We start from the raw sequence: 220,947 nt of genomic DNA, 5'->3' as shown, positions 1-220,947 counted from the left end.
CCCGTCCGGCTGCCATCATGGGTCTGGGCAGGTGTGGCCCCATGTTATGGAGCCAATCTTCTCCAAGCTCCCACGCAGGTGCTGTAATTCGGGGGACCTGGCTCCCAGTCACATCTTGGGCGGGGGGAGTCTTTCTTTATCTCTTTGGCCCAGAGCATGGCCACAGCTATTCAGCATATCTAAGTGACCAGCTGAAGGCTATAGGTATGTCAAATGACTATGCCATGGATTAGCTGTAAAGCTGTTGCTGTACAAAACAGCCCTGCATGTTCTCGCTCTGTGTGTCCCTCCCCCAACTCACACCTGTGGGGGAAGGGGTGAAGACATCTTAAAATTTCCTAGATGCGTTGATTTCTGGACCCTGTTTCAAATGCCCATTTGGGGTCCCCCTTCTTGGCTGCACCCTGTAACAATCCCTCCTTTCAGATATACACCCACTTTAAAATCTTTTAAAGGACAATGGACAAAGATCTCATCTTGTAACTGCTTCCAGCTGGAAATGGATGTCGCTCTACCTACCCAGGGGTCAGGGGTGCCCTGAAAAGGGGGGGCTGCAGCATGGAGGGAGCCCTTCCTGTAAGGGGAAGGACCTTACAGAATCCTGGTCAGTTGGCTGTCACCAGAAAGTCGCAGGCTTGGTGTTCAAAGACTGGCATTACTGGACCGTTGGCATCCTGGTCATATTCTGGAGATGACAGATTTGGAGAAAGTTGGAAGACACAATTAAATCATAACCACTAAATGACAAAGGCAGGAACTTAAGTGAAGAATGGCTTATCTGGAGGAAGGTGTACAAGCCATGCTACACCTATCCAAAACTCTTGTGGCCCATTATACTTTACTCAGGCTGAGGGGAATATATTAGGATTTCCCTCCTTCCAGATATCTGAACGCTTCCTGTCCAAGCCATCAAGACAGAAAAGGCAAAATCAGTTCTAAAGTGAAGCCCACAGATCGCCCAAACTGCTCACCAACCCAACCACTCAGTTCAGCCAAACCATTGAGTTTCAGGGGGCGATGATGAAGAATGGGCTCCTTAAGTGAGGCCTACATTGCAACCAATCACTCAGGTAATGAAGTCATAGGCATATGTCCTATGAAAACAGAAGAACACACATGTTAATTCACACAATAGTCCCCAAACCAGTCTCTGTGCCTGTGAGACTGTCTTTTGGGAAGACATTCAGTTGTGAGGTCTTTCCTGCAATGACATTCAGCAATGGCAATTTGACAGGTCCCCCATACCTGTAAATTGCACATCTTTGATGATATTACAAAACCAGTTTCAACTTTCAAACAAAAAGGCGCTTTTAAGACAGTTAGCTGCGTCATTCTGTTATCTAATACTGAGCACTATGATTTTCCTTGAACCACAATTTTTCTCCTTAAGATCAACCTCACTGTTATTAAAGGGACTACTTTGAGTTCTGCTTTTCATTTTGACTGTTTGTTTGCATAAACACACCAAGAGCAGCCTGGATCACTTAGGATCTTTAAGTCTGCTTTGCTGGAACTCACACAGGGAACCTTTAGATTGACTTCGCAGTCCACCCCTCGGGGCACAGAAGCAGAGCCACATACCCACCATCAGGCTTCACCTGTACCAGTTGTTTCACTCAACTCCTTGAGGCTTCCATTGTGCCCACAGGTTCCTTTTTGGCTATCTTTCCCAGGGAAAGCAACCTTCGTTCCTTCCCTGGAAAGACTGCCATGAACTGCACAACCAACCAAAGTACCAGACTTTTCTTGTAGGCTTACACTAGCTTCACAAGTCAATCCCAGTTCCTCAGGGCTTTCTGGTGATGACCAGAACCAATACATGCCTCCTTCAGTTGTGACATTCCAGTTAAAGTCTTGGTTAACAAAACCACTATTAACTACTGGTCTTGTTGGTTTTCTGCAAAGAAACCTTATGTCTTCACTCACTCCTTCAGAATGCCAAATTCTGGAGGGATCAGGTAGGGAGAAAAATACAAAGCATGAAGGAAAATCTTTTTCCTTCTGATATCCATCAGGCTTTTTAAAACTTTTACTTCCACAGACTTTCTGCAACATTCACAAACCCTGTATTCTTTCTGTCAATCAGCTTCTGATATCCAGCAAGATTGCATCTCCATGCCTTATACCTTCTATTATTAACTAACACCACGTAATTCCTTCCTAAAACTTTTACTTTCCCATTTATTTTTGCAGTTTCCCACAAACCTTCTTCATGTGTGTGTGTGTGTGTGTGTGTGTGTGTGTGTGTATGTTATTTTTTAAAATTTACTTACCTACAGAGTGTGAAGTTTTAACCTTCCCTGGAATCTTTGATTTCCTTTTTAGAGCAGATACAGAGCAAAATCCAAAACACAGAGTTCCAGAACAATACACAGGTAGGGGCATTCTCTTGCACCAATGTGTCCATTGGTGCCTTGCAGAGACATGCTCCTTCAGGCCTGGTCTTTTGGCAGAGACATGCTGCTTTGCCTCTGGCTGAAGCACTCATCAGCCCCAAATGACCCTTCCTGGGTCCCGAGTGGCAAAGGCATTCTCCCCAACCAGTTACAGGCAACCTTTCTTAGGTCTTACAGGTGACCTTAAACAGGTCTTTAAGTACAGAGGGTTTCTGATCAGAAACAACACCAATGTTAGAAATTTGCTCTTTTCCCACAAAACCAGAAAACAAATAGTTGAGGTTTCCTTTACTCCAGGTTTAAAACTTTACACTCTTTATACATAATTTTACCCATTTAGATTTAACCATCATTCTCTTTTAATCCTGGTTCCTTTCCCACACTGGAAAGGACTATACTTAAACTCAGCATGTGGCAGCCAAAAGTCCCTGGCACTGCAGGTACCTTCCACTAAAATTCCCTAGATTTGCAGGGACATCCTGCAGTTTTCTGAAGCTCAGACCCTGCAAACACCCTATAGGTCAGATGCCCACCCTTCGACCTCAGTTCATGTCCTTCAGAACCAGAGCCATTCTTATCAGAACCAGTTACACAGAGAACCAGACTGATGCAGTGCCCACACAGCAGCAACATACAGCCTATAATCTGAAGAGAGCCCTTAGCCTGGCACCTTGCCCAGTTCCAAGATGGAGGGGCTCTCATGTGACCCATCATCCAAGATGACAACAACCATGCATGCTCCACCTTCCATGGTGGAGCACTCACGTGGCTCGTCCTCCATCTTACCCAAAATGGTGGCGCACCCATATGGCTTGCTGTCCAATCTCCAACATACATGCAATATAGTACTGTGGCAGGACCCGCCCCCCCACGATGAATTCTCCCGATCGGAACAGACAAACAAAGGAAAAGGGGATCTTTCGCACACCTGCCTGGCCTGTCCCAATCAGACTCTGTAAGCCTAATTCGGCTCGTGGAGTCACAGATACATTCACACACACAGTCACACAGAGTTTACAACTTTTCCTCCCCCAAGTAGGAGTCCGATGGTCTGAGCCTTGGCTCAGACTCCTGAATTTTTCTGGTTGAGAGGTGATCAGCCTCTCTCTGGTCTTGGGTCTGGTCCCCGGGGCACTTACCAATTCCGATTGGCACCTCCGACAGTTTGTGGTTTGTCTCTCCCCCTCCGCCTAGGTTTTAGAGCAGTCGGGGACACGGCACAGGAGTCTCCACCCTGGGAAGCCCGAATCAATCAGGGCACGTGCTCCTTCCCTTGTGGCAGGGCTCCCCCGCCGACCCCCCACCCCCCCCACCAGTCACCTTCACCGGAGGCAAAATGCCTGCTTGCGCAAGTCGCTTCCCAGTCAGGGAACCAAAATGTTGTGGAAAAATAACTCACACGTGGGAGAGATGGTGGAGCATAATCCTTTATTACACGTGTGTGCTCAGAGGGGAATCCCAAATTCTGAGCAATGAGCTCAAGCTGGAGTTTCCTTTATATGCTTGTTACACAGGCAGAAGGAGAAGGGAAGGAGTGCAGCTTCTAAAACGTGGATTAGTGTAAGATCTTGAGATAACTGCTTATCTGGGAAATGGCTGCTGGCTGGGAACGGCTGCTGGTTAGCTCCTACCTAAGAATAGCTACTGCTCAGCTATGTCCTGTCACAGTGTGAGAGCATAAAAGTTGGCATTTGTCTTGCTTGTCACCACCCAACCCAGAAAGTAGAGGCAGGTATTGACTCTCTGTGGATGCTTTATTAGATAGCTGGCGATGTGTGGAGACAGAGGGTTAAATACCCTAAAAGACCATCTTACATTTCATTTCAAGCCAGCCTTTTTTATAAGGAAGGAAAAAGTGTAGTTAAAGGATTTAGAATTCAGGGGGGAAAAATTGTAGGTTGGGGTTTGGAATTAAAGGAAAAGATTAGTCAGATAAAAGTTGCAGTCCCACAATCTCTCTTGCATCTGCTCATCTCTTGACAGGTGGTTCTTTATCTATGATCTGGGGGCAGAATGTACCTCCTTGGAGCACAGAGGCTCAGATACCATCTTGATTGCTTGGAGTCCTTCTTCAAAACAAATGTCAAATTGCTTGTGGTCCCCTGGAGTCAGGACAAGTCATGTCTTCAGTTACTGAATCAATACCTTTTTATGTGCATTAATTACTAAGCTTATTAAATACGACTTAAAACTAAAATTTTGCAACTCCAGTTCCCCCATAATTTTCCCACTCTTAGTCCAAACTACCTTATTTCTATGAGATCAGTTTCAAATAGAAGGTAATAATTTTTGCTGTTGAGAATGTATCTTAGCATTAGACAAATCTGGCAGGGAGTTTAAGAATACACTTCATTGCAGATCCACATAAGAGGGAGCAAACTGTGTACAACAGCTTATAAAACTGTTAACAACAGCTTATAAAAGATGAAAAGAATAAAAGCAACAAATGCCTCTCAAACACCAGTATTTCTAGGCAACCAGGAAGTTAGTTTAGATAAATCAATACAAAAGAATCCCTCTCTTTATTATATCTTCGATACTTCTTCATTTACCTGCTTTACTTTATGCTCTATGAGCTGTGAATTACCAGTCAGTTTGTAACAGGAGAGTCCTTTAAGTTCTTCATATCCATGATTATGTCTTAAAAGAAGGTAACCCATAGTCATGTGATTTTTTATAGACTTTATTTATTTATTTTTTTAGAGAGAGGGTAAGGGAGTTTAAAAGAGAGGGAGAGAAACATTATGTGGCTGCCACTCACACACTCCCAACTGGAAATCTGGCACACAACCCAGGCATGTGTCTTGAGGCAGAATCGAATCTGCAACCCTTCATGTCCTAGTCTGTCACTCAACACACTGAGCCACAGTAGCCAGGGTCATAGTTGTCCAATTTTCCAATATCAATTCTCTAACTTGTCCTAGTTCTTGACTGATGATACCTATAGCTTGAGAGATGGCATTCAAAGCTCTTACCATAGCACAGGTTAATCTTATTTCTATATTAAAAAAGATTACCGTGGCTGGCATTAGAAATATAGTCAGCCCTGGCTAGTGTGGCTCAGTGAAGTGAATTGAGCGCTGGCCTGTGAATCAAAGGGTCACCAGTTCAATTCACAGTCAGGGTACGTGCCTAATTTTAATAAAAGGGAAATATAGTCAAAGATATATATATTCAGTGGAGATAAAAAGGTACAAATCACTACTACAATCAGGTGAAAGGGAAAGTTCCCATTGAGCCTGAGTGTTGTGGGGCTTCTGAGGCATAAATAATACGCTGTCAGTCTTGCTAGAAAGCATGGTCCCCAGGAAGTATATACTGGAACATAAGAATAAACAGTCCTTCTACATATTATTGATACCAACAATCCTGCAGGCAACTTGACTTGGCCAATGGCATAAGATATATTAATGGTGGTGTTGCAATTCATTTCCATCTGCTAAAAGCATAAAACTCTTTTTAGCACATTTGACAAAAGTTGTACACTTTCCCAGTGGGACTACGTAAGTGATTTTTAAGGAAAACATTTCCCTGTCCTTTAGAGTTACCACAGTTCCCAACCTTAAATATCAGAGGTTATTGTCCTATTGATATGCTGAAACAAAATAAAAATTTGAAGGCTTTCCAGGGAAATACAAACACCTACAAGACATGAAGTGAAAGTTTGTTTGATATAGGTTCCTCCTGCAAGACAAAAGTAAGAGATGTTTAGAACCTCTTGTGCTAAATATACCCAATTACTTTCATCCCACTTGATGGGGGCTCCAATGTTGTAAAAAATTTAGTTTCAGGTAACAGCTAAGAAGCTTAGTAATCAATGTATGTAAAAAGCTATTTCAGGAACTGAAGGTATGACCTACTCTGACTCCAGGAGACCATAAGCAGTTCCACCTTTGTGCTTCAGGAGGACTGCAAGCAATCAGGATGGTACCTGAGCCATTGTACTCCAGGGTGACACTGATAAAGAGCACCATCCAGGACAGAGATAAAGACCACTGCCCTGGACACAGAGGAAAGAATACCGCAGCTTTTTATCTGATTAACTTTTTCCCTGAATTCCAAACCCCTTACCTACACTTTCCTTCTCCTAATAAAAAAGGTCAGTTTCAAATGGAATTTACGATGGTCTGTTAGGGTACAAATGTGCCCTCTTCTCAGATGGCCATCCATCTGAATAAAGTGCCCATAAAGATTCAATCCTTCTGTCTGCTTATTGGGTCTGGTATGTGACAGGCAGCAGGGACACAGCCCTTTCCGGTTTCAATTTGAAAAGAAAAAGTCCTCCATAAAATGGAGTTAAACAAAAAGTAATGAAAAAGAATATAAGTTACTATTTTTGAAAGATGATTTTCAGGTCTTCTTGTGGTTTGGTGGTCCATTGTTCTTTCGGTGCTTTCCCTAGTCTGGCGTTTTATTCATTTTAACTTCACTGAGGTTGGGCTGGTGAGGAGTATGTCCGAAGGTCCAGTTCACTTTTCTTCTAGGAAGCTGTCTGGGATCCTGTCTTCCAAGGGTTAAGTAGAACCTTATCTCCAGGCTGAAAGGAATGTAGCAACCCTGTGGGCAGAGGTGTGTAATACAAACTAGGTCATTAATTACAGCTAAGTTCTGACTAAAATGTTGCACTTATCTTTACCTTCACTTCTTGATCTATATGCATATCTTCCATAGGCTCTAATCATAGCCTGAAATGGTCCTCTGTACAGAATTTTATAAAGAATCAAGTGAATCCCACTTCAAGGAGCTACCCTTATCCTGAGCAGGGCAATAAGTAAAATCTTGATCTCCATGGAGATGAGTTTCTTGACTCTGTTTGGCTACATTTTGCTTCAAGGTGTGATACATCTTCTCTATCTTCCCAGAAGCCTGGGTTCTCCATGTTGTGTGGAATTGTAACAGGGTGCAGCCAGAGGTCCCCCCAAAGAGGGATTTTAATCAGGTCCACAACTCAGGGTGTCTAGGAAATATTAAAAATATAGGATGTCTTCATCCCCACAAGTCTGAACCGGGGCATGGGACACATGGAGCAGGGCCATCGAGAGTTGTTTTGCACAGCAAGTTTTGCAAATAACCTCAGCAATGGTCATTTAATGTATCTATAACTTTTAACTGGTTTCATGGATATATTAAATAGCTGTGGCCATGCTTTGAGCCAGGGGGATGGGAATGACTTCCACACAGGATGTATGTAACTGGGAAGCAAAACCCCCTGGTTACAAAGTCTGTATAAGAGCTTGTAGAGGATTGGCTCCACACCACTGGGTCGAGCATGCCTGGTCTTATTATGGCAGCCCAGAAAAGCTGGAAAAATACGAGAATGCTGGCAGGTGTAGCCAATTGTGGGAGGAGTCAGAAATGGGGATACAGAGGAAGGTTGGCATTGGGATTTTAAAACCCAGGCGTGGCTGCTTTGCGATAGGGAAAACACAGGGCTTTGGTGAGGGAGGACCACACAGCTTTGGCAAAGTTTGGAAACACATGGCTTTGGAGCTCCCTTTGCTATGCAGCTTAGGAAGCCAGAAAGCAATATGTAGCAGCGATGCAGAGAGCTCTCTTAGCAATTTAGAAGAATGCAGGAGAGATGCTGCAGGAAGGAAAGGGGTGAAAGGACTCTTGCTGTTTGGCCAAGAGAAGGTGCCACACGGGTTTGAATTAAGAACTGGAGATCCTGGCAACACAGCTGATGGTGCTGGGAACTGCAGGAGGCATGCCAGCAGAGCCTGGATTTCTGGGAAGAACCAGGGACTACCTGAGTAATGGACTTCTATTTGTTTTCCTGAGATAAGGTATCCCAGACTGGGTAAAGTGGGGAAGGAAGGACTGTGTGTGTTTGTGGGTGTTTTAAGGGACTTTGGGATTTTAATGAAGACATCAAGTCATTACTCTTAAGTCTGTACAACAAAAGAATAAATAATTCTTTTCCTTTCTACCAATCTCTGGCATTGAGAGCTATAATTCCCTGGCAGCAGGGAAGGTGAACCTGGTACAGGAGGGCCCTGGGGAGAATTGAGGGCATCCATTCAATAACAGTATTTTGTCCCTGCCTCAGATCTGTTCTGTAACAACATCTCCACTTGATTCCTAAAAATTTACCAAACTTCTGTGTAACTTCTGAAACAAAAGCAGTTCCATTATTGCTCTGGATACTGCTGGGTAGGCTAAAGCGAGGAATTATTCCCTTCAGTAAGGCTTTCACTACCTCTGAAGGTATCTCAGTTCTAGTAGGATAGGCCTCTACCTATCCTGAAAAGGTATCAACAAAGACTACCAAATGTTTCCACCCTTGGACCCCTGGCAACTGGGTGTATTCTATTTGCCAATCCCCAAATGGGCCTTATACTTGTTATTGTTTCCCTTTCTTTTTATAAAGATTTTATTTACTTATTTCTTCAGACATGAGAAGAGAGGAAGAGAGAGAGAGAGAGAAATGTTGATGTGTGAGGGGAACATGGATCTGTGGCCTCTCACATACCCCAACCAGGAACCTGGCCTGCAACCCAGGCACGTGCCCTGACTGGGAAGCGGTGAGGCTTTGGTTTGCGAGATGATGCCCAACCCACTGAGCCACATCACTCAAGCCTTTATTTTGATGGAGATCTGTTTTGGGGCTGTTCTTCTGGCACACAACCCATCTAGCAACTACTTTTCTTATGGCTTTAGGAATTCCAGGACCTGTGAGCTGTAATTTAATATAAGCAGTTCAAGAGCCCCTTCCATAGTGAGTCGCCTCCTGCAAATGCTTCATGACTGGCTCTTCCAATTGTTCAGGAAGCAGTATGGCTCTTTTCTTATTCTTTATCTACTATCAGGACCTCCTTTATCAAAACCCTAGTTATTAGCTTTATCTCTGTCTGAAGTCAAATATTCAACGTCAAATTGTGACAAATCTAGAACAGGTAACAAAGGTATTATAAGAGTTCATTTAGCAGCCTCTTTCACTGCTCCATCAGCCAGACTGTTTCCTCTAGACACTTCAGTGTCCTCTTTCTGATGCACCAGACAGTGCATGACTCCCACCTATAAAGGTACCTGAACAGCTTGTAATAATTTCAAATTTTCTGCTCTATGCTTTATCTCCTTTTTTATTGGAGGTTAACAGTGTTCTTTCTTTCCAGATGGAACCTTGTGTGTGCCAAATCAGGAAAACCAACCTCGAGTAGGTATACGCATTCACTCTCCTTTCGTGTGACAATTTCAGTGCCCTTGTCAATGCAATCAATTCAGCTTTCTGAGCAGAGGTTCTAGGCGGCAAGGCCTTGGCCTCCACTGCCCCTTCAAGACTCACTATGGCATAACCAGCCTTTCTGTTTTCTTTGCCCCCACAACTGCTTCCATCTGCATGTAGAGTCCAGGCTGCCTCTCCTAGAGGATGGTCTGGTAAATCAATTCTGCTAGAATAAAACTCCATCAGTGATCTCAGCACAGATGGGTCAGGTATGATCTTGATTTCTTGCAGTCCTCCTGGGGTATAAAAGTGGAATTGCCTGTGATCTCTGGAGTGAGGGTGGGTCACATATTCAGTTCCTGAAATAATAGTTTTGTTACATGCATTGACTACTAAGCTTATAAACTATTATCTAAAACTAAAATTTTCCAACTCTTGAGGTCCCTCATCAACATAAAAGCAGAAAGAAAGCTTATTGTTCCTGACTCTGTGACAAAGATAAGGGAGAGTGGCACTTCCAGTATTTCCACATCCTTCTGCTGGTGAGTGTGGTGGGATTAGAGAAAAGGGCTGTGCTGAGGCCTTTGAAGACACATCCTCAAAATTCAGGCTTGACTACTGAGCATGTCATTGCCCGAGAAAACAACCCAGAGCTGGAGGAACAGGACCAGGACAACATGGCTGCTTCTCAGGGAAAGGATGTGTCCTGGGTCAAAGGCTATGATTGCTTTTCCACCTAACATGAGTAGATTTAGAACTTGCAACTGTTACTTCTCTACTTCTGATATTCTTGTCTAGCAAGATTTTCCTCTAGTTATTTCTTTTCTTTTCTTTTTATGATTATTAAGGTCAGCAGTTTATATACATTTCTCCTTTGTCCCAGAGCCTTCTCTGCATTATCTTTATCAAAGCTGCCCAAGGTGAAGAATTCTGCCTTTAATTAAAGACCTTCAACTACTGTCCTGGCTGGTGTGGCTCAGTGGATTGAGTGCTACCCTGCAAACCAAAGGGTTGCTGGTTTGATTCTCAGTTCAGGACACTGAGAGTCTGGATTGTGAACCAGTTGGGTGCACTCCAGAGACAATCACACATTGATGTTTCTCCTTCCCTTTCTCACTCCTGTCCCCTCTCTCTAAAATCAATATATAAAATCTTTTAAAAAAGAAAAAAGAACCATTTGTCAACAGATGAAAGGATTTAAAGAGATTGCTGGACTGTAGTTTTTACCTCATTAACCTTTTCCATTAAACCCAAACATTTCATCTATATTCCCCACCCTCCTGCCTCCAATTTCAAACCCCTTATCTATGCTTTTTTTTCTCCTTATAAAAAGCTGGTTTAAAATGAAATATAAGAAGGTGTGTTAGGGTACATAACCCACCATCTTCTCAGATCTCAGACCATCTGCATAAAACCTCCATAAAATTTCAATCCCTACCTCTACATCTTGTTACTGTTGGTAGCAGGCAGAATGAATACCAACTTTTCAGGTTTCAATGGCAGCATTTTTAAATCTGAACACGATACTTTGAAAGCAGAGCTCCTGGAAATTCAGGCCACTCCCCAGGAGATCCACACAGGGCACTCATTCACTCCCTAATTGTAACTGCACATGCCTGACCATTTGTCAGGCCTAGCCTCCTGTCCCTAGCACTGTGTTCAGTTTCGGTCCCCAGAACCTGCCCTTTTCCCTCCCAGGGCCATTTTATTGACAGACTTAAGATGGTGACACTCCCCGGGAAAGGTTGCAAGTGGTGGCAAAGATCTTAGGCAAAATGTAATCTTTGGGGGGTCACCAAAATAGTAATTTTGAAAAGAAATGTTACAAATTCTAGCAACAATTATGTGGATAAAGGAAAAGCAATGAACGAGGAAAGCTACAATCAAGCTGGGCTAGCTGGAATGGAGCCCAGGCCACGCCACTGCGATTGCCCTTTCCCTGTACTTTTCATCTCTGCTCCGGACTAGTCCTTTTCAAACCTCCCCCATCCCACCCTCCAGCCCCCCTCCCATCGCCCTCACTGAGGAGGCAGTGAGCACAAACTCGGACTCCGCCCATCTGCTGACCTAAGGAGCATGCGCAGTATCTTCCTGACGCGAAAGCGGCTGGGAATAGAAATGTTCACTTGGTCCTTCCAAGTTTTGGTTTTTCAGGTTGAAATTTGACTTTTCAGTCCTCCTTCCTAGGCCCGTGAAGCCTGAAAGTTACTATAGACCTTGAATCCCTGCTCCCGAGCTTCCTACAGAGGTGAGTCTGGTGACCCTGTGAGACGCTCGGCGCTCGTTTCTGGGAAACTTGGGGCCTTCCTGCCGGCGGTCTTTCAGCCTTCGGGTCGCTGGACACCACCTGCCTTGTGGTTTTCCTGCTGAAAGCGCTTCCCTGGACATCATTCCCACCCCACACCCTTTAAAGTCTGGAGATACAGTCAAAGCCTGTGCACCCCTCCCCCCGCCTAGCCACTCTCGGTCCCTGGAGCCCGGATTTCGCCCGGCCGCGGGATCTGCAGACCGCACTCCCAATTTAATAAGAGACCTGAATCCAAGAAGAGCACCCTTTCTATGGGGTGGAACTTAGGAGGGGAGAACACGGTGTCCCCAGGAGACTTGACCTGCCCACGCGGGGAGGGGATTTGTGGAAGCGGTGAGAGCGAAGGGGCGGCTGGGGAAGTGGTGGGACGAGGCTGTGACGGGATCCAGAGCCGGATGAGAGAGATGGACAAGTGAGGGGGCGGGGAAGGTCAGGGAGGGGCTGTACTAGACAGTAACTCAGGGGATGTGGGAGGGTCGGGGCTTCAACGTAGGAATGAAAGGATAAGTGGGGAAAGTAGATGGAGGAGGAAGATGCGAGAAATGCTGAGGAGACAGAGGAGCCCTGCAGAGACGAGAGGAGCTGACAGGAAGAGGGGCCTGTGAGCAGACGTGGGGCCAGCAAAGGATGAGGCCCTTCAGACTGAGGGAGTGGTTCTCAGGAGAAGAGTCAAGAGGGAGAGAGAAAGGAAAGAAAGGTGGTTTGGGGAGATGGATCAGAGTGAGAAACAGCACTGAGAGTTTGACGGCGAGGGCGACAGAAAAGACTAAAAGGGGCCGCAGAGATGACACAGGCTTGGGCGGTTACACGGAAGTGTATGGCGATGGGAGCAATAACGTATCAGGGAGGAAGAGCAAGTGAAGGTGAAATAGGCTTGAAGGAGCAACTGTTTGAGAACAGGTGTAGGTAGAGGATTACAGAAGAGGGGAGAAAGAGCAGGGGAGGGGCTAGAGGAAACCCAGGAAAGGACAACAGTGCAGAGAAACACAGAAGAGACAGAAACAGATCCATACACAGAAGTACAGAGTAGCAGAAGGGGAACCCGGATATGGATGAATGGTGAGTTGAGGGGATGTGGAGGATTATGTCATGATTTATGGGTTGTGGCTTTATAATGTATTTAGTTTAACATTTGCTGAGTTGTTTCAGTTACACAGATTTGAATGAGGATTACAAATTTCCAGTTTATAAGGTTTGTGAATTTTAGAATTGCTTGGTTCCAGTTGCAACCTTCATTCACTTAGAGGTCAAAGACCTGTCTTTCTGAGCAGTGGATTTACTCTTTTCATTTTACATCTCATGTTGAATTTCTTTTTTGAGAATACATTGAGATAAACCATAGTCTGTTGAATATCTGCTTTTGTGTAGGTAGTCATTCACTTCTGAAACAAGCATTGGTGATATCTCTTAACTAGCACTTAACATTCTTTTCTAAATATGAGGTAGTCTCAGCATTTTTTAAACTTTGACCATAGAAGTCATTTAAAGAAAATTCCACAATAATTTCTCTTTTAAATATATTGTGCCTAGTTTAAAATCTGAGCCCTGCATTCTTTGTGCTGCTTGTAATATGTTGGGACATACATTGGTACTTAGTCAATAATATCAGGCTATTTCAGTGTGCACTTGGTAAGGATGTCTATAATATTAACAGTCAGAACCTATTTTTATGAGTTCACCTAATGTTCAGCAGCTTTTTCTTGCATTTGTTACTTGTTGAATTAGTGACTGTGAGCCACAAAGGAGCTGTTTCCCTGAAGTCCCTCTTGTCCATTCACTGAAAATATTGAAGGAAGGACTGAATTGACCTGAAACATGGTTCCTAGAAATCCTCTCTATTAGTTGTGAAATTTGATGGACATGTTTTCATAGCTAATATTTTTTAAAAGTTTCAGTATCAAAACTTGCATTTTGGGATGGGGAGAAAATACAGACAACTATAATTGAACAACAACAAAATAATTAAAAAAATATCTGTCCCCCCCCAAAAAAAACATTATTGCCGACGATATGATCAGTAGATTTTCAGATAATGTCACCTATAGATTCTAATAAATCTGCCCAAAGTTTTAAAAAACTTGCATTTATAATTTTATGCTTTTAATATAATTATTTTTTTCCTGGATAATAAAAAAAAAAGCTTTTGCTTTGGAGCCTGTCATTTTAGAAGTTGCTGCCTAAATTCCTCACAGTACACAGAGGTCTGAGGTGTGATGACTCTGATATGCCTGGCCCAGTATACAGAAAACAGCTCTGGTGGAGCAACCCAGGTACCAGGAGGGAACTAGATAAAGACACCACTTTTGGGGCTGCACTGCCTTATAATATAACTTTGAGTGGAGCCTCATTCCCTTTGGGCCTGCATTCTTTTTAAAGCTATACTGCTTCCCTTTAGAGTCCTGTTAAGTCACCTGAGAAGTTCTGACAAATGCCATGGGGTATGTCACCCTCCACAGAGTTGGACAGCTTCTCTGGATGGAGCATCATTGTTCAATGAAGTGCTTCAGGAGATGCTAAGGTGTGTTCAGGGATTAACAGGAATGCTTTAGGGTGCGTTTAAAAAAAATCCCCCTCCAAGGATATGCTTATTGATGAGAGAGAGAGAAACATTGATGTGAAAGAGAAACATCAATGGGTCCTTGTACATGCTCCAGAACTAGGGGTTGAAGCTGTAGCCTAGGTAAGTACTCTGATCTAGAATCAACCCACAACCTTTTCTGTGTACAAGAAGATGCTACAACCAACTTAGTCACAAGGACATGACATACATTTTATTTTTCATAAAAATTTTTTTACTTAGTCACACATAGAGGAAGTGGGGTCAGGGAATCAGACATGGAGTCATAAGAAGGACCCTTGGAGTTTAGGAGAAAGAAAGGTAAAGGTTTTCTACAGGGTGTGAGGGGAAGAAAAGGGGAAGGAAAAGGCATGCATAGATGCATATGTAAGCAGGAACAACAATCTTTAGTCAGGGGAGGTAACAGGATGCTCTGCTGGGTTTGGGGTTCAGGAGAGCAACATATGTTGTCTTTACTGTAGAAGGTTTTGGATATTTGTGGGAGGAGAGAGCACTTGAAAAGAAGGAAAAACTCACAGTGTGGTCTCCATGTAGGAGGAGGAGGTCTTTGTTCCTGACTCTCTTGTGACATTTCCAGGTTCTTCTGCCTCTGACTGTGGTAGAAGAAGAATAAGGGGCTGTGCTGAGGCCTTTGAAGGTACATCCTCAAAATGCAGATGTGACTCCTGAGCATATCATCCCAGGATAAAAGAGCCCACAGCAGGAGCAGGACCAGGAGGACATGGCTGCTTCTCAAGTAAACAATGTGTCCTGGGTCAGTGGCAATGTTTGCTTTTCCTCCTGTCAGTGGATTAAGAGGAGGCAACTTTTATTTCTTTCCTTCTAATGTCCTTGCCCAGTGAGGTTGTTTTTATCTACTTATTTTTTCTTTTTCTTATGATTGTCAAGGTCAGCCATTTATATATTTCTGTCCATTGCATTATAGGCTTTTCTGCATTCTCTTTGTCCAGTTTCCCCAAAGACATGAGGAATTCCCATCCCAAATTAATGACCTTCAACTACTGAACAAATCCCCTCTGTGACAGATCAACCTGGAAAGGCACCCATGTCTATTTATTTGTTTATTTATCTTTAGAGAGAGGAGAAGGGAGGGAGAAAGAGAGGGAGAGAAACATCAATGTTTGAGAAATACATGAATCAGTTGCCTTCTCACACGCCCCCAACTGGGGACCTGGCCCTGAACCAAGGCATGTGCCCTGACTAGGAAGTGAACCAGTGACCTTTCAGTTTGCAGGCTCGTGCTCAGTCCACTGAGCCACACCAGCCAGGGCTCTTGTCTTTAAATGCAGTACTGTATTTGTATAGAAAACATGGAGGGTACATGTGTATTGACATTTGCAAAAATTAGTGTTTATTTATGATAATTTTCACATAATGATTTATGTATTTATTTCTGCCAATAACGTCACAGCAGTGATGACGTGTCCTTCCATGTACCTCAGTGACCTATTCTTTATTCACTATGTAGTTAAGAGCTTCCCTTCATCATTAACTAGAGTCCAGCAGGGAATTATCAAGAAATGTGCCCAAAGCATCATATTTCATCTGGAAACTCCCCTCTTCTTAATTTCTCTTTCCTTTGGAAAATGAAGGCCTTCTGTTCATTTCCTAGAGATTACTGGCTTTAGAGATGGAGGATTTAATTAATCAGATCTCCTTCTGTAAATGTTCATTATATTCCACATGTCACAGACTAACTCTACATTATCACTTTTTATATTTTCAAGAGTTTACAAGAATCATTAATGTACATTCAATTCAATTAAATTTCTAAGATATAGCTCTCTACTGTTGATACCCAGAAATATTTTTTAAAAAAGCTAACACTGGCTTTAACTTCTTTTTTATCATTATGTGTGTTCCTGTATCTATTGTGTTTATAAAACACAAAGGGTATCATCCACAAGTGGTAGTAGAGTTACAATATTTACAAAATCGCAAAATAATTTTAATTTCATTGACATGAAAATTCCATTTTCTATCATTTGTTTTGTACCTCGTTTATGTATGTATGTATGTCTGCATAAAATGTTAACATTTGAGTTATTTGGTCATACTCAAGGTGTTTTCATTCTTCTCACTTAAAGAAACTGCAGTAAACATTAATGAGGTCTTTAGTGCATTTGCCTGTGTTTTTTTGGAAAGTTGAAGATTTTATTTATTTATTTTTAGAGAGAGGGGAAGGGAGGGAGAAAGAGAGTGGGAGAAACGTCACTGTGTGGTTGCCTCTCACATGGCCCCCACTGGGGACCTGGTCTACAACCCAGTCATGTGCCCTGGCAGAAAATCGAACCGGCAACTCTTTGGTTTGCAGGCCAGCGCTTAATCTACTGAGCCACACCAGCCAGGGTGGGTTAATATGATTTTATGAGATAATTCAGGATACTGTCCTAGGTCAAAACCACTTTTCCTAACACTGCTTTCATGTTGGATGACAGTATGAAGTTGGCTTATGGCTCCGATGTAAATGTGTCATTTTTATCAGGGATCGTTGACCTTCAGAGATGTGGCCGTAGACTTCTCTCAGGAAGAGTTGGAGTTCCTGGACCCAGCTCAGTGGAAATTGTACACAGATGTGATGTTGGAGAACTACAGGAACCTAGTCTCCCTGGGTGAGGATGACTTCCTTTCAGAGTTCCTACCTACTACACCCATAGGATTTCATTTTCTGTATTAGTTTAACATATTTTGGGCACTTCTGTTTTGTAAGGTAACTCTTAGGTTCTTGGTCTCAAGGGAGGAATTGGAGGTAATCTGGTTTAGAGACCATGGCCCAGGTAACTACCTTTTTTTTCCCTATGAGGTAGACTTCATGAGATTACTCACCTAAGTAGAATTGTATAATGTCCTGTCTTTTTGTGACTTGTGTGCTTCACTTAAAAAAAAATGTCCTCGGTGTTTGTCCCTGTGGTATCACATGATGAGATTTTTTTCTATGTCCTGCAGAGCCTTTTTTCATTATAGGTATATGTTATATTTTTCATCTATTCACAGACATGGGTTTGCTTTCACCTATATAGGCTTTTGTGAATACTACTGCAATTGACACAGGTGTGTACATGTCTCTTGCAGACCCTTTTTTGAATTCTCTTTGATAAATACCAGAAGTGAAGGGCTAACAATTCTACTTTTAATTCTTTGACAGAACACTTTTTGTTATTCATTCAGTTTGTACCAATTTATCTTTCATTCAACTATGTGTAGGGTCTACTTTCTCCTCATTTTTCGAAGCTCTTGATATTGTTTTTTTGATACCAGTCATCCTAATTATTGTGACGTCATATATTGTATTATGTGTGTATTTCAATGGAGGATGCAAACATTTGTTTCTTGGATGTACATAAAGACCGTAGAAAAGGTGCATAGACGTGAATACAGATACTTCAGAGAAGACTGAAAGACCTCTTCAAAGGGAAGTTTTAGGTTCACAGCAAAATTGTGTAGGAGTCAGAATTCCCACACTTTCCCTGCTTCTACATGCATACCCTACTCCTTCTCTATGTCCCCCACCAGAGTGGTACATTTGTGTTGTGTATGAACCTACATAGGTCCATCATTATCACCCAAAGTTTTAGTTGACATTAGGGTTTGCTGCTGAATTATATGTTCTATGGGTTTGGGAAATTTATGACACATATCCACCATTATAATGTCATACAGACTTGTTTATCAACCCTAAGTATTTATTCTCTGTGTTCTGCCTGTTTATCCCTGTTTATCCCTATGTCCACTGTACTCTCGCAGCCATTGATGGCTTTACTCTTTCCTTTTGTTTTTTCTAGAATATCATGTAGTTGTTATCCTATAATTTGTAGCCTTTTCCAATTGGGTTCTTGTATTTTTTATTTTATTTATTGAGTTTTTAGAGACAGGAAGAGAGAGAGACACTGATTTATTGTTTCATATATTTATGCATTCATTGGTGGAATCTTGTATGTGCCCTGCTATGGATGGAATCCACAACCTTGGTGTATCTGGACAGTGGACTAACCAACTGAGCACCTGGTCAGGCAGATTAAATTCTTTCTCTTCATGCTATCTAGGTTTCTATCACTTCTTCCTATGGCTTGATATATTTGTATAGTGCTGAATAATATTTCATTGTGTGTATTTCAGTTTACTTATCTGTTTATCTATGGACAGATATCTTCACTGCTTCCAATTTTTGGATATTGTAAATGAAGTTTCTATAAATAGTCCCTTTTAGGCTTTTGTGTGTAGGCTTTTTAGCTCTTTGGTCAAATATTAAAGCTGACAATTATTGAATTATAAGTATGTTTAGGTTTTTCAAAAAAGTATTTTATTTATACTATTACACTCATCCGTTTTTTTTCCCTTTGCCCCCTTCCACCCAGCCCACCCCCTTATTTTTAGTTTTGTGAGGACCCTCAAACTCCTTCTGAAGGGGCTGTAACATTTTACATTTTCATCAGCAGTGAATTAGAGTTCCCAGTGCTTCCCATCCGCAGCAGCATTTGCTGTTCTCAGTGTTCTGTATTCTGACCTTTCCCATAGGGGTTAAGTGTTGCTTGAAGAATGTTCTGTTCATATAATTTTCATTGTTTTAATCTGCAATTCCTGAGTGATGTAAGGTGCGGAGGTTCTTTTTAGAAACTAATTTTTTATCTACATCTTTTTTAGTGCGCGTTCTGTTAAGGTGTTTGGTCCTTTTTAGTCTGGTTTGTTTTTTGTCATTGTTGAGTTTGAAGACATCTTTGTATGTTTTGCATAATAGTTCTGTATATGTTGTCTTTTACAAATATTTTCTCATCTTATGGCTTCTGTTTTGTTTTTGTCATGATGATGATCACCTTTTGTTTTTGTATTTTGGCGTTAATGCTTGATTTGAGACAGGAATTTAAATCTTAATACACAGATTAAAAAATAAAGATGGTTAAGAATTTGACCTGAAAAAGTGTGAAGTGTATAAAATTAAGTTTGTTTTATATTCAATAACATGGGTGTAATATTTGTAGTTTTTTAAATCTTTGGAGTAAACACGTAGTGATTCAATGCCTGAAGGAGACATGTTGAAATAAATATTTTTTGATGTTATATGTCAACTAAAATTATATCTCTAAATTTATTCCCAATTATATGGTACCATTGTAAAAAAGGTAATTTTTTAAATTCTGTTCTACAGCTTCACTATTGGAGGTAATGGTGCAGTAGATATAAGGGTGCATATACCATTTTGAACCTGGATAACTTCACAGAAATGGATTTGCTGTGTTATGTGGTACTTCTTTGTAAATTTTTGAGGAACCTCCCTCTTGCTTTCTGTAGTGGCTGCACCAATTTATTTATAATCTTACTGACAGTGCATGAGGGTTGTCATTTCCCGACATCATTGCCAGTATTTGTTGTTTGTTGATGTGTTGATAATTACCATCTTGATAGGCATGTCCTGGTATTTCATTGAGGTCTCAATTTGCATTTCTCTGATGATGAATGATGTTAAATATGTTTTCATATTTCTGTTGGCCATTTTTAATGTCCTGTTTAGAGAAGTATCTGTCAGCTCCTCTGCCCATTTTTCAGTTGGATTGTTTTTTGGGGGGAGAGGGCTGTGTAAGTTCCTTATATTTTTTTGATATTTAGCATCATTGGTAGATAACGTCTGCTATTCAGTAGATTGTTTTTTCTGTATTTTTTAAAAGATCTTATGTATTTTCTTTTAAAAGTATATTTCATTGATTATGTTATTGTAGTTGTCCCATTTTTTCCTCCCCTTTATTCTCCTCTGCCCTGCACCCCGTTCCCAACAGCATTAACATCCACCCCCTACCTGCCATCACTTAATTCATGTCCATGGGTTGTACATATAAGTTCTTCGGCTTCTCCATTTCCCATACTATTCTTAACCTCCCCCTGTCTATTTTGTACTTGCCATTTATGCTTCTTATTCTCTGTACTTTTTTCCCCATTCTCCCTCCCTCCCCCTCCCTAATGGTAACCCTCTATGTGATCTCCATTTCTGTGATTCTGTTCCTGTTCTAGTTGTTTGTTTAGTTTGTTTTTGTTTTAGGTTCAGTTGTTGATAGTTTTAAGTTTGTTGTCATTTTATTGTTCATATTTCCTATATAATCTTCTTTTTCTTAGATTAGTCCCTTTAACATTTCATGTAATAAGGGCTTGTTGATGATGAACTCTTTTAACTTGACCTTGTCTGGGAAGCCCTCTATCTGCCCTTTGATTCCAAATGATAGCTTTGCCTAACAGAATAATCTTGGGTGTAGGTCCTTGCCTTTCATGATTTGGAATACTTCTTTCCAGCTCCTTCTTATCTGTAAGATTTCTTTTGAGAAATCAGCTGATAGTCTTTTCAGAACTCCTTTGTATGTAACTGTTTTCTCTTGCTTCTTTTAAGGTTCTTCCCTTATATTTAATCTGTATAATTTAATTATGATGTGCTTTGGTGTGTTCCTCCTTGGGTCCAACTTTTTTGGGACTCTCCGAGCTTCCTGGACTTCCTTTGTGAGTGCTATTGCCTCATCTGGGTTAAAGATGTTAATGACTATGTGTTTCTGGTGAAGTAGTCTATTGGTCATCAACATCCCGCTCCATATACTTACTGTGTTGTTCATGATGGTGGTTGATTTTCAAGCAGCCTGAGAGTTTTTCATTTATTGATTTTATAAAATTGCAACCAGCAATATTTACCTTTTTTTAAGATTCTATTTATTTATTTTTAGAGAGGGGGATAGAGGGAGAAAGAGAGGGAGAGAAACATCAATGTGTAGTTGCCTTTCACATGCCCCCTATTGGAGACCTAGGCTGCAGCCCAGGCATGTGCCCTGATGGGAGTGTCAAACCAGTGACCTTTTGGTTTCCAGGCTAGCACTAAATCCACTGAGTCACACCAGCCAGGGCAGAAGTTCCTAAATTTTTCGTTATGCTTTATACCATTGATTTTGTAATTACATTGTTAAGGTGTTTTGTGTGTGTGTCTCTGTGTGTGTGTTAATTTGTTACTATATAAAAACAACTAACTTCATGAATTGGTTTTATATTTTGCATTTTGAAAATTTTGTTTTGTTTCTGTCATTTTTTTAAACATGGATTTAATGTGATTTTGCAGTACACAGTTTTGTCATGTGTTAACTGGGATCATTTTATTTTTTTCTTGTTACCATGGTGGGTGTACTAAAAACATTTTAAAGCTGTAAGAATAAATTTTAAACTGATAGCATCAGTTGCATATAACTAACTCTACTACTTGCCATTTCTACTCTTTATCTACTTATATTATTGGTGTCACATTCTATTTTTTATGTTGTACATCTGATAACATAGATGTAAGATTTTATGGTTTGTATTTTTGAAAGTTATTTAGGAAATATCAAAGTGATTTATGTTTGATATTAGACCATTTCTGATTTTTGGATTTGTGTATATATTTACATGTACAAAAATTTTATGTGTTTATAGCTTTAGTGTAGTTTACAATTTTACTTATTACGTTAGAAAATTTTTCTTACTCAATTTTATAGGGCTGGTTTAAAGATGAAAAAATCTGCCCTGGCCGTTGTGGCTCAGTGGATTGAATGCTGGCCTGTGAACCGAAGGGTTGCCAATTCGATTCTCAGGGCACATTCCTGGGTTACAGGCCAAGACCCAGTGCGGGGTGCACAAGAGGCAACTACACGTTGATATTTCTCTCCTTCTTTTTCTCCCTCCCTTCCCCTCTGACTACAGATAAATAAGTACAATCTTAAAAAAAAATCTTCCATGTTTTTGAGCAGTATTGTTGGCAAATGTAAGCAACTGTTTCCTCCTTTTTGATGTATCTTTAAATTTTTTTATTTATTTATTGATATTTAGAGAGGAGGAAGGAAGGGAGAAAGAGAGGGAGAGAAACATCCATCCGATGACACTTGCACGCACTCAACTGGTGACCTGGACTGCAACCCAGGCACGTGCCCTGACTGAGAATCAAATTGGTGACCTTTCGGTTCACAGGTGGGCACTCAATCCACTGAGTTACACCAGGCAGGACTAATGTAACCTTTTCTCATTGTACCTTTCTTGGTCTTGCTTTGAACATTTAACAGTTTTTGAATTACTCAAAAGTGTAATTTGTTCAATAATTGTTTATAATTACAATGTAAATTTATTTACCTGAGTGTCATACCTATGATTCTTTATTTTAGATCTGTCAGCTTTGTCATCTGAAGACTATCAGGCCTTGTTGCAAAAGCCAGGAATAGAAGATTTAATCTCTGAAGTAATACTGGTAAGATATGAAATGTGTGCCTTTAATACTGTAATGAAAGCCTGGTAAGAAAGGGTGTTACATGAAGAAAGGATGTTAAAACGCACAGAACTTAGCTAGGATAATTATTCATAATAAAATCCTTGTTACCCAAAGAGGTGAAAAATAGAATATGTTTGGGAGAACTCCCCATTGTCAGTTCATTTGCAGATTGATGTGTTTCACAATGTGAAGACTGAAAACAATTTTCTAAGTGTATATCAATTTGGCAATTCCTTTATTAAGGAATTACCACATTTTGCCATGCATTATGCACTCCCTTGTGTAATGTGCACCCACCTTTTGGGCCCAAATTATCAGGAAAAGATACCTTTTCTTCTAATTTTTTTATTCCAATTATTTATATGTAGATACTTGTTTTTGTATTATAAAGAAATTTTGTATTTATTTTTGAACCTATTATGGTACAAGACATTTTATGTAACAAATAATGAAAAAACACAAGACCAGATACTGGGTATTTCAGGTACTATCCATGTAAACGTATATCCTTATTTTTCGCTAAAAAATTGGGGCTAAAAAGTGCACATTATACATGGCAAAAATGGTACTATACTTCATTGAGAAATAATGTTTTATTTTCTTCCAGTACAAAATTTTCATGAACTTGGGAGTGATTTTTCATATCACCAACATGGTTTAATATAGGGATCACAGAATAGTTAATTTTGGAATAAGTGCACATGATTAATGAAATTATAGGTGTCACTAAAGGCCTCTTTATCTTCAATGATTACCAGAGTCCGTATAATGAAGACAGAAGTTATCAATGCCATGAAGATTGGAAAATTTTTAACCACAAGTCAAATCTTAAACATCAGAATACTCATCTTCATACAGAGAACCATAATGAAGATGGTAAACATCAGAGTACTCATCTACCAGAGAACCATTATGAAGATGGAAACATCTTTGACCAAATGTCAAATCACATTATACATCAGGTTATTCCTATTGTGGAGAAGACAAATAAACAAAATAAATGTGTCAAATTACAAAAGGAATCTTCAAATAGTACTGAACAAAAGAATATTGCTATTGGGGATGTTTACAAATGCTTGCTATGTGAGAAAGTCTTCAGTAAAATCTTTAATTTAAATAGAGTTAAGAAAATCTGTTCTGGTGAAAAACATAAATGGAAAGAATATGGTAAAACGTATACTTGGCCTTCAGGTCTTATACTACGTCAAAAAATATGTACTGGAGAGAAGCCTTATAAATGTAGAGAATGTGGTAAAGCCTTTAGCCGCTCCTCAAACCTTATTGAACATCAAAACCTTCATACTGGAGAGAAACCTTACAAATGTAGAGAATGTGGTAAAGCCTTTTGCCACTCTTCAAACCTTAGTCAGCATCATAAAATTCATACTGGACAAAAGCCTTATAAATGTAGAGAATGTGGCAAAGCCTTTAGGCACTCTTCATCCCTTACTCAACATCGGAATATTCATACTGGAGAGAAGCCTTATAAATGTAGAGAATGTGGTAAAGCCTTTAGCCGCTCCTCAAGCCTTATTCAACATCGAAACCTTCATACTGGAGAGAAGCCTTATAAATGTAGAGAATGTGGTAAAGCTTTTTGCCACTCTTCAAACCTTACTCAACATCAGAAAATTCATACTGGAGAGAAGCCTTATAAATGCACAGAATGTGGTAAAGCCTTCATCCAATCCTCAAATCTTACTCTGCATCTGAAAGTTCATACTGGAGAGAAGCCTTATGAATGCAGAGAATGTGGTAAAGCCTTTAGCCAGTCCTCCACCCTTACTAATCATCAGAAAATTCATACTGGAGAGAAGCCTTATAAATGTATAGAATGTGGCAAAGCCTTTAGGTGTTCTTCATCCCTTACTCGACATCAGCCAATTCATACTGGAGAGAAGCCTTTTAAATGTACAGAATGTGGCAAAGCCTTTAACCAGTTTTCAAATTTTAATCAACATCTGAAAATTCATTCTGGAGAACAGCCTTATATATGTAGAGAATGTGGTAAAGCCTTTTGTCAGTCCTCAAAGCTTACTTATCATCAGAAAATTCATACTGGAGAGAAGACTTATAAGTGCACAGAATGTGGTAAAGCCTTTAGGGAATCCTCAAACCTTACTCAGCATCAGAGAATTCATACTGGCGAAAAGCCATATGCATGTAGAGACTGTGGTAAAGCCTTTAGGTATTCCTCATCCTTCAGTAAACATCAGAAAATTCATGCTAGAGAGAAGCTTTATAAAATGTAGAGAATGTGGTAAAACCTTTATTCAGTCCTCAGCTCTTAGTCAACTCATAGAATTCATACTGGTAGAAGATCCTTATATATGTAGAGAATGTGGTAAAGCCTTCATCTACTCCTCTACCCTTATTAAACCTCAAGAGAATTCATAGTGGAGACAAGTCATGTGAATATGGCAAAGCTGTTAAGCAGTCACCATCCCTTTCTGATCATCAGAGTAATACTTGAGAGAGGTCATATAAATGTTGCAAAGCTTTTAGTTTTTTAAAATAGATTTTATTTGTTTATTTTTAGAGAGAGGGATAGGGAAGGAGGAAGAGAAGGAGAGAAACATCAGTGTGTGGTTGCTTCTCATGTGTCCCCTACAGGGGACCTGGCCTCCCAACCCAGACATATGCCCTGATTGGGAATCGAGCATTGAGCCTGTGACCCCATTGCTTCACAGACTGGTGTTCAATCCACTGAGCCACACCAGCCAGGGCACAAAGCTTTTAATCACTACTCAACACTTATTCTACATCATGTTTTTCATATTGTAGATAAACAATATAATATAGTGTATGTGCCAAATCTTTTAGTCATCAGTGCCATCTTGCTCAACATGACAGAATTCAATTTAGAAAAAACCATACAAATGCAGAGAATGTGGATAGTTTTATTTATTTATTTTTTTTGAGAATGTGGTACAGATTTTATTCTGCGCTCAAAACTTAATATTGGAGAATTCATGCTGGAGGAGAACCAAAAAATTGGAAGAACTGAACAAGAACTTAACCATTTTCAAACCTCATTGAACACCACAGAACATATATTGGAAGAGAAGCCTCAAAAATGTAATGAATTTGGTAAAGTTTTTAATCTGAATTCATACTGCTCTCAATATTGGGTAATTTATACTGGATAGAACCTAGCAAATACAAAAAATGTGGCAATACTATACCCATTTGCAAAACTTACTCAACCTGAGACTTCATTCCAAAGAGACAATATTAATGAAGAGAATGTTGAAAGCTGATTTTTCAGTATTCACTGATTGTTTTACATGTGAGAATTCTTACTAGCAAGAAACCTTAAGAAAGAAGACCCTAGGAAATAGTATATATGGACCTACAACCATATTGTTTGTCAGGGAATGTACAAGTGGGGTTGAATTCTACGTTCATAGTAAAGAGTAATAGACTTTTGTCCAAAATGTACAGTTCACAAAGCCCAAAGACTTATGCCTGAAAGTGTCTTTGAAATGTAAAAAATTTAAGAAAGTATGTAATTGAAACAATTTCAAAATAACAGTGAGTTTGCAGTAAAAGTTAGTAATAGTGTTCAGGTATTGCTGTAAATTAGAATACTTTAGATCATCCAAAATTTAAAAACACAGATCATTACTTAAATGTGCTTGAAAATCTCAAGGGGATGGATTTCTGGATATGTATAATTACTTAGAATGTAAACTATTGTACATTGTTTGAAATATTTTGAGAAGGAATATATATGAACATAATTCCACTCTCATATTGATGCTGCTATGTTTTTATTCCTGGTGTGTGTGTGAAATCAGGGTTGATTGTTGGTGTCTTAAAGATCAGTGAACTGTTGTATATAAGATGGGCTGAACTCATATTTACCTTTCAGCGGAAGACTGAGGACATCATAAGCACATGTACAAAGAAATTCTAAATGAAATTGCTGTTTTTGATTGACTTAATACAGTGTTGTATGTTACCATGGATGGCATCTTATTTTGTGAATGACAGTCTGCCTTGGCCCCTGGCTGGCTCTGGGGGAAGAGACCTATCTACCAACCTCACACTCTAGTCACATTTAGCCTAGCAGATCGTGATCTATTCTAGTCGGTTTGTCTTCACTCCATTGCCTGCTCTGGGGGAAAAGGCCTACTTCATAAACCTCACAATTCATTGCAGTCTACTATACTCTAGGAAGCGAGGGCAGAGGGAAATGTACATCAGAGCAAAGAGATATCAGGGGAGAGAGAAAGATCAGATAGATCTCAGCCCGGATTGCCCCACTGTTGTCCTACTGCCTACTTGCGCTTTCCATGAGGGTGAAAAACTCAATGTAAACCTTATGTCCAGAACTGAATTCTTCTTTCATCCAATTTGACTATTCTAGAATTTCATCTCATTTAAGGGTAGCTTCGTCATTCTATCTTCAGACTCAAAATTTAGGAGTCTGTCTCTTACACCACACACCCAATCTCCCAGCATATTGTTTAAAATATAACCAGAATCTAGCACCTACCAGTACCTCCACCACCACCCTCTGGGTCAAACCAGCACCACCTCACACTGGTTGTTTCCAGCTTTGCTCACCTATAGTCAACTTTTTTTAAAGTATATTTTGCTGATTATGCTATTACAGTTTTCCAAATTTTCCCCCCCCATTCCCCCTCCATCCTGCACCCCCCAGCCCTCCAGCATTTCCCAACCCCCAGTTCATGTCCATGGATTGTACATCTAAGTTCTTTGAGTTATGTTTCCTATACTATTTTTGACCTCTCCCTGTCTAGCTTATGCCTGCCAATTATGCTGCTTCTTCCTTTTACCTTTTCCCCTCCTCACTGAAAACCCTCCATGTGATGTTCATTTCTCTGATTCTGTCCCTGTTCTAGTTTGCTTAGTTTTTGCTTTCACCATTTTTTTTAGGTTCAGCTGTTGATAGTTGTGAGTTTGTTGTCATTTTACTGTTCAAGCTTTTTATCTTTTTTTTTAGATAAGTCCCTTTAGTGTTTCATATAGTAATGGCTTGGTGATGATGAACTCCTTTAACCTGACCTTATCTGGGAAGCACTTTACCTGCCCTTCCATTCTAAATGATAGCTTTGCTGGATAGAGCAATGTTGGATGTAGGTCCTTGCCTTTCATGACTTCTTTCCAGTCCCTTCTTGCCTTCAAGGTTTCTTTTGAGAAATTAGCTGATAGTCTTATGGGCACTCCTTTGTGGTAACTCCTTTCCTCCTGTTGCTTTTAAGATTCTCTCTTTATCTTTAATCTTAGGTAACTTAATGATGTGCATGGAGCAAGGGTTGTTCTTTGGGTCCAACTTCTTTGGGACTGTGAGCTTCCTGGATTACCTGGAAGTCTGTTTCCTTTGCCAGACTGGGGGAATTTTCCTTCATTATTTGTTCAAAGAAGTTTTCAATTTCTTGCTATTGTTCTCCTTCTGGCACCCCTATAATTCGGATACTGGAACATTTTAAGTTGTCCCAGAGGTTCCTAAGTCTCTCTTCATTTTTTTGAATTCTTGTTTCTTCATTCTGTTCCAGTTGGATGTTTATTTCTTCCTTTTGTTCCAAATCATTGATTTGAGTCCTGGTTTCCTTCTTGTCACTGTTGGTTCCCTGAATATTTTGCTTTATTTCATTTTGGGTATCTTTCATTTGTTCTTTCATTTTTCAACCAAGCTCAATCAGCTCTGTGAGCATTTTGATTACCAGGGCTTTAAATGCTCCATCAGATAGGTTGGCTATCTCCTCATCACTTAGCGCTCTTTCTGAAGTTTTGCTCTGTTCTTTCATTTGGGCCATATTTCTTTGTCTTAGGTCACCTGTTAAGTTGTAAGGTGGCAGGGCAACCCTCCTTGCTGTACTGTGGGGCTGCCTGTGGGGGAGGGGCCAGGGAGGGAACAATGCAGCTCCCCTGCCCATCTCTAGCTCCACTTTCCAATGATCTCGTATGAGACTGGTAGTCTCTCCCACTGCGGCAACCTCCGTAGTCCACAGTCAGCCCTGAGTCTCAGTTTCCCATTCAGTCAGCCCTGCCCTTGTGGTCCGCTACCTTACTGCGAGTTCTCTCCATCCACTGCTTTACAGATGTGGTTGTTCTGGTTGACTGTTTCTTTAATTGGTTGTCAGAGCTCCACGCAGTTTGATTTTCTGGCACTTCTGGTTGTTTATTGATTTTAGATTGGTTGTTATCCTCCTTTTGGTTGTGTGAGGAAGCAAAGGGTTTCTACCTATGCCTCCATCTTGGCTGGAGCTCTGTAGTCAGCTTCTAACAGAGCAAGAGGGAAATCTTTTCAAAATATGTGAATTGAATTCTAACTCAGCTGTATATCCATGAATGCTTTTCTATTTTGCAAAAAGTAAAGCAAAAATCTTTACAATGACCCACTAAGCTGCACAAGATCTAAACCCTTATTATTTCTCTGACCTCCTTCCTTCAACTCCTCATTCCCTCAGATCCAGCCACCTCAGGGCTTCTGTACCTGCTGTTCTTGCTCTGGGGACCCTCTTCCCCAGTGTCAGACTTCTCCTTTGAGAGATGAATTTAAGTTATATTTTCCAATGGAAGTGCTTATAAAATAGAACAAACTCAGTGCCTAGCTACTGATTTATTTTCTGTTAAGAAGGGCAAGTACCATGAGAGCAGATATCTCCCAAATTTCAAACCAATCCTGGCCATCCAGCACCAGGCCCACACCAGAAACCAGAGGTGGAAATAAGCTGAGATCAGTCAAGTGTCTTCTACCCCCATTGAAAAAGGCTCAGGAAGGAGACCACATGGCCTGAAAAATCCCCTGTGGTATTTTTGCATGAAAAGATACCCTTAGCCCAGTAACTTTAAATGTAAGATCCAGTTTTCTTATAGGTGAGACCGCAACAAAGCATGTACAACAACATAGCAGCAGAAATTTGTACTATAGAAATATAGATCAATATATAAGGATCATGTTATGGTCAAGACCTCAGAGAATTAAAGTCATCCTGTATATAACATTCAAGGGAAAAATTTCCACCTTCAAGTAAAACATTCTATTACACTACAATATACAAAGCACTGTAGTAATCACCATTGATCCTATAACACGGCTTTGTACCTTCAGAAGTTTATAAATCAGTGCAGGGACATACAAGTTGTAAATATAACTAATAGCATGGAAAGTGCTATAATTAGGCTAAAAAAACTTTAGGCAAGCCCTGCTTGGTGTGGCTCAGTGGATTGAGCACTGGTCTGCAAACCAAAAAACTTTAGGCAGAAAAAAACCATGGGGCAAATTTACTTTAAATAATATGATTTGGAGAAGTTTCATGAGGAGGCACATTTTTATGTGGACTCTGAAGGGCAAAAAATGTCAAGCAGTAGGAATGGAGAAGAGACAGGAGACTGGATGCATGTAGTCACTCATGATAATAAGTATTTACTAAGAACCTTCTGTGTGTCATGAAATGTGTTAGATGCAGAAAGGATGTTTCTCCTTCAGAAGGGAGAGATACTACAGAGGTGAGGATGCAGGCAGAATATCAGGAACAGAGATTGGCTGGGGAATTCATCAGACCACAGGAAAAAGAGGTTAGCTGATAACATAAGAATTGTAGAGTGTGACTGAAGGGAATGGTATCTTGTTTCTAGAAAGTATAATTTTGTTGTAAATATCTCTACAAAAATTATCCGTTTTTATTATTATAATCAGTAGTCCTGAAGGGTGTGCTTAAACATTTAGAATTCATGCAATAGCAAGGTTTTGGGGGCAGGGAAGTAACATTCACAATACTCTTCACAGAAGAAACAAAAAGGCTGCTATGTCCCCCAGTAGCATTGAGATAAGGGGCTTTCTGAAACACCATTCCCACAAATGTTTTCATAGCATTGTTCACTCCTGGTTTGCTTCAGGGCTGTCTTAACCCAGACAGAAAGCAAAAGAGAAGCACAAGACACTAAATTCCATTATGAAGACACCTGCTATGCTTTAAAGGGATTTTCTTTAAATAAAGTATTTAAAGTTGTCTATTGTCTCGAACATAATTGCCTTTGGACTTCACTTAAGGTGTTACAAAGTATTTATTTTGCGCTGACTGAAAAAGAGATGGTCCTTGGTCAGTTCTCTGTAAAAGCTCTGTGGTTGCCAACATACCACCTGACAAGTCTCCCATGGCTGGCACCATGTGCCTCACACTGTCAGTCAACACAGTAAACCACTGTGACTCAATACACCTCAGACTCTCTACTCTGCCTTGTTCTATAAACATTCACTATCAGTGCTTGTGTATTTAAATACATATATTCAATTTATGTGGACTTCAGTAAGATCACATAACATAATCCCACCTGTCCTGAGAATGTTCTGTGCCCACTGCCTGTCTCCTTTAAACCTGACTGGGGGTGACCACACCCCTGCCAGGACTGGAAAAGTAGACACTGCCCAGCCTGGATACATGGACAGCACCAAAGCCAGATGACTTCGAATGGGAGCCCTGGTCCGTGAGGCCTCCTCAGTCCTCACAAAACTGCATCAGTAACTACCTGACCATAAGCAGACACTTCACAATATATCACACACGGAACAACAGTACAAACAGGGCAGCTTTCCTAGAAGTTAAAAACGGGCACCTGACTACTGTCGCATTCCTGCAGTAATGCATCCCACTCAGGGTTTCCTGCCCAGCTCTGGGATACACACACACACAGTAAACAGGACAAACACTGCCAGGGCCCCCAAAGAAGGGAAAGGCCAGGCGACTGCTCCTAGCACAAACACAACAGAGCCTCTGGGAACCTACAGAGATGAAGGCTGACTTCTCAGTGAAACACCATAGTGATGTTCAGGAGCAGGGTGCAGGGCATGAGAGGACAAGGAGTTAATAACTTAGACAAAAAGCCAAGGTTACCTCTTCTCTGCTTAACCTGTGGACTGGGGAATCATGAGGGAGCTCAGGAGTCCTGGTCTCTGAGGTGGCTAGACCCACAGCAGAGCCGCTGCTTGGCCAGCACAACCACAGAGGGTCTCAGAACAGATGGAAGTGGAGAATGCGCCCCACAACCCTGGGGCTCAATCTTTAGCTTCCTTCTCCCTACCCACCCTGCTGACTCCCAAATGTGTATTTTTCAGATCCAACCTCTCCTGTACACTGGTGGATTGGTTTATTCAACTCCTAACTCCAGATAGCTATATTACAGACTTCTAAAACCAAACATCTACAAACTGGAACTCTTAAGCTCCTTCCTAAATCCACTCCTCCCAAAGACTTCTTCACCTAATTAACCAGGTACACCCTTCACCCAGTCACTTAGTCCAAAAGTCTAGGACTTTCCTTGATTCCTCTTTTCTCTGATATCTCTTCTATTATCCATTTAACAAGTCTAGTCACTGCCATGTTAGAATTATAAACTTGATCAATTCTTACCAGATCTATGACTAAAGCAGGAAGCCAACCCCAATCATTTCTCCCCTCGATCACCACCAAGGCCTCTGTTGGAGACACCTGCTTCTGGGCTTGCCACACACTGTCCTGTGCCCTCTACAGGGGTTTCTCCCTGCAGAGCAGCCCGAGGGATCCTTTCTAGCAGCTAAACCAGATCATGTCAGTCTTCCCACTCCAACTTCCCACCAGGTTCTGAAAAAAACTGAAAATCTTTAGCAGGGCCTACAAGGTCAAGTGTGGTCTGTCCCCACTTGTTGCTTAGATGTCATTTTTGCACACCTCCCTGTCACTCAATGTGGTCAGCTCTCTCTTGCCGCCAGGATTTTACGCTGGCTGTTACCTCTTTCCAAAATGTGTTTCTCTGGGAGACTGGAAAGGTGGATATGTCACACCATGTGGGTTGTGGTTCAAGAACAACCTCCTAGATCATCTCACCTAAAATAGCCTTCACCCCCTCCCTCTAAACATGGTCCAACTACATCTTTTCCTTCCTAGTGCTGACACCACCTGAAATTATGTTTGTTCGCTTGTTCAATACTTCTAGCTTTCAAAAGAAATAATTTCCATATTTTGTTTCATTCACCATTGTTTCTTAAAACTGCAGACCTGTGTCTGGTACATAATAGGTGCTGAGTCCATATCTGTTCAAGCAACACAGTCTTGGGGCAGATCAAACTAGTGCCAACCTGCTTTCACAGTGAGTGATGAGTTATGAAAACCACTCAGGATTAGTTTCAAGGGACTGATTCCACAGATGAAAGGGAAATTTCTACTCTAGAGAAAAATTATGGAGTAAATGGTTATTAGACAGAGGAATCCCAGGAATCTTTTAACCCCTGGAAAGCTGGATACCAGGAGTGGGGGGAAATGAAATGAGTAGGATCCTGGCTTTTCTTTTCCTAGATGCACATGATTTTTTTTTAAAAAAGTATTTTATTTATTTTTAGAGAGAGGGGAAGGGAAGGAGAAAGAGGGAGGAAAACATCAATGTGTGGTTGCCTCTCGCATGCCCCCCACTGGAGACCTGGCCCACAACCCAGGAATGTGTCCTGACTGGGAATTAAACCAGCAACCCTTTGGTTTGCAGTCTGCACTCAATCCACTGAGCTACATCAGCCACGTAGATGCAAATGACTTTAAGTGAGCTACTAACTCTTGCTCAGCCTCAATTTTTCATTGGTTCCAAAGATCAAATGAGATTATAACATAAAGAGCCCTCAAAGATTAGATGCTGACCTACAGTGATTCCTTTCATGCCTACTTCTTTCCTGAGACACACAATGAAATCTTGCATCTAAAATGGTACATGTTCCTGGCTGGCATGGCTCAGAGGATTCAGTGAAGGACTGTGAACCAAAAGGTTGCCAGTTTCATTACTGGTCAGGTCACATGCGTGGGTCACAGACCAAGTCCCCAGTTGGGTGGGTCCAAGATGCAATGTATTGATGTTTTCCTCTGTTTCTCCCTCCCTTCCCCTCTCTGAAAATAAATAAACAAAATCTTAAAAAAAAATGAAATAAAATGGCACATAAATAATGGCATCCAGCAGTCAGAACCATGGGACCTCCGAGCCAAGAAACCTCTTTGAAAAATAGTTGGCACTTTCATTTGACAGAGGAGCATTATGCTTTATCAATAAATGCTTATCTAATTGAGAACTTAACACTAAAATATACAAAGATAAATACAATGTCTGTAAACCCTCATGAATAATCGCCCTAGTGCCAATGGAAGGCTGAGCATATATCAGGCACTGGGCTAAGTGCTGAACACGTGGCCACTAAATGAACAGTCACAACAATGTGGTAAGAGTTCACATTAGTCAATCTGAGGTTCCAAGTACCTTGTTTAAGGCCACACAGCTACCAAGTGGCAGCTGAGATTCCACTGACCAGTCTGTTTAGTTCTGTAGCCTGGGCTGCAAACCCAGGGCCACTGGGAGGTTTTGGCAGCCTGGGTGCAGCACCAAGGAACACAAGGAAGGGGCATTGTGGTGCTGAATTCCAGCCCCCAATGATGAACCCTGGCACTGGGTCCCTATGCAGAGGAAGACACAGTTTTGCCATTTCCTAGAAACACAGCACTGAAGGCATTCTGAAGAAATAAAAGGTGTCCAAATTGGAAAGAAGTGAAACTCACTATTTGCAGATGACATGATGCTGTACATAGAGAACTCTAAAGAGTCCATCAAAAAAACTACTAGAACTCATAAATGAATTCAGCAAAGTAGTAGGATACAAAAATAAATATTTAGAACCAGTTGCATTTTTATACACCACTAATGAACTATCAAGGGAACTAAGAAAACAATGGCATGTACAATTGCATAAAAAATAGCTAGTAATAAATTTAACCAAGGAGGTAAAAGTCCTGGACTCAGAAAGTAAACTGAAGAAAGAAAATGGAAGAAGATACAAACAGAAGCATATGCCCTGTTTGTTGATGGGAGAATTAACACCACTAAAATGTCCACACTACCCAAATCAATCTATAGAGTCAATGCATTTCCTATCAAAGTAAAATGGCATTTTTCACAGAACTGGAATAACTCAAAAATGTATATGGAACCACAAAAGACCCCAAAGAGCCATAGCAATCTTGAGAAAGAAGAACAGAATTAGATGTATTCTACTATCTAATATTAAACTACATTACAAGGCTATAGTAATTAAAGCAGCATGGTACTCACAAAAAAAATTAATGGAACAGAATAGAAAGCCCAGATGTATATGGTCAATTAATTTATGACAAAGGCAGCAAGAACATATAATGGGGTACAGAAAGTCTCTTCAATAAATATTGTTGGGAAAATGGACAGATACATGCAAGAAAATAAAACTAAACCACCTTATCACACCATATACAAGAATAAACTCAAAATGAATTAAAGACAATGTAAGATGTAAAACCATAAAATGCTTAGAATATAGGCAATAAAAAAGTACTCATTACATTTGTTTTACAACGAACAAGTCTAACCACATCACTTCTGTTGAAAACCCTTCCTTGCCCCTTACTTCCCATTTCTCTTCCCAGCCTACCTTGCTACATCCTTGGAGTGCTTGTTTCTCATCCTTCATGGTACCCACCTCTCTGAATCCAGACCTTTGTACATCCTCCTGCATACCATGGAACCTATTCTCTGGTCTCTTCACCTCCTGACTCCTGTTCATCTCTCAGACCCAGCCTACATGCTCCTCCTCAGGGAAGCCCTTCCTATCCTCCCAGCAGAGTTAGGCAGCCCTACAATGTATTCTGGGACACCAGACCTCATGTTAGAGCACTGGCCTTGTGCCTGGTGCAGAGCTCGTGTCCAGCAGGCACTGAGTGAGTTTCTTGAGAAAATGAGTACATGCAATGGGTGTTACAACAAGGGGTTTGCTTTCCCCTACAATTCTTGGCCTTTAATTTTCTACTTTGCCCAGTCTTTCTTCTGGGTTCCCTGATCCCTAAATCCATACATCCCTCTGACCTTTCTGGTCCAAGACTCATCTGAAACCATGCTGGCAGGGCCTTAGATCTCACACAGAGGTAGCCAGAATCAAGACCCAGGGGCTTAGGCCTCTAGCTGGTGGCTGTGCTCAAGACTCTCTCTCCAGATATGAATGGATGTGACAAACCTATCATTTTTCTGCACTACATTACTCTACAATTTTTGTTGGCTCCCCATTACCTGCAGGGCAAACCCAACCTCCTCACCTTGGCACTCAAGGATCTCTGGTGTTGTCTAGGTCCCAGCTGTGTATTTTTTAGACTTGTGACTCTGTGTTGATACAAGCACTTTGCCCCAGTGAGTCTGGTGGCTAATTCCTGCTCATGCTCCAGGCACATGGCTGACTCTCTTCTGTACCTGTTAGCTTGCACTACTCTACTGGACCTGCCCAGCCTTCAGCAAATGTAATGGGAGAAATTGGTATCAGTTGCCTGAAGCACACATTGATGACTACATCATCTATCCTGTGTGTTAACATGGGGGACTAACTCAGCTATTAATCTAATCAAGAGAAACCAAATATTTTATGCAAATTTACAGTGCAATGAGCCCACATGTTTTGTAATCTGTAGTTTATTTGAAATTTTTAAATTTCACTTTGGTGGGGGGGCGTGAGAGAGAAATTTGTTGTTTACTTAGTTTTGCATTCATTAGTTAACTCTTGCATGTTTCCTAAGGATCAAACCCACAACCTTGGTGTATGGGAACAATGCTCTAACCAACTGAACTACCAGCGAAGGCAGCTTTAGCTTATTTTAAATACTAAGTATGTTTTTAGCATTCTAGGCAGCAAGGCTTTTTTTTTTTTTTTTAGAACGCTGAAGTTTGAGGGGGCCACAATTCATCTTGTTTATTCATGCTTTTTCTTTTCTTTTTTTTTAGGATTTTATTTTATTTTTAGAGAGGGAAGGGAGGGAGAAAGAGAGAGAGAGAGAAACATCAATGTGCGGTTGCTGGGGACCATGGCCTGCAACCCAGGCATGTGCCCTGACTGGGAATCGAACCTGCGACACTTTGGTTCGCAGCCCGTGTTCAATCCACTGAGCTATGCCAGCCAGGCTTTATTCATGCTTTTTCTTAATCCTGGTCTACAGTGCAGCAGATTGAGCATCCAGATGGGCCCAAACATGAAATGTTCTATTTACAGATATGCCAGTATCAAACCCCACCCCAAATTGGCACCTCAGATATCAACACAGTCTTAGGTTCATCTGTCACGAAGGTAACACTTTCAATAGTTGCAAGTCATTAGACATGGTGAAAATTGTTCACACCACATAGGAAGTCAGGATGGATAGGACAGAGAGAAGCTCTGTGGCACAGGAAAGATGTATTCTAAAGAGCTACCTTTGAGTGCAAGCGTAAATCCACACATACTTCTCATGTTTAGGAATTCTAATAGCACCTTTAAATAGCAAGTCTTTCTGACCAATGCACTAAGCAAGTCTCTTCTATCTACTCTTCTTTGTCAGAACTTCCTGAGCTATCCTGACCAGTAAAACATGCATTTTCTTACCCTAGTCTACAGAGCTGATGCTGCAGCCACAAGAATTTAAAACTTACACTTCCCTCCTTCACCAATTCCCGAGCCTCTGAGCCCATCCCAACAGGGATGCTGGACATGGGTGCCTTCCCAAGTTGATCTGTCACAGAGGGGATGTGTTCAGTCGTTGAAGGCCATTAGTTCCAGATGGGAATTCTTTCCGCTCTCAGGGGGGCCTGGATTGAGAGAATGTAGACAAGGCTCTGGGGCAAAGGAGACAAGTATTCTTAGGAGCTGACCTTGACAATCATAAGAAGCATGGAAAACAATAATCAACTGAAAACAACCTCAACAGAAGCAGAGAAAGGTTGCAGGTTCTAAACCCAGGGATGTTAAAAGAAAAAGCAGACACAGCCTGGGACTGGGAATACAATGTTTACCTAAAAAGCAGCCATGTTGTCCTGGTCCTGCTTGTGCTCTGGGTTGCTTCCTCAGGCAACATTACATGGAGGAATCATGTCCGCATGTTGAGGATGTGCCTTCACAGGCATCAACAGAAGCCCTTTAACTGCTCCCACCACCCTCACAGGCATAAGGACCTTGAAACGCTAAGAAGTACACCCTTTCCTCTTCTTTGTCACAGGAGAGTCAGGAGCAATGAGCTCCTGCATGGAGACCACACTGTGAGTTTTATCTTTCCTCTTTGCATGTGCTCTCACCTCTCAGACGTGCATGGATTCCCACAGCAATGAGAACATGTCTCCTGAACTCCCAAACCCAACAGAACATGCCGCTACCTCCTTGAACAAAACCTGCTCCCCACTCTCACAAAGACATCCAGGAGCCCTCCTGCTAATCCCTGGGCTCACCTGAGCATCACCTGGTGCACCTCATTAAATAGTGATGCCCCATCCAGAGCATTTGCCCAACTCTGTCAGGTAGGACACAGCTGATGTCATTTCTCAAACCCTTCCCATGATCTAATAGAAACAAGGCTGTAAACCACTTAGAGTAAATGAGCATGCGTCTTTTTCTCCCCCTCCCCTCCCCATGCCTGTGTCCCCTGTGCTGCCCATTAGTCTTCCCTGTCACCCACTCCTTCGTTAGCTGGCTCTCAGTGCTGCTTCTCTCTGCTCCCTCACCCCCAAACCCCCTCTCTGTTTCTGCTCTCGCTCCCCCAACTTTCTCCGCCGAACCACTCCATCCGTTTGAGTGTCTCGTCCTTTTCTGCCCCAACGTCTGCCCAGAACCCCAGGCAGGCGTGCAATCCGTGCTCCTGGGACCGCGAGGGGCCAGGAGTTGAGAGAGGCGCAGAAGGTTCGACCCCACCTCCAGAACGTGTCTTCCGGGACTTTAAGATTCCTGCGGTAGGACTGCCCGGAAAGGATTTTAGCAGATTAAACATGCCGCAGGCGGAGTCCAACGGGCCGAAAGCGGAGACCACTGGCGGGACGTTTCAGGGTTTTCTGGGAAACGAAAGCGGATCCTCCACGACACAGCGACGCAGTCATTTTTGGGGGGGACAGGGGTCTCACCTGTGCCTCGAACTCACTGCTGTAGCAGGCGCAGGTCTACACGTGCAGCGACCCTCAGGTTTCCCGCGTGTAGGCGTGTAGGGATGTCGACTGAGAAGGTCAGGTTAAACCAAAAACCCGAAATCTCGGACTACCTGGACTTCGCTACTGGTCAGGGGCTTTGGGGTCAGGGAGACACTGCGCATGCGTTGTGTCGCCCCAGACAAGCAATGTGAAGCTGGAGGGTGCCCTCCAGCAACGGGTGGGATTTGTACAGGGAAGAATAGGGGCTCGCAGGGAGAAAAGAACAGAGGTGTGGTGGGGACACCACTAAACCCTCCATCTCATTGGTTATAGCCTTTCCTTGTCCATTGCGTTTTTCTTACCTAAACTTTTTGTAAGACTTCAAGTCATTACCCTAAAATGTCTACGATTTCCTTTAAAATTATTCTTATGATTAACCCTTCCCTCCTCACCCAAGGATTGAATTTTGTAAAACATCTTTGGCACACACATTATATTTTGAAAATTGCACTTAGATGTTTTAGTTATGTTTTGAGGTCTAAATACAATAACTGCCCAATTCATTATATCTTAAGATCTCCCCTAGTATGAATTTCTGATGCTTAGTGAAGATTCATCCTGACTACACTCCTTCCAAATTCATTATATTTGCAGTTTTTCTGTAAGAAGTATAACTATATATATATATTTCATCAATGAAGAATGGATCAAAACATCCCCATCTTTACTGAAAAGGTTAGTTGTGGTTTTTTTTAAAGACTTTATTTCTTTTTAGAGAGAGGGGAAGGGAGGGAGAAAGAGAGGGAGAGAAACATCAATGTGAGAGAGATACATCAATTGGTTGCCTCTTGCACACCCCAAACTGGGCCCACAACTCAGGCATGTATCCTCACTGGGAATCCAACTAGTGACATCACTGTTCACAGGCTGGCACTCAATCCACTGAGCCACACCAGTCAGGGCTGCAAAGGTTAGTTTTGAAACTAGTAAAGATTCTGGCCCTGGCTGCCTACCTGTGAATTGAAGGGCTGTCAGTTCGATTCCCAGTCAGGACACATCCCTGGGTTGTGGATGAGGTTCCTGGTTGGGGGTGTTCGAGAGACAATTGATTGATGTTTCTCTGCCTCCCTTCCCCTCTCTCTACAAATGAATAAATAAAATCTTTTAAAATATATTTTATTGATTATGCTATTACAGTTGTCCCATATCCTCTCTTCACTCCCCTCCACCCTGCACACTCCCTCCTACCCGTGTTCACCCCCTTTATTTCATGTCCATGGGTCATACATATAAGTTCTTTGGCTTCTACATTTCCTATACTATTCTTACCCTCTCCCTATTTTCTACCTACCATCTATGCTACTTATTCTCTGTACCTCTCCCACTCTCTCCCCATCCCACTCCCGTTGATAACCCTCCATGTGATCTCCATTTCTGTGGTTCTGTTCCTGTTCTAGTTGTTTGCTTAGTTGGCTTTTGTTTTTGTTTTAGGTGTGGTTGTTAATAATTGTGAGTTTGCTGTTCTTCTGCTGTTCATATTTTTTATATTCTTTTTCTTAGATAAGTCCCTTTAACATTTCATGTAATAAGGGCTTGGTGATGATGAACTCCCTTAACTTGACCTTATCTGGGAAGCACTTTATCTGGCCTTCCATTCTAAATGAAAGCTTTGCTAAACAGAACAATCTTGGGTATAGGTCCTTGCCTTTCATGACTTGGAATACTTCTTTCCATCCCCTTCTTGCCTGTAAGGTCTCTTTTGAGAAATCAGCTGACAGTCTGATGGGAACTCCTTTGTAGGTAACTGTCTCCTTATCTCTTGCTGCTTCTAGGATTCTCTCCTTAATTGTAATCTTGGGCAACGTAATTAAGATGTGCCTTGGTGTGTTCCTCCTTGGGTCCAACTTCCTTGGGACTCTCTGGGCCTCCTGGTCTTCCTGGAAGTCTATTTCCTTTGCCAGAATGGGGAAGTTCTCCTTTATTATTTGTTCAAATAACTTTTCCACTTGTTGCTCTTCCTCTTCCCCTTCTGGTACCCCTATAATTCAGATGTTGGAACATTTAAAGATGTCCTGGAGGTTCCTAAGCCTCTCCTCATTGTTTTGAATTCTTGTTTCTTCATTCTTTTCTGGTTGGATGTTTCTTTTTTCCTTCTGGTCCACACCATTGAGTCGCAGTTTTCTTCCCATCACTATTGGTTCTCTGTACATTTTCCTTTATTTCACTTAGCATTGCCTTCATTTTTTCATCTAATTTGTAACCAAATTCAACCAATTCTGTAAGCATCCTGATTACCAGTGTTTTGAACTGTGCATCTGATATGTCGGCTATCTCTTCGTCACTTGGTTGTATTTTTTCTGGAGCTTTGATCTGTTCTTTCGTTTGGGCCATTTTTTTTGTCTTGACATGCCTGTTACATAGTGAGGGGTGGAGCCTAAAGTGTTCACTCAGGAGGAGTAACCCACATCACTGGGTTGTGACACTGTATGTGGGGAAGGGGTCTGAGAGGGAACAATGGTGCTTGCTCTGCTCTCTGCCAGATTTGTCACTTCCCCTGCTTCCCACCAGCAAATTAGGCCCTTCTGGTGCTGATTCCGATGTGGACGGGTTTGTGTACATTCTAGGAGCCTTGGGTCTCTCCAACGAACTTTTCTGTGAGGCTAGGATTTTCTTCTGCTGCCTCCTCAACTTCCACAGGTGTTTTCAATAGTTGATTTGAGGCTTTATTTCCCCGTGCTGAGGCCCTGGGTTGCACAGACCATCCCACTCCCCAGTTGTTTTTCCTGGTTTATCTGCATGTGAATGTGGGACTGCCCACTCCACCAGCCACTGCCTTGCTGGGTCTGCCAGCTGAGGCCTTGCTGCGAGTCCTCTCTTCCTGGTTGCCCATCTCTGCCCCTTCTACTGGCCTGGATGAGTGTGTCTTCTTTGACTCCTTGGTTGTTGGACTTCCTTACAGTTCAATTTTCTGTTAGTTCTGGTTGTTATCTTGTTTTTAAATTGTTGGTTGTCCTTTTAGTTGTGTGACGAGGCACAGTGTGTCTACCTACGCCTCCATCTTGGCTGGAAGCCCCCTGAATAAATAAAATCTTTTAAAAATATTAAAGATTCTGTCGAGCAGTGAAAACAAACCATTCTGATAGATTTTTAAATTAGATTATACTTATGATATGCATACTAGTTTTAATCTCTATGGTTGACCCTGATGTGACTGAAAGCTAAATCCAATTCTTTTGTCAAATCATTCATTCCATGCTTTTGTTTCTTGAACATGTTTCTTAAAAATACAATGTTGGGGCTCTTCTGGAAAGCAGCCAGAGGTGACCTCTAAAAATGGTCACTGTTCATTTGACCCAGAGAACCCTACAAAGTCATGTAAATCAAGAGGTTCAAATCTTCATTTTCACTTTAAGAACACTCCTGAAACTTCCTAGGCCATCAAGGGTATGCATATTCAAAAAGCCACCAAGAATCTGAAGGATGTTATTTTGCAGAAGCAGTGTGTGATATTTACTTTTAGTTGTTACAATGGTGAACTTGGTAGGTGTGCCCAAATCAAACAGTGGGGCTTGACTCAGGACTGGTGGCCCAAAAAGCACTGAATTTTTGCTACACATGATTAAAACTGCAGAGAGTGATGCTGAAGTAAGGGTTTACATGTGGAGTCTCTGGTGTTGGACACATCCAAGATAACTAAGCTCCTAAAATACAGCATAGAATTTACAAAGCCTATGGACATATTAACCCACACATCTCTCCCTGCCACAGAGATGATCCTTCCTAAAAAAGAGCAAATTATTACTAAACTAGAAGAGGTAATTGCAGAGAAGAAAAAGATATCCCAGAAGAAACTAAAGAAACAAAAACTTATGGCCTGGGAGTAAATTCAGCATAAAATAAATACTAATAAAAGTGAAAACAGGAAAAAAAAATATTGGGAATCGATGTGGAATCTTTGAAAAGTAGACAATGGAGATCATTGGTCAACCCAATAAACAGTATTAAATATATGAAAGTGGAGCTTCCCTCAGATATCTGTCCTGCTTTTGTTCACATAAAACATTTACTCTTTTTTCAATACAATTATACTTAATTTACTCCATACTCTACTTTAGGAAGGTTCATATTAGGAACACAGGCAAATTGCCCTGGCTGATGTAGTTCAGTGGATTGAATGCTGTCCTGTGAACTTAAAGGTCACTGGTTCAATTCCCAGTCAGGGCACATGCCTGGGTGCAAGCCAGGTCCCCAGCTGGGGGTGTGTGAGAGGCAACTGACCCGATATATCTCTCACACATCACTGTTTCTCTCTCCCTGTCTTTCTCCTTCCTTTCCCCTCTCCCTAAAATTAAATAAATAAAATAATGACATTAGAATCACAGGTAAATTATCAGCTGCCTAATCTACATAATTAATGAAAAAGAACTTTTTCAAAATATTGAAAATCCAAAACCTGAACATCTTTACACGGGTTTTCTTCCCACGCTGTGTGCCCAGTATATGGATGACAGCTTCCCCAGTGTAGGACTCCAAGGAACAATTCATTCCAAACACTCTTCCAACAAGAGAGAGGATGAAGTACTGAGCCGGGCCTTAGACAATGCCATATCTGGCATTGAGAACCTTCTTTTTGTCTGTTTTAGAGAAATGTAACCTTGTCACATATCCAGTAAAGGTGAAGCGTCTTCAACCAACATCAAAGGCAGAGGCCAGTTTTCTCAAGCCATCCCTGCATCCCTGCATCCCTCCGAGCAGCACATGCTTCAGTCAAGGGGAAAAACATTTACTTCTCACCCCAAAAGAAATTTTTAAAAGTCCTAGGCTTCAATCACAAATGTATATAAGCATTTAATGAGACTCCTCTGATTCAAAGCCACATATAGGGTCTTCCTCATGTACCATACTATGGTGGAACACAATACCACCTCAATAAAACTTCCCATTTAGAAAAGAAAAAGAAAGGACGTACTCTGAGGCCTCTGGTCCACACCAAATGGGCAGCTTTGCTGGGCAGAATGTACTTTAGGGACCTATTTCTGGGGGCTGGAGTGAGGAATCATCCTTTTTTTGACTCCAGTTCTGAGAATAGTTATCCTGCCCTTTTATTTACTTGTTTCTGACTTCACCTAGTCAAATGTAATAGAGTACTAGAAATTATGCCTTCCTAGTGAAATAAGCAGCTTTCCCCAGCTACTTCTGATAAATATTTAGTTTCAAAATTATTGTAAGTTTATCAGGTCACAGTGATTTATGGTAGAAGTTTGTAGAACTGTAAATAATACAACAGTGTGTTTTTTTTTAAAGTAGTACTTTATGTGGAACAAAAGAATGCCATTTTTTATTACCTATACCCACCATTTTTGGCACCATGTGTCTGTCATCTTAGTTTTATTCCAGGGTCCTAGTGCTTCTTAGGTAAATAAAAATAAATAAAATCATTTAAAAAATAACTGTTAAAAGGCAATGCCAGAACTTTGATGCGAACCATACACATGCAAATACTATTCCAGTTTTTTTTAACTAAATCTTTTTTACATTTTCTTTCTTTATATATAGAGAGAGGGGGAAGGGAGGGAGAGAGAAGATAAACATCAGTGTGTGAGTGAAACATTCATCAGTTATCTCTCAGCTGTTTTTTTTTCTTTTTTAAAAAAAGATTTTATCCATTTATTTTTAGAGAGGGAAGGGAGGGAGATAGAGAGAGAGAAACATCAATGTGAGGTTGCTGGGGGCCGTGGCCTGCAACCCAGGTATGTGGCCTGACTGGGAATCGAACCTGCGACACTTTGGTTCACAGCCCGAGCTCAATCCACTGAGCTATGCCAGCCAGGGCTTCAGCTGTTTTTCATACACTGCCAACTGGGGACCTGGCCCCTAACCTAGGCATGTGCCATGAATGGGAATTGAACTGGTGACTTTTCAGTTCAGAGGATGGCACTCATTCCACTGAGTCACACTAGCCAGGGCTCCAGTTCTTTCTATTCAAACTTTCCAAAAACAGCTTCTCTTTACAATTTCCAAGTTTAAGACCCATTTTTCAACAATCTTTAATAAACCCATTATTGTCATTCACAGAAGAAAATCACCATTTCTTCTGCATTGTATCTACCCCATAATCTTTTAATAAACTTATCACTCTCTTCCCATGAAAAGCCCAGTACTGCTTTTCATGGTCTGTTGGTAGGGCATTTTTTTCTGTAAACTTAACATGCTCTTTCTAGAGATGGGCACCCTGAACCTAGTAAATATGGAGACTTACAGTTTTATGTAATTCCCTGCCTTCCCTGATGCTAATGTATACAGTCAGGAATTTCATATTGAGCATCCTTGTTTTCCAGGAGCAATGGATACCAAAGAACCATACCTAATGAAGTTAAACCCTTTTATCATATTGATTGCTTCCCAGACACCATCGCAAAAGGCCTTTAAATATTTCTTGACATAAACAGATATCGATCTTTTAAGTAAAATTAATAAATATTAATACTTTTTAAAAATCAGATAGCTAAACACTAAAGATAATGTGCTATGTGTACACATTCTTGTCCCTGTGATACACATTAGCTGAATTTTAACAGTTTGACTAGTAATTTTTTTGCAGTATGTAAGGTCCTCCTGGGTTAAACTCAGAAAACTAAAACCTTAATTATACCTAGTATGGATTCTTAAATATGTGGTCTTTCAGCAGAATGGGTTAGAAAATTGACTACATTCATTACATTTGTAAGCATTCTCATTATGAAAATTTTGGAACATCCAGAAGGCATACAATCCCTTAGACATAGTTCCATCTTCCATATATTAGCGTAGTTCAGTTCTGCATAAATTTCATCACTACTCAAAAGGCATAGACCAGGAGAGTCAAACTCATTTTCACGGGGGGGCCACATCAGCCTTGTGGCTGCCTTCAAAGGGCAGAAATAATTTTAGGACTGTATAAATGTGACTACTCCTTAACTGTTAAGGAGTTGAAATTACATTTGGCCTTTTGAAGGCAACTGCAAGGCTGATGTGGGACCTGGTGAAAATGAGTTTGACACCCCTGGCATAGACATTTAATGAAAAGCCTAATGACATTCACATTTGTTAAACTGTTCTCTGATATGATATCCAGTTTTGATGTTCAGGTCAAAGCATTAACATGGACATGATTTACACATGGTTTCTCTCAAAGATATACATTCTGATGTCTAGGGAATTGTGAGGGGTGGAAAAAGGCTATGCTACAGACATTTACATAATTTCTCTTCACTATGGCTTTTCCAGTGTTGTATAACACTGAACTCAAAAGCAACTTCTTTACCAAACTCATTGCATTTGGAACAGTATTGCTTCCATGTTTCCCAACCACTGACCTTTGAGTAAACACTTTGCCACTTGTTAATTTTTGAGATATGTCTTCAGGATGTACATTCTGCTGTCTAGTAAAGAATAAACCTTAATGCAGGATGACTGCTATGTGGGGCAGTTAGTGGATGGAGGGATCAAGCAAAAAGGAAAAAGGACTCATGCACATGGACAACAGTGTGGTGACTGTGGTGGGGGGTAGGTATAATGGGGCTAAATGATAATAAAAAATACAATAAATTTTAAATCAAGTAGGCAAAAAATAATACCTTAATAAAAATGGGCAAATGACATAAAAATGTTGCCCTATCCACAGGAAGTATGAAATCTTTGGTGAACCCTGAGTTTCAGGAAATACTCAAGAGCCTGTCCATGCCCAGTACATATTTAAGGCTTCTCTTCAATATAAATTCTCTGATGTTGAATGAGGCTTGAGCAATGGTGAAAGGTATTCTTAAAATTTTCATTTTTATTGTTTTTCTCCAGCATGAATTCTCCAATATTGTGTATGTTTTGAACACAGGTTTAAAGCTTTCCCACATTACCTACGTTTGTATGATTTGTCTCCATAAGAATTCTCTGGTGTTAGGTAAGATACTACTAATGATTAAAAGATTTTGCACCTATGCTACATTTATAAGGTTTCACTCCAGTATGAATGACATGTTTCGAGTAAGTTTTAAAGAGCGATTAAAGGCTTTCATATACATATTTTTCCCACATATATAAAGCTTTCCTCCAGTATGAATTCTCTGATGGTCAGTCAGGGGTGAGGACTGGACAAAAACATTGCCACATTCTCTACATTTATAAGGCTTCTTTTCCAGTATAAATTCTGTGATTCTAAGTGTTCATTAATCATAAAAGGATATACTACATTCTATTTGTAAGATTTCTCCTGAGTGTGAGATCCTCTCTCATGTGGAGTAAAACATGAATGCTTATTAAAGGCTTTGACACATGCTTTACATTTGTAAGTTTTCTCTCCATTATAATTTGTCTCATGTTGTGTAAAACACCAATAGAAATAAAAAGTTTTCCCACATTTTCCACATTTATAAGGTTTCTCTCAACAATGTTTTTTTTTAAATATTATTTATTTATTTTTAGAGAGAGGGGAAGGAAAAGAGAGGGAGAGAAACATCAATGTGTGGTTGCCTCTCATGCACCCATTACTGGGATCCTGACCTGGCCCACAACCCAGGCATGTGCCCTGAGTAAGAATGGAACTGGTAACCCTCTGGTTTTCAGGCCAGTGGTCAATCCACTAAGCCACACCAGCCAGGGCTCACCAATGTTTTATTTCATGTTTAGTAAGGTACAGCTGAAAATAAAAAATGCTTTGCCACACTTTTTACATCTGTAAGGTTTGTCTCCACAAAGAATGATCTGATGAGAAGCTTTGAAAAGTGTTAAAGGCTCTGTCATATTCTCTATATTTGTAAAAATTGTACCACACTTGTTACATCTATAAAATTTCTGTCCAGTATGGACTTTCTGATATCCAATAACATTTGAACACCAGTAAAAGGTTTTGCCACATTTTCTACACATTAATGTTTCTCTCGTGTGAATTTTCTGATTTTTAGTAAGGTTTGAGCACTAGCTAAAGGATTTAACATATACTCTACATATAGAGCACTTTATACAGGATAATTTCTCCTATGATTGGTAACAGCTTAAGACCAACAGCTTTGCAATATTCTCTATATTCATAAGACTTCTATCCAATATGAATTTTCTGATGTCGATTAAGCTTTGAGGACTTGCTAAAGGCTTTACCACATTCTCTACATTTGTAAGGCTTTTCTCCACTATGAATCTTCTGATGTTCAGTAAGGTATGAATACCGGATAAAGGCTTTACCACATTCTTTACATTTATAAGACTTCTCTCCAGTGTGGATTATCTGATGATAAGTAAGGTGTGAGAACTGCCTAAAGGCTTTGCCACATTCTGTACATTTATAAGGCTTCTCCCCAGTATGAATTTTCTGGTGTTTAGTAAGGTATGAGGACTGGCTAAAAGCTTTACCACATTCTCTACATTGATAAGGCTTCTCTCCAGTATGAATTTTCTGATGTTGAGTAAGGTATGAAGACCGGCTAAAGGCTTTACCACATTCTGTACATTGATAAGGCTTCTCTCCAGTATGAATTTTCTGATGTTCAGTAAGGTGAATGGACTGCCTAAAGGCTTTGCCACATTCTCTACATTGATAAGGCTTCTCTCCAGTATGAATTTTCTGATGTTTAGTAAGGTCTGAGGAATGACTGAAGACTTTACCACAATCTCTACATTTATAAGGCTTCTCACTAGTATGAATTCTCTGATGATAAGTAAGCTTTGAGGACTTGCTAAAGGCTTTACCACATTCTCTACATTTATATGACTTCTCTCCAGTATGAATCATCTGATGATAAGTAAGGTGTGAGAACTGCCTATAGGCTTTGCCACATTCTCTACATTGATAAGGCTTCCCTCCAATATGAATCTTCTGGTGTTTGGTAAGGTAAGAGGACTGGCTAAAAGCTTTACCACATTCTCTACATTGATAAGGCTTCCCTCCAGTATGAATCTTCTGATGTTTAGTAAGGAATGAGGACTGGCTAAAGTCTTCACCACATTCTCTGCATTTGTAAGGTTTCTCACCAGTATGAATTCTTCTTTCATGTTCAATAAGACATGAATTCCATTTAAAGGATTTGCCACATGTTTTACATTCATAGAACTTCTCTCCTATATGAATTATCTGATGTGCACTAAGAGCTGAGGGGCAATTAAATGTTTTACCACATATTTTACATTTATAACGTTTTTCTCCTGTACGGATTACCTTAAGTCTACTTCCACTGAATATCTGACTGAAGATTTTGTCACACGGTACACATTTGTAACCATCCTCCCTTGTATGAATATTTCCTTTTTTATCTTGAGTTGAAGATTGTTTAAAAGATTGGACACATTCACTTTGTTTGTCTGTCTTCTCCACAATAGGAATAACCTGATGTGTATTGCGATTTGACATCTGGACAAAGACTTTTTCACCTTGGTTTTGGGTCTCTGGAAGCTCAGTATTCTGATGTGTATTAAGATTTGACTTGTGGTCAAAATTTTTCCAATGTTCATCACACTGATAACTTCTGTCTTCGTTATATGTACCCTGGTAATCATTGAAGATAAAAAGACCTTTAGTGAAAGCTCTAAGTTCTGCAAACATATATACTTATTCCCAAATGACTATACCTATTAAACCATGTTGGTGGTATAAAAAATCATTGCTGCCCTAACTGGTGTTGCTCAGTGGGTTGGGCTTCATCCCACAGACAAATGTCACTGGCTCGATTCCCGGTTAATGTACATGCTTGAGTTGCAAGCCAGGTCCCTGGTTGGGGCTCATGCGAGAGACACCTGATAGATGTTTCTCTCTCACATCAATGTTTCTGTCCCTCTCTCTCACCCTCTCTGACCCTCTCTCTATAAATCGGTAATATCTTTTAAAAAAAAATTGTTCCCAAGTTAACAAAAAATTATGCATATTGAAATAAAAACCTTATTTTTCTTTTTTAGATTTAATTTATTTTTAGACAGACAGGAAGGAAGGGAGAGAGGGAGAGAAACATCAATATGTGGTTGCCTCTTGTGCTCCCCTCACTGGGGAATCCAGCCAGCAACCCAGGCATATGCCCCAACTGGGAGTCCAACCTGTGACCTTTTGCTTCTCAGGCCAGCGTTCAATCCACTGAGTTATACCAGCCGGGGCAAAACCCTTATTTTTCAATTAAGTACATTATTTTAATTTGATATGTGCATTATAAAACACTGAATTTTAAATTATTGACTGAAAGTTTAATCTTACTCTACATTTTAAACAATTCAAATCATTGCTCACACAATGGATTATGTGAGTTCCTAGATTTTCCAGATTGCCTTTAGAATATATACCCTTAGAATGTTTCCAGTCTTTGCATTTATTAACACATTTTACTGAAACTATAACTGACTTAAACAGGGGGTGGGTTCCCCAAATGTATTCTATTTTTTTTAATATTTTTTATTGATTATGCTATTATAGTTTTCCCAGTTTACCCGCTCTAATCCCTCTCTGCTCTGTCCCCCCAACCCTGCAGCAAATGTGTACTATTTTAAACCTCATTAGGTAACAAGGATTTTTTTAAAATAAATAATTGTCCCAAGTTACATTATTAAACCACACCTTCTATATCTTACCAGCATTATTTTAGAGAATAAATCTTCCATCCCTGGGTTTCTCAACAAGGCCTGGTTGTCTTCAGATGACAAAGCTGAAAAATACAAAATAAAGTTTCACCATTTTGACAGTGTGGTGAGTGTACATTGAACTTACCAGCAAGTATTGACCAAATTACATTTTTGAGTACTCCAAAAGAAAGTTAAATGTTAAAAGCAAGACAAAGAAAGGTACGTGAGGTAAAGTCACATCAAAAAAAAAGTTGTACTTAAAAGAAAAAAATCAATTAATGAAAAAAATCAGTTTTCCTCCCGGGTGCTTGAAGATCAGCTGCCATCATGAACTACACAGTAACTATCCGGATCAGGAAGTTCACGACCAATAGACTACTTCACCAAAGCAGATGGTCATTAATGTTCTTCACTCTGGGGAGGCAACAGCTTGCAAGAAAGAAATGCAAGAAGAACTGGCCAAAATGTATAAGACCGCACCAAATGGTAACTTTGTTCTAGGATGCAGAACCCATTTTGGTGCTGGCAAAACAACAGCCTTTGCCATGATTTATGATTTTATGGATTACACACATAAAAAAATTACCCAAACACAGACTTGCAAGATATGGCCTACACGAGAAGACAACGTCATCAAGATAACAGCTAGGAACACAAGAAAACAATGAAGAAAGTCAGGTGGACTGCAAAGGACAATCTTGGTGCTAGCAAAAAGAAGATTCTTTACTGACTTAATCAGTGGACATTATGCAGATTTTTCATGACAGAAGTAAAAACTAAGAAATTTTTAAAAAATGTATTTATGATCCTAAACTGGATTGCTGGTAGTATAAGACCTCACTAGTACCCCAGGTGACTGAAACATTCAAAGAGTTCACTATCAAAATAACAATGACACTTTTGGCAAAAATAGCATATTTATTCTAAAACTAAGCATATACTTATTATATGATCCAGTAATTGTGCTCCTTAGTATTTAACCAAAGAGCTAAAAACTTTTGTCTACACAAAAGCCTACAAAGGACTATTTATCAAAGCTTCAATCATAACATTAAAAATTGGAAGCGATGAAGATATGTCAACAGGTGAATAAATGAATAAACTAAAATACATACAGTAAACTATTATTAAGTGCTATAAAGAAATAACACATCAAGTCATGAAAAGACATGAAGGAAACCTAGATACATAAGACTAAGGGAAGTAATTTAATCTGCCTGACCAGGTGCTCAGTTGCTTAGAGCATCATTCCGATATGCTAAGGTTGCAGGTTCAATCTCCAATCAGGGCACATACAAGATTCAACTAATAAATGTATAAATAAGCAGAACAACAAATCAATGTTTCTATCTACCCCTCTTTTGCTAAAAAACATGAATAAATGAAATAATAAAAACAAGAATGCAATTTGAAAAGGCTATATAGGATAACAACAACATGACCTTCTAGAAAAAACAAAGTGAGAGAAACAGTAAAAAGATAAAAGGTGCAGAAGTTTCAGAGACATAGGGAAAAACAGGCAGAGCACAAAGAGTATTAGGGCTGAGCAATTAGTTGGTATGACACTGTAATCATGAGTATGTGTCATCATAAATTTTCAAAACCCAAAGAACATACAACCCAGAAGTGAACCTGACAGCAACTAAAACTTTGGGTAAGAATGATGCGCCAATGTATGTTCACACACATCACAAATGTACCACTCTGATGGGGGTACTGAGCATGGGAGGAGATTATGCATGTGATAATTCTTACTAACTTGTACACAACTTTGCTGTGAACCTAAAACTGCTCTTTGAAGTCATTAATAGACCATCTCCTTTAAAGTGTCAGTATTCAGATCTAAGAGTCTTTCTTATGGTTCTTTATGCACATCCAAGAAACAAATGTTTGCATCCTCCATTAAAATCATACGCGCAAATGTATCACTTCACAATAATTATGATGACCAGTATCAATGAAACAAACAATATCAAGTGTTTCCAAAAGTGTGGAGAAACTGGAAACTACACACAGTTGAATGACAGATAAATTGGTGCAAACTGGATAATGAGGGGGTTTCTCAAGAAAATTAAAAATAGAATTGTTTTTAAATTCCACTTTTTATTTCTGGGTATTTATAAAAAAAGAATTCAAAGGAGAATCTGCAAGAGACATGTGCACACCTGTGTCAATTGTAGCATTACTCACAAAAGCCTGTATAGAGGTAAACAATCCCTGTATCTATGGATAAATAACTAGATTTAAAAATGTAGTACATGCATACAATGGGATAATCTTGTGCCAGAAAATAGAAAAAAATCTGAGTGCACAACAACAAACATTGAGGACACTTTTTAAGTGAAGCACACAAGTCACAAACAGACATTATAGGATTCCACTTAGTTGAGTGATCTAATAAGGTCAATATCATAGGAATAAAAAGGTAGTTATCTGGACCTTGGTTTTAAGGTAAATGAGGAAGTACGTGTTTAATGATATGGAGACATTTCTGCAGGATGGAAGTTTCTAGACATCAGATAAAACAACAAAGAGAGTACACTTAATACAACTGTACTATACAATTACAGATGGATAAGATGCTAGATTTTATTCACATGGTTTATTAAAATTTAAAATAAAAATAATACCTAAGAGATAGTTATGAAACTTTTCAAAATTTACATTCGATTTAGAAAATTTTTTTCAAATGTATTTTATTGATTATGCTATCAGTTGTCCCATGTGTCCCCTCCTCTTTATTTCCCTCCTCCTTAGTTCATATCCATGGGTTGTACATGTCCTTCAGCTTCTCCATTTCCTGTACTATTCTTAATCTCCCCCTATTTTGTATCTACCACTTATGCTTCTTATTCCCTGTACGTTTATCTCACATGAACAAAATATAAATTCATCCATGAATAGGTAGATATAAAATTAAAGCTATTTCCATAACTACACTGGGCAAAACAACCTTTGACTGTTAACCAAGCACAGAAAGAAACAAGGTAAGTCATGAACAAAGCAGGGTAAAAACCAGACAAATGTGCACATAAATTTAGTAGCAATTGACATGTGGCTGGTTCATATTTCAATTAAGTTCCACAATGTTTTCAGTGTACTGAGTTGAAAACTATCACACACTTTCCTAATATATAAACAAAAACCAAAATGTCAATCAACTAAATTTGAGGAACCTATCATAGAAAAAGAAACATGCTAGACTACCAGTGGGAATTGTGGCTGAGTGAGACTGAGGTATGCTCGAGTCCCAGTCTTTCTCTTAAAGGGCTGGCAAAGACTTACTGGGATTCGCTTACTGTGACCTCAAGCCTTGGGACAGCAGCTTGAAAGGTAGTAGGGGCTTGCAAGCCAAAACTGAATTGGCTGGCATCAGAGAAAAAGCTGGAGAGGCAGCTTTCTCCTACACGGAATTGCTGGCAGAGCCCTCCCCAATACAAACCTAGCAGGCAGGTGCCATATCTGAGTCACCATCTACCTGGCTTACACTGTAGCTCTGTCCTAAAGATTTCCTGAGATGTTGCCCCACTTAACTTGAGAGCCCACCCATGCCATGTCCAGTGGCTGTTCTGTACAAGTGGCCTCTCGTCTCATACTTCAGACAATCCTTAATCTTAGAAACAAACTGTATTTGGCCTCTGCATGTCCCTTACATCTCATCCAGTGGCCACATGTCTGGCACTAGCCACAGCTGGCCTTGGGTTACAATATCATGTCCCTGGGTACCTCCAAAACCAGCACAAGTAGGATCCATCTGCATATCACTCTGTAACTATGTCAAGGCACCCGGGCAATTCATAGGTTGTGGCTAACATGGCACCTCCAGGGAGGACCCAGAGCCTGTGCACCCAGTAGACAGGTTAAGACCATGTCAGATTATAGCCCTATCACTTCTACAATGACACACTAACGGAGCAGACTCTTTGAGCACCATGGCCCACTGAACATTCTTTTTTTTAAAGATTTTATTTATTTATTTTTAGAGAAGAGAAGGAAGGAACAAGAAGAAGAAGAGAATATCAATGTGTGGTTGCTTCTCACATACCCCCAACTAGGGACCTGGCCTGCAACCCAGGCATGTGTCCTGACTAGGAATTGAACCTGTGACCCTTTGGTTCAAAGGCCAGCACTCAATCCACTGAGCCACACCAGTCAGGGCGTTGAACATTCTTTTTAATATGAACTGCCAAATAATTCTGTAACTCACTTCTTACCAAAGGAACACATTCGAACATATTCTATCAGCACTTCTGAATCTAAAAGCAAATGTGACGAAGGTCTAATTAGAAAGTGAAAATGCATAGGACACAGTCCTAGGTAGCTGTGGACAGAACAAGAGAGAATGATAAAGTCATAGTGATAAAGAAATCAGATAAAAATAAATACTTTTTTACCTGGTTGGCAGGTCACCTATAACAGTAACTTATTGAAGAACTCAATGAGGTGAATAGATACAGTAAACTAATATGAAGGAATTAAAAAATACAGACTAGAAATAATCTTATTTAGTTCATACAAAGCAAAAAAAGTTCTTAAATGAAACCCAAAATGAGATTTTCATGGTCTGGGGAGGTGCATTATGCTGTGATAAAAATCACTGACTCTGAACTTCGTAGATCTTGTTTGAAGACTCCATAGAATTAGAAATTATATACCAGAATATGTGACATCTGACTCTAGGGTTACTGGGATTTCTGCAACAAATTCTAGGATCTTAACCCCTTCCTCTATAAACACCTTTCATGAGACAAGAACAAAACTTTAAAAAACAGGCCTAACACACAATTTGTCAACGAAGTGCACAGATTTTCCCAGGTACCCAAAGCAAATGAAGAGGAGCCAGATGATGGTGGCCCTCACAGTCCAAGGAGAGGACTTTGGCCCCAACTGCTATTGGATGAAAGAGGTCACTGGAGTAGAAACAGAGGCATGAGAGAATGTAGGAGCATGGGACACTATTGGAAACCAGCTGGCCCTCAATGACAGCAATAGAAATAAACCTGGGCTTTTCAAAATCCTTTCCACTGAAGCACAGCATCCGGAATCACACCTTAAAGTCTGCCTTTCTCCGTGACCTTTTTGCCTTTCACCTTTGTCATCGGCTTCCCTATTTCCACCTACCTGGGTGAGCAGAAATTAACTTTTTTCTCTGCATATCCCAGCACTCCTTCATTTGCTCCAAAAAGGTGACCAGGTATGGCTTAGAGACAACAAGACCTGTTTATAAAAGAAAGAAACATTAGTTCTGATAGAGATGTTCCCATTTCCAATCTACTTTGTGAGCAGGTAAGAAGACTGCTAGAAAGTTAGAATATTCTAGAAAGTGACTTTCCAAAATACTGTTTTCTGATAGCATGCTAATTATTCTGGACAACATGTAAAATTTCAGACACTGAGTTCCTAATTCTTACAGTTCAAGAAGTCTTTTCTTACAAAAGCAGATAACCTCCAATTTCTCTCTTGAGAGCAAGATTCTAAACTGTGCAAAGCATGAGCCACAAAAAGTATTAAACCAATAAAGAAAAATAAAAACCATGCAGGTTGAGCAAGAGCTCTGAAAGGAAGTCATCCGCACCCAGAGAGACTAAGTTCCTGTAGTTCTCCAGTATCACATCCATGTACAGTTTCCGCTGAGCTGGGCCCAGGCATTCCCACTCCTCCTGAGAAAAATCTACTGACACATCCTTGAAGGTCAACAATCCCTGAAAAAAAAAAAAGACACATTTACCAAGGAGACACCAGAAGAGTCCAACATAAAAATAGAATTAGCAAAAGTGGTTCCGACCTAAGAGAGTATCCTGATTTATATAGTAAGATCATGTTGACCCATAATATTCTCTAATGTTATTTTCAAATACTGAGAAATGAGGATGGCATAGATATACAAATCCACTGTAGAGACTTTACTTTTCAGGAAAATAAACTTTAAAATGAAGGCATTGACACATGCATATGTTGTAATTGAATCACTCATAATCAATTGTGTGTATTTCGCAGCTGGAAAAGACATGGTGAGTTGGAAGTATAAGTACTTCTTCATGTTTAATTCAGACAACAAAGTACTGCAGTTTTGTAAGAATGCAGATTTGGATTCAGGAGTTTTGGGCTGGGACCTGTATTTCCACATCTTTAACAAGCTCCCTTTTTACTAATGACACGAATGACTCTGATCCACATGCCACACAAAAAGGAAAACAGAATATAACTCATATATGACATTGAGCTTAAGGAGTTTTATACAATTTACAGTTCTTAAGAAATAAGAAACATTAGCAGCCACAATTTTATTTGAAAACTTAGCATAAGTAATCTTAGAGCAAGGTTATTCTTCCTATGTTATGAGAATATTTTGGTTTTCTTTTTTAAAAAATTTTATTTATTTACTTTTAGAGAGAGAGGAAGAGAGGGAGAGAGAGAGGGAGAGAAAAATCAATCTGTGGTTGCCTCTCGCTCGTCCCCTACTGGGGACATGGCCTGCCACCCAGGCATGTGTCCGGACCAGGAATCAAACCCTTTGGTTCACAGGCTGGTGCTCAATCCACAGAGCCACACCATCCAGGGCTACGAGAATATTGTCTAAAACATACAGCAAAAGGTAGACCTTGAAAGTGACTTCAAACTTGATCTACAATTCCCTCCCCCCAAAAGATCCCCCAAATACTCAAATATGTACACAGAGACGTTCATTGTGGAAGTACATTGCAATTTCTGTAACTAACAAAAACTACTTAAGAAAGTTAGAAGACAAAGTAGCTCAAATAAAGTAGCATTTATGCACACAGACATATATATATATGTGGAAACTAAGTACAATTGAAAAGTGATAGAAAACAGAATTTTCTTGTCAGTGAGGGTAAGATTATATTAGGATTCTATAAATCTCATAAGTCTATGTGTGGATGATACCCTTTGTCTTTTATAAACATAATGAGAAGAATATATAATAAAAAAGAAGTTAGTTATTGTTTATTAATCTTTAATTTTAAAAAATGTTTGTATACCATTAGTAAAGAGCTATATCTTAGAAATTTAACTGAATTGAACATACATTAATATGACTCACAAATTTTTTTAAAATACAAAAAGTGTTAATGTCAAGTATGTCTATGACACGAGTGTGGAATATAACAAAAATCTACAAAAACAAAGCCTGATTAATCAAGTGCTCCATGTCAAAGCTAATGACCTCTAAGAAAAAAAGTAAGGCCTTCATTTTCCAAAGCAAACAGAAACTAAGAGGGGAGTTTCCAAATGAAATGAAATGTAGTGGTTTTTTTTACATCTCTCAATAATTCCCTGCTTGACCTTGTTCATTATAAAAAGAAACTATTAACTGTATAGTAAAAAGACCACCCTAGCCACAGGAATATCAGGTGGACTGAAACAACAGATACCAGGTGACTGAGGTACATGTACTCACTGCTGTGACATTACTGGCAAAAATACAGAAATAAAGAAATCATTACATGAAAATGATCACAAATAAACATTATTTTTTGCAAATGCAAATGTACATGTACCTCTCCCATGTATCAAACACAAATATTGTAGTACACTTAAATAGTAAGATTTTTGTACAAATCTAGTGAGCAAGTCTCTTCTATTTATTCTTTGTCAGAACTTTCTGAATTAGCCTGGCCAGTAAAATGGGTATTTTCTTACTTCTGGTCTACATAGCTGATGATGCTCTAGGCACATGAACCTAAAGTCTACCTGTCCCTTCTTCACTAAAACTTGAGCCTCTGAACCCATCCCAACTGGGATTATGGACACAGGTGACTTCTCAGGTTGATCTGTCACAGAGGGGATATGTTCAGTAGTTGAATCATTAATTCAGGGCAGGAATTCTTCATGTCATTGGAGAGCCTGGATAAAGAAAATGCAGAAAAGGCTCTGGGACAAAGGAGAGAAGTATATAAACTGCTAACCTTGACAATCATAAGAAGAAAGGAAAAAAATAAGTAGATAAAAACAACCTCCCTAGCCAAAAAACTGAGAAGCAGAGAAATAAAGGTTGCAGTTTCTAAATCCACTGATGTCAGGAAGAAAAGTAATCAGCCTCCAATCAGGACACATCATTTACCTGAGCAACAGCCATGGCGTCTTCATCCTGCTTGGGGTTCTTTTCTCTGGTGACAATATGCTGTGGGGTCATATATGCATTTTGAGGATGTACCTTCAAAAGCATCTGTACAGCCCCTTCATCCATGTCCAGCACACTCATGGCAGAAGGATGAGGAAATACTGAAAATGTCACTCTCTTGTCCTTTGTCCCAGGAGAGTCGGGAACAATGAGCTCCTACATGGACATCACACTGTGAGGTTTTCTTTTTTTTTTTTTAATATGTTCTCTCTTCCCACTGATTTCCACAAACACGGCAATGAGAACGTGCACTGCCCTCCTGAGCTCCAAACCCAGCAGAGCACCTTGTAACCTTCCCTAATCAAAGCCTGCTTCTCACTCTTACAAAGGTGTGCGGGCATGCCTTTTCCTTCCCATTCTCCTTCCCTTTTACCCTGCAGATAACCTTTGCCTTTTCTTTCTGCCAAGCTCCAAGGGCCCTTCTTTTGACTGTGTCTCTTATTTCCTGAGTCCACTTCAACCTATGTGACTTTCTATCAATAAATATAATTTTTCTTAAAAAAAAAATGTATGCCCTTGCTGGGTGGCTTAGGTGGCTGTAGCACCGTCCCATACATCAAAGTGTTGCAGGTTTGATTCCTGATCAGGGTACTTACCTAGGTTGTGGGTAAGATCCCCAGTCGAGATGGATGCGGGAGTCAGCCTACTGAAATTTCTCTTTCACATCAATGTTCCTTTCTCATTTTCCCCCTCTCTCTAAAATCAATAAACATATCCTTGGGTGAGAAATTTTAATCAATGCATCCAAAGCATTCCTGCTAATCCCTGGGCTCACCTTAGCATCACCTGGACCACCTCATTAAGCAATGATGCCCCACCCAGAGCAGTTGTCCAACTTTGAGCAGGATGACACAGTTGATATGATTTCTCAAATCTCCTCAGGTGATTTAATAGGAGTCTGAAGGGAAACAGTTTAGCTCTAATAAGCATGCAGACCCCTAGGGAATGAGGGTTCAACTCTATGTTATAATTCTGCAAGTCAGCAATGCAGCCTTTGAAATGGCATCTTTTTCTAGTTCCCTCCTGGTGCATGTGTTGCTCCCTAAAAGCTCTTATCTGTAGCACTGGGCCAGACATATCACACTCAGCACACCTTTGACTCCTGAGTACTGTGAGGACTTCAGGCAAAAACTCCTAAAATGACAGACTCCCTAGGGAAATTTTTTTCTTCTTTTCCAAGAAATTACAAAGAATTATTTTCAAAACACAAAATGATAAATGCAAGTTTTGATGTTGAAAAACTTAAAAAAAAAGGTTAGCATTGAAGGTACGTTTATCAAATTACACAATGAATAGATACGCTCTGTGGGAACCACATTTCAGATAATCCAGTCCATCCTTCAATATTTTCAGAGTATGGACAATAGGGACTAAAGTGGAAGAGCTCCTTTTTGGTTCATAGTCACTAATTCAACAAATCATGTCAATGCAAGAAAATAGCTGCTGAACATTAGACAAACTCATGAAACTAGATTCTGAATCTTAAGATCACTGACATCCTTATCAAGTGCACACTGTAAGAGCCAGATATTAATTACTAAGTATCAATGGATGCTGCAACTTACAGAATAAACACTAGAAAGGATGTAGGGCTCAGAATTTAAACTAGATGCAATATATTGAAAAGGAAAATTATCTGGAACTTTTTGAATGTAATGACTTCTATAGTCAATATTTTTAAAAAGATGAGACTACTTCATATTTAGAAAACAATGTTAAGTGCTGGTTCAGAGATATCACCAATGCTTATTTCAAATTAGTGACTACAGAAAAGCAGATATTCAATGGAGTCAGATTTATCTCAATACGTTTTTTAAAAAATACATTCAAAGTAAGATAAAAAAAAAATCCAATGGAGAGAGAAAAAAGACCTAATGGTTTTAATATTCCTTGAAGAAGCACCATGTAGTGAGAGACTCAGTCACATCTTGTCCCAGGTCACCTTCCTCTTGCCATCCCAGGAAATGAGAAAGGACCCATGACTGGAAGACAAGTTTCTGCCCTCTGAGTAAATAATGGTTCCAGTTTGAAGCTAAGAATGATAAAATTCACAAGCCTTATAAACTGGAGATTTGCAACTGTCATTCAAATCTATTTAAGTGAAAAAAATCCAGCAAATGTTAAATATATATAAAGTCAGAAGCCAATATCTTACAAATTAATCATCCACATCCTTCTTCCTGCCACTCTGTATTTCTGTGTATGGATCTGTTTCTCTCCCCTGTTTCTCTGCACTGTTGTCCTTTCCTGTGTTTCCCCTCCCACCTTCCCTGCTCCTTCTCCCCTTTTCTCTATTCCTGTACCTACTCCTGTTCCCTCAAACAACTGAAACCTATTTCACCGTCACTTGCTCTTTCTCTCTGATATATTTGATTGCTCCCGTCTTCATACACTTCTGCATTCCCCGCCCATGCCTGTGTCCCCTCTGCTGCCCCTATTAGGCTTTCCTGTCACCTCCCACACGCTGGCTGACTCTCAGCGCTCTTTGTCCCTCTGATCCGTCATCCCCAAACCCCCTTCCCGTCCCACCGCTCGCTCCCCTAACTCTTCTCCTCAGAACCACTCCCTCTGACAGACGTCTCGCCCTTTGCTGCCCCCTCTGCTCCCAGCAAGCTCCTCTTGTCTCTGTGGGGCTCCCCCGGCTCCTCAGCATTTCATCCCTGCCTTCCTACTCTGGCTACTTTCCCCACCTATCCTTTCATTCCTAAGTCGCGGCCCCCCCCCCGCCCCCATCCCCTGCGTTGCCGACTCCTACGGCCCCTCACCGATCTCTTCTCCCCCTCACGCGTCAGCGTCGTGCCTCTCATTCCTTTTCCGGATTCCCTCACAGCCTTGTTCCGCGGCTTTCCCGCCCACTCGCCCCACCCCACTTCGCCCTCACCGCTTCCACAAATCCTTCCCTGCGTGGGCAGGTCACCTCTTCTGGGGACACCCTGTTCTCCTCTCCTAAGTCCCATCCCATAGAAAGTGTGTTCTTATCGGGTCGGGTCTGTTATTAAATTGGGGGTGGGGTCTGCAGAGCCCGCGGCCCGGGCGAAATCCCGGCTCCAGGGATCGAGTAGCGAGTCAGAGGGGTGGGATGCACAGGATTTGACTGCGTCTCCCGAGACTTTAAAGGGAGTAGAGTGGGAGTGCTGCCCAGGGAAGCGCTTTCAGCAGGAAAATTTCCCTGCAAGCTGTGCCCATTGCCTGAAGGCTGAGTTTTCCTGAAACTATCGCAGAGCGTCTCAGGGAGACACCGGACTCACCGCCAAGGGAGGGTAGGAGCGGCGATTTCATCGACTGTAGTGACCCTCCGTCTTCACGTGCGTAGGAAGGAGGACTGAGAAAATTAGGTTTCAACGGGAAAAAAAAGAAACCTGGAAGAACAACGCAGACCTTGCTACTCCACAGCTGCTTTTGCGTCTGTAAGGAACTGCGCATGCTCTACACGTCAAAATAGGGGCAGGGTCAGAGCCCGAGGCTAGCGTCTGTGCTTTGGAAGATGGGTCTGTGGCGAGGCAGCCCTTTACAGAGATAGAGGAAAGCAGAAGGTGGATGGGCCCAGCGGCCTGTCCTGGGCTCCGCTCCGCCTCGTTGTCATTGGTTATGGTCTTTCCTTGCTCACTGTGTTTGGTTTACCCACATCATTACTTCTACAATTTGTACCAGTGAAAGGGGAGGGAAACGGAATCTGGGTGACGGAGGAACTTGAGTTGGAAAAGTTTTAGTTTTAGGTAACCGTTAATAAACTTAGTAGTTAATGTAAGTAAAAAGCTATTGTTGCCAGACTGAAGGTACAGTCCATCATGACTCCAGGGGACCACAAGAAAGTCAACCTCTGTGCCCCAGAAGAGACTATAAGCAATCAAGATGCTGTCTGAGCCATGTGTTCCAGGGAGAGACATCCCACCGTCCAGGGCACAGATAAAGAAAATTACCCAGTGTATCAGGGTGCAGCCAGGCCCCCACACCCAAATAGGGATTTGTAATGTGGTTCAGAACTCGGGGTGTCCAGGAAATATTAAAAATATAAGATGTCCTCACCCATACAAGTCTGAACTGGGGGATGGGACATGTGGAACAGGGCCTTTGAGAGTTATTTTGCATATCAACAGTTTTGCAAATAAGAACAGTCATTCAATGTAGCTGTAACTCTTTTTTAAATCCTTTCCACTTGCTTTCTGTTATAACTTTTTTTTAAAGATTTTATTTATTTTGGAGAGAGGGGGAGGGAGAAAGAGGGAGAGAAACATCAATGTGTGGTTGCCTCTCACCTGGCCCCCAGGCCCACAACTCAGGCATGTGCCCTGACTGGGAATCAAACTGGTGACCCTTTGGTTCACAGCCCACGCTCAATCCACTGAGCTACACCAGTCAGGGCTCATATCTGTAACTTCTGACAAGTTTCATAGATATGTTAAGTAATCATGCCCATGCTTTGAGCCAGTGAAATGGGAGTGACTTCCACCCAGGACATAACTGGGAAGCAACTCCCCCTGGTTACAGCACCTGTATGAGAGCTTGAAGATGGTTGGCTTCATGTTAGGGGGCCATGCCTTCCTGCACTTACTATGGCAGCCCAGAAAAGCTGGAGAAATATGGGAATGCTGGAAGGTGTAGCTGATTGTGGGAGGAGTCAGAAATGGGGACGCAGAGGAAGATTCGTGCCAGGATTTAAATTCAGGTGCCTCAGCCCTGTGGGATGGGACCACACTGTCTTGAGGTTGGAGGAAACACATGTTTTTTGACAAAGTGTGTAACTATGCAGTTTTGGGGTTCCCTTTGCCACGCAGCTTAGGAAGCTCGAAAGCAAGATGTAGAAGTGATATAGAAGTGATACAGAGCTCTCTCGACAGTTTGGAAGAATGCAGTAGAGACATTGCAGGAAGGAAAGGGGTGAAAGGACTCTTGCTGTTGGCCATGAGAAGGTGCCATGCGGGTTTGGATTAAGAACTGGAGATCCTGGTGACACAGCTGATGGTGCTGGGAACCTCAGAAGGCCTGCCAGCCAAGCACGGATTACTGGGAAGAACCAGGGGCGACCTGAGCCACGGACTTCTATTTCTTTGCCTGAGGTATGGTGCCCCAGACTGGGCAAAGGGGGGAAGGAAAGACTGTGTGTTTGTGGGTGTTTTAAGGGACTTTGGGATTTTAACGAAGACATTAAGTCATTACTCTAAGTCTGTATAACTTTCAAAAAAGTCATTCCTTTCCTTTTCATCAAACTCTGGCACTGAGAGCCATAATTCCTTGGTGGTTGGCAAGGTGAACCTAGTACAGGAGGACTCCAGTAGAAGAGGGGGATCCATTCAGTAACAGTATTTTGCCCCATTCCACCATGGGTCCATTCTGTAACACCAGGATACAGGACACAGGACCCAGATTTAAAAAATCACCAGTGGATGAAAGGATGTTAGGGAAATTGCCGGACTACATTTTTTCATCTGATTAACCTCCTTCCTGAATTCCAAACCCCTTACCCTACACTTTTCTCCTTATAAAAAGGGTAGGATTGAAATGGAATTTAAGGTAGTTGGTTAGGGTACATAACCTGCTGTCTTCTCAGATCTCCAGATATCTGGATAAAGTGCCCATAAAGATTCAATCCCTGTCTCTGCTTATTGGTCCTGGTAGTGACAGGCAACACAAACACCAACTTTTCTGGTTTCACTGGGATCACGCTGCTTGTCACTGCTCGGCCAAAAAAGAGAGACAGGGATTGGATTATAATGGTGCTTTTTATTAATATCAGAAGTCAGCAATCAGAGAAATTGGCAGGTAAAAACCCTAAGATCCACCTTCCCCTTGAGTTTTCAAAAATTTATGTTGGAGAAACATGAGAATCTGGGAGGGAGGGATTCCCAGGGGGAGCATGGCCTTGAGCTTTCCCTTGGGTGTAAGGGGACAGGGATCTGCAAAGGCAGTTGAGCAGCTTCAGCCCAAGCCCCCTCCCTTCCTTCTGGTGTTCTCTCTCCATTATGGGGCATAGATAGTAAACCAAGGCAGGAAGGAGACAAGTCTCATCCACAAACTCAGCAGTCCTGAGCTTTGCCCAACAGGATTGCCAGGTGTTCCAAACATCACAAGAAACTCCATGACAGTGTAGGAGGGAGCTCTTGAAATTCTGCAACATTTCCACTATCGGGGAGAAAGCCTGTGAAACTGTGTATTCATCCTACAGTTTAGAAGGGGAAAGACAGTGCCCAAAGAAAATGCCCTTAAAACAACTTTTGCTAATTGCCTGTCTATGTTCACTATCTGTTTTACAAGACAGTCCCAGTGCTTACAAAAGGAGCCCATAAATAACTTTGGCTAACTGCCTCAACTTTAGTTAAATGCATCCTGTCAGGTGTCTGTTTTACAAGATGAACAAATGTGGAATTGAGTAAGGTAAGAATTTTGGTTAACAACCCTCCACACATACCTACTTTTGGATAGTCAAGTCCCCCTGAGGGAAGCTGGCACACCTTTACCCACCAATGAATATGTAATTATGTCACCTCCATCCTTCAAACTATATAAGCTCTCAGAACAAAGGATGTTTGCTTTTGTCACCCTTGCTTTTTGTGACCCAAGCCTATGCCTTTCACCACCAACTTGGCTAGGCCAGTTCTCTTCCATGAGAACTTCTCACTCATAAACTTTGCTGGCATGCTAACAAACAATGCTGATCTGTATTCTTTACTGTACTAGCAAGAAGTGAGGTTTTCCCGTACCACCCCTTTGCCTTAGTTTTCCTTCCTTCCCTGGACACCAGTGTTTTATGGCCTGTGCCAGTGCCAACCTGTCTCATAGCTGCAAGAAGAGTTGAAAAAAGTTCCGTTGCAGTCTCTCCAGTCTCTGATAAACAAATGTCCTTATTAGTGGTTCCTGGAACATGACAGTCATCCTCTGCATTCCTGGTGGCTGGATGCTTGCTCCAGGGTCGAGCCTGGGTTAAATGTCTCTTTGTTCTCCTTTAGTTGACTATTACTGTAGATCTCAGGCAGAACATAAGGTCATGTATTCACTTAATTGGTTATATATTCTGGTAATAATTATCTAAAAAGTATTCTGTCTCTATTTTCCTTATCCCTAAAAAGGATTTTATCTCTATTTTCCTTATGAATATTTGTTTCCAAAATTAGTATTTTGGTGACCCCAATAATTAAATTCTGAATAAGGTTTTGCCACACATATTCAATATATTTAAGATTTCTATTAGATGTATATTGACTGATGTTTAGTAATCTTTGACTCTTGGTTAAATACATTGCCCAATTCATTATGTTTTAACATCTTCCACATTATGGATTCCTGATGCTCAGTGAATATTCATTCTGCCTCAATTCCTTCCAAATTCATTATATTTGTACTTTTTCTCTAGTGAGTATAACTCTCATATTCATTTATCAGTGAAGAATAGCTCAAAACTCTATTTTTTATTGCAAAATTTGCTTTTCAAACTAGGAAAAAGTCCTTCCAGTTGTGGACACTAAGGAACCATTTTTAAAAATTTCTTAATTTGATTACATTTATATTATGTTTTAAGGTCTATGGTTGACCCTGATGTAACAGAAGGCTTAATCTGATCATTTTATTAACTCTTTCCATGTACTTGTTTCCTGAAGATGGTTTTTGTTTTTTCTTTATATACAATGTTGACAATAGTTTTGGAGATATTTGGAAGGTAGATTATGAGGATTATACATTGTTATAAAAATTACAACCAGTTATGTTGGGATAAATATTTCAATGTGGATCCCCATGTTCACAAGCAAATAAATGGTTGGTAGAAATTTTTATCAAACTAAAAACAGTTGGAGAAGGGCCAATTATCAGTGAAAGTCAAGAATTCAAGAGTTCATTTTGTTTATGGAAAGCTTTGTTGCTCGTAAAATTTACAAGTGAGTGAAATGAATATATTCACAATAAGAAAAAGGCTATTTCCTCAATCAGTGGAAAGTTCCATCATATATCTCCCTGTAATATTAAAATAGATGTAAATTACTAATTTATTAAACAAGTCAAAATCATGATAGAATTCAAAAATCTGAAAAACACAGGCACTTGTGTAACCTGGTCAATTAACCTCTGTTTCACAAAAGACTTTTCATTTTTTTAATAAACATTTATTTTACTTATTTTTAAAGAGAAGTGAAGTGGAGGGGGGGAGAGAAACATGGATCTGTGTCTGGGTACCTGGACCACACCCAGGCATGTGCCCTGACTGGGAATTGAAACAGTGACCTTTTGGTTCACAGACCTGTGCTCAATCCACGGACCCAAATCAGCTAGGGCAAGGCTATTTTTTTTAACACATATGGAACACATAATATTTACCACTGTTGAATTTTTTAAATATGGACTCAAAGAAGGAGAGATTTTGTATAAAAATCATTACTTGAAACAATACTCTTGAGTACAAGATCTACAATGATCTCAAAGGTCAGAGATGGGCATGTCAACAATGCTAGAAAAAAACTATAATGAATAAAGGTAATGGTTGCCAAAAGTGATGGATTTAAAAAATTAAAATTAAAAAATTAAAGAAAATTATTTTTAAAAACACAGGAAATGAAAACATTACATGCAATAAGATAATTGTTGCTGCAGATCATTGGAGTAAAGTATTCAAGGTCATCATAGTAGTTGGGATGTAAAAATACTAAAGTATAATCACTTACAAGACAACATATACTTAATGATACTTAAAAATGTACACAGTATAAAACAAAAAAATAGCAAAGTATTAACCAAAAATTAGGAGAACCAGGACAAAAATTAAAAGTGTGGGAAAAATATAAACCACATGTATACTATTCAAAACAGAATAGACCTTATTAAGATCAAATTAAGTTAGAAAACAAGTAATATGACCAGGGACAATGAAATGTGTTTCATGATCATACTGCAATAATTCATCACAAGGACGCGACAATAACAAAATTATGAACCAAGCAGAACTGGGAACTCTCTGAAAGGCACAGACAGGGTTGCAATGAGAAAAAAATACAGCTACGCACTTCACTTCAGAGGTTCCCAGCCCCCATCCCCTCTGTAATAACTAGAACAAGCAGACAGAAAATAAGTACCTAGAAGTTTGGAACAATACTGTCAGCCACAGATTCGACTGGCATCTGTGCTGTAGGTGGAAGGGGCAGCTTGTGGGGCTGAGCCCTTCACCTGGGGGATCTGATGCCAACTCCTGGGCCATAGTGTCAGAATTGCTGTAAGTTCTCTGACACCTAGCTGGTGTCCCAGAGAACTGCTTAAAGGGAGAAAAACCCACACGTTAGATAACCAGCAGTGTCAGCAGTGTACTGTTTTGTGTAAGTGTGGTAGTACAGTGTGAGTAAAGGGGACACCAAGGAAAGAAGCACACAGTAGGAAAGAAGCACACAGTAGGTAAGGACTGAATTTTTCCCTACACAGACTAAGAAAACAGATTTTTTTCCATGAGAACATTCCACCTATCAATAGAATCATACACAATTTTTAAAGATGCCATAATATTCCACAAAGACTTAAGCATATATACCATGAAATGCCTTAATTTTAAAAAAATTTCAAGTCATACAAAATATGTTTATGACCACAGTGAATTTAAAATGAAAATCAATAGAAAAATCTCTGGGAAATGCTGAAATTTGGAAAATAACACTGGAGAAAGAAGAAACTGAAGTGGAAATTAAAGTATAATCTAAATTCAATGAAACTAAAAAAAGAACAGAATACATCAACATTTACAATTTGCCCCTAGGGCATGAAATAATCAAAACACACTCTAAAAAACCTATAGAAATTAACAAAACACCTATAAGCCCAATGATTCTTTTGTTTTCATTCTCTTTGCTTTGGTTTTCTGTACATTGTTTTGAAGGGCCCTGAGTTGGAAACAGCTCACCCAGGTTGGAGGATTCCTGAGGTGCAGGCAGCCTGATGAACGAGGCCTAGGTGCTTGAAGTTATTTACAAATACTTCATCATGATAAACCAGTTGAAAATGCTGTAAATGACAACATGTAGTCCACTGAGGAAGGTAGAAAATGAGACAGTGTATTTCTAGATGAATTAAAAATAAAGGGCTATTTTAATGGAAATAGAAAATATGAAATAGAAGAAATGAGGGTAATAATGTAGGAAAGGTATTCTTGAAATCAAGATTTCAAAGGTGGTACAATTACGAGACATAAAGTGCTCCCATCTGTAACCTTGCCTTTGTGGGGTTTAGGTAGTAAAGAAAAAAAGAAACTGTCATTGAAAAGCAGAACCAAAGTAAGCAATTAAAAAAAAAAAAAAACCCTCACTGAAATTATGTCAGTCACCTTTCTCAATTCTCTTTGGCTTACCACAACAAACCTCTATTTTTTTTAAGTTGACCTTTTAAAAGATTTTATATATTTATTTTTAGAGAGAGGGGGGAAAAGGGAGAGAGGGAGAAAAATATCAATGCATAAGAGATAAATCTATCAGTTGCATCTCACACATTATCAACCAAGGACCTGGCCTGAGACCCAGGCATGTGCACTGACCAAGAATTGAACTGGCAGCTTTTCAATTTGAAGGCCCATGCTAAATCCACTAAGCGATACCAACCAGGACACAAACCTCTATTTCTTCCTCATTTTATTTTTATATATCTCATGACTATACCTAAGGCAAGGCAAGCTTAATATCAATAGGCAGAGATATGTAACTTCCCGAGAGTGATAACTAGACATATCACAATATATGACAGTGCAGCTTCCACCCGAAATGAATTGTTCCTTCTTTATTCACAGAAAATACTACTGTCCTTCCTAATGAATTTAAAAAAGTCAAATCTACACATGCTTTCAGTCACAAACCAGTATGTTATAAGCATCTCATGAGTTTTTTCTGATTCACTGCCTATGTGCAGTCCTCACTTGACACATTATGGTAGACAGAGCTAACACCTTAATAAACCCTCCCATCCTTTTCTTAATTCCAGTTCTCTTGAGAATAAACATCCAGCCCTCTGTTTCCTTGTTTCTGACTTCACCTAGTCACAGCTAATACAATACTGGAAACAATGCCTTCTCATGAAATTAGCACTTTTCCTCATTTAGTTTCTTCTTATAAATACTTACACTCCCAAAGATTATTGTAAGTCTACCAGGACACACTGATTATTATATGGTACAAGTTTGTAGATCTCTCAACAGTATAGCAGTGTATTAAAAGAATAGCAATTTATGAGATACCAAATAGCCCCACCCACAATTATTAGCAACACATTTTTAGCTCTATAAATTCACTGAAAGGTCCTTATGCTCCTCAGGCCAAATGTGTTTATTCTGTTTTATAAGTCTCTTTTTGGAGATTCTGTTTTCTCCAAAAGGAAGAAGTTCCCAGGACCCATTTAATTCAACTGACAGCTTACTTCAAAGTACATTGGGGCCACATCCTTCATCTGGACTTTGCCATGGTTTTGAGTTTTAACATGCTGTTGATCGTAACAATATTTTTTCCTTTTTTTTCAAAGAGATGAAGGGAGAGAAAAAAGTCAATGTGTGATGGAAACACTGATCGGCTGCCTCTGGTACACACCCAGACAGGGGATCTAACTTGCAACCCGGGTATGTGCCTGGACCACGAATCAAACCTGCAACCCTTTAGCTATGGGACAACATTCCAATCAACTAAGCCACACCACCCAAAGCTTGAAAATACATTTCTGTAAAGATTATATTTATTTACTTTACAAAGAGGGGAAAAGAGGTAAAAAGGGAGAAAAGCAAGTAAGTATGTGTGGGAGAAACATTGACCACAGCCTCTTGCTCATCCCCAACTGGGGACCTGGCCTGCAACCCAGGCATGTGCCCTGACCTGGAATCAAACTGATGACCTTTTCGTTCCCTGTCTGATGCTCAACCCACTGAGCAACACCAGCCAGGGCAATAACTGAAAGTTTTGAATATGTCCTATGTGCTACGCATTACTTAAACAGTTTATGTTTAACTTCTTATCAACATAATAGCTCACTAGAAACAGAGCGGTTCCCATCCTACAGGGAAAAAAACGTGTCACAGACATGGTAAAATACTCGCCTAAGGTCTAAAGCTATGAGTTAACTTGCCAAACACCATGGCCTTTAGAATTGAACCTAAAGAATAAAATAGTCATGTAAGTGACATAACCTTAAAAGTGCAAGGACAAAGCATTCTCTGAAAAATTTAAAATGTTGTAGTTTAACATAGAATCACACAGTTATTAAATTTGTGCTCACTAATGTATACACATAATATGTTACTACCCTTCTAATTACAACTATGGAGTATATTCAAGATACCATTTCCTTTTTTAAAAGTTTTATTTATTTTTAGAGGGGAAGAGAAGGAAAAAGGGAGGGAAACAGCAATGTGTGGTTGCCTCTCATGTGCCCTCTACTGAGGGGGACCTGGCCTACAACCCAACCATGTGCCCTGACTGGGAATTGAACCAGTGACCCTTTGGCTCACAGGTCGGCACTCAGTCCACTGACCCACACCAACCAGAGCTCAGGATATGATTTCAATTATTAAATTAAAAAACTTATGAAATAATGATAACATTTACAAAAACCATTGACTTGCACATTTATACATTCATGCACACAAATATAAACCAATTCAATCCACTGAGCACACCAGCCAGAGCTACATAAATTTTATTCCAACAAAAGTTATTACAAAACAATTCTTAGTATTTCTCTTTTCAAAAAATTATTGATTTCACAGAGAGGAAGGGATAGAGAAAGAAACGTCCATTTGTTATTCCACTTATTTGTGCATTCATTGATGGTTCTTGTATGTGCTCTGACCAGGGGTCAAACCTGCAATCTTGCTGAATTGGTACAATGGTTTAATAAACTGAGCTATCTGGCTAGGGCTTACTGTTTCTCTTTCTTATGCAAAAAATATGCCCTTGTGATGACATTCAACAAAGTTTGGAGTCAACCACACAGTATCTCCATTTAGATTTTGTTCATATATTGTGGATTAGTATGTCCTCAGTCTTCTATGGCAAAGTAGATGACTGAAACCCACCTAATTTGTAAGTTCACAGACCTTTAAGATTTTCATCTCATATGAATTCTCATGTGTCAAATAAGCTATTAATGTGCAAAAAAAGTTTTAAACATTCTTTTCATTCATGTTTTCTCTTTAGAATAAATTCTTATGTTGAGTAAGGTCAGAGTACTTGTTAAAGCTTTTCCACATTTTTTATCTTTGGGAAGAAAAGGGGTGAAATGGGTCATGAGAAGGTGCCACATAGTTTTGGATTAACTGGAGATCCTGGCAACACAGCTGATGGTTCTGAGAACCACACAAGGCCTGCCAGCTGAGTACAGATTACTGAGAAGAATCAGGGGCTACCAGAGCCATTGATGTCTATTTCTTTTCCTGAGATATGGTACCCCAGACTGGGTAAAGGGGGAAGGGAGGATTCTGTGTGTTTGTGGGTGTTTTAAGGGACTTTGGGATTTTAACAAAGACATTAAGTCATTACTCTAAGTCTGTACAACTTTTGAATAAATAATTCTTTTCGTTTTCACCAATCTCTGACATTGAGAGCCATAACTTCCTGGCAGCGAACAAGGTGAACGTAAAACAGGGGGACCCTGTGAGAAGAAAGGGGGTCCATTTGGTAATAGTATTTTGTCTCCTCACCATGGGTCTGTTTGGTAATACAAGCTGTCTCCATAATAATCTGATGAGTATGTTTTGAGAAGCAAATAAAAGCTTTGCCATATTATTCACATTTCTAACATTTACCTCTTTTGTAAATTCTGATATTTAGTAATTAATCAGTGGCAGAAAATGGCTTTCCACATTTTCACATTTGTAAAACATGAGAATGAATTATACAAAATCTACCAAGAATCCACTGCAAAGAAAAGGCTTTATCACATTCCTCGTATCTGTAGGTCTCTTTTTGTGTTTCCCATATTCTACATATTCCTAAGCCTTCTCTTCAGTCTCATAAATTCTGTGCTGCTGAGTGAGTTTTGAGTATTCTTAAAAACTTTGCAATGGTTACATCTGGAGAATTTTTGTCCAGTATAAACTTTCTGATATCCAATCGGGTTTAACCCCTGGTTAAAGGCCTTGCCACATTTCCTACAGATATAAGGCTGCTTTACACCAGTATGAATTTTCTAATCTTGAGTAAGATTTGAGGGCTAGCAAAATGATTTACAAATTCTCTATATTAATAAGGGTTTTCTACATTATGACTTCTTTATTCTAACAGTGGGGGACTGCCTAAAGGATTTGCCACATCCTCTTCATTTATAAGACTAATATGAGGTATGAATTTTCTGATGTTGAATGAGGGTAGAGGACACCCTAAAAGCTTTACCACATTCTCTACATTCATGAGGCTTCTCTCCAGTATGAATTCTTTGATGTTTAGATAGGGTTGAGGACACTCTAAAAGCTTTACCACATTCTTTACATTTGTGAGGCTTCTCTCCAGTGTGAATTCTTTGATGCTTGGTAAGAGTTGAGGACACCCTAAAAGTTTTACCACATTCTCCACATTCATGAGGCTTCTCTCCAGTATGAATTCTCTGATGATTAGTAAGGGTTGAGGACTCTGTAAAGGCTTTACCACATTCTCTACATTTATAAGGCTTCTCCCCAGTATGAATTCTCTGATGTTTAGTAAGGATTGAGGACTCTGTAAAGGCTTTACCACATTCTCTACATTTATAAGGCTTCTCTCCAGTATGAACTTTCTGATGGTGAATAAAGGCTGAGGACTGGCGAAACGATTTATCGCATTCTTTACATTTATATGGCTTTTCTCCAGTATGAATTCTGTGATGGCATTTAAGTTTTGAGGACTGATTAAAAGCTTTACCACACACTCTACATTGATAAAGCTTCTCACCAGTATGAACTCTCTCATGTCGTGTAAGGTTTGACAACCACATAAAGGCTTTATCACATTCTCTACATTTGTAAGGCCTTTCTCCTGTATGAATTTTCTCATGCCGTGTAAGGTATGACAACTTGCTAAAGACTTTACCACATTCTCTACATTTATAAGGCTTTTCCCCAGTATGAATTTTCTGATGTTGAATAAGCCCTGAGGACTGGCTAAAGGCTTTACCACATTCTCTACATTGATAAGGCCTTTCTCCTGTATGAATTCTCTCATGCCGCTTAAGGTATGACAACTTGCTAAAGGCTTTACCACATTCTCTGCACTGGTAATGTTTCTCCCCAGTATGAATTCTTTTCTCATGTGCACTAAAACATGAATGCCTTTTAAAGGCTTTGCCACACAATTTACATTTTTGGAACTTCTTTCCAGCATGAATTTTCTGATGTACAGTAAGACCTAAAGGCTGACTGAATGTTTTCCCACATTCTATATATTCATAATGGTTTTCTACAGTCTGGCATTTCTTAAGTCTATTTCGATTGAGTTTATGACTGAAGACTTTGCTACACGGTACACATTGGTAAGTGACTTCACTGGTACCAGTATTCCCTTGTTTAATATGATTGGAGGACTGCTTCAAAGACTGGACATATCTTCCTGGTTTGTTTGTTTCCTCCACAATAGGAATAACCTGATGTGTACTGTAATTTGACATTTTGTCAAAGAGTTTTTGGTCTTCATAATGGTTGTCTGGAAGCTGAAGATTCTGATGTCTGTAAGGATTAAAGCCATGGTCAAAAGTTTTCCAATGTTCATTACCTTGATAACTTCTGTCTTCACTATATGTACTCTGGTAATTAATGAAGACAGAAAGGCCATTAGTAACAGCTTTAATTTCATTACACATGTACACTTGTTCCCAAATAACTATTCTGTGACATCTACTAAACAATGTTGGTTGTATGTATTTAAAAAATGCGCCCAGCCATGGAGGGTGTGACTGGTTAGTTGAGCACTGTTTCACAAAGTGAAGGCTTTCCAGTTCTAGTTCCAATCAGGGAGCTAGACTAGATCATAGGTTCCATCTATTGTAAGGGTGTGTGCAAATGGGGACCATTTGAGGTTTCTCTCACAAAACAATGTTTGGCTTTCTCTTTCTCCCTCCCCTCCCCTCCCTCTAAAAAAATGAATCAAATTTTTTTAAAACTCACTCCCAAGTATACATGATACATATTTAAATATGAAAACAACCCTTATTTCTCAACAAAGGATAATCAGTCTTTAATTTAAAAAATGATCATATTTAAATTGTCTATGTGCATTATATATCACTAAATTTTAGAAAGCACTGATGGAAAATTTAACTAAATCTACAATTTAATCAATTCAAATGATTATTCACACCATGGATTATGTGAATTCCTAAATGTCCTGACTGACTTTGCAAAAATATATACACATAGGATATTGTTTCTAGTCCTCACATTTAGAAACACATTTATCTGCATTGTCACTAACTTAAAGTAGGATATTTCCCTAATGTGTACCATTTTTGACCTGTAGAGGTAACAAGGATTTTTTCAAGGAATAACTGTCCTAAGTTAGTTAAGTTCCTTTTAACATGCTTTTTCCTTATCACACACTTTCTTATCAGGCCTTCATTACATTATCAAAGGCACACCTTCAGTATCTTACCAGTATTACTTTAGAGAAAAAATCTTCTATCCCTGGCTTTCTCGACAAGGCCTCGTTGTCTTCAGATGACACAGCTGCAAGATACAAAATAGTTTCACAGCTTTGACACTCTGGGGAGCATACACTGACCCTACCAGCAGGTTTTGACCACATTCCATTTTTGAGTACTCCTAAAGAGAGTTAAATGTTCAAAGCAAGAAAAGGTATAAGAAAAAGTCACATCAAAAAGTTTATATTAAAGAAAAAAAAAATTCAGTTTTCTTCCTTGGTTTCTTGAAGATTGGTTACCATCATAAATGACACAGTAATTTATGTGCGAATACAAAAATGTACAGTATTTAAATTAATGAAGCAAATACCTTTACTTTTATTAAGGGACTGGTCTTTGTACTGTGAATTGTGCCTGCTGATCACAATGTGGCCTAGATCCCTGTGATTACAGAGAAAGGCATGCAAAAAAGAGTAAGAATTGTCCGTTTCATTAAGGACGTAGCATGTATTGATTAATTTCCTTTCCTTCCAGAAATATGAAACTGTTGATGAATTACTTCTTAGCTGAAATGTTTAGAGTTAGAGCTGTGGTCTCCATTCTTTTCACTGATTTCTTGGCCACTCTGTCTCGGGGTAATGGCACTTGTGGTTTATGTTGCCTTTCAGCATAATATATTTGATTGAAACGGAATTGTGACTCTTGACAGATTGCACCAGGAAACCAAGAAACCACAACCAACCACAACCAGTGCTAGAGGTAACATATTCCATTATGAAAGGTCATAGTTACATGGTCAATTTTGGGAAATAGTACTTGCTCATGCCATACTTGTTCCTTTTCAAGCAATTAAAAAAAAATAGTCAAAAGATATAGGACCAGCCCAGATTTCAGTTTTGTGTTGGGATTCAGAACCCATTTTGGAGGTGGCAAGACAACTGGCTTTGTCTTGATTTATGATCCAATAAATTACACACACAAAAAAATCCCAAACATACACTTGTACAAAACGGCCAGTATGAGAAGATGAAAACAGAGATAGGTACACAAGAACACAATGAACAAAGTCAGGGGGACTGCAAAGGCCAATATTGGTGCTAACAAAAAAAATAAGTCAAGATTCCTCAGTAACTTTATCAGTGAGAACTCTGCAGGTTTTTCACAAGAGGGTTAATAAACTAAACTTCAAAAAAATTTATCCCATGATCATACATTGGAATGATTAGTGTACGCCATCAGTAGTACCCCAGGTGATCTAAACATTTAAAGCAATACCTATCAAAATCCAACGATATTTTTCACAAAAATAGAATAGTTCATTCAAAATTAAGATGGGGATTGACTGGTATAACTCAGTGGGTTGAGTATCATTTCCCACAAAAGGCGGTTGATTCAATTCCAAGATGCCTGGGTTGCAGGTTATCTCCCCTTTGAAAGCAGCACAGATGGAACCAAGTGATGTTGCTCTTGCATATGGATGTTTCTCTCCCTTTTCTCCTCCTTCAATCCCCTCTCCATAAAACTATATAAATAAAATATTCTTTTTTATATAATAAAATATAATTTTTTTAAATTTTATTTAAATTGTTGTTGCAGTACAATTTTCTATCTTTTACTCCCATCCCAACTCACCACCTAGCCCTCCCCTCCCTCTCATTTCCATCCGCCCCTAGCTTTTATCCATGTGTCCTTTATACTCATTCCTGTAAACCCTTCCCCTTTTCCCCTGAAATTCCCCTGAAATTCCTTCTCCTCTCCCCTCTGAACTCTGTCAGTCTGTTCTTTATTTCAGTGTCTCTGGTTATATTTTGCTTGTTCCTTTGTTTTGTTGTTTAGGTTCCTGTTAAAGGTGAGATCATATGGTATTTGTCTTTCAATGCCTGGCTTATTTTGCTTAGCATAATACTTTCCAGTTGCATCCATGCTATTGCAAAGAGTAGCAGATCCATCTTTCTTTTTCAAATAAAATATTTTTAAAAACATATTTCAAAGCTTCTCTTATTGATAAAGGATATAAAACCATTAAGACAGACATATATAATTAAACACAGAGAATGAAAGAGCCTACATACAACTTCTCCTGTATAAGGTCAAAGGACCTTCCACAAGGATGCTGAATACAGCCAAGTAAGAAAAGGATATTCACATCATCAAAGATAGCTGAAAAAACTGGTTGTCCATGTCTAAAATAATGAGTAAAGTTGGACTCTTTATGAAATAATATACAAATAGAGAATAAGAATGGAGGAAAAATTTAACATAAAACCAATAACTGTTAATCTACTAAATGAAAAGGTATAAAAAAGATTTTGACATATTTTTTTCACTATAACACCAAAAGAAAAAGTAAACAAAGTAAATAGAGACAAATACGATTATACCTAATAGAAAAACTTCTGCACATCATCAGTGGGTGAAAAACACAACCTGTGGAAAGGAAGAAAATTAGTGCAAAGCATATATTTTCTAAAAATTTAGCATTCTGAATATATAAAGTTATCTTTAAGAAAACACTATGATAAAGGAAGTAACACAATTTTAGAAATGACCAAAGACATATGGTTAACTAATCTATAAGAAAAAAGTTAGGGACACACAATGAGAATAGACAGATTCTTTCTTAAGTTGTGCGAGAGAGGCTGGTCTGATGGTAGTGGGTTATCAAAACTCAACTAAAGTTAGTGTCAATAAGCTGTACAAAAGAAACTGAACTAATACACAGAAAATAACATAACTAGACCACTTTCTTATGCCATGTACCAAAATACACTCACAATGGATTAAAAACCAGAATGTAAGACCTGGAACTATGAAAACACTGAAATAAAGGATAGATAGTCAATGATATCTGCTGTAGATGTTACAAATATGTGTATATATGTAAGTAGATATAGCAATCAAGAAAAAATAAACAAATGAGACTACAACAATATAAGTTTTTGCACAGCAAAGGAAACCATCAACAAAACAAAGAACAAATAACCAATCTACCAAATAGGGAAAGTTATCCACCAATGATGCTAAATATCCAAAATATATAAAGAACTTACACATCGAAAAAAATCAAACAATCTCATTAAAAAATGGTAGATATCCTGAATAGATATTTCTTGAAACAGGACAGAAAAATGGCCAATAGACATATGAAAACATGTTCAACATCATTCATCATCAGAGAAATGCAACTTGGACCCACAATGAAATACCATCACACATGTTACAGGATGACAATTCAAATAAATCAACAAACGAGCACCAGCAATGATAAAGAGAAATGACAACGCTCATGCAGCCACTACACAAAAGAAGATGAAGGTTCCTCAGAAATTCACAAACAAGTACTCCAGGACACAGAAATTCCATTTCTGGGGAATTACCTAAAGAATATGAGAATACAAATTCAAAGCAGTGTATGCACACCCATATCAACTGCAGCATTCTTTACACTACTGAACATATAGAACTGAAAAAATCACCACTGCTCTATTAGTACTGTACAATTTGGAAGAAACTAAAAATGTTATTTTAATTGACATGTAATGTCAGAAAGTGATTATCTCATCACGTTCCCCTTCATGATGTGACTCTATATGTTTATATTCTATATTCTAAAAATACAACTGCAAACATAATCTCCAAAGTATTGAATATGAAGCAATCTTCAGAGTATACACATCACATTTTTTTCCTTTTTTTTTTAAAAGCATATTTATTTATTTTCAGACAGAGGAGAAGGGAAGGAGAAAGGGGATAGAGGGAGAGAAACATTAAGGTGTGGCTGCCTCCCAAACACCCCCTACTGGGGGCCCAGCCCTCAACCCAGGCATGTGCCCTGACTGGTAATCAAACCAGTGACCCTTTGGTTCACAGGCCGGTGCTCAATCTACTGAGCCACACCAGTCAGGGCCACATCACACTGTTTCAAGATACATTCTTAACCATCTTTCTTTTTCATTCTGTATTATTAAGATTTAAACTCCCATGTCTTAACTAAAACATTAAGGAAAAAAATATATATAATACTCATCATGAGACAAAAAAGGAGAATCCACAAGCTAAGAAAAAATATTTGCTAAAGATGACATATACAGGATTACATACGAAGGTAACACACGAAGGTATTTTTAAACTCAACAGTGACAAGAAAACAAACCTGCCTAAAAAGGCTCAAACACCTTAAAAGAAAGCACACTAAAAAAGATACATAGATAGAAAATCAGTATCTGAAAAGAACCTCCACATCTTAAGTCAGTAAGGAAATACATAGGAAAACTAAACGAGCAGTGCTGACAACAGCAAATGCTGCTGTGGATGTGGAGCAACTGGAACTCTCATTCATTGCTGGTGAAAATGTAACATTGTACAGTCCCTAGGGAACAGAGTTTGAAAATTCTAACAAAACTAAACATACACTTATTATATGATCCAGTAATTGTGCCCCTTAGTATTTCACCAAAGAACATTAACTTTGGTTCATAAGGATGGACCAATTTAACTTCATAAATATCATGAATGTACTCTTCAGGTGGGAGCACTGAGAAAGGGTGGGGGTTATGTATGTGTGAGTTCTTATTAACTTCTACACAATTTGGCTGCAAAACCAAAACTGCTCTTTGAAAAAGTCATTCACAGACCTTCTTCTCTGATGTATGTTTACTCAAGTCTCTGTGTCTTTCCTATGGTTCTTTACTAACGTCCAAGAATCATGTGTTTGCATTCTCTACTAACACACACACACACTGTGTGTGTGTGTATGTGTATAAATTCACAATTAAGATGACCAGTATCAAAAACAAACAAATAACCAGAAACAATATTAAGTGATTTTCAAAATTGTGGAGAAAATGGACCCTGTACATGACTGAATGAAAGATAAATTAGTACACACAGAATCAGTAACAAGTGGGATATAAAACAATTAAAACTAGAATTGTTTTCTAATTGCATGCTTCCACTTCTGGGTATTTGTCCAAAAGAATTCAAAGCAGGACTTGAGAGAGACATTAGCACACCTGTGTTGACTATAGTACAATTCACAAAAGCATATAATAGGTGGAAGCAACCCCAATGTCTATGGATAAATAAAGAAATAAAAATAATGTAGTATATACATACAAAGGAATTATATTCTGTCAGGAAATTGAAAGAGATCTTAACAACACATACCACAATAACAAAATTCTGGATGTTTTTTAAGAGAAGCACACAAGTCACAAAGACAATATAGGGTGCATTTAGGTAAGTAATCTAATGGAGTCCACCTCACAAGGAAAAAACAAAGATAATTACCTGAGCCTAGGTTTTAAGACAAATGATGAAATGGTTGTTTAATGTACACTGAGATATTTCTGCCAGATGAAAGTTGCAAGAGGTCACATGGACAACAAAGGGAATATACTTAACATAAATGGACTATACAGTTATAGATGGTTAGGATGCCAAATTTGGGGGGGCTTCTGGCAAAAATGGAGGCATAGGTAAACAGCCTTCCTGCCTCACACAAGCCAAAGAAATAACAACCAACATAAAAAAAAAAAAAAACTGAAACAGCAAGAAAATCAAACTGTATGGAAACCTAACAAACAATGAGTTAAAAAAGAAGCATTAATCTGGACTGCTAGAAGGGATGGAGATGGATAGTCAGGGATAAGAGGACTTGTGGTAGGTTGGCGGCAGGCAGACAGGGGGGTGAGGTGGGGGCCGACCCACATTCAAGTGCACATACACCAGGAGGAACAACTGGGGAGAAAAACAGACCGTGTAATCTACGATTGTAGCACAGAAAAACAAAGTTTCAAAACCTCTGGCTCTCAAAACCTAAGGGGGCTTGCAGAGGCGGGAAAAACTGTCAGTCTTACAGGAGATTCTGTTGGAGGGGCCAATGGGGTCCTAGAATGTACACAAGCCCACACACCCACCACCAGAAGGGCACATTCGCTTTGTAGATAGTGGGGGAAGTGACTGAAAACAGGGAGACTGGACCAAACAACATTGTTCCCTCCCTGACACCTCCACTGCACACAGTGCCACAATGCAATGAAGTGGGTTCCCCACACTACCCAATACCTCAGGCTCTACCCCTTAAGTATGACAGGTGCACAGACACCAAGAAATATGACCAAATGAAGGAAGAGATCAAAAATCTACAAAAAGAACTAAGCAACAAACAGACAGCCAAGTTATCACAGGCAGACTTCCAAACACTGGTAATCAGGATTCCCACAGAGATGAATGAGTATGGGTGCAAAATAAAGGAAGAAGTGAAGGCTATACAAAGTGAAATAAAAATATACAGGGAACCAACAGTAAAGGGAAGAAAAACGGGACTCAATTCAACAATTTTGAACAAAAGGAAAACATAAATATTCAACCAGAACAGAAGGAAGGAACAAGAATTCAAAAAAATAAGAAGAGGCTTTGGAACCTCTGGGACAAGTTTAACCATTCCAACATCTGAATCATACAGGTGCCAGAAAGAGAAGAGCAAGAGCAAGAAATTGAAAACTTATCTGAAAAATAATGAAAGAAAACTTTTCCAATTTGGAGAAGGAAATATAAGTCCAGGAAACTCAGAGAGTCTCAACAACTTGGATCCAAACAGGAACACACCAAGACACATCAAAATTAAATTACCCAAGATTAACGATAAGGATAGCACCTTAAAGGCAGCAAGAGAAAAGGAGACAGTTGCATACAAAGGAGTTCCCATAAGCCTATTATAGGCTAACTTCTCAAAAGAAACCTTACAGGCAAGAAGGGGCTGGACAGAAGTATTCAAATTTATGAAAAGCAAGCATCTATACCCAAGATTAGTTGGTCCAGCAAAGCTGTCATTTAGAATGGAAGTGCAGATAAAGGGCTTCTCAGATAAGGTCAAGTTCAAGGGCTTATCATCACCAAGCCCTCATTCTATGAAATGTTAAAGGGATTTATCTAAGAAAAAGAAGATGATCAAAAATATGAACAGTAAAATGACAACAAACTCACAACTATCAAGAACTGAGCCTAAAGAAAAACAAGAAGAAAAACAAACTAAGCAAACAACTAGAACAGGAACACGATCACAGAAATGGAGTTCACAGGGAGGGTTATCAGTGGGGAGGGGCGGGGAAACAATGGGGGGGAAAAAGGTACAGGGAATAAGAAGCATAAATGGTGGGTACAAAACAGACAGCAGAAGGTTAATAATATAGGAAATGGAGAAGACAAAGAACTTACATGTATGACTCATGGACATGAACTAAGGGGAGGAATGATGGAGGGAAGCCGGGTTCAGGGTGGCAGGGGATAAAGGGGAGAGAAAAATGGTACAAGTGTAACAGCATAATCAATAAAATATACTGAAAAAAAAAGATGCTACATTTGTGCTCACATGATTTTTTAACAAATTTTAAAACACAATGTTTCTAAAAGAGATACTTCTAAAACTTTCCAAAAATTATATTCAATTTAGGGATATTTTCATCTCACTGAAACAGAATACAAATTCACCCACAAACCGATATAAAAATTAACCCTATTACAGTAACTACACTGGACAAAACAAACGTCAACCATTAACGAATCACAGAAAGAAACAAGATACCATATTTTCCCATGTATACTGTGCCCCGTTTTGCCTAAATTTTTGAGGGAACACTAAAGATGTACTAAAGATGAACATTATATATGGGTAGCACCTGAAATAACGGATTTTTCAGATTCTTGTACTTTGTAATTATTTGTTACATAAAATTTCCTATACCATAATATGGTTAAGAAAATGCTAAAATTCCTCTGTAACACTAAAGAACAAATAACTAAATATAAATAAATACAGACCTGAATTAAAAATTTAAAATAAAACATACTCTTTTCCTGAAACCTTGGGCAGAGTATGTGGGGGTGCATTACACACAGGAGCTAGTTACACATGGCAGAATATGGTAAGTCATAAAAAACATAAGGTTAAAAAACAGACAAATGTGCATATAATTTTAATGGCAAATGACATATGGCTGATTCATATTTTCATTAAGTCCCACAGTACATTAAGTGTACTGAGTTGAAAACTATCATTCACTTTTCTAATATATGAATAAAAACAAAAACATAACTCAACTAAACTTGGGGAATCTATCATTGAAAAGGAAACACGATGGAAAACCAGTGAAGATTATAGCTCAGTGAGACTGAGGGATGCTGACATCCAAGTCTTCCTCCTACAGGGCTTGACACAGACTTATTGGGACTCACAAGCTCTGCTCTCTAGCCTTGGGACAACAGATTGAAAGGTGCTAGGGACATTCAGGGAGGGACTCAACTGTCTGGCTTCAGGGCTGAGGCAGGAGGAGCAGCTTTCACCCACACAGAAGTCCTGTCTGAGGCCATTATTCCCTTGCTGAGCCCTCTCTACCATAGAGATAGTAGGAAGGTACCATATCTGAATCTCCACGTACCTGGCTAGTGCTATAGCCCTGTCCTAGTGATTCCCTGAGACCTTGCCCCATTCAACTTGAGAACCCATCCAAGCCATGTCCAGTGGCTTCTCCACACAAACGGCCCCTCTTGCGTCATGGTTCAGACTCTCCCAAACCTTTCAATCAAGCTGGATCTGGTATATACATATCCTCTACCGCTCACTCAATGGACACATGCCAGCACTACCCACAGTTGGCCTTGGATCACATCTTGCCCTCTCTGGGGACCCTACAAACCCAGCTGAATTAGGAGCCATCTGCACATCACTCTGTAATGTGTTCCAGGTGATCCTGGGCAATTCAGAGGTGGTGGCTGACCTTGCACCTCCAGGGAGGACCCACAGCCAGTGGACAGCTTAAGTCCATGTTAGACTGCCACCCTACCACTTCTACAAGCAACACACTCAAGGGGCAGAATCAGTGAGCACCAAAGCACCACCAAACAATTTAAAATATATGAAGTGCCTAATAATTCTGTAACTCACTTCTTACCAAAGGATAGTGAGGAAGAAATCAGGTAACAATAGAGACTTTCCTACATGGTGGGCAGTGTTGTCAAGTCAGCTATGGCAGTAACTTACTGAAGAACTTTATGAGGTAAATAAACACAGTAAACTACTCTCACGTGAAGGAGTTAAAACATACACTATAAACATCTTATGCTGTTTGATACTAAGCAGAAAGACATTTTGAAGTGAAACAAAAATCAGATTGTCTCATTTTGGGTGGTGCATCTCGCTGTGATGAAATCACTGAGTCAGTCTAAATTTCATAGGGTCTTATTTGAAGCCTCCATAGTATTAGATTTTATAAACCAGAAAACATGACACCTGTTTCCAGAGTTCTTGGCACTTCTGTACCAAATTCCAGTATCTCAACCTTTTTCTTCATAATCACTTTCCATGAGAAAAAAGGAAAAGTTAAAAAGAAAAAAGCTTAACATACATTTCCCAGCAACATAAACAGATGTTCCCGGGTTCCCAAAGCAATGCAAGACAAGCCAGAGCACGGCAGCTCTCTCAAGTGAAGGAAAAGACTTTGGCTCCAGTGCTAACAGTATGAGAGAGGTCACCGGACATGTTCCAGACAAACTGGCCATCTATGACAGCAGCAGAACTAGACCCGGGCTTCTCAAAATCCCATCCACTGAAGCACAGCTTCCCAAACCACACCTGAAGGTCAGGCTTCCTCCATGACCTTTGGGCCTCTCATCTGTGTCATGTGCTTCCCCATTCCCACCTACCTGGAGGGGCAGATACCATCTTTTCCCTGTTTATAATCCAGCACTCCTTCATTTGCTCCAAAAAGGTGACCAGAACTGGCTTAGAGACAAAAAGACCTGTTTATATGAAAAAGAATCATTAGCTTTGAGGAAATTTTCCCACTTTCCATTCCACTTTCTTCTCAGGTAACTAAACTGGTAATATAAAATATTCTAGAAAATGATTTTTCCAAAATACTGTTTTCAGTAACAACTTAATTATTCTAGACCACATGTAAAGTTTTCAGACACTAAAAGTTTCTAAGTCACATTCTTCACGAAACCTTTTTTTTCTACATTGGATACCTTCCAGTTTCTCCATTGAGAGCAAGAATCTGAAGTGCTCCCACACAAGGAGAAGTCCCTAGAAGATGTTCAACTAACAAAGAAAACAAAACCCCTAGGTGGAGCAGGAGGTCTGAAAGGAAGTCATCCTCACCCAGGGAGACCAGGGTCCTGTAGTTCTCCAACATCACTTCCACGTACAACTTCCGCTGACCTGGGTCCAGGCATTCCCACTCCTCCCAAGAGAAATCTACTGACACGTCCCTGAAGGTCAACAATCCCTGAAACAGCAGAGTTCACAATGTCATCTAACAAGCAAACAGTGTTAGCAGAAGTGGTTTTGAGCTAAAAGAGTATCCTGAGTTACTTACTAATATCATTTTGACTCAGGTATATACTCTATTGTATTTTCAAACACTGAGAAATGAGGTTGACTACCACAAACCCTAAACAGAGACTTTACTTTTTAGGAAAATAAACTTTAAAGTGAAGGCATCTACACATGCATATGTATGTAAGTGTTGAATTTGTATCAATCCAGAATGAGCTGTGTACATTTCTCAGCTACAAAAGTCATGGTGAGTTGAAAGTATAAGTACTTTTTCACATTTAATTCAGACAAGAGAGAACTGAAGATTTGTACAAGCACAGATTCTGATACGGGAGTTCTGGGATGGGGCCTGTGTTTCCACTTCTTTAACGAGCTCACTTTTTACTACTGACAGCAATGTCTCTGGTCCATGTGCCATACTTCTGAACAGCACACAAAAGAATACACAATTCATACATATCTTGAAACTGAAAAAGTTTTATAAAATTTACAGTTTTTAAGAAATAAGAAACAGCCGCCAAAATACTATTTGAAACTTCTGTATAAGTAATCTTAGAACAAAATTATTCTTCTTGTGTTATAAGAGATTTTTGTGCAACATATAGTAGAGTAGAGCTAAATTTTTCTCCAAACTTGATGTACAATTTTTCAACAAACACAGGCAAATACATGTAAAGAGACCTCATGACTATTCATTGGTGTTTCCGTGACTGAGAAGAATGCAAACATCTGAGGAGAGTAAGAAGCCTAAATAACCGAAATGTTAACATTTTATGCACACAGACTGGCAGATATATGGAAACTAGGAACAACTGAAAAGTGACAGAAAACAGAATTTTCATGTCAATGAAATCAAAGTTTGTGATTCTGTAAATCTCATAAATCTAATTGTGGATGGTGCTCTTTATGTTCTGTAAACACAATAAGGAGAGGAACATACATAACGTTAGAGCTATTATTTCATAGTCTTTTATTTCTCTTAACATTTTGTGTATCATTAGTGGAGAACTATTACCTTACAAATTTAACTGAACTGAAAATACACTTATACTACTCTTGTAAACCTTACTGAAAATACAAAAACTAAGAAATACAATATGTCTGTAACGTGAATGTGGAATATACTCAAAATTTACAAGAGTAAGGCCTCATTGATTAAATCCTTCATGTTTGAAACCATTTATCTTGAGGAAATAAATGCAGGGCCTTCATTTTCCAAAGCAAACAAACCCAAATAACAACAACATTTGCAGATAAAATGTGATAAATTTTATCACACTTCTCAGTAATTCCCTGCTAGAACCTTGTCAATGATAAAGGGAAACTTAACTCCATAGTTAAGACAGCACCTTAGTCAGGTGACTATCAGGTAGACTGGAGCTATGCATATGCGGTGACTGAGGCATACAGAAGTACATATCATCACTACTGTGACATTACTGGCAAAAATACAGAAATCAGAAAATCATTATGAGAAAATGATCACAAATAAACATCAATTTTTGCAAATGCAAATTCACATGTACCTGTCCTGTTTTGTACCCTAATCAGTGCATTTAAGTACCAAGACTTTTGTACAAAACGAGCAAACAAGTCTCTTCTCTATCTACTCTTCTTTGTCAGAACTCTCTGAGCTATCCTGACCAGTAAATCGTGAGTTTTCTTACCCCTGACCGACAGAGCTGATGCTGTAGCCACATGAACTTAAAGCCTACATGTCCCTTCCCCACCAACAACTGAGCCTCTGAGCCCATCCCAACAGGGATGTTGGACATGGGTGCCTTCCCATGTTGATATGTCACAGAGGGGATGTGTTCAGTAGTAGAAGGTCATTACCTCAACGTGCAAATTCTTGACCTCAGGGAGCTAAAGATAACGAAGAGAAGGCTATGGAACTAAAGATAAAAGTACATAAACTGTTGACCCTGAAAATCACAAAAAGAAAAAATTAAAGAACAACCTCGCTAAGCAACAACATCAGAAGTAGAGAAATAAATGTTGTAAGATCTAAATCCACTCATCTGAGGAGGAAATCCACTCATCAGAGCCTCTGGCCCAGGACACACAGTTTACCTGAGAAGCGGCCATGTCATCCTGCTCAAGCTCTGGGCTGTTTTCTCAGGGGATGATGTGCTGAGGAGTCAAGTGTGCGCGTTGAGGACATGTCTTCAAAGGTGTCCCCACAGCCTCTTAATCCTCTTCCCCCACACCCACAGGCAGAAGGACCTGGAAATGATGAAAAGGCCACTCTCTCCTGCCCTCTGTCATAGCAGAGTCAGGAACAATGAGCTCGTACATGGAGACCACACTGAGAGATTTTTTTCTCCTTTCAGGTGGTCTTTCCTCCCACAGACGTCCACAAACTCCTATAGCAATGAGAACATGCACTGCTCTCCTGAACCCCAATCCCAGCACAGCACCCTTTTATCTTCCCTGAACAAAGCCTGCTCCTCACACTCACAAATGCATTTGGTGTCCCTCTTGCTACTCCCAGAGACCGCCTTAGAATCTGGTACAAGACCTCAATAAACAACCATGCCCCACCCACAGCAGTTGACCAACTCTGTGGGGGAGCACACAGCTGATGTCTTTTCTTAAAACTCCTCAAGTGAGCTAATAAGAACCAAGGGGGAACCTTTCAGTTTAATGAGCATGCAGATCCCTTGGGGATCCGGGCCCTACTCTAGGTTAAGAATCTGTAGGTCAGCAGTGAGGACCACAAAATGGTATCTTTATCTAGTTCCCTCCTGGTGCCCGTGTTACTCCCCTAGAGCTCATTTCAGTAGCTCTCGGCAACAGATAGTAGACCCAGCACATCTCAGAACTCTGGGTACTGTGAGGCACTGAAGCAAGAACTTTTACAAGTGCAGCACCCTAGGCAGATTGACTTCCTCTTCTCTCAGATAATTGCAGAGAATAGAGATCTTCATGCTAAAAGCTTTGGGAAAAGTCAGCTATTGAAATATGCCTGTCAAATCACTTCACCATGAATAGGTGGAAGGTCACTCCAGTACATCCTTCAATACTTTCAGTGAATGGACAACGGGGACGTGAGGGGAACAGTTCCTTTGTGGCTCATAGTCACTAATTAAACAAATCACATAAAGGGAAGGAAAAGGCTGCTCAACATTGGATGAAGTCATGAAACTAGGTGCTGACTGCTAAGATCACTGACATCCTTACCAAGTGCACACTGGAATAGCCTGGTATTATTAAGTACCAATGGACGTATGATAACGAACAGGAAGGATGCAGGGCTCAGGAATTAAACGAGATACAATCAATTTAAAAGGAAAATGCATTGGCTTTAAAAAAAGGGTAATGATTTCTAAGTTTAAGTGTCAAAAAATGTGAGACTACCTTCTACTTAGAAAACAATGATAAGAGCTGGTCATGATATGTCACCAATGCTCATTTCAAAAGTTCATGATTATTTACAGAAAAGCAGATATTTAATAGACTAGGACTTCTCTCAGTAGGTTTTTTAAATGAATTTAATGTGAGAGTGAGAAAAAAGTAAATTCACAGGAGAAAAAAAAGGCCCAACGTTTTGAATATTTTTTTTTGAAAACGTTTAGGTGGTGAGAGACCCAGTCATTTCTTGTCTCAGGTCACCACCTCCCTTTTGCCATCACGGGAAATGAGAAGGGAATAACTGACAGACAAGTCTCCCCCTCTGAGTGAGTAAGAGCTGCAGCTGGAAGCTAAGAAAGATCAAACTTTTAATCCGGAGATTTAACATTCTTATTCACATCTATAATTCAGCAAATGTTAAAGTAAATATATAAAGTACAAGTGGATATCTCACAGCTTCATCAGTCACATCCCATCAGCTCACCCCTCATCGATATCCCGGTTCCCCTACTCCTACCGCTACTTCCTATTTCTGCCTATGGATCTGTTTCCTTCTCTTCCCCGTTTCTTTTGCACTGTGGTCCTTTTCTGTGTTTCCTCTCCCCCATCTCCTCCTTTTTCCTCTTTTCTCTATTCCTTCCCTACACCTGTTCCGCGAAACTCCTGAAACCTACGGTATTTCAGCTTCACTTGCTCTTTCTCCCCGATCTTTCTGATCGCTCCCATCTCCGTACACTTCTGGCTCCCGCGCTTCCCCTCCCCCATGCCTGTGTCCCCTCTGCTGCCCCGGTTACTGTCTTTCGTGTCACCCCACAGCTGCCTGACTTTCAGTGCAGTTTCCCACTCAAACCCGTCTCTCCAAACCGCCTTTCTGTCCCTGAGGTCGCTCCTCCAACTCCTCTCCTCCGAACCACTCTCCCTGTCTGACGTGCCTCTTATTAAATGGATGACTCGGCGCTGTTTGTCTTTCTGCTCGCTCATCCTCACAACCTCACAACTGTCCTCCCTGCACGTGCCCCCCCCAACTCTTCCACCAACCGCTCTCTTGGTCCACTGTGTGTCCGTGGGGCGGGGGGATGTCTGTGGAGAGGGCTGAAGATCCCACACCGAGGGGGCAATTCGGCCTTCGTGGGCCGAGAATGGCGAGGCGCACAAATTGTTTGTTCCACTCGCGATGTCTCCTGAGGCTTTAAAGGGCGCAGGGTGGGCCGGCTGCCCAGGGAACGGCTTTCCAAATACACGCGGTGGACGGAATTGAACAACCGGAAGGAGGAGAAATCTCCTCAGGGTTTCCGCATAAATGGGCCCTCCGCAGGGAAAACGGTCGGGGTTTGGGGGGCGTCTCACCTGTATGTGGGATTCAGAGCTGCGGGAGGCGCAGCAGCGAGTATTCCAAGGCCCACAGTGATAGCGAGGCTTCCCGCGTTCAGGAGAGCGGCCTGAGAGCCTCTGACTTGAAACCTGAAAGACCGACACCAAGCAGGCTCACGTGACCTTCACTGCTCAGAAACCGCCGCCGGTGAAAAACAAAGTGCGCATGCGTGCTGCTGCCAAGTTACTGTCTAGAGCCGAGTGCTTCCGGGCAGGAGAGGGTTCTCAAGTAAAGGCAGAAGGCGGTGGCCACCTGGATAGGGGACTGGAGTTGACTCAGGATTAGGGCCTGCAGTCGTATACATTGCTCTCGAAGGTTGCATTCTTTCCTTGATCATCGCATTTGTCTTTGGATCCATTTTGTATGGCTTCGATGCAATTACAAAAAAAGTAGCAGAAAAGTCTTTTAGGAAATTCTCAAAAACTGGGAAATTAACGTGCATGTGACTATGGGACAAAGAAAAAATTAATGTGAAACATAGAATGTATTCTGCATCCAACAAAAATGAAAACAACATATTATTTGCCTATACGTCAAGAAAACTGTAAAGATTTCTTTTCTTTTCTTTTCTTTTTTTTTTTGGAGGGAAATGGAGCGAAAACTGATGTGGGAGATACATACCTGATCACTTTCCTCTCTCACCTCCCCCTACTGGGGACCTGGCCCACAACCTTTCCATGTGCCCTTACTGGCAATGGACACTGTGACCTTTCAGTTCATAGGCTGTCAATCAACCCACTGAGTTATACCAGCCAGGACCATCACGAAAATTTAAAATAACAGTTGTCAAGAAAGGATAGCAATTTAACAAACACCTATAAAACATAAAGGTTCTTTTATTTTCATTTTGTTTGCTTTGGTTTTCTGTACATCATTTTGAACTATCTGCCTGTGAAGGGATTAAGTTTGAAACAGCTCATCCAGTCCTGAGGCTACCCAATGTTCAGGCAGCATGGAGAAAGAGGCCTAGGCCTTTGAGATTATTTACAAGTATTTCATCATGACAAACCATTTAAAATGTACAATTGTGGTAAATGAGAACACATAGTTCATTCAGGACGGTTAGACAATAAAAGGCAATGTATTTCTCAATTAAATATAAATGGTTACTCTAAAGCCATAGTTGAGTAGCTCAGTGAGTTAGAACATTGTCTCGCTACACCAACGTAGCGGTTTTATTCCTGCTCACGCCACATTCAACAATCAACCAATGGTCCCTGGCTGGTGGGTCTCGGTGGATTGAATCCCAGCTTGTAAACTGAAAGGCCGCAGGTTCCATCCCCAGTCAGGGCACATGCCTGTGTTGCAGGCCGGGTCCCCAGTACAGGGCATGCTAGAGGCAACCACATACTGATATTTCTCTACCTCTCTCTCTAAAAATAAAAATAAAAAATAACCAATGAATGCATAAATATGTGGAACGAAAAATTTATATTTACCTAACTCTCTGTTTCCCTCTTTCTCTTAAAATCACATATCAATGAATGTGTAAGTAGAAACAGAAATTGTTTTTCTCTGTCCTCTTTCCTATTTATAAAAATAAAAAATTTGAAAAATAAGAAAAATAACTAACAATGTTAAAGGATAAGGAAAGTTAAATAGAAGGAATGGGGAAAATATAAAAAGCGAATTCTTGATATCAATATTTCAAAGTGGTACAATTGTTGGAGATAAAATGCTCCTATCTGCAGCCTTGACTTTGGGAGGTTCAGGTAGATCAGTTGAAAAAAAAAATGTTGCCCTGGATGGTGTGGCTCAGTGAATTGAGCGGTGGCCTGTGAACCCAAAGGTTGCTAGCTTGATTTCCAGTCAGGACACATGCCTGGGTTGCAAGCCAGGTTCCCAGTAGGGGGTGCTTGGGAGATAACCATTCATTGACATTTTCTTCTCTTTCTCCCTCCCCCCCATCTCTAAAAATAAAGGAAAAAAAAACTTAAGAGAAAAGAAAATGTCACTAAAAAAAAGATGCAAGAACAAAAAAAAATTCTTTCACTGAAAACCCCCCAGTGACAAAGGGACAAAGAAAACGTCCTTCCTGGATGTTTTGTTGTGGTAAAACATATTCCTAGATTTTGTTTGGCTTACCACAATAAAAATTTATTTTTCTCCATGCTATAACCATGCATCTTATATCTTATACCTACATCAAACTTTATATTAAATGGCACAGATGAGTAATCACACCAGAGGTTGATAATTGTAACATTAATTATATAACAGTGCAGCTTCCATCAGAAATTTTTCCTGCCTTTGTTCTCACTCAATACAGTTACTATTTCCAATGCAATTACTTAATTTATTCAATGCCCTACTTTAGGAGGGTTCATATTAGAAATACAGGTAGGTTATCAGTCTCCTAATTTAGGTCATTAATAAAAAAGAGTGGTTTCAAAAATATTTAAATACAAATCCACAAACTCTCTACATGCGTTTTCTTCCCACCACTGCCCAACCCATCCATGGACTACAGGGTGCCCAGGGTAGGACTCCCTAGCAGAATTCATTCTGTGTACTCTTCCAACTAGAAGAAGTACTGAGCCAGATCTTGGAAAATGTCATATCTGGCATCTTGTCTGTTTCAGAACACTGTTATAACTTTGTCAAGTACCCATTAGAGTTGAAGGGTTGTAAAGTAAACTCAAAGCCAGAGGGAAACTTTACTCAAAACATCACTCCATCTGTATCCCCTGCAGCTGCACATGCTTGAGTTACAGGGGGGAAATACATTTACTTTTCCCCTCAAAAGAAAATTTAAAGTCCTAGACTTCAGTGACAAATAAACATAAGTGTCTAATAAGACTCCTCCGATTCAAAAACCTATGTAGGGTCCTCCTCACATATTATGGTGGAACAGAACAAGCACACCTCAATAAACCTCCACATTCAGAAAAATAAAGAAAAAAAGAAAGGCGGTACTCAGAGGTCTCCAGTCCACAACAAATGTGCACTTTTGCCAGGCAGAATGTACTTCATGGACCTATTTCTGGGCGACAGAGGGAGGAATGATCTTTTTCTTAACTCCGGTTCTCCTGGGAATACAAATCTAGTTCTTTCTTTGTTCCTGACTTCACCTAGTCATATCTAAGAGTACTAGTAACAATGCCTTTCTTGGGAAATAAGCACTTTCCCCAGCTACCTTCTCCTAACAAATACTAAGTTTCAAGGATTATTGAAAGTTTATCAAATCACAGTGATTTCTGTCGCTGACAGTACCCACAGCACTGGCCAGTGACACTGGCCCACAGTGTGTGTGGTATGAGATATAAGATAAATTGACACAGAGTACCAAGTCCCATGGAGGAAAAGGGACAGAACATCTACTCTCTCAAGGGGAGAGTGCCTTGGAGCAGCCAGGCCACTCTCTCAAGAGGAGAGTGCCCCAACCCTTGCCTTGACAGGTTTTTATTTGGTTTAATTTGCACAGGAATACAGGTACAGCTTATTAATCATTATAAGGCAGAAAGGATCAAATGATAGATAGCACACAAAGAACTATTAGGGCTCATTCTGAGTCAGAGTCTATCAGCAAAAAGGCTACAAAACTTTCCAAAACAAACTCCTTCCCGGCTCAGGCCTTTATCATTTAACTAAGCATTTTTAGCAAAGCAGGTTTCACAGTTGTTTCTGTATTCTTTCTCAGGCCTGATCAACTGGGGAGCCTGCCCTTTCCAGCACAGGGCTGCACTGCCCCCTGTCATTGTTTCAGACTTAAGTCAGCCAGCGGAGGCAAGATAGCCAAGAAATTAGACTTCTTGCAGGCAGAAAGAGGACTCAGTCTTTATCAAAGCCGAAGAGCGAGGGTCCATCACCCCCTTTTGCTGTAGCCCCCCAAGGCCTTCCTTGGGGCCTTCACATGATCAGGCCTTGCTTAGGTCGTTCTCCCCTTGGGGAATCTTACACGTCACTGGCTAACTGATCAACCATTGGGGGATAGTTATGGGAAAATGAGCAGAGGTGGTGCTCCTGCCAGGCAGATAAGCTTTGTTTCCTTAGTGGCTTATGGTCTGAAGGCCACTCTCTCAGCCTGTCATGGGGGGATTACAGCTTCTGAAACCAGACAGGGCGGTTCCCCAAAATTTTCATAATACAACTTTATAGAACTGTAAACTGCACAACAGTACTTTTTTTAAAAAAAGGTTTTATTTTTAGACAGGGGAAGAGGAGAGAGGGAAAGATCAATGTGTGGTTGCCTCTCACGTGTACCACCACCTTCACTGGGGACCTGGCACACAACCCAGGTATGTGCCCTGACTGGACCCTTGGGTTCACAGCTCAGGCTCAATCCACTGAGCCACATCAGTCAGGGCATATTTTTTTTTCTTTAAATAGCATTCTATGTGAAACATAACAGCTCCATTTATTATCTACACCCACCACTCATAGCGACACACATCTGGCTTTTTAGATTTATCTCAGGGTCCTTGTGCTTCTCATGCGTCCCAAAAAGTATAGATTCCAATTTGGATTTGTGTCCAAAGGAGTAACTTCAGGGGAACCATCTAAATCAACTGGAATCTGACTGCAATAGGCAATAGGATCATATCCTTGATTTGGATTTTGTCAGGGTTTTGAGTTTTAACCTCACATTGACCCTAAAAGTACCTTAATGTTAAATTTTAAGAGTCAGGAATGAAACAGTTGTACCTTTTAGATCTTTCTTGCAAATCAGTTCCGAAGTTTTTGATCTCAGGACTATTAAAATATTTCACATGCAGTGGAAAAAATTAAGGTGACTTACAAAAGAACATATAGTCATTGTTTTGGAAAGAGAACAAATTCCTGGTGGTGGACACTGGAGGTCACTTGCCACAGTAACAGGACCACAAACACCACTTTCACACCTAGGTGTGCTGGATCTGAATGTGAACATCACTCATGAAGAATGTCAGGACACCCTGAGGTGAGAGAAGACTATCAGTCACAGCAGTTTTAAGTATGTCATTTCAATAACTTCAATAGTCTGGCACAAATAACACACCTTTTTAATTATAAAATCTTTTATTACACAGTCATAAGTATTTAATGCTATATAATGCAATATCACATACACAATGTTTTTTAATTTTTAAATTTTATTTAAATTGTTGTTGCAGTATAATTTTCTGTTACTCCTATCCCAACCCACCCACCCAACCCTCCCTCCTACCTCCCATTTCCACCACCCCTAGTTTTTATCCACGTCCTTATACTCGTTCCTGTAAACCCTTCCCCTTCTCCCCTGAAATTCCCTCTCCTCTCCCCTCTGAACTCTGTCTATTCTTTATTTCAGTGTCTCTGGTTATATTTTGCTTGTTTCTTTGTTTTGTGGTTCAGGTTCTTGTCAAACCTGAGATCATATGGTATGTCTTTCACTGCCTGGCTTATTTCGCTTAGCCTGATACTTTCCAGTTGAATCCATGCTATTGCAAAGGGTAGGAGCTCCTTCTTTCTTTCTGCTGCATAGAATTCCATTGTGTACATGTACCATAGTTTTTTCATCTATTCATTCACTGATGGGCATCCAGATTGCTTGCAACACTTGGCTATTGTAAATTGTGCTGCTATGAACATTGGGGTGCACACGTTCTTTCAGATTGGTGTTTTAGGGTTCTAAGGATATAATCCTAGCAGTGAAATTGCTGGGTCAAAAGGCAGATCCATTTTTAGATTTCTGAGAAAATTCCATACTTTTTCCATAGTGGTTGTACCAGTCTGCAATCCGAACAGTGTACTAGGGTCCCCTTTTCACCACAACCTCTCCAACACTTGTTTATTTATGATGGCCATTCTGAACTGGTGTAAAGTGGTATCTCATTGTGTTTTTCATTTGCATCTCTCTGATAGCTAGCGATATTGAACATCTTCTTGTGTTTCTGGAACCTCTGTATGTCCTCCTTGGAGAAGTGTCTGTTTAAGTCCTTTGCCCATTTTTTAATTGGGTTGCTTGTCTTCTTAGAGTGGAGTCATGTAAGTTCTTCATATATTTTGGAGATTAAAGCCTTGTCTGAGGTGTCATTGGCAAATATGTTTTCCCATACACAATGTATTTTAGATGAAACATTCAAATTGCTTCTCCATCTTATGCGAGACATTCATGTACCCTAACAAGCACACTCAAGCAGGTGTTACTTCTAATGGACCCTGTACATTTAATTGTGACTCTGTGAGCTACTGTTTAGAGCATGAAATTGTGGGAAAATGTAGTGGCAGTTTAAGGCTCCTAATTACAGAAAATAAAAGGCATACCAGCAATATCATCAAGTGCCTTAGCTGAACTCTAAAACAATCACATGTCATCTCTATTGTATCTGTATCATAATGTTCTAGTAGGTACCATAAAACATCAACAATGGAGAATTTTTTCACATGAATGTCTCGTCACTGAAGAAATTCCTAATGACATAACTGCAGTGCATTACCAAGTAGTATATTGTTACCTACAAGTTTGAGCAAGGCTAAATATATGAACCTTGAAGTTGATAAACATATCAACTTCATCTAACTTTATTAATGACAACAGTAAGTTCACATCACCTAAATAGAGCATGTCAAAAGGATTGTGTCACCATTTGTCAACACACATTACAATCATTAAGCAAGAGTTTCTGTCCTTGTGATATAATGATCTCATAGCAGAGTTTTCTTTGGTTTTGGAACAGGAAGCTAATTATTTAGCAAATACAGATGAACAATTTCATGTACTTGGGGACAAGGTGTCCATACTCTCTCACATATCCCTGACCACTTTTTTGTTCTAACCATACCAGTTGATATTCATCAATTCTATCTGACTACCCTGAATATACATCAGGATTTTAATACATTGATGTAATAGTTTCTATAAAGGGTATCTTGGTAAAGTACTTAATGTTTCTATTTCTTACATTAATGCCAAAAAGAAGACACCCTGCATGGAGACATGTAACAAGTCTGAGTCAACCACAAAGGGCATCTCCATTTAGAGTTTCTTCAAACATTGTGCATTCCAATGTCCTCAGTCTTCTACGGAAAAGTACATGAGTGAAACTCACCTAGTATACAAGAGTTCGCAGATATGTTAGGCAGCAACAATGAACCCCATTATTTCACACACACATTATGAATAAAAACCTAGTAGCATGAAGTGATATGAGATTGGAACCACATGAATACTTCCTTCTCAAAATATCTCAACTGCTGTCAATACATAATAAGATACATATCTAAAACCCATGTCCTAGATGTTTGGAAATACACTAAAAGGTAATTGTCTATGTTTTTACATTTTGGATGATTCTCTATAGTAAGAATTCTGATTTGGAGCAATAACTGAAAACTAAGTATCATTCATTAATGTTCTACTGTGCATTCTCTGACATTTTGAAAGTTTTTCAATTATATACTTCCCTAAGTTTTTTAATATCCCAACAGCAATTTTCAGGCATAAATTCTATGGGTTCTTGTGAAATGCATATTTTTGACAGCTGTTCATTCTTTATTATGAACACATAATTCCATCTGTGTGCATTCCCTGAGAGACAGTATGGCTGTAATTTAGCTACACAGTTTCCTACAATCTTCTTTTTTAAAGTTTTGTCTAGTGGGAATTCTTCTTAACTTTTTAAAAAGGGTTATACAGGCTGGGAAGTAGTTGTGCTGGAAGCATTAGATGGTCGAGGTTGGGCTTGGAACACAGATGTGTATATTGATCTGTACTAACATTTTCTATTACAGTAATCCTGTTTTCCATTTTGGTACACTATAGTCAGGACTGAATGTGTTAGATGATATGTAAGAATCTTCTTCAATCTGAAAATCCCATAACCCTCACCCCTTTCTTACTTAAACATTGTTATGATGATTTCTGAAGGAAGTTTTTGCCAGTTAATTTTCATATCTGTACTAATCCTTCAAGTTGGGGTGGGGGATGTTGACACAATTTAGTATATCCTAAGATAAAGTCTTAGTGCAATATAAATAAATATTCTTTAGTTTAAAAAATAAGATTTTGCCCTGGCTGGTGTAGCTCAGTGGATTGAGCACAGGCCTGCAGAGCAGAGAGTCCCTGGTCGATCCCCAGTTCAGGGCACATGCATGGGTTGCTGGTCTCCAGTAGGGGGCATGCAACAGGCAACCACACAATCAGTTTCTCTCCCTCTCTCCTACCCTTCTCTCTAAAAACAAACAAGCAAACAAACAAAATATCCAGAAAACAAGAAAACACAAGATTTTATTTACTTTTAGAGAGAGGAGAAGGGTGGGAAATATTAACATGGGAGAGATGTGTTCATCAATTGCCACTTCCATGCCCCCAGCTGGGGACCTGGACCCCAAACCAGGCATGGGCGCTGACTGGATATGAACCAGCAACTTTTCAGTTTGCAGGCCAGTGCTCAGTCAACTCAAGCTACACCAGCCAGGGCTCTAGTATGAATTTTTATATATCAAATAAGCTGTGAATACTGAAAAACAGTATTCAACATTCTTTTCATTTGCATTGTTTTTATTTACAATTAACTCTGATGTTGACTCAAGTTTCAATATTGGTTAGAGCTTTGCAACATTTTAAATATATTGGTTATGCTTCTCTCCTGTATGAATTATCAGATGTGAATTAAGGTATGAAGAAGGATAAAGAACTTGGCCAAATTCATTATATTTTTAAGTCTTCTCTGATGTTGAATGACAGTTGAACAATGGTGAAAGGTATTGTCAAGTTTTTCAAATTTCCTTGTTTCTCTGTAGCATAAATTCTCCAATGTTGAGGAAGTACTGGGCACAGGTGAAAAGCTATGACACATGCCCTACATTTGTAGTTTTTATCCTCCATGAATTCTGTGATGTCAGTAAGGTATGAGGATAGCCTAATGGCTTTACTACATAATATACATTATTTCCAGTATGAATATTCTGACGTTTAGAAAGGTGAGAGGACTGGCTAAGCCCCGTACCACATTCTCTACATTTATAAGACTTCTTTCCAGTATAGATTTCGCTGATGTCGATTAAGATTTTAGGAACACCTAAAGGCTTTGCTACATTCTCTGCATTTACAAGTCTTCTGTCCCATTTTAAATCTCTGATGCCAATTAAGTTTTGAGGATGGGCTAAAAGCTTTCCTTCATTCTCTGTAGTTATAAAGCTTCTCTCCAGTATAAATTTTCTGATGTCTAGTAATGTTGAAGCCTTCATAAAGTCTTTGCCACATTCTCTTCATTTTTAAGTCTTCTCTCCAGTAGGAACTTTCTGATGTTTAGTATGGGTTACAGACTCGCTAAAGGATTTACCACATTTTTCTATATATACAAGGCATCTCTACAGGATGAATGATCTGATGTTGAGTAAGGTATGCAGACTGGTTGAAGGCTTTACAGCATTCTTACTTTCATAAGCCTTCTCTCCCATATAAATTTTTTCATGTTTAGTAAGGTGTACAGACTGCCTAAATGCTTTACACATTCTCCACATTGATAAGGCCTCTCACTAGTATGAATGTTCTGAAGTTGACTAAGATATGAGGACTTGCTAAATGCTTTACCACATTCTCTACATTTATAAGGCTTCTATCTGCCTAAATGCTTTTCCATATTCTCTGTATTTATAAGGTTTCTCTCTAGTATGCATTTTCTGATGTTGAGTAAGATTTAAGGACTTGCTAATGGATTTACCACATTCTGAACATATGTAAGGCTTTCCTTCAGGATGATTTCTTTGATGTTGAATAAGGGTGGAGGAACACCCACATGTTTTACCACATTCTCTACATTTATAAGGCTCTCTCCAGTATGAATTTTGTGATGCTGATTAAGAGATGAGGAACTCGTTAAGACTTTACCAATTTCTGTAGATTTAAAAGGCTTCTTGCCCGCATGAATTTTCTGGTGTTGATTAAGATGTGAGGACTGGACAAAGTCTTTACCACATTCTCTACATTTATAAGGCTTCTTACCCGAATGAATTCTCTGATGCAGATAAAGTGATGAGTACCAGGCAAAATCTTTACCACATTCTCTACATTTATAAGGCTTCTCCCCAGTATGAATTCTCTGATGTTTAGTAAGGATTGAGGACTCTGTAAAGGCTTTACCACATTCTCTACATTTGTAAGGCTTCTCTCCAGAATGAATTCTCTGATGTTGATTAAGTTTTGAGGACTGGGCAAAGTCTTTACCACATTCTGTACATGTATAAGGCTTCTCACCCGAATGAATTCTCTCATGAAGATTAAGTGATGAGCACCAGGCAAAGTCTTTACCACATTCTCTACATTTATAAGGCTTCTCCCCAGTATGAATTCTCTGATGTTTAGAAAGGATTGAGGACTCCATAAAAGCTTTACCACATTCTCTACATTTATAAGGCTTCTCTCCAGTATGAACTTTCTGATGGTAAATAAGGGCTGAGGACTGGCGAAAGGATTTATCACATTCTTTACATTTATATGGCTTCTCTCCAGTATGAATTCTGTGATGATATTTAAGTTTTGAAGACTGGCTAAAAGCTTTACCACACACTCTACACTGATGAAGCTTCTCACCAGTATGAATGTTCTCATGTCTTGTAAGGTCTGACAACCACATAAAGGCTTTATCACATTCTCTACATTTATATGGACTTTCGCCAGTATGAATTTTCTCATGCCGTGTAAGGTATGACAATTCGCTGAAGGCTTTACCACATTCTCTACATTTATAAGGCTTTTCCCCAGTATGAGTTTTCTGATGATGAATAAGCCCTGAGGACTGGCTAAAGGCTTTACCACATTCTCTACATTGATAAGGCCTTTCTCCCGTATGAATTCTTTCATGCCGCTTAAGGTATGACAACTTGCTAAAGGCTTTACCACATTCTCTGCACTGGTAATATTCCTCCCCAGTATGAATTCTTTTCTCATGTGCAGTAAAATTTGAATGCCTTTTAAAGTCTTTACCACATACTTTACATTTGTAGAACTTCTTTCCCATATGAATTTTCTGATGTACAGTAAGACCTGAAGGCTGACTGAATGTTTTTCCACATTCTTTATATTTATAGTGGTTTTCTCTAGACTGCCATTTAAGTGTATTTCGATTCAGCATATGACTGAAAACTTTGCTACATGGTACACGTTTGTATGTGACTTCACTGGAATCAATATTCCCTTCTTTAATGTGATTGGATGATTGCTTTAAAGACTGGACACATCTACCTTGTTTGTTTGTTTTCTCTACAATAGGAATGACCTGATGTGTACCGTAATTTGACACTTTGTCAAAGAGTTTTTGCCCTTTATGATGGCTGTCTGGAAGCTGAAGATTCTGAAGTTTGCAAGGATTAAACCCATGCTCAAAATTTTTCCAATGTTCATTGCCTTGATAACTTCTGTCTTCATTGTATGTACTCTGGTGATTAATGAAGACAGAAAGGCCATTAGTAACAGCTTTAATTTCATTACACATGTACACTTGTTCCCAAATAACTATTCTGTGAAATCTACTAAACAAAGTTGGTTGTATGTATTAAAAAATGCGCCCAGCCATAGAGGGTATGACTGCTTGGTTGAGCACTGTTTTGCAAAGGATGGCTTTCCAAGTCTAGTCCGAATGATGGAGCTAGCCTAGATCGTAGGTGCCACCTACTGTAAGGGTGTATGCAACTGGAAACCATTTGAGGTTTCTCTCACAAAACAATGTTTCACTTTCTCTTTCTCCCTCCCTTTCCCTCTCCCTAAAAATGAATCAATTTTTTAAAAAAAAAATCACTCCCAAGTATACATGATACATATTTAAATATGAAAACAACCCTTATTTCTCAACAAAGGATAATCAGTCTTTAATGAAAAAATTGTGAAACTGATCACATTTAAATTATCTGTGTGCATTATATATCACTGAATTTTAGAAAGCACTGACTGAAAATTTAACTAAATCTACAATTTAATCAATTCAAGTGATTATTCACACCATGGATTATGTGAATTCCTAAATGTCCTGACTGCCTTTGCAAGAATATATACCCATAGGATATTGTTTCTAGTCCTCACATTTAGAAACACATTTATCTGCACTGTCACTAACTTAAAGTAGGGTATTTCCCTAATGTGCACCATTTTTGACCTGTAGAGGTAACAAGGATTTTTTCAAGGAATAACTGTCCTAAGTTAGTTAAGTTCCTTTTAACATGCTTTTTCCTCATCACACACTTTCTTTTCAGGCGTTCATTACATTATCAAAGGCACACCTTCAGCATCTTACCAGCACTACTTTAGAGAAAAAATCTTCTATCCCTGGCTTTCTCAACAAGGCCTCGTTGTCTTCAGATGACACAGCTGCAAGATACAAAATAGTTTCACAGCTTTGACACTCTGGGGAGCATACACTGACCCTACCAGCTGGTTTTGACCACATTCCATTTTTGAGTACTCCTAAAAGAAGTTAAATGTTCAAAGCAAGAAAAGGTATAATGAGAAAAAGTCACATCAAAAAGTTTGTATTCAAGAAAAAAGTCAATTAATGAAAAATTCAGTTTTCTTCCTTGGTTGCTTGAAGACTAGTCACCATCATCAATGACACAGTAACTGTGCTGACCTGCAAGTTCAATACCAGTAGAATACCTCATTAGAAGCAAACAATTGTAAACAGCATGGAAGAAATTTGTTTTTTATGCTATTTCTTATCTGATGTTTGTTCCTAGGCACTTGCACATATGAGAAGGCACAGCCAAAAGTGGAGGATAAAGGGAGGAGAAACCTAAAACTTCATTTGCAAAATGTTCTTAATGTGTGTTTCACAGATAAGTCTTAATCCTTTTTATACAGTAGGCATTCTATAAATGTGTGAATACAAAACTGTGCAGTATTTAAATAAGTGACGCAGATAACTTTACTTTTATTAAGGGAATGATCTTTGTAGTGTGATTTTGTTCCTGCAGATCACATGTGGCCTAGATCCCTGTGATTACAGAGAAAGGCATGCAAAAAAGAGAAAGAATTGTCCGTTTCATTAAGGATGTAGCATGTATTGATATAATTTCCTTTCCTTCCAGAAATATGTAACTGCTCATGAATTACTTCTTAGCTGAATTGCTTAGAGTTGGAGTTCTGGTCTCCATTCTTTTCACTGATTTCCTGGCCACTCTATGTCTCGGGGCGATGACTCTTGTGATTTATGTTGCCTGTCAGCATAATATATTTGATGAAAATGGAATTCTGACTCTTAATAGATTGTACCAGAAGATCAAGAAACCACAACCAAAGCTAGAGGTAATATTTTCAATTATGAAAGGTCATAGTTATATGGTCTATTTTGTGAAATAGTACTTGGTTATGTCATACTTGTTCCACTTCAAGCAATTTTCTTAAAAAACTAGACAAAGAATATAGGACCAGCCCAGGTGTCAGCTTTGTTTTGGATTCAGAACCAGTTTTTGAGGTGGCAAGACAACTAGCTTTGGCTTGATTTATGATCCAATGGGTTACACACACACAAAAAGGTCCCAAACATAGACTTGTGAAGGGAACATTGGCCAGCTAGGTTCCCTCTAGTGACGAATATACCCTGAGCACTTCTCTGACATGGCTTATATTATGCTTGGGAAATACAGGGGGACACAGCACACATGCATACCTTTTATCAATCAATGTTGAACAAGGCTATAGTCATAAAACACTAACACTATCTATAGACAAAAATTGAAGAAACATGGAAATCTTTTCCAGTTGGGGTCTGTGAGATATCCTGACGCCAGACGGCTGTAAAGGCATATATCATTAAGTAGGAGTTTCACTCGTTATGCCTTGAACTCAAACATCTGGGTTATACCTATAGGTCTTACCGCTGAACACAGCTGGCTTCAAAGGACAAATATGTACATTTTAGGCCTGATGCCCATGGGACCTTCCGAGTTACAATCAAGTCATGCCTGTCACCTGCATTATGACCTGGTTTTCCAGGGAGACTTAGAGCCCCTTTCAGAGCTTGCTCTCAGGGAGCTACAATCTCTGAAACCACACAGAGCCATCCCCAACAGACTTGTATGAAATGACCTGTATGTGAAGAAGAAGGCCTCAAGAAAACAGAGATAGGTACATAAGAACACAATGAAGAAAGTCAGGGGGCCTGTGAACGCCAATATTGGTGCTAACAAAAAAAAAATGAGTAAAGATTCTTCAGTGACTTTATCAGTGGGAACTATGGAGATTTTTCAAAGAGGATTAAAAACTAAGAACTTAAAAAACATTTATTCCATGATCATACACTGGAATGATAAGAGTGTAAGCCATCCATCAGTAGTAGATCCCAGGTGATCTAAACATGTAAAGCAATACCTATCAAAATCCCAATGACACTTTTGGCAAAAATAGAATAGTTCAGCCAAAATTAAGATGGGGGCTGACTGGTGTAACTCAGTGGGTTAAGTACCATTCCCCCAAAAAGGTGGCCCATTCAATTCTAAGTCAGAGCACATACCTGGGTTGTAGGTCATCTCTCCTTGGAAGCAAGACAGATGCAACCAAGTGATGTTTCTCTCGCATATTGATCTTTCTCTCCCTTTTTTCCTCCCTCAATCCCCTCTCCATAAAACTATATAAATAAAAGATTTTTAAAAACATTTCAAAGCTTCTCTTATCAATAAAGTATATAAAAACCATTACGGCAGATGTAAATAATTAAGCATGGTGCATGAAAGATTTTACATACAACTTCTCCTATAGAAGGTCAAAGGAGCTTCCACAAGGAGGCCTAATACAACCAAATAAGAAAAGGATATTCACATCATCAAAGACTGGTGAAAACACTGGCTGTCCAAAATAATGAGTCAAGTTGGACGCCTACATAAAATAATATACAAACAGTGAATGAGGACGGAAGAAAAATTTAACATAAAACCAGTAACTGTTAATCTACTAAATGAAAAGGCATAAAAAAGATTTTGACATATTTTTTTACTATAACACCAAAGAAAAGGTAAACAAAGTAAACAGATACAAATGGGACTATACCAAATAGAAAAACTGCACATTAAGGCTAATCACCAGTGGGTGAAAAACACAACCTGTGGAATGGAAGAAAATTAGTGCAAAGCATATATTTTCTAAATCTTTAGCATTCTGAATATATAAAGTTATCTTTAAAAAAACACCATGATAAAAGAAGTAACAAAATTTTAGAAATGACCAAAGACATCTAGTTAACTAATCTATAAGAAAAAAGTCAGGGACACACAATGAGGACAGACAGATTCTTTAATAAGTTGTGCAAGAGAAACTGAACTAATACACACAGAAAATAACATAACTAGACCACTTTCTTATGCCATGTACCAAAATACACTCACAATGGATTAAAAACCAGAATGTAAGACCTGGAACTATGAAAACACTGGAATAAAGGATAGATAGTCAATGATATCTGCTGTAGATGTTACAAATATGTGTACATATGTAGGTAGATACAGCAATCAAGAAAAAACAAACAAATGAGACTAAAACAATATAAGTTTTGCACAGCAAAGGAAACCATCAACAAATCAGAGAAACAAATAACCAATCCACCAAATAGGTAAAGTTATCCACCAATGATGCTAAATATCCAAAATATATAAAGAACTTACACAACATCGAAAAAAATCAAACAATCTCATTAAAAAATGGTAGACGTCCTGAATAGATATTTCTTGAAACAGGACAGAAAGATAGCCAATAGACAGACATATGAAAAGATGTTCAACATCATTCATCATCAGAGAAATGCAACTTGGACCCACAGTGAAATACCATCGCACATGTTACAGGATGACAATTACAAATAAATCAACAAATGAGCACCAGCAATAATAAGGAGAAATGAGAACATTTATGCAGCCGCTACACAAAACAAGAAGGTTCCTCTAAAATTGGCCAACAGGTACCACAGGACACAGCAATTCCATATCTGGGGAGTCACCCAAAGAATATGAGAATACAAATTCAAAACAGTGTATGCACACCCATATCAAATGCACCATTCTTTATAGTAGTGAAGATATGGAACTGAAAAAAATTCACCATTGCCATATTGGTAGTGTATGATTTTGGAGAAATTAAAAATGTTATTTTAGTTGACATATAACATCAGAAAATGATTATCTCATCACATCCTCCTTAATGATGTGACTCTATATGTTTATGCTCTATATTCAAAAAATACAACTGCAAACAGTGTATTTTGTGGACTATAAGACATACCCACCCACTTGACACCCAAATTTGAGAGGAATAATGGTTCTTAATGCTGCTGTTGAGTTCTGTTTATAATTGCATTGCTGAAATATCATGTTATTTATATCATTAAATATTTTACCACACTTTTTTGCTTCAAATTTTTTTTCCTATTTTGCTTCTCTAAAACCTAGGTGTGTGTTATGATCCGAAAAATATGGTGATCTCCAAGTTACTGAATATGAAGCAATCTTCATGGTATACAGATCACACTTTTTCAAGATACATTCTTAACCATCCTTGGTTTTCATTCTGTATTATTAAGATTTAAACTCCCATATCTTAACTAAAACATTAAGGAAAAAAATACCCAAAAATATGATCCTCATCATTATAAATAAAAAGAGAATCCACAAGCTAAGAAAAAATATTTGCTAAAGATGACATATACAGGATTACGTGTAACATACAAAGATGCTTTTAAACTCAACAGTGACAAGAAAACAAACCTGCCTAAAAAGGCTCAAACACCTTAAAAGAAAGCACACTAAAAAAGATACATAGATAGAAAATCAGTATCTGAAAAGAACCTCCACATCTTAAGTCAGTAAGGAAATGCATAGGAAAACTAAACGAGCAGTGCTGACAACAGCAAATGCTGCTTTGGATGTGGAGCACCTGGAACTCTCATTCATTGCTGGTGAAAATGTAAAATTGTATAGTCCCTAGGGAACAGAGTTTGGAGATTCTAACAAAACTAAACAAACACTTATTACATGACCCAGTACCTGTGCTCCTTAGTATTTCACCAAAAAACATGAACTCTATTTGAAAAGGATGGACCAATTTAACCTCATAAATATCACAAATGTTCTATTCAGGTGGGGGCACTGAGAAAAGGTGGGGGTTATGCATGTGTGAGTTCTTATTAACTTCTACACGATTTGGCTGCAAACCCAAAACTGCTCTTTGAAAGAGTCATTCACAGACCTTCCTCTCTGATGTATGTTTACTGAAACCTCTGGGCCTTTTCTATGGTTCTTTACCCACGTCCAAGAATCATGTGTTTGCATTCTCTACTAAAACACACACACACACACACACACACATACACACACACATACACCAATTCACAATTAAAATAAGCAGTATCAAAAAAAAAAAGAAACAATATTAAGTGATTTTGGAAAATGTGGAGAAAATGGATCCTGTACATGACTGAATGAAAGGTAAATTGGTACACACAGTATCAATAACAAGTGAGATATCAAAAAATTAAAACTAGAATTGTTTTCTAATTGCATGCTTCTTCTTCTGGGTATTTATCCAAAAGAATTCAAAGCAGGACTTGCAAGAGACATTAGCACACCTCTGTTGACTATAGTACAATACACAAAAGCCTATAATGTTAGGTGGAAGCAACCCCAGTGTCTATGGATAAATAAATAGATTAAAAAAATATCCTGTATACATACAAAGGAGTTGCATTCTGTCGTGAAATTGAAAAAGATCTTAACACCACATAGCACAAAGAAAAACATTGAGGGTGTTTTTTACGTGAAGCACCCCAGTCACAAAGACACAGATACTATAGGGTGCATTTAGGTAAGTAATCTAATGGAGTCCACCTCACAGGAAAAGAAAACAAAGGTTTTCTTAAAAAAAAAAAAAATTACCTGAGCTTTGATTTTAAGACAAATGAGGAAATGGTTGTTTAATGTACACTGAGACATTTCTGTCACATGAAAATTGCAAGAGGTCACATGGACAACAAAGGGACTATACTTAATATGAATTGACTATACAGTTATAGATGGTTAGCATGATAGATTTGGGGGGCTCTGGCAAAGATGGAAGGACAGGTAAACAGCTTTGCTTCCTCACACAAGTCAAAGAAGAATAACAACAAACAAAAAAAACAAAAAACAAGCAGAACTAAGAGAAAATGAGCTAAAGAAGCAGCATTAATCTGCACTGGTAGTAGGGGCACAGATGGATAGTCAGGGATAAGAGGACTTGTGGTAAGTTGGCAGCAGGCAGACAGGGGGGTGAGGTGGTGGCTGATGGAAGGGCCGTCCCACATTCAAGTGCACATACACCAGGAGGAACAACTGGGGAGAAAAACAGACCTCGTAATCTGCGATTGCAGCACAGAAAAAGAAAGTTTCAAAACCTCTGGCTGTCAAAACCTGAGGGGGCTTGCAAAGGCAGGAAAAACAGTCAGTCTTACAGGAGATTCTGTTGGAGGGGCCAATGGGGTCCTAGAATGTACACAAGCCCACACACCCACCACCAGAAGGGCACATTCGCTTTGTGGATAGTGGGGGAAGTGACTGAAAACAGGGAGACTGGACCAAACAACATTGTTCCCTCCCTGACACCTCCACTGCACACAGTGCCACAATGCAATGAAGTGGGTTCCCCACACTACCCAATACCTCAGGCTCTACCCCTTAAGTATGACAGGTGCACAGACACCAAGAAATATGACCAAATGAAGGAAGAGGTCAAAAATCTACAAAAAGAACTAAGCAACAAACAGATAGCCAAGCTATCACAGACAGACTTCCAAACAGTGGTAATCAGGATTCCCACAGAGATGAATGAGTGTGGGTGCAAAATAAAGGAAGAAGTGAAGGCTGTACAAAGTGAAATAAATAAAAATATACAGGGAACCAACAGTAAAGGGAAGAAAAAACAGGACTCAATTCAACAATTTGGAACAAAAGGAAAGCATAAATATTCAACCAGAACAGAAGGAAGGAACAAGAATTCAAAAAAATAAGAAGAGGCTTTGGAACCTCTGGGACAAGTTTAACCATTCCAACATCTGAATCATACAGGTGCCAGAAAGAGAAGAGCAAGAGCAAGAAATTGAAAACTTATCTGAAAAATAATGAAAGAAAACTTTTCCAATTTGGAGAAGGAAATATAAGTCCAGGAAACTCAGAGAGTCTCAACAACTTGGATCCAAACAGGAACACACCAAGACACATCAAAATTATATTACCCAAGATTAACGATAAGGATAGCACCTTAAAGGCAGCAAGAGAAAAGGAGACAGTTGCATACAAAGGAGTTCCCATAAGCCTATTATAGGCTAACTTCTCAAAAAGAAACCTTACAGGCAAGAAGGGGCTGGACAGAAGTATTCAAATTTATGAAAAGCAAGCATCTATACCCAAGATTAGTTGGTCCAGCAAAGCTGTCATTTAGAATGGAAGTGCAGATAAAGGGCTTCTCAGATAAGGTCAAGTTCAAGGGCTTATCATCACCAAGCCCTCATTCTATGAAATGTTAAAGGGATTTATCTAAGAAAAAGAAGATGATCAAAAATATGAACAGTAAAATGACAACAAACTCACAACTATCAAGAACTGAGCCTAAAGAAAAACAAGAAGAAAAACAAACTAAGCAAACAACTAGAACAGGAACACGATCACAGAAATGGAGTTCACAGGGAGGGTTATCAGTGGGGAGGGGCGGGGAAACAATGGGGGAAAAGGTACAGGGAATAAGAAGCATAAATGGTGGGTACAAAACAGACAGCAGAAGGTTAATAATATAGGAAATGGAGAAGACAAAGAACTTACATGTATGACTCATGGACATGAACTAAGGGGAGGAATGATGGAGGGAAGCCGGGTTCAGGGTGGCAAGGGGATAAAGGGGAGAGAAAAATGGTACAAGTGTAACAGCATAATCAATAAAATATACTGAAAAAAAAAGATGCTACATTTGTGCTCACATGATTTTTTTTAACAAATTTTAAAACACAATGTTTCTAAAAGAGATACTTCTAAAACTTTCCAAAAATTATATTCAATTTAGGGATATTTTCATCTCACTGAAACAGAATACAAATTCACCCACAAACCGATATAAAATTAACCCTATTACAGTAACTACACTGGACAAAACAAACGTCAACCATTAACGAATCACAGAAAGAAACAAGATACCGTATTTTTTCCCATGTATACTGTGCCCTGTTTTGCCTAAATTTTTGAGGGAACACTAAAGATGTACTAAAGATGAACATTATATACGGGTAGCACCTGAAATAACGGATTTTGCAGATTCTTGTACTTTGTAATTATTTGTTACATAAAATTTCCTATACCATAATATGGTAAGAAAATGCTAAAATTCCTCTGTAACACTAAAGAACAAATAACTAAATATAATACAACCTGAATTAAAAATTTAAAATAAAACATACTCTTTTCCTGAAAGCTTGGGCAGAGTATGTGGGGGTACATTATACACAGGAGCTAGTTACACATGGTAGAATATGGTAAGTCATAAAAAACATAAGGTTAAAAACAGACAAATGTGCATATAATTTTAATGGCAAATGACATATGGCTGATTCATATTTTCATTAAGTCCCACAGTACATTAAGTGTACTGAGTTGAAAACTATCATTCACTTTTCTAATATATGAATAAAAACAAAAACATAACTCAACTAAACTTGGGGAATCTATCATTGAAAAGGAAACACGATGGAAAACCAGTGAAGATTATAGCTCAGTGAGACTGAGGGATGCTGACATCCAAGTCTTCCTCCTACAGGGCTTGACACAGACTTATTGGGACTCACAAGCTCTGCTCTCTAGCCTTGGGACAACAGATTGAAAGGTGCTAGGGACATTCAGGGAGGGACTCAACTGTCTGGCTTCAGGGCTGAGGCAGGAGGAGCAGCTTTCACCCACACAGAAGTCCTGTCTGAGGCCATTATTCCCTTGCTGAGCCCTCTCTACCATAGAGATAGTAGGAAGGTACCATATCTGAATCTCCACGTACCTGGCTAGTGCTATAGCCCTGTCTTAGTGATTCCCTGAGACCTTGCCCCATTCAACTTGAGAACCCATCCAAGCCATGTCCAGTGGCTTCTCCACACAAACGGCCCCTCTTGCGTCATGGTTCAGACTCTCCCAAACCTTTCAATCAAGCTGGATCTGGTATATACATATCCTCTACCGCTCACTCAATGGACACATGCCAGCACTACCCACAGTTGGCCTTGGATCACATCTTGCCCTCTCTGGGGACCCTACAAACCCAGCTGAATTAGGAGCCATCTGCACATCACTCTGTAATGTGTTCCAGGTGATCCTGGGCAATTCAGAGGTGGTGGCTGACCTTGCACCTCCAGGGAGGACCCACAGCCAGTGGACAGCTTAAGTCCATGTTAGACTGCCACCCTACCACTTCTACAAGCAACACACTCAAGGGGCAGAATCAGTGAGCACCAAAGCACCACCAAACAATTTAAAAATATGAAGTGCCTAATAATTCTGTAACTCACTTCTTACCAAAGGATAGAGAGGAAGAAATCAGGTGACAATGGAGACTTTCCTACATGGTGGGCAGTGTTGTCAAGTCAGCTATGGCAGTAACTTACTGAAGAACTCTGAGGTAAACACACACAGTAAACTACTCTCACGTGAAGGATTTAAAACATACACTATAAACTTCTTACGGTGTTTGATACTAAGCAGAAGGACATTTTGAAGTGAAACAAAAATCAGATTGTCTCATTTTGGGTGGTGCATCTTGCTGTGATGAAATCACTGAGTCAGTCTAAATTTTGTAGGGTCTTATTTGAAGCCTCCATAGTATTAGATTTCATAAACCAGAAAACATGTCACCTGTTCCCAGAGTTCTTGGCATTTCTGAACCAAAATCCAGGATCTCGACCTTTTTCTTCATAATCACTTTCCATGAGAAAAAAGGAAAAGTTAAAAAGAAAAAAGCTTAACATACATTTCCCAGCAACATAAACAGATGTTCCCGGGTTCCCAAAGCAATGCAAGACAAGCCAGAGCACGGCAGCTCTCTCAAGTGAAGGAAAAGACTTTGGCTCCAGTGCTAACGGTATGAGAGAGGTCACCGGACATGTTCCAGACAAATTGGCCATCTATGACAGCAGCAGAACTAGACCTGGGCTTCTCAAAAATCGCATCCACTGAAGCACAGCTTCCCAAACCACACCTGAAGGTCAGGCTTCCTCCATGACCTTTGGGCCTCTCACCTGTGTCATGTGCTTCCCCATTCCCACCTACCTGGAGGGGCAGATACCATCTTTTCCCTGTTTATAATCCAGCACTCCTTCATTTGCTCCAAAAAGGTGACCAGAACTGGCTTAGAGACAAACAGACCTGTTTATATGAAAAAGAATCATTAGCTTTGAGGAAATTTTCCCACTTTCCATTCCACTTTCTTCTCAGGTAACTAAACTGGTAATATAAAATATTCTAGAAAATGGTTTTTCCAAAATACTGTTTTCAGTAACAACTTAATTATTCTAGAACACATGTAAAGTTTTCAGACACTAAAAGTTTCTAAGTCACATTGTTCACGAAACCTTTTCTTTCTACATTGGATACCTTCCAGTTTCTCCACTGAGAGCAAGAATCTAAAGTGCTCCCAACACAAAGCAGAAGTCCCTAGAAGATGTTCAACTAACAAAGAAAATGAAACCCCTAGGTGGAGCAGGAGGTCTGAAAGGAAGTCATCCTCACCCAGGGAGACCAGGGTCCTGTAGTTCTCCAACATCACTTCCACGTACAACTTCCGCTGACCTGGGTCCAGGCATTCCCACTCCTCCCAAGAGAAATCTACTGACACGTCCCTGAAGGTCAACAATCCCTGAAACAGCAGAGTTCACAATGTCATCTAACAAGCAAACAGTGTTAGCAGAAGTGGTTTTGAGCTAAAAGAGTATCCTGAGTTACTTACTAATATCATTTTGACTCAGGTATATACTCTATTGTATTTTCAAACACTGAGAAATGAGGTTGACTACCACAAACCCTAAACAGAGACTTTACTTTTTGGGAAAATAAACTTTAAAGTGAAGGCATCTACACATGCATATGTATGTAAGTGTTGAATTTGTATCAATCCAGAATGAGCTGTGTACATTTCTCAGCTACAAAAGTCATGGTGAGTTGAAAGTATAAGTACTTTTTCACATTTAATTCAGACAAGAGAGAACTGAAGATCTGTACAAGTACAGATTCTGATACGGGAGTTCTGGGATGGGGCCTGTGTTTCCACATCTTTACCGAGCTCACTTTTTACTACTGACAGCAATGTCTCTGGTCCATGTGCCACACTTCTGAGCAGTACATAAAAGAATACACAATTCATACATATCTTGAAACTGAAAAAGTTTTATAAAATTTAGTTTTTAAGAAATAAGAAACAGCCGCCAAAATACTATTTGAAACTTCTGTATAAGTAATCTTAGAACAAAATTATTCTTCTTGTGTTATAAGAGAATTTTGTGAAACATATAGTAAAGGGTAGAGCTAAATTTTTCTCCAAACTTGATGTACAATTTTTCAACAAACACAGGCAAATACATGTAAAGAGACCTCATGACTATTCATTGGTGTTTCCGTGACTGAGAAGAATGCAAACATCTGAGGAGAGTAAGAAGCCTAAATAACTGAAATGTTAACATTTTATGCACACAGACTGGCAGATATATGGAAACTAGGAACAACTGAAAAGTGACAGAAAACAGAATTTTCATGTCAATGAAATCAAAGTTTGTGATTCTGTAAATCTCATAAATCTAATTGTGGATGGTGCTCTTTATGTTCTGTAAACACAATAAGGAGAGGAACATACATAACGTTAGAGCTATTAATTCGTAGTTTTTTATTTCTCTTAACATTTTGTGTATCATTAGTGGAGAACTATTACCTTACAAATTTAACTGAACTGAAAATACACTTATACTACTCTTGTAAACCTTACTGAAAATACAAAAACTAAGAAATACAATATGTCTCTAACATGAATGTGGAATATAATCAAAATTTACAAGAGTAAGGCCTCATTGATTAAATCCTTCATGTTTGAAACCATTTCTCTTGAGGAAATAAATGCAGGGCCTTCATTTTCCAAAGCAAACAAACCCAAATAACAACATTTGCAGATAAAATGTGATAAATTTTATCACACTTCTCAGTAATTCCCTGCTAGAACCTTGTCAATGATAAAGGGAAACTTAACTCCATAGTTAAGACAGCACCTTAGTCAGGTGACTATCAGGTAGACTGGAGCTATGCATATGCGGTGACTGAGGCATACAGAAGTACATATCATCACTACTGTGACATTACTGGCAAAAATACAGAAATCAGAAAATCATTATGAGAAAATGATCACAAATAAACATCAATTTTTGCAAATGCAAACTCACATGTACCTGTCATGTTTTGTACCCTAATCAGTGCATTTAAGTACCAAGACTTTTGTACAAAACGAGCAAACAAGTCTCTTCTATCTACTCTTCTTTGTCAGAACTCTCTGAGCTATCCTGACCAGTAAATCGTGAGTTTTCTTACCCCTGACCAACAGAGCTGATGCTGTAGCCACATGAACTTAAAGCCTACATGTCCCTTCCCCACCAACAACTGAGCCTCTGAGCCCATCCCAACAGGGATGTTGGACATGGGTGCCTTCCCATGTTGATATGTCACAGAGGGGATGTGTTCAGTAGTAGAAGGTCATTACCTCAACGTGCAAATTCTTGACCTCAGGGCACTAAAGATAACGAAGAGAAGGCTATGGAACTAAAGATAAAATTACATAAACTGTTGACCCTGAAAAGCACAAAAAGAAAAAAATAAAGAACCACCTCGCTAAGCAAGAACATCAGAAGCAGAGAAATAAACATTGCAAGATCTAAATCCACTCATCTGAGGAGGAAATCCACTCATCAGAGCCTCTGGCCCAGGACACACAGTTTACCTGAGAAGCGGCCATGTCATCCTGCTCAAGCTCTGGGCTGTTTTCTCAGGGGATGATGTGCTGAGGAGTCAAGTGTGCGCGTTGAGGACATGTCTTCAAAGGTGTCCCCACAGCCTCTTAATCCTCTTCCCCCACACTCAGAGGTAGAAGGACCTGGAAATGATGAAAAGGCCACTCTCTCCTGCCCTCTGTCATAGCAGAGTCAGGAACAATGAGCTCGTACATGGAGACCACACTGAGAGTTTTTTTTCTCCTTTCAGGTGGTCTTTCCTCCCACAGACGTCCACAAACTCCTATAGCAATGAGAACATGCACTGCTCTCCTGAACCCCAATCCCAGCACAGCACCCTTTTATCTTCCCTGAACAAAGCCTGCTCCTCACACTCACAAATGCATTTGGTGTCCCTCTTGCTACTCCCAGAGACCGCCTTAGAATCTGGTACAAGACCTCAATAAACAACCATGCCCCACCCACAGCAGTTGACCAACTCTGTGGGGGAGCACACAGCTGATGTCTTTTCTTAAAACTCCTCAAGTGAGCTAATAAGAACCAAGGGGGAACCTTTCAGTTTAATGAGCATGCAGATCCCTTGGGGATCCGGGCCCTACTCTAGGTTAAGAATCTGTAGGTCAGCAGTGAGGACCACAAAATAGTATCTTTATCTAGTTCCCTCCTGGTGCCTGTGTTGCTCCCCTAGAGCTCATTTCAGTAGCTCTCAGCAACAGATAGTAGACCCAGCACATCTCAGAACTCTGGGTACTGTGAGGCACTGAAGCAAGAACTTTTACAAGTGCAGCACCCTAGGCAGATTGACTTCCTCTTCTCTCAGATAATTGCAGAGAATAGAGATCTTCATGCTAAAAGCTTTGGGAAAAGTCAGCTATTGAAATATGCCTGTCAAATCACTTCACCATGAATAGGTGGAAGGTTACTCCAGTACATCCTTCAATACTTTCAGTGAATGGACAACGGGAATGTGAGGGGAACAGTTCCTTTGTGGCTCATAGTCACTAATTAAACAAATCACATAAAGGGAAGGAAAAGGCTGCTCAACATTGGATGAAGTCATGAAACTAGGTGCTGACTGCTAAGATCACTGACATCCTTACCAAGTGCACACTGGAATAGCCTGGTATTATTAAGTACCAATGGATGTTTCCACATATGATAAAGAACAGGAAGGATGCAGGGCTCAGGAATTAAATGAGATACAATCAATTTAAAAGGAAAATGTGTTGGGTTTAAAAAAAAGGGTAATGACTTCTAAGTTTAAGTGTCAAAAAATGTGAGACTACCTTCTACTTAGAAAACAATGATAAGAGCTGGTCATGATATGTCACCAATGCTCATTTCAAAAGTTTATGATTATTTACAGAAAAGCAGATATTTAATAGACTAGGACTTCTCTCAGTAGGTTTTTTAAATGAATTTAATGTGAGAGAGAGAAAAAAAGTAAATTCACAGGAGAGGAAAAAAGGCCCAACGTTTTGAATATATATTTTTTTAAAACGTTTAGGTGGTGAGAGACCCAGTCATTTCTTGTCTCAGGTCACCACCTCCCTTTTGCCATCACGGGAAATGAGAAGGGAATAACTGACAGACAAGTCTCCCCCTCTGAGTGAGTAAGAGCTGCAGCTGGAAGCTAAGAAAGATCAAACTTTTAATCCGGAGATTTAACATTCTTATTCACATCTATAATTCAGCAAATGTTAAAGTAAATATATAAAGTACAAGTGGATATCTCACAGCTTCATCAGTCACATCCCATCAGCTCACCCCTCATCGAGATCCCGGTTCCCCTACTCCTACCGCTACTTCCTATTTCTGCCTATGGATCTGTTTCCTTCTCTTCCCCGTTTCTTTTGCACTGTGGTCCTTTTCTGTGTTTCCTCTCCCCCATCTCCTCCTTTTTCCTCTTTTCTCTATTCCTTCCCTACACCTGTTCCGCGAAACTCCTGAAACCTACGGTATTTCAGCTTCACTTGCTCTTTCTCCCCGATCTTTCTGATCGCTCCCATCTCCGTACACTTCTGGCTCCCGCGCTTCCCCTCCCCCCATGCCTGTGTCCCCTCTGCTGCCCCGGTTACTGTCTTTCGTGTCACCCCACAGCTGCCTGACTTTCAGTGCAGTTTCCCACTCAAACCCGTCTCTCCAAACCGCCTTTCTGTCCCTGAGGTCGCTCCTCCAACTCCTCTCCTCCGAACCACTCTCCCTGTCTGACGTGCCTCTTATTAAATGGATGACTCGGCGCTGTTTGTCTTTCTGCTCGCTCATCCTCACAACCTCACAACTGTCCTCCCTGCACGTGCCCCCCCCCCAACTCTTCCACCAACCGCTCTCTTGGTCCACTGTGTGTCCGTGGGGCGGGGGGATGTCTGTGGAGAGGGCTGAAGATCCCACACCGAGGGGCAATTCGGCCTTCGTGGGCCGAGAATGGCGAGGCGCACAAATTGTTTGTTCCACTCGCGATGTCTCCTGAGGCTTTAAAGGGCGCAGGGTGGGCCGGCTGCCCAGGGAACGGCTTTCCAAATACACGCGGTGGACGGAATTGAACAACCGGAAGGAGGAGAAATCTCCTCAGGGTTTCCGCATAAATGGGCCCTCCGCAGGGAAACGGTCGGGGTTTGGGGGCGTCTCACCTGTATGTGGGATTCAGAGCTGCGGGAGGCGCAGCAGCGAGTATTCCAAGGCCCACAGTGATAGCGAGGTTTCCCGCGTGCAGGAGAGCGGCCTGAGAGCCTCTGACTTGAAACCTGAAAGACCGACACCAAGCAGGCTCACGTGACCTTCACTGCTCAAAAACCGCCGCTGGTGAAAAGCAAAGTGCGCATGCGTGCTGCTGCCAAGTTACTGTCTAGAGCAGAGTGCTTCCGGGCAGGAGAGGGTTCTCAAGTAAAGGCAGAAGGCGGTGGCCACCAGGATAGAGCACTGGAGTTGACTCAGGATTAGGGCCTGCAGTCTTATACATTGCTCTCGAAGCAATTCTTTCCTTGATCATCGCATTTGTCTTTGGATTCATTTTGTATGGCTTCGATGCAATTACAAAAAAAGTAGCAGAAAAGTCTTTTAGGAAATTCTCAAAAACTGGGAAAATAACGTGCATGTGACTATGGGACAAAGAAAAAATTAATGAGAATCATAGAATGTATTCTGCATCCAACAAAAATGAAAACAACATATTATTTGCCTATACATCAAGAAAACTGTAAAGATTTCTTTCTTTGGAGGGAAAGGGAGCGAAAACTGATGTGGGAGATACATACCTGATCACTTTCCTCTCTCACCTCCCCCTGCTGGGGACCTGGCCCACAATCCTGGCATGTGCTCTTACTGAAATATGGTGCAGCCAAGAGGGGGGACCAAATAGGTATTTGCAATTCGGTCCAGAACTCAAGATGTCCAGGAAATATTAGGATGTCCTCACCCCTTCCCCCCACAGGTGTGAGTATGGGGAAGGGACACATGGAGCAGGAACATGCAAGGCTGTTTTGCACAGCAACAGCTTTGCAGCTAACCCCTGGCATGGGCATTTAACATATCTATAACATTTAACTGGTTTCATAGATATGTTAAATAGCTGTGGCCATGCTTAGAGCCAGGGGGATGGAAGGCACCTCCACCCACAATGTTACTGGGGGCAGGTCCCCCTGATTACATCGCCTCTGTGAGATGATGTAACTGAGGTGATTGGCTCCATGCTATGGGGCCATTCCTGCTGAGACCCAATATGGCAGCCCAGTAACCATGGAACAATACAGGAATGCTAGCAGGTGTAACTAATTGTAGGCAGAGTTGGAAATGTGAGCACAGAGGAAGATTGTCATGGGGATTTAAACCCAGACTTTGCAGCCATTGCGGAGGGGAACCACATGGCTTTGCCAAAATGTCGATCTCCGCAGCTTTGGTGGAAAGAACAATGCGGTTTTGGCCAGAGTGGGGACCCCTGCAGATTTGGTAGTGTTACAGAATACAAGGGGGGGCAGCAAAGGCAATATACTGTTACAGAAAGGAACCCCCCAGGCTAGTTATGTAACCAGAAAAGACACCAGTGTTCGGGTTGCCTGTCACTACCAAATCCAATAAGCAATGACAGTGATTGAATCTTTTATGGGCGCTTTATTCAGATGGCCAGCGATCCGAGAAGATGGCAGGTTCATACCCTAACAAACCATCTTGCCCTTTCTTTCCTGGCCAGATCTTTTATAAGGGGGTTGGGGGAGGGCAAACAGGAGTTAGTGAGAGTCTTTGAAATTCCAAGGGGAGGGGTAGTCGCCTGGTAGGGATGTCTCCAGGTGGTATCTTTAGCCAGCACTCCAGAAGGTCAGTTTTTTTTCCCCTCAGGCGCCAGATGGGCCTTATCTGTAGTTTCTGAAACAAAAAGCTTAACATACACATTACTTGCTAGATTTATGACTATTTACCTTAAATTTTCCCAAGTCTTAAACCCCTATCATTCCCCACCATTAGTATTAAACTATCTCATTTCTATGAGATCAGCTTTCTATGGAAGTATTCACTTTGTTGCCATGCCTGTTGCTGGACACTGGATTGTTCAGCGGGGGTTTTAGGAACACACGAAACTGAGGACTTACATAAGGGGGCAGACTGTATACAACAACAAGCTATGATACTGAAGAAAATGACAAGGATAAAAACAATAAAAGCTTCTTGAAGACCAGATATGCTGGACAGCCAGGAGGTTAGTTTAGACCAATCAATGCCAAAGAATCTTTCTCCCTGTTTTATATTGGACACCATATCATTTATTTGCTTTACTTTATGCTCTATAAGCTGTGAAGTATCAGTTAGGTTAAAACAGCAGAGTCCCTTAAATTCCTTACATCCATGATTATGTCTCAAAAGAAGATAGTCTATAGCTGCACGATTTTCCAGTACCGCTTCTCTGACTTGTCTTAGTTCTTGACTAATGGCACTAATAGCTTGAGAGGTGACATTTAAGGCTTTTACCATAGTGCAGGCTAATCTGCTCATTTTTACATTAAATAAGTTACCGTGGTTGACATTATAAACATAATTAGGGACACATATTCAGCAGGACTAAAAGGTGCAAGTCACTGATACAATCAGGTATAAGGGAGACATCCTGTTGAACCCGGGTTAAGTGAGGCTTCTGAGGCATAAACACCGTTAGTCTTCCCAGAGAGCACGGTCCCCCAGAGCTGTTTGCTGAAACATAAGAATAAACTGTTATTCCACATATCAGGAACCATCCTATTGGCAGCTTAACATGGGCATAAGCATAAGATACATCAGAGGTGGTGGTGCAATTCATCTTCACACCTGCTGAGAGCACAAGACAGTTTTTAGTGCAGTTGACAAAAATTACATATTCCCTAGCTGGGGTTACATTAGCAACCTTCAATGAAAACATTTCCCTATCTTTTATATTTACCACTGGTCCCCAATTATAAATGTCAGAGTAGGCCATTTTCTTTTCAATATGCTCAAACATAGTATAGTTTCTAAAGCTTTCCAAGGGGCACAGACACCTATAAGACATGAAGTGAAAGTTTGCTCTACACAAGTTCTTCCTGCAAGACAAAAGTCAGAAATATTCAGGACGTTTTTCTCCAAATATACCCAGCCCAGATGTTTTCATCTTACTTGAATGGAATAAGTTGTCCATAACAAGGGGTCAAACAGGAGGTAATAAAGAGAACATAAGTCACTGTTTTTCAAAGATGACTTTCAGATCTTCTTCCTGTGCTTTCTTTATTCTGGTGTGATGAATCTAAGGTTTTATTCCTGCCAGCTTCACTGCAGTTGGGGTGGTGAGGAGTATATCCTAAGGTCCAGTCCACTTTTCTTCTAGTTGATTTTCTGGGGATCCTGTCCTCCAAATCTTGAGCAGCACCTTATCTCCTGATTTGAACGAATGCAGTGGACCTATGGGAGAGAAGTCCCTAATACAGGCAAAGTCATTCATCACAGCTAAGGTCTGATTTAAATATTGCACATATTTTTTTCTTACATTCAGATTTTTATCTATATACATATCTTTCACCCCAATTGTGACCTGAAATGACTATCTGTACACAATTTTATAGGGACTCAACTGAATCCCACTTCGAGGAGCCACCTTTATCCTGAGCAGGGCAATAAGTAAAGCTTCATCCCAATGAAGATGAGCTTCTTGACACTTTGGCTATATTTTTCTTCAAGGTGTGGTTCATCTTTTCTACTTTCCCAGAAGCCTGGGGTCTCTATGCCGTATGGAGTCTCCACTTAATTCCTAGGATTTTACTAACTTTCTGTGTGATTTCTGAAACAAAAGCAGGCCCGTTATTGCTCTGAATGCTGTCAGGGAGACCAAAGCGAGGGATTATTTCCTCTAATAATGCTTTTACTACTTCTGAAGATTTCTCTGTTCTAGTGGGATAGGCTTCTACCCATCCTGAAAAGGTGTCCACAAAGGTTAACAAATATTTCCACCCTTGGAGCTTTGGCATCTAGGTAAAGTCTATTTGCCAGTCCTCGAATGGGCACTTTCCTTAATATTGCTTGCTTTCTTTTTTTGGTGGGATTCTGTTTTGGGGTTGTTCTTTTGCCATACAACACATCTAGCAGTTATTTTTCTTATTGCTTTAGAAATTCCAGAACCTGTGAGCCACAGTTGACATAGATGGTTGATGAATCTTTTCCACAGTGCGTGGCCTCGTGCAAATGCTTTATGACTGGCTTTACTAAATGTTTAGGAAAACAGTATAGCTTCTTTCTTATTCTTTTCTATTGGCTATCAGGACCTTCTTCATTAAAACTCCATTCCTTAACTTTTTCTAAGTCTGCAGTCAAATATTCAGGGTCAAATTTTGATAAGTCCAGAACAAATACTAATGGCATCATAAATATTCTGTTAGCAGCCTCTTTTGTTGCCCGTTCAGCCAGATTGCTTTCTCTAGCCACTTCAGTTCCCTCTCCTTGATGCCCTGGGCAGTGCATGACTGCCACCTGTAAGGGTGCCTGGACAACCTCTAATAACTTTAGAATTTTGGCTGCATGCTTAATTTCCATTTTATTGGAGGTTAACAGTCTTTTGTTTTCTCAGATGGAACCATGTGCTTGCAAAATCAAAAAGCTTACCTTGAGTTGATACATACATTCACTCTCTTTCCATGAGACAATTCCAGCACCCTTGTCAATGCAGCAAGTTCAGCCTTCTGGGCAGAGGTTCCTGGCAGCAAGGCCTTGGCCTCCACTATTCCTTGAAAAGTCACAACTGCATATCCAGCTTCTCTGCTTCCTTTGTTCATATAACTGCTTCCATCTGTACAGAGAGTCCAGTCTGCTTCTTCTACAGGATAGTCCTGTAAATTAATTTTTCTAGAATACACTTCATCAGTTATTTCAGCACAGTCATGTATTAGTGCAGCCGAGTCAGGGTCTGGGAGAAAAAGGCGGGAATTACTTTACTTACAGTTTTGAGGGAGACATTGGGATTGTTGAGAAGAAAGGGCTTGGTACCTGCCCATTCTTTCAGCAGTCAGCCACATATTTCCCTTTTGCTCCAGCAGGATCAACACTTGCTTCAACACATAACTGGCATAGGCTGCCCCAAGGCAAACTTTTCAGTTTCCTCCAAGAGCTTGCAGGTGGTTGCCACTCTCAAGCAGGCTGGCCACCCCAGGAAAATGTGATTTAATATTCTTGACAATTATGCGATGGATTGCAAATGCCACTAAGCATTTGGATGAGGAATTCTAGGGCAACGCCCTGTTTCTCACACACATATCATTGAAAGGGCTCCAGTAGGCTTGAAAGCTACAAGGCTGGTGCTGAAGCCAGGTGCACTTTCAGAGACTCAAAAGCCTGAGTGTGTTCCTTTGTCCACTGTAAAGGGCTATATTCTGGTTCCTTCAGAGCCTCACACAGTGAATTAGCAGTGAGCCCAAAGCTTGGAATTCAAATGCAGCAGTCACTTGCCATCCTTAGGAATCTCCTTAACTGTTTCTTAGTGTTGGGAGGAGTCCTCTGTGGACTTTTGTTGCACAGCCTGCACTTACTTAGACTTTCTGTTCAGGGATGCCTTTCCCATTCCCTCAAGGAGGTATCTTTTATAATGCACTAAGAGATAAAGGCCATCCCCTTAAGGGTCCCAGTTGGGCTCAGTTATAGCTATTGCCCTGGGAAGGCCCAGAGCCCCATTTGGATTTTCTTGGCTTAACCTCTGAGCCTCTTCATTTGCCTTATCCAACACCAGCCTCTGCTCATCCCCCTTCCTGAAGCAAAGAATTCAATAAGGCTCCTATGTCTGCCCAATTGAGATGATAAGTGGCAAAAACTGATGCAATCAAATCAGTCATGTTTGCAGGGTTATGTCTATAAGAAGGGTTTGAGCTTTTCCAGTTTAACAGATCCAATGTACAAAACAGAGTATGTGCCAGATAACATCTAGCAGATTGGCCTTCTGGCTTTACTCTTGCTGAAAAAAGTCTCCAAAAAGGATATTGCCCTGCCCCGGTAGGGGCTTTTCCTCCACCGAATCTGGTTTCTTGACTGATTCAAGATAGCGATGCTAGTTCAGGTGCACTTTTCCCATTTCACTCACAGGAGTGAATCCCCTGGGGTTGCAAGAACTCTGCCCAGCCTGCAGCGGTTTTAATACCTAGATCTTCCTGGCCCCTCTCCTCTGACCTTCTATCTTTCATATGTAAATTTCCTTTTCTCTGAGCTATTAACTGACTTTCCTCTCTTTCCTTTTTAACTCTGCATGCATCTTTATCATGTAAACCCAAACACTTCTAGGTAAGGCAATTTGTCCGACTTCCCTGATTTTGACAAAACAACTTTAGTTACAGTATAATACAGTAATTTAAAGACCTATTCAGTGACCAGCACTCTCCTGAGTCTAAATTATACAGGACACAAACAGAACAGTACTACAACAAAACAACATACACCTCCGATATACGCTCATACGTCGATCAATTTACCAGAACCCACCCAGCGGGCTGTTTTTTGGAACGGAGGGTTCCCCCCCATATTACCAGATGGAACTCTACAGAGTTCCAAACAGACGCCCTTCGGACCAGAACAGATGTCCTTGTAGAGCAGACAGAGCTCCAAACAGATGCCCTTTCTGGACCAGAACAGATGTCCTTGCGGACCAGACAGAGCTCCAAACAGACGGTACCCAAACAGAACAGATAACTTAAGTTGTGACCCGGGATTACAACCTGAACCAGAAAGTGCAACGATTCAATCCATTGTGATGCACGACAAGAGGTGCTGGCAGCAAGGGGTGAGAATCCCCAAGTGAAATCACTTGGCAGCTGCTTGGGATTCTGACTCCAAGCCCCCAAGGCCCTCAGTCCAGGCAGCCAATGGGACTCCCCGCCAAACAGGCAAACTTACCGGAGAGTCCCAAAGTCTGTCCCGGCGTGAAGTCACCAAAATATGTAGCCGGAAAAGACACCGGCGTTCGGGCTGCCTGTCACTACCAAATCCAATAAGCAATGACAGTGATTGAATCTTTTATAGGTGCTTTATTCAGATGGCCAGCGATCCGAGAAGATGGCGGGTTCATACCCTAACAAACCATCTTGCCCTTTCTTTCCTGGCCAGATCTTTTATAAGGGGATTGGGGGAGGGCAAACAGGAGTTAGTGAGAGTCTTTGAAATTCCAAGGGGAGGGGTAGTCGCCTGGTAGGGATGTCTCCAGGTGGTATCTTTAGCCAGCACTCCAGAAGGTCAGTTTTTTTTTCCCCTCAGGCGCCAGAGGGGCCTTATCTGTAGTTTCTGAAACAAAAAGCTTAACAAACACATTACTTGCTAGATTTATGACTATTTACCTTAAGTTAAATTTTCCCAAGTCTTAAACCCCTATCAGTTATGTCTGCTGCCTTATAGGCAAGACATCTCTCAATGCCAGAGATTTGTGAAAAGAAAAGGAAATGTTTATTTAATGCTGTACACATTTAAAGTAGTGACCTAATGTCTTCATCAAAATCCCAAAGTCCCTTAAAACACCCACAAACACACACAGTCCTTCCTTCCCCCTTTGCCCAGACTGGGGTACCGTATCTCAGGAAAAGAAATAGAAGTCCGAGGCTCAGGCAGCTCCCAGTTCTTCCCAGTAATCCGTCTCGGCTGGTAGGCCTCCCTTGGTTCCTGGTATCATCAGCTGTGTTACCGGGATCTCTGCTAAAGCCGCGTGGTGGTTCCCCCTACTAAAGCTGCGGGGGTCCCCATTCTGGCAAAGCCACATGGTTCTCTTACATGTCCACAGCTGTGCAGCTCTCCTTTCTATTGCCACCACCGCATGGTTCTCTGCAGTGCCACAGCTGAGTGGTCCTCTCTGAACAATGGCTGTGGGAGTTTCCAGTCTGCCAAAACGGCATAGTTCTCCTTCCAATGGCTGCTGTGTCTGGGTTTAAATCCCTGTGCCAGTCTTTCTCTGCAGCCCCATTTCTGACTCCTCCCACAATTGGCTACACTTGCTAGCACTCTCATATCCTTCCAGCTTTACTGGGCTGCCATTGTGGGTCTGGGTAGGTGTGGTCCCATGTCATGGAGCTAATCTTCTCCAAGCTCCCATGCAGGCGCTGTAACTCCGGGGACCTGACGCCCAGTTATGTCTTGGTGGGGAAGTTACTTCCATTCCCCTGGCTCAGAGCATGACCACAGCTGTTTAACATATCTATGTAACCAGTTAAAGGTTATAGGTATGTTAAATGACCACCCCAGAGGTTAGCTGCAAAGCTGTTGCTATGCAAAACAGCTCTCAATGACCCTGCTCCATTTGTCCCTTCCCCCAACCCACACCTGTGGAGGGGTGGTGGTGGTGAGGACATCCTAGTATTTCCTGGACAACTTGGGTTCTGGACCCTATTCCGAATCTCTTTGGGCCCCCCCTCTTGGCTGTACCCTGTTACAGTAGAAGAGCACCATGCAGTTTTGGGGTGCTCCCTTAGTCCCCTTGGCTGGGAAGCAGGGTGAAAGAATTCTTGCCAGTAGGCCATGAGAAGGTGTCACATAGCTTTGGATTAATTAGAGATCCTGCCTGGACGGTGATACAGCTGATGGTGCCAATGGCCTGAAACACTGACATTTGCTTCTTTTCTGGAGTTACGGTACCCAGAATTAGGGCAGGGGTAGAAGGAAGCACTGTGGGGGTCTGAGGATATCAAAAAAGGACTTTGATATTTTAATGAAGGCGTTAGGTCACTACTTTCTCTGTGTAGCATTAAATAAACGTTTCATTTCCTTTCCACAAATCTCCGGCAGCATTCAGACACATCTTTCCTATAGGCGACGGACAATCGTAGATAGTGGGGGGTCCTTTCAGTAATAGTATACCGTATATCCCTTGGCCCTGTGTGTGTGGGTGTGTTCTGTAACAGTTTTTGGCATCCCTGGGTGGGTCAATAATTGCTCCCCCATCTGTTCTGTAACATTACTGGGAATGGAAACTGTGGCCTTTCAGTTCATAGGCTGGCAATCAATACACTGAGTTATGCCAGCCAGGACCATCATGAAAAATTTAAAACAACACTTGTCAAGAAAGGATAGCAATTTAACAAAACACCTATAAGCATAAAGGTTCTTTTATTTTCATTTTGTTTGCTTTGGTTTTCTGTACATCATTTTGAACTATCTGCCTGTGAAGGGATTAAGTTTGAAACAGCTCATCCAGTCCTGAGGCTACCCAATGTTCAGGCAGCACGGAGAAAGAGGCCTAGGCCTTTGAGGTTATTTACAAGTATTTCAGCATGACAAACCATTTAAAATGTGCAACTGTGGTAAAAGAGAACACATAGTTCATTCAGGACGGTTAGACAATAAAAGGCAATGTATTTCTCAATTAAATATAAATGGTTACTCTAAAGCCATAGTTGAGTAGCTCAGTGAGTTAGAACATTGTCTCGCTACACCAACGTAGCGGTTTTATTCCTGCTCACGCCACATTCAACAATCAACCAATGGTCCCTGGCTGGTGGGTCTCGGTGGATTGAATCCCAGCTTGTAAACTGAAAGGCCGCAGGTTCCATCCCCAGTCAGGGCACATGCCTGTGTTGCAGGCCGGGTCCCCAGTACAGGGCATGCTAGAGGCAACCACATACTGATACTTCTCTACCTCTCCCTCTAAAAATAAAAATAAAAAATAACCAATGAATGCATAAATATGTGGAACGAAAAATTTATATTTACCTAACTCTCTGTCTCCCTCTTTCTCTTAAAATCACATATCAATGAATGTGTAAGTAGAAACAGAAATTGTTTTTCTCTGTCCTCTTTCCTATTTATAAAAATAAAAAATTTGAAAAATATGAAAAATAACTAACAATGTTAAAGGATAAGGAAAGTTAAATAGAAGGAATGGGGAAAATATAAAAAGCGAATTCTTGATATCAATATTTCAAAGTGGTACAATTGTTGGAGATAAAATGCTCCTATCTGCAGCCTTGACTTTGGGAGGTTCAGGTAGATCAGTTGAAAAAACAAAACGTTGCCCTGGATGGTGTGGCTCAGTGAATTGAGCGGTGGCCTGTGAACCCAAAGGTTGCTAGCTTGATTTCCAGTCAGGACACGTGCCTGGGTTGCAAGCCAGGTTCCCAGTAGGGGGCGCTTGGGAGGCAACCACTCATTGACATTTTCTTCTCTTTCTCCCTCCCACCCTCTCTCTAAAAATAAAGAAAAAAAAAACCTTAAGAGAAAAGAAAATGTCACTAAAAAAAGATGCAAGAACAAAAAAAATTCTTTCACTGAAAACCCCGCAGTGAGCTTCCTGGACGTTTTGTTGTGGTAAAACATATTCCTAGATTTTGTTTGGCTTACCACAATAAAAATTTATTTTTCTCCATGCTATAACCATGCATCTTATATCTTATACCTACATCAAACTTTATATTAAATGGCACAGATGAGTAATCACACCAGAGGTTGATAATTGTAATATTAATTATATAACAGTGCAGCTTCCATCAGAAATTTTTCCTGCCTTTGTTCTCACTAAATACATTTACTTTTTCCAATGCAATTACTTAATTTATTCAATGCCCTACTTTAGGAGGGTTCATATTAGAAATACAGGTAGGTTATCAGCCTCCTAATTTAGGTCATTAATAAAAAAGAGTGGTTTCAAAAATATTTAAATACAAATCCACAAACTCTCTACATGCATTTTCTTCCCACCACTGCCCAACCCATCCCGGACTACAGGGTGCCCAGGGTAGGACTCCCTAGCAGAATTCATTCTGTGTACTCTTCCAACTAGAGGAAGAAATACTGAGCCAGATCTTGAAAAATGTCATATCTGGCATCTTGTCTGTTTCAGAACACTGTTATAACTTTGTCAAGTACCATTAGAATTGAAGGGTTGTAAAGTAAACTCAAAGCCAGAGGCAAACTTTACTCAAAACATCACTCCATCTGTATCCCCTGCAGCTGCACATGCTTGAGTTACAGGAGAGAAATACATTTACTTTTCCCCTCAAAAGAAAATTTAAAGTCCTAGACTTCAGTGACAAATAAAGATGTGTCTAATAAGACTCCTCCGATTCAAAAACCTATGTAGGGTCCTCCTCACATATTATGGTGGAACACAACAGCATACCTCAATAAACCTCCACATTCAGAAAAATAAAGAAAAAAAGAAAGGTGGTACTCAGAGGTCTCTAGTCCACAGCAAATGTAGTTTTGCCAGGCAAAATGTAGTACACAGACCTATTTCTAGGCACCAGAGAGAGGAATGACCTTTTTCTTAACTCCAGTTCCCCTGGAATACAAATCTATTTCTTTCCTTTGTTCCGGACGTCACCTAGTCACATCTAAGGGTACTAGAAACAATGCCTTTATTGTAAAAGAAGCACTCTCCCCAGCTACCTACTTCCAATAAATACTAACAGTTTCAAGGATTATTTCAAGTTTATCAAGTGACAGTGATTTTTATAGTACAACTTTATAGAACTGTAAACTGTACAACAGTACTTTTAAAAGATTTTATTCATTTATTTTTAGAGGGGAAAGGAAGGAGAAGGAAACATCGATGTGTGGTTGCCTCTCAGGTGTACCCCTGCCTTCACTGGGGACCTGGCACACAACCCAGGTGTGCCCTGACTGGACCCTTGGGTTCACAGCCCAGGCTCAATCCACTGAGCCACACCAGTCAGGGCGTATTTTTTTTCTTTAAAAAGCATTCTATGTGAAACATAACAGCTCCATTTATTATCTACACCCACCACTCATAGCGACACACATCTGGCTTTTTAGATTTATCTCAGGGTCCTTGAGCTTCTCATGCGTCCCAAAAAGTATAGATTCCAATTTGGATTTGTGTCCAAAGGAGTAACTTCAGGGGAACCATCTAAATCAACTGGAATCTGACTGCAATAGGCATTAGGATCATATCCTTGATATGGATTTTGTCAGGGTTTTGAGTTTTAACCTCACATTGACCCTAAAAGTACCTTAATGTTAAATTTTAAGAGTCAGGAATGAAACAGTTGTACCTTTTAGATCTTTCTTGCAAATCAGTTCCGAAGTTTTTGATCTCAGGACTATTAAAATATTTCACATGCAGTGGAAAAATTAAGGTGACTTACAAAAGAACATATAGTCATTGTTTTGGAAAGAGAACAAATTCCTGGTGGTGGACACTGGAGGTCACTTGCCACAGTAACAGGACCACAAACACCACTTTCACACCTAGGTGTGCTGGATCTGAATGTGAACATCACTCATGAAGAATGTCAGGACACCCTGAGGTGAAAGAAGACTATCAGTCACAGCAGTTTTAAGTATGTCATTTCAATAACTTCAATAGTCTGGCACAAATAACACACCTTTTTAATTACAAAATCTTTTATTACACAATCATAAGTATTTAATGCTATATAATGCAATATCACTCACATACACAATGTATTTTAGATGAAACATTCAAATTGCTTCTCCATCTTATGAGAGACATTCATGTACCCTAACAACCACACTCAAGCAGGCGTTACTTCTAATGGACCCTGTACATTTAATTGTGACTCTGTGAGCTACTGTCTAGAGCATGAAATTGTGGGAAAATGTAGTGGCAGTTTAAGGCTCCTAATTACAGAAAATAAAAGGCATACCAGCAATATCATCGAGTGCCTTAGCTGAACTCTAAAACAATCACATGTCATCTCTATTGTATCTATATCATAATGTTCTAGTAGGTACCATAAAACATCAACAATGGAGAATTTTTTCACATGAATGTCTCGTCACTGAAGAAATTCCTAATGACATAACTGCAGTGCATTACCAAGTAGTATATTGTTACCTACAAGTTTGAGCAAGGCTAAATATATGAACCTTGAAGTTGATAAACATATCAACTTCATCTAACTTTATTAATGACAACAGTAAGTTCACATCACCTAAATAGAGCATGTCAAAAGGATTGTGTCACCATTTGTCAACACACATTACAATCATTAAGCAAGAGTTTCTGTCCTTGTGATATAATGATCTCATAGCAGAGTTTTCTTTGGTTTTGGAACTGGAAGCTAATTATTTAGCAAATACAGATGAACAATTTCATGTACTTGGGGACAAGGTGTCCATACTCTCTCACATATCCCTGACCACTTTTTTGTTCTAACCATACCAGTTGATATTCATCAATTCTATCTGACTACCCTGAATATACACCAGGATTTTAATACATTGATGTAATAGTTTCTATAAAGGGTATCTTGGTAAAGTACTTAATGTTTCTTTTTCTTACATTAATGCCAAAAAGAAGACACCCTGCATGGAGACATGTAACAAGTCTGAGTCAACCACAAAGGGCATCTCCATTTAGAGTTTCTTCAAACATTGTGCATTCCAATGTCCTCAGTCTTCTACGGAAAAGTACATGAGTGAAACTCACCTAGTATACAAGAGTTTCGCAGATATGTTAGGCAGCAACAATGAACCCCATTATTTCACACACACATTATGAATAAAAACCTAGTAGCATGAAGTGATATGAGATTGGAACCACATGAATACTTCCTTCTCAAAATATCTCAACTGCTGTCAATACATAATAGGATACATATCTAAAACCCGTCTCCTAGATGTTTGGAAATACACTAAAAGGTAATTGTCTATGTTTTTACATTTTGGATGATTCTCTATAGTAAGAATTCTGATTTGGAGCAATAACTGAAAAGTAAGTGTCATTCATTGTTTTACTGTGAATTCTCTGACATTTTGAAAGTTTTTCAATTATATACTTCCCTAAGTTTTTTAATATCCCAACAGCAATTTTCAGGCATAAATTCTATGGGTTCTTGTGAAATGCATATTTTTGACAGCTGTTCATTCTTTATTATGAACACATAATTCCATCTGTGTGCATTCCCTGAGAGACAGTATGGCTGTAATTTAGCTACACAGTTTCCTACAATCTTCTTTTTAAAGTTTTGTCTAGTGGGAATTCTTCTTAACTTTTTAAAAAGGGTTATACAGGCTGGGAAGTAGTTGTGCTGGAAGCATTAGATGGTCGAGGTTGGGCTTGGAACACAGATGTGTATATTGATCTGTACTAACATTTTCTATTACAGTAATCCTGTTTTCCATTTTGGTACACTATAGTCAGGACTGAATGTGTTAGATGATATGTAAGAATCTTCTTCAATCTGAAAATCCCATAACCCTCACCCCTTTCTTACTTAAACATTGTTATGATGATTTTTGAAGGAAGTTTTTGTCAGTTAATCTTCATATCTGTACTAATCCTTCTTCAAGTTGGGGTGGGGGATGGTGACACAATTTAGTATATCCTAAGATAAAGTCTTAGTGCAAAATAAATAAATATTCTTTAGTTTAAAAAGTAAGATTTTGCCCTGGCTGGTATAGCTCAGTGGATTGAGCACAGGCCAGCAGAGCAGAGAGTCACTGGTTCGATCACCAGTTCAGGGCACATGCATGGGTTGCTGGTCTCCAGTAGGGGGCATGCAACAGGCAACCACACAATCAGTTTCTCTCCCTCTCTCCTACCCTTCTAAAAACAAACAAGCAAACAAACAAAATCCAGAAACAAGAAACCAAGATTTTATTTACTTTTAGAGAGAAGGGAGGGAAATATTAACATGGGAGAGATGTGTTCATTGGTTGCCACTCCCATGCCCCCAACTGGGGACCTGGATCCCAAACCAGGCATGGGCGCTGACTGGATATGAACCAGCAACTTTTCAGTTTGCAGGCCAGTGCTCAGTCAACTCAAGCTACACCAGCCAGGGCTCTAGTATGAATTTTTATATATCAAATAAGCTGTGAATACTGAAAAACAGTATTCAACATTTTCATTTGCATTGTTTTTATTTACAATTAACTCTGATGTTGACTCAAGTTTCAATATTGGTTAGAGCTTTGCAACATTTTAAATATATTGGTTATGCTTCTCTCCTGTATGAATTATCAGATGTGAATTAAGGTATGAAGAAGGATAAAGAACTTGGCCAAATTCATTATATTTTTAAGTCTTCTCTGATGTTGAATGACAGTTGAACAATGGTGAAAGGTATTGTCAAGTTTTTCAAATTTCCTTGTTTCTCTGTAGCATAAATTCTCCAATGTTGAGGAAGTACTGGGCACAGGTGAAAAGCTATGACACATGCCCTACATTTGTAGTTTTTATCCTCCATGAATTCTGTGATGTCAGTAAGGTATGAGGATAGCCTAATGGCTTTACTACATAATATACATTATTTCCAGTATGAATATTCTGACGTTTAGAAAGGTGAGAGGACTGGCTAAGCCCCGTACCACATTCTCTACATTTATAAGACTTCTTTCCAGTATAGATTCGCTGATGTCGATTAAGATTTTAGGAACACCTAAAGGCTTTGCTACATTCTCTGCATTTACAAGTCTTCTGTCCCATTTTAAATCTCTGATGCCAATTAAGTTTTGAGGATGGGCTAAAAGCTTTCCTTCATTCTGTAGTTATAAAGCTTCTCTCCAGTATAAATTTTCTGATGTCTAGTAATGTTGAAGCCTTCATAAAGTCTTTGCCACATTCTCTTCATTTTTAAGTCTTCTCTCCAGTAGGAACTTTCTGATGTTTAGTATGGGTTACAGACTCGCTAAAGGATTTACCACATTTTTCTATATATACAAGGCATCTCTACAGGATGAATGATCTGATGTTGAGTAAGGTATGCAGACTGGTTGAAGGCTTTACAGCATTCTTACTTTCATAAGCCTTCTCTCCCATATAAATTTTTTCATGTTTAGTAAGGTGTACAGACTGCCTAAATGCTTTACACATTCTCCACATTGATAAGGCCTCTCACTAGTATGAATGTTCTGAAGTTGACTAAGATATGAGGACTTGCTAAATGCTTTACCACATTCTCTACATTTATAAGGCTTCTATCTGCCTAAATGCTTTTCCATATTCTCTGTATTTATAAGGTTTCTCTCTAGTATGCATTTTCTGATGTTGAGTAAGATTTAAGGACTTGCTAATGGATTTACCACATTCTGAACATATGTAAGGCTTTCCTTCAGGATGATTTCTTTGATGTTGAATAAGGGTGGAGGAACACCCACATGTTTTACCACATTCTCTACATTTATAAGGCTGTGTCCAGCATGACTTTTCTGGTGCTGATTAAGTTTTGAGGACTGGGCAAAGTCTTTACCACATTCTCTACATTTATAAGGCTTCTCACCCGAATGAATTCTCTGATGTAGATAAAGTGATGAGCCCCAGGCAAAATCTTTACCACATTCTCTACATTTATAAGGCTTCTCCCCAGTATGAATTCTCTGATGTTTAGTAAGGCTTGAGGACTCCGTAAAGGCTTTACCACATTCTCTACATTTATAAGGCTTCTCCCCTGAATGAATTCTCTGATGTTGATTAAGTTTTGAGGACCGGGCAAAGTCCTTACCACATTCTCTACATTTGTAAGGCTTTTCTCCCGAATGTACTCTCTGATGTTGATTAAGTTTTGAGGACCGGGCAAAGTCTTTACCGCATTCTCTACATTTATAAGGCTTCTCACCTGAATGAATTCTCTGATGTAAATTAAGTGATGAGTACCAGGCAAAGTCTTTACCACATTCTCTACATTTATAAGGCTTCTCCCCAGTATGAATTCTCTGATGTTTAGAAAGGACTGAGGACTCCATAAAGGCTTTACCACATTCTCTACATTTATAAGGCTTCTCTCCAGTATGAATTTTCTGATGGTAAATAAGGGCTGAGGACTGGCGAAACGATTTATCACATTCTTTACATTTATATGGCTTCTCTCCAGTATGAATTCTGTGATGGCATTTAAGTTTTGAGGACTGCTTAAAAGCTTTACCACACACTCTACATTGATAAAGCTTCTCACCAGTATGAATGTTCTCATGTCGTGTAAGGTCTGACAACCACATAAAGGTTTTATCACATTCTCTACATTTATAAGGCCTTTCTCCCGTATGAATTTTCTCATGCCGTGTAAGGTATGACAATTTGCTAAAGGCTTTACCACATTCTCTACATTTATAAGGCTTTTCCCCAATATGAATTTTCTGATGTTGAATAAGCCCTGAAGACTGGCTAAAGGCTTTACCACATTCTCTACATTGATAAGGCCTTTCTCCCGTATGAATTCTTTCATGCCGCTTAAGGTATGACAACTTGCTAAAGGCTTTACCACATTCTCTGCACTGGTAATGTTTCTCCCCAGTATGAATTCTTTTCTCATGTGCACTAAAACATGAATGTCTTGTAAAGTCTTTGCCACACAATTTATATTTGTAGAACTTCTTTCCCATATGAATTTTCTGATGTACACTAAGATCTGAAAGCCAATTGAATGTTTTTCCACATTCTTTATATTCATAATGGCTTTCTACAGTCTGGCATTTCTTAAGTCTATTTCGATTGAGTATATGACTGAAGACTCTGCTACATGGTACACATTGGTAAGTGACTTCACTGGTACCAATATTCCCTTGTTTAATGTGATTGGAGGACTGCTTCAAAGACTGGACACATCTACCTTGTTTGTGTGTTTCCTCCACAATAGGAATAACCTGATGTGTACTGTAATTTGACATTTTGTCAAAGAGTTTTTGGTCTTCATAATGGTTGTCTGGAAGCTGAAGATTCTGATGTCTGTAAGGATTAAAGCCATGGTCAAAAGTTTTCCAATGTTCATTACCTTGATAACTTCTGTCTTCACTATATGTACTCTGGTAATTAATGAAGACAAATAGACAATTAGTAACAGCTTTATTTTCATTACACATGTACACTTATTCCCAAATAACTATTCTGTGACATCTACTAAACAATGTTGGTTGTATGTATTAAAAAATGCACCCAGCCATGGAGGGTGTGACTGGTTAGTTGAGCACTGCTTCACAAAGTGAAGGCTTTCCAGTTCTAGTTCAAATCAGGGAGCTAGCCTGGATCGTAGGTTCCATCTACTGTAAAGGTATGTGCAAATGGCAACTATTTGAGGTTTCTCTCACAAAACAATGTTTGGCTTTCTCTTTCTCCTTCCCTTCCCCTCTCTCTAAAAATGAATCAATTTAAAAAAAAAATCACTCCCAAGTATATAACATGATACATATTTAAATAGGAAAACAACCCTTATTTCTCAACAAAGGATAATCAGTCTTTAATAAAAAGAATTATTATATTTAAGTTGTCTATGTGCATTATATATCACTGAATTTTAGAAAGCACTGACTGAAAATTTAATCTAAATCTACAATTTAATCAATTCTAATGATTATTCATAGCATGGATTATGTGAGTTCCTAAATGTCCTGACTGCCTTTGCAAGTATATATACACATGAAATTGTTTCTAGTCTTCACATTTAGAAACACATTTATCTGCATTGTCACTAACTTAAAGTAGGATATTTCCCTAATGTGTACCATTTTTGACCTGTAGAGGTAACAAGGATTTTTTCAAGGAATAACCGTCCTAAGTTAGTTAAGTTCCTTTTAACATGCTTTTTCCTCATCACACACTTTCTTATCAGGCGTTCATTACATTATCAAAGGCACACCTTCAGTATCTTACCAGTATTACTTTAGAGAAAAAATCTTCTATCCCTGGCTTTCTCAACAAGGCCTCGTTGTCTTCAGATGACACAGCTGCAAGATACAAAATAGTTTCACAGCTTTGACACTCTAGGGAGCATACACTGACCCTACCAGCAGGTTTTGACCACATTCCATTTTTGAGTACTCCTAAAGAGAGTTAAATGTTCAAAGCAAGAAAAGGTATAATGAGAAAAAGTCACATCAAAAAGTTTGTATTCAAGAAAAAAAATCAATTAATGAAAAATTCAGTTTTCTTCCTTGGTTGCTTGAAGACTGGTCACCATCATCAATAACACAGTAAATGTCCTGACCACCAAGTTCAACACCAGTAGACTACCTCATCAAGCAATCATAATGTCTTTCACACTGCACAGGCAACAGCATGGAAGAAATTTGTTTTTTATGCTATTTCTTATCTGATGTTTGTTCCTAGGCACTTGCAGATATGAGAACGGACAGCCAAAGGTAGGAAATGATGGGAGAGGAAACCTAAAATCTCATTTGCAAAATGTTCTTAATGTGTGTTTCACAGATAAGTCTTAATCCTTTTTACACAGTAGGTATTCTATAAATGTATGAATACAAAAATGTATAGTATTTAAACAAATGAGGCAGATACCTTTACTTTTATTAAGGCAATGATCTTTGTAGTGTGATTTTGTTCCTGCTGATCACATTGTGGCCTAGATCCCTGTGATTACAGAGAAAGGCATGCAAAAAAGAGAAAGAATTGTCTGTTTCATTAAGGATGTAGCATGTATTGATATAATTTCCTTTCCTTCTAGGGATATGGAACTGTTGATGAATTACTTCTAGCTGATTGCTTAGAGTTGGAGTTCTGGTCTCCATTCTTTTCACTTATTTCCTGGCCACTCTATGTCTCGGGGTAATGACTCTTGTGATTTATGTTGCCTGTCAGCATAACATATTTAATTGAAATGGAATTGTGACTCTTGATAGATTGCACCAGAAAACCAAGAAACCACAACCAGAGCTAGAGGTGATATTTTCAATTATGAAGGATCATAGTTATATGGTCTATTTTGTGAAATACTACTTCATCACCCCAAATGTCAGTATGTGTGTAGATTCAGAATCCATTTTCGAGGTGGCAAGACAACTGGCTTTGGCTTGATTTATGATCCAATAGATTACACACACACAAAAAGATCCCAAACATAGACTTGTGAGGGGAACATCGGCCAGCTAGGTTCCCTTTAGTGACGAATATACCCTGAGCACTTTTCTGACATGGCTTATATTATGCTTGGGAAATACAGGGGGACACAGCACACGTGCATACCTTTTATCAATCAATGTTGAACAAGGCTATAGTCATAAAACACTAACACTATCTATAGATAAAAATTGAAGAAACATGGAAATCTTTTCCAGTTGGGGTCTGTGAGATATCCTGACGCCAGATGGCTGTAAAGGCATATATAAGTAGGAGTAGGAGTAGGAGTTTCACTCGTTATGCCTTGAACTCAAACATCTGGGTTATACCTATAGGTCTTACCGCTGAACACAGCTGGCTTCAAAGGACAAATATGTACATTTTAGGCCTGATGCCCATGGGACCTTCCGAGTTACAATCAAGTCATGCCTGTCACCTGCGTTATGACCTGGTTTTCCAGGGAGACTTAGAGCCCCTTTCAGAGCTTGCTCTCAGGGAGCTACAATCTCTGAAACCACACAGAGCCATCCCCAACAGACTTGTATGAAATGACCTGTATGTGAAGAAGAAGACCTCAAGAAAACAGAGATAGGTACATAAGAACACAATGAAGAAAGTCAGGGGGCCTGTGAACGCCAATATTGGTGCTAACAAAAAAAAATGAGTAAAGATTCTTCAGTGACTTTATCAGTGGGAACTATGGAGATTTTTCAAAGAGGATTAAAAACTACGAACTTAAAAAGCATTTATTCCATGATCATACATTGGAATGATAAGAGTGTAAGCCATCCATCAGTAGTAGATCCCAGGTGATCTAAACATGTAAAGCAATACCTATCAAAATCCCAATGACACTTTTGGCAAAAATAGAATAGTTCAGCCAAAATTAAGATGGGGGCTGACTGGTGTAACTCAGTGGGTTGAGTATCATTCCCCCAAAAAGGTGGCCCATTCAATTCCAAGTCAGAGCACATACCTGCGTTGTAGGTCATCTCTCCTTTGGAAGCAGGACAGATGCAACCAAGTGATGTTTCTCTCGCATATTGATCTTTCTCTCCCTTTTTTCCTCCCTCAATCCCCTCTCCATAAAACTATATAAATAAAAGATTTTTAAAAACATTTCAAAGCTTCTCTTATCAATAAAGTATATAAAAACCATTAAGGCAGATGTAAATAAATAAGCATGGTGCATGAAAGATTTTACATACAACTTCTCCTATATAAGGTCAAAGGAGCTTCCACAAGGAGGCCTAATACAACCAAATAAGAAAAGGATATTCACATCATCAAAGACTGGTGAAAAAACTGCTTGTTCATGTGTAAAATAATGAGTCAAGTTGGACCCTTGCATAAAATAATATATAAACAGTGAATAAAAATGGAAGAAAAATTAAACATAAAACCAGTAACTGTTAATCTACTAAATGAAAAGGCATAAAAAAGATTTTGACCTTTTTTTTCACTATAATACCAAAAGAAAAGGTAAACAAAGTGAATAGAAACAAATGGGATTATACCTAATAGAAAAACATCTGCACATTAAGGCTAATCACCAGTGGGTGAAAAACACAACCTGTGGAATGGAAGAAAATTAGTGCAAAGCATATATTTTCTAAATCTTTAGCATTCTGAATATATAAAGTTATCTTTAAAAAAAACACCATGATAAAAGAAGTAACACAATTTTAGAAATGACCAAAGACATCTAGTTAACTAATCTATAAGAAAAAAGTCAGGGACACACAATGAGGACAGACAGATTCTTTAATAAGTTATGCAAGAGAAACTGAACTAATACACAAAAAAACATAACTAGACCACTTTGCCATGTACCAAAATATATTCAAAATGGGTTAAAAAGCAGAATGTAAGACCTGGAACTATGAAAACACTGGAATAAAAAGATAGTCAATGATATCTCCTATATATCTTACAAATATGTGTACATCTGTAGGCAGATACAGCAATCAAAAAAAAAAAATAAATGAGACTACAACAATGTAAGTTTTGCACAGCAAAGGAAACCATCAACAAAACAAAGAACAAATAACCAATCTACCAAATACGGAAAGTTATCCACCAATGATGCTAAATATCCAAAATATATAAAGAACTTACACAACATTGAAAAAAATCAAACAATCTCATTAAAAAATGGTAGATGTCCTGAATAGATATTTCTTGAAACACGACAGAAAGATGGCCAATAGACATATGAAAAGATGTTCAACATCATTCATCATCAGAGAAATGCAACTTGGACCCACAATGAAATACCATCGCACATGTTACAGGATGACAATTACAAATAAATCAACAAACGAGCACCAGCAACAATAAAGAGAAATGACAACGCTCATGTAGCCACTACAAAAACAAGAAGAAGGTTCCTCAAAAATTGACCAACAGGTACCACAGGAGACAGCAATTCCATTTCTGGGGAGTCACTCAAAGAATATGAGAATATAAATTCAAAGCAGTGTATGCACACCCATATCAAATGCAGCATTCTTTACAGTAGTGAAGATATGGAACTGAAAAAAATCACCATTGCTAACTGGTAGTGTATGATTAGGGAGAAATTAAAAATGTTATTTTAGTTGACATGTAACGTCAGAAAATGATTATCTTATCACATCCCTCTTCATGATGTGACTCTGTATGTTTATGCTCTTTATTCAAAAAATACAACTGCAAACAGTGTATTTTGTGAACTATAAGACATACCCGCCCACTTGACCCCCAAATTTGAGAGGAATAATGGTTCTTAATGCTGCTGTTGAGTTCTGTTTACATTTACATTGCTGAAATATCATGTTATTTATACCATTAAATATTTTACCACACTTTTTGCTTCAAAAAATTTTTTTCCTGTTTTCCTTCTCTAAAACCTAGGTGTGTGTCATGATCCAAGAAATATGGTAATCTCCAAGTTATTGAAGTGATCTTCATGGTATACAGATCACACTTTTTCAAGATACATTCTTAACCATCTTTGTTTTTCATTATGTATTGTCAACCTATTATTAAGATTTAAATTCCCATGCCGTAACTAAAACATTAAGGAAAAAAATATATGATATTCATCATGAGAGAAAGAGAATCCACAAGCTAAGAAAAAAATATTTGCTAAAGATCACATATACAGGATTACATGTAACATATAAGATAATTTTAAACTCAACAGTGACAAGAAAACAAACCTGACTAAAATGGCTCAGACACCTTAAAAGAAGCACACTAAAAAAGATATATAGATAGAAAATCAGTATCTGAAAAGAACTTCCACATCTTAAGTCAGTAAGGAAATGCATAGGAAAACTAAATGAGCAGTGCTGACAACAGCAAATGCTGCTACGGATGTGGAGCAACTGGAACTCTCATTCATTGCTGGTGAAAATGTAAAATTGTACAGTCCCTAGGAAACAGAGTTTGGAGGTTCTAACAAAACTAAACATACACTTATTATACGATCCAGTAATTGTGCTCCTTAGTATTTAACAAAAAGAACATGAACTTCATTTGATACAGATGGACCGATTTAACTTCATAAATGTCACGAATGTACTATTCAGGTGGGAGCACTGAGAAAGGATGGGGGTTAGGCATGTGTGAGTTCTTATTAACTTTTACACAATTTGGCTGCAAAGCCAAAACTGCTCTTTGAAAAAGTCATTCACAGACCTTCCTCTCTGATGTATGTTACTCAATTCTCTGTGTCTTTCCTATGGTTCTTTACACAGGTCCAAGAATCATGTGTTTGCATTCTCTACTAAAACACACACACACACCCTGTATGTATGTATGTATGTATGTATGAATTGTGTATATATATGTATATATATCAATTCACAATTAAGATGATCAGTATAAAAAAAAACACCCAGAAACAATATTAAGCGTTTTCCAAAAATGTGGAGAAAACGGACCCTGTACATGACTGAATGAAAGATAAATTGGTACACACAGTATCAATAACAAGTTGGATATAAAACAATTAAAACTAGAATTGTTTTCTAATGGCATGCTTCTGCTTCTGGGTATTTGTCCAAAAGAATTCAAAGGAGGATTTGAGAGAAACATGGGCACACCTGTGTTGACTATAGTACAATTCACAAAAGCCTATAAGAGATGGAAGCAACCCCAATGTCTGTTGATAAATAAAAAGATAAAAAAATGTACTATATACATACAGAGGAGTTATATTCTGTCAGCAAATTGGAAAGAATCTTAACACCACATAGCACAATGACAAACACAGAGGACATTTTTTACATGAAGTTCACAAGTCACAAAGACACAGATACTATAGGGTGCATTTAGGTAAGTAACCTAATGGAGTCCATCTCACAGGAAAAAAACAAAGATAATTACCTGAGCCTTGATTTTAAGACAAATGATGAAATGTTTAATGTACACTGACACATTTCTGTCACATGAAAATTGTAAGAGGTCACATGGACAACAAAGGGATATACTTTACATGAATGGACTATAAGGTTACAGATGGTTAGGATGCTAGATGTTGGGGGGAGGGCTCTGGCAAAGATGGAGGCATAGGTAAACAGCTTTGCTTCCTCACACAAGCTAAAGAAGGATAACAACCAACACAAAAACAAAAAACAAGCAGAACTGCCAGAAAATCAAACTGTATGGAAGCCTGACAACCACTTAGTTAAAGAAGCAGCATTAATCTGGACTGGTGGGAGGTGTGGAGATGCACAGCCAGGGCTAAGAGAACTTGCAGTAAGTTGGCAGCAGGCAGACAGGGGGGTGAGGTGATGGCTGGCAGAAGCACAATCCCACACTCAAGTGCACATACACCAGGAGGAACTGGGGAAAGAAAGAGACCCTGCAATCTAGGCTTCCAGCATGGCAAAAGAAAGCTTCAAAACCTCTGACTGTCAAAACCTGTGGGGCTTGCAGAGGTGGGGGAAAACTCAGTCTTACAGGAGATTCTGTTGGAGGGGCCAATGGGGTCCTAGAATGTACACAAGCCCACACACCCACCACCAGAAGGGCACATTCGCTTTGTGGATAGTGGGGGAAGTGACTGAAAACAGGGAGACTGGACCAAACAACATTGTTCCCTCCCTGACACCTCCACTGCACACAGTGCCACAATGCAATGAAGTGGGTTCCCCACACTACCCAATACCTCAGGCTCTACCCCTTAAGTATGACAGGTGCACAGACACCAAGAAATATGACCAAATGAAGGAAGAGGTCAAAAATCTACAAAAAGAACTAAGCAACAAACAGATAGCCAAGCTATCACAGACAGACTTCCAAACAGTGGTAATCAGGATTCCCACAGAGATGAATGAGTGTGGGTGCAAAATAAAGGAAGAAGTGAAGGCTGTACAAAGTGAAATAAATAAAAATATACAGGGAACCAACAGTAAAGGGAAGAAAAAACAGGACTCAATTCAACAATTTGGAACAAAAGGAAAGCATAAATATTCAACCAGAACAGAAGGAAGGAACAAGAATTCAAAAAAATAAGAAGAGGCTTTGGAACCTCTGGGACAAGTTTAACCATTCCAACATCTGAATCATACAGGTGCCAGAAAGAGAAGAGCAAGAGCAAGAAATTGAAAACTTATCTGAAAAATAATGAAAGAAAACTTTTCCAATTTGGAGAAGGAAATATAAGTCCAGGAAACTCAGAGAGTCTCAACAACTTGGATCCAAACAGGAACACACCAAGACACATCAAAATTATATTACCCAAGATTAACGATAAGGATAGCACCTTAAAGGCAGCAAGAGAAAAGGAGACAGTTGCATACAAAGGAGTTCCCATAAGCCTATTATAGGCTAACTTCTCAAAAGAAACCTTACAGGCAAGAAGGGGCTGGACAGAAGTATTCAAATTTATGAAAAGCAAGCATCTATACCCAAGATTAGTTGGTCCAGCAAAGCTGTCATTTAGAATGGAAGTGCAGATAAAGGGCTTCTCAGATAAGGTCAAGTTCAAGGGCTTATCATCACCAAGCCCTCATTCTATGAAATGTTAAAGGGATTTATCTAAGAAAAAGAAGATGATCAAAAATATGAACAGTAAAATGACAACAAACTCACAACTATCAAGAACTGAGCCTAAAGAAAAACAAGAAGAAAAACAAACTAAGCAAACAACTAGAACAGGAACACGATCACAGAAATGGAGTTCACAGGGAGGGTTATCAGTGGGGAGGGGCGGGGAAACAATGGGGGAAAAGGTACAGGGAATAAGAAGCATAAATGGTGGGTACAAAACAGACAGCAGAAGGTTAATAATATAGGAAATGGAGAAGACAAAGAACTTACATGTATGACTCATGGACATGAACTAAGGGGAGGAATGATGGAGGGAAGCCGGGTTCAGGGTGGCAAGGGGATAAAGGGGAGAGAAAAATGGTACAAGTGTAACAGCATAATCAATAAAATATACTGAAAAAAAAAAAGATGCTACATTTGTGCTCACATGATTTTTTAACAAATTTTAAAACACAATGTTTCTAAAAGAGATACTTCTAAAACTTTCCAAAAATTATATTCAATTTAGGGATATTTTCATCTCACTGAAACAGAATACAAATTCACCCACAAACCGATATAAAATTAACCCTATTACAGTAACTACACTGGACAAAACAAACGTCAACCATTAACGAATCACAGAAAGAAACAAGATACCATATTTTCCCATGTATACTGTGCCACGTTTGGCCTAAATTTTTGAGGGAACACTAAAGATGTACTAAAGATGAACATTATATACGGGTAGCACCTGAAATAACGGATTTTGCAGATTCTTGTACTTTGTAATTATTTGTTACATAAAATTTCCTATACCATAATATGGTTAAGAAAATGCTAAAATTCCTCTGTAACACTAAAGAACAAATAACTAAATATAAATAAATACAGACCTGAATTAAAAATTTAAAATAAAACATACTCTTTTCCTGAAACCTTGGGCAGAGTATGTGGGGGTGCATTACACACAGGAGCTAGTTACACATGGCAGAATATGGTAAGTCATAAAAAACATAAGGTTAAAAACAGACAAATGTGCATATAATTTTAATGGCAAATGACATATGGCTGATTCATATTTTCATTAAGTCCCACAGTACATTAAGTGTACTGAGTTGAAAACTATCATTCACTTTTCTAATATATGAATAAAAACAAAAACATAACTCAACTAAACTTGGGGAATCTATCATTGAAAAGGAAACACGATGGAAAACCAGTGAGGATTATAGCTCAATGAGACTGAGGGATGCTGACATCCAAGTCTTCCTCCTACAGGGCTTGACACAGACTTATTGGGACTCACAAGCTCTGCTCTCTAGCCTTGGGACAACAGATGAAAGGTGCTAGGGACATTCAGGGAGGGACTCAACTGTCTGGCTTCAGGGCTGAGGCAGGAGGAGCAGCTTTCACCCACACAGAAGTCCTGTCTGAGGCCATTATTCCCTTGCTGAGCCCTCTCTACCATAGAGATAGTAGGAAGGTACCATATCTGAATCTCCACGTACCTGGCTAGTGCTATAGCCCTGTCCTAGTGATTCCCTGAGACCTTGCCCCATTCAACTTGAGAACCCATCCAAGCCATGTCCAGTGGCTTCTCCACACAAACGGCCCCTCTTGCGTCATGGTTCAGACTCTCCCAAACCTTTCAATCAAGCTGGATCTGGTATATACATATCCTCTACCGCTCACTCAATGGACACATGCCAGCACTACCCACAGTTGGCCTTGGATCACATCTTGCCCTCTCTGGGGACCCTACAAACCCAGCTGAATTAGGAGCCATCTGCACATCACTCTGTAATGTGTTCCAGGTGATCCTGGGCAATTCAGAGGTGGTGGCTGACCTTGCACCTCCAGGGAGGACCCACAGCCAGTGGACAGCTTAAGTCCATGTTAGACTGCCACCCTACCACTTCTACAAGCAACACACTCAAGGGGCAGAATCAGTGAGCACCAAAGCACCACCAAACAATTTAAAAAATATGAAGTGCCTAATAATTCTATAACTCACTTCTTACCAAAGGATAGTGAGGAAGAAATCAGGTGACAATGGAGACTTTCCTACATGGTGGGTAGTGTTGTCAAGTCAGCTATGGCAGTAACTTACTGAAGAACTCTGAGGTAAACACACACAGTAAACTACTCTAACATTAAGGAATTAAAACATACACTATAAACTTCTTATGGTATTACATACTAAGCAGAAAGACATTTTGAAGTGAAACAAAAATCAGATTGTCTCATTTTGGGTGGTGCATTTTGGTGATGAAATCACTGAGTCAGTCTAAATTTGGTAGGGTCTTATTTGAAGCCTCCACAGTATTAGATTTTATAAACTAGAAAACATGACACCTGTTCCCAGGGTTCTTGGCATTTCTGTATCAAATTCCAGGATCTCAACCTTTTTCTTCATAATCACTTTCCATGAGAAAAAAGAAAAAGTTAAAAAGAAAAAAGCTTAACATACATTTCCCAGCAACATAAACAGAGGTTCCTGGGTTCCCAAAGCAATGCAAGACAAGCCAGAGCACGGCAGCTCTCGCAAGTGAAGGAAAAGACTTTGGCCCCAGTGCTAACGGGATGAGAGAGGTCACCGGACATGTTCCGGACAAACTGGCCATCTATGACAGCAGCAGAACTAGACCCGGGCTTCTCAAAATCCCATCCACTGAAGCACAGCTTCCCAAACCACACCTGAAGGTCAGGCTTCCTCCATGACCTTTGGGCCTCTCACCTGTGTCATGTGCTTCCCCATTCCCACCTACCTGGAGGGGCAGATACCATCTTTTCCCTGTTTATAATCCAGCACTCCTTCATTTGCTCCAAAAAGGTGACCAGAACTGGCTTAGAGACAAACAGACCTGTTTATATGAAAAAGAATCATTAGCTTTGAGGAAATTTTCCCATTTTCCATTCTACTTTCTTCTCAGGTAACTAAACTGGTAATATAAAATATTCTAGAAAATGATTTTTCCAAAATACTGTTTTCAGTAACAACTTAATTATTCTAGAACACATGTAAAGTTTTCAGACACTAAAAGTTTCTAAGTCACATTGTTCACGAAACTTTTTCTTTCTACATTGGATAACCTCCAATTTCTCCATTGAGAGCAAGAATCTGAAGTGCTCCCACACAAAGCAGAAGTCCCTAGAAGATGTTAAACTAACAAAGAAAATGAAACCCCTAGGTGGAGCAGGAGGTCTGAAAGGAAGTCATCCTCACCCAGGGAGAGCAGGGTCCTGTAGTTCTCCAACATCACATCCACGTACAACTTCCGCTGACCTGGGTCCAGGCATTCCCACTCCTCCCAAGAGAAATCTACTGACACGTCCCTGAAGGTCAACAATCCCTAAAACAGCAGAGTTCATAATGTCATCTAACAAGCAAATACTGTTAGCAGAAGTGGTTTTGAGCTAAAAGAGTATCCTGAGTTACTTACTAATATCACTTTGACTCAGGTATATACTCTATTGTATTTTCAAACACTGAGAAATGAGGTTGACTACCACAAACCCTAAACAGAGACTTTACTTTTTGGGAAAATAAACTTTAAAGTGAAGGCATCTACACACGCATATGTATGTGAGTGTTGTATTTGTATCATCCAGAATGAGCTGTGTACATTTCTCAGCTACAAAAGTCATGGTGAGTTGAAAGTATAAGTACTTTTTCACATTTAATTCAGACAAGAGAGAACTGAAGATCTGTACAAGTACAGATTCTGATACGGGAGTTCTGGGATGGGGCCTGTGTTTCCACATCTTTAACGAGCTCACTTTTTACTACTGATAGCAATGTCTCTGGTCCATGTGTCATACTTCTGAACAGCACACAAAAGAAATCTGAATTCATACATATCTTGAAGCTGAAAAAGTTTTATAAAATTTAGTTTTTAATAAATAAGAAACAACAGTCAAAATACTGTTTTAAAATTCTGTATAAGTAATCTTAGAACAAAATTACTCTTCTTGTGTTAGAAGAGTATTTTGTGAAACATATAGTAAAGAGTAGAGCTAATTTTTTCTCCAAAGTTGATGTACAATTTTTCAACAAACACAGGCAAATACATGTAAAGAGACCTCATGACTATTCATTGGTGTTTCCGTGACTGAGAAGAATGCAAACATCTGAGGAAAGTAAGAAGCCTAAATAACTGAAATGTTAACATTTTATGCACACAAACTGATGGATATATGGAAACTAGGAACAAGTGAAAAGTGACAGAAAATAGAATTTTCATGTCAATGAAATTAAAGTTTTTGATTCTGTAAATCTCATAAATCTAACTGTGGATGGTGCTCTTTATGTTTTATAAACACAATAAGGAGAGGAACATACATAAAGTTAGAGCTATTATTTCTTAGTTTTTTATTTCTCTTAACACTTTGTGTATCATTAGTGGAGAGCTATTATCTTAGAAATTTAACTGAATTGAAAATACACATATATTACTCTTGTAAACCTTATTGAAATTATAAAAACTAACAAACAGGATATATCTGTAACGTGAGTGTGGAATATAATCAAAATTTATAGGAACAAAGTCTGATTAATTAAATCTTCCACATCAAAAACCAATTATCTCTAGGAAATAAAGTACAGCCTTCATTTTCGAAGGCAAACAGAAACTAAGTAGATGGGAAATGTGATGGTTTTTGCATGTCTCTCAGTAATTCCCTTGTAGATCCTTGTTAATTACAAAGGGAAACTATTACTCTATACTGAAGAGAGCACTTCAGTCAGGTGAATATCAACTGGACTGGAACAATAGATATCAGCTGAGTGAGGCACTCAGAAGGACATGTCATCACTGCTGTGACATTACTGGCAAAAAATACAGAAATAAAAAAATCATTATTTGAAAGTGATCACAAATAAACTTTAATTTTTGCAAATGTAAATGCACATGTATCTCCTACCTGTTGACACAAATACTGTAGTGCATTTAAATAGCAAAACTTTTGTCTCAAACTAGTAACCAAGTCTCTCCTTTGTCAGAACTTTCCGAGCTATCCTCACCAGTAAATTGTGCATTCTTACCCCTGATCTACAGAGCTGATGTTGCAGCCACATAAACCTAAAACCTCCACGTCCCTTCTTCACCAATAGCCGAGCTTCTGGCCCATCCTAAGAGGGATATTGGACAAGGGTGCCTTCCCAGGTTCATCTGTCACAGAGGGAATATTTTCAGTAGTTAAAGGTCATTAATTCAGGATGGGAATTCTTTGTGTCCTTGGGGAAAATGGATAATGAAAATGCAGAGAAGGCTCTGGGCAAAGGAAATAAGTGTACAAACTGCTGATCTTGACAATCATAAGAAACAAAGGAAAAAAATAAGTAGAATAAAAAAAACACCTCACTAGTCAGAAACATCAGAAGCAGAGAAGGAGCTGGTTCTAAATCCACTGACGTTAGGAGGAAAAGCAAACATAGCCTCTCTTCTCACCCAGGACACATCGTTTACCTGAGAAGCAGCCATGTCCTCGTGGTCCTGCTCCTGCTCTTGGTTCTTTTCTCAGGTGATGACATGCAGAGGAGTCACATCTGCATTTTGACAACGTGCCTTCAAAGGCCTCAACACAGCCCCTTTTCCTGCTTCCACCACACTCACAAGCAAAAGAAACCTGGAAATGCTGAAAAGGCCACTTTCTCCAGTCCTTTATCAAAGGAGAGTCAGGTATAAAGAGCTCCCACATGGAAACCACACTGAGTTTTCTTTCTTCTTTTTAGGTGCTCTCTTCTCCCACAGACATTCACAAACTCCTACAGATAGAAGAACATGCATTGCTCTCCTGAACCTCAAACCCAGTAGAGCTCCCCATTACCTTCCCTAACCAAAGCCTGTTTCTCACTCTTACAAATGCATCAGGGCATGCCTTGTCCCTCCCATTCTCCTTTGTTCCCCTTCTGAAGATAACCTTTGCCCTTTCTTTCTCCTAAGCTCCAGGGCCCATCTTATGACTCTTGTCTCTGGTTCCCTGAGCCCACTTCTTCTACCTTTGACTTTCTAAATAAAATTTTTCTTATTAAACAACATGCATGCCCTAGCCAGGTGGCTCAGGTCGTTGCAGCATTGGTCTTTCATATGTTGGAACTGGATGTTTCCCTGGGTTGGAACAATTCCAACATATAAAAGGTTGTGGGTCCTGACCATAACCTTTCCTGTGGGTCCAGGACCATGGAAGGTCAGGATACTTACCTAGGTTGTGGATTGGATCCCCAATCAGGGCCCATGCAGGAAGGAGCACATAGCTCTTTCTCTTTCACATTACTGTTTGTCGCTTTCTCTCTTTTCCCCTCTCTCTAAAATCAATAAGCATACCCTCTGGTTGCAGATTAAAAGAAATGCACTCCAGAGCATTTCCTGCTAATCTTTGGACTTACCTTAGCATTACCTGGAGCACCTCATTAAACAATGATGCTCCACCCAGAGCAGTTGTCCAATTCTGTGGATGATGACACAGCTGGTGTCATTTCTTAAAACTTTTCTGGTGATTTAACAGGAATCTGGAGGGAAATAGTTTAGCTTTAATAAGCATGCAGACCCCTAGGGAATTAGGGCTCCACTAAGTTATAATTCTGCAGGTTTGCAGTAGGGCCCATGAAATGGCATCTTTATCTAATTCCTTCCTGGTGCCTTCGTTGCTCCCCCAGAGCTGTTTGCTGTAGCACTGGGCCAGATATATCACACCCAGCACACCTCAGACCTCTGGATACAGGGAGTACTTTAGGCAGAAACTTCTAAAACAACAGGCTGCCTAGTCAAATTTTTTTTCTTTTCCAGGAAATTACAAAAAATTATTTTAAAATCACAAAATGATAAATGCAAGTTCTCATGCTGAAAGCTTTAAAAATATTAGCTATGAAAATATGTTCATCAAATTACACAATCAATAGATGGCCTTTCTGGGAACCATGTTCAGGTCAATCCAGTCCCTCCTTCAGTATTCTCAGAGAAAGGACAAGAGGGACATGAGGAGAACAGTTCCTTTGTGGCTCATAGTCACTAATTCAATGAGTCACAAAAGGGAAGAAAAAAGCTGTAGAATATTAGACAAAGTCATGACTTGGTTCTGACTGTTAAGATCATTGACATCTTAAAAAAAAAGATCATTTTTACAAAGTACACACTGAAATAATCTAATATTGAAGAAGTATCACTGGATGTTCCAACATATGATAAACAGAAAAGATGCAGGGCTCAGAATTGAAACTAGACATAATGTATTTTAATGGAAGAGTGTGTGGAATTTGGTTTGCTTGTTTGTTTTTACTGTAATGACTTCTTTGATCAAAGTATGGTGACAGATTCAGTCATTTTTTGTCCCAGGTCACCTCCCTCTTGCCATTCCAGGATATGAGAAAGGACCCAACACTGGCATACAAGTCTCTGCCCTCTCAGTGAATAAAGGTTGCAATTGGAAGCAAACTATTATAAAATTTATGAGCCTTATAAACTGGAGATCTGTAATTATCATTCAACTCTGTTTAACTGAAACAACTCAGCAAATGTTAAACTGAATAGCTTATAAACCCACAGCCCATAAATCACAACTTAATCCTCCACATCCCATCAGCTCATCACTCATCCACATCCAGGTTGCCCTTCTTCCTGCTACTCTGTATTTCTGTGCATTTCTCTGTATTTCTGTTTCTGTCTCTTTCCTGTTTCTCTGCACTGTTGTCCTTTCCCGTTTTCCCTCCCCCCTCGTGATCTTTCTCTTTTCTTCCCTATTCATGTGCTTACACCTGTTCCACGAAACTCTTGTAGCCTATTTCACCTTCACTTGCTCTTTCTCCATAGTTTTGATTGCTCCCATCTCTGTACACGTTTGAGCCCCGCCCCCTGCATACCTGTGTCCCCACTGCTGCCCATTACAGTCTGTACTGTCACCCTGCCCCCTAGCTGGCCGACTGTCAGTGCTGCTCCTCCCTCCAACCCCTTTCCGTCCTGCTCTCGCTGCCCCAGCTGGTCTCAGAACCACTCCCTCCGTCTGCGGCGTCTTGCCCTTTGCTGCCCCCACCTCGGCTCAAAGGCCCCTCTCCCTGTCAGCTCCCCGGTATCCTTGGCATTTCTTCCCTGTCTTCTTCCTCAGGGTCCTTTCGCCACTTACCCTTTCACTCCTACGTCGCGGGGCCCGTCCCTCCCACATCCCCTGCGTTGTAGTCTCTTAGGGCCCCTCACCAACCTTTTCTCCCCCTCACGTGTCCATCTCTGTCATTCCGTCTCCGGATCCCCTCAGAGGCTCGTTCCACCGTTTTCCCTGTCACCCCTTCGCCATCACCGCTTCCACAAATTCCCTCCCCCGCGTGTGGCGGGTCACTTCTTCTGGGGACACCGTATCTTCCCCTCCTAAGCCCCACCATATGGAAAGTGTGCTCTTTCTGGGATCTGGGTCTCTTATTAAACGTGTGTGTGGGGGGGGGGGGGGGGGGTTACTCGGGGGAGGTGGTGGACTGCAGACTATCAGAACTGGCAATCCTGTCTCTATGGACCAAAAGCCGCGAGGCGGCGGGAGGGGCACAAAAGGTTTGACTACACTGACCGAGTCTGGCTCGCGAGACTTTAAAAGGCCTGGGGTGGGAAGACTGCCCAGGGGAAAGGCTTTCAGCAGGAAAACCACGGAGCAGGGGGTGCCCAACGGCCCGAAGGCGGAAAGACCGTGGGAGGAACGGCCTCGGAGTTTCCCCAGAAACAAACGCGGGGCGTCTACGAGGAGCGTCTCACAGGGATGCGGGACTCACCGCTGGAGGAGGAACAGGTCGGAGATTTCTACGTCTGTACTGCCCCTCAGGCTTCACCTGCTCGGAAGATGGACTGAAGAAATCAGGTTTCAACCAGAAGAACAGGAACAAAGAAGAACCGCGTGACCGTGGCTACCCACAGCCGTTTCAGGGTCTATAAAAAGCTGCGCATGCTCCTCAGCTCAAAAGCTGGGCGGGGCCGGAGCCCGACCTGAGTGAAGGCTTCTGCAGTAGGCCGCGGAGGCGGGCTGGACAACTAGCAGTCCTACGCGGGGAAACCAGAACGCCGGGGAGAAGCGGATACAGTGGCGTGCCCTGTGCCCCACCACACCTTGATCTTGCTTTTAGACTTTCCTTGTTCATTGCGTTTGATTTACTTACACTTTTATTGCTAAACTCTAATTTTTCTTTCCAAAATTAATATTTTGGTGACTTTCCCTCTGGACTCTCACCTCTTTATAAGTCTGTGCAGAGTGGCTGTGGGAGCGAAAGGGGGCGTTCTTGGGGCGGAGTACTGAGCGAGTCCTCTCTGGGTCTGACTAAAAGCCAGGCAAGGACAACGAAGAAAAAGTGAATGAGTGCTATTTTGTGGGTTGCCCTAAGGTCTGGTGTGAACTATGAGCTTTGCTTCCAGGGATTCTTTTTCATGTTCAAAAATGGTGGTCTATCCCTGGCTGGTGTAGGTCACTGGATTGATTGCCAGCCTGCAAATCCAAATGCTGCAGGTTCAATTCCCAATCAGGGCACATGCCTATATTGTGGGCCAGGTCCCCAAGAGGGGGCGCAGAAGAGACAACCACACATTGATGTTCTCTCCTTTATCCCTCCTTTCCCTTCTCTCTAAATATAAATAAAAATTTAAAAATGCTGTTCTAAGCCCTGGCTGGCGTAGCTCAGTGGATTGAGTGCGGGCTGTGAACCAAAGTGTCACAGGTTTGATTCCTAGTCAGGATACATGCCTGGGTTGCAGGTCATGACCCCCAGCAACTGCACATTGATGTTTCTCTCTCTCTCTTTAAAAATAAATCCCTCTCTAAATCCCTGCTTCCCTCTCTAAAAAGAAATAAATAAAATCTTTTTTAAAAATGCTGTTCTATATTATGCCAAGTGAAATCAGTCAATAAGAAAAGACAAATATCAAATAATTTACTTTGATTTGTGTCGCCAGTGAATGTTTCACAATATACTGTATTTTGCTGTATGTAATGCATACTTTTTGCCCAAATTTTTGAGGGAAAAATAAGGATGCGCATTATACATGGGTAGTACCTGAAATACCTTTTATCTGTTCTTGTGTTTTGTAATTATTTGTTACATAAAATTTTTGTAACAAGTATGTTCAAAAATAAATGCTAAAATTCCTTTATAATACAAAAAACAAGTATCTAAATATAAATAAATATAAATTTATTTATAAATATTAATAAATATATTATAAATATAAATAATTGAAAATTAACATGAAAGATGTTTTTCCTGACAGTTTAAGCCAAAAACATGGGTGTGCATTATATATGGCAAAATATGGTAGTCTTTCAAATAAGTCCTCCCTCCACCAAGCACTGTGGTCATGTGACCCCCGGGCCTTGTAACTGAAAAAGCTTTTATTGATGCAGGTTGAATCTCAATAACAATCAATCAATAGCAATAACAATCATTAACAATATTACAAGAGAGAACTGAGGAATAACAAACCAGTCCCAAGAATCCAAATCAGGAGTGGGTCTGGGAAAGCAGCAGGGTGGTTGACATCTTGCAAGGCAGAGTGAGAGGGACACCATCACGGAGGAGCTCTTTTTCCCCGTGTGGGCCATCTCAAGGTTACTCGCAGGATGCACTGTACACAGTCTGAAGTCCTCTACTTATATACTCTTGTATGATGCAATGTTGCATCAGCTTCTGCTAGGTTGCACAAAGCATGATAACACATGCTTTGTGCAACCTTGACAGGCACATGTGTTTTAAGTCACTTTACTGTGCATGGTCTGAGAGGGTGGTGTTATACTTTAGATAAGCATGTTTACCTCATTGTGCATTGGAGGGATTTCATCATCTCTCTGAATCATTGCTCTACTGCGTATGGCTTCCCTCCACACCATCGTAGTTAACAGGACTCATGCCATCTAAGTTTAGTCCTGCTCTCCACAATCTGGAATCTACAAAGTAGATACACAAAGAAAATTGAAACAGATTCGTAGGAAAATAAGGGATGCCAGAGCAAAGAGGTTTGGGGCAGTGTAAAGGTGGTGGGATTAGAAAGGACAAAATGGCAGTTACATAATAGTCACAGGGATGTAAAGTACAGCACACAGAATAATCAGTCATATTGTAATAACTATGTATGTTGGGTGCTGGAATCATCAGTGGGAGTATTTTGTAAAATATATGATGGTCTAAACACTACGGCTATACACCTGAACTAATACAAAATAACACTGAATGTAAACAGTAATTGAAAAAAAATGTTTTTACACAGAGGGGAAGGGAGAGAATGAATGGGAGAGAAACACCTTGTACGCACCCCAACTGGGGACTGAATCTTCAACTTAGGCAGATGCTGTAACAAGGAATAAAACCAGGTATATTTCACTATGCAGGGCAACACCCAACAGACACATCAACCAGGGCAACAAAAAAACTTTTTTGAAGAAATGTACCTGTGTGCTTTTCATGCTGGGAGGATGGTTGCTTCCTACCCAATTTAAGCTGCTATGTTTAACAGTTTTCAGGTAAATGTGTAGTTAGTGGGCCATTTCTATTAGAAACTAAGTTGTTCTCCTATTAACTTTGAAAAAGATTAATTCAAAAGCTATTTTTGGCAAAGATTGCACACAAGTTCTGCTAGTGAGGATGAAGCAACTCAGAAACTGGGATGTCTGAGGAACTACAGGTGGAGAGGGTGTTGGGTTCAGAAACGTTTCTGCAATTAGAATATCGGCAGTTTATTAAACAACTACTGTAGTTATCTGTGTTAGGATTAACAACTAAATTGTGAAATACACAGCTCTCCTTAGGTACAACAATCACATACTGACACTTGGCAGCATTTAATTTTCTATTCTCTGTTCACCAGGGAGGCCAGGACTCAACAGGACTGAATTCCAGAGCCTTTCATAGGGACATAGCTAGGATGTGAGATAGGACAACTAAAAAAATGTGATCATCACACCCAGCTGGTGTGTCTCAATGGATTGAACACACAGGCCTGCAAAACAAAAGGTCACCAGTTCAATCCTCCCTGTCAGGGCACATACCTAGGTTGCTGAAGTTTCTTTGTTTCTCCTTCCCTTCCTTCTCTCTAAAATAAATTAAGCCTTTTAGAAAATATGGTCATTTAGGACAACATGCATTACTTTAAAAAAGGAAATGTTTTAAAAATTGTTATTAATTACATTAAAATGAATGTTGTTCTGCACCATACCTTGAGTACATTAGTTTTAAATATCTTTGAGATAAATTTCCTCATATCATAATATACTTCAACCAATCATATCCAAGTATAATGCAATTTCAAATTCATTATATATTTCTTTGGACAATAACTACAAAGCTTGCATGTTATTTTAAAATTATAGTCTGTTTTACCTTTTTCCCCCCATTTTTGAATGTTCTGTCAGGTGTGAATAACTAAGCTTGTAAAACATGTAGCTTCAAGGATACATTCAGATATATTTTTGACTCAAGAATCATTAACTTTGCCCTGGCTGGTGTGGCTCAGTGGATTGAGTGCCAGCTATGAACCAGAGGGTCACCAGTTCAATTCCTAGTTGGGGCACATGCCTGGGTTGTGGGCCAGGTCCCCCATTTGAGGGTGTGTGAAAGGCAGTCACACATTGATATTTCTCTCCCTCTCTTGCCCTCTCTCTGAAAATAAATAAATAAAATCTAAAAAAAAAGAAAGAAAGAAAATCTCCCAATTACTGATCAGAGCCTCAGAACCTACAAGGGCTTTGTTAGCTGATGTGGGAGAGGGAGAGCAGTGAGATGCTGTGGCCATAGCACTCCTAAGGAGAATGGGTGTGTTGTTTCTGTAGAGAATAAAGACAAAAGAACACAGAGGAACAGGAAATTAAAAATACTCAATAAAACAAACAGACTTGATTTTTCTGAGTTCAGCCAGCAGGTAGGCCTGGGAACAGGTGTCCTCTATCCACATGCAGAGTTCATGCCACTTCTGCATCCTGGGTATTATTACTCATCTCCTACTTGGAATGACAACATCACTGTTATTGGAATACTCCTCATAATTACAAAGGATGTATTAGAGAAATAGCACTGTCCTTTGTGTTTATTAACTACACAAAAATGTCAAAATGACACATGGACATACGATATCATCAAGTATTCAGCTGAACACATTGTCAAAGAAGGAAATAATGTTTATAACATCACTTTAAAAAGTAAAAAGAATAATTTAAATACATTGATATAATAGTGTTATTTTTTAATAGAAGGAAAAAATAAAATATACTAAACAAAATGAAACTTCATGAGTTCTCTGTCAAATTACCTTTATTTGCCAGTTGATTTCTCTTTTCTGCTAAGTTTTATATAAACCGTTATTAAAATCCCTGACCAAGTCATTCAAACAATATTTCATGATGTTTGAAACAAAAAGAATTACGGTAGTCCTCATATAAAACACAGGAAATTAAACAACTACAATGACTTGGTTTCTCAAGCCAAGTCATGAGTTTTGGAAACAAAATGCACAGAAATGAAGTGTACAGAAAAAGCATAAACATTATAAATCTGTGAGATTTATAGATGGCTCTTAAATCATCAAATATTTTTAAATTATCTATTTTGATCCAGTATTTTTCTATCCTTCTGAACATATGTGTATAAACATGCACATACATGTCTTTATTATTCAGTCCTCTTACTCCTACATTATATATTAAGATGACTATAAGTACATATTACATTTTTGTGTATCTAACCATGTAAATTTGTTTATGTTGGCTCAGGAAAAGGATATATGAAAAAAATACATAGGCTCAAAAAGAACTTCCTAAATTTATTTGTTTGAACTTTAAGTTAGTGTTTGTTAAGCAGATTACCCTGGTATTGGATGGTGAGCAGCAGATACACAAAAGACCACAAGGAAAATTGAAACAGACAAGGTTGTAACTCACAGACCCTGGAGGAAGTACACAAGGCACCTGGAGGAGCTACTGTTGGAGGCCAAGGCAGGATGTGGGCAGAGAATAGAAGGAAAAAGGCACATTTCTTTAATAGATCCATGTGCAGAATTATTTGTGGTTATTGAACTAAATTTAGATTGTTCAAAACAAATCAAAAACAAGGTTTTGGTAATTCATTCAGAGATCATCTCTAAGGGCCACGCATGGGGAAAGCCCTGAGGTGCAAGGAAGACTTGCTCACAGGGGGTATCAGAGTCATGTCAGGAACTTACATTTACTTGTGATTCCATGAGCCATTGTCTAGCTCATGTAATTCTGGGAGAGGGTGGTGTCAGGTCAAGGCTCCCAGTTGCAGAAAATAAATGCCACGGCAGCAATACCATGAAGTAGTTTAGCTGAATTTTCAAAAACCCATAGGTCATCTCTATTGTAACTGTAATAATGTCCCAGCAGTATAATAATGAGAAAAATATATAAAATATAAAGAAATTGTTGCGGAAAATCACTCACTCACGGAGAGATAACGAAGCACAAACCTTATTACCCGGGGGCTCAGAGGGGAATCCCAAATTCTGAGCAAAAAGGCTGGGCTGGAGTTTTCCTTAAATATTAGCTACACAGGCAGAAAGGGAGGGGGAACCAGCCGCTGAGAGCAAGCAGTGAAGGTCAGTTTTGGACTTGAGATAACCGGCCGTTGCCTTGGTGACAGCTCCTTACCTAAAAATAGCTTTTTGCAAGTGTTACAGAGAGCACTGCTTATCAAAGAAGTTACAGAGCATAGAAACTTTTTCATGGGGGTTTTCTTCTCCTGCCACAAAATCTGTTCACATTATTTAATGTTTAAGGTCCCTGGGAAAAGGGATTGCTGATGATGTAATTGAACTGCATTACCAAAGAGTATGACCTTAAATCAGGTTGGATATATCAATACATTCAAATTCATTCAGTTTTAGTAATGAAAATATTAAGTTCACAATAGTCTTAATAAAACATGTCAAATCCTCCATGTGCCTATTTGTCAAAATACATATTACAGAAATTCAAGAAGCATCCCTGTTACTCTGATACAATGATCTAGTAACTGCTATTTTTGTTCCAGAATGCAGGCTAATTATTTCTCAAACATGGATTTACAATAATTTTATGCTCTAAGAAATCAGGTCTCTATGCTTTCAAGATATTTCTGATTACTTTATTTCAACCACATCAACTAATATTCATCACTTTTACCTATGACTACTATGAAGATACATCAGAATTTTAGTAAACTGCCACTATATTTTTCTTAAGGAGTATTTGGTAAAAGCAGCTAATATTCGTAATATTCCACTGTCTTACACTAATGGAAAAAAAATAAACGACCTCCATGGTGACATACAACATTCTAAGTCAACCACAAACATCTCTATTTAGATTTTCTTTGTAGATTGTGCATTACATGTCCCCAGTTTTCCATGGAAAAGTAGATATGAGTGAAGTCTACCTAGTGTATAAGAGCTCTCAGATATGTAAGGACACAACATTCAAATTCATGATTTCACACACGCTACAAATAAAAACCACTAGCATCAAATGACATGAGAGTAGAATCATGTAAATACTTCCTTCTCAAAATATCTCAAATACTGTCAATATAAAATAGGATACATTGTAAGTAATTATACATATAGTAACATCCATCTCCTTGATATCCTGAAGCATTGACAAAAGTACCTATCTGAGTTTTTAAACTTTGCATTATTCTGTATAACAAGTATTCTGACTTAGAGTAATACCTAAAAACTATGATTGATTAACTTTCTATTGTAAATTCAGTGGTATTTTAAAATTTATATCTGATTTTATGCTTTTGTAACTTTTTAAAATATATTTTAAGTCAATTTAAGACATAAATTCTTTGGGCTTTTATGAAGTGTATAATTTGGATAAAGGTTTTTTTATAGTTTTCTATTAAAACTATAGAATTCCTTGCCATTGTGTAATCCCTAATATTCAGAGTGAGGCTGTAGGTCCACCAGTGTGGTTTCCCTCATTCTTTAGACTTTGCTCTTTAGTATAAATTCTCATGCATTGAGTAAGCTGTGAATGCTAAATAAAATCTTATCACACCCTTTACATTTCTTTTGTTCCTCTTTAGTAGGAATTCTAGAGTAAGGTTTGCCTCCTGGGCAAAGTCTTCCCAAATTTGTTATATTTGGTAATCTCCTATCAAGTATTAATTATCACATTAAGATATGAATGATAAAGCCCTGGCTGGTATAGCTCAGTGGATTGAGCATGGGCCTGCAAAGCAAAGGGTCCCAGGTTCAATTCCCAGTCAGAGCACATGCCTGGGTTGTGGGCCAAGTCCCCAGTTGGTGTTTCTCTCCCTCTCTTTCTCCTTCCCTTCCTCTCTCTCTAAAAAATAAATAAATAAATAAAATCTTTTTTAAAAGATATGAATGATAAAGAACTGGAACATGTGTTATATTTCTAAGGCTTAATTAATTCTCTGATGCTCAAGGAGGCTTCAATAAATGTTAAATATTTTGCCAAATTCCTCACATTTTTACTGTTTCTCTCCACCATGAATTTTCTAATGTTGAGCAACTTTTGAGCACAGGTTAAAGGCTTTGTCACATTCTCTATGTTTGTAAGTTTTCACTCCAATATGAATTCTCTCCTGTTGGGGAAGACACCACTACTGATTAAAGGCTTTAGTACATGCATTACATTTTTAAGTCTTCTCTCCAATATGAATTCTCTTAAGTAAGATACCAATGGTAATTAAAGCTTTTGCTACATTTCTCACATTTGTAAGGCTTCTCTTGAGAATTATCTGGTATTTAGTAAGATTCCTCTGACAAGTAAAGCTCTACCTTAGTACTTACAACTGTAAGATTTCTTTCCAGTGTGAACTCTCTGGTGTACAGTAAATTTTGAATGGCAGGTAAAGGCTTTGTCACAATTTCTAATTTAAAAGGCTTCTCTCCAGTATGAATTCTCTGATGTTCAGTAAAGTTTGAGGACCACTTAAAGGTTTTGCCACAGTCTCTACATTTGTAAGGTTTCTCTCCAGTATGAACTCTTTTGTGTTGGGTAAGATACCACAGCTGACTAAAGGCTTTGGCATATACAGTACATTTATATGGCTTCTCTCCAGTATGAATTCTTCGATGTTTGGTAAGCTGTGAGGACTGTGCAAAGACTTTGCCACAGTCTCTACATTTGTAAGTCTTCTCCGCATTATGAATCCTCTCATGTACATACAGTAAGACCTGAATGCCTAGTAAACATTTTATCACATTCTTCACATTTGTAAGGTTTTTCTCTAGTATAGATTTTCTTAAGGCTACTTAATTGGATATTTGACTGAAGACTCTCATACAGGTAACATTTGTAAACTTCCTCCTCAGAATAAATATTATCTTGTTCAGTAAGATTTGCAGATTGCTTAAAAAAATCTGTCATATTTACTTTGTTTGTCTTCTTCACAGCATGATATAACCTGATATATATTGTGATTTGACATTGAATCAAAGATTTTATGAGCTTTATAATTCTTCTCTGGAAGCTGAGTTTTCTGATGTGTATTAGTATTTGACTCTTGATCAGATTTTTTCCTATATTGATAGCATTGATAACTTCTGTCTCCATTATATGTACTCTGGTAATCAATGGACATAGAAAGGCCTTCAGTGAGAGCTATACTTTATTAAACATGTACACTTATTCCCAAGTAACTATTCTGTGATAATCCTTGATGGCTGTATTTATAAAATGTTCTCAAGTTTGTAAACATTATAGGCACTGGAACAAAAAAATTATTTCTTGGTTGAAGAATAATGATTTTTTGTTAAAGAGATTACCTTATTGATTACATTTAAATTTTGGATCTATAGATAAATATGATTGAAAATTTAATCCTACATTTTTAACATTTCAAATGATTGTTCACACCACAAATTATGTGTGAGTTTCTATATTTTCCAGATTTCATTGAGATAACCGTACTTCAAGAACAATTTTTAAAATGCAAAAAATAAAGAATATATAGCACTAAAAATTGTTTTCACTCTTTACATTTACAAACACATTAATTTGTAAATGTAAATAACTTTAAGTGGGAGTTTCCCTCCTACCAGTAACATTTTTTACCTCTTTAGGTAACAAAGATTTAGTTACAAATAATTATCCAGGTAACTTCTGTCTATATTAACACCCTTTCTTCTCATCACACTCTTTCTCAAATTTCCAAGACTTTCACTAAGTGTACAATATCAAAACCACACCTTCCATATCTTACCAGTACTATTTTAGAGAATAAATCCTCTATTCCTGGCTCTTGCAATAAGGCCTGGTTGTCTTTAGAAGACACAGCTGAAAGATACAAAATAAATTTTCATAGTTACAACTCTCAGGGGAATGTACTTTGAACTTACCAGCAATTATTCACCAAATTACAATTTTTGAATACTCCAAAAGCATGTTAAGAGTTCACAGTAGGCCCAAGAAAGGTAATAATGAGGAAGAGGCACATAGACAAAAAGTTGCTTACATTTGCCCACAATATCTGCTCAAACTCCCTGGCATGCAATGGCAGTATTTTTAAAAAAGGAAAAAAAAACACCTCCCAATTCCACATTTCTTCTCTGGAGAGATACAGATGAGGGTATTGTGTGTACAATGGTTTCACTCTTTTGCAGTTTAAGAAACACATTTCTGCTTTGCATGTTAGAGTGCTAAAGAAATGACAGTACACTGTTACTATAGTGGCTACTAAAAAAGAAAGGTAAATAATTGTTTCCACAACAAAGACACTGCAGTTCTAAAGGCAGATGTTAGGAATAAAAAGATAAGATGGATTCTAAGAAAGACATAGAAAAAAATTTAATCTTGGAACATACACACACAAATTAATAAAGAATACACATACCCAAAATGGTTTTGACAGAAATTATAATTTTTACCACAGGTGATTGTTATTTGGGTTTTTTTTCCAGAGAAAGCAAATTCATAAAGCCTGGTTGCTTACAATTTTGAAACTGAACAAAAGATATGAAGGCATACAAAGCATACAGAGAAACAGAAAACCATGGTCAAATTAGAAAACAAAATAAATCTATAAAAACTGCTACTACATTAATGGAAATATATTAATGACCTGAAAAAGTATTGAAAATAACCGTGTTAAAATGAAAAAGCAGACAAACTGACATACTACCAGGAAATCTGTGCATGGCCAAAACTACATAATACCAGGAAATCTGTGCATGGCCAAAATGAAAATGCAAAGAGAAAGAAAATATAAAAATAAACAAAAGAGCCCTGGTCTATGTGGCTCAATTGGTTGTACTGTCAGCCCATAAACTAAAAGCTTGCAGGTTTGACCCTGGGTCAGGTCACATACCTAAGTTGCTGGTTTGGTCCTCATTTGCGGCATGTACGAAAGGCAACATTGGTGTTTCTCTCCAATGTTACCCCTCATCTCATGTTCCTTTTTCTCTAAAACAATGAAAATGGAATGGTTTTCTTTTTTTGTTTTAAAGATTTCATTTATTTATTTTTAGAGAAAGGGGAAGGGAGGGAGAAAGAGCAGAAGAGAAACATCAATGTGTGGTTACCTCTCAATTGCCCCTTAGTGCAGACCTGGCCCGCAACCCAGGCATGTGCCCTGACTGGGAATCAAACCAGTGACCCTCTGGTTCACAGGCCTGTGCTCAATCCACTGAGCTACACCAGCCAGGCTGGAATAATTTTCTTAATTTACCATTCTGTTAGTTCATTACTGGCATATAAAATGCCAAGTAACATCATTAAGATGTCCATATTCCCCAAAGCAATCTACAGATTCAATGCAATTCCTATCAAGATTCCAATGACATATTTCACAGAATCAGAACAAATATTTCAAAAATTTACATGGAACCACAAAAAGCCCCACCTAGCAACAGTGATCCTGAGAAAGAACAAAGCTGGAGAAACCATGCTACCTAATATCAAACTATAATATAAGGCTATAGTAATCAAAACAGGATATTGGCATTAAAAAAGACATATAGATCAATGGAACAGAATAGAGAACCCAGAAATAAACCCACACCTTTATAGTCCATTAATATTCAAAAGGAAGCAAGCACATACAATGGGCGAATGATAGTTTATTCAATAAATGGTGTTGGGAAAATTGGACAGATATGTGTGGAAAAATGAAACCAGACTACCTTCTTACACTACACACAAGAATAAATTCACAACATATTAAACAAGACTTAAATGTTAGATCTGAAACCATAAGAATTGTAGAAGAAAATATAGGCAGCAAAATCTAGGACATTGTTTGTAGCAATATTTTATCAGATATATCTATCTCCCCAGGCAATGGGAACAAAAGAAAAATAAACAAATGGGACCATATCAAACTAAAAAGTTTTTGCACAGCAAAGGAAAACATCAGGAAAAAAAAAGACAACCCACAGAATGGGAGAACATATTCACTAATACATCTGGTAACGAGTTAATATCCAAATCTGTGAGAGTGGGGAGGGATGGGGTAAAGTTGAGCAATGGGGAGAAAGGTGGGACAACTCTAACTGAACAACAATAAATAAATTCTTTAAAAAGTAAGTGGAACAACAAAACAAAGAAACAAGCAAAATGTAACCAAAGACACTGAAATAGAGGACAGGCTGACAGTGACCAGAGGGGAGAGAAGAGGGAATTTCAGGGGAGAATGGGAAGGGTTTACAGGAACAAATTTAAAGGACACATGGACAGAAACTAGGGGGAGGGTGGTAATGGGAGGAAAGTGGGGAGGATTGGGTGGGTGGGCTGGATTGGGAGTAAAAGGGAGAAAACTGTACTTGAACAGTGATTAAAATTTTAAAAAAGTAAGTGGAAAAGAAAGAACTTACAAAACTCAACACCAAAAAAACCACAAAACAAAACAAAACAAAACAACTGAACTGAAAAATGGTCAAAGGCTGAGAAACAAAAGGTTGCCAGTTCAATTCCTAGTTAGGGCACATGCCTGGATTGCAGGTCAGGTCCCCAGTTGGGGACATGGGAGAGGTAACCTATTGATGTATCTATTGCACATCAATGTTTCTCTCCCTCTCTTTGTCCCTCCTTTCCCCTCTCTCTACAGATAAGTAAATAAAACCTAAAAAAATAATGGGAAAGGACCTAAATAGACACTTCTCCAAATAGGACATACAGATAGCCAACAGACATATGAAAAACGCCCAATGTAATTAATCATCAAAGAAATGCAAATTAAAACCACAATGAGCCCTGAACAGTGTGGCTCACTTGGTTGAACATTTTGCTGCAAAGCCGAGGAAGCCCAGTTCAATTCCCGGTCAGGTCACATGCCTGGGTTGCAAGCCTAGTCCTTCGTTGGGCAATAGGCAGCCTATTGATGTTTCTCTCATGCATCAATGTTTCTCTCCTTCCCTTTCTCCCTACCTTCCCCTCTCTCTAAAATAAATGAATAAAATCTGTAAAAAAAACACAATGAGGACTTCCGGCCAAGATGGAGGCATAGGTAGACACACTGTGCCTCCTCACACAACCAAAATAAGGTCAGCAACAAGTTAGAAACAGGATAACAACCAGATCTGACAGAAAATTGAACTGTATGGGAGTCGGACAACCAAGGAGTTAAAATATATACATTTATCCAGACCAGTAGGAAGGGCAGAGTCGGGCAGCGGGGTGAAGAGGGGTCTTGACGCAAAAGCGGTAGCACAGAACTCGTAAAGCATGACAGATGCCTAAGGTATCCTGAGCGTAAGACTGCAGCGGGTGGACCCTGGGCATGCAGGCGGCTGGCAGACCCAGCAAGGTGGCAATTGTGAACCAAGGCACTGTGTACAAGGCACCTGGCTGTCTGGGTGATTTCACATTCGCACACAGATAAACCAGGTGAAATTGGGCAGTGAGACAGACCATGCAACCCAGGGTCCCAGCACTGGGAAATAGAACCTTGGGACACCAATTGAAAACACCTGTGGGGGTTGAGGTGCAGGGAGAGACTCTAAGCCTCACAGGAGAGTGCGTTGGAGAGATCCACGGGGTCTTAGAACATGCACAAGCCCACCCACATGGGAATCAGCACCAGAAAGGCCCAGTTAGCTTGGGGAAAGCAGTGGAAGAGACTGAAGTCCAACAGAGAGAGGAGCAAGTGCCATTGTTCCCTCTCAGATCCCTCACCCACATACAGCATCACAACCCAGAGACTGGGTTGCCCTGCCCTGGTGAACAACTAAGGCTCTGCCCCTCATACGTAACAGGTGCATCAAGACAAAAAAAAATGGCCTGAATAGAAGAGCAGATCACAGCTCCACAGCAAATACAACTAAGTGACTAAGAGATACCCAACCTATCAGATGCACTGTTCAAAGTACTGGTGATCAGGATGCTCACAGAATTGGTTGAATTTGGCCACAAATTAGATGAAAAAATGAAGGCTACAATAAGTGAAATGAAGGAACCAATGGTGATGGGAAGGATACTGGGACTCAAATCAATAGAGTGGACCAGAAGGAAGAAAGAAACAATCAAACAGAAAAGAATGAAGAAATAGGAATTAAAAAAAAATGAGGAGAAGCTTAGGAACCTCTAGGACATCTTTAAACACTCCAACATTGAAATTATAGGGGTACCGGGACTTCGGGCAAGATGGAGACATAAGTGGATGCACCGTACCTCCACGCACAACCAAGATTAGAACAACAACAATTTAGAGCTAGAATAACACCCAGAACTAATAGAGAATTTATCTGAATGGAAGTCGGACAGCCAAGAAGTTGAAGTAGACCCGTTCATCCAGACCGGTAGGAGGGGCTGAGAGGAGGAGTGGGCGCGGGGCGCGGCGCGAGGAGATCGGGGAGAACTTGGCGCATAAGGCAACCGGGAGCACGTAAGCCTTCCGGGACGCAGTAGTGGGCCCTGAGTACGCAAGTGGCGGCTGGCAGACCCAGTGAGACGGCATTGTGGACCAGGGCAGAGCGCGCAACCCAGGATCCCAGAGAAGGGACTGAGATCCCAGGAGAACGGAGCTACCACCATTGTTCCCTCCTGCCCCTGCATCTTCACCCGCGCCCGCCCCCACATACAAAGTCACAATCTAGCGACTGGGGTGCCCAGCCCAGGGGAACACTTAAGGCTCTGCCCCTCACCATAACAATAGCGACCAGACCGGGGTGGGGGTGTGAGGGAGAGAGAGAGAGAGAGAGAGACATGTCTCCAACAGAAGAACAGATTGGTCCCCCAGGACTCATCCTTTTGAGTGACTAAGAAATAGCCAATCTATCAGATGCACAGTTCAAAACACTGGTGATCAGGAAGCTCACGGAATTGGTTGATTTTGGGCACAAATTACATGAAAAAATGCAGGTTACCATAAAAGAAATGAAGGAAGATGCACAGAGAACCAATAGTGAAGGGAAGGAAACTGGGACTCAAAACAATAGAGTGGACCAGAAGGAAGAAAAAACAATCAAGCAGGAAAGAATGAAGAAATAAGAATTCAAAAAAAATGAGAAGCTTAGGAACCTCTAGGACATCTTTAAACGCTCCAACATCCAAATTATAGGGGTACCAGAAGGGGAAGAGGAAAAGCAACAGATTGAGCACATATTTGAACAAATAATAAAGGAGAACTTCCCCACTCTGACAAAGGAAATAGACTTCCAAGAAATCCAGGAAGCTCAGAGAGCCCCAAAGAAGTTGGACCCAAGAAGAAACACACCAAGGCACATCATAATTACATTAGCCAAGGTAAAAATGAAGGAGAGAATCCTAGAAGCAGCAAGAGATAAGGGGACAGTAACCTACAAAGGAGTTCCCATCAGACTGTCAGCTGATTTCTCCAAAGAGACCTTACAGGAAAGAAGGGGATGGAAAGAAATATTCCAAGTCATGAAAGACAAGGACCTACATCCCAGATTGCTCTATCCAGCAAAGCTCTCATTTAGAATGGAAGGGCAGATAAAGTGCTTCTCAGATAAGTTCAAGTTAAAGGAGTTCATCATCACCAAGCCCTTATTTTATGAAATGTTAAAGGGACTTATCTAAGAAAAGAAGATAAAGAAAAAACATGTATAGTAAAAAGGACAGCAAACTCACAATTATGAACAACCACATTTAAAACAAAACCAAAAGAAACTAAGCAAACAACTAGAACAGGAACAGAACCACAGAAATGGAGATCACATGGAGGGTTATCAACAGGGGAGTGGGAGTAGGAGAGAGGGGGAAAAGGTACAGAGAATAAGTAGCATAGATGGTAGGTGGAACATAGACAGGGGGAGGGCAAGAATAGTATGGGAAATGTAGAAAGTAAAGAACTTATGACATATGGACATGAACTAAATGGGGGGAATGTGGGTGGGAGAAGGTGTGCAGGGCGGAGGGGAGTGAAGAGGGGAAATGGGACAATTGAAATAGCATAATCAATAAAATATATCTAAAAATAAATAAATAAATAAACACAATGAGATATCATCTCATACCTATCAGTATGGCTATCATCAATAAATCAACAAACATCAAGTGTTAGTGAGGATGTAGAGACAGGGGAACCCTTTCACACTCTTGGTGGGAATTCAGGTTGGTGCAGCCACTGTGGAAAGCAGTAGGGAGATACCACAAAAAATTAAAAATGGATCTGCTTTTTGACCCAATGATCCCACTTCTGGGAATATACCTGAAGGAACCCAAAACACTAATTCAAAAGAACATAAGCACCCCTATGTTCACTGCAGTATTATTTACAATCACCAAGATATGGAAGTAGCCCAAGTGTCTATCAGTAGCAGAGTAGATAAAACAACTATGGGACATTTACACAATGAAATACTACTCAGCCATAAAAAATAAAATGTTACCTTTGCAACAGTATGAATGGACCTGCAGAATGTTATGCTAAGTAAAATAGGCCAGTCAGAGAAAAACAAATACCATATGCTTTCACTCATACTTGGGATGTAATGAACAAAATGAACTAACAAGCAAAATAGAGACAGACTCATAGATAGCAGGATGACACCTAAGGGTAGGGAGAGGTTAGGGGTGGAGGGATTAAACAAAAAAGAAAAAGTACTGATGGACATGGACAACAGTGTGGTGACTGCAGGGGGTAAGGAAGTATAAGGTGACTAAAGCTGCCTTGCGATTAAACGGTAATGGAAAAAATACAATACAAATTTTAAAAAAACTACCACTTGTCAAATTTTGGTGCAGTCTTGTAAAAACATCTATAATTGCTTGCTAAAATACTCTCTCTTCCAGCTACATATCTGTGCAATGCCAGATATTTGTCACATATTTCAATGGAATGCAAAAGCAAATATGACTCCTCCTGCCTTCTAGTAAGCCAGATATTGAAGAGACTTGTTAAAATGTAAATCAATGTGACTTTTTCTACTTTTTTTTGTTTTGGAAAATATAGAGTTTAAACAAACAAACAAATGAAATGAAAAAATGTCCCTGAGTGAAGATTAAAAACAAAAAGGATAAAGAAACCGAACAGAAACAGGAAGCTTCAAACATAACACCTGAATTTAAAAATACACTAAGTCAGCCTGGCCAGTGTGGTTCAGTAGATAGAGCACTGCCTTGCAAACCGAAGGGTCACCAGTTTGAGTCCCAGTTGAGGCAAAATCCTGGGTTGCAGGCCAGGTCCCCAGTAAGGGGAGCATGAGAGGCAACCACACATTGATGTTTCTCTCCCTCTCTTTCTCCTTCCCTTCCCCTCTCTAAAAATAAACAAATAAAATCTTTTTTAAAAAGCTTAAAAAAAATCTAAAAAAGGGGGGAAATGATAGAAATACGAACAATAAAATGGCAATAAATACATATGCATATCTATCAACAACTGAATTTTAAAAACAAAATAAACAGGGAGAAGAGAAACAGACTCATAGATACAGAGAACATTTTTTCAACTACTAGATGGTGGGGGGACGTCAGGAGGATGGGTGACAAAGGTGAAAGGGTTAGAAAGTACAAATTGGTTATTACTGAATAGTCATGGGGATGTAAAGTATGGCATAGGAAATACAGTCAATAATATTCTAATAACTATGTAGGGTGTCATGTGGGTATGAGATTTAAAAGGCTGATCACTCAGAAACTCATGTAATGTCCAATTCCCAGTATGTAACCTGACACTAATAATATATTGTACATATACTGTAACTAAACAATAAAAAATGATTTAAGAGTTGGTTCTTTGAAAGTTTAAAAAATTAAACACACCCTTTGCCACATAACTATGAAATAAAGAGAGAAGCCTCAACTAAAATCAGAAATGAAAGATAATATTAAACTGCTTATAGTTGATTCAAGAGAAATCAAAAGCATGATGATAGAATAAAATGAGCCATTCTATGACAAATTATTGGACAATCTAGCAGAAATGAATGAATTCCTAGAAAAACACAATCCTACCGAGGCTAAATCATGTAGACATAAAAAATCTGAACAGACCAAGTTGAACTTGAAGGGGGAATGAATGACTCATTAAAAAGCATTCACAAAGAAAGGCCAGACAGCTTCCCTACACAATTCTAACCATTTTAAAAGAATTAACACTAATCTTCCTCAAACACTTCCCGCCAAATTGGAGAATACTTCCAAACTCAGCCTCATTGGGTAATGAGGCCAAAATTACCCAATACCAAAGCAAGATGAAGAAAATACAAAACAATCAATAACCAATATCTCTGAAAAATATTTATAAAAACATCTGTGAAACAATAATAAACCTAATTAAACAACACAATAAAAGGACAATACACCATGACTAGGGAGATATAGGTCCTTGGAAAGCAAGAATGCTTCAACATATGAAAATAATTTGATGTAATACTGCACAGAAAAAGAATGAACAAAAGAACAAAAGGTGAAATAGTAACAACAAAAATAATGAATGAAAAAAAAAACCATGATCTTCTCAATTGATGCCCAGAAATCATTTAACTTTTAAAAGTTAGCCCTCCATGATAAGCAACATACAATATAGTAGGCATAAAAAAGGCTATATATGACAACCCACTGCTAACATCATACAAAATGAAGATAAAGCTTTTCCTTTAGATTCGGGACAACTGTTCCCACTATGTCTTATAAAAACAGCACTGGAAGTCCTAGCCAGAACAAATAGGCAAGAAAAATAAAAGGTATTCAAATAAAAAAGGAAGAAAATGATGTAATATGTCAAAAAACTGAAATCTCTGTTAAAAAGAAGCTAAAACTAGTGAATTAGGAAAGTTATAAAATATGAAATCAACATAAAAATCAATCATTTAATAACAATCAAAAAGAAAATTGAGTAAACAATTCTATTTATTGTACAATAATATAAAAAAGTAAAATACTTACATAAAGACAAAATATGTACTTCTTAGTATAAATCAAAATATTGTAAATTTCTAAACCTCAACAAAAACAACCACTACAAAGGACTTGAGCCAACATTTCTCTAGAGATTTCTCTTGCCCCTCTGCAGAACTCAGTGTGTGGGTTAAGGGTAATGTAGATATATGATGTGGGCATATTAAATAGCACTTGTATTGTCCCCCTTAGAGATTGTTATCCCACAAAGCGAATGCAACAGGGCAAAGGGGAATATTAATGATTCCTCAGTGTACCTTCTATTTCAAAGAAATGAATAAAAATTGAACATACATATGAAGGAGAAAAGACATATCTTTTTTTTAAGACACATCTTTTTTATGAGATTGCTACTTAATTTTTATTATATTCCCTGGGGTGACATTGGTTCATAAGATTACAGAGGTTTCAAGTGCACATTTCTATGACAGGTGATGTGTTTATTGCATTGTGTGCCCACCACCCACAGTCATGATGTGGTACATATATGTGAGGGAATATTACTCCACCGTAAGAGAAGATGGAATACTCCCATTTGTGACATGGACAGACCTTGTGAATATCATGCTAAGTGAAATTAGTCAGACAGAATCCTATGATTTCACCGGTATGTGGGATGTAAAACTGAAAGCACCAAATAAGCAAACAAGAAAAATGACCAAAAAACCCCTCATAGGCAAAGACAAATCTTTCCTGAAGAAGAATGCCTAGTGGTATCCACAGAATTCCTCTTTCCAGGAGGTGGAAATTAATTCAGCTGCTCCTACAACTTACATCTGAGCTAAACTGACCGACTCCCTTCCAATCAATGAAGAACAAAAATGGACACACAGTAATTTCACAGTGGAGGGAGGACGTGCAACCATGCCCAACACTTGGTAACCAAGTGATCAAGGTTAACATCACCAGTGATGAGTGATGCTATCTGCATGATCCCCTGATACAAGGGGATCATGAGTGATGCTATCCCCATGATCCCCATGATGTGGGGACATGAGATGTTTTCCTAAAAGCCTATAAACCTTGAGTAATCAGAGAAAAACACCAGACAAACCAAAGGTTAGAGATATTCTGAAAAGTATGTGACCAGTGCTCCTCACACACATCAAGGTCATGAAAAACTGCAAAACACTGAGAAACTGACTCAGAGAAAAAGAAAGATGTGTCTCAAGAGACACGTTGGCAAATTAAAATGTAGTGTCCTGGACAGAATCCTGAAAGGGGAGAAAAAAAGAAAGCTGTTAGTGTTAAAACTGGCAGAATGTAAATAAGGCTTACAGTTTAATTTCCAGTATGGTGTCAATGTTGATTTCTTTGTTTTCTGAGAGGTGTTGTAGAAATGTAAGCCATTAACAACAGGGGGAACAGGTGAGGAGAATACATAAACTTTCTATATTACCTTTGCTACATTCCTGCAAATTTAATTTTATTTCAAAATAAAAAAAATACCTTAAAATTGCAACCACGGATAATTTAGTGATAGTTACATTAACTTATTTCCATGTTGAGTTAACACTACCTTTTTCTTCTCAATGTGTCCATTTTGCTCTGTTGGTGATTTCAAAAGCAATAAAACTCATTAACAGAACATTGAATAGATCCATGTCTTTGGCTTTCAAATTTCTAGTTTTCTACTAATCCTAGCTTGATAAAATTTTCTCCATAAGCCTGTCTCCTCAAATTGGAAGTTCAGAAATCCCTCTTTAAATCTGTCTCTCATCCACCAGCAAATTGGCACCAAGACCTAGTCCAGAGCAATCTACCTTCTAAAGGACGTGAAAATTGATTCATTTTTATCACGGGGACATAAAATGTTCCTTTAATGTTTGCTTCCACCTATACTGTCTTTATATATCAGCTAACATATTGTCCTGTGTTCTCTTTTATCCCTTGCTATTCTATGTTTAATAGACAGTATTTTTAATATGCTCATCTTAATACACATTTCCCTATTTTGAACAACTGCCATTTCTCCAAGAATGTAAGGTGCAATATTCACAACTTGACTCTCACTATCCATAGTAACACCTAATTTTCCCTCCAGCTTCACCTCAGGCCACTTGCATCACAACGCAGAGACACTGAAGCCTCTACTTTGAAATTTGAAGGAACATCCCACATGCTATTCCTTTTAAATTTATAAAGTAAAAAAATTAAAGATTTTATTTATTTTTAGACAGAAAACAAGGAAGAAAAACATCACTGTGGTTGCCCCTCATGTGCCCCCTACTGGGGACTTGGCCCCTAACCCAGGCATGTGCCCTGACTGGGAATCAAACTGGTGACCCTTTGGTTTGTAGGCCGGTGCTCAATCCACTGAGCCACACCAGCCAGGACTAAATTTATAAATTCTTGTTCAATTTATCACTGAGTTTATCTATTCTTCTCCCCTGTTTGTTCAGTATTTTTATAATCATGATTTGGAACTGCATTATCTAGTAGATTGCTTTTCTCCATTACACACAGTTCCTTTCCTGGAACTTTGTCCTGTTCTTTTGTTAGGAACTTATTCCTCTGTCTCCTCATTCTGGCAGTCCCTCCAAGTTCATGTTCATGAATTAGGCAAAACAGCAACCACTCTACCGTGAAGGAGTGGCCTTGTATGGGAGTTTCCCCTTTGCTGATTTAATGTGCCAGTTGTCTTAGGCAGGCCAGCTGGTACTGGAATGGGCATGGACCATGAGGCATCCCAAGGACAAGCTGCACTGGGACCACCTTGGGAGGTTTCTTGGAACTGTATCTGGAGTGGGTATGAGACATGGGGAGCCCTGTGGGCAAGCCGTGCCTGGTCTGCCTTGGCTGTGCTGACAGGGTTGCTGGGGTCATAGTTTGAGCAAACTGAGAACATGGGAAATTTGGGATGTAGGCCACAGTAGGGCCATTTCAGCAGCTGGACTTAATAGATATTTATAGAACATTCCACTGAAAATAAAAAGCAGAATACACATTCTTTTCAAGTGTACAAGGAACATTTTTCAGCATAGACCACATGTTGGGCCATGGAAAAGTGTCAGTAAATTTGAGAAGACTGAAGTAATGTCAAACATTTTCTCCAGTCACAATGGTATAAAACTATAAGTGATTTATGAAGAGAAATCTAAAAAAGACACAAACATGAAGGCTGAACAACATTCTACTAAAATAATCAATAGGTTAACAAATCAAAATACAAATCACACATTTTTAGAAAAATGAGAATGAGAACAAAACAACCTATAATCTATGACACTGCAAAGCTGTTCTGTTGATTTTTCCACTGCAATTTAATATTCTAAAAATCTACTGAGATATGACTGGATCTAATTGCCTCACACCTTACTTTTGTCAAAATTGAATGTTTATGCTCTTTCCAACTAAGAATATATGTCAATCTCCTTTTATTTAAATGCGCTGCCATGTCCATTTAGTATATCATTTCTTCATAAAGCTTCAGAAACATTTTTGTACATTTATTATGTAGAACTATTTTGTCTAGGCAGGTATCTTCTTCTTTTTTAAATTTTATTTATTGATTTTAGAGGGAGAGAGAGAAACATCAATTTGTTCCACTTTTCTATGCATTCATTGGTTGACTCTTGCATGTACCCCAACTGGGGATCAAACCCACAGCCCTGGTGTATTGGGACGGTATTCTAACCAATTGAGCTACCCAGCCAGAACCGGCAGGTATTTTCAATAATTATTTTTTGTCCCCTAAATTTCACTATCCCAACATTTAATGGACAATATTTTAATGTGTTCATCTTTCCTGATACCCATTTTCTCATTTTGAATGACCATTACTTCTCCAAGAATGTAAGGCACCATATTCATACTTGACTGTCATTGTCCCTAATAACAAACACCTAATGTTCCCTCCAGCTTCAACTAAACCACTTGCATGAAAATACAGGGACACTGAAGCCTCTACCCTGAGATTCTTGAGACACATCCCACATGAAGTTCCTTTTCAAGGCACTGTTCTTACTATCACATGGACAGTAAATCTTGAGGACATTGATGTTCTACACTAAAGATTACGCACGGAAAACCATTTCCCTGTATTATTTCAGGACTGTTTTATTGTTCATCGGACTCTGAACTTGACTACAACCACTATTAAAATATAATCACAAGTGCTTACATAATAATTACTAGAATGTAATAAAACAAGATTTCATTTATTATTATTAATTATTTATTGTTGCAACAGAATCTCTGTCTTAATCAAAACTCCATAGGCAATGAGACTGACTCCAATTTTACTCAAGCTTCCTTGCATGAAGAGTACATAAGTGACTGAACACAGTGAGAAGCAAACAATTTATGCTATTCTGAAGGGATGTGGCAACAGTTTGAGTTTCCCAGCGTACACAAGGAAGAATCTGGATACACGCTGGTCACAACTCAAGAGGACAAAGGGGCTGGCAGTGGGAAACATGCATTGATTAGGGTAGAGATGTTCATCAGCCACCAAGTGGTCTTCTGAAAAAGAACAAAATACATGTGAATAAAGAGGGAGACGGTATAAAAAGATACAAAAGTGGTCACCAGGACAAGGATGCTCTGGATAGCTCTGATCTCAGCAGAGGATCTGGGGGACACTTTGGTCCCATGAATGTGTTGGACACGCTGCTTGTGTCTGCACAGAATGGAAACCATGGTCCCACTGGCCCAAGCCATGAGTCCTAAACACAAAATATCATGGATGGATATGAATATTATATATAGTAAGTCTGCATCTTTAGCATAAAGTTCAAAAACACAGTATCCGAGGTCCACAATTTTTTAGAGGCTTTCATTGTTATACTTATCGGTTATGTGCTGAGCAACCCTAATATGTAGTAATATGTTCAGGATCCAACAGAACATATTGGAGGGGCCAATGTATTTGGCAGCTTTTGCTTTAAGCTCTGCCCACCTGGGGTTCATGGGGCTGATGGTGATGGCCTGGAAGATACTCAGGAGGCAGGTGTTGCCCGTGGTCATATCCTTGGCTAGTCTCTGAACATAAATAACAAGTTTGCAACCAAAGTCACTGAGAAAATGTGTCAACCCCAATGCTGCCATTGTCCCTGGAACTCCTCTTGAGAGAATGGCTAAGGAGTTGGTTAAACTCAGATGACTGAGAATCAAATCTGTGGACTTTGACCTGTATCCACTGAGGTAAAGGGACATGTGATGACATAAGAGTGAGAAATTCCCCAGGATTCCAATGAGCATCTGACACAGGAAGATCATTGTGTATTTCAGATCCGGTGAGGCCATTCTTTTATTTCCCAGAGTTCCGTGTGCACATTTATAAAGAGAGGATTCTGCATAAAAAACGAGACTGTATGTGTACAAGAGTCTGAGTTAAGACCTAATAGTATTTTCCTTTTCCAGACAAGGAGAATTTGACTAAAAAGAGGTTATATGACGCATTTAAATATTGGGATAGTCCAGCGTTGAATCTAGGTAGCCTGGTTGCAATAACATCAGTGTTTACCACTGTGCTATACTCTCCTAGCTAACTGGTTTTGTCTTTGAAAAAGTCCAGATACTCGCATACATTGTCATATTTGAGATTCATTTCATGTTTGATAATGTCCTTTTTTCATTTCTGTTAAAATATTTGTTCTGTTGCTCAAGATCACTTGTGAATGAAAAAGAAGCAGTCTTAATAAAATGTAGATGCAGCCCTGGTCAGTGTGGTTCAGTTGGTTGGAGTTTCATTATGTAAACTTAAAGGTTGTGGGTTTGAGTCCTGATCAGAGCACATACCTAGGTTGCCAGTTCAGTCCCTGGTCTGGGTGTGTGAGAGAGGCAAATGATCAGTGTTTCTCCATATCAATGTCTTTCTCTCTCTCTCCTGCCTTCCTCTCTCAGGAATCTAAAAAAAAGTAGATGCACCGAATATTTTGATGAACAAATTGAGTTTCCTGATGTGGACCCACGTTAGTAGAGTCTCAGAAATAATCACATGGCACCCACTACAGAAATTATTGTATAAATTTCATTTTTCCCTAAAATGTGGGATTTGTAATTTAAATAAGAGGTATAAAATAAAGGTAGGACCAATTATTTCTCATTAGAGAGCATGCAATTATTTGTGGGTTTTTTGTTGTTTTTTTTAAAGATTTTATTTATTTACTTTTAGAGAGAGAAGGGAAGGAGGAAGAGAGAGAGAAAGAGAGAGAGAGAGAAACATCAATGTGCGGTCGCCGGGGGTCGTGGCCTGCAACCCAGGCACACGCCCTGACTGGGAATCGAACCTGCGATGCCTGGTTCACAGCCCGCGCTTAATCCACTGAGCCACGCCAGCCAGGGCAGCAATTATTTGTTTATTATTTCGAAAGAATAATTGAAATCAAGTAATATGTGAATTGAGAAATGAAAAAAATCTAAACAAGTATGCACTTTGGTATTTCAAAGCCTAAAATCTTGGGCATCAAATCAGTAGGAAGAGAAGAAACAAGAGGATGAGCCTGAATATGATGTTAGTATATTGAAAACCAGATGAAATATCAGAAGATACATTTGAACCTAAAAACTGCTGAAGCTCTTAGTCTGCTATCCAAACTCTTCCCATGTGAAGTTACCTTTTCCTGAAAGTATTTTTTCAAACGTCACAAAAAAAGAAAAAATTTGTCCCACCTCGATCAATAGATTCTAATACATTCAGGAAAGACATAATTACTAAATCTATTAGACATACCAAGCCTAAATAAGAGAAAAATTAATATAGTGTATAGTTCAGCAAATGACACTCACATGATTTGCACTGAGATATAAATTTTGCAATTATGTACATCAAGCTTACACATGCACAGAACTTGAGACAACTATACTAATCATATAAATTTCTCTGTGATTTGATAAAACACACTAATTTCTGAATTACAGTTTTAATGGTCATAAAAGTCAGAGTTCATTACTTTGTGGGACAACCTCTAAAAATTGCCATTAAGGAGGGAACATTAAAGAACACTGGGAACAGTTAGAGAGGGGTGCAGGGTCTCCAACCTCTAGTCTCTCTCTATCATCTCAGCCCATGTCTCAGGAATTATGGCTCCTTCCTGTGTAGCTCTGATACTCAACCAATTTCTACACACAGAAACACCACTTTTCCTGACAGGAGGATCAACCCAGGCACAGATCCTGATACAGCTCATTCCCTTACACATTGCATCGCTCAGACAGACACAGACAACACTCACCCCAGCCTTCTCTGCCGCCAGCAGGGGAAGCTCAGGGTGACGGTCAGGACATCTGGCTTGTGTAGTGGGGAAGGCAGCCCACGTTGTGATAAGGGTCTGTGACTCTGTGACCTCACCTCCCCAGAGAAATGCAATTACCACTTCACCAGTACCTCTGGTGACACTGGACAATGGGCCAGTTGAGACTATTTTTAAAAACTTCATGCCAGTTTCCAATTCCCAGAAACAATTATAAGTTTCTAGCGAGGCTCTGCAAAGAGTCAGGGCTCCTGTGTGGGAGCAACTTCTTTTCCGTGACCCATGGAGGTAGACAGGGTCCCCAGTGGCAGAAGCAGGAAATGTTCAGATCTGACAGGGGAGGGGATGGCAGTAAGTGACTCTTTTACCACTGGACTCTGTGCTTCCCTAAAAAGTTCACTAGTCCTCCAAATATTTATCTATTGATGTCTGGTCTAAGAACTAGAAAACAAGAAAGGTTATGAGCAGAGAGATGGAAGGATTCAAGGACCTAAGCTGGATTCCTCAAGAAAGAAGAGTGAAATTTAAAAAATGAGACATACTTTAGAATCCATGTAAGCTTTGTGTGACTTAGTGCACTTAATTTGAAAGTCTGTTTGGCATGGCTATCTCTGGGAATATATATTTTATCAATATTCCCCAAGAACAGGTACAACTTCTGAGCTGAGCAACTTCCATATTGTTCATCAAAACAGCACTTGATGATATGATTTATCAATAGCATCTACTACTCTCCTTTTTTAAAAGAGAGAGAGACAGAGTGGAGAGAGGGAGAGAGAGAGAGAGAGAGAGAGAGAGAGAGAGAGAGAGAGAGAGAGAAACATTGGTCAGTTTCCTCTCATAAGGACTCTAACTGGGACCAAACCTGCAATCTGGGTATGTGCCCTGACTAGAAATTGAAACTGAACTTTCAGGTTTACAGGATAACAATCCAATCAACTACTCCCTTTTTTAAAAACTACATTTTTAGGATTTAATTTATTTATTTTTAGAGAGAGAGGAAGGGGGAGAAAGAGACAGAGAGAAACATCAATGTGTGGTTGCCTCTGCACCCCCTACTGGGGATCTGGCCCACAACCCAGGCACATCTCCTGACTGGGAATCGAACCCATGATATTTTTGTTTACAGGCCATCACTTAATCCATTGAGCCACACCAGCCAGGGCAGCATCTACTACTCTTAAACAGCAAATAAATCAATGCTACTTAGGCCATCCAAACGTATCAAAGAATAACCTATCTAATAATTTTCTAAAATCTTAAAAAGATTACTACTAATGTTTCACAAATCTCATGTATGCCTAGTATCAGAAACCATGTAATGTAATATTTGCAAATATTGCCACCCATAAACTATTACCTTATGATCAAGGGCAGCCTATAGCCATTTACTTAGATAAGGAGACCTAGTATCATGAAGCTGTTAGGTCTCCCTGAATTGATCTGTACATTTGATTAACTCCCAATCAAAATCCTAGAATACTACTGTTAAATTACTATTAAATTAGAAGAAAAGATCAGGACTGACATTACCCAACTTCGAGATAATATAAATCTACATAAATTAATACCTCATGATACTGGGAAAGAATATAGACAAATAGGTCATTGAAAAAAAAACAGAGAGCCCAGAAAAAGTCTCACAAAAATATAGTCAATGGCTCTTTCACAAAGGAGCAAAGGCAAGTCAATGGAGAATCTGTGGCACTGGAACAAGTGGACATGTACATGAAAGGATAAACAAAATCTAGATGCAGACCTCACATCCTTCACAAAACTTAGCTGAAAGTGGATCATAGACTGCCATGTAGAAGATAAAACTAAAACACTCCTAGAAGCTAACATAGGAGAAAATGTAGATGACCTTCGGTTCTGTGATAACATTTCAGATATTAATACAACACCAAAGATATGATCCATGAAGAAAATAATTGCACACTGAAGCCTATTAAAATTAGATGCTTATCCTCTATAAAAGACACCATCAAAAATGAGAAGACAAGCCACAGATTGGGAAACTACATTTGCAAAAATATATCTGATTCAAGGGCTGTCATCAAGTATATGGAGAAAATGTGAAATTCAACAAGAAAACAATCCAATTTTAAAAATGGACAGAATATCTGTGTAGACACCTCACCAAAGAAGACATTTCCATAGAATATAAGCATGTGAAGAGTTGCTCACCAGCAGCCATCACTAGAGAACTGACCACTGAAACAATGCAACAGCCCTCCATATCTATCAGAGTGCACATCATCCAAAACAGAGATGCCACCCAATCGTCCTGTGTAGGTGGAGCAACAGCAGCTGTTCAGCACTACTGGGAATGCAAACTGGGACAGTCACTATGCAAGAGAGAAGAAGATTTTTTTTTAACACAATTAAATATCCTTTATATGATCCAGAAATCTCACTGCTGGCTATTTACCCAAATGAGTTGGACATTTACACCCATACACGATCCTGCACACAGCTGTTCATGGCAGCTTTATTCACAGCCGCCAACACTTGGAAACAACCGAGATGCTTCTCAACAGGGAAAGGATGAATCACTCTGGCACATCCAAGCAGTGTGATTCTATTCAGTGCTAAAAGGAAATGAGCTATCCAGCCTTAAAAATAAACAAAAGAAACTTCAATGAATATTACTAAGCAAATAAAGCCAGTCTGAAAAAGCTGCATACAGTATGATCCCAACAACATAACATTCTGGAAAAGGCAAAGTTCTAGAGAAAATAAAGATTGGTTTTGCTAGTGTTAGGAAGAGGAACAGGGGGAGAGGTAAATACATATGCACATGTTCTTTTCAGGCTACTAAAATAATTCTGTATACTGTAACAGTGGATACATGTCATTATACATTTGTCAAAACTGAAAAAAAAGTCACACAAAGAGTGAAATGTAATGTAAACTACAAACTTGGTCAATAATGTAGTGTCAATATTGGTTCATTGCAATATGTGGACCACTCCAGTGCAGGTTGTCGATCACAGGGGGGTTGCCATAATTATGCTGTGACATTCAAAGTGATCTAAAAATAAAATTATTTCAAAACAAAACTCTTGCCCTGGCTGGTATGGCTCAGTGAACTGAGCACTGACCTGCAAACCAAAGGGTTGCCAGTTTAATTCCCAGTCAGGGCTCATGCCTGGGTTGCAGGTCAGGTCCCCAGTGGGGGGTGTGAGAGGCAACCACAAACTGATGTTTCCCTCACTTTCTCCCTCTCTTCCCCTCTAAAAATAAATAAAATCTTTATAAATACATACAGAAATAAAATCTTTTTAAAAAGAAAACAAAACTTTGTTACAGCATACAGCATTGGACATAAAGATCCAATATTTTTGTTATTGCCAGATGTAATTATTGACATAGCAAATCTAAGTATACTCATATAAAAACTGTTAGAACTAACATGGTATTTGCAAAATTACTGGATCCAATGCAGGACAGGGCATAAACAGATACAAAGGTGCTCATCAGGAAGAGGATTCTCTGGGTAACTCTGGTCTCAGGGGAGGATCGGGGAACACTTAGGCCCCATGAATATGTTGAACCTGCTGCTCATATATGCACAGAATGGAAACTATGGTCCCATTGTTGCAAATCATGAGTCCCAAACACAAAACATCATGGACAGGTGTCAATATGTGTATAGTAAGTCTGTGTCCTTGTCATGAAGTTTAGAAGTATAGTATCCGAAGTCCACAGGGTTTTGTTATTCCATTTGTCAATCATGTCTCAGGAACCCTAATATTTAGCAATACATTCAGGACCCAGCAGAGGATATTTGCAGTGGTCAGTGTATTTGGCAGCTTTTGTTTTGAGCTCTGCCCACCTGGGGTCTGTGAGGCTGATGGTGATGTCCTGGAAGAAAACAGGTTTGCAATCAAATTTATTGAGAAAATGTGTCCACCCCAATGCTGCCATTGTCTCTGGAATTCCCCTTGAGAGAATGATTGAGGGGTTGGTTAAATTCAGGTACCTGACAAATCAAATCTGTGGACCTTGACCAGTATCCACTGAGGTAAAGGGACATATAATGATAAAAGAGTGAGAAATTCTCCAGGGTAATAAATGGTGAGGAAACAAAAAGAAACTGGCCACCACTGGCTCTATCTGCAGTCATGTGTGGGACATGGTCAAGGGTATTATACTGGGCTTTTGTTACCAGATGAGTTCTGTCTATGCTCACTTCCACATCAACATCATTACCAGGAGAATGGGTCTCTTGTTGAATTTAAAGGTTTCCTGGGTGAAATATACACCTGCAGGTTTTGGATGAGTCAAGGCATTGCTTATTCAGTACCTCAAGCCCAGAAAAACGAGTTAATTCTTGAAGGGAACAACATTGAATACATTTCAATTCAGCGGTTTTGATTCGGCAAGCCACAACAGTTAAGATACCAGAAAACTTTTGGATGGTACCTGTGCCTCTGAAAAAGAAACAGTTCAGCAGGCTAATGAATAAGAGCTAAGTTGTTCAGCTATAGAAACAGTAAGATGCTGGATGATTCCTCAGACTTATTTGTGATATTTTATAGCTACAATAAATGCCATGTATTTAAAAATATATATTAGGCTGCATTCCCACCAAAAGTGCACTAGGGTTCCTTCTTCTCCACATCATCATCAGTACTTGTTTGTTGATTTACTGATAATAGCCATTCTGACAGGTGTGAGGTGATACCTCATTGTGGTTTTAATTTGTATCTTTCTGATGATTAGTGACATTGAACATCTTTTCATAAGTCTATTGGCCATCCACATGTCCTCTTTGGAGAAATGTTCACTCAGGCCCTTTGCCCATTTTTTAATTGAATTATTTGTCTTCCTGGTGTTGAGTTGTATAAGTTCTTTATATATTTTAGAGATTAACCCCTTATCAGATGTGTCCTTGGGGAGTATGTTCTCCCATTCAGTGGGTTCCCTTTTCATTTTGTTCATGGTTTCTTTTGCTGTGTAGAACCTTTTTTGTTTGGTGTAGTCAGGTTACCATTGATATTTAGCTAGAAAAGGGTAGCAAAGGGAACTAGACATTGAGCTTAATAAAAATGGAGAACATAAGCCTGCTTGCTAGCCAGCTACAACTTCACACTGCAGGAGTTATAGCACTGTGCTCCACCAAAAGGATTAACACTTTTCCCTTCCCCGCTCTGGTACCAGACTGACAGGTAGGAGAAGGGGGAAGACAGACACACACAAAATAGAAGTCAAAATGCACAGTGGGAGGTGCTTAATGAAAAAGGCCAGTCAGTTTAACCTGGGGAAAAAAGGCATTGGTTGGGCAGTGGACCCACCCAAAGCCCAAGGAAGCCTGGAAAGTTGAGTGGTTCATTTGAAAGGACACCTGGTCTTATACAAGTCCAAGGTAATATAATCTCAGGGGAACAAAGACGCTCTCTCTCTTTCTCTTGTCTTCCTGGTGGTGCACTCATCTGTGCATTCATGTGCTCTCTTGCTCGGGAGCACCTGACCATGTGAGTGGAGCAGCTACCGGGGCCTAGAGCAGACCACATGGGCTCCACAGAAAGCAATGGATTGCAGCTGGAAACACACCCTAAGCTAGCAAGATGCTGGACTGGACTGGATTTCAATATGATGCCAAAACTCTGGTTTTTGCTTTGGCTCTGCTGAGGACATGGCTGGACTTTTTTTATGGCAGACAGAGGGAGATGAGACATTGGAAACCCAGAAGACAGCTTCCATTTCCACACAAATAAACCATTTCCAACCCCACAATCACCAGTGTGTGGGTCCTTGGAATGCTTTCTCCCTGATCCTGTGGAAGAACTTAATTCCCATCTAAAACGGTCCCATTTGTTTATTTTTTATCTTTATTTCCCTTGCAACCTCTGTGGAAAACAGTGTGGGCTTTCCTCAGAAAATTTAAGATAAAACTGCCTTTTGACCCAGCAATCCCACTTCTGGGAATATATCCTAAGAACCCCAAAACACTGCTTCAAAAGAATATGTGTTCAGCCCTGGCTGGTGTGGCTCAGTGGATTGAGTGCTGGCCATGAACCAAGGGGTCACTGGTTTGATTCCCAATCAGGGCACATGTCTGGGTTGCGGGGAGCGTGCAAGAGGCAACTACACATTGATGTTTCTCCCCTTCTTTCTAAAAATAAATAAATAAAATCTTTTAAAATATATATATATAAATAAATAAAAGAATATGTGTTCATTGCAGCATTATTTACAATAGCCAAGACCTGGAAAAGGCCCACATGCCCATCAGTAGATGAGTGGATAAAAATGCTGTGGTACATTTACACAATGGAATACTGTAAAAGAAAATCTTACCTTTGCAATAGCATGGATGGACCTGAAGATTATCATGCTAAATGAAAATAAGCCAGTCAGAAAAAGACACATACCATAAGTGATCTCACTTATATGTGGAAACTAATGAACAAAATAAACTGACGAACAAAATAGGAACAGAGGCACAGATACATGGAACAGACTGACAGCTACCAGAGGGAAAGAGGGGACAGGATGAAGGAAGGTGAAGGGATTAGCCAGAGCATACATGCATGACCCATAGTCACGGACAACTGTGTGGTGATGGCCTGAGGGAAGGAGGGGTGATGCTGGTGGAAACTGTCAAAGAAGGGGAGAATGGGCCCTGGCTGGTGTGGCTCAGTGGATTGAGCGCCAGCCTGTGAACCTCAAGGCTGGTAGTTCAATTCCCAATCAGGGCACAAGCCTGAGTTGCAGGCCAGGTTCCCGGTTGGAGGCGTGTGAGAGGCAACTACACATTGATGTTTCTCTCCCTCTCTTTCTTTCTCTCTTCTCCTCTCTCTAAAAATCAATACAATATTTTAAAATTAAAAATAAATAAATAAAAGGGGGGAAATGGGAAGATCTCTAATCGTGTCAACAATAAAAATTAAGCAAAAGAAGTATTAAGAAAGAACTCACTCTGGGGTAGGAAAACTCAGGAGTGCAAAAAATCCAACGAGACACCTATGTGCTTCCCTGAAAATTCCCTTGCATGTCAAATGTGTTTCTTGCTCTGTCCACATGAGTCCTAGTCTGCCTCAAAAGACCAAGAAGGAGAAAGTGCCTCTCCCAAACAATGCAACAGTCTCTGGAGATAACTACAAACATGCAGCTGGGTTTGTTTTCTTTCCAGTAACTAGTGACTGAAGAAAATGTTTTTCAGAAATAGTCTCAGTTTCCCAAGCCTGTTCTCTCATTGCCACTGCAGGTGAAAAGATAATTGCTGCCCTGATGGGAAGTGTGGTCACAGAACCACAGCCCATATCTCGTGCCTCTCTCTCACACAACACTACCAGCTATGGTGACCATCAATCACACTGACCCTCATCCTGGCAGCTGGAAGAAGTCACAGGTGTTTTTTACTTCAGTCTGAAAGGCAAAGCATGCAAGCAAGGCTGGGTAGCAGGAGTTTGGGTAAGTGATTATATTGGAAAAATGACCCTTCTGGGTTTGAAACAGGTTCGATGCTAAAGCAATACAAGGGGGAAGCATAGTACCTGAAGCCTGAGCTGAGGTAGTAAAGAGAGATGGGGCCCTAGGCCTGCACAGTCCCCAATGACTCCTCATGGAGAGTACTGTAATCCTAACTGACAGTAGTAGTTGGCATTTAATGCAAGTAAGTGGTAATGAGACCTGATTAGTGCCTGAGGACTGCAGGTATAAACTCACTCTGAAATCTGTAGTTCTGACTTCTACCTTACAGGAATCATAGGCTGGATTTTCAGGGTTGCTACATATAATATCTCACCTGGTAAGAAAGGGTAAAATCAACCTACAGACATCATCTAACCCTGTGCAGAAATATCCGCAGTCCCCAACCTTTTTGGCATCAGGAACCGGTTTTGTGGAAGATAATTTTTCCACAGACCATGGTGGGTGAGGGGTGAAAGATGATTTCAGGATGATTCAAGCACATCACATTCAAGCTCAGCTCTGCTGTGCGGCCCAGGCCAGGACCACTACTGGTTTATGGTGGCCGAAGGTTGCGTACCCCTGGACTGATTCTGAGTGACAATTGATGGAATGGAAATGTTTTATCTAACTGTGGGTATAGAGTTCTCGTACAGATGGAAATTGTTTCCTACTGAAACATCCATGGTGTGCTGATTCTGGCCAGGCTGTTTTCCATCAATTTACGGAAGCAGCATTGAAGAAAAAGGCAACATTACAACAATGAGCTTCCAATATCAGGTGTAAGCACAGATATAGCTTTGATATATTCTCTGGTTTAAAAATATTCTCATATTGGGGGGTTGGGTGAAAAGGGGATGGTATTAAGAAGTACAGATAGGTAGTTACAAAAACAGTCATGGAAATGTTAAATCCAGCATAGGGAATATAGTCAATAATATTATAATAACTAAGCATGATGTCAGGTGGGTACTAGATTTATCAGAATGATGATATTGTAAGTTATATAAATATCTAATCACTGTGTTGTATGCCTGAAACTAATATAATATTGTATGTGAACTGTGATTGAATAAATTTTTAAAATAAAATGCTAATAAGAACTCTAAGATTTTTTTAAAATCTTTTTAAAAATCTCATATCAAGTGCAAGCAATACAACTCCAATTTATAAAACACATAAGATTTCACATCTTACAGTTTCTGTATATATTTTATGTTTTAGTATCTTTCACAAAACTTGCCTTGTTGGCATTTTTGCTTAAGTCAGGCATTGATATAGGTAACTATATGATTGAGGTTTGGTGATATTTACTCTCTACTCTCACAGTGTTCCATGACTTCTGTGACAAGTGTCAGTTGGTTCTGTCATAAAAGCAAATTAATTTTTTCTGTTGCCATACCAATGTAGGGCCTGTTGCATATTGTTTAAATACTACATGTCCTGGAGCAGATCCCTATAAAATTATACTACAATCAGTGCATACACATTGTATTAAACAGGTAAGTCTTTATTCACAATTTGGTACTAATTTATACAATAAATCTTTACACAGTGGAAACATTAGAAATTATACAAGACAACCAATCAAATATGATGAGATATGAAAATGACTGAACACTTGTCTACATTATTTAAAGAACATAGCTAACTAGCTGGTTAGAATAGTACAATGTTTCTTTGCACTGTCTTTTTATCAGGCCAGTCAGGTTCAAGACCCCACCTTGCCTTTTGTAAGTACTGAATTTAGACAAAGCATTAGCTTTTCTCTATCTAAACCCTCCTTACAATTTCAGAAGAGTAATAGTGCTGCTAATCTCACGGCATTAGGAACAATAAGCATGTACTACGTGTTCTGCCTTCACAACTGTGACTCATTCTTTAAGGAAGCTTTCAAGGTGACATATTCAACTCTAAGAACACAATTCATAAAGAAATACTTTAAGTGATTACTTCTAAGTCAGAATGAATGCAAATGGGGAATCTTGATTTCCTCCCATTTCTTCCCTCGTGTTCCATGTAGAAATCTCTGGCTCTGGAGACAGTATCAGTCCCTGAGAACTGAGAGGATGGCAACCAACAACTGGGAGATAGGTGTCATGTTTTTACTGCAGACAGTATTTGGAATCCTTGGGAATTTCTCCCTTCTCTACCATTATCTCTGTCTTCATCTCACAGAACACAGGCTGAGGCCTGCAGATCTGATCCACAGGCACCTGACTGTTGCCAACTCCTTAGTCATTCTTTTTAAAGCTGTACCCGAAACAATGGCCGCTTTTGGGCTGAAGCATTTTTTCGGGGATATTGGATGCAAACTTGTTTTCTATATTTACAGCGTGAGCATGGAAGTGTCTGTGGGTACCACCTGCCTCCTGAGTGTCCTCCAGGCCATCACCATCAGCCCCACAAACTCCAGGTGGGCTCCACTTAAAGCAAAAGCAGCCAGGCACATGGGCACCTCCACCTTCTTCTGCTGGACTCTGCACATGATGATAAATTGTGTGGTTCCTGTGTATGTGACTGGCAAGCTGAACAACAAAAATATCACAAAGAGGAGAGACTATGGCTACTGTTCCTCTGTCCTTCATGAAAGAATCACAAAGTCAATGTATATAGTGTATTTGGTGTTGGGATTGTTCCATGATGTTTTCTGTTTGGGGCTTATGATCTGGGCAAGTGTCTCCATAGCCCTCATTCTATACAGGCACAAACAGCGGGTCTGATACATACACAGCAACAGTCTCTCCCCCAGATCCTCTGAGTCCAGGGGCACCCAGAGCATCCTTGTCCTGGTGAGCACCTTTGTGTCTTTTTATTCCCTCTCCTCCACCTTTCACATTTGTTTGGCTCTTTTTGACAGACCCAGTTTGTGGCTGGTGAAGAGCACTACGCTGATTGCTGTCTGTTTCCCAGCTGTCAGCCCCTACATTTTCATGAGCCATGACTCCAGAGGGCCCTGGCCCTGCTTCGCCTGGAGAAGGAACACAAAATCCCCTGCAATTACCAGAAAAACGTAAATTGTGTGTATATGCACAATGTTTAGTTGCCTATTCATTAATCCTCTCAGAGTTTAAGCACACTTCTGAAACAGTTCTAAGATAGTAGTAAACAAAACAGAATTTCTGTTCCTAATAATAAGTTGAATATCAACTATAAATAAAATATAAAATTACCATGTTAATTCTTATGCCACTGGAATCTTATTAACATCTGTGGTGGATAAATTCATAGTCTATGTAGTATTAAAGAGTTGTTCCTACCCAGAATGAGGAGCTCAGTTGGTTAGAGCATCATCCTGATATGCCAACATTTTGGGTTCAATCCCCAGTTAGGGCACATTGTGCAAGACTCAACCAATGAATGCATAAGTAAGTGGAACAATAAATCCATGTTTCTCTCTCTCTAAAAATCAATCAATAAAAAATTTTTTTACCTAAAACAATTTGAAAATTATGGAGAAGCCATAGAATTTATAGCTTTCAACCTGACAAAATTAATTTTCACAGGAATTAACTATTAGTGAGTTGTAGAAAAAAATCTCCTCAAGAGGAACACCATTTGAAGTGGTCATTTGAGAAACTGAAGAAAGAAAAATAAGCCTTCACAGATTCATGAGCACCATGGAATTTAGGGTAAATTCTGTTTCAGAAAGCAGAGTCAACAGGGACCAGGGATGAGTTTTGTACATCCTATATGTAGAGAGATTATAGTAATTTGAAATATGATGCTATGAAGGGACATGAGTATATTTAAACATTTTCTGGGGAGGACTGCGGGGTGGGCTGGGATGGGAGTAAAAGACAGAAAACTGTACTGGAACAACAATTAAAATTAAAAAAATTTAAAAATTTTTCATGTAAAAATAAACAGGTTGACCAACAGTGTGACAAAGGAGAGCACAAAAGTAGGCTTTTTCTGACTATTAAGTTATGAAATGAGAATTGACTATGAAAAAAATTCACACTGCCTGGGATAAAATTGCATGGATTTGGGGAACTGTAGACAGCAGTATCTGTTCTATTCTATGAAGATGTCAATTGGACATGTTGGCAAGAAACAGGTTTGAGGTGCACTCTCAGGTCTCTCAGGTGAGGAAATAAGGTTAAAGTGGGGCCTCCCATTAATCCTGAAGCAGAGGAAGAATAGCCATTTGGAGAGGAAAGTCATGAGGAGTTTTGGCCCATGATTTTTCAAAAGTAAAATAATTATTTCCTCAATTTTAGAAAGCATATTAATATAGCTCTATCTGTATTTACATTATAGAGCTGATGCAGCCCTGGCTGGTGTGGCTCTGTGGACTGTTTACTGCAAAATATTCTAAAGGACTAACCTTCCACTGAATAAGAATAGGAGGAAATGAAGTAGTTTGAACCTGTCACTTTGTAAGGAAGGAAGGATACTGCAACTGAACTGAGACATGACATTCACCTGAAAACCACCATTCCCTCCCCTTCTTAGCCCTCTGGGATTCTTACTCAAATGAGATGAATTTGAGAAGTCACTCCTGAGTTTTCTGAAGATTCACTTCACATGGCATCAGCATATACCTTCTGTGCTCCTATCACAGTGTAAGCTGTAAGATGTTAAATGCAGAGATTACTGTCCTGCACGATCCTCTGCTACGAGAGTGGCTCACAGATAATGGGCTCCTACACAGAGGCCCTATCGTGACTTTGTCCCCCTCTGTCTCTGGTGCCCTCCCAGGGTGCCCAGAAACTCTGCTACAGCAATGGGGATATGGGCCATACTCACCCGTTCCTCAAAAGCCCATACAGAGCAGGTCTATCCCTATGGACCACAGCTTGGACTTGGACCTCAGCAATGTGTCCAGGAGTAAAGCGGGAAGAGGAACAGGCAAAAGGCAGGCTATGCTGGGGTTTGAGTTCAGTGTTCCCATACCTGATTTTGTCTCTGAGTTACCCAAACACCGATAAAAATAAGTTCATCATCTTAAGTACACTGTGACCTTGGAAACCTGAGCACTGAGGGTACACGATCATCACTAGAATTCCACGCCTGCATCACAGAGCAATGGAACAGTTTCAAAGAATTCTGGAGACAGGAGACCAAACAAAGAAAAGGAGCCCACAGTCCCCACCCTACTAACTCTTTCCTGTCCCAACACAATCACCCCTACTTCCATCTCCCGACTCTTCTCCGGGCCTCCCAACTTTCCATCTCCATTTTTTCATCATATCTCATCTACTCACTGGAATAACAGCCTTGTTCTTCCACTTATGTTAATCCACACATAACCCAGGTATCACTGGTGAGTAGCTCACCTTAGGAATTTGTGTAACACCACAAAATCCATGGCCTGAAAAGTCTGAAGTCTACCCAAGTCTTTTTACTCATTCCCATAATTTACACTGAGGATCTCCACTATCCTAGATTTAGTTTTTCCTGCAAAATCCATCCACCCACACATAGACTCTAGTTCCCCCTTGTAATTGCCTCACAAAAGAGTCTATTTTTGAGAGGTAGGTGCCAGTATACCCTACAGCAAATGATTTAATAAACTCTTGGCAGTAATTGCTTTTCTTCTAAAGTCCTTCTGTGCTGCTCTGCCATTAAGACTCTCAGCTCTTCCCTTCCCACCCATGCAAAGTCCTGCCCCACTGCCCATTCTCTGCTCTCTCCCAGGCCCCCTCCCTGCCCCAACTATTTACTTTCTTTACCATTTTTACAGTGATCAATTTGCTTTCCAAAATTTACACCCCACCTACACAACCTAAGCCCAGCCTTATTTAAAGAGTAGGTGAGCCTCCTTTAAAAAAAAAAAAGATTTTATGTATTTATTTTTAGAGAGATGGGAAGGGAGGGAGAAAGAGTGGGAGAGAAATGTCTATGTGCAAGAGATACATTGACCATTTGCCTCTCGCATGTCCCCAACTGGGAAACTCAGCCTGCAACCCAGGCATGTGTCCTAACTGGCAATCAAACCAGTGACATTTCCGTTCACAGGCCAGCACTCAATCGACTGAGCCACACTAGCCATGGTGAGGTTTCTTTTAACATAATCCAACCTATTAAGAGGGGGAAAAGTGTGCATGTTTGTGTGTACATATGTCTGTCTCTGTGTACATACATGTGTGTACATACACACACATGAGCATATATATAATCACATATAGTTACTTTTAGAAGTATGAAGGGTCCAAGATTTCACCTGAATTACCTGTGAATAAGTTATCCCACAACGGTTTCATGGATGCAGTTAGAAGATCCAAGACTCCTGAGAGGAAAGGACTTTATTATTCACAGCACAGCAAGTAACATGAGCTTATTATTTGCATTGGTTCTTTTTGTCCCCCAAGCCTCACACATTCCCAGCCTTTGCCCAGAAATATTATCTTCATTGTCCTTCATGAACAACAAATCTATTCTGTATCCCAGAGAAAAACACTACGCCTACTTTCCAAGACAGTGTTCTATACAGACATCCTTGGTAAAACAGAAAGAAAATTTGTAAATGAAACTTCCCAAGAGAAATGCAGAAATGAAAATCCCATAGCTATCCACTCCCCATTTCTACACTGTCTTTGCTTCTGACAAATTTTCCCAAGAGTGCACCACACCATTGGATGTTTGATTAATCACAGGCAACTGAGGCTGTTTTCACATTTTTTTAAATCCTCACTGGAGGATATGTTTATTGATTTTTAGGGAGAGAAGAAGTGAGACAGGGAAAAATATCGATTGGTTGCCTCCCATACACACCCCGGCCCAGGATTGAACCCACAACCTTTTTGCCATATAGGGTGACACTCCAACAAACTGAGCCACTTGGCCAGGGCTGTTCTCACAATTCCAAAAATTACAAATAAAAAAAGTGCTCCAAGTTCCACTTTTGATCATAGACAACAGATGCCACTGGCCCAACATCCATCCACTACCTGTATTCACAGCTGGGGGTGAGATCTTTAACAGGTGAGAGGTGAAAAAATAAAAGTGCATTTTAATATAACTTCTTCAATGTTTTTTTTTATTAATATTATCACAAGAAAACTAGTCCCTTCACCTTGTTTTGGCCAGTGCCTCCTCCACTCTCCCTTATGACAGCTGTTAATCTGTTCCATGTATCCATGCCTCTGCTTTTGTTTTCTTCATCAGTTTATTTTGTTCACTAGATTCCACATATGAGTGAGATCATATGATATTTATCTTTATCTGACTGGCTTATGCCACTTGGCATAACAATCTCCAGGTCCATCCATGCTGTCTCAAAAGGTTTATAATTCTTTTAAATCCAATTTTTATATTCTATATTTTAGAGAAATTGACTCTTCATTTTTAACTCCCTAATTTATTAGTATAAGATTGATTATATTTGTCTCAAATGTTCTTAAATTCCCTATCTATGGTTTTTCGACTATTTATTCTAAGTATTAAATGCTTCAGCAGAACTGGAAGCACTGACAGAAATCACTGAAGACTGTTTGGCTCACAGTTATGGTTCATTACAGTGAAAAGACAAAGATTAAAATCTGCCAAGAGACAAGGTGTGTGGGGCAGGTCCAGAGGTTTTCAGACATGGGCTTCCAGTCATCCTCTTCAGAGGGGTCGTTGTGGACAGTGTTAACTTCCCCCAGCAACAGGATTCTCCATTTGGTATTGATTCTGTAAATTTTATATCCTTGCACATTTCAAAAAAGCAACACCCCTCCACCTAACAAAACAATTCCATGACCTTCACCACCACCACCCCCTGCCACCACCCTGCCAGCCTCTTCCTCGGCTCCTCTAGGACGAGAGAACAGCTGGTGGCTCTACCACAAACACATTGCAAGCACATGAGTCCCCATGTTGCAAGCACAGAGTCCACTAAGAAGCCTGTCTTGCCCTGGCTGGTGTAGCTCAGTGGATTGAGCAAGGGCTGCAAACCAAAGTGTCGCCAGTTCAATTCCCAGTCAGGGCACATGCCTGGGTTGCACGCCACAGCCCCCAGCAACCGCACATTGATGTTTCTCTCTCTCTCTCCCTCTCTCTTTCTCCCTCCCTTCCCTCTCTAAAAATAAATAAATAAAATCTTTAAAAAATATATTTAAAAAAAGAAGCCTGTCTTCCCAACAGGCCAATTAGTGTTATGGCTTAATAAACAATGTTCTACCTTCCAGAATCCAAAAATCCAGTCTTTTCTTTTTTATAGTTTCATATTCCTCTTTTCTGAGTTTAATTCCTATTAAAACCTCCAAACCTGCTTCCTTTGCACATGATACCACAACCAGGATATTCTGACCATTTTTACCTACAAAGAGTTTGTAAAATATGCTACCCCCAAAATAAACTGGTAGATAGATGGAGAGATGTATAAGTTCAAATGTAGATGTACATATATAAATTTAAGATAGAAACACACAACCCAGCCTTTCTGGCCTTGCAGTGTATGATAAACTACAGGGTCCTGCAGAAGTAAAGCCTGCTTAAGGGTGGTTGGTAGGGTAATAATATTGGTGTAATAATTTAGTTTTAATTTGAACATTTCACCTAAAATGTCATATGGTATGCTTGAGTATTGTTGTGTAGAGAATTACATGCTTATGATTTTGTAACAGAAGACTTTGTAATAAAATAAAAAGAGGGGTGTTATTTTGCTGGACTCTGTATTTTTATCTCCAGCTCTATCTAAGGCCATTTGTAGCAAAGTGATTATTTATCCTTCTCATGCTCTTGACTGATCATCACACAGACTTTTCCATTTTACTCAACTCTTCTTACACCCCTCTAACCAGTGAATTACAGGGACATTTTTGTAGTGAGTTTAGAGTTACATACTCTTAAACTTTCCATTATCTCCAAATTATGTATTCCCAAATTTCAATGGATTCTTAGACTCTGAACTTCTCCACTGCAACATTTAACAAGGAAATTTTCAAAAGTATTTCACAAATATTTAGCTTAGTGCCTGCTGTTCCTACTACATTATTAATTCTATGATGTTCACACCCTTACCCTCTCTGTTGTTTCTGCACAGTGTGGTGCTTAAATAACTAGAATTAATGATTAAATAAATTTGGTAACATCGTAAAAAAAAATAAAGAGCTCTGGCCACTGTGGCTAGCTGGCTGGAGCATGGTCCTATAGCCAGAAGGTTGTGGATTCAATTTCCGGCCAGGAGACATGAGTAGGTTGTGGGTTCAATCCCGGGTCCAGGTGCAGGCAAGTCGAACAACATTTCATTCTCACATCAATGTTTCCCTTACTCCCTTCATCTCTCTAAAAGCAATGAAAAATGTCCTTGGATGAGAATTAAAAACAAAGTTAGTTACAGCTATTTAAACAGTTTAGGGAATTTGGGCATTCCTTCTGCAGACAAAGAGCCTGAGCCTCTGAAGTCATTATTCAGAAAAAGGAAGGGGCTGGCTGATGGGAAAAACCAGTTAGATAGGGCATTCATGTTCATCAGCCACCTAGTGGCATCAGAAACAGTCACATAAAGTGAAAAAAGGGAGGACATGGTGTAAGAAGATACATAGGCACTCACTAGGAGAAGGATGGTGTTGGTAGCTCTGGACTTGGGGGAAGATAGGGAGGAGACCAGAGGCCTCTGAATGTATTAGACCCTCTGCTTGTGTCTGTACAGGATGAACACCATGGAGACACTGGCCCAGAGCATGATCCCCCAAAACAGTGTTAACACTTGTTAAGTAATGCAGAGAGAAATTGTGTGATTTTGTTATTACCTCTCCTAGCACAGTATCCCAAGTTGTTTCTTTGTAATGGTTTTATCATTGTACTTGGCAGTCATATAAAGAAGATAAATGATGTCGGTCAGCATGTTCAGGACCCAGCACAGGAAAACTGTAGGGACAATGTACTTGGGAGCTTTCACTTTAAGGTCTGCCCACCTGGAGCTCATGGAGCTGATGGTGATGGCCTGGAAAATGCTCAGGAGGCAGGTGGTGGCAATGCACACATCCCTGCCCAGTCTGTGAATATAAAAAACAAGTTTGCATCCAAAATCACTGAGGACAATTTTCAACTGAAAAGCTTCCATTGTCTCGGGGACTTCTTTAAATACAATAACTAAGGAGTTGGCTACAATTAGGTGCTTCAGAATGAAGTGGATGGACCTCACCCTGGATCCAGTTATACAAAAGTTATAACCACATTGAAGACAGCCATTTCCTAAAACTCCAAATACAGTCTGTAATAAGAATGTAACTCCCATTACCAAGTCCCCAGTGTCCATTTCCCATGATGACACATTCATAGTCAGAGGATCCTGCATAGAAACATGAATTCAGTTTCATCTTGGCAACTAAAATCCAGTATTTTCCACTTACCACAAATTCCCACTTATAAATTCTTACAAATACATGCATTCCTTTCCCTAAGATACTTGCTAGTTTTGAATACTTTTTTGTTAGCTAATATCTAAATATAGCGTTGGGGTGCAGAAGACCACAGTCTCTACAGGAGTTAACATTCTTCATAACTTCTGCTTGTTAAAAGAACTTTAAGAACCACCAGAAGGATTAGGCAATGGTATGGTTAGCTGGGGCCTTGAAGATGATGAAGACATGATACTTACAAGGTGGACAGATGTGATTATTGGGCCACAAAGGACAAATTATGAAAACAGGATGCATATATTGAAAGTAGAAAGTGGACCTAAGCGCCCAGAAGCTCCTCCAGCACTTAGATTTGTAAGCAATATGAAGGGAATAAATAAGTCCAGTGGAATGCTGAGCATACACCACTGTTATCAAAATGGCACAATTCATGTAGCATTAGAGTTATACTTCAAGAGCTAAGATGTCTGTCAACTGTAATAAAAAAAAACTGAAAAAAAGAAGTAAGATGTCTAATGATGTCCAAATAAAATACAAGGTTTCCATGGCCACCAGAAGGACAATCAATTTTAGTGGATCTCAAGTTTGTCCTAAACAACTATCTCCTACTCATGTTAATGTCTTGATTAAATATTACAATGCAAAATGCCCACACACTCAGTAAATGAATACCAGCCAGTAAACATGACTGGACATTGGTAGGAATATAGTTAGAATATGTACACACACAATGTTTTCAGAGAATGTGTAGTGAGAATTGTCAGATGGCTGTGGAAGCATGTGTTTTCTAAAAATCACAATCTCAAGAAGGAAAAAGAGAAATGTCATGCTTTATCCATCTTGCCTAGTAAAAAAGAGCTTCAGTTTAAATTGTCTAAAGTAGCAGGTACAATGAATAGTGTCGCAAATTGTTTTAGCTTTTGAAAAGGTGTGGATGCTGACTACTAGTAATACTGAAAATATGTTGGGAATTGTTTTTGATACCTATATTTATAGTTTAAAATGTTGGGGGAAAGGTCAATAAATTTCTGTTAAAAGTTGTTCCTGTGTGTTACATGTAGCATGGTAAATATTCGTTGACAGTCTTTGTTTGACAATCCACGCATTTAAGTTTAAGTGAAGTTAAGGAAAGGAATAGGTGTATGGGTATGAGAACTCAAGATTTACATTAGTCTTAAACTGTAAATAAAATGTGAATTGTGTCCTCAGAATCTGTGCCATTTCTATTACATTCATGTGGTATATGTACAGTACCTTGATGAGGCAGCAAATTGGAATTACTGAAGCTTTTCGTCCATACACACGTTTTATGATTTACCCTATTTTGTATACTTACTTCTTGTGCATTGGAAATTGCTCAGCATTTCAGAGAACAAATTACCCAATTGGTTCAATTTCTTCTTTGGAGAAGAAAAATCCCAGGTATTATATTTTGACTTTTGTTAGCAATTTTTATAAAATTATTCATTGTAAATTATGCAAATATACATTCCATTTTTTTCTTCATAACATCTTTTTCTTTATTTTTCTGTGATATTTCTTCCCCCAGTGCTTTTAATACTAACTGGGATTGATGTTTTTCATTCCACTTATCTTCCAATTGGGCATATACAGGTATGTATTCTGAACAAACTGATAGTTCATTTACATTCTGCTTTACCAAAGTGCTGTGAGGTTTTAGGTCACCACTTTTCATTTCAAAGCACTGGTTATGCTACTTTGTTGAAAATACTCTGTTCTTATGGAGTTCACTGAAAAAAAGTAGAAAAGTGGTCAGGTAACAAAGACAAATTTCTCAAACATTCCCAGACCTGTTTTTACCAAGTTCATTCCAATTTAAAGCTTTGAGCTACCTCTTCTTGTTCAACAATATATTAAAGTCAGTGACAGTTTGTTTAAACCTTTCATTTCAACAGGGCTATTCTAATTATCAAAGATGTTTAAAATGCTTTAAAATGACAAAGGCAGAATATATAGATGCAAATTACTACATATACAATTTATTAAAATAGGTTTGAGATAAACTATTACCTTGGAGTAATAGTAAATAGTAAAATAGTAAAAGTAGGTTTACTTATTTTCTTCTTGTGCATACAGATTTATTATTATTGTAATAATCATAACCTGCATGTCCTTTTCCATATGAACAACTCTAAACCTACTTTTGCCCACTCCTGTACATTCTAAAAATATTTTTAAAGATTTTACTTATTTATTTTTAGAAAGAGGGGGAGGAAGAAAGAGAGGGAGAGAACATTGATGCATACATGAAAGATACATCAAGTAGTTGCCCCTCGTACACCCCAAACTGAGGACCTGGCCTGAAACCCGGGCATATGCTGTGACTGAGAATCAAACCTGAGGCCTTCCAGTTCACAGGACAGGGCTCAACCCACTAAGCAACACTAGCCAGGGCAATTCTAAAAATTTTTTTTAAAAGATTTTATTTATTTATTTTTAGAGAGGGAAGGGAGGGAGATAGAGAGAGAGAGAAACATCAATGTGTGGTTGCTGGGGGTCATGGACTGCAATCCAGGCATTTATCCTGACTGGGAATTGAACCTGCGACACTTTGGTTCGCAGCCCATGCTCAATCCACTGAGCTATGCCAGCCAGGGCCCATTCTAAAAATTTTTTAATGGTTGAAGGAGATCAAGTTGAATTAGACTGAAGTCGTATATATAAGTCTGATGATTATTGGTGGTCCAAATCTGTCTTTTTAATAACTTCTTTTCCATTTTGAAGACATGTCTCTAGCCCAGGATACCGCATCTCCCTCAGCAGCATTGCCATGACTGCCTCCCCCAACCAAAAGGCTGGACGTGAAGATGGACCAGGACGGACTGGGTGTTGCAGCTTTTGCATCTACAGGGTACTATGCATTTCAGATCTGGAAACTTCTAGAACAAGTAATCACAAAAACTGCAAAGATTTCCATGCCTAGCCTTTCCTCCTACTATAAAGGAGGATTTGAACAGAAAATGAATAAGCGACAGGCTAGTCTTATTTTGGGTATAAGCCCATGTGCTGGCAAGGCCAAGATCAAAACAGCTCAACAAGCAAACCATGGCACTGAATCACCCAGATAAAGGTAGAGGAACTGTAAAACCGCCCTTGAAATTTGTTTAAAAGGCTAGCAGATGAGGCCATATATTTTTTAAAAAAATATATTTTATTGGTTATGCTATTACAGTTGTGCCATTTTCCCCCTTCATTCCCCTCCACCCTGAACACTTTCTCTCACCCACATTCCCCCACTTTAGTTCATGTCCATGTGTCATACTTATAACTTCTTTAGCTTCTATATTTCCCATACTATTCTTACCCACCCCCTATTTTCTACATACCATCTATGCTACTTATTCTCTTTACCTTCCCCCCCTCCTCCTACTTCCCTGTTGCTAACCCTCCATGTGATCTCCATTTCTGTGATTCTGTTCCTATTCTAGTTGTTTGCTTAGTTTGTTTTTGTTTTTGTTTTAGGTGTGGATGCTAATAATTGTGAGTTTGCTGTCATTTTACTGTACATACTTTTTTTCTTCTTTTTCTTAGATAAGTCCCTTTAACATTCCATATAATAAGGGCTTGGTGATGATGAACTCCTTTAATTTGAACTTATCTGAGAAGCACTTGATCTGCCCTTCCATTCTAAATTAAAGCTTTGCTGGACAGAGCAATCTTGGATGTAGGTCCTTGCCTTTCATGACTTGGAATACTTCTTTCCAGCCCCTTCTTGCCTGCAAGGTCTCTTTTGAGAAATCAGCTGACAGTCTGATGGGAACTCATTTGTAGGTTACTGTCTCCTCATCTCCTGCTGCTTCTAGGACTCTCTCCTTCATTTTAATCTTGGGTAATGTAATTATGATGTGCCTTGGTGTATTTCTCCTTGGGTCCAACTTCTTTGGGACTTTCTGAGCTTCCTGGACTTCCTGAAAGTCTATTTCCTTTGCCAGATTGGGGAAGTTCTCCTTTTTATTTGTTCAAATAAGTTTTCCACTTGTTGCTCTTCCTCCTCTCCTTCTGGTACCCCTATAATTTGGATGTGGGAACGTTTGAAGATGTCCTGGAGATTCCTAAGCTTCCCTTCATATTTTTGAATTCTTATTTCTTCATTCTTTTCTGTTTGGTTGTTTCTTTCTTCCTTCTGGTCCACACCATTGATTTGAGTACCAGTTTCCTTCCCATCACTATTGGTTCCCTGTGCATTTTCCTTTATTTCACTTAGCATAGCCTTCATTTTTTCATCTAATTTGTGGCCAAATTCAACCAATTCTGTGAGCATCCTGATCACCAGTGATTTCAACTGTGCATCTGATAGGTTGGCTATCTCTTCATCACTTAGTTGTATTTTTTCTGGAGTTTTGATCTGTTCTTTCATCTGGGCCATTTTTTTTGTCTTGATGCACGTGTTATGTAGTGACGGGTGAAGCCTTAGGTGTTCACCAGGGTGGGGCAACCCAGCCTCTGGGTTGTGATGCTGTTTGTGGGGCAGGGATCCGAGAGGGAACAATGGAGCTTACTCCTCTCTCTGCTGGATTTCATTCACTTCCTCCTCTTCCCCCAAGCAAACTGGGTCCTTCTGGTGCTGATTCCCGTGTGGGTGGGTTTGTGTATGTCCTGGGATCCTGTGGGTCTCTCCAACAAACTCTCCTGTGAGGCTGGGAATCTATCCCAGCACCTCAACCCCCACAGGTGTTTTCAATTGGTGTTTTGAGGCTTTATTTCCCCACACTGGGGCCCTGGGTTGTGTGGTCTGTCTCGCTCCCCAGTTTTACCTGGTTTATCTGTGCAAGAATGTGGACCGCCTGGTCCACCAGCCACCTTGTGCCCCACGCCCCCCCACAATCCACTGCCTCTCTGGGTCTGCCAGCTGTTGCCTTCATGCCCGGGGCCTGCTAGCCACTGCTTTGCTGTGACCCCTCTCCATCGGACTACCAACTCCACCCCTCCTACTGGCCTGGATGAAAGTATCTATTTTAGCTCCTTGGTTGTCAGACTTCCATACAGTTCAATTTTCTGTCAGTACTGGTTATTTTTTTATATCTAACTTTTTGTTGTCCTTATTTTGGTTGTGCAAGGAGACACAGTGTGTCCACCTATGCCTCCATCCTGGCCAGAAGTCAGGGATGATCTTATATTAATCAAGATTACCAAAAAATCTGAATACACACGTTACTCAATGTTTTATATGTATAACTTTACAGCAACTTTATGAGGTAACTGCTGCATAATTCCCCTTTTACAAATGAAGGAACCTAGGTAGAGAAAAGCTGAATGATGTTTTTTTAATAGACTTATTTTATTTTATAGGGAGGGCATGGGAAAGGGATGGGGGAGAAGGAGAGAGAGAAAGAAACTTCCATTTGTTGTTTCACTTATTTATATATTCAGTGGTTGCTTCTTGTATGAATCTGCAACATTGCCTTATGGGGACAATGCACCAACCACCTGAGCCAGGGATAAATGATGTGTTTAAAATCACCATCCAATATGACACAGCTTCAGTCCTTGACAATGTGTTTAATCACTGTGCTGTTAAAACCTCAGACTTAGCTATGTGTTTCTAATACTCCACACACCTGTGCACTCGTGTTTGTATATTTTGTGAATTTTTTAAAAGAAAGATTTGCTGCCTCTTAACTTTTTAAGTTGTGGCAATTCTCCATTTATGTCTGATGCTTGTTTCACAGGCAAATATCACCTATAAATCTTCAGAGAACCTGATTTCAGTATGACCCTAAAACAATATCTCAGACAAAGTTCCTTAAATGCACAGATGGTTCAATGTGCCAATAAAAAGAGAACACTCTTTTCTGTCCCAATCATGGAGGAGTGTATAATTGAATAATTATGTGCTAAGTAGAGGGACATGAAACATGAACAGAAGATAAAACATTGCACAGGAGACCCTGAATTGTCATTAGTTATCAAACATATGACTACTTGTTTATAAATGGAGGGTTATTAAGTAGGACTGTTAAAATAATGTCAGAATTGTTAAAGACAGTAAAACATGTCTGTTTCACACAATGAAAAGGGGGGTATAGAAGCATGTGCACTGAGTGAGTTTCAATAGTAAGAAGATGAGAACTAGGTCTGGGAACAACATTACAACTGCTTTTGAGAGACAGAAAGCATCACAAAATAATTTAATTCTGAAAAACACTGACATCTCTGACTTCTTTCCCCTGCTACTGAAGATCCCCAAATCATTAAGTTACTCTTTGAAAGTTCCTCCTCTGACTTCTAGAGGGAAATCGTCTTCCCTGAAAACAGATACCAGATGTTTGTCAACACACAGCCACTGCTTCCATTAGATATATCACACACACAGGGTAAGTCAAAAAAGACTGATATCCACTGCTTCTCTTCATAATTAGGTTATTTAATTAGTTCCATCCTACTCATCATCATAGGCATGGATTTATTTTATAACTAACCCTTGAAACATTTCCTTATTTCTTGAAGGGAAAAATTACATAGCAAGCAAATTCATTCCAAATTACATCCTACCAAATTTTTATTTATTTTTTGCATGCATGTGCAACTCAATGTACTCACTGTTTTACAACTTAAAATTCCAAAGACTTTAAAATATCACATTTTCTTAACTTGATTGTTGGTACAGCAGCTTTATGAGTTCAAATCAAGAGAGAAATATCACTGATCTAAACTAATATATGATGTCACAATGTTTAGCTATCCTTTGTAGCTGGACCTCAGAAACTAGTTTCCTATGAAGTAACAGTGGAACAATACATTTACTCAAATTGCTTGCATGAGAGACCCAAGATACTTTACACAGAGAATCATTACCAATATCTTTAATTTTCAACTTTAAAATAAAGTTAAAGGTCTTGATGTTCTTCCCTGTTCCTCTTCTACACTCCATTCTGGTAATGATTCAGGGGACCTCCCCAGCTCTGCATCCTGCCACCAGCTCAGGTCACACTGGATGACTTCATTAACTTTGTTAAACTGTCCAATCAGGCAGCAGAAGAAACCGCCCCCTGGTGATGGCTGTCTCTGTCTCCCACCTCCTTTACATCCAGCTCCCTACATGGCACCTACTTTCCTCTGTTCCCTGTTGACTACCTTCCTGTGAAGGATTTTTAAAACAAAGACTTCATTGCATAGTCTATACATATGTCTTTGCTGCATTATTAAAAAACCAGCATCCACGATCCACACAAATTGCAATAAATTACATTAGGAGCGGTAGAATTGAAATAAGGTAACCTGCCAGTCTTCACAAACTCAGTTTGTGCCTCAAGAATCCTCCTCCTTTCAGCTTTGGCACTAGACCTGTTTCTGCTCTAGATGATTTGCTTCTCCAGATGTGAGCTCCTACCCACCCTGACTGTAAGTTCCCTTATAGACTCTGCCTCTCAGACTGAAGTTGAAAATACTCACCTAACTCCTTCCTGCTGTCAGGACTGTGGCCTCAGTGTGATGTTCATAGGAGCCAAACTGTGTGTGAGAAGGAGGCAGCCAGACCCTGAGTTATGAGTTGTGATTCTGTGACCTCCCCTCCCCTCTGAACTACAATTATCACTTCAGTGGTAACAGCATTGGCACTAATAGGCCTGGGAGCTGAGAATATTTCTGAAAACATTCTTCCAAGTTGCTAATTACCAAGAATAATTCCAAATGTTCTGCCAGCATCCCTTAGAGACTACTGCAGTATTTGTAAGAGGCTCTTATTTCTACGATCCCTGGAGCAGGCAGGGTCTCCCATAGAGGACAGACAGCAGGGGGTGCTGAGGTCTGACCCCCAAGGGACAGGGGTGAGCCTAGTGTTTCACTGGACGTTTATTTCATTGGGAAGTTCTATCCAAAGTGAGTTCTTTCCCAATCTTCATACAAATGGGGTGGACCATCACTGGCGTTTTGATTGAAGAAATGGAATGAGTCAAAATATCTTAGGATTTAAAAAGAGAGGGAAGTAACTGGAAAAACATGGTGTCAGTAAGGTACATTGCAATCATTTGTTCAAGTCAATGTCAACTTACATGGAAATTTTGTGGAAAATATATTTTACCTGTAATGACCCCAATAGGAACTAGGCTTGGAATCATGTACATAGAAGAAAGAAAGTATATTCTACAAGAGTTCCTCATAAATAAAGCACCAGAATGGGATAATTTGATGGGCAGATTTTACCATTAATGGGACTATCAAACATGCCAATGCTGCTTATTTAGTTCCATATCATCAAGTGGTCAATGCACTCCTGCACACTTATATTTTCCTGAATTTTCAGGAATGAAAGAAGTATCCTTTTGTACTTAATTACAAAATATAAATCACAACTTGAATTTAATTTTTTAGGATTCCTGCTAAAAAATCTACAATTTCAGCCTCATTCATGATGCAGCTGCCTTCAACATCAAGTCAGTGATAGAATCATAACCAATACTATTGCTGGTGGACAATCAATACTATTAACACAGATTAACTTACAGATATTCAAATATACACTTACATGCACACTTGTGCACTGAAATACAGTCCATAAACTCTTTTACATATGCATTAAGTCACTTATGTACAATTTCAGTTGCACCCTCAGACACATATGTACATATACATAACCTGTGCAAACTCACACTCAGCCATGTACACAAATAATGATAACACACTCATAGAAGCTTACAAAGCAAAATAAACTATAAGGAAACAGAATAAAAAAGGCAAGAGTACAAATGAGTGAGAGATCCACCCTGAGTGGCACTCCCTGATGCACTGCCGTGATGCCCAGGGAAGACAGGGCAACCTGGAAGTCCAACTACTTCCTTAAGATCATCGAACTTCTGGATGATTATCCAAAATGCTTCACTGTGTGAGGTGACAAAGTGGGCTCCAAGCAGATGCAGCAGATCCACATCTACCTCTATAGGAAGGCTGTAGTGCTGATGGGCAAGAACACCATGATACACAAGGTGATCCGAGAGCATCTGGAAAACAACCCAGCTCTGGAGAAATTGTTGCTGCATATCCAGGGAAGTGTGGGCTTTGTGTTCACCAAGAAGGATCTCACTAGATCAGGGACATACTGCTCACCAATAAGGTACCAGCTGCTGCATGTGCTGGTGCCATTGCCCCTTGTGAAGTCACTGTGCCAGCCCAGAACACAGGTCAGGGGATGGAGAAGACCTCCTTCCAGGCTTTAGGCATCACCACTAAAATCTCCAGGGGCACCACTGAAATCCTGAGTGATGTACAGCTGATTAAGACTGGAGACAAGGTGGGAGCCAGCGAAGCTACACTGCTGAACACGCTGAACATCTCCCCCTTCTCCTTTGGGCTGACCATCTAGCAGGTGTTTGACAATGACAGCATCTACAACCCAGAAGCGCTTGACACCACAGAGGAAACTCTGCATTCCTTCTCCCTGGAGGGTGTCCACAATGTTGCCAGCGTGTGTCTGCAGATTGATTAACCAACTGTTCCATCGGTACCCCATTCTGTCATCAATGGATAACAAGCAGGTTCTGTCTTTGTCTGTGGACACTGATTACACCTTCCCACTTGCTGAAAAGGTCAAGGCCTTCTTGGCTGATCCATCTGCTTTTCTGGCTGCTGCCCCTGTGGCCACTGCCACCACAGCTGCTCTTGCTGCTGCCCCAGCCCCAGCCAAGGTTGAAGTGAAGGAAGAGTCAGAGGAGTTGGACGAAGATATAGGATTTGGCCTCTGACTAATCACCAAAAAACAACCAGCTCAGCCAGCTTTATTTGTGAAACAAGGAAATAAAGAATTACTTCTCTTTTAAAAAAGTCAAAACAGCCCTGGCTGGTGTAGCTCAGTGGATTGAGCGTGGGCTGCAAACCAAAATGTCGCAGGTTCGATTCTCAGCCACGGTACATGCCTGGGTTGCAGGTCATAACCCCCAGCAACCGCACATTGATGTTTCTCTCTCTCTATCTCCCTCCCTTCCCTCTCTAAAAATAAATAAATAAAATCTTTTTTAAAATTATTTTTAAAAAGTGAAAACATACGGTGTAAAAAGTATGAACATAATCAGTATAATTGTGCTTATTTCTGTGATTTCAGGGTGTAAAAAGTTTAGGATGCTAACAAAGGTATCATTGTCTACATGAAAACAAAAAACAAGAAAAGAAAATGGATAATTGAGTGCTTTATACATGTCTTATCTTCCCAAAGTTATTTATAGTTTTAATCTAATAACAGATAAAATCACTAATAAGTATACTACTTAATAATTTTAAAAACAAGTAATAGTTCACATGGTTCAACATTCATAATATACAAAGGACATGGGATGAAGTCTCTCTCAGTCTTCACCCAGAGAAACTGAGTGGTCCTTCAGCCACCCAAGTCCTCTCCCAGGAAGCAGTTTCCCTAGAATTTGGTTACTCCTTCCAGCCACATTCTATGCATATACAAGCAAATATGTTTAGACGTATCAGTTTGGATTTCCTTTGACTCTGATCATTTAAAAACATTTCACTTGTATGGATCAAGGGAAGGGGCTACTTGGACAGAGGAATAGGTTTGAGGAGTGGCTTGATGGGAACAGCTGGTAAGGTGTTGGGAGGAACGGAGGCTGTGACAACATGAAGTTCCTTCTTATCATACAGGCTGGAGACCCAAGTCAAGGATCCCCAGGGAGTCCTTCCCCATCACTATCCCCACAGGCCTCTCAAAGTGACAGCTCCCATCAGCGCACCAGTCAGATGCCGATACTTAGGTCTCCCAGTCACGACCAGGTCACACGGCCAACTCGGTGGTTCATGGAACTCCGTTCAATGACCTGCCCCCCAAACTCATAAATATTGATTCCCCACACCCATCAGTGTCTTCTCCAAGCTCCTATAACCCCCAATGACTTCACTCCTGCACCCCAATATTCCTCATCCTTAATTCCCACAGCCTCCACATTATGAATACCCCACAGACTCTCCTGTCACTGACCTCAAGCCTCCCCAACACTAACCCCACAGCCCTACCAGTGACCACACACAGCCTTCCCGACCAGTGATCGCACAAGCCCTCAGCACTGATCCCCAGGCCTCTAGTTTTGAACCCACAGAGTCACCATGCCATGGCTGACCCCACATGCCCTCCATCGTTGACCTGATTCCAAATTAAATGTGAAATGTGAACCAGAAACTCCCATTTATTAACAACCCCCTCCACCACTCCCAGTAAATCGCGATTCCGGCCAAAACACTACGTTCACTGACTGACACCTACCACCCGGCTCTTGATCACTGAGCCACGTAGCATCACCCACCCGACAGCAGATCCCCACAGCTGGAATCTCGGTCATTACTGTCTTCATATTCTTCATCCAAAAGGAGGATCACCAAGCCAAACTCCGCAGTGGCCAAACCCAAAGTCCCCAGAACGGCCCTTCTCTCGCCTCACAGGCCCCCAGTCCGCAGACCCGCGCAGGTGCCGACCCACCTGCTGCTGGGCTTCTCAAGACTCCGAGCAGCTGCCAAAGTCCCAATTGTCTTCCAAACCGATTCCACTCGCGGTACCCTGGCCCCCAAGTCCCCTCACCGGCTGTCGCTAAGGACGCCTCAGGACTGTTGATCTTCTGGGCGTGGGCGTGGCTCTAGACGTAACGTGACCACGCCCACCTCCCCAACGGAGACCCAAAAGGCCAACAGGGCCTCAGCCTTTCCATGTAGCCAACAGAAGTCGAAATCACCGGTGGGACACGTGGCAGTCTCCCCCTGGTCAACAATATTGTGCTAGGTTTTCAGTGGCCGGAGCATGTCCAAGGCCAACGTGGACCAACTCGTGTAATTTTTAGGCTCTGGGGAAATGGAAAGATAGCGGCGCCTGAGGGCTCTGACGGCGGAGCCCCAGTGGGAGCGGCCATCTTACCGGAAGTTCAGTCACTGCATCTGTGAACTCTCAGGGAGCTAGAATCTTGAGGAGCCTGTGAACAAACAATGGATTGGGTGGAGCCGCAACCTGAGAAGCGGTGCAGCGGTGAGACTGAAGAGAAAACATTTGACGACTTGAAGCCCTGTCGACGTTTGGGAATGGAGTGAAGCGGGGTTGGAACTTAGAAAGGCAGATATGGATGAGCTTTATCAGACGCCTGTTTGGGGGGCGCAGAACAAATTGGTGAGGGCAGACCCACCGGCTCCACAGGACAAGTGATCACTAAAGATGATAAAGATGACCCAGAAGATGGGAGGGAATAGTGATCCCTCCCTCACTAGGACCAATAATGATGGTTTAATTAATTGCCTGTTTGGCAGGCACTGTTTTAACTACATCTCTTTCACCAAACAAACCTTAGATAATATTTTAAAGAACCAATGAGACATAGGCAAGTTTAATAACTTACTTAAAGGCACACAGCTTAGGGTTCAAATCAAGCAGTGTGATTTCAGAACACACTCCTGAACACTATTCAAGGTGAAGGGTGGACTTTATTGGTACCATAAGGATCCTGGGTGTGGTAGGTTTAGGTGTGCATTAGGCTGCTTTCACCTGGGGGTGTCAAGCTTTGAAAAGTGGGTTAAGCATGAGGAAACTCAGCATTCAGGTCAGTCAGGCAGCCGGTTCTGGGGCCCTGACTGTACAGTTCCATGAGTGAACCGACCTGACTTTGCCATGGCTGAATCTGGAGACTGACAGGACCAGAAGTGGTGATCAGGTTGGTGGAGCATTCATGACAGGTCTTTGCTGGAGACTCTGCCCTGAAACCATCCCATTACAAGGTACACTGTGACGCCACCCTCACAGTATACAGTCGTGGGGACAGTAATGCACGATTTAGGACAAAGATGTTCAAAATAATGTATGTACCTGACCCTTGTTAAAAATGCAGACACCTGGACTCCCACCTCAGAGGTTCTCATTTAAGTGTAGGGTAAAACTCAAGAATTTGTGGGTTTTTTTTTTTAGGTTTCTCAGAGAATCTGTGGCCTATGATAGCTATCATAACACTCCTAAAATGTTCTCTGGTTACAAATATTATGGGTGGTGACTCCCCTTTGTACTTTGGTAGTGGCCCAAATTATACCCCGAAAAGCCTTCCCTTTGGGAAGGGGGAGTCTCCCCGATGGCAATCTATTACTAGGCTTTATTTTTCTTCACATGAGTTATTACTTCCTAACATTATAGAATTCATTTACTATCTCTCTTTTTCAGTACATTATAAAGTCCACAGGGGCTGAGATAGAAATTGTTTCTCAGCCACTCATTCTGGAGAACTGTGTTAGAGCAGGCTGAGCAGGCTGTGATACGCTCAGGGTACATCACCACGTCAGTCTCCTCCTGCTAAGGTGATATAAGCTATTTGTGTAGGACTCAGTCATCATTCATCCTCACTGTCAAGATATCAGAAATGAAAAGGGTGTAGATTTTACCCTTGTTGATAAGCAAATGTGTCAACACTATATTAAATTTAATAGAATAAGTCCTTTAAAAATGAAATATTTTAAACTATATTCATTGACTATGTATTTAAGGGATATGCCAAGAAGTAAAATTAAATACATGTTATGTAATTTTAACAATTAGGCAGATGGAAGGGGGTGAGGATTGGGTGGAGGTAGGCAGAGCCAGGGGGGTATTTGGGGGGGATGGGGATACCTGTAATAGTGCCAACAATAAAAAAATAAAGAAAAAAAAGAAAAGAGGAAAAAGACTAAAATTAATCCAAATATCTGTATTCATAATTTCTTTTTTTTAATATTTTATTTATTTATTTTTAGGGAGGGAAGGGAGGGAGAGAGAGAGAGAGAGAAACATCAATGTGCGGTTGCTGGGGGTTATGGCCTGCAACCCAGGAATGTACCCTGGCTGGGAATCGAACCTGGGACACTTTGGTTCCCAGTCCCTGCTCAATCCACTGAGCTACGCCAGCCAGGGATTCATAATTTCTTTTAAAGATTTTACTTATTTATTTTTAGAGAGGGGAAGGGAGGGAGAAAGAGAGGGAGAGAAACATCAATGTGTGAGAGAAATATCAATTGGTTGCTTCTTGCACAACCCCAACTGGGAACCTGGTCCACAACCCTGGCATGCGCCCTGACCAGGAATTGAACTGGCAACCTTTTGGTACACAGGCTGGCACTCAATCCACTGAGCCACACTAGCCAGGGCTATATTTATAATTAAAAAAAAAAACTACAATAGCAATAAACACATCAGGTAACAAACACTTTAATATTTGTTATAATTAGTACAATTCTAAATTATTCTTAATATAAATTTTCTAATATATTGACTGACTATATAGACATACATACAGTCCAAATGCAGATATACCCACACACAGACCATAGGCAGACACATACACACATATGTATACGCTGACCACACAAACATAAATATGGGCACATACAATTGTACGTATGTATGTTTCTATATATCTTTTTTCCTCTTATTCCATTGTGATCTTAGATTCCATTGTAACTTAGAGTAAATATTGAAGGGTCTCCTATCAGCTGAAAATAGGGATTTTTATTGTGGTACAAGGTTCAATATATTAGGTCAAAATAATTCCTTTTTCAAATTGTTGGATTATCAATACTTTGTATCAGCTTTGAAAGTAAATACAGAGAAAACAATACAAAAACAAATAAAATTAAGGAAATACCCACTTGGCTCTTTGCAGAACAATGGAACACAAACTCCAATACACAGAAGGCATTTCTGTCTGCCTTTCAAATGCCCCTCATTGCACTGCCACAGATTTAATGGAAGTTTCTACCATGAATTAATGTCATCACTTTAGAGACAAGAGTGTGCGCCTCCAGACCTTTTTACCAACATGCCAAATCCTTTTCACAAAAGGGAAATATCTGCCTCCTATAGTCCCAATTCAGTGCAATTCACGTCTTTTCAAAATTGTCACACTCCCATGATGTAGCTCAAACGAGCTAAAATGTAACTTTATGTTCCCCTATGCCCCACTCCAGTTAAATCTGGCCATTTCTACTTGAAAATGTGTCAAACATGCTCATCTACCTTCAGAATAACATTATTTGAAATAAACAGACCACTGCCTCTCCAGGGTGTCATGTACAAGATCATAACAGGCTGCCACAAGCTTTCCTCATGGACTGAATTTCCCTCCAGCACTGCTGTCTTCATCTTCAGCAGGGACCAGCCAAGGGTGATCCTCATTCATTTAACTTTTCTTAGGCTTCCATGTCTTGCTCATTTCTGCAGAATTTAGTGTGATACACCAAATTTACATACAATTTAATGGACTAACAATTTAAGGTACATTAAATTAAAATACATGCACTTTACATATTTCTCATAAGATTAGGAGATTTTACATTCCTTATCCAGGCAAAGCTGAACTTGGAGACAGTGGAGTCCTGGGTCATCATCAAGAAGGGAATGAAAGTTGGGAAACACATAACAATTAATGCATTGATACCAGGGAGAAACAAGCTGGTATTATTAAAAACAATCACAGCAATAAGAAAGGTGGAGGAAAGTGTGTTAAAAAAGACAAAGGTGCTCACCAGGAGAAGGATGTTTTTGGTAGCTCTGGACTCGGGGGAGGATTGGGAGGAGATAGGAGTTACATGAATGTGTCGGACCCTCTGCTGGTGTCTGTACAGGATGAAGACCATGGAGCCACTGGCCCAGAGTATGAGTACGAAACATACAACATCAGGAGATGCTAACAATGCTGCAAATAATGAGTCTGTGGTTTCATCAGCATAAAGACTGGAACAGAATCCCCAATTTTTCCTCTTTGTTATGTTTTTGTTGCTCAAATTGCCCGACATAAATAAAGGAATAACTACATTTACCAGCATCTGCAGGACCCACCACAATGAAATTAAAGGGACAATGTACTCAGGAGCTTTTTGTTTAAACCCTGCCAACCTGGAGTTTGTGGGGCTGATGGTGATGGCCTGGAAGACACTCAGGAGGCAGGTGGTGCCAATGGACACACCCCTGCCAATGCCACGTAAATAGGGGAAAAATCTACATCCAAAATCACTGAGATGGTGGTACCACCCAAAATATATCATTGTAACATGAATTCCATTAGAGAACAGAACCAAGGCATTGGCCACAAGCAGGTTGTTGACAATCAAATGTGTGGGCCTCAGCCTGTACCCAGCAAAGTAAATGAAGAGATTATGGGAAAGCAGAGAGAAATTCCCCAGGATTCCAATAGTCTGTAGGGAAAAGGTCATTCCTATGGCCAAATATCTAGTGGCCATGCCTTGTGTTGTCAGGGACTGGTCTTTGTCTTCCGAACTAGAGGATCCTGCATGGGAATATGAGGCATAGGCCACATGTATGATGTCAGCTAAATCCCAATATTTTCCACTTATCAAGAGTTCCCATGAGATACTGAGTTAGTTCTTCTGTCATTTAGAAGCTTCCAAGAGTTAAATGTGTAAGCATTAAAGCACACTTTCAAAAGATTAATTGCTGCTACTGAGACCATACATGAAATAACTTCTTTATCCCTCACAAGTTCAAGTTGCAGACACTACTGCATTTCTCATAAAGGTGAGGACCCCATCAACACACAGAAGATAAGAGTTTCATCTAAATTCACAACCTGGTGAGAATAAGATTGAGGATTTGACCCTGGCTGTGCTGCTAACAAAGTGCATTTAATCCATAATACACTAACATACCAGTTACCTGTGTTCTTCAAAGAAACCAATTGTTTTTCAATTGTGTCATTTTGATTTCTATTGGTGGTATTTTATTTTTAAAGTTTTGTAACATCAAATGTAGACTATTTTTATTATGAAGACTTATCCTATAGGCAAATAGAAACTTTGAATAAAGCTTTAGAGATCTTCATATAACAGATGCACTGGCTGAGAATAAATTGTAGGTCCCTGCCCCTGACAGGTTGGATGTAACAAATGCAAGAATGGTGCAATATTAGGAATGCAACAGAAAGACTCATTTGCTTTATTCCAGGGAAAAAACTCAATTACATGAGTCAAGGAAACTATGGAAGAAGAAACACTGATACCTGACAAACAAATGTATTGTAGAAACAAGATGATTAATAATTTCAGGTAATGTACATACTTATTAATAACTGAGTGAAATAAGATTCTTAGCAGTAAGGCAAGATTTCTGTGAAATATATTAATATACAAGGCACATATGCAAAATGTAATGTTAAGGCAAAACACTTGTGTATTGTGTAAATGACATACATGTGTTGGATTGGTATTATAATATTTAAGAGCAACAGAAATATCAAAATGTATATTTGAACCTGAAAGTACTGTCTGAAAATTTTAAAGTTATATTTTAAATGCTGCTTATTTAAGTAGTGAAAGTGTCTCCACAGGAAAAATATACAAAATTATTAAACATGGTTTTCAAATTATACACCCAAAGTAAGAAGAAACATTTTTATTTCAGTAACTTCCCTGAAACATACTTTCTACACTGGGTCTGATGATTCCTATAGATTGAAAAGCATCCAGATACTACAGGTGCACCTCTAGAAACCTAAAAATTAGGTCTATGATTCCTGTAAATTAGGCTGAATAGAGACTAACTCCAGAACTCCAGCCCTTAAGCACATTAAAAATTAGATTCATGATTGCTGGATTAAACAACCAGGACTGTGAGTGAGGACCACACTATCACATCAGGAGCCATCAAGAACTGGTGCAGTTCTAGGACCCATCTCTCTTTACCAGCTCAGCTCAAGAGTCAGAAATTTTTTCCCTGTCTTTGTGGCTTTGGAGCAGGACCAGTTTTACTCACACAAGATCCCTTTGTCCAGTATATTCACTTACCTGGACTCCTGATACAATGCCTTCCCTTACAGTCTCTACCTCTCAGATTGATAAAGAGAAAACCCACCAACTTCTTCCTGCTCCCTGCACACTGGCTGATGGTGAAGTCAGCTGTCAGTACATGTAGTAGGGAGACAGCCAAACTCCAAGGTATATGTTGTAAATCGATGACCTCCCCTCCCCTCAGTTCTGCAATTATCACTTCATCTGTAGCAGCACTGACACTGATAGGCTTGGGAGCTGAGAATATTTTTTTAAAACTTTGTTCCAATTACCAGTTATGGGAAACAATTACAAGTATTTAGTGAGTATCTACCAAGAGGCTGATGACATTAGGAGACACACTTTGTTTTCCATGATGCCTGTTTTCCATGATTCCAGAGTCTCCAATGACAGAGCAGGAAATGCTGGGGTTCTGCCCATGAGGGACTGGCAGTGTAGCATGTTTGCCTTGCTGACTATCTACTTCCCTGAGAAGTTTTTCTACCCAAAATATAATTCTTTATCAATCTTTGGACTCCTGAGCTGCCCCATATTTCATGTTATATGCAGAGAAATGGACTCACTCAAAGCTGCTCAGTGGGATTTTCAATTTAGTAACAGTAATGAAAAGAACATGATGTCAATAATTGATCATTGAAATCAGTGGAAAAAAATTGCATAAACCCAAAGCAAACTTAGAAAATTGTGACAGTATGAAAGTTTTCCAGGAAAATATACTTTACTAATATTGATCCCAATAGAGATAGGAAGTCTAAACAGAAAAATATCTACAGAAGGAAGAGACAAGTTTATAAAAATGTCCTACACAATTCAAAGCACCAATATGGAGATGGCTTAACATGAAAATTCTATCACTATTTTAAATATTGGATAAGGCCATGCTACCTGCCCAACTGAAAAGAATTGAAGAGGAAGTAAAATCTCCAAATGACATTAAATTGAACACAGACACTGAAATCTTCAAAACTGTACCAAATAGAATACAACAGAAAACCTCATCTCTCCCTATAGATGCAAAGATGTAAAATTAATACTAGCAAGTACATTGCAACAGCCCGTTAAAAAAATTTAAAAAAGGGGACTTCCAGCCAAGACGGAGGCATAGGGAGACACACTACGCATCCTCGCACAATCAAAATAAGGACAACAACAATTTAGAAACAAAATAACAACCAGAACTGACAGAATATTGAACTGTACGGAAGTCCAACAACCAAGGAGTTAAAATAGACACATTCATCCAGACCGGTAGGTAGGGGGAATCGAGCGGCCATGCATAGAGGTGTCTTGGCAAAAAAAGCGGTGGCACCAGGCATGCAAGGCAGCAGCTGACAAACTCTGGGTATGCAGGTGGCGGCTGGCAGACCCTGGGCGCAGGGTGGCAATGGACAGATGCAGCAAGGCAGCGATTGTGAAGCAAGGTGGCTGGTGGACCAGGTGGTCCCAGATTCACGTGCAGATAAACCAGGTGAAAACGGGCAGTGAGACAGACCACACAACCCAGGGCCCCAGAGCGGGCAAATAAAGCCTCAAACATCAACTGAAAACACCTTTGGGGGTTGAGACGCAGGGAGATACTCCCAGACTCACAGGAGAGTTCATTGGAGAGACCCACAGGGTCCTAGAATGTACACAAACCCACCTACACAGGAATCAGCACCAGAAAGGCCCAGTTTGCTTGGGGGAAGTGGTGGAAGGGACTGAAATCCAGCAGAGAGTGGAGCAAGTGCCATTGTTCCCTCTCAGACCCTGCCCCCACATACAGTGTCACAACCCAGAGACTGGGTTGCCCTGACCTGGTGAACACCTAAGGCTCTGCCCCTCATACGTACAGGAGCAACAAGATCAAAAAAAAAAAAAAAAGTAAAAAATGGCCCAAATGAAAAAACATCAAAATTCCAGAAAAAATACAACAAAGCAATGAAGAGATAGCCAACCTATCAAATGCCCAACCTTTCAAACACTGGTGATCAGGATGCTCACAGAATTGGTTGAATTTGGTTGCAAATTAGATGATAAAATGAAAGCTACGCTAAGTGAAATGAAGGAAAATGCACAGGGAACCAATAGTGATGGGAAGGAAACTGGGACTCAAATCAGTAGAGTGGACCAGAAGGAAGAAAGAAACAACCAAACAGAAAAAAATGAAGAAATATGAATTTAAAAAATTAGGAGAAGCTTAGGAACCTCCAGAACATCTTCAAACGTTCCCACATCCGATTTATAGGGGTACCAGAAGGAGAAGAGGAAGAACAACAAGTGGAAAACTTATTTGAACAAATAAAAAGGAGAACTTCCCCAATCTGGCAAAGGAAATAGACTTCCAGAAAGTCCAGGAAGCTCAGAGTCCCAAAGAAGTTGGACCCAAGGAGAAATACACCAAGGCACATCATAATTACATTACCCAAGATTAAAATGAAGGAGAGAGTCCTAGAAGCAGCAAGAGGTAAGGAGACAGTAACCTACAAATGAGTTCCCATCAGACTGTCAGCTGATTTCTCAAAAGAGACCTTGCAGGCAAGAAGGGTCTGGAAAGAAGTATTCCAAGTCATGAAAGGCAAGGACCTATATCCGAGATTACTCTGTCCAGCAAAGCTTCTATTTAGAATGGAAGGGCAGATAAAGTGCTTCTCAGATAAGTTCAAGTTCAAGGAGTTCACCATCAACAAGCCCTTACTATATGAAATGTTAAAGGGACTTATCTAAGAAAAAGAATATCAGAAACTATGAACAGTAAAATGACAGCAAACTCACAATTATTAGCATCCACACCTAAAACAAAAACAAAAACAAACTAAGCAAACAACTAGAATAGGAACAGAACCACAGAAATTGAGATCACATGGAGGGTTAGCAACAGGGGAGTGGGAGGAGGAGAGAGGGGAAAGATACAGAGAATAAGTAGCATAGATGGTAGGTAGAAAATAGACAGGGGGAGGGCAAGAATAGTATGGGTAATGTAGAAGCTAAAGAACTTATGATTTGTGGGCATAAGCTAAAGAGGGGGAATGCAGGTGGGAGAGGGTGTGCAGGGTGGAGGGGAGTGAAGGGGGGAAATGAGACAACTGTAATAGCATAATCAATAAAATATTTTAAGTAAATAAATAAATGATGACCAAGTGCAGTTTATTTTTAGAACTCAAGAGTGACTGTAGTGATGTAGTTCATCATATTTCTAAATATGAAAACCTTATGACAATGTTCATAAAAGTAAAGACCCCTATTTGGCAGAATTCAACATGTACTCATGTTAAATGGAAATCTTTAAAAATTAGAAGCTTATGGATCTTTTGTAACCTAACAAAACAGAGTCTTTATCCTGCTGATAGGGAGGAACTAAAGAAAAGTCCTACTAAGGTCAGAAACAACATCAAGTAGCACAAGATTGCCCATTACTTTTAGTTAACATTGTATTGGAAGTATAGCCAAGGCAATTTCAAATGTCATAAGAATTGGAAACAGGTGTTAAGACTCTCTCTTTGTATACATGACAAAATTATATACCTGGAAACACAGAAGAATTGAGGGAAACAGATACTACCCCAAAATTAATAGACTATGACATTAGCATAGAGATGACAGGTCTTCATATGGACAATCAACATTCACTGGTTATAATGGAACATAGGCTACAACTGCCAACAGATAAAACAAAAATGAAAGATCTACAAATAAATTTCACAAGAATGACCAGGTGGTGGTCCTCATGGGGTACCTAAGGGCATGCATAAACATACGCTTTATAGTCTCTGTTAGGAGACAATACTGGAACTGAAACAAGACAAATGAACCAGAGTCAGACACTGGCAAGAGGAAGTAGCTGGTCATTACAAACATAAGTTAGGGCCCTGGCTGGTGTGGCTCAGTGGATTGAGTGCTGGCTTGAGAATCAAAGGGTTGCTGGTTCAATTCCCAGTCAGGGCACATGCCTGGGCAACCCAGGTCCCCAGTGTGGGCCACAGGAGAGGCAACCACAGACTGATGTTTTCTCTCCTTCTCTTTCTCCTTCCCCCTCTCTCTAAAAATAAATAAAGAAAATATTTTTAAAAAACGTAAGTCAGAGCTATGTAAAGCCCCTGCCAGGAAGAAGGACAAAGGTGTGATGGAAGAACAGAAATATATTGTGTGAGACAGGAGTGTGTGTGCATGGAAAGGAAATGAGTGGAGAGAAAACTGGCAGGTGGTCATGGACCAGATTATAGAAAGCTGCTTTAGTAACACATCTAGATTTCGAACAAAGAGCAGCCAGAGACCATGGGTTGGGGTGGCGGGGATTAAGCAGGAAAGTGACAATGTGAAGTTTGTATTTGTAAAAGGCTTCTCTATGACTGACAAGTGAAGTGAAGCTTGCGAAAGAAAGAGATCCATTAGGAAGCTACTGGAATAGATTAGGGAAAATATTAGGAAGTTTCAACAAGGTACATAATAAAAGGATATCCAAAGTGTTTTCTGTTGACTTGGATAAATGGCTGAGAGAAATGAAAGTGCTGAAGGTGATGAGTTCTATTTTTATTGATTTTAAAGAGAGGAAGGGAGTGAAAGAGAGAGAGGAGAGAGAGAGAGAGAGAGAAATATCAACTTGTTCTACTCACTTTTACATTCATTGGTTCCTGTCTGTGCCCTGACCACAGACTGAACCTGCAACCTTGGTGTATGGTGACAATACTCTAACCCATTGAGCTACCCAGACAGAGTCATGAGTTTTAGATTAAATGACCAGCTATCAAGTTATATGAAAGATGGCATTTGAAAGGAAGAAAAAACACCAACTCACCAAGCCTGCAGCTTTTGGAAAGAATTTAGTTTCCTTCTTCCTAAGTTTTTGGGAATGCTAACAGGTCACTCTTGGGTGTGAAAGACAAAGTCGGGAGAAACAACTTGGACAGGCCTCAAACTGCCCCCCAACACAGAGAAACCTCTGCTCTGTCCCCATGCCCTCTTCCTCAGTAACAGGTTAACCCACACCACAGAAGGAGGTAATCCCCTGCAGATGGCCTCTTACGTGGAAGCAGGAAGATAGGCATTCTCATACTAGCACTCAGAGTTCCCTGTTCTCTGGATCATCTAGAGCTCCTGATGCAGGCATAAGCAACTTGATAGGACAGACTTTCACATTTCTGTGTGGACAATATATGGTCCCAGACTGAGAGGGGTGTCCTGTGTCTTCCTATGTACCACCAATTACATTCAAGTGATTTCCACAAGAAACAAGCTTAGTCCTTAACTGAATCTTCTTTAAGGCAGTCTAAGTGTTATTTCTCAAATGGGAGTTTAAAAAATGACCAGAGATTCTGATGGAATCACTCTATGTGGTTGGCATCAGCATTTTTGAGATGCACCACCCCATATGACCACTTCGAAAATCCTATCGACTTCCAGACGAAAAAGGACAAGAACCATATAATTTCACTCATATGTGGGATACGAAACAGAAAGCAACAAGAACGAACAAAACAAACTCATAACACAGACAACAGTATAGTGGTTACCAGAGGAAGTGGGGTGGGGGAAGCATGAAGAGAGCTAAGGGGTCAACTATATGGTGACAGAAGAAGACTAGACTCTGGGTGGTGAACATACAGTGGAGTATCAGAAATGTACACTTGAAACTCATATATTGTTGTTAGCCAATGTCTACTCAATACATTAAATTTAAAAATAAAATTTTAAAACGCCTATGGACTTCAGTGCTTGTCAAGTTCAAATATGTCTTGTAATATTTTCTCTTCGGATTCCTATTACACTGACGTTTTAAAACTTTAGGATGTAGCTTTAGTAGCAGCTGTCAGACAGGAAAGATTTCTGCTTTTAAGATTTCTGCTCACTTCTTCATTAATATGAATTATACTCTCCATCTGTTTTCATGCCTTTGTATTACATAATGTTTTCTTTTAATTGAGTATACTGTATTTTGCCATGTATAATGCATCCTTTTTTGCCCAATTTTTGAGGGAAAAATAAGGATGCACATTATAATGGGTAGTACTAATTCTGTATCTGTATACATGTTTTTATTTTAATTTTTTAAAATTTATTTTTAGATAGAGGGGACAGGGGAAAGAGGGAGAGAAGCATCAATGTGTGGTTGCTCCTTGTGCGCCACCTGCTGGGGACCTGGTCTACAACTCAGGCAAGTGCCCTAATTGGGAATCAAATGAGCAACCTTTTGGTTTACAGGCTGGCACTCAATCCACTGAGCCACACCAGCCAGAGATGTATAAATGTTTTTGACCTAATTAAAACAGATACTACACTTGATCTTAGCCAAAAATCCAGGAAGCGATGCATAAATATTTTTAATTCTTTTATTTATGCTTATGCATTAAAAGTATAACTCTAGAAAGCAATAACGATATCCATATGCAAAATAATACCCTGAAATTTGATAATCAGTTTTGTTTCTAAATATAAATAAACTATTGAATTAAAAAATTAAAACAAAAGTTTTTTCCTGAAAGTTAACACCATGGCCTGGTGCCTCAGTTGGTTGGAGCACTGTCCGGTTCACCAACAGGTTGTGGGTTAGATCCCTAGTCGCAGCCGGGGAGGGTATGCAAGGTGACCAACTGATGTTTCTCTTTCGCATCAATGTCCCCTCCTCTCCCTTCCCTTCTCCTCCCCTCTCTCTAAAATCAATAAACATATCCTCCGGTGAAGATTTAAAAATTAAAATAAATTTGAACATTCCGCACCAGCAAAGTTTTGCATTTCACCTTCCAGTTTCTATCCCCTTGCAGACAGATCCAGTCCACAATTAATTAAATAACCCGTTCTCATTGTTTAGGCCATAGATACTCCCCAATCACACCACTGTGTGAAAAAAAGGGGGGGTGGTGGTTCTGGGGAAAGTATTTTAATCATAAATTCCTAACTGAGCAGATCACAGTAGGTAGTCACACCCTAGGCATTTAACTTTAGTAAAAGATTTATCTTTGCCGTAAGCAAGCCCTGTCCATTGTTTCCATGCATCTGTTGATAGGTTAACACAACACTGAAATAAGGATAACCACCCTCAAGAGATCACACAATCTTGTTAACTTTCCGGTAATTCAATCCCCACCGAGCTTTCTCCCTTCAAGTAATCCTCCTTACCTTCCCTTCTTAATTCCAAATGAATAATAAAAGTTGCAGACTGACACTCTCGGAAGCATTTTTTTCTCATTCCGTTCAGATCCTGCTTACAAGTATATGCTGTTTGGCTCAATTATATTTTTATAAAAATTATCTCCAAGTTTGGACATTCTTACCTCAACAACTGCTTTATATCTATCCCCCACCAAGATTCTGGAGCCTCGCTGGACTCACAGTGTCTCTCTACCCAACAGCAAAAACAGCGTTCGGCTTAAACGGTTTTCAATTTATTAAAAGGAAAACATATTGGCTTCCAAATAGAAGTGGTCCACACCACCCTAAGCTTTTACCTTAAATCGTTGAAAACAGTTACTTAAAATAGGCAGGAAGGAACGCTATACCACATTACACCAAAGAAATTCAAACGCAGCCCTGAGCGGTGGGGCTTAGCTGGTCCAGAGTCATTCTGCAAAGCCAAGGTCACCGGTTCGATTCCTGGTCTGAACAGATACCTGGGTTGTGGGCTCCGTATCTGGCTGGCCGTACCAGAGGCAACCGATCCATGTTTCTCTCCCTTTCTCCCTCCCTTCTCCTCCCTCTAAAGAAATAAATAAGTAAAATCTGAAGGAAGAAAGGAAAAGAAAGCAACTCAAACGTACTGTGGATTCCAGTACATAACTGGACCCTGGCAGTTCAAACCCACGTTGTTCAAGATTCGGCTCTCATTCCAAAGTAACATCACACAGATTACTAGCTAGCTAATGAAAGTGTCTGAAATGGGGCGGGGGGGGAGCAACCAACATCGCAGGACTCCCATTTTCTTCTTTTGACGAGTCCTTGCTTGA

The 220,947-nt window shown here is 39.7% G+C and overlaps 6 protein-coding genes and 5 pseudogenes across 8 annotated transcripts; 3 read left to right on the top strand and 8 right to left on the bottom strand.

Annotated features, from left to right (window-relative positions):
• The first annotated feature begins 11,660 nt into the window (after positions 1-11,660).
• On the top strand, positions 11,661-27,217 carry LOC123824179 (zinc finger protein 260-like). Its single transcript, XM_045847294.1, is given in 7 exon segments — positions 11,661-11,809; positions 15,025-15,201; positions 16,933-17,059; positions 22,601-22,683; positions 23,463-24,947; positions 24,949-25,089; positions 25,091-27,217. Coding segments are annotated over 6 exon segments (1,956 nt in total). The 5' UTR covers positions 11,661-11,809; positions 15,025-15,168; the 3' UTR covers positions 25,178-27,217.
• Positions 27,218-46,387: 19,170 nt separating this feature from the next.
• Positions 46,388-61,727, bottom strand: LOC123824181 (zinc finger protein 883-like). The gene is made up of 7 exons (XM_045847298.1): positions 61,579-61,727; positions 58,927-59,026; positions 58,271-58,486; positions 55,763-55,889; positions 55,309-55,404; positions 50,197-50,270; positions 46,388-49,129 (listed from the first exon to the last, which is right to left on the bottom strand). The coding sequence occupies exons 3-7, from the start codon at positions 58,409-58,411 to the stop codon at positions 47,690-47,692; spliced, it is 1,878 nt and encodes a 625-aa protein (XP_045703254.1). The 5' UTR covers positions 58,412-58,486; positions 58,927-59,026; positions 61,579-61,727; the 3' UTR covers positions 46,388-47,689.
• A 9,220-nt stretch (positions 61,728-70,947) lies between these two features.
• On the bottom strand, positions 70,948-90,066 carry LOC123824186 (zinc finger protein 626-like). 3 transcript variants are annotated; one of them, XR_006786666.1, is made up of 7 exons: positions 89,910-90,062; positions 87,282-87,434; positions 85,032-85,158; positions 84,575-84,670; positions 77,254-77,299; positions 74,884-74,957; positions 74,018-74,038 (listed from the first exon to the last, which is right to left on the bottom strand). XR_006786666.1 is itself a non-coding variant. In XM_045847309.1 (6 exons), exons 2-6 carry the CDS (start codon positions 87,294-87,296, stop codon positions 72,596-72,598), a joined length of 1,755 nt encoding a protein of 584 aa, XP_045703265.1. In that variant the 5' UTR covers positions 87,297-87,434; positions 89,910-90,066; the 3' UTR covers positions 70,948-72,595. The 3 variants fall into 3 exon arrangements, 2 of the variants coding, with proteins under 2 accessions (XP_045703265.1, XP_045703267.1); XM_045847309.1 differs by lacking the exon at positions 77,254-77,299 and having other exon boundaries at positions 70,948-74,038; positions 89,910-90,066; XM_045847311.1 differs by lacking the exons at positions 74,018-74,038; positions 77,254-77,299 and adding an exon at positions 73,788-73,961.
• An 8,823-nt stretch (positions 90,067-98,889) lies between these two features.
• LOC123824172 lies at positions 98,890-117,618 on the bottom strand (annotated as a pseudogene).
• Positions 117,619-131,810: 14,192 nt separating this feature from the next.
• LOC123824171 (zinc finger protein 345-like) lies at positions 131,811-152,005 on the bottom strand. Its single transcript, XM_045847288.1, is given in 8 exon segments — positions 131,811-133,421; positions 133,424-135,026; positions 135,871-135,944; positions 145,863-145,958; positions 146,321-146,447; positions 148,563-148,861; positions 149,483-149,605; positions 151,844-152,005. Coding segments are annotated over 6 exon segments (2,142 nt in total). The 5' UTR covers positions 148,578-148,861; positions 149,483-149,605; positions 151,844-152,005; the 3' UTR covers positions 131,811-133,194.
• Positions 152,006-174,673: 22,668 nt separating this feature from the next.
• On the bottom strand, positions 174,674-175,617 carry LOC123824118 (vomeronasal type-1 receptor 2-like). Its single transcript, XM_045847230.1, is given in 2 exon segments — positions 174,674-174,789; positions 174,792-175,617. Coding segments are annotated over 2 exon segments (942 nt in total).
• Positions 175,618-181,099: 5,482 nt separating this feature from the next.
• On the bottom strand, positions 181,100-181,695 carry LOC123824117 (annotated as a pseudogene).
• Positions 181,696-187,054: 5,359 nt separating this feature from the next.
• On the top strand, positions 187,055-206,823 carry LOC123824116 (annotated as a pseudogene).
• On the top strand, positions 204,029-204,978 carry LOC123824146 (annotated as a pseudogene).
• A 3,706-nt stretch (positions 206,824-210,529) lies between the features above and the next one.
• On the bottom strand, positions 210,530-211,546 carry LOC123824166 (vomeronasal type-1 receptor 4-like). The gene has a single exon (XM_045847284.1). It carries the CDS (start codon positions 211,466-211,468, stop codon positions 210,530-210,532), a length of 939 nt encoding a protein of 312 aa, XP_045703240.1. The 5' UTR covers positions 211,469-211,546.
• A 7,629-nt stretch (positions 211,547-219,175) lies between these two features.
• Positions 219,176-219,315, bottom strand: LOC123824213 (annotated as a pseudogene).
• Positions 219,316-220,947: the final 1,632 nt, after the last annotated feature.

The sequence above is a fragment of the Phyllostomus hastatus genome, unplaced genomic scaffold (genome assembly GCF_019186645.2).
Source record: "Phyllostomus hastatus isolate PE091 unplaced genomic scaffold, TTU_PhHast_1.1 phas_contig_549, whole genome shotgun sequence".
NCBI classification, from domain to species: domain Eukaryota; kingdom Metazoa; phylum Chordata; class Mammalia; order Chiroptera; family Phyllostomidae; genus Phyllostomus; species Phyllostomus hastatus.
The sequence above is the reverse complement of the archived record's forward strand: the minus strand, read 5'-3'. Positions and strand labels throughout refer to the sequence as shown.

Excerpts from the sequence above, each read along its gene's own strand:
- LOC123824181 (XM_045847298.1), bottom strand. The coding sequence starts at position 58,411 with ATGAGTGTGCTGGACATGGATGAAGGGGCTGTACAGATGCTTTTGAAG. Across the intron at positions 55,405-55,762 it reads CAGGAACTTAGTCTCTCTGG|GTCTTGTTGTCTCTAAGCCA; the intron begins GTGCGGATGACT and ends TTTTATAAACAG. Across the intron at positions 50,271-55,308 it reads GTTAATTTCTGCTCACCCAG|CTTTGTCATCTGAAGACAAC; the intron begins GTAGGTGGAAAT and ends TGTATTTTTCAG.
- LOC123824186 (XM_045847309.1), bottom strand. Across the intron at positions 84,671-85,031 it reads CAGGACCCTGGTCTCCCTGG|GTCTTTTTGTCTCTAAGCCA; the intron begins GTGAGGATGACT and ends TCATATAAACAG. Across the intron at positions 74,039-74,883 it reads TTTTCTCTAAAGTAATACTG|AGTACATATAGTGAAGACAG; the intron begins GTAAGATACTGA and ends ATTAATTACCAG.
- LOC123824166 (XM_045847284.1), bottom strand. The coding sequence starts at position 211,468 with ATGGCCACTAGATATTTGGCCATAGGAATGACCTTTTCCCTACAGACT.